Source organism: Bombina bombina, chromosome 9 (assembly GCF_027579735.1).
Source record: "Bombina bombina isolate aBomBom1 chromosome 9, aBomBom1.pri, whole genome shotgun sequence".
NCBI classification, from domain to species: Eukaryota; Metazoa; Chordata; class Amphibia; order Anura; family Bombinatoridae; genus Bombina; species Bombina bombina.
In genome coordinates this window covers 128,136,031-128,424,388 of record NC_069507.1, presented here as the reverse complement: position 1 = coordinate 128,424,388, position 288,358 = coordinate 128,136,031, and the positions used below count along the sequence as shown (strand labels likewise).

The 288,358-nt window shown below is 40.8% G+C and overlaps 1 protein-coding gene across 1 annotated transcript; it reads right to left on the bottom strand.

The window, feature by feature from the left end:
* Nucleotides 1-61,364: 61,364 nt before the first annotated feature.
* On the bottom strand, nucleotides 61,365-260,900 carry SSH3 (slingshot protein phosphatase 3). Its single transcript, XM_053692361.1, has 14 exons — nucleotides 260,761-260,900; nucleotides 250,084-250,121; nucleotides 249,809-249,968; nucleotides 246,860-246,978; nucleotides 227,448-227,519; nucleotides 227,274-227,339; nucleotides 214,808-214,978; nucleotides 208,957-209,038; nucleotides 208,753-208,881; nucleotides 174,372-174,418; nucleotides 134,791-134,937; nucleotides 133,953-134,153; nucleotides 125,431-125,992; nucleotides 61,365-62,110 (listed from the first exon to the last, which is right to left on the bottom strand). Exons 1-14 carry the CDS (start codon nucleotides 260,821-260,823, stop codon nucleotides 61,850-61,852), a joined length of 2,118 nt encoding a protein of 705 aa, XP_053548336.1. The 5' UTR covers nucleotides 260,824-260,900; the 3' UTR covers nucleotides 61,365-61,849.
* Between the last annotated feature and the right edge of the window lie 27,458 nt (nucleotides 260,901-288,358).

The window sequence follows — 288,358 nt, the reverse complement described above, 5'->3', positions numbered from 1 at the left end:
AAGTCTTTGCCTGAAATTATAGAACTCATTATAATGTCTACTAGGTAAATCTATTTATATATATATATATATATATATATATATATATATATATATATATATATATATATATATATATATATATATATATATATATATATATATATATAGACAGGCACTCTCTTAGTTTCATTGGCAGAATCAATTTGATATCAAATATGACAGGGTTGTCATATTTCCCTTAATTTAATGTCATAACAGTTTTAAACACATATATACATTATACCCATGTCCCTTTATTGACCTTATCAGTTTCTGTGACTGAGGCCCTGTTTTGCATCATGCCCGCTGCTGACAGTCTGAGCCATAAAGGCCCCCCATGTGTGAGCATTTATGAGGCTTCTGGCACTACAAAGAAAACACAAACAGACAGTTCTTCTTGAAAAACAAATCTTTTTAGCTCACAGGCTAAACAGAATTAACTCCTTAGCCGCTAAATCCTGAGGTATTCGTGACAGGCGTACAGAGGCCCATTATCAGCAACCATCTGTCCCGTGTTCCAATGGCATGTTGTGTTTGCTAAACAAAGTTAATAATTTTAAAAAAGCTAATTGATCATTAGAAAATCCTTTTGCAATTTTGTAAGCACAGCTGAAAAAAACATAAATTATGCTTACCTGATAATTTCATTTTCATCTGAAGGGAAGAGTCCACAGCTTCATTCTTTTCTTTTGGGAATTCAGAACCTGGCCACCAGGAGGAGGCAAAGACACCCCAGCCAAAGGCTTAAATACCACCCCCACTTCCCTCATCCCCCAGTCATTCTGCCAAGGGAACAAGGAACAATAGGAGAAATATCAGGGTGAAAAAAAGGTGCCAGAAGAACAAAAAATTTATAGCCGCCTCATAGAGATAAAAGCACAGGCGGGAGCTGTGGGCTCTTCCCTTCAGAAGAAAATGAAATTATCAGTTAAGCATAATTTATGTTTTTGTTCTTAAAAAGGGAAGAGTCCACAGCTGCATTCTTTACTTTTGGGAAAACAATACCCAAGCTAGAGGACACTGAATGCAATAATGGGTGGGTACAAAAGGCAGCCCCTTCGAAAGGCACCACAGCCTGAATTACTCAACACCCATCAGTTATACCACCGGCAAAGCCGAACTAGAGACCCCTCAGACCCAGAGTCCGTCAGGTCCAAACAACCTCCAAAGCATCTGCCCCACGGGACACGACACCCAAGAAGGTACCCGTTTAAAGATAAGGACCGCATCTGCCCCCCAAAAGGGCACCTGAGACCAGGAAATCCAAAGGAACTTTTCCCACTCAACACCTAAAAGCAACCCATGGTTGTCTTTACAAAGGCAATGCCCAGGGAGACAAACTATCTAGAACTCAAGGACCCAAAAAGAAGGATCTATACACAAGGAACATGTCCTCAAAAGGACTTGAGGAACCCCTCATGTCCCCCAATCCCATACCATACCCTATATCTAGAACTGGAGGCTAGATAGGCGGAGACAGCAGGAACAGGATAAATTTCCCAGCAGCTAGAACAGAGCTCTTGCAGAGAAACTCAAAATGTCTGAACAGGAACTCTCAAAGACCAGCCTCTAAAAGGAAGGCCGACCCTATCGCTAACTCAAAACCTTCTAATGGCGCGTCAAGCTAGTTAGCATCCAGACAAAAGCAAGTAGCTGTAACTGGATACACCATCACTAAGCAAATCGCTGTGGACGGTTTCCTTAAAACAAGAATGTTCTTGTAAAGCTCGGCTAATCCCCCTTAAGGGACTCAAGGCGCTTCTCATCTATCAACCTCGAAAGAAGGAAGGCTGAGTAGACCTCGCCGGGGATCGAACTTGCAACCCTCGGTTTGCTACAGTGCCGAGTAGCCACAGTGCAATAGTATGCTGAGCTAGCTGTCCAGCTCCAAAGGCCCACCGAATAGCGGCTCCAAGAAGCGCCCCCTCCCGGCACCAGACACCGGTAGAAGAAGGAGGACATCCAAAGTCCTCCCTCAAGGAAAGGGTCAACAGCAGAAACGGTCAACACTGCGTAGAGTAACCAACCCCTAATCTTCCCTCCAGGATAATGGTCCCAGCCCAAAGGCTAGTCAAAAGACCGAAGACAAGAGTCCCAGACTACAAAATCCCCTGTTAGACCGCTGCTACAAACGGCATGCTACCATGAGTCAAAGAAACATTGTGCTCAGGTACGAGACCCTCCTACACACAGTCGTGGACAAAAAAGGACACACTTCCCAAGGGAAAAAGTCCACCAAAGCCTCAGCATCCAAATATTGGACACACGTAGTAGAAGCCCCCATGGGAGCAAAACCCTTAGTCTCCTGCTGCAGGAATGGAGGAACCATACACTGCATCACAGCTCCCCTCCCAGGACCTAAAACACAGGAAGGGAAAAAACCCTTGCAAGGCAGACCAAGGACCCCCAGGACTCCACGATACTAAAATAATTCTGAACCCGGAGAACCCAAACCCTACTCTGAAAGAGAAGGGAATGAACGGAAAAGAACCCCCTACCATAGAGGTGAGACCCCTCGGCCACATCGCCAACCCAGTTGAAAAGTACCTGGAGTCTACAAGGAACATCGTGAATGCACCAGAAGACAGGTAGGGGCCCATCAGAAAGGCCTAAAGCCTGAGCTACAGTCACAAAGGCATCTCTCACAGAGCCACAGCCCCAACGAAGAGGGCTCAAGGGACCACAACTTCAATTGAGAACCGAACCGTCCACACCCATCCACAGAGACACGAGGACCAGGCCAGGTTTCTCGACAATGGAAAAATCTAATCTCGGAGAGAATCCAAACTGCCTCCTCCAAGGAGGAGCTCTAAAGTCCGTAGATCTGGCGATCTAGATAACCTCAAACTCAAGAGTCATGAAGGACTTCTGAACAGTCTGAGAATCAGCATCCAGTGAAATGGATCACAAGAAATCTCGTAGGCAAGCAGCAAAACGTGATACCCGGGCAGGGTAACATTAATACCCAAAGGAAATAATAATCCAGGGCCCTGCTCTCCATCCCAGAGAAGTAACGAAAGGCATCACCCATGAAACTCCAAATGGAGTATCTAGGAAAGAGGGACAACTGCCTGACCCAACCTCGACACTGCTACTGACAAGCCCTAAGGCTAGTGTAACATCGAGGACCAACACACCCGAACAGCAAAGACCATAGTCCGACCGAGGGTATTAGCTGAAATAGACGACAGTCAGAGAGCTTGAAAAAGCTATTATTCAAGGAAAACTACCTTGAGCAGGCAAACGTTGGAGTTGCAACTCCCACAGAAGGCAGGAAATTCCTGCACACCACCTCCCAGAGTAACCTGACTCGAAACAGAAAAAAACATGCCCCCCTACCCGACAGAGTCTGGAAGAACTTTGAGTGAAAACCAAATGTTAATCACCCAGCACATCAGACCAAACAGGTCACACACATCTCCCAACTTCCATTTAAAGGAAATAACCGTTCTAAGTCTTGGGGACCTGAAGAACCTAGAGTCGTCTGCAGAAGCAGAATTATAGCGCAGGCGAATAGCCCGAATCGACCACCCTTAGAGTGATACGCACAACCCTTCGTCCGGATAAGTTGTATATAAACCATAGGCCTCGTACATCAGTAGGATCCGAGCCCAGAGTCCATAGAATAGGCCTAGAGGAATCCTCAGCACCACGAAGGTGACATGAACCCTGGTAACACCTGAAAAAGCGCCCGACCAGTACCAGCCTGGTATAAGAGCCCTCTGGAACTGTTCAAGGTCCAAGAAAAATTGTCCCGAAGAATTGATAAATTAACTAGAAACGAAAATTCTAATATTCAACAAGTGAGCAACTCCCGAGGGAGTGCCCACACGATCTCGAGTCGCAAGTATCGGTTCCAAAAAGAAACTATAAAGCGAAATCTAACAGACCTGAGCTCAAGGAAAACCAATTAAACACATCCAAAAATAAAATGAAAGGCAGCACCCATCGGGTGAACGTCCAAGGTGAATGAAAACGACAACAGGACCAGCCGAGTAGAGGTCCCATTCACCCAAGCTCAGAAAGAGAACCGAAAAAACATATAAAAATAAAATGAAGACGATAAGGAGATTGGCTTCATCCCCTAATGTCATATCCATTTTGACATCCAACTTCTAAGGCCTCGGATCCTCTAACATTGCCAAAACATGTCTTAAAAGAACCCTAAGGCGAGCCAGCCTATAACAGAAGGCAAAATCATCCCTCACCGAATCTGCTGGAGTCCTCGGGCCAACGTTTCCCTGGAAGGCCGAACTGAATAGGGCAATCCCACGCTCGATGGGCCTAGGTTAACGGAGCACGGACAGTATTGGAGAAATACTTCACTTGGGAGATATAAATGAGACAGTGCCATAGAAATGGCCATGCGGAACTGTGCCATAACCTCCGGTGGAAACAGGCCACTCTCCGGAGAAGGATTGAAGGCCATAGGGACACCTGCATGCGTAGCCGGGAAAGGGTCTTGGGCACGCGCCTCACGGGTCATAGAAACCACGGAGGCAGATGGCTCAACACACTCTAAGCTCCCAGACTCAGGAGAAGAGAGTACTCTAGAACGGCACCCGGAACATAATTGATGGGCATTAATTACCCAGGCCATTTCATATTCATCAAAAGACACATCCTCCGTATCAGAGGCATCCGTGTCGTGCATATCAGAATCCTCCATAATTTTAGGATTACAAAAGATTAAACTAACTGGCACCCTCTGACACCCCCAATGGCTGGGGCACTCACCACCTCCTGTGAACCCGACAACCTACAACCCGACAGCTAGACTCTCTCAATCGCACACGATCATCATACGGAAGTAAAAAACAACGTAACTGTCACGAAGTGCACCGTGCCAGTCACAAAAGGGCGCATAATCTGGAAAGATTGCACCATTAAAAGAAGGCTGTTATGTTCCGTAAAGGCCGAGAACCTAAGTAAAGCTACACATTTGCAGATAGAACCATATAACAAACATGTTCAATAACCCCCCTCAGGAGATATTAACCCATGATTCCTTATTAAGATAAAAGGAGTCCCACTGGGACCCTACCTTGTTTCGTTAACATTACATTCACATATCGAAATAAAATGAATCTATGTCGGGGAACAGAAACACGTCCCTTCAAGTGTGACAGATAGTAGCTTCACTTCTAACATGGACTTGAGTGAAGAAAGGTTGGCAGTGAAACTCGTCAACGCCGATTACCAAAGGAGCTGTTAATATGAGTCGGGATGGGTTTGCAGGAAAACTCTCCCTGCATCTACAGACTCTAACTTTCATCCATGCTCTCACTGAGAGGCTGACAGGATTACTTAATACTCCAGTCCCATTGTGAAGAGTACTACCCTCCATAAGAGACTATCTCAAACTTCTGTACACTTCTCTGCCAACCTCCTGTGACGAGAGGCAAAGAATGACTGGGGGATGAGGGGGGAGGTATTTAAGCCTTTGGCTGGGGTGTCTTTGCCTCCTCCTGGTGGCCAGGTTCTGAATTCCCAAAAGTAAAACATGCAGCTGTGGACTCTTCCCTTTTAAAAAGAAAATGTTGTGCTGATTAAAGAAGCAATAAAACTGGCCTTGATTAGACTAGTTGAGTATCTGGCTCAAAAATATGAGGTCTCAGGAAAAAAAAGGTATGCAACGGGCTTTAACATAGAGATACATTCATGTACATGTCTAAATATATATATATATATATATATATATATTTATAATGAGGAAAAAGATCACGCTGAGTCCTCATAGTATATCCACTAATTTATTAGGATACTGGCTTCGGTCAGCAAAGGTAAACTCTTATCTGACGCATTTTGCGCATGGTTATATGTGTGTGCATATTTATTTCTATGTGTATATATGTATTTACAGACATACAATATCTCACAAAAGTGAGTACACCTCTCACATTTTTGTAAATACAGTAGTTTATTATATATTTTCATGTGACAACACTGAAGAAATGACACTTTGCTACAATGTAAAGTAGTGAGTGTACAGCCTGTATAACAGTGTAAAATTGCTGTCCCTTCAAAATAACTCAACACACAGCCATTAATGTCTAAACCGTTGGCAACAAAAGTGAGTACACCCCTAAGTGGGAATGTCCAAATTTAGCCCAAAGTGTCAATATTTTGTGTGGCCACCGTTATTTTCCAGCACTGCCTTAACCCTCTTGGGAATGGAGTTCACCAGAGCTTCACAGGTTGCCACTGGAGTCCTCTTCCACTCCTCCATGACAACATCACAGAGCTGGTAGATGTTAGAGACCTTGCACTCCCCCACCTTCCGTTTAAGGATGCCCCCAGATGCTCAATAGGGTTTAGGTCTAGAGACATGCTTGGCCAGTCCATCTTTACCCTCAGCTTCTTTAGCAAGGCAGTGGTCGTCTCTCATATTGGAATACTGCCCTGCGGCCCTGCTTCAGTACTGTGGGGCTTGGTTTGAGTTTCCTCACTGAAATTATATACACACACAGGTGAAGTCATAGGACAAATTAAATCTTTTTTTTATAATCTCCTGTGTTCATGAATACCAGATATGTATTGGTTTGTGCAAAGTTTTGGTTATTAGAAAGCCTCTAATTGTAGGTGTGCATCCCAGTTATGAAATACAGTTTTTATGTATTACAATAGGTCAACAGCTCATCTGGTATGGCTTAAAGGGACAGTATACACTAATTTTCATATAACTGCATGTAATAGATACTGCTATAAAGAAGAATACGCACAGGTACTGATCTAAAAATCCAGTATAAAACCTTTTTAAAACCTCAATTAGAAGCTCCTGGCTTAGCACTGTTGATGAGGTTAGGCTGTGATGCCCACTGAAAGGGGCTGGGAAAACAAGAAGACCCCCTTTCCCTGCATATGAAAAGACAGATAACATAGACAGGAGCCAGCAGGAATCTATAAACAAGTTTATACATCTGACACTGTGGGGCTTGGTTAGGAGTCTGAAAATCAGAATACCAGATAATCAAGACTTCTTAAAAACAAGACTGGATTAAAATAATCTAATTTGAATGTTCACCGGTTCTGGCTATGATAGGAATACTTCTTAAGATCAATTAATTAATTTTTGTATAAGAAATATTATGATATTCTTAATGTTTGAAAACATTTCTGTATCTTTGTTTTTTTTATATATATTAGAGACTGCCTATAAATACTTATGGACAATATTGCTTCAAGTAATGATCTAATACACTGGAACAATAAGATTGGACTGAGCCCTACTGTGATGATCAGGGTTAAACAACCCTGCACTAGTCACTTGTTTGGCACAGAAAGGTTTAACAGACCCTTTCCACCTTAACCAATTTGTCACAGTCTAGCCACTCCAAGCAAGCCTGTGACTTAGTTCATTGGGTGCAAAGGTTAACAACACTCTCTAGTCTGTTCTAGACCTAGAGAAATGCCCCAAACTCTACTTTATTGGTACCCACACTAAACTATTTTTAAGCTGCCACCACGTAAGATATATTATATGGGAAATCTTAAGTGTTTTGGATCTTATATTGGCAGACCAGATTACCATCTGGGATGCTGCTTCGGAGCCCTATCGTTAAGAAGCAGCGGTCTAGAAAATCGGGATGATTGACTGCCCCTGCTAGCGGCCAGTTGTCCGCCAGTGACCAGGGGGCGGCATTGCACAAACATTTCACTAGAAATGCTTGTGCAATGTTAAATGCTGACAGCGTATGCTGTTGGCATTTAGCGAGGTAGCGAATCATGTCCGCTCAACTATTAATAAATCTACCCCATAGTGCAAGTTCAGATGAGTATTTCAGGTTAAATACCATTTCTTAAGGGGACTTGGGGTATGTGTTGGATGTCAATTCTTCTGATCACAGGTGTGCAGGACAAGCTGCAGACAGGTGAGACTTTGTAGCTTTCCGCAGGTGATGTTGTTGCAATAGGAGTGTCAAGAGGGATGCAGAAAGTTTTAGACAACCTTTGACATCACCATTTGGTGTTTATTCTACTGTGATGTCCCCAGCATTCCTTATCTCTAGCCCACCCTTCTAGTTTGACTTTGGACTGTTTCCTGGATTAAGATTCAAACCTGACTCCTTGCTGTGTTACACTTGTGCTCTGCTGATTTCCTGGCTACTGATTTATGGAACAGTTTGACTATTCTGGATTCTCCTTATGCATTGCTTCCTGGTTCCTGATTTACTGTTTTCTGACATCAGCTTTGCTTCTGACTATTCATCTGGTTTACTGCTACTTAGCTACTGGTTCTGATTTCAGCTTGTTCCTAATTCTTGCTTACAGACCATCTTCAAAGGCAATTGGCTGTTTACCATTACACCCAGTAAACTTCAGTTAGTGTATTGCTATTTGTTAACTTTGAGCATAGCAACACTAATTTATTTTTCACTCATCTTGGAATGCCAATGTGAGTTGACAGACCCAGTATGGAAATCTAGGCATCTAGAAAATAGGACTGAATAAACCACATCTTTGAGGACAGATTAAAAGGTTAATCCATGAGATGGTGTATATGGCCTGGATTAACATGTAATCTGAATGCTAAATTAAGGAGGAAAACAAAAATTATGCTTACCTGATAAATTTCTTTCCGGACATCGCGAGTCCACAACTTCATTCCAATTACTAGTGGAATATTCACTCCTGGCCAGCAGGAGGAGGTAAAGAGCACCGCAGCAAAGCTGTTAAGTGTCACTTCCCTTACCCATAACCCCTAGTCATTCCGCAGAAGGGAAATGGAAAAAGAAGATGACCCAAAGGTGTAGGGGTGCCTGAGGTTGAGTAAAAAAATTACTGTCTAAACTAAAGGGTGGGGTCATGGACTCTCCATGTCCGGAAAGAAATGTATCAGGTAAGCATACATTTGGTTTTCTTTCCTAAGACATGGAGAGTCCACGACTTCATTCCAATTACTAGTGGGAACCAATACCCAAGCTAGAGGACACGGAATGAACAGGGAGGGAGAATAAGGCAAGCGGACCTAAACAGAAAGCACCACTGCTTGAAGAACCTTACTCCCAAAGAAAGCCTCAGCCGAGGCAAAAGTATCAAATTTGTAGAATTTGGAAAAAGTATGCAGAGAGAACCAAGTTGCAGCCTTGCAAATCTGTTCCACTTAAGCTTAATTTTTGAAAGCCCAAGAAGAAGAGACAGCCCTAGTGGAATGAGCTGTAAGTCTCTCAGGAGGCTGCTGTCCAGCAGTCTCATAAGGAAAATGAATCATACTTCTCAACCAGAGGGAAAGAGAAGTAAAAGTAGCCTTCTGACTATGCTGACCAAATTGCCACTTTAAAAAGGGACACATGAAAAATACATATGTCAAGGTTCTTATACAAATAATTTCTTTAAACAGCCCTGAAAACAGCCCTGACATATGTATTTTTCATATGTGTCTCTTTTTAAAGCAGCAATATGGTCACCCTACTTCTGACCCTTACGTTTTTTCAAAGAAACAAACTAATAGGGCAGAAGACTGACGAAAATCCTTAGTAGCCTGTAGGTTAAATTTTAGAGCATGCACCACATCCAAGTTATACAGACTTTCTTTATGAGAGGAAGGATTAGGAAAAATAGAATGAACAACAATCTCCTGAATAATATTTCTATCCGAAACCACCTTAGGGAGAAAAATAAGGTAAGGCGAATCGCACTGCAAAGTTGAGAGTTGGAAACTCTCTGAGCAGAAGAAATAGCAATAAGAAACAAAAACTTTCAAGATAACAGCTTAATATCTATGGAATGCATTGGCTTAAAAGGAGCCTGCTGCAAAACTCTAAGAACTAGGTTAAGGCTCAAAGGAGGAGCAACAGACTTAAACACAGGCCTGATTCTAACCAGTGCCTGACAAAAAGATTGAACATCTGGCACATCCGCCAGACGCTAATGCAGAAATCTGACCTTTCAGAGAACTGACTGACAACCCTTTCTCCAAACCATCCTGGAGAAAAGACAAAATTCTAGGAATCCTGACTCCACTCCAAGAGTAGCCCTTAGATTCACACCAATTAAAGGTATTTATGCCATACCTTATGGTAAATCTTATGAGTAACAGGCTTGCAAACCTGAATCATAGTATCAATGACAGACTCAGAAAACCCACGCTTAGCCAGAACTAAGGGTTCAATCTACAAGCAGTCAGCTTCAGAGAAACGAGATTTGGATGGAGGAAAGGACCCTGAGTTAGAAGGTCCATCCTCCAAGGTAACCTCCAAGAGATGACATCTTTACTAGGTCCGCAAACCAGATCCTGCAAGGCCATGCAGGAGCTATTCAAATGACAGATGCTCTCTCCTGTTTGATACGAGCAATGACTTGTGGAAGGAGAGCAAACGGAGGAAACAGGTATGCTCTACTGAAGTCCCAAGGAACCACCAGAGCATCCATCAGGGCGGCCTGAGGATCTGTTGACCTTGAACCGTTCCTTGGAAGCTTGGCGTTCTGACGAGATGCCATCAGATCCAACTTCGACACCCCCCACTTGAGGGTTAACCTGGAGAACACCTTCGGATGGAGAGCCCACTCCCCGGGATGAAAGGTCTGTCTGCTCAGGAAATCCGCCTTCCTTATAAACTGGGCTAAAGACAACTGAGGCGAGGCCAGGCCATCAGAGCATTGAAGATTGCTCTCACTCCAAGATGTTTATTGGAAGAGAAGACTCCTCCCGAGTCCATAGGCCCTGAGCCTTTAACGATTCCCAGTCTGCTCCCTAGCCTAGCATCCGTGGTCACAATCACCCAGGAGGGTCTTCGGAAGCATGTGCCCTGAGACAGATGAGTATGTATGAGATAATGCTTGTTGAAAAGATGGCACCTGAACCAATATGTCACCCTGGTAAGGTGCCACCGCAATTCCCTGAGACCTGACAACTGCCAAGAAAGCCCCCAGAACCTTTGAGATGATTCTGGGAGCTGTGGCAAGGCCAAACGGAAGAGCCACAAACTGAAAGTGCTTGTCTAGAAAAGCGAATCTCAGGAACTGATGATGATTCCTGTGGATGGGAATATGAAGATATGCCCCTTCAGGTCTATGGTCATCATGAACTGACCCTCTTGGACCAAAGGAAGAATGGAACGAATGGTTTCCATTTTGAAGGACGGTACCCTGAGAAACTTGTTGAGACACTTTAGGTCTAAAATGGGTCGAAAAGTTCCCTCTTTTTTGGAAAACAAACAGATTTGAATAAAATCCTAGACCCTGTTCTCTTACTGGAACTGGAACAATCACTCCCAGGGAGGAAAGGTCCTGAACGCACTTTAAGAATGCCTCTATTTTTACCTGATCCGCAGATAACCTTGAGAGGCGAAATCTGCCCTTGGGAGGACGAGATTTGAATTCTATTTTGTACCCCTGAGATACTATGTCCACAGCCCAAGGATCTGGGACATCTCGTATCCACAATTGAGGGAAAAAAGGAAAGTCTGCCCCCCCCCCACTTGATCCTATCCCAGACCTTTCATGCTGACTTAGTCTCATCAGAGGGCTTCTTTGATTGCTTTCCCTTATTCCAAGACTGATTGGGTTTCCAAGAAGACTTGGACTTCTCCTGCTTGGAGGAAGGAGAGGAAGACTTTTGACCTTTGAAGTTACGTGTGGTTATCTATTAATAAATGTCACCACATTACGAAAGGAACGAAAATTACTTTGATGTCCTTTAGGTCCCAATAAGACCCACACAGAGTCTTAATAAATAAAATTAGCTACAGATTTTAAGATAACTCCTTCATACCCATAAAGATTAACCCCCAATTCTCCTGTCACATACGTTTTATGTGCCTGCACACTGCCTAAATAAAATGCTCTACTAAGGATTTAGCATGTCCCAAATAAAGCAGAGAAATCCTCCTAAGTGTAAGTCTCCAAGACCTACAAGAAAAAAGTACTTACCTGCAAATCCAGCTGTCTGGCAGGAAAACAGAGACCTGTAAAAAAAGAAAGAACAGAGTAACCAACTCTTGCTTTCTATACCAAGGGCAGCAAATATGTTAGAAATCTGAGCAAGGACCACCTCACTACTTTCTAACTGCTTAAAAGCCACCACTACTCTTACTCAAGAGATTGACGTGGACACAGCTAAACCCAAATCCTTGCTTGCAGGGAAAAGTACCCAAAAAAGGAATCAATATCTTCAGACACCAAACTTCACCTCCTTCACACGGTCTGGAACAGGAAACACTTCCACAGAGGGAGGAACATCATAGTATTTGTTAAGCTTACTAGATTTCTTAGGGTTGACAGTGACAGGAGAGTCGTAGTCATCCAAAGTAGCCAGTACCTCTTTTAAGAGTAAATGGTGTTCAAGCTTAAATCTGAAGTTTACTTCTGCAGCATCAAACAAAGGAATTATACTGTCAGAATCTGAGATTTCACCCTCAGAGGCTACCTAAGTATCCTCCCTCCTCATCAGACTTATGAGGAAGGTCCACCTTCATGGCAGCAGATAGGACAGACACCTTACCATCGGACAAATGTTTAGATTTCCTCTTGCGTTTTCCCAACATAGAAAAAGCAGATAATGCCACAGATACCGCAGAGAATATCTGTGCAGCAAAATCTGATGGCAAATAAACTCTTCCAGGAGGCTGAGAGGAACTGCAGGGCACTGCACGTGACACCATTAAAGCTTGGGACGTTTGAGGAGAAAGCTGTGGCATTGCCTGAACATCATCATCCTGAGAGACATTAGGCTCAGAAACAAGAAATTTATCTTTACATGTCAATATTTTATCTAGACATGAGGAACAAAATTACATGCCATTGACAGAAGCAAAGAGAATGACTGGGGGTTATGGGTAAGGGAAGTGACACTTAAAAGCTTTGCTGTGGTGCTCTTTGCCTCCTCCTGCTGGCCAGGAGTGAATATCCCACTAGTAATTAGAATTACGTTGTGGACTCTCCATGCCTTAGGAAAGAAATCAGAATCAAATTCTTTCTATATTGAGCATACAATTTTGGTTTGCACAAAATGATAAAATCTTTGTCTAAAGCTACATATTCTGAAGGAACATCAATACAAATGCCATAGATAATGGAAGATATGAGTACCCTTCATTCAAGAAATGAGTACCCGTCATTCAAGATTGGCAATAGGCATGGTAAGTGCTTTTGGTAAATGATGATGAGATCTGAACACCAGAGACAAGAACTAAAACTTGTCATATCCTACAGAAAATCCTCAGAAGCAATGATGAGAGTCAAGACTTATCAAGTGATTAGTTCTTGAACTTGCATAGAATATATTTAAAACCATGGGTTTAGGTTCTGTAAAAACACTACTCTAATTTTCAGACTGTTTATTTGATGAGTACATTAAGATGTTAAGATATTCGCCCCCAACGCTGTCCCACACCTTTGCAGATAAATCCTTCCATCAAAGCTGAAAAAATTATGGGTTAACAGAAAACTTGTAACCTCCAACACATAACTTTGGAAGCATGCAGTGTAGTTGGTATAGTGAAGTAAAAAATACTTTAATGCTTCCAAACCAAGGCTATGTTCGATGGAGGAATAAAGAGAACTGACATCAATAGTGAGCCAGCTAAAGTTGGTTTCCCACTTAAAGGGACAGTAAACCTTAAAAATAATGTTATATAATTCTGCACATAGTGCAGAATTATATAACATTATTTAGGTGCTATAGCCATAAAAGCATTTTTTACCGTTTAATTAGTTAAAATACGGCGCTTTTACAGACCCGCTCTCTGCTCTCTGCTGAGCGGGTCTGTAATTTTTAGTCAGCGCATCTGGCCAGCTGTATAGTCACAGCCCGGCCCGACCGCGCCATAAGACTAAGTGCAGCTCGTTCCTGTGACAGGAGCGAGCTGCACTTAGTGCTATGGCGCGGTCGGGCCGGGCTGTGACTATACAGCTGGCCCGATGCGCTGACTAAAAATTACAGACCCGCTCAGCAGAGAGCAGAGAGCGGGTCTGTAAAAGCGCCGTATTTTAACTAATTAAACGGTAAAAAATGCTTTTATGGCTATAGCACCTAAATAATGTTATATAATTCTGCACTATGTGCAGAATTATATAACATTATTTTTAAGGTTTACTGTCCCTTTAACACTTTCAATCATCTCCAAAACCTGCTTAGTGTCTCTAATGTAACTGGGAAGGTTCTTTACAATTGGCTGGAGTACTTCATCCAGCCACAATGAGAGTTTCTCAGTCAGAGAACCAATCCCACTTACTATAGGCCTCCCCTGGACTTCGGTTAGTGACTTGTGGACCTTGGGCAAATGATGGAATATAGGCATTCTAGGATGCTCAACATAGAGAAACTCTATAGTTTTGCTATCCAAGATCCCCAAGTCACCACCCTTGTCCAGGAGGTGCATCAGCTCTCTTTGGTAACGCTGCATAGGGTCTCCATTCAATAGCTGGTAATTATCATAGTTATTAAGTTGTTTGTAGGTCTCAGACACATAGTCACTCTTATTGAGCACTACAACCAGCCCCCCCCCCCCCCCCTTGTCAGCGTTACGTATAACAATCTCAGTCAGGCACTTAAGTTCTTTTAGAGCCTTTTTTTCTTTATTGGTTAAGTTAGAGGAAACTGACAACCCATCCTCCTTAAGATTAGTAAGGTCCCTTTCAACCCTACCGAAAAATGACTCTAGGGTGGGCCTCCTACTATGAATTGGGTAAAATTGGGATTGCTTCTTGAAACTCCTAATTTTGTTAATACCATCTGCCATATTATCACCCCCTTCTCTTCCTTCCTGTTCCAATTGTTCCAGAGTAAGCAAATCACAGTATTCATCAAATGGCAAATCGGCACCTACTTCATGTCTGTTTAGAAAAACAGTAGTCAAATCAGAATTGTTCTGAAAATGCTTGCATAAAGTTACATTTCTGATAAATCTATTCACATCAATTAATGTGTCAAATAGATTAAACTCTGAAGTAGGTGCAAAATTTAAACCATAAGATAACACACTGAGTTGTTCACTTGTAAGAATATGTTTGGACAAATTTATTACATTGCCGGTTTGTATTTGGACGTCTGATTCCTGTTCCCCCTTAGTTGATAGCGTTCCTGTTGCATTTTTAATGTCTGCCCGTGCCCTCCCCCTCCCGTCTCTATCCCGTCCCTGGGAAAAACCTGCTGCAATATGGCGGGGTCACTCGCCCCTCTGGGGTCAAGCGCTATCTGTGGGGATTGGGGTAATTGTGTTAAATTACTAGGAACATATTTAGACTGTTGCTGTGGGGGAACTTCCGAAGTTCTGGACAAATTTGGGTTTTTGGGTCTCACTGTTTGCTCAAATGTGGCACTGGTACCAGGTGTATTAACCTTTAAAATACCTGATAATTTACCAGCGGTATCTTCTCCACTAGAGGATTGACCCCCATTAGAATAAAACCCTTCCCCATCTGAAAAGGAAACTCTTCTGTTTTTCTTATTTCTCTGTCTACGTCTACGTGCCTTCTTACTGTTAGAATTGAAATTATTACCCTGCTTCAGTTTCCTATTCCAAACGTAGACCAAATCATTGTTATAATCTGTTTTGTCTCTTAAGTATTTAGAGTGTTTAGTTTCAATTACACCCTGTCTAGACTCTGCTATAGTTTTCTGTAATAAGCTATCAAAATTTGAAAAACCCTTATCAATACTGCGTGTGTTCAAGATTAATTGTAACTCGTCTATTTCTGATCTGAGTGCTTTCAAAAGTGAGATTTTATACTGTAAAAGCAATTGCATTAAACAAAAAGAACATTCAGTGAGAACTTGGTTCCAAGAGTCTTTGAAAGTTTTATCAGTAACATCAATTGTAGGATATTTATTTATCCGGAGTCCCCTTGGTATCATTTGGAGTTCAATGTACTTCTCAAATGTCCAAATATCCCACTGTAATCGCAGTTCTTTAAGCAACAGATTTTCCATACAGTCAAATAAAGCATAAATTATCCACAATGAAAAAAAATGAAAAAAGCGTAGCGGGGCTACAGGCAAAAGTAAAACATAACATTTATTGCAAAATGTTAAAACCCAGTGTTTCATCAATAAAGCAAAGAAAGCCAGAGTAGCAGCGGTCAAATGCGTTTCAGCTACTGCCTCACTCAAAGACTGTCTATGAGTAAGGCAGTAGCTGAAACATGTAAGACCGCTGCTACTCTGGCTTTCTTTGCTCTTATTGATGTAACACTGGGTTTTAACATTTTGCCTGTAGCCCTGCCGCACTTTTTTCGTTTTGTTTCTTTGTGGATGCTTTTAGTCAGACTGTTGGGAAGTCTGTGAGCAGTTTGCAGGGCTATACTGTTTGTTTGTTTAGAGGTGGAATCGAGAAGATCATTACGTAGCATTGCTACACGCCAGAGACGAGTGAAGCTGAAAAGCTACAAGTGAGGAACGTCAAACACTGAGAGTAAGGTACAGAAGTTCTAAGTATTTAGGATAAAGTCTATTGAACTTACTTTAATGGAGCCTTTCACAGTATATGATACCACTTGTGCGGTTGTAAGGGTACTTTACTTGGTAAATTTTCATAAGCATATATTATGTTTTCCTTCCTAAGATAGGGAGAGTCCACGGCTTCATTCCTTACTGTTGGGAAAATTATACCAAAGCTCCAGATGGCACTGAATGAATAACGGGAGGGAACAAAAAAGAAGAGGCGGACCCTATTCTGAGGGCACCACAGCCTGCAAAACATTTCTCCCAAAAGCTGCTTCAATCGAAGCAAATACATCAATATTCTAAAATTTTGAAAAAGTATCTAAGGTGGACCACAAACAATGAGGAGGAACAGCACTATTGAAAGGTGAGTGCTCGTGAAGACTGGTGAACTGCCAATTCACTCCAAAACTGTCCACAATGAAGATGATGTCCACAGCACTCAAAGTACAAAAAAATCTTTATTCAGGACATTAAATAAAAGCGACGTTTCGGGGTTAATACCCCTTAATCATGCATGGGTTAACACACTATATTACAAACTTTTATACCTTATGTTTTGGCGCCATATGGCCAATTTCCTAGGTCTCATGTATCTCTACCTCCACCTAGTGGTGAAATCCCATATTACAATCTTTATTGTTAGATACTAATTCTAATTTAAAAACAATATATACATTATTTTATTGGGTATAGAATGTTTGTACACATATTTCAGACAGAATGTTATTTGGTTATACTTTCTGTTTTACATTATTCATTAGTTAATGATTATAGCAAACAATTTTTATAGCATAGATTTAAGCAATTACAGATATACAGACATGTCTAACTCTCTATTTAGGCCTTTAGGGACCATGGTCTCTAATTTATGTATCCACCAAGTCTCTTTTTGTCTGAGTAACCTTTCCCTGTCCTGACCATTCCTTTGTATTTTTATATGATCTATGACTTGCCATCTCATTTGACTAATGTTGTGGCCCTTTTCAATGAAATGGCTAGACACTGGTGCTTCAGTGTTTCCACATCGTATATTGGAACGATGTTGGCTCATTCTATCTTTTGCCTTGCGGGTGGTCTCCCCTAAATATATCAGGGAACATGGACACTTAATAAGATATGTCACATGTATAAAATCCATTAATTTCATACTGTGTACCATTATGAGGATGATACATTTTTTTACCTCTGATTATAGAACTGCAGCTCATGTAGTTTAGACAAGGATATGAGCCCAAATTGTTCTTACTAATATATGATTGTGTATTACTTTTACTAGGGCCTACATCTGATTTGACAAGGTGGTCTCTTAAATTTTTTACTCTCCTGTGGGCCATTAAAGGTGGATTTTTAAATATGGATATTTTATCATTACAGTCACTCAGTATATGCCAATGTTTGCGTATACTTTTTGATATCTCTTTACTGAGAGGACTGTATTGAGAAATAAAGACCATTCTGTTATCCTTATTATTGGAAATACTTTCTTTTTGTTATTTTTTCAGGATGTCTATCTTTTTATCTTCAATTAGTTTTTTTGGGTAACCTCTTTTTAAAAATTTGTTTGACATCTCAATTATAAGATTATGGTTTTGTTCGTTGCTAACAATTCTCTTAACTCTTAGAAGTTGACTTTTTGGTAGAGATTCTACTAATGCCCTTGGATGAAAGCTGTCAAACCCGAGTAAAGTATTTTTGTCGGTGTCCTTAGTATACAGGTCAAACTCTAGGGTGTTCCCTACTTTACTTATCTTAGTGTCTAGGAAGGTTACACTTTCCTCACTATAAGTGATAGTGAGCTCCAAGCCGTTTACAGCTGAATTTACATCCTTTACAAATTACTCCAGGGTTCCAATGTTGCCCCACCATATGCCAAAGACATCATCTTTATATCTCCACCATACGGAGCCATATTGTTTAAATTTAATATTTTCATAGATGACCCTTTCTTCAATTTCATTCAGAAATAAATTGGCATATGATATTGGACCCCATGGCAGTACCCCTCAACTGAACGTACCACTCATCTTGAAACAGGAAATAGTTCCAAAAAAGGATAAGTCTTAGCATGTCTTCAATAAACATACCCTGCTGTTCTGTATATATGTTATTTCTTAAAGGGACAGTCAACACCAGAATTTTTGTTGTTTTAAAAGATAGATAATCCCTTTATTACCCATTCCCCAGTTTTGCGTAACCAACAGTTATATTAATATACTTTTTACCTCTGTGATTACATTGTATCTAAACATCTTCTGACAGCCCCCTGATCACATGACATTTTATTTATTATCTATTGACTTTTATTTTAGCCAATTAGTGCAGTGTCTGCCACAATTCACGGGCGTGCTCACAATGTTATCTATAGGGTTTACCTGAACTAGCTCTCCCCTGCTGTGAAAAGCAAATACAAAAGCATGTGATTAGAGGCGGCCTTCAAGGGCTTAGCAATTATCATATGAGCCTAGGTCTAGCTTTCAACTAAGAATACCAAAAGAACAAAGCAAAATTGGTGATTAAAGTAAATTGGAAAGATGTTTAAAATTGCATCCCTATTTGAAACATGAAAGTTTTTTTGGACTTAACTGTCCCTTTAACAAATTTTTCATTATAATGGAAATGCCCATCTCATGTTTAATACATGTGTACAGGCTTTTCACATCCATTGTAAAAAGTATGTACCTGTTAGAAGAAAATTCAAGGACTTTCGCTTTCTCTAGAAAATGATTAGTATCTTTAAGAGGACATTTTGTTCACCTCTGGCTGTAAAATCTTATCTTGAAAAATCGAAATATTTGAATATACCGATTGAACACTACCTGGGGGCCTCTTGCTGTCTTTGTGAATTTTGGGGACTGAATAAAATAGAGGTGTACGTGGGTTTTGTACATATAGATATTCCTTCAATTTTTTATCAACACCACCACGTTTGAGTGCTTTCTCTAAAATATATGCAATTTCTTTTTGTAATGAAATTATAGGATTGTTGCTCAATTTCCTATATGTGTTTTCATCTTGTAACAGACTCTTTATTTCTCCTATGTAATAACTTTTGTCCATAAGGACTGTGGCCCCACCCTTATCTGCCCCTTTCAGTATAAGGTTAGATTGACCCTTTAAAGATTTTAGTGCTTTCTGGTCACTGAGTGTGAAGTTGGTGTTGATAGTTTTTTTATGTTTATGAGATTTTTTTTCAACTTTATAATATCATTTTCCACCAACTTTATGTATGTACTTATGCTGTGTTCATTCATGTTAGGATTGAAATAGCTATTTTTCATAGTGAGCCCTAAGCCTGTCAATGACCAATCACTACTTTGTTGTCTTTTTATGATATTACAAGTGTTGTTGTTATTTGCAAACCAGTATTATAACTTAATACTTCTGAAAAACTTATACAAATCCTTTTCAAGCTCAAAAAAACAGAATTTATGCTTACCTGATAAATTACTTTCTCCAACGGTGTGTCCGGTCCACGGCGTCATCCTTACTTGTGGGAATATCTCTTCCCCAACAGGAAATGGCAAAGAGTCCCAGCAAAGCTGGCCATAAAGTCCCTCCTAGGCTCCGCCCACCCCAGTCATTCGACCGACGGACAGGAGGAAAAATATAGGAGAAACCATATGGTACCGTGGTGACTGTAGTTAGAGAAAATAATTCATCAGACCTGATTAAAAAACCAGGGCGGGCCGTGGACCGGACACACCGTTGGAGAAAGTAATTTATCAAGTAAGCATAAATTCTGTTTTCTCCAACATTGGTGTGTCCGGTCCACGGCGTCATCCTTACTTGTGGGAACCAATACCAAAGCTTTAGGACACGGATGAAGGGAGGGAGCAAATCAGGTTACCTAAACGGAAGGCACCACGGCTTGCAAAACCTTTCTCCCAAAAATAGCCTCCGAAGAAGCAAAAGTATCAAATTTGTAAAATTTGGCAAAAGTGTGCAGTGAAGACCAAGTCGTTGCCTTACATATCTGATCAACAGAAGCCTCGTTCTTGAAGGCCCATGTGGAAGCCACAGCCCTAGTGGAGTGAGCTGTGATTCTTTCAGGAGGCTGCCGTCCGGCAGTCTCATAAGCCAATCGGATGATGCTTTTAAGCCAAAAGGAAAGAGAGGTAGAAGTCGCTTTTTGACCTCTCCTTTTACCAGAATAGACGACAAACAGAGAAGATGTTTGTCTGAAATCTTTTGTAGCATCTAAATAAAATTTTAGAGCACGGACTACGTCCAAATTGTGTAACAAACGTTCTTTCTTTGAAACTGGATTCGGACACAAAGAAGGTACAACTATCTCCTGGTTAATATTTTTGTTAGAAACAACCTTTGGAAGAAAACCAGGCTTAGTACGCAAAACCACCTTATCTGCATGGAACACCAGATAGGGCGGAGAACACTGCAGAGCAGATAACTCTGAAACTCTTCTAGCAGAAGAAATAGCAACCAAAAACAAAAAACTTTCCAAGATTACAACTTAATATCTATGGAATGTAGAGGTTCAAACGGAACCCCTTGAAGAACTGAAAGAACTAGATTTAAACTCCAGGGAGAAGTCAAAGGTCTGTAAACAGGCTTGATCCTAACCAGAGCCTGAACAAATGCTTGAACATCTGGCATAGCTGCCAGTCGTTTGTGTAGTAAGACAGATAAAGCAGAAATCTGTCCCTTTAGAGAACTCGCAGATAATCCTTTATCCAAACCTTCTTGCAGAAAGGAAAGAATCTTAGGAATTTTTACTTTATTCCAAGGGAATCCCTTGGATTCACACCAGCAGATATATCTTTTCCATATTTTATGGTAAATCTTTCTAGTTACCGGTTTTCTGGCCTGAACCAGAGTATCAATCACCGAATCTGAAAACCCACGCTTTGATAGAATCAAGCGTTCAATCTCCAAGCCGTCAGCTGGAGGGAGACCAGATTTGGATGTTCGAATGGACCCTGAACAAGAAGGTCCTGTCTCAAAGGTAGCTTCCATGGTGGAACCGATGACATATTCACCAGGTCTGCATACCAAGTCCTGCGTGGCCACGCAGGAGCTATCAAGATCACCGAGACCCTCTCCTGTTTGATCCTGGCTACCAGCCTGGGAATGAGAGGAAACGGTGGGAACACATAAGCTAGGTTGAAGGTCCAAGGCGCTACTAGTGCATCCACTAGAGTCGCCTTGGGATCCCTGGATCTGGACCCGTAGCAAGGAACCTTGAAGTTCTGACGAGACGCCATCAGATCCATGTCTGGAATGCCCCATAATTGAGTCAACTGGGCAAAAATCTCCGGGTGGAGTTCCCACTCCCCCGGATGGAATGTCTGACGACTCAGATAATCCGCTTCCCAGTTTTCCACACCTGGGATGTGGTTCGCAGATAGATGGCAGGAGTGATTCTCCGCCCATTGTATTATTTTGGTTACTTCTTTCATCGCCAGGGAACTCCTTGTTCCCCCCTGATGATTGATATACGCAACAGTCGTCATGTTGTCTGATTGGAATCTTATGAATCTGGCCTTTGCAAACTGAGGCCAAGCCCTGAGAGCACTGAATATCGCTCTTAGTTCCAGAATGTTTATCGGGAGAAGAGACTCTTCCCGAGACCATAGTCCCTGAGCTTTCAGGGATTCCCAGACCGCACCCCAGCCCACTAGACTGGCGTCGGTCGTGACAATGACCCACTCTGGTCTGCGGAAGCTCATTCCCTGGGATAGGTGGTCCAGGGATATCCACCAACGGAGTGAATCTCTGGTCTTCTGATCTACTTGAATCACTGGAGACAATTCTGTATAGTCCCCATTCCACTGTTTCAGCATGCACAGTTGTAATGGTCTTAGATGAATTCGCGCAAAAGGAACTATGTCCATTGCTGCAACCATCAACCCTACTACTTCCATGCACTGAGCTATGGAAGGACGTGGAACAGAATGAAGAACTTGACAAGCGCTTAGAAGTTTTGACTTTCTGACATCTGTCAGAAAGATCCTCATTTCTAAGGAATCTATTATTGTTCCCAGGAAGGGAACTCTTGTTGACGGAGACAGAGAACTTTTTTCTATGTTCACCTTCCATCCGTGAGATCTGAGAAAGGCCAGAACGATGTCTGTATGAGCCTTTGCTTTTGAAAGGGACGACGCTTAGAATGTCGTCCAAGTATGGTACTACTGCAATGCCCCTCGGTCTTAGAACCGCTAGAAGGGACCCGAGTACCTTTGTGAAAATTCTTGGAGCAGTGGCTAATCCGAATGGGAGGGCCACAAACTGGTAATGTTTGTCCAGAAAGGCGAACCTTAGGAACTGATGATGTTCTTTGTGGATAGGAATATGTAGGTACGCATCCTTTAGATCCACGGTAGTCATAAATTGACCTTCCTGGATAGTGGGTAGAATCGTTCGAATGGTTTCCATTTTGAACGATGGTACCCTGAGAAATTTGTTTAGGACCTTTAAATCCAGAATTGGTCTGAAGGTTCCCTCTTTTTTGGGAACTACGAACAGATTTGAGTAAAATCCCATTCCTTGTTCCGTCATTGGAACTGGGTGTATCACTCCCATCTTTAGCAGGTCTTCTACACAATGTAAGAACGCCTGTCTCTTTATTTGGTTTGAGGATAAGTGAGACATGTGGAACCTTCCCCTTGGGGGTAGTTCCTTGAATTCCAGAAGATAACCCTGAGAAACTATTTCTAGCGTCCAGGGATCCTGAACATCTCTTGCCCAAGCCTGAGCAAAGAGAGAGAGTCTGCCCCCCACTAGATCCGGTCCCGGATCGGGGGCTACTCCTTCATGCTGTTTTGTTAGCGGTAGCAGGCTTCTTGGTTTGCTTACCCTTGTTCCAGCCTTGCATCGGTTTCCAGGCTGGTTTGGACTGTGATGCATTACCCTCTTGCTTAGAGGATGCAGAATTAGAGGCCGGTCCATTCCTGAAATTACGAAAGGAACGAAACTTAGACTTATTCTTGGCCTTGAAAGGCCTATCTTGTGGGAGGGCGTGGCCCTTTCCCCCAGTGATGTCTGAGATAATCTCTTTCAATTCTGGTCCAAAGAGAGTTTTACCCTTGAAGGGGATGTTAAGCAATTTTGTCTTGGATGATACATCCGCTGACCAAGACTTTAGCCAAAGCGCTCTGCGCGCCACAATTGCAAACCCTGAATTTTTCGCCGCTAATCTAGCTAATTGCAAAGCGGCATCTAAAATAAAAAAGTTAGCCAACTTAAGTGCGTGAACTCTGTCCATAACCTCCTCATATGGAGTCTCTCTACTGAGCGACTTTTCTAGTTCCTCGAACCAGGAACAATGCACGAAATGGGTTGTAGAAGGTAACCTTGTTGTACAAAAATCTTTTTAAGCAAACCTTCCAATTTTTTATCCATAGGATCTTTGAAAGCACAACTATCTTCGATACGAATAGTAGTGCGCTTGTTTAGAGTAGAAACTGCCCCCTCGACCTTAGGGACTGTCTGCCATAAGTCCTTTCTGGGGTCGACCATAGGAAATAATTTCTTAAATATAGGAGGGGGAACAAAAAGGTATGCCGGGCTTCTCCCACTCCTTATTCACTATGTCCGCCACCCGCTTGGGTATAGGAAAAGCGTCGGGGTGCACCGGAACCTCTAGGAACTTGTCCATCTTGCATAATTTTTCTGGAATGACCAAGTTGTCACAATCATCCAGAGTAGATAACACCTCCTTAAGCAGTGCGCGGAGATGTTCTAATTTAAATTTAAATGTCACAACATCAGGTTCAGCCTGTTGAGAAATTTTTCCTGAATCTGAAATTTCCCCATCTGACAAAACCTCCCTCATAGCCCCTTCAGATTGGTGTGAGGGTATGACAGAACAATTATCATCAGCGCCCTCCTGCTCTTCAGTGTTTAAAACAGAGCAATCGCGCTTTCTCTGATATGCAGGCATTTTGGATAAAATATTTGCTATGGAGTTATCCATTACAGCCGTCAATTGTTGCATGGTAATAAGCATTGGCGCGCTAGAAGTACTAGGGGCCTCCTGCGTGGGCAAAACTGGCGTAGACACAGAAGGAGATGATGTAGAACCATGTCTACTCCCTTCATCTGAGGAATCAATTTTCAGAGCTTTAACCCTTAAAATAACGAAACCGGAGCCGGTTACAGATTTAACCCCTATACAGTCCCAGCTACAGCCTTTGCTGTGACTTTACCAAGCCCAAAGGGGAATACGATACCAAATGACGCCTTCTAGGAACTTTTCCAACTACTTTCAGGTCCTCACACATGCATCTGCATGTCTTGCACTCAAAAACAACTGCGCAGTAATGGCGAAAATGAGGCTCAGCCTACAACTGGGAAGGCCCTTCCTGACTGGAAAAGGTGTCTAACATAGTGCCTGACGTTAAAAAACGTTCCCCAAGTTTATAAGTGTGAATTATCAGCATAAACATGTATAAAATGTCCAAATAAAGCAATCGATTTAGCCCATAAAAGTGTCTACCAGTTTTATAGCCCATATTAAGCCCTTTATTCTGTTTGAGACTAAGAAAATGGCTTACCAGTCCCCATGAGGGGAAATGACAGCCTTCCAGCATTACACAGTCTTGTTAGAAATATGGCTAGTCATACCTTAAGCAGAAAAGTCTGCTAACTGTTTCCCCCAACTGAAGTTACTTCATCTCAACAGTCCTATGTGGAAACAGCAATCGATTTTAGTTACTGTCTGCTAAAATCATCTTCCTCTCACAAACAGAAATCTTCATCTTTTTCTGTTTCAGAGTAAATAGTACATACCAGCACTATTTTAAAATAACAAACTCTTGATAGTAGAATAAAAAAACTACAACTAAACACCACATACTCTTAACCATCTCCGTGGAGATGTTGCCTGTGCAACGGCAAAGAGAATGACTGGGGTGGGCGGAGCCTAGGAGGGACTATATGGCCAGCTTTGCTGGGACTCTTTGCCATTTCCTGTTGGGGAAGAGATATTCCCACAAGTAAGGATGACGCCGTGGACCGGACACACCAATGTTGGAGAAAATTTATATTTGTGAATGGACAAAAGGCGAGTCCCTTAACTAAAAGTTTCTGTTCTTGTATAGATAACTCATGAGCATAAATATTAATGACAGTAGTGTCACTCTGCAAATAACAGTTTACTTGAGGTTCTGTGATTTTTTTTCTTGTTGTGGATCTTCCTTGTTGTCATGCCACTGCTCTTGCCTCCACTTGCTGTGTTTTCTGCCCCCTCTGCGGTGCTTTCTTCTCCGCTCTGCTCCAAAGGGGAAGAGGACCAGGTAGCAGCCTTACAAATCTGATCCATTATAGCCCTCGTTCTTAAAGGCCCAAGAGGAAGCCACTGCTCTAGTGGAATGAGCCGTTATCCTCTCAGGAGGACAATGTCCTGCTGTCTCGTAAGCTAAGCGGAAGACACTCCTTAACCAAAAGTATAAGGAAGTCGAAGTAGCCTTCTGCCCCTTACGCTTCTCTGAATAGAGAACAAACAAAGAGGAAGATTGTCTGAACTCCTTAGTAGCCTGAAGATAGAACTTCAAGGCGTGAACCACATCCAAATTGTGAAGTAAGCGTTCCTTCGATGAAGAAGCATTAGGACACAAGGAAGGAACCACAATCTCTTGATTGATGTTGCGATCTGATACCTTCTTAGAAAGAAAACCTAATTTAGTACGTAAAACTGCATGAAAAATCAGATAAGGGGGCTCACATTGCAAAGCAGAAATCTCAAACTCTGCGTGCAGAGGCAATAGCCAATAAAAAGAGAACCATCCAAGATAACAATTTAATGTCAACAGAATGAAGAGACTCAAACGGAACCTGTTGCAAAACCCGAAGAACAAGATTTAGGCTCCAAGAAGGAGCCCCAGATCTAAACATAGGTCTGACCCTAATCAGAGCCGTAACAAAAGACTGCACGTCTTGAAGCTCAGCCACTCTCTTGTGTAATAAAACCGACAGGGACAAAAGGCCCTTCTCCAGCCCATCCTGAAGAAAAGATAAGATCCTGGCAACCTTAACTCTGTGCCAGGAAAAACCACACTCTTCAAACCAGAAAAAGTAGGTCCTCCACACCTTATGGTAGATACGCCGAGTAACTGGTTTACGAGCTTGAATAAGAGTATCAATGACACTCTCAGAGAAACCTTTCTTGGCTAAGACTAAGTGTTCAATTTACATGCAGTCAGCCTCAGAGAATCTAGATTTTGATGAATAAATTGACCTTGTATCAGCAGGTCTCTGCGACACAGTAACTTCCACTGAGGAGATAAGGACATCCCCATTAGATCTGCGAACCACACGTCCTTTGCCGGCCCCGATGGAGCAAACAGGATTACTAATACCCGCTCCTGCTTGATTTGGGCCACCACTCGAGGAAGAAGCGGTAATGGAGGAAAAAGATATGAGTTTGAACCTCCAGGGCACTGCTAGTGCCTCTATTAGATTATTATTATCAGGTATTTGTAGAGCGCCAACAGATTCCGCAGTGCTGTAAACATAGTCAATATACAGGATAGCTTTTGCAGGGATCAAGTGGGTAGAGGGCCCTGCCGAGAGTTTCACTGTTGTAGTCGGCTCTTATGATGGCGATCTGAAAACAGCTGGGCTCATAGGCTTACATTCTAAGGGGTTCAAGGGGAAAGCAATGGAGTTAGGAAGGGTTAGTGTTAGTTGTAAGCATCCCTGAATAGTAGAGTTTTTAGGGAGCGCTTGAAGCTGTTAAAACTAGGGGAGAGTCTTGTGGAGCGAGGCAGGGAGTTCCACAAGATGGGGGCCAGTCTGGAGAAGTCCTGTAGATGGGAATGTGAGGAAGTAACAAGAGAGGAGGAGAGGCGATCCTGAGCTGATCAAAGGGGACAGGAGGGAGAGTATCTGGAGACAATTTGTGAAATGTAGGGGGAGCAGTGCAGTTGAGAGATTTGTGTGTCAGAGTGAGGATTTTGTGTTTAATCCTAGAGGCAAGAGGAAGCCAGTGAAGGTATTGGCAGAGAGGCGCAGCAGATGAAGATCGACGAGTAAGGAAGATGAGCCTGGCAGAGGCATTCATAATGGATTGTAAAGGAGCTATGCGGCAGCTAGGTAGACAGGAGAGGAGGGAGTTGCAGTAGTCGAGGCGGGGAAGGATGAGAGAGTGGATTAAAATCTTAGTTGTATCTTGTGTAAGGAAATGTCTAATTTTAGCAATGTTTTTAAGGTGGAAGCGGAAGGCTTTAGCCAAGGACTGAATGTGAGGAGTGAAGGAAAGATCTGAGTCAAGTGTGACCCCAAGACATCGGGCATGTGGGGTAGAAGTAATGATGGAATTATCAACAGTTATAGAAATTTTGGGGGTGGAGACATTGGAAGAAGGGGGAAAAATAAGGAGTTGAGTTTTGGAGAGATTTAGCTTTAGGTAGTGAGAGGACATCCAAGATGAGATATGAGACAGTTAGTGACACAGGTAAGTAAGGAAGGAGGTAGGTCTGGTCCAGAGAGGTAAATTTGGGTGTCATCAGCATACAAATGATATTGAAACCCATGGGACTTTATTAAGGAACCTAATGATGACGTGTAGATTGAAAAGAGAAGGGGACCGAGGACAGAGCCTTGAGGTACCCCAACAGAAAGTGGTAACGGGGCAGAGGATGCTCCAGAGAAGGTTACACTAAATGTACGGTTAGTTAGATAGGAAGAGAACCATGAAAGAGCTGTGTCGCAGATGCCGAAGGATTTGAGGGTTTGGAGCAGAAGAGGGTGGTCAACAGTGTCAAAGGCTGCAGACAGGTCAAGGAGGATAAGCAGAGAGAAGTGGCCTTTGGATTTTGCTGTAAGGAGGTCGTTGCTAACCTTGACAATTGCTGTCTCTGTAGAGTGATGGGGACGAAATCCAGATTGCGGTGGGTCAAGAAGAGAGTTTAGTGTAAGGAAATGGGATAGACGTGCGTATACTAGCTTTTCTAGGAGATTTGAGGCAAGATCCGCTTAGGGATCCCTCGACCTCGACCCGTAGGGTAGCTTGGTATTGAGATGGGATGCCATGAGATCTCTCTGGCGTCCCCCACTTTCTGCATATCTCTGCAAACACCTCAGGATGGAGAGACCATTCCCCTGGATGGAAGGATTGCCTGCTGAGAAAATCCGCCACCCAGTTTGCTGACAGCGAACAGCTGTGGGCCTCTGCCCACTCCAGGATCTGAGATACTTCCTTCATCGCCAAGGAACTTCTCGTCCCCCCTAATGATTGATGTAACCACCGAGGTTATATTGTCTGATTGGAATCTGATAAACTGGGACGAACCCAGAAGTGGCCAAGCCTTCAAGGCATTGAAGATTGCCCATAGTTCCAAAATATTGATCGAGAGGGAGGACTCCTCCTGAGTCCACAAACCCTGTGCCTTCCTGGCACCCCAAACAGCTCCCCATCCGGATAGGCTTGCGTCCGTAGTCACAATCTCCCAGGATGGTCTTAAGAAGCATGTCCCTTGGGACAGATGATCTGGACAGAGCCACCAGGAGAGCGATTTTCTCGACCGGCTGTCTAATACAATCTATCAAAACAGATCTGAATGATCGCCGTTCCACTGCCTCAGCTTGCACAGTTGTAAAGGTCTGAGATGGAACCTGGCAAAAGGAATGATGTCTATGCAGGACACCATGAGACCAATCACCTCCATACACTGAGCCACAGAGGGACTCAAGGAGGTCCGGAGGACAAGACATGCCGAAGTTAGCTTGCAACGTCTCTGGTCCATTAGAAATATCCTCATGGATATGGAGTCTATTATAGTACCTATGAATTCCACCCTGGTACATGGGATAAAAGAACTCTTTTCTCTGCAAGACGAAAGGATGGTGCTTGCACCAGAATATCGTCCAAGTATGGGGCTACTGCAATACCCTGAGTTCTGGCAACGGCTAGAAGAGCCCCCAGAACCTTCGTAAAGATTCTTGGAGCAGCAGCTAGGCCAAACGGAAGGGCAATGAACTGGAAGTGCTGGTCCAGGAATGCAAACCTCAGGAACTGAAAGTGTTCCCTGTGGATTGGAACATGAAGGTAAGTATGCTGGTCATAAACTAGCCTTCCTGAATTAAAGGAAGAATGGATCTTATCGTCTCCATCTTGAAGGAAGGGACACTGAGAAATTTGTTTCAGCATTTTAGCTCCAGAATTGGGCGGAAAGTTCCCTCCTTCTTTGGGACCACGAAAAGGTTTGAATAAAACCCCTAAACTCTTTCTTTGATAGGCACTGGGACAACCAGAGGACCCGGCGGGCTAGGACTGCAAAGCCAGAGGCCTTTGCATTTAGGCGAATAATTTGCATGTTCACATCACTGATAAAAGAATTAGCAATTCTCAGAGCTTTAATTCTGTCTTGAATATCCTCAAGGGGAGACTCCACCTCAAAGACTTCCGACAAAGAGTCGCACCAGTAGGTAGCCGCTCCGGAAACAGCGGCAACTGCAGCCGCCGGTTAAAACTAAAATCCCCTATATTGAAACATGTTTCTCAGAAAGGTTTCCATTTTCTTATCCTTCCGGCACTCTGAATGAAGAACTATCCTCAAGAGGTATAGTAGTACGTTTAGCAAGCGTAGAGATAGCACCATCCACCATAGGAATGGAGCCCCACAAATCCAGTTGAGAGTCCGGGACCAACTTTTTAAAAGTAGACGAGGGGGAAAAGGAAGAACCAATTCTTTCCCATTCGTTCTTAATAATGTTCGCCATCTTAACCGGCACAGGAAAATTCAAAGGAACTTTCCTGTCTTCGTAAACTCTGTCTAATTAAGGTATCATAGGTTCTTCAGGCAGCGCTGCCTCTGGAACCTCTAACGTAGACAGAAACTCCTTTAATAAAAAACGCAAGTGCTCAGTTTTAGAAGCTAAGGACTCCGACCCAGAAAGTTCACACTCTGAAGCTACAGAGGTTAACTCATCATCGGATAACTGGAACATGATAGCTAAATCCGATATTTAGATGACTCCGTGTCAGGAGAGCTATGTTTAACCTTTCTCTTGCGTTTGTTAGAGGTAATGCACTGAGGGCCGCAGACACCGTCATTTGTAACTGCGCAGCAAAGTCAGCGGGAAGGAGGCCCCCTCCGGATGGAGGATTAGATGTGCTACGGGGAACTGCATGAGGAGTGAATAATGTAGAAAGGATAGTACTCTCACGGGATGCCGAGTCCTGGGAGGTAGATGACTCAGAGGGACTAAGAGCCTTAGCAGGCTTGTCTCCCTTCTTAGACTTTATAATGGTCTTAAGGCATGCAGAACATAATTGAGTGGGCGGGAAAACCCCGACTTCCTCACAAAATAAACAGGTATGATTTAGTATAGGAGTACCTTCTAACTTGTCAGAGTCCTCAATAGCTCAGGTTTATACCCACAGAAGGACACAAATAAAAATATTTTTTATTATAGAAAACTGCACCTTTATACTCCCAATGACTGGGGCACTCACCACCTCCTAGACCCAGACAGTTAACAGAGAAAACGCTCTCCTCAGGTTCAAGTCTCAGCTGGAATGGAGGAAATGAACATAGACCACCCCTTGTTATTACAAGTACAGCAAGTAATAGGAGCTGTGCAACACTTTCGAAAAACAAAAGTGAAACTTAAAAGTGAAACTTGTTTGTTCCAGCCGAAAACACACAGTCTATCAGCCCAGGAAAAAAAATTACATAAAGCAGCATGTAAATAATTAATACACTGATTAATTGACCCCAACTGTTCAATAAACCCCCTTCAGAGGATATTAACCCTGGATCCTATCAAGGTATAAAGGAGCCACACGGTGACCCTGTTATTGTGTTTTATGTGTAAAAATTGAAACGATCTTACCTCCAGGATCCATGCTGTGGAACAGAACACAATCTCTCAAGTGTGACAGTCTTATAGCAGCGCTCCTAACATGGACTTGAGTGAGAAAAAGCAGGCAATGAAACTCGTCAACACTGATTGCATAGGAGCTGTTAGCAGAAGTCTGGATGGTTTCACAGAAAAACTTTCCCTGCATCTCCAGACTAACTTTTATTAATATTCTCACTGAAAGGTTGACATGACTACTTAAAACTCCAGTCCTATCTCGAAGGGCAGATACCCTTTTTCAGGAATCTTCTAATCTTCTGACACCTCCTAATGTGACGAAAGGCAAAGAATGACTGAGGTAATAAGGAAGTGGGAGGGATATTTAAGTCTTTTGCTGGGGTGTCTTTGCCTCCTCCTGGTGGCAAAGTGTTGTATTTCCCAACAGTAAGGAATGAAGCCGTGGACTCTACCTATCTTAGGAAGGAAATAAATGTTTTTAGAAAAGGATCTAGCTTGCCAGTGGGATTGTTATAGAGCTTGCTATTCAGAGCTATAGTGGCTCTGATAAATGTGAGTACTTTACCACCTGTTTAATATATTGAAAGATTGTTACAAAGTCTGTTCCTGCATTTTTCTTTTGAGGAATTGTTACATTGAAGATCAGAGGAATAAAACCTTTATTCATCTAAAGGACTATTTTGGCAATTGTTCATTTTTGTTATTATTAAAAAACAGAATTATGCAGTGATTTTAATTAAGTTTACTTTCTACTAATTAATAACAAATAAAACAGTTTTACCTAACGTGTAAAGAATAACTTAGGGATTGATCAAAATCTTTTAGAAAGGTTTATCAAATTAATTTCTACAGAAAATCCCTATTAAAGTCTATGGGGAGTTTTCTACATAAATTATTTGATAAACTTTTCCAAAGGATTGAGATAAAACCCTTTGAATTAATTTTTTTACAGAAACATGCAGCTTAAATATAATTGAGGGGGGATAATACTCAGGAGAAATATTCAGGTATAACTGAACATATGCTACTTTTTCTTAACAAGTTTGAGAGGCCTGTGACATATGATTGATGCGGGAAAGCCAAGGAAACACAGGCATGTGAGTAGAGGCCACGTATCACAGACATGCTTCAAAAAGTCCAGAAATCACATGCTTGTGCAGAAAGTGTAGGAATCACAAGCTTTCCGCAGAGAGGCCAGGTATCACAGGCAAACTGTGAAGCCAAAACACGGGTAGGCAGAAAATTAGGTACACAAGCTTCTACACAGACCAGGAACATAGGTTACAAGAGACCAGGAGCAGAGGCTGCAGGAGATCAGGAACATGGGCTCAGGAACACGAATGGAACAGATACTGTTCCTTAAGTAGTACCCTGTATGATTAATTTTATGCTGCTTCATGCAAATTCTCTCAAAGTAAGTACAAAACAAACTGATTGCCAGCAGCTGGGAATCCAGTAAATCCATTTGTTGCAAAAGCCATTCACTAGCCCTCAATTAAAAGGAAAACCTTCATATGGATGGATCCTCTTGACAGGTCCCTGAGGTTGTAATTTTTATTGTCTCAACTGCAACAACAAAGAACATCTTCCAGAGCTACCAGCATCAAATCAATGTTCATCAAACAATTTTTCACTTGAGAATGATTTATACAACAGGCAAACTTTTGGAAAGGTTGGTCTGGGAACTGGCTCTAAAGAGTCTGAATCACCATGAGTTGTCCTCTGATGATTGTACTTCCAAACTTTGCTGAAGGACATTGTTCATGACTTCTGGAGTTGGGGCTTGACGAAAAGGAAAAGGCAAAAATGGCAAATAGAACTGTTTCATAATCAACCTTGGAAACATATCTGGATAGTCATGCAATGACACAGTTCCATTGGTTCATCCATTGGTTATTTCAAGCCCCACAATGGATGGATATGACTTTCTATCCTAGGAACCACAGAGACTTATCATCCAAAAAGATATTCTTCACAGAATGAGTAGAAGCCTAAAGAAAATCGCTTGGAGTAAGATGCCTTAAAGGGACAGTCAAGGCCAAAATAAACTTTCATGATTCAGATAGAGCATGTAATTTTAAACAATTTTCCAATTTACTTTTTTCACCAATTTTGCTTTGTTATCTTGGTATTCTTAGTTGAAAGCTTAACCTAGGAGGTTCATATGCTAATTTCTTAGACCTTGAAGGCCACCTCTTTTCAGAATGCATTTTAACAGTTTTTCACCAGTAGAGGGTGTTAGTTCACGTATTTTATATAGATAACACTGTGCTCGTGCCCGTAAAGTTATCTGTGAGCAGGCACTGATTGGCTAGACTGCAAGTCTGTCAAAAGAACTGAAATAAAGGGGCAGTTTGCAGAGGCTTAGATACAAGATAATCACAGAGGTTAAAAGTGTATTATTATAACTGTGTTGGTTATGCAAAATTGGGGAATGGGTAATAAAGGGATTATCTATCTTTTAAAACAATAACAATTCTGGTGTAGACTGTCCCTTTAAAGGGACACTAAACACGTCATGGACCTCCCTGTCATCATGGGAGCCGCCATTTTGGAACCTAGGTTACACTGCAGGTATCTGATGGGAGAGTTTCTGTACATGTGCAAACAGGTCAGGACTGAAATCCAGTAAAAGATAGTTAGAAAACACTTTATCCAAACTGCTTTGGATCAGAAAAGGTTTTGATTTTGGAATAGTATGAATTTTTTAATATTTGCATCTGTAAAATGGGACAGTTTGGAAGAGGGGATGGAACCTAGTGTAAACAACAATATCTTATGTCGTTTAGGCAATATTTACATGCATGCAACGTAAAGGTAGTTTTATATCATTTTAATACTTTTGTATACATAACACCATCAGAAGGATAGTACAGTAGTGTAATCAGAAAGTAACATTTGTTTTCAATAGATATAGACTATTTGCATTTTAGAACACAAAAAACAGAATTTATGTTTACCTGATAAATTACTTTCTCCAACGGTGTGTCCGGTCCACGGCGTCATCCTTACTTGTGGGATATTCTCTTCCCCAACAGGAAATGGCAAAGAGCCCAGCAAAGCTGGTCACATGATCCCTCCTAGGCTCCGCCTACCCCAGTCATTCGACCGACGTAAAGGAGGAATATTTGCATAGGAGAAACCATATGATACCGTGGTGACTGTAGTTAAAGAAAATAAATTATCAGACCTGATTAAAAAACCAGGGCGGGCCGTGGACCGGACACACCGTTGGAGAAAGTAATTTATCAGGTAAACATAAATTCTGTTTTCTCCAACATAGGTGTGTCCGGTCCACGGCGTCATCCTTACTTGTGGGAACCAATACCAAAGCTTTAGGACACGGATGAAGGGAGGGAGCAAATCAGGTCACCTAAATGGAAGGCACCACGGTTTGCAAAACCTTTCTCCCAAAAATAGCCTCAGAAGAAGCAAAAGTATCAAACTTGTAAAATTTGGTAAAAGTGTGCAGTGAAGACCAAGTCGCTGCCCTACATATCTGATCAACAGAAGCCTCGTTCTTGAAGGCCCATGTGGAAGCCACAGCCCTAGTGGAATGAGCTGTGATTCTTTCAGGAGGCTGCCGTCCGGCAGTCTCATAAGCCAATCTGATGATGCTTTTAATCCAAAAAGAGAGAGAGGTAGAAGTTGCTTTTTGACCTCTCCTTTTACCAGAATAAACAACAAACAAGGAAGATGTTTGTCTAAAATCCTTTGTAGCATCTAAATAGAATTTTAGAGCGCGAACAACATCCAAATTGTGCAACAAACGTTCCTTCTTTGAAACTGGATTCGGACACAAAGAAGGCACGACTATCTCCTGGTTAATGTTTTTGTTAGAAACAACTTTCGGAAGAAAACCAGGTTTAGTACGTAAAACCACCTTATCTGCATGGTCAGAGCCTGAACAAAGGCTTGAACATCTGGCACAGCTGCCAGCTTTTTGTGAAGTAACACAGACAAGGCAGAAATCTGTCCCTTCAAGGAACTTGCCGATAATCCTTTCTCCAATCCTTCTTGAAGAAAGGATAGAATCTTAGGAATCTTTACCTTGTTCCAAGGGAATCCTTTAGATTCACACCAACAGATATATTTTTTCCATATTTTGTGGTAAATTTTTCTAGTTACAGGCTTTCTGGCCTGAACAAGAGTATCAATAACAGAATCTGAGAACCCTCGTTTTGATAAGATCAAGCGTTCAATCTCCAAGCAGTCAGCTGGAGTGAGACCAGATTCGGATGTTCGAACGGACCTTGAACAAGAAGGTCTCGTCTCAAAGGTAGCTTCCATGGTGGAGCCGATGACATATTCACCAGATCTGCATACCAAGTCCTGCGTGGCCACGCAGGAGCTATCAAGATCACCGACGCCCTCTCCTGATTGATCCTGGCTACCAGCCTGGGGATGAGAGGAAACGGCGGGAATACATAAGCTAGTTTGAAGGTCCAAGGTGCTACTAGTGCATCTACTAGAGTCGCCTTGGGATCCCTGGATCTGGACCCGTAGCAAGGAACCTTGAAGTTCTGACGAGAGGCCATCAGATCCATGTCTGGAATGCCCCACAATTGAGTAATTTGGGCAAAGATTTCCGGATGGAGTTCCCACTCCCCCGGATGTAATGTCTGACGACTCAGAAAATCCGCTTCCCAATTTTCCACTCCTGGAATGTGGATTGCAGACAGGTGGCAGGAGTGAGTCTCCGCCCATTGAATGATTTTGGTCACTTCTTCCATCGCCAGGGAACTCCTTGTTCCCCCCTGATGGTTGATGTACGCAACAGTCGTCATGTTGTCTGATTGAAACCGTATGAACTTGGCCTTTGCTAGCTGAGGCCAAGCCTTGAGAGCATTGAATATCGCTCTCAGTTCCAGAATATTTATCGGTAGAAGAGATTCTTCCCGAGACCAAAGACCCTGAGCTTTCAGGGGTCCCCAGACCGCGCCCCAGCCCATCAGACTGGCGTCGGTTGTGACAATGACCCACTCTGGTCTGCGGAAGGTCATCCCTTGTGACAGGTTGTCCAGGGACAGCCACCAACGGAGTGAGTCTCTGGTCCTCTGATTTACTTGAATCGTCGGAGACAAGTCTGTATAGTCCCCATTCCACTGACTGAGCATGCACAGTTGTAATGGTCTTAGATGAATGCGCGCAAAAGGAACTATGTCCATTGCCGCTACCATCAAACCTATTACTTCCATGCACTGCGCTATGGAAGGAAGAGGAACGGAATGAAGTGTTTGACAAGAGTTTAGAAGTTTTGTTTTTCTGGCCTCTGTCAGAAAAATCCTCATTTCTAAGGAGTCTATTATTGTTCCCAAGAAGGGAACCCTTGTTGACGGAGATAGAGAACTCTTTTCTACGTTCACTTTCCATCCGTGAGATCTGAGAAAGGCCAGGACTATGTCCGTGTGAGCCTTTGCTTGAGGAAGGGACGACGCTTGAATCAGAATGTCGTCCAAGTAAGGTACTACTGCAATGCCCCTTGGTCTTAGTACCGCTAGAAGGGACCCTAGTACCTTTGTGAAAATCCTTGGAGCAGTGGCTAATCCGAAAGGAAGTGCCACGAACTGGTAATGCTTGTCCAGGAATGCGAACCTTAGGAACCGATGATGTTCCTTGTGGATAGGAATATGTAGATACGCATCCTTTAAATCCACCGTGGTCATGAATTGACCTTCCTGGATGGAAGGAAGAATTGTTCGAATAGTTTCCATTTTGAACGATGGAACCTTGAGAAACTTGTTTAGGATCTTGAGATCCAAGATTGGTCTGAACGTTCCCTCTTTTTTGGGAACTACGAACAGATTGGAGTAGAACCCCATCCCTTGTTCTCCTAATGGAACAGGATGAATCACTCCCATTTTTAACAGGTCTTCTACACAATGTAAGAATGCCTGCCTCTTTATGTGGTCTGAAGACAATTGAGACCTGTGGAACCTCCCCCTTGGGGGAAGCCCCTTGAATTCCAGAAGATAACCTTGGGAGACTATTTCTAGTGCCCAAGGATCCAGAACATCTCTTGCCCAAGCCTGAGCGAAGAGAGAGAGTCTGCCCCCCACCAGATCCGGTCCCGGATCGGGGGCCAACATTTCATGCTGTCTTGGTAGCAGTGGCAGGTTTCTTGGCCTGCTTTCCCTTGTTCCAGCCTTGCATTGGTCTCCAGGCTGGCTTGGCTTGAGAAGTATTACCCTCTTGCTTAGAGGACGTAGCACTTGGGGCTGGTCCGTTTCTACGAAAGGGACGAAAATTAGGTTTATTTTTGGCCTTGAAAGACCTGTCCTGAGGAAGGGCGTGGCCCTTACCCCCAGTGATATCAGAGATAATCTCTTTCAAGTCAGGGCCAAACAGCGTTTTCCCCTTGAAAGGAATGTTAAGCAATTTGTTCTTGGAAGACGCATCCGCTGACCAAGATTTCAACCAAAGCGCTCTGCGCGCCACAATAGCAAACCCAGAATTTTTTGCCGCTAACCTAGCCAATTGCAAAGTGGCGTCTAGGGTGAAAGAATTAGCCAATTTGAGAGCACGGATTCTGTCCATAATCTCCTCATAAGGAGGAGAATCACTATCGATCGCCTTTTCTAGCTCATCGAACCAGAAACACGCATGAAATTGGTTGTAGAAGGTAACCTTGCTGAACAAACATCTTTTTAAGCAAACCTTCTAATTTTTTATCCATAGGATCTTTGAAAGCACAACTATCTTCTATGGGTATAGTGGTGCGTTTGTTTAAAGTAGAAACCGCCCCCTCGACCTTGGGGACTGTCTGCCATAAGTCCTTTCTGGGGTCGACCATGGGAAACAATTTTTTAAATATGGGGGGAGGGACGAAAGGTATACCGGGCCTTTCCCATTCTTTATTTACAATGTCCGCCACCCGCTTGGGTATAGGAAAAGCTTCTGGGGGCCCCGGGACCTCTAGGAACTTGTCCATTTTACATAGTTTCTCTGGGATGATCAAATTCTCACAATCATCCAGAGTGGATAACACCTCCTTAAGCAGAGCGCGGAGATGTTCCAACTTAAATTTAAATGTAATCACATCGGGTTCAGCTTGTTGAGAAATTTTCCCTGAATCTGAAATTTCTCCCTCAGACAAAACCTCCCTGGCCCCCTCAGACTGGTGTAGGGGCATATCAGAACCATTATCATCAGCGTCCTCATGCTCTTCAGTATCTAAAACAGAGCAGTCGCGCTTACGCTGATAAGTGGCCATTTTGGCTAAAATGTTTTTGATAGAATTATCCATTACAGCCGTTAATTGTTGCATAGTAAGGAGTATTGGCGCGCTAGATGTACTAGGGGCCTCCTGAGTGGGCAAGACTGGTGTAGACGAAGGAGGGAATGATGCAGTACCATGCTTACTCCCCTCACTTGAGGAATCATCTTGGGCATCATTTTCAGTGTCACATAAATCACATCTATTTAAATGAGAAGGAACCTTGGCTTCCCCACATTCAGAACACAGTCTATCTGGTAGTTCAGACATGTTAAACAGGCATAAACTTGAAACAAAGTACAAAAAACGTTTTAAAATAAAACCGTTACTGTCACTTTAAATTTTAAACTGAACACACTTTATTACTGCAATTGCGAAAAAGTATGAAGGAATTGTTCAAAATTCACCAAAATTTCACCACAGTGTCTTAAAGCCTTAAAAGTATTGCACACCAAATTTGGAAGCTTTAACCCTTAAAATAACGGAACCGGAGCCGTTTTTATCTTTAACCCCTTTACAGTCCCTGGTATCTGCTTTGCTGAGACCCAACCAAGCCCAAAGGGGAATACGATACCAAATGACGCCTTCAGAAAGTCTTTTTTATGTATCAGAGCTCCTCACACATGCGACTGCATGTCATGCTTCTCAAAAACAAGTGCGCAATACCGGCGCGAAAATGAGGCTCTGTCTATGATTAGGGAAAGCCCCTAGAGAATAAGGTGTCTAAAACAGTGCCTGCCGATATTATTTTACAAAAATACCCAGATTAAATGATTCCTCAAGGCTAAATATGTTTATATATGAATCGATTTAGCCCAGAAAATGTCTACAGTCTTAACAAGCCCTTGTGAAGCCCTTATTTACTCTGTAATAAAAATGGCTTACCGGATCCCATAGGGAAAATGACAGCTTCCAGCATTACATCGTCTTGTTAGAATGTGTCATACCTCAAGCAGCAAAAGTCTGCTCACTGTTCCCCCAACTGAAGTTAATTCCTCTCAACAGTCCTGTGTGGAACAGCCATCGATTTTAGTAACGGTTGCTAAAATCATTTTCCTCTTACAAACAGAAATCTTCATCTCTTTTCTGTTTCAGAGTAAATAGTACATACCAGCACTATTTTAAAATAACAAACTCTTGATTGAATAATAAAAACTACAGTTAAACACTAAAAAACTCTAAGCCATCTCCGTGGAGATGTTGCCTGTACAACGGCAAAGAGAATGACTGGGGTAGGCGGAGCCTAGGAGGGATCATGTGACCAGCTTTGCTGGGCTCTTTGCCATTTCCTGTTGGGGAAGAGAATATCCCACAAGTAAGGATGACGCCGTGGACCGGACACACCTATGTTGGAGAAATTATTATTATACTTTATTTATGAAGCGCCATCATATTACGCAGCGCTGTCCATGGATACAGTTAATTTAAATAAAAACAATAATATAAAACTTCTAAGAGACAGGAATAAATTTACAAACACATATAGGAGGAATTGAGGGCCCTATTCCCGTGGGAAATCAAACTATAGACACAGGCAGAGAAAATTGTGACTTGATGGGAAAAAAGTCATTTTTGATAATTCTATTTTAAAAAAAAAAAAAAAAAATTAAAAAGCTAGGATTTCAGAACAAGTTTGTACAGGGAGTGCAGAATTATTAGGCAAGTTGTATTTTTGAGGATTAATTTTATTATTGAACAACAACCTTGTTCTTAATGAACCCAAAAAACTCATTAATATCAAAGCTGAATAGTTTTGGAAGTAGTTTTTAGTTTGTTTTTAGTTATAGCTATTTTAGGGGAATATCTGTGTGTGCAGGTGACTATTACTGTGCATAATTATTAGGCAACTTAACAAAAAACAAATATATACCCATTTCAATTATTTATTTTTACCAGTGAAACCAATATAACATCTCAACATTCACAAATATACATTTCTGACATTCAAAAACAAAACAAAAACAAATCAGTGACCAGTATAGCCACCTTTCTTTGCAAGGACACTCAAAAGCCTGCCATCCATGGATTCTGTCAGTGTTTTGATCTGTTCACCATCAACATTGTGTGCAGCAGCAACCACAGCCTCCCAGACACTGTTCAGAGAGGTGTACTGTTTTCCCTCCTTGTAAATCTCACATTTGATGATGGACCACAGGTTCTCAATGGGGTTCAGATCAGGTGAACAAGGAGGCCATGTCATTAGATTTTCTTCTTTTATACCCTTTCTTGCCAGCCACGCTGTGGAGTACTTGGACGCGTGTGATGGAGCATTGTCCTGCATGAAAATCATGTTTTTCTTGAAGGATGCAGACTTCTTCCTGTACCACTGCTTGAAGAAGGTGTCTTCCAGAAACTGGCAGTAGGACTGGGAGTTGAGCTTGACTCCATCCTCAACCCGAAAACGCCCCACAAGCTCATCTTTGATGATACCAGCCAAAACCAGTACTCCACCTCCACCTTGCTGGCGTCTGAGTCGGACTGGAGCTCTCTGCCCTTTACCAATCCAGCCACGGGCCCATCCATCTGGCCCATCAAGACTCACTCTCATTTCATCAGTCCATAAAACCTTAGAAAAATCAGTCTTGAGATATTTCTTGGCCCAGTCTTGACATTTCAGCTTGTGTGTCTTGTTCAGTGGTGGTCGTCTTTCAGCCTTTCTTACCTTGGCCATGTCTCTGAGTATTGCACACCTTGTGCTTTTGGGCACTCCAGTGATGTTGCAGCTCTGAAATATGGCCAAACTGGTGGCAAGTGGCATCTTGGCAGCTGCACGCTTGACTTTTCTCAGTTCATGGGCAGTTATTTTGCGCCTTGGTTTTTCCACACGCTTCTTGCGACCCTATTGACTATTTTGAATGAAACGCTTGATTGTTCGATGATCACGCTTCAGAAGATTTGCAATTTTAAGAGTGCTGCATCCCTCTGCAAGATATCTCACTATTTTTTTACTTTTCTGAGCCTGTCAAGTCCTTCTTTTGACCCATTTTGCCAAAGGAAAGGAAGTTGCCTAATAATTATGCACACCTGATATAGGGTGTTGATGTCATTAGACCACACCCCTTCTCATTACAGAGATGCGCATCACCTAATATGCTTAATTGGTAGTAGGCTTTCGAGCCTATACAGCTTGGAGTAAGACAACATGCATAAAGAGGATGATGTGGTCAAAATACTAATTTGCCTAATAATTCTGCACTCCCTGTATATTGAAATTCCGGATTTGTTTTTTTTACCAGTACTGTCCTTAAAGTATGTATTTAGTGTTTAATGTCCTTTTAACACATTTATCCTGTTGCCCTTTGAATATTATTGTATTGCATGTTTCTTTATTTTGCATTATCATTTTTATATAAAAATAAGTTTCAATAATGCATTCCTATATATACACAAATACATTTACATATATTTTTTATAGACCTTTACAATTATTTGTATATTTCTAACAGGATTTCTTTAATTACTTTTATCAAAATGTACTAAAGTACATTGTGCAATGTAATATGCTTTTTATTACTTTACATAATATTGTAATAATGTTGAGTTGTAAGGTAGCACACACATATACTGCTTCTGAATCTGATGCAGCAGGTTGAAGGATAGTATAAAACAATCCCAGTTGACAAAGACATTCCAACCAAAATTGTATTGATCGTAAAAAAAAAAATCCTCCTGAAACAGCACAGCCTGGATGGTTTAACCCACTATCACCTAAGCATCCTAGTCATGGGGTGATAAGTTTGAAAACAATGTCTAAATTCAGTGAAATTTGCCCTATCTATGGTGACAATTCCCATGCTATTCAAAGCAGTTATGATTCACTAAAAAAAGATTGAGAAAATAATTAGTTAGGTATACAGTATGCAAGATAAAATGAATATCCCACAAAACTAAAAGCCATAAAATGTTAAAGGGACAGTTAACCCAAAATGTTTCTTCCCTTTAAATTGTTCCCAATGATCCATTTTATCTGCTGGAGCGTATTAAATTCTTAACAAGTAGCTCCTTTACCCTTATTTCGACATTTGAAATAACAGATTAAGCCTGTGCAATCCCAGCCTTCAGTGAAAGTTTGTATACTGGAGTCTAGGCTTTTGACATCCAGTAGAAGGCAATAAACTATCAGTGGGGTGCAGGATAATTAAAGGGATACTAAACCCATGTTTTTGCTGTCATGATTCAGATAAAGCATGCACTTTAAAGCAACTTTCTAATTTACTCCTATTATCAATTTTTCTTTGTTCTTTTGCTATCTTTATTTAAAAAGCAGGAATGTAAAGATTAGGAGCCGGACGATTTTAGCTTCAACACCATGGATAGCAGGATATCGCTTGCTTATTGGTGGCTACATTTAGCCACCAATAAGCAAGAATAACCCAGGTTCTCAACCAAAAATGGGCCAGCTTCTATGCTTTACATTCCTGCTTTTTAAATAAAGATAGCAAGAGAACAAAGAGAAATTGCTAATAGGAGTAAATTAGAAAGTTGCATGCTCTATATGAATCATGAAAAAAAAACATAATTTATGCTTACCTGATAAATTCATTTCTCCTGTAGTGTAGTCAGTCCACGGGTCATCCATTACTTATGGGATTATATCTCCTCCCTAACAGGAAGTGCAAGAGGATCACCCAAGCAGAGCTGCTATATAGCTCCTCCCCTCTACGTCATACCCAGTCATTCGACCGAAACCAAACGAGAAAGGAGAAACTATAGGGTGCAGTGGTGACTGGAGTTTAATTTAAAAATTTAGACCTGCCGTAAACAACAGGGCGGGCCGTGGACTGACTACACTACAGGAGAAAGGAATTTATCAGGTAAGCATAAATTATGTTTTCTCCTGTTAAGTGTAGTCAGTCCACGGGTCATCCATTACTTATGGGATACCAATACCAAAGCTAAAAGTACACGGATGACGGGAGGGAAAGGCAGGATCTTTACACGGAAGGAACCACTGCCTGTAGAACCTTTCTCCCAAAAACAGCCTCCGAAGAAGCAAAAGTGTCAAATTTGTAAAATTTTGAAAAAGTGTGAAGTGAAGACCAAGTTGCAGCCTTGCAAATCTGTTCAACAGAGGCCTCATTCTTAAAGGCCCAAGTGGAAGCCACAGCTCTAGTAGAATGAGCTGTAATCCTTTCAGGAGGCTGCTGTCCAGCAGTCTCATATGCTAAACGTATTATGCTACGAAGCCAAAAAGAGAGAGAGGTAGCCGAAGCTTTTTGACCTCTCCTCTGTCCAGAATAAACGACAAACAGGGAAGAAGTTTGACGAAAATCCTTAGTTGCCTGCAAATAAAATTTCAGGGCACGGACGACGTCCAGATTGTGCAGAAGTTGTTCCTTCTTTGAAGAAGGGTTAGGGCACAATGATGGAACAACAATCTCTTGATTGATATTCTTGTTAGTGACTACCTTAGGTAAGAACCCAGGTTTAGTACGCAGAACTACCTTGTCTGAATGAAAAATCAGATAAGGAGAATCACAATGTAAGGCCGATAACTCAGAGACTCTTCGAGCCGAGGAAATAGCCATTAAAAACAGAACTTTCCAAGATAACAGCTTGATATCAATGGAATGAAGGGGTTCAAACGGAACACCTTGCAGAACGTTAAGAACTAAGTTTAAGCTCCACGGCGGAGCAACAGTCTTAAACACAGGCTTAATCCTAGCCAAAGCTTGACAAAAAGCCTGAACGTCTGGAACTTCTGACAGACGTTTGTGTAAAAGGATAGACAGAGCTGAGATCTGTCACTTTAACGAACTAGCAGATAAACCCTTTTCTAAACCTTCTTGTAGAAAAGACAATATCCTAGGAATCCTAACCTTACTCCATGAGTAACTCTTGGATTTGCACCAATATAAGTATTTACGCCATATTTTATGGTAAATTTTCCTGGTAACAGGTTTCCTAGCCTGTATTAAGGTATCAATCACTGACTCCGAGAATCACCGCTTTGATAGAATCAAGCGTTCAATCTCCATGCAGTCAGCCTCAGAGAAATTAGATTTGGATGTTTGAAAGGACCCTGAATCAGAAGGTCCTGTCTCAGAGGCAGAGACCATGGTGGACAGGACGGCATGTCCACTAGATCTGCATACCAGGTCCTGCGTGGCCACGCAGGCGCTATTAGAATCATCGATGCTCTCTCCTGCATAAGCCATGTTGAAAACCCAAGGTGCTGTCAGAGCATCTATCAGTACCGCTCCCGGGTCCCTGGACCTGGATCCGTAACAAGGAAGCTTGGCGTTCTGGCGAGACGCCATGAGATCCAGATCTGGTTTGCCCCAATGATGAAGCAGTTGGGCAAACACCTCCGGATGAAGTTCCCACTCCCCCGGATGAAAAGTCTGGCGACTTAGGAAATCCCCCTCCCAGTTCTCCACGCCTGGGATGTGGATCGCTGACAGGTGGCAAGAGTGAGACTCTGCCCAGCGAATTATCTTTGAGACTTCCATCATCGCTAGGGAACTCCTTGTCCCTCCCTGATGGTTGATGTAAGCCACAGTCGTGATGTTGTCCGACTGAAACCTGATGAACCTCAGAGTTGCTAACTGAGGCCAAGCCAGAAGAGCATTGAAAACTGCTCTTAATTCCAGAATGTTTATTGGAAGGAGTCTCTCCTCCTGAGTCCATGATCCCTGAGCCTTCAGGGAATTCCAGACAGCGCCCCAACCTAGCAGGCTGGCGTCTGTTGTTACAATCGTCCAATCTGGCCTGCTGAAGGGCATCCCCCTGGACAGATGTGGCCGAGAAAGCCACCATAGAAGAGAATCTCTGGTCTCTTGATCCAGATTTAGCATAGGGGACAAATCTGAGTAATCCCCATTTCACTGACTTAGCATGCACAATTGCAGCGGTCTGAGATGCAGGCGTGCAAAAGGTACTATGTCCATTGCCGCTACCATTAAGCCGATTACCTCCATGCATTGAGCCACTGACGGGTGTTGAATGGAATGAAGGACACGGCAAGCATTTAGAAGTTTTGATAACCTGTCCTCTGTCAGGTAAATTTTCATTTCTACAGAATCTATAAGAGTCCCCAAGAAGGGAACTCTTGTGAGTGGCAATAGAGAACTCTTTTCTACGTTCACCTTCCACCCATGCGACCTTAGAAATGCCAGAACTAACTCTGTATGAGACTTGGCAGTTTGGAAGCTTGACGCTTGTATCAGAATGTCGTCTAGGTACGGAGCTACCGCTATTCCTCGCGGTCTTAGTACCGCCAGAAGAGAGCCCAGAACCTTTGTAAAGATTCTTGGAGCTGTAGCTAACCCGAAGGGAAGAGCTACAAACTGGTAATGCCTGTTTAGGAAGGCAAACCTTAGATACCGGTAATGATCCTTGTGAATCGGTATGTGAAGGTAGGCATCCTTTAAATCCACTGTGGTCATGTACTGACCCTTTTGGATCATAGGTAAGATGGTCCGAATAGTTTCCATTTTGAACGATGGAACTCTTAGGAATTTGTTTAGGATCTTTAAGTCCAAGATTGGTCTGAAGGTTCCCTCTGTTTTGGGAACCACAAACAGATTTGAGTAAAACCCTTGTCCGTGTTCCGACCGCGGAACTGGGTGGATCCCTCCCATTAGTAAAAGGTCTTGTACACAGCGTAGAAACGCCTCTTTCTTTATCTGGTTTGCTGACAACCTTGAAAGATGAAATCTCCCTTTTGGAGGAGAAGCTTTGAAGTCCAGAAGATATCCCTGAGATATGATCTCTAACGCCCAGGGATCCTGGACATCTCTTGCCCAAGCCTGGGCGAAGAGAGAAAGTCTGCCCCCCACTAGATCCGTTTCCGGATCGGGGGCCCTCACTTCATGCTGTCTTAGGGGCAGCAGCAGGTTTTCTGGCCTGCTTGCCCTTGTTCCAGGACTGGTTAGGTTTCCAGCCCTGTCTGTAGCGAGCAACAGTTCCTTCCTGTCTTGGAGCGGAGGAAGTTGATGCTGCTCCTGCCTTGAAGTTACGAAAGGCACGAAAATTAGACTGTTTAGCCCTTGGTTTGGCCCTGTCTTGAGGCAGGGCATGGCCCTTACCTCCAGTAATGTCAGAGATAATTTCTTTCAAACCGGGCCCGAATAATGTCTGCCCTTTGAAAGGGATGTTAAGCAATTTAGATTTAGAAGTCACATCGGCTGACCAGGATTTAAGCCACAGCGCTCTACGCGCTTGAATGGCGAATCCGGAGTTCTTAGCCGTAAGTTTAGTTAAGTGTACTACGGCATCAGAAATAAATGAATTAGCTAGCTTAAGGACTTTAAGCTTGTCTATAATCTCATCCAATGGAGCTGTGCTAAGGGTCTCTTCCAGAGACTCAAACCAGAATGCCGCCGCAGCCGTGACAGGCGCAATGCATGCAAGGGGTTGTAATATAAAACCTTGCTGAACAAACATTTTCTTAAGGTAACCCTCTAACTTTTTATCCATTGGATCTGAAAAAGCACAGCTATCCTCCACCGGGATAGTGGTGCGCTTAGCCAGAGTAGAAACTGCTCCCTCCACCTTAGGGATCGTCTGCCATAAGTCCCGTGTGGTGGCGTCTATTGGAAACATTTTTCTAAATATAGGAGGGGGTGAAAAAGGCACACCGGGTCTATCCCACTCCTTGTTACCAATTTCTGTAAGCCTTTTAGGTATAGGAAAAACGTCAGTACACGCCGGTACCGCAAAATATTTATCCAGCCTACATATTTTCTCTGGAATTGCAACCGTGTTACAATCATTCAGAGCCGCTAATACCTCCCCTAGTAATACACGGAGGTTCTCAAGCTTAAATTTAAAATTTGAAATGTCTGAATCCAGTTTACTTGGATCAGATCCGTCACCCACAGAATGAAGCTCTCCGTCCTCATGTTCTGCAAATTGTGACGCAGTATCAGACATGGCTCTATTATTATCAGCACACTCTGTTCTTACCCCAGAGTGATCGCGTTTACCCCTAAATTCTGGCAATTTAGATAGTACTTCGGTCATAACATTAGCCATGTCTTGCAAGGTGATTTGTATGGGCCGCCCTGATGTACTTGGCGCCACAATATCACGCACCTCCTGAGCGGGAGGCGAAGGTACTGACACGTGAGGAGAGTTAGTCGGCATAACTTCCCCCTCGTTGTCTGGTGAAATTTTCTTTACATGTACAGATTGGCTTTTATTTAAACTAGCATCAATGCAATTAGTACACAAATTTCTATTGGGCTCCACATTGGCCTTTAAACATATTGAACAAAGAGATTCATCTGTGTCAGACATGTTTAAACAGACTAGCAATGAGACTAGCAAGCTTGGAAAATACTTTTCAAATAAATTTACAAGCAATATAAAAAACGCTACTGTGCCTTTAAGAAGCACAAAAAACTGTCACAGTTGAAATAACAATGAACCAAATTAGTTATAGCAACCAAATTTTCACAGTAAATGCATTAAGTTAGCAAAGGATTGCACCCACCAGCAAATGGATGATTAACCCCTTAGTACCCAAAAACGGATAACAATTTAATATTAACGTTTTTATCACAGTCAAAACACACTCTCACAGGTCTGCTGTGAGTGATTACCTCCCTCAAAACTAGTTTTGGAGACCCCTGGGCTCTGTAGAGACGTCCTGGATCATGGAGGAAGAAATAGGAAGACTGTGACTAAATTTTTCTGCGCAATAAAGCGCTAAAATAGGCCCCTCCCACTCATATTACAACAGTGGGGAAGCTCAGTAAACTGATTTTATTCAGAAACAAACGACAGCCATGTGGTAAAAATCATGCCCATAAAGTTTTATCACCAAGTACCTCAGAAAAAAACGATTAACATGCCAGTAAACGTTTTAAAAATAAAATTATGAAATGTTATTAATAAGCCTGCTGCTAGTCGCTTTCACTGCAGTGGAGGCTCAAATATTACTTAAATATATACAGTATTTTCTTAGTGAAATTCCATTCCCCAGAAATACCTCAGTGTATACATACATACATATCAGCCTGATACCAGTCGCTACTACTGCATTTAAGGCTGCACTTACATTACATCGGTATTAGCAGTATTTTCTCGGTCAATTCCATTCCTTAGAAAATAATATACTGCAACATACCTCCTTGCAGGTGAGCCCTGCCTGTTATCCCCTGTTCTGAAGTTACCTCACTCCTCAGAATGGCCGAGAACAGCAAGTGGATCTTAGTTACGACCACTAAGATCATACACAAACTCAGGTAGATTCTTCTTCTAATGCTGCCTGAGAAGAAACAACACACTCCGGTGCCGTTTAAAATAACAAACTTTTGATTGAAGAAATAAAAAAAACTAAGTTTAACAACCACAGTCCTCTCACACGTCCTATCTATTAGTTAGGTGCAAGAGAATGACTGGGTATGACGTAGAAGGGAGGAGCTATATAGCAGCTCTGCTTGGGTGATCCTCTTGCACTTCCTGTTAGGGAGGAGATATAATCCCATAAGTAATGGATGACCCGTGGACTGACTACACTTAACAGGAGAAAATAGGTTTAGTGTTCTCTCTTAGTATTTAGCTTTGGTTTACAAATAGATATAAGATAAAAAAGCGTGTGTATACAAATGATATGATATTACCTGCAATATCAACCCATTTCAGTTGGCTGTGGTTTAAAAGCACAAAACAAGCCAAGTCATATACACAAATAAACCTGAAAAACATAATTTATGTAAGAACTTACCTGATAAATTCATTTCTTTCATATTAACAAGAGTCCATGAGCTAGTGACGTATGGGATATACATTCCTACCAGGAGGGGCAAAGTTTCCCAAACCTTAAAATGCCTATAAATACACCCCTCACCACACCCACAAATCAGTTTAACGAATAGCCAAGAAGTGGGGTGATAAGAAAAAAAGTGCGAAGCATATAAAATAAGGAATTGGAATAATTGTGCTTTATACAAAAAAATCATAACCACCACAAAAAAGGGTGGGCCTCATGGACTCTTGTTAATATGAAAGAAATGAATTTATCAGGTAAGTTCTTACATAAATTATGTTTTCTTTCATGTAATTAACAAGAGTCCATGAGCTAGTGACGTATGGGATAATGACTACCCAAGATGTGGATCTTTCCACACAAGAGTCACTAGAGAGGGAGGGATAAAATAAAGACAGCCAATTCCTGCTGAAAATAATCCACACCCAAATAAAAGTTTAACAAAAAACATAAGCAGAAGATTCAAACTGAAACCGCTGCCTGAAGAACTTTTCTACCAAAAACTGCTTCAGAAGAAGAAAATACATCAAAATGGTAGAATTTAGTAAAAGTATGCAAAGAGGACCAAGTTGCTGCTTTGCAGATCTGGTCAACCGAAGCTTCATTCCTAAACGCCCAGGAAGTAGAAACTGACCTAGTAGAATGAGCTGTAATTCTTTGAGGCGGAATTTTACCCGACTCAACATAGGCAAGATGAATTAAAGATTTCAACCAAGATGCCAAAGAAATGGCAGAAGCTTTCTGGCCTTTCCTAGAACCGGAAAAGATAACAAATAGACTAGAAGTCTTACGGAAAGATTTCGTAGCTTGAACATAATATTTCAAAGCTCTAACAACATCCAAAGAATGCAATGATTTCTCCTTAGAATTCTTAGGATTAGGACATAATGAAGGAACCACAATTTCTCTACTAATGTTGTTGGAATTCACAACTTTAGGTAAAAATTCAAAAGAAGTTCGCAACACCGCCTTATCCTGATGAAAAATCAGAAAAGGAGACTCACACGAAAGAGCAGATAATTCAGAAACTCTTCTAGCAGAAGAGATGGCCAAAAGGAACAAAACTTTCCAAGAAAGTAATTTAATGTCCAATGAATGCATAGGTTCAAACGGAGGAGCTTGAAGAGCTCCCAAAACCAAATTCAAACTCCATGGAGGAGAAATTGACTTAATGACAGGTTTTATACGAACCAAAGCTTGTACAAAACAATGAATATCAGGAAGAATAGCAATCTTTCTGTGAAAAAGAACAGAAAGAGCAGAGATTTGTCCTTTCAAAGAACTTGCGGACAAACCCTTATCCAAACCATCCTGAAGAAATTGTAAAATTCTCGGTATTCTAAAAGAATGCCAAGAAAAATGATGAGAAAGACACCATGAAATATAAGTCTTCCAGACTCTATAATATATCTCTCTAGATACAGATTTACGAGCCTGTAACATAGTATTAATCACGGAGTCAGAGAAACCTCTATGACCAAGAATCAAGCGTTCAATCTCCATACCTTTAAATTTAAGGATTTCAGATCCGGATGGAAAAAAGGACCTTGTGACAGAAGGTCTGGTCTTAACGGAAGAGTCCAAGGCTGGCAAGATGCCATCCGGACAAGATCCGCATACCAAAACCTGTGAGGCCATGCCGGAGCTATTAGCAGAACAAACGAGCATTCCCTCAGAATCTTGGAGATTACTCTTGGAAGAAGAACTAGAGGCGGAAAGATATAGGCAGGATGATACTTCCAAGGAAGTGATAATGCATCCACTGCCTCCGCCTGAGGATCCCGGGATCTGGACAGATACCTGGGAAGTTTCTTGTTTAGATGAGAGGCCATCAGATCTATCTCTGGGAGCCCCCATATTTGAACAATCTGAAGAAATACCTCTGGGTGAAGAGACCATTCGCCCGGATGCAACGTTTGGCGACTGAGATAATCCGCTTCCCAATTGTCTACACCTGGGATATGAACCGCAGAGATTAGACAGGAGCTGGATTCCGCCCAAACCAAAATTCGAGATACTTCTTTCATAGCCAGAGGACTGTGAGTCCCTCCTTGATGATTGATGTATGCCACAGTTGTGACATTGTCTGTCTGAAAACAAATGAACGATTCTCTCTTCAGAAGAGGCCAAAACTGAAGAGCTCTGAAAACTGCACGGAGTTCCAAGATATTGATCGGTAATCTCACCTCCTGAGATTCCCAAACTCCTTGTGCCGTCAGAGATCCCCACACAGCTCCCCAACCTGTGAGACTTGCATCTGTTGAAATTATAGTCCAGGTCGGAAGAACAAAAGAAGCCCCCTGAATTAAACGATGGTGATCTGTCCACCACGTTAGAGAGTGCCGAACAATCGGTTTTAAAGATATTAATTGATATATCTTCGTGTAATCCCTGCACCATTGGTTCAGCATACAGAGCTGAAGAGGTCGCATGTGAAAACGAGCAAAGGGGATCGCGTCCGATGCAGCAGTCATAAGACCTAGAATTTCCATGCATAAGGCTACCGAAGGGAATGATTGAGACTGAAGGTTTCGACAGGCTGTAATCAATTTTAGACGTCTCTTGTCTGTTAAAGACAAAGTCATGGACACTGAATCTATCTGGAAACCCAGAAAAGTTACCCTTGTTTGAGGAATCAAAGAACTTTTTGGTAAATTGATCCTCCAACCATGATCTTGAAGAAACAACACAAGTCGATTCGTATGAGACTCTGCTAAATGTAAAGACGGAGCAAGTACCAAGATATCGTCCAAATAAGGAAATACCACAATACCCTGTTCTCTGATTACAGACAGAAGGGCACCGAGAATCTTTGTAAAAATTCTTGGAGCTGTAGCAAGGCCAAACGGTAGAGCCACAAATTGGTAATGCTTGTCTAGAAAAGAGAATCTCAGGAACTGATAATGATCTGGATGAATCGGAATATGCAGATATGCATCCTGTAAATCTATTGTGGACATATAATTCCCTTGCTGAACAAAAGGCAATATAGTCCTTACAGTTACCATCTTGAACGTTGGTATCCTTACATAACGATTCAATAATTTTAGATCCAGAACTGGTCTGAAGGAATTCTCCTTCTTTGGTACAATGAAGAGATTTGAATAAAACCCCATCCCCTGTTCCGGAACTGGAACTGGCATAATTACTCCAGCCAACTCTAGATCTGAAACACAATTCAGAAATGCTTGAGCTTTCACTGGATTTACTGGGACATGGGAAAGAAAAAATCTCTTTGCAGGAGGTCTCATCTTGAAACCAATTCTGTACCCTTCTGAAACAATGTTCTGAATCCAAAGATTGTGAACAGAACTGATCCAAATTTCTTTGAAAAAACGTAACCTGCCCCCTACCAGCTGAACTGGAATGAGGGCCGTACCTTCATGTGAACTTAGAAGCAGGCTTTGCCTTTCTAGCAGGCTTGGATTTATTCCAGACTGGAGATGGTTTCCAAACTGAAACTGCTCCTGAGGACGAAGGATCAGGCTTTTGTTCTTTGTTGAAACGAAAGGAACGAAAACGATTGTTAGCCCTGTTTTTACCTTTAGACTTTTTATCCTGTGGTAAAAAACATAATTTATGCTTACCTGATAAATTCCTTTCTTCTGTAGTGTGATCAGTCCACGGGTCATCATTACTTGTGGGATATTATCTGCTCCCCTACAGGAAGTGCAAGAGGATTCACCCAGCAGAGCTGCTATATAGCTCCTCCCCTCTACGTCACCTCCAGTCATTCGACCAAGGACCAACGAGAAAGGAGAAGCCAAGGGTGTAGTGGTGACTGAAGTATAATTTAAAAAATATTTACCTGCCTTAAAAAACAGGGCGGGCCGTGGACTGATCACACTACAGAAGAAAGGAATTTATCAGGTAAGCATAAATTATGTTTTCTTCTGTTAAGTGTGATCAGTCCACGGGTCATCATTACTTGTGGGATACCAATACCAAAGCAAAAGTACACGGATGACGGGAGGGATAGGCAGGCTCTTTATACAGAAGGAACCACTGCCTGAAGAGCCTTTCTCCCAAAAATAGCCTCCGAGGAAGCAAAAGTGTCAAATCTGTAAAATTTGGAAAAAGTATGAAGCGAAGACCAAGTTGCAGCCTTGCAAATCTGTTCAACAGAGGCCTCATTCTTAAAGGCCCAAGTGGAAGCCACAGCTCTAGTGGAATGAGCTGTAATTCTTTCAGGAGGCTGCTGTCCAGCAGTCTCATAAGCTAAACGAATTATGCTACGAAGCCAAAAAGAGAGAGAGGTAGCAGAAGCTTTTTGACCTCTCCTCTGACCAGAGTAAACGACAAACAGGGAAGACGTTTGTCGAAAATCTTTAGTTGCCTGTAAATAAAATTTAAGGGCACGAACTACATCCAGATTGTGCAAAAGACGTTCCTTCCTCGAAGAAGGATTTGGGCACAAGGATGGAACAACAATCTCCTGATTGATATTCCTGTTAGTGACTACCTTAGGTAAGAACCCAGGTTTAGTACGCAGAACTACCTTATCCGAGTGAAAAATCAAATAAGGAGAATCACAATGTAAGGCTGATAACTCAGAGACTCTTCGAGCCGAGGAAATAGCCATTAAAAATAGAACTTTCCAAGATAACAACTTTATAACAATGGAATGAAGGGGTTCAAACGGAACACCCTGTAAAGACGTTAAGAACAAGGTTTAAACTCCATGGTGGAGCCACAGCTTTAAACACAGGTTTAATCCTGGCCAAAGCCTGACAAAAAGCCTGAACGTCTGGAACTTCTGACAGACGCTTGTGTAACAGAATGGACAGAGCTGAGATCTGTCCCTTTAAGGAACTAGCGGATAACCCCTTTTCTAAACCTTCTTGTAGAAAAGACAATATCCTAGGAATCCTAACCTTACTCCAAGAGTAACCTTTGGATTCGCACCAATATAGGTATTTACGCCATATTTTATGGTAAATCTTTCTGGTAACAGGCTTCCTAGCCTGTATTAAGGTATCAATAACTGACTCAGAAAAACCACGCTTTGATAAGATCAAGCGTTCAATTTCCAAGCAGTCAGCTTCAGAGAAGTTAGATTTTGATGTTTGAAAGGACCCTGAATCAGAAGGTCCTGTTTCAGAGGTAACGACATGTCCACCAGATCTGTATACCAAGTCCTGCGAGGCCATGCAGGCGCTATTAGAATCACTGATGCTTTCTCCTGTTTGATTCTGGCAATCAATCGAGGAAGCATCGGGAAAGGTGGAAACACATAAGCCATCCTGAAGGTCCATGGTGCTGTCAAGGCATCTATCAGGACCGCTCCCGGATCCCTGGATCTGGACCCGTAGCGCGGAAGCTTGGCGTTCTGTCGAGACGCCATGAGATCTATCTCTGGTTTGCCCCAACGTCGAAGTATTTGGGCAAAGACCTCTGGATGAAGTTCCCACTCCCCCGGATGAAAAGTCTGACGACTTAAGAAATCCGCCTCCCAGTTCTCCACTCCCGGGATGTGGATTGCAGACAGGTGGCAAGAGTGAGACTCTGCCCAGCGAATTATCTTCGATACTTCCATCATTGCTAGGGAGCTTCTTGTCCCTCCCTGATGGTTGATATAAGCTACAGTCGTGATGTTGTCCGACCGGAACCTGATGAACCCCCGAGTTGTTAACTGGGGTCAAGCCAGAAGAGCATTGAGGACTGCTCTCAATTCCAGAATGTTTATTGGAAGAAGACTCTCCTCCTGATTCCATAGTCCCTGAGCCTTCAGAGAATTCCAGACAGCGCCCCAACCTAGTAGGCTGGCGTCTGTTGTTACAATTGACCAGTCTGGCCTGCTGAATGGCATTCCCCTGGCCAGATGTGGCCGATAAAGCCACCATAGAAGAGAATTTCTGGTCTCTTGATTCAGATTTAGAGTGGGGGACAAATCTGAGTAATCCCCATTCCACTGACTTAGCATGCACAGTTGCAGTGGTCTGAGATATAGGCGTGCAAAAGGAACTATGTCCATTGCTGCTACCATTAGTCCGATTACCTCCATGCATTGAGCTACTGATGGGTGTTGAATAGAATGAAGGACACGGCATGCACTTTGAAGTTTTGTTAACCTGTCCTCTGTTAGGTAAATCTTCATTTGTACAGAATCTATCAGAGTCCCCAGGAAGGGAACTCTTGTGAGTGGAAAGAGAGAACTTCTCTTTTCGTTCACTTTCCATCCATGCGACCTTAGAAATGCCAGTACTATCTCTGTATGAGATTTGGCAGTTTGAAGGCTTGAAGCTTGTATCAGTATGTCGTCTAAGTACGGAGCTACTGAAATTCCTCGCGGTCTTAGTACCGCCAGAAGAGTGCCCAGAACCTTTGTGAAGATTCTTGGAGCCGTAGCCAGTCCGAATGGAAGAGCTACAAACTGGTAATGCCTGTCAAAAAGGCAAACCTTAGATACCGGTAATGGCTTTTGTGAATCGGTATGTGAAGGTAAGCATCCTTTAAATCCACTGTGGTCATGTACTGACCCTCTTGGATCATGGGCAAAAATGTTCGAATAGTTTCCATCTTGAACGATGGAACTCTTAGGAATTTGTTTAGGATCTTTAAATCCAAGATTGGCCTGAAGGTTCCCTCTTTTTTGGGAACTACAAACAGATTTGAGTAAAACCCTTGTCCTAGTTCCAACCGCGGAACTGGATGGATCACTCCCATTAATAAAAGATCTTGTACGCGGCGTAGAAACGCTTCCTTCTTTGTTAGGTTTGTTGACAACCTTGACAGATGAAATCTCCCTCTTGGGGGAGAGGATTTGAAGTCCAGAAGGTATCCCTGAGATATGATCTCTAACGCCCAGGGATCCTGAACATCTCTTGCCCAAGTCTGGGCGAAGAGGGAAAGTCTACCCCCCACTAGATCCGGTCCCGGATCGGGGGCCCTCAATTCATGCTGTCTTAGGGGCAGCAGCAGGTTTTCTGGCCTGTTTGCCCCTGTTCCAGGACTGGTTAGGTTTCCAGCCTTGTCTGTAGCGAGCAACAGCTCCTTCCTGTTTTGGTGCAGAGGAAGTTGATGCTGCTCCTGCTTTGAAATTACGAAAGGAACGAAAATTGGACTGTCTAGCCTTGGCTTTGGCCTTGTCCTGAGGCAGGGCATGACCTTTACCTCCTGTAATGTCAGCAATAATCTCTTTCAAGCCGGGCCCGAATAAGGTCTGCCCTTTGAAAGGAATATTAAGCAATTTAGATTTAGACGTAACATCAGCTGACCAGGATTTCAGCCACAGAGCTCTGCGTGCCTGAATGGCGAATCCTGAATTTTTAGCCGCAAGTTTAGTTAAATGTACTACGGCATCTGAAATAAATGAATTAGCTAACTTAAGGAATTTAAGTTTGTGTGTGATGTCATCTAGTGTGGATGATTGAAGTGTCTCTTCCAGAGACTCAAACCAAAATGCTGCTGCAGCCGTGACAGGCGCAATACATGCAAGAGGTTGCAATATAAACCCTTGTTGAACAAACATTTTCTTAAGGTAACCCTCTAATTTTTTATCCATTGGATCTGAAAAAGTACAGCTATCCTCCACTGGGATAGTGGTACGCTTAGCTAAAGTAGAAACTGCTCCCTCCACCTTAGGGACCATTTGCCATAAGTCCCGTGTGGCGGCGTCTATTGGAAACATCTTTCTGAATATAGGAGGGGGTGAGAAAGGCACACCGGGTCTATCCCACTCCTTAGTAACAATGTCAGTAAGTCTCTTAGGTATAGGAAAAACGTCAGTACTCGTCGGTACCGCAAAATATTTATCCAACCTACACATTTTCTCTGGGATTGCAACAGTGTTACAATCATTCAGAGCCGCTAATACCTCCCCTAGTAACACACGGAGGTTCTCAAGCTTAAATTTAAAATTTGAAATGTCTGAGTCCAGTTTATTTGGATCAGAACCGTCACCCACAGAATGAAGCTCTCCGTCTTCACGTTCTGCAAACTGTGACGCAGTATCAGACATGGCCCTTGCATTATCAGCGCACTCTGTTCTCACCCCAGAGTGATCACGTTTACCTCTTAGTTCTGGTAGTTTAGCCAAAACTTCAGTCATAACAGTAGCCATATCTTGTAATGTGATTTGTAATGGCCGCCCAGATGTACTCGGCGCTACAATATCACGCACCTCCTGAGCGGGAGATGCAGGTACTGACACGTGAGGCGAGTTAGTCGGCATAACTCTCCCCTCGTTGTTTGGTGAAATATGTTCAATTTGTACAGATTGACTGTTTTTTAAAATAGCATCAATACATTTAGTACATAAATTTCTATTGGGCTCCAGTTTGGCATTAACACATATAGCACAGAGATATTCCTCTGAATCAGACATGTTTAACACACTAGCAAATAAACAGCAACTTGAAAATACTTTTCAAAGTAATTTACAAATAATATGAAAACGAACTGTGCCTTTAAGAAGCACAGAAAAAAATTATAACAGTTAAAATAATTAAGTTATAGCATCAATCTTTGTCAGAATATACAGTTTTAGCAAAGGATTGTTCCCCTCAGCAATTAAACAACACAACTTTAGCAAAGGTTTAATCCCATTAGCAAAGATAACAATTTCTGAAAGCAGGAAACAAATTACAGAATAAACGTTTTTATGTCAGTCAAACTATAATTCTCACAGCTCTGCTGAGAGAAAATATTTGATGCATAGTAAAAGCGCCCCTCCCCCACACACACAGCAGTGAGGGAGAACAGAAACTGACAGAAAAAACAGATTTAAGCAACTGCCAAGTGGAAAAATAGTGCCCAAACATTTATTCACTCAGTACCTCAGTAAATGAAAATGATTTTACATTCCAGCAAAAACATTAAACATAATCTCTAGTTATTAAACAACTTTATGTCTTTCTTACAGTGTAATTCTAGTGAAATACCATTCCCCAGAATACTGAAGTGTAAAGTATACATACATGACATTATATCGGTATGGCAGGATTTTCTCATCAATTCCATTGTCAGAAAATAAAAAACTGCTACATACCTCTATGCAGATTCATCTGCCCGCTGTCCCCTGATCTGAAGTTTTACCTCACTCCTCAGATGGCCGAGAAACAGCAATATGATCTTAACTACTCCGGCTAAAATCATAGCAAAACTCTGGTAGATTCTTCCTCAAACTCTGCCAGAGAGGTAATAACACACTCCGGTGTTATTTTAAAATAACAAACTTTTGATTGAAGATATAAAACTAAGTATAATCACCATAGTCCTCTCACACGACCTATCTAGTTGCTGGGTGCAAGAGAATGACTGGAGGTGACGTAGAGGGGAGGAGCTATATAGCAGCTCTGCTGGGTGAATCCTCTTGCACTTCCTGTAGGGGAGCAGATAATATCCCACAAGTAATGATGACCCGTGGACTGATCACACTTAACAGAAGAAAAGTTCCTTTCCCACCAGTAACAGTTGAAATAATAGAATCCAACTGAGAACCAAATAATTTGTTTCCCTGGAAAGAAATGGAAAGTAGAGTTGATTTAGAAGCCATATCAGCATTCCAAGTCTTAAGCCATAAAGCTCTTCTGGCTAAGATAGCCAGAGACATAAATCTAACATCAACTCTAATAATATCAAAAATGGCATCACAGATGAAATTATTAGCATGCTGGAGAAGAATAATAATATCATGAGAATCACGATTTGTTACTTGTTGCGCTAGAGTTTCCAACCAAAAAGTTGAAGCTGCAGCAACATCAGCCAATGATATAGCAGGTCTAAGAAGATTACCTGAACATAGATAAGCTTTTCTTAGAAAAGATTCAATTTTTCTATCTAAAGGATCCTTAAACGAGGTACCATCTGATGTAGGAATGGTAGTACGTTTAGCAAGGGTAGAAATAGCCCCATCAACTTTAGGGATTTTGTCCCAAAATTCTAATCTGTCAGGCGGAACAGGATATAATTGCTTAAAACGTTTAGAAGGAGTAAATGAATTACCCAATCTATCCCATTCCTTAGCAATTACTGCAGAAATAGCATTAGGAACAGGAAAGACTTCTGGAATAACCGCAGGAGCTTTAAAAACCTTATCCAAACGTATAGAATTAGTATCAAGAGGACTAGAATCCTCTATTTCTAAAGCAATTAGTACTTCTTTAAGCAAAGAGCGAATAAATTCCATCTTAAATAAATATGAAGATTTATCAGCATCAATCTCTGAGACAGAATCCTCTGAACCAGAAGAGTCCAAAGAATCAGAATGATGGTGTTCATTTAAAAATTCATCTGTGGAGAGAGAAGATTTAAAAGACTTTTTACGTTTACTAGAAGGAGAAATAACAGACAAAGCCTTCTTTATGGATTCAGAAACAAAATCTCTTATGTTATCAGGAACATTCTGCACCTTAGATGTTGAGGGAACTGCAACAGACAATGGTACATCACTAAAGGAAATATTATCTGCATTAACAAGTTTGTCATGACATTTAATACAAACAACAGCTGGAGGAATAGCTACCAAAAGTTTACAGCAGATACACTTAGCTTTGGTAGATCCAGCAGGCAGAGGTTTTCCTGTAGTATCTTCTGGCTCAGATGCAACGTGAGACATCTTGCAATATGTAAGAGAAAAAACAACATATAAAGCAAAATAGATCAAATTCCTTATAAGACAGTTTCAGGAATGGGAAAAAATGCCAAACATCAAGCTTCTAGCAACCAGAAGCAAATGAAAAATGATTCTGAAATAATGTGGAGACAAAAGCGACGCCCATATTTTTTGGCGCCAAATAAGACGCCCACATTATTTGGCGCCTAAATGCTTTTGGCGCCAAAAATGACGCCACATCCGGAACGCCGACATTTTTGGCGCAAAATAACGTCAAAAAAATGACGCAACTTCCGGCGACACGTATGACGCCGGAAACGGAAATGAATTTTTGCGCCAAAAAAATCCGCGCCAAGAATGACGCAATAAAATGAAGCATTTTCAGCCCCCGCGAGCCTAACAGCCCACAGGGAAAAAGTCAAATTTTTGATGTAAGAAAAATATGATAATTAAAGCATAATCCCAAATATGAAACTGACTGTCTGGAAATAAGGAAAGTTGAACATTCTGAGTCAAGGCAAATAAATGTTTGAATACATATATTTAGAACTTTATAAATAAAGTGCCCAACCATAGCTTAGAGTGTCACAGAAAATAAGACTTACTTACCCCAGGACACTCATCTACATGTTTGTAGAAAGCCAAACCAGTACTGAAACGAGAATCAGTAGAGGAAATGGTAAATATAAGAGTATATCGTCGATCTGAAAAGGGAGGTAAGAGATGAATCTCTACGACCGATAACAGAGAACCTTATGAAATAGACCCCGTAGAAGGAGATCACTGCATTCAATAGGCAATACTCTCCTCACATCCCTCTGACATTCACTGCACGCTGAGAGGAAAACCGGGCTCCAACTTGCTGCGGAGCGCATATCAACGTAGAATCTAGCACAAACTTACTTCACCACCTCCCTTGGAGGCAAAGTTTGTAAAACTGATTTGTGGGTGTGGTGAGGGGTGTATTTATAGGCATTTTAAGGTTTGGGAAACTTTGCCCCTCCTGGTAGGAATGTATATCCCATACGTCACTAGCTCATGGACTCTTGTTAATTACATGAAAGAAATGCAATTTCTCATACATTTTATTCTCTGCAGCTGGTATAACAAGTCATTGAAAATACATTAAGAGAAAAACTATATTACAGTATACTGTCCCTTTAAAGGAAGCCTGATTATCCAACCTACCAGTACTACTCTAGCAGTATCACTTACCTTTTCCTCAATAAATCTAGCTTTGTAAAGAGTACAAACTTACTCCTCCACATATATTGCTTAAAAGGGACAAGAACAAAACAAATTAGAAGCAAATTGGAAAGTTGTTTAAAATCACAAGCTCTACTGAATCATTAAAGAAAAAAAAACAAATTTGGGGTTCATGCCCCTATACCTACTTGTACTGTTAGTTTCATGAGCGCTAATCAGGAAGAGCAAACCTTATCTGTGTTGCAGGGCTTTCCAGAAAGAAATCTGGAGATGCGTAGAAATGCTCAGGTCAGAGTTGTTTGATCAGTAAAGCCAGGTTGGGTCACTGTAACGTTGCGGTAAAGATACCTATGTTCAATCTCAGGCCCTTCATTTTCAGCCTCACAAATACTGCAGGGTCCCACACATCCTGTACATATTTACTCTGTAGTCTATGGTCACACCATTATTAACCAGGAAATGCAAATAGTTTTTTTCAAAAATGAAAAGATAAAAACAAAATATATTTATTTCTCCAAACAATGCATTATATTTCCCTAAACATACTAAACAACGGGGGTGAACAGACAAAAATGTTGAGTTCACTGCTCGATTCTCTAAACATTCTGTGATAACAACTTATGTATTTGCTGAATTGCATAGAATGGTTGCCATGTTTATTATAATGTCTCATATTTTGTTAAACCTTTTATCATTTAATGCAAAATGATGAACACTGTGTGTCCTATATTTTATTATGTGTACAATTAAAAAAGAAAAAACTGACAGCAGCAATACATAAAAAAAACTTATAGGTGAATATTCTTTGGCATAAGTCCCTGAGTATGTGACCTGGTACTTTCTTTACCTGCACAATGTGATGCATTGTGATAACTGGAAATAAAAGCAATAACAATTATACAAAAATAAAATAAATCTCTCTTCCCATCAGTATGTCCTTCCCCTATAAAACCACCATCAGTTCCTGCCTCAAAGCTCTTCGGTTGTTTCCGCTACATTACTCTGCCTTGTAATTCGGCCTTTGCGCCCTCCCATCTCGTCTCCATGCAGTATCCTGGACACAATTGCGGCCCCCTCAAGATCAGACACAGACTGAGATTTGGTGGCACATTTTCCTTGATTTGTCTCCGCAGAATGTGGAAAAAGGTGTTTTAGTCTGCACTGTAATCCCAGATGACTCGAGGAGCTAGGACTGTAAGACTGAGGGGAATTAGGACAACTTCCAAATACCTAAAGTATAAGAAAAAATAATCAATAATAGATACATGTTGCACTGTCCACAAAGGAACAAACTGTTTATACTAAATATGTAAATACACACAGAACTCTCTAATACTGTAATGCACACTTTGCATCTTCATTTTCCTTTAAAATACATTCATAGTGCATCATATCATTTTATATTGCTCATTCACAACAAACTCTTCATATGTTATAGATATTGTCTACAAGAATAAAAAACGGATACCTAAATTGAAGCTAGATTACGAGTTTTGAGCGCTATAGTGATTTTAACGACCGCCACAAATGCGGCGTTATTTCACCTCCCTGTAGTGCTGCTATTACAAGTTTAAAAAAAGCAGGCTTGTGTAGGCAATATGGTGGCGTTGATCTTCATACCGCTCCGAAATCAAGCACTGCTTTGACTTGCTCGTACACGATTTCCCCATAGACATCAATGGGGAGAGTCAACAAAAAAAAAAAAAAAAAAAAGCCTAACACCTGCGATTGCGGAAACAAAAGCTCTGCAACGCAGCCCCATTGATGTCTATGAGGAAATAAAAATTTATGTTTAAACCTAACACCCTAACATAAACCCCAAGTCTAAACACTTCTAATCTGCCACCCCCGACATCGCCGCCACCTACATAATGTTATTAACCCCAATCTGCCGCCCCCGACATTACTGCCACCTACATACAGTTATTAACCCCTAATCTGCCGCCCGACATCGCCGCCACCTACATACAGTTATTAACCCTTAATCTGCCACCCCTGACATCGCCGCCACCTACACACAGTTATTAACCCCTAATCTGCCGCCCCCTACATACAGTTATTAACCCCTAATCTGCCGCTCCCGCCGCCACTATACTAAAGTTATTAACCCCTAAACCTCTGGCCTCCCACAGCACTACCACTAAATAAATCCATTAACCCCTAAACCTAACACTAACCCTAACACCCCCTAACTTTAGCATAATTAAAATAGAGCTAAATTAAAGTTACAATTATTAACTAAATAATACCTATTTAAAACTAAATACTTACTTACCTGTAAAATAAAACCTAAGCTAGCTATCATATAACTAATAGTTATATTGTAGCTAGCTTAGGTTTTATTTTTATTTCACAGGTAAGTTTGTATTTATTTTAACTAGGTAGACTAGTTAGAAAATAGTTATTAACTATTTAATAACTACCTAGTTAAAATAATTACAAAATGACCTGTGAAATAAAACCTAACCTGCGTTACACTAAAACCTAACATTAAAAAAATTAAATAAAACTAAAATTACTAAAAATAACTAAATTACATAAACCCCCCCACTAAATTACAAAAAATAAACAAATTATCAAAAATAAAAAAGCATTACACCTAATCTAATAGCCCTATCAAAATAAAAATGCCTTCCCAAAATAAAAAAAACCCTAGCCTACAATAAACTACCAATGGCCCTTAAAACGGCCTTTTGTGGGGCATTGCCCCAAAGATATCAACCCGTTTACCTGTAAAAAAAAATACTAACACCCCCGAACAGTAAAACCCACCACCACCACAACCAACCCCCCCAAATAAAATAACTATCTAAAAAAACCTAAGATCCCCATTGCCCTGAAAAGGGCATTTGTATGGGCACTGCCCTTAAAAGGGCATTTAGCTCTTTTACATGCCTAGACCCAAAACTAAAACTAAAACCCACCAAAATAACCCTTAAAAAAAACTAACACTAACCCCCGACGATCCACTTACAGTTCTTGAAGTCCCGCTTGAAGGATCCATCCAGCCGGTGAAGTCCTCATCCATACGGCCAGAAGTCTTCATCTGGGCGGCCTCTTCCATCTTCATCCAGCCGGCGAAGTCCTCATCCATGCGGCAAGAAGTCTTCATCCAGACGGCTTCTTCTATCTTCATCCATCCGGCGCAGAGTGGGTCCATCCTGAAGACATCCGGCGCAGAGCATCCTCTTCATACGGTCGCCGCTATAAACTGGAACTTCAATGCAAGTGACGTCATCCAAGATGGCGTCCTTTGTATTCCTATTGGCTGAAAGATTTCAATCAGCCAATAGGATGAGAGCTGCTCAAATCCTATTGGCTGATTGGAACAGCCAAAAGGATTTTAGCAGCTCTAATCCTATTGGCTGATTGAAATCTTTCAGCCAATAGGAATGCAAGGGACGCCATCTTGGATGACGTTACTTGCATTGAATTTCCAGTTTACATCGGCGACCGTATGAAGAGGATGCTCCGTGCCGGATGTCTTCAGGATGGATGAAGATAGAAGATGCTGTCTGGATGAAGACCTCTTGACGGCTGGATGGATCCTTCAATAACTGTAAGTGGATCGTCGGGGGTTAGTGTTTTTTAAGGGTTTTTTGGGTGAGTTTTATTTTTAGATTAGGGTTTGGGCATGTAAAAGAGCTAAATGCCCTTTTAAGGGCAATGCCCATACAAATGACCTTTTCAGGGCAATGGGGAGCTTAGTTTTTTTTAGATAGTTATTTTATTTGGGGGGGTTGGTTGTGGGGGTTGGTGGGTTTTACTGTTGGGGGGGGGGTGTTTGTATTTTTTTTTTAACAGGTAAAAGAGCTAAATTCTTTGGGGCAATACCCCACAAAAGGCCCTGGACTGGCAAAAATCCTTAGTCGCCTGTATATAGAATTTTAGAGTATGCACAACATCCAAATTGTGCAACAAACGTTCCTTATGAGAAGAAGGATTAGGACATAGAGAAGGAACAACAATTTCCTGATTAATATTTCTATCTGAAACCACTTTAGGAAGAAAACCCAACTTAGTACGAAGAACCGCCTTATCAGCATGAAAGATAAGGTAAGGCGAATCACACTGCAAAGCCGAGAGTTCCAAGACTCTCCGAGCAGAAGAGATAGCAATAAGAAACAAAACCTCACACTATAACAACTTTAGTATCTATGGAATGCAATGGCTCAAAAACTTAAAGAACAAGGTTAAGGTTTAAGAACAAGGTTAAGGCTCCAAGAAAGAGCAACAGACTTAAACACAGGCCTGATTCTGACCAGGGCCTGACAAAAAGATTGCATATCTGGCACATCCGCCAGATGCTTGAGAAACAAAATAGATCATGCAGAAATCTGACCCTTCAGAGTACTGACTGACAAACCCTTCTCCAGACCTTCCTGGAGAAAGGACAAAATCCTAGGAATCCTAACCCTACTCCAAGAGTAGCTCTTAGATTCTCCCAATAAAGGTATTTACACCATACCTTATGGTAAATCTTTCTAGTAACAGGCTTGCCAGCCTGAATCATGGTCTCAATGACCAACTCAGAAAAACCACGCTTAGACAGAACTAAGCGTTCAATCTCCAAGCAGCCAGCTTCAGAGAAACGATATTTGGATGAAGGAATGGAACCTGAGTTAGAAAGTCCTTCCTCAGAGGCAACCTCCACGGTGGAAGAGATGACATCTTCACTAGGTCTGCATACCAGATCCTGCGAGCCACACAGGGGTTATTGGAATTACCGATGCTCTCTCCTGAGAGATATGAGCAAAGACTTGTGGAAGGAGAGCAAACGGATGAAACATATGCCAGACTGAAATCTAAAGGAACCACCAGAGCATCTATCAGGGCGGTTTGCGGTGCTCTCGACCTTGAACCGTACCTTGGAAGCTTGGCGTTCTGCTGAGATGCCATCAGATCCCCCATTTGAGGGTTAACCTGGAGAACACCTCCGGATGGAGTGCCCACTCCCCGGGATGAAATGTCTTTCTGCTCAGGAAGTTCGCTTCCCAGTAGTCCACCCTGGAATGGTGATGGCAGATAGACAGCAATTGTAAGGTTCTGCCTACTGAACAATCCGAGCCATAATGACTAGGAAACTCAGAGTTCCTCCCTGGTGGTTGATGTAAGCCACTGAGGAGATATTGTCCGACTGGAACCTGATAAACAGGCTAAGGACAACTGAGGTTGAGGAGACCTGAAGGGGCAGAGTCACGCGTGGGCGCGTGTGTTGCGACTCAGTTTGGGATAGAATACACCGACAAGAGTATCCTTATAGCCATATATTGTTGCGGCTGCCGGATTCCAGAGCTAAAGGAGTGAGCAGCTTGTGTGCAGTGCTCCGTATTCATCATAGGAGCGGCTACAGTTCCGGTTTCCACAGAGGAGATTGAAGGCCTTCATCTCCCGGGCCGATCTGGCCAATATTGGCACGGACGCTGAAACGCTACCGGAACCACCCGATACCCCTGAGTAGTGAGAGGAAGTCAGACCAGTCGGTGGATCACTCTGTCGGTTAAGAGACATTCTACGAAGGTGGAGGATTGATCGGAATCAGCGCTAGCAACTTTGTTTTGATTCTCATCAGCTAGCAGAGCAGAGAAGCCCTCTCACAGATTGCTAGTACAGAGTGACCGGCGGTACATCGATTAGAGGCTCCCTAGCCCTGGGACCTGAAAGGAAACGCTGGAGGGCTCTACAGATACCGGGAGACCTGGCGGAATAGCAAGTGCTGTATAACGCAGTTCACAGTAGCTGGGGTATCCCCGATTATCACAGTATATCTTCTGTTGTACAAACATGCAAAAGCGGAGAGTAACGGATACCCACACCTCTCAAAAAGAGTCTGAAGGAAAAGATACCTGAAAGGGGGATCTGGAGTTTTCACTAAGGCCTCCAGTCGGAGTTGCTCCGGACTTTAAAGGTTTTCTCTTTTTACTGGCTACTCTTAGTGTACTGGACCAAGTACAGGAGTGTTAATCCGACACTCACTGGGCTGGAGAAGGAAGCAACAGAGAGCTTATAACACACGGGGTGTCAAGCTGTGAAATATTTGTAGGCCCTCGCTGGTCGTGGACCCACAGGTTACATTAAACCCTCGCTGGTCGCGGACCCACAGGTTACATTAAAATTCTCAAGTGGAAACATTTGGCTGAGGAAAGGCCCAAAACCTAATCTTCCAATGTGTCACTATGAGCTGATTTCTTGCAGCTGAATATCTGGGAAACACTCAATAGGGAAATATACAAAGTTGCAGGACTGAAAGCTGCCCTTAGAATTACAGCTTGGGACATTTTGGGAGTGGAGTCATAGGTACAGCCACTACTTATTCACCAAACGGGACTAAGGTACTGTTAAAAATACACACAGTTTGCAAGATCTAAAATACAGCTAAATATCCCAAAATTTCTGGAACTGGGGAGATTATATATTGAGAATACTACTCCCAAAACATATACCAGTCCTAAAGCTAAATTTAAAAAGGTGTTGTTAGATGCTGATTTTTGAGTTTTTTTCAAATATGTACATTTGGTTTTGTTCTTCCTTGACCGATATTACATATGTTAAATTAACCTAGAAGTCTAAAAGAAATGAGATTTTAGGCTACAACAGGCTTAAAGGTTTATTGGTGTAACAAATGGAATTATATTAAGTCATCCATAGTGAACTCTAACATAGTAAGCACAAACTCATACAGATAGGTATTAAACGTCAATTGTTGTCAATCTGATGTAGCTATGAGTTGGCTTGATTAATTAAACACACTTTTGCACACACGTATCAAAAAAAAAAAAAAAAAAGTGTTCTCCACGGGGCTTATTTCTATATAAGCCTAATCTTTATTCACGTATTTTTAAAAAAATATAATTTATGCTTACCTGATAAATTCATTTCTCCTGTAGTGTAGTCAGTCCACGGGTCATCCATTACTTATGGGATTATATCTCCTCCCTAACAGGAAGTGCAAGAGGATCACCCAAGCAGAGCTGCTATATAGCTCCTCCCCTCTACGTCATATCCAGTCATTCGACCGAAACCAAACGAGAAAGGAGAAACTATAGGGTGCAGTGGTGACTGGAGTTTAATTAAAATTTAGACCTGCCGTAAAAAACAGGGCGGGCCGTGGACTGACTACACTACAGGAGAAATGAATTTATCAGGTAAGCATAAATTATATTTTCTCCTGTTAAGTGTAGTCAGTCCACGGGTCATCCATTACTTATGGGATACCAATACCAAAGCTAAATGTACACGGATGACAGGAGGGACAGGCAGGATCTTTACACGGAAGGAACCACTGCCTGTAGAACCTTTCTCCTAAAAACAGCCTCCGAAGAAGCAAAAGTGTCAAATTTGTAAAATTTTGAAAAAGTGTGAAGTGAAGACCAAGTTGCAGCCTTGCAAATCTGTTCAACAGAGGCCTCATTCTTAAAGGCCCAAGTAGAAGCCACAGCTCTAGTAGAATGAGCCGTAATCCTTTCAGGAGGCTGCTGTCCAGCAGTCTCATAAGCTAAACTTATTATGCTACGAAGCCAAAAAGAGAGAGAGGTAGCCGAAGCTTTTTGACCTCTCCTCTGTCCAGAATAAACGACAAACAGGGAAGAAGTTTGACGAAAATCTTTAGTTGCCTGCAAATAAAATTTCAGGGCACGGACGACGTCCAGATTGTGCAGAAGTCGTTTCTTCTTTGAAGAAGGGTTAGGGCACAATGATGGAACAACAATCTCTTGATTGATATTCTTGTTAGTGACTACCTTAGGTAAGAACCCAGGTTTAGTACGCAGAACTACCTTGTCTGAATGAAAAATCAGATAAGGAGAATCACAATGTAAGGCCGATAACTCAGAGACTCTTCGAGCCGAGGAAATAGCCATTAAAAACAGAACTTTCCAAGGTAACAGTTTGATATCAATGGAATGAAGGGGTTCAAACGGAACACCTTGCAGAACGTTAAGAACTAAGTTTAAGCTCCAAGGCGGAGCAACAGTCTTAAACACAGGCTTAATCCTAGCCAAAGCCTGACAAAAAGCCTGAACGTCTGGAACTTCTGCCAGACGTTTGTGCAAAAGGATAGACAGAGCTGAAATCTGTCCCTTTAACGAACTAGCAGATAAACCCTTTTCTAAACCTTCTTGTAGAAAAGACAATATCCTAGGAATCCTAACCTTACTCCATGAGTAACTCTTGGATTCGCACCAATATAAGTATTTACGCCATATTTTATGGTAAATTTTCCTGGTAACAGGTTTCCTAGCCTGTATTAATGTATCAATCACTGACTCCGAGAATCCCCGCTTTGATAGAATCAAGCGTTCAATCTCCATGCAGTCAGCCTCAGAGAAATTAGATTTGGATGTTTGAAAGGACCCTGAATCAGAAGGTCCTGTCTCAGAGGCAGAGGCAGAGACCATGGTGGACAGGACGACATGTCCACTAGATCTGCATACCAGGTCCTGCGTGGCCACGCAGGCGCTATTAGAATCATCGATGCTCTCTCCTGTTTGATCCTGGCAATCAATCGAGGAAGCATCGGGAAGGGTGGAAACACATAAGCCATGTTGAAGACCCAAGGTGCTGTCAGAGCATCTATCAGTACCGCTCCCGGGTCCCTGGACCTGGATCCGTAACAAGGAAGCTTGGCGTTCTGGCGAGACGCCATGAGATCCAGATCTGGTTTGCCCCAATGATGAAGCAGTTGGGCAAACACCTCCGGATGAAGTTCCCACTCCCCCGGATGAAAGGTCTGGCGACTTAGAAAATCCGCCTCCCAGTTCTCCACGCCTGGGATGTGGATCGCTGACAGGTGGCAAGAGTGAGACTCTGCCCAGCGAATTATCTTTGAGACTTCCATCATCGCTAGGGAACTCCTTGTTCCTCCTTGATGGTTGATGTAAGCCACAGTCGTGATGTTGTCCGACTGAAACCTGATGAACCTCAGAGTTGCTAACTGAGGCCAAGCCAGAAGAGCATTGAAAATTGCTCTTAATTCCAGAATGTTTATTGGAAGGAGTCTCTCCTCCTGAGTCCATGATCCCTGAGCCTTCAAGGAATTCCAGACTGCGCCCCAACCTAGAAGGCTGGCGTCTGTTGTTACAATCGTCCAATCTGGCCTGCGGAAGGGCATCCCCTTGGACAGATGTGGCCGAGAAAGCCACCATAGAAGAGAATCTCTGGTCTCTTGATCCAGATTTAGCAGAGGGGACAAATCTGAGTAATCCCCATTCCACTGACTTAGCATGCACAATTGCAGCGGTTTGAGATGCAGGCGCGCAAAAGGTACTATGTCCATTGCCGCTACCATTAAGCTGATTACCTCCATGCACTGAGCCAATGAAGGGTTTTGAATGGAATGAAGGACACGGCAAGCATTTAGAAGTTTTGATAACCTGTCCTCCGTCAGGTAAATTTTCATTTCTACAGAATCTATAAGAGTCCCTAGAAAGGGAACTCTTGTGAGTGGCAATAGAGAACTCTTTTCTACGTTCACCTTCCACCCATGCGACCTTAGAAATGCCAGAACTAACTCTGTATGAGACTTGGCAGTTTGGAAACTTGACGCTTGTATCAGAATGTCGTCTAGGTACGGAGCTACCGCTATGCCTCGCGGTCTTAGTACCGCCAGAAGAGAGCCCAGAACCTTTGTAAAGATTCTTGGAGCCGTAGCTAACCCGAAGGGAAGAGCTACAAACTGGTAATGCCTGTTTAGGAAGGCAAATCTTAGATACCGGTAATGATCCTTGTGAATCGGTATGTGAAGGTAGGCATCCTTTAGATCCACTGTGGTCATGTACTGACCCTCTTGGATCGTGGGTAAGATGGTTCGAATAGTTTCCATTTTGAACGATGGAACTCTTAGGAATTTGTTTAGGATCTTTAAGTCCAAGATTGGTCTGAAGGTTCCCTCTTTTTTGGGAACCACAAACAGATTTGAATAGAATCCTTGTCCGTGTTCCGACCGCGGAACTGGGTGGATCACTCCCATTAGTAAGAGGTCTTGTACACAGCGTAGAAAACGCCTGTTTCTTTATCTGGTTTGCTGATAACCTGAAAGATGAAATCTCCCTTTTGGAGGAGAAGCTTTGAAGTCCAGAAGATATCCCTGAGATATGATCTCCAACGCCCAGGGATCCTGGACATCTCTTGCCCAAGCCTGGGCGAAGAGAGAAAGTCTGCCCCCCACTAGATCCGTTTCCGGATCGGGGGCCCACACTTCATGCTGTCTTAGGGGCAGCAGCAGGTTTTCTGGCCTGCTTGCCCTTGTTCCAGGACTGGTTAGGTTTCCAGCCCTGTCTGTAGCGAGCAACAGTTCCTTCCTGTCTTGGAGCAGAGGAAGTTGATGCTGCTCCTGCCTTGAAGTTACGAAAGGCACGAAAATTAGACTGTTTAGCCCTTGGTTTGGCCCTGTCTTGAGGCAGGGCATGGCCCTTACCTCCAGTAATGTCAGCGATAATTTCTTTCAAACCGGGCCCGAATAATGTCTGCCCTTTGAAAGGAATATTAAGCAATTTAGATTTAGAAGTCACATCAGCTGACCAGGATTTAAGCCACAGCGCTCTACGCGCTTGAATGGCGAATCCGGAGTTCTTAGCCGTAAGTTTGGTTAAGTGTACTACGGCATCAGAAATAAATGAATTAGCTAGCTTAAGGGCTTTAAGCTTGTTTATAATCTCATCCAATGGAGCTGTGTCAAGGGTCTCTTCCAGAGACTCAAACCAGAATGCCGCCGCAGCAGTGACAGGCGCAATGCATGCAAGAGGTTGTAATATAAAACCTTGTTGAACAAACATTTTCTTAAGGTAACCCTCTAACTTTTTATCCATTGGATCTGAAAAAGCACAGCTATCCTCCACCGGGATAGTGGTGCGCTTAGCCAGAGTAGAAACTGCTCCCTCCACCTTAGGGACCGTCTGCCATAAGTCCCGTGTGGTGGCGTCTATTGGAAACATTTTTCTAAATATAGGAGGGGGTAAAAAAGGCACACCGGGTCTATCCCACTCCTTGTTAACAATTTCTGTAAGCCTCTTAGGTATAGGAAAAACGTCAGTACACGCCGGTACCGCAAAGTATTTATCCAGCCTACATACTTTCTCTGGAATTGCAACCGTGTTACAATCATTCAGAGCCGCTAAAACCTCCCCTAGTAATACACGGAGGTTCTCAAGCTTAAATTTAAAATTTGAAATGTCTGAATCCAGTTTACTTGGATCAGATCCGTCACCCACAGAATGAAGCTCTCCGTCCTCATGTTCTGCAAATTGTGACGCAGTATCAGACATGGCTCTATTATTATCAGCGCACTCTGTTCTTATTCCAGAGTGATCTCGTTTACCTCTAAATTCTGGCAGTTTAGATAGTACTTCAGTCATAACATTAGCCATGTCTTGCAGAGTGATTTGTATGGGCCGCCCTGATGTACTTGGCGCCACAATATCACGCACCTCCTGAGCGGGAGGCGAAGGTACTGACACGTGAGGAGAGTTAGTCGGCATAACTTCCCCCTCGTTGTCTGGTGATATATTTTTCACATATAAAGTTTGACTTTTATTCAAAGTAACATCTATACATTGAGTGCACAAATTTCTATTGGGCTCCACATTGGCCTTTAAACATATTGAACAAACAGCTTCATCTGTGTCAGACATGTTTAAACAGACTAGCAATAACACTAGCAAGCTTGGAAAAAAACTTTTAAATAAATTTACAAGCTATATAAACAACGCTACTGCGCCTTTAAGAAACATAAAAATGTGACACAGTTGAATTAACGATGAACCAAATATGTTAAAACAACCAAATTTTAACAAAAAATGTATAAAGTTAGCAGAGAATTGCACCCACAAGCAAAAGGATGATTAACCCCTTAATACCCAAAACGGATAACAGTTGAAATAATAAACGTTTTTTATCACAGTCAAACACACTGTCACAGATCTGCTGTGACTGATTACCTCCCTCAAAACTAGTTTTGGAGACCCCTGGGCTCTGTAGAGACGTCCTGGATCATGGAGGAAAAAAACAGGAAGACTGTGACTAAATTTTTACTGCACAATAAAGCGCTAAAATAGGCCCCTCCCACTCATATTACAACAGTGGGGAAGCTCAGTAAACTGTTTTTATTCAGAAACAAACGACAGCCATGTGGTAAAAATCATGCCCATAAAGTTTTATCACCAAGTACCTCAGAAAAAACGATTAACATGCCAGTAAACGTTTTTAAAATGAAAATTATGAAGTGTTATTAATAAGCCTGCTGCTAGTCGCTTTCACTACAGTGCAGGCTCAAATATTACTTTAATATAGACAGTATTTTCTTAGTGAATTCCATTCCCCAGAAATACCTCAGAGTATACATACATACATGTCAGCCTGATACCAGTCGCTACTACTGCATTTAAGGCTGCACTTACATTACATCGGTATTAGCAGTATTTTCTCAGTCAATTCCATTCCTTAGAAAATAATATACTGCACATACCTCCTTGCAGGTGGGCCCTGCATGCTATCCCCTGTTCTGAAGTTACCTCACTCCTCAGAATGGCCGAGAACAGCAAGTGGATCTTAGTTACGACCGCTAAGATCATAGACAAAACTCAGGTAGATTCTTCTTCTAATGCTGCCTGAGAAAAAACAACACACTCCGGTGCCGTTTAAAATAACAAACTTTTGATTGAAGAAATAAAAAAACATAATTTATGCTTACCTGATAAATTTATTTCTCTTGTAGTGTATCCAGTCCACGGATCATCCATTACTTATGGAATATATTCTCCTTCCCAACAGGAAGCTGCAAGAGTCCACCCACAGCAAAGCTGCTATATAGCTCCTCCCCTAACTGCCATATTCAGTCATTCGACCGAAAACATGCAGAGAAAGGAAAAACCATAGGGTGCAGTGGTGACTGTAGTTCAAATGAAAAAAACAGAATTTATGTTTACCTGATAAATTTCTTTCTCCAACGGTGTGTCCGGTCCACGGCGTCATCCTTACTTGTGGGATATTCTCTTCCCCAACAGGAAATGGCAAAGAGCCCAGCAAAGCTGGTCACATGATCCCTCCTAGGCTCCGCCTACCCCAGTCATTCGACCGACGTTAAGGAGGAATATTAGCATAGGAGAAACCATATGGTACCGTGGTGACTGTAGTTAAAGAAAATAAATTATCAGACCTGATTAAAAAAACCAGGGCGGGCCGTGGACCGGACACACCGTTGGAGAAAGAAATTTATCAGGTAAACATAAATTCTGTTTTCTCCAACATAGGTGTGTCCGGTCCACGGCGTCATCCTTACTTGTGGGAACCAATACCAAAGCTTTAGGACACGGATGAAGGGAGGGAGCAAATCAGGTCACCTAAATGGAAGGCACCACGGCTTGCAAAACCTTTCTCCCAAAAATAGCCTCAGAAGAAGCAAAAGTATCAAACTTGTAAAATTTGGTAAAAGTGTGCAGTGAAGACCAAGTCGCTGCCCTACATATCTGATCAACAGAAGCCTCGTTCTTGAAGGCCCATGTGGAAGCCACAGCCCTAGTGGAATGAGCTGTGATTCTTTCAGGAGGCTGCCGTCCGGCAGTCTCGTAAGCCAATCTGATGATGCTTTTAATCCAAAAAGAGAGAGAGGTAGAAGTTGCTTTTTGACCTCTCCTTTTACCTGAATAAACAACAAACAAGGAAGATGTTTGTCTAAAATCCTTTGTAGCATCTAAATAGAATTTTAGAGCGCGAACAACATCCAAATTGTGCAACAAACGTTCCTTCTTTGAAACTGGTTTCGGACACAGAGAAGGCACGATAATCTCCTGGTTAATGTTTTTGTTAGAAACAACTTTCGGAAGAAAACCAGGTTTAGTACGTAACACCACCTTATCTGCATGGAACACCAGATAAGGAGGGGAACACTGCAGAGCAGATAATTCTGAAACTCTTCTAGCAGAAGAAATTGCAACTAAAAACAAAACTTTCCAAGATAATAACTTAATATCAACGGAATGTAAGGGTTCAAACGGAACCCCCTGAAGAACTGAAAGAACTAAATTGAGACTCCAAGGAGGAGTCAAAGGTTTGTAAACAGGCTTAATTCTAACCAAAGCCTGAACAAAGGCATGAACATCTGGCACAGCTGCCAGCTTTTTGTGAAGTAACACCGACAAGGCAGAAATCTGGCCCTTTCAGGGAACTTGCCGATAATCCTTTTTCCAATCCTTCTTGAAGGAAGGATAGAATCCTAGGAATCTTAACCTTGTCCCAAGGGAATCCTTTAGATTCACACCAACAGATATATTTTTTCCAAATTTTGTGGTAAATCTTTCTAGTTACAGGCTTTCTGGCCTGAACAAGAGTATCGATAACAGAATCTGAGAAACCTCGCTTCGATAAAATCAAGCGTTCAATCTCCAGGCAGTCAGCTGGAGTGAAACCAGATTCGGATGTTCGAACGGACCCTGAACAAGAAGGTCTCGTCTCAAAGGTAGCTTCCAAGGTGGAGCCGATGACATATTCACCAGATCTGCATACCAAGTCCTGCGTGGCCACGCAGGAGCTATCAAGATCACCGACGCCCTCTCCTGATTGATCCTGGCTACCAGCCTGGGAATGAGAGGAAACGGCGGAAACACATAAGCTAGTTTGAAGGTCCAAGGTGCTACTAGTGCATCCACTAGAGCCGCCTTGGGATCCCTGGATCTGGACCCGTAACAGGGAACTTTGAAGTTCTGACGAGAGGCCATTAGATCCATGTCTGGAATGCCCCACAGTTGAGTGACTAGGGCAAAGATTTCCGGATGGAGTTCCCACTCCCCCGGATGCAATGTCTGACGACTCAGAAAATCCGCTTCCCAATTTTCCACTCCCGGGATGTGGATAGCAGACAGGTGGCAGGAGTGAGACTCCGCCCATAGAATAATCTTGGTCACTTCCTCCATCGCTAGGGAACTCCTTGTTCCCCCCTGATGGTTGACGTACGCAACAGTCGTCATGTTGTCTGATTGAAACCGTATGAACTTGGTCCTTGCTAGCTGAGGCCAAGCCTTGAGAGCATTGAATATCGCTCTCAGTTCCAGAATATTTATCGGTAGAAGAGATTCTTCCCGAGACCAAAGACCCTGAGCTTTCAGGGATCCCCAGACCGCGCCCCAGCCCGTCAGACTGGCGTCGGTCGTGACAATGACCCACTCTGGTCTGCGGAATGTCATCCCTTGTGACAGGTTGTCCAGGGACAGCCACCAACGGAGTGAGTCTCTGGTCCTCTGATTTACTTGTATCTTTGGAGACAAGTCTGTATAGTCCCCATTCCACTGACTGAGCATGCACAGTTGTAATGGTCTTAGATGGATGCGCGCAAAAGGAACTATGTCCATTGCCGCTACCATCAACCCGATCACTTCCATGCACTGAGCTACGGAAGGAAGAGGAACGGAATGAAGAATCCGACAAGAGTCCAGAAGCTTTGTTATTCTGGCCTCTGTTAGAAAAATCCTCATTTCTGAGGAATCTATAATTGTTCCCAAGAAGGGAACCCTTGTTGACGGGGATAGAGAACTCTTTTCCACGTTCACTTTCCAGCCGTGAGATCTGAGAAAGGCCAGGACGATGTCCGTGTGAGCCTTTGCTCGAGGGAGGGACGACGCTTGAATCAGAATGTCGTCCAGGTAGGGTACTACTGCAATGCCCCTTGGTCTTAGCACCGCTAGAAGGGACCCTAGTACCTTTGTGAAAATCCTTGGAGCAGTGGCTAATCCGAAAGGAAGCGCCACGAACTGGTAATGTTTGTCCAGGAATGCAAACCTTAGGAACCGATGATGTTCCTTGTGGATAGGAATATGTAGATACGCATCCTTTAAATCCACCGTGGTCATGAATTGACCTTCCTGGATGGAAGGAAGGATAGTTCGAATGGTTTCCATCTTGAACGATGGGACCTTGAGAAATTTGTTTAAGATCTTGAGATCTAGGATTGGTCTGAACGTTCCCTCTTTTTTGGGAACTATGAACAGATTGGAGTAGAACCCCATCCCTTGTTCTCTCAATGGAACAGGATGAATCACTCCCATTTTTAACAGGTCTTCTACACAATGTAAGAACGCCTGTCTTTTTATGTGGTCTGAAGACAACTGAGACCTGTGGAACCTCCCCCTTGGGGGAAGTCCCTTGAATTCCAGAAGATAACCCTGGGAGACTATTTCTAGCGCCCAAGGATCCAGAACATCTCTTGCCCAAGCCTGAGCGAAGAGAGAGAGTCTGCCCCCCACCAGATCCGGTCCCGGATCGGGGGCCAATATTTCATGCTGTCTTGGTAGCAGTGGCAGGTTTCTTGGCCTGCTTTCCCTTGTTCCAGCCTTGCATTGGTCTCCAAGCTGGCTTGGCCTGAGAAGTATTACCCTCTTGCTTAGAGGACGTAGCACCTTGGGCTGGTCCGTTTTTACGAAAGGGACGAAAACTAGGTCTATTTTTTGCCTTGAAAGGCCGATCCTGAGGAAGGGCATGGCCCTTACCCCCAGTGATATCAGAGATAATCTCTTTCAAGTCTGGACCAAACAGCGTTTTCCCCTTGAAAGGAATGTTTAGAAGCTTGTTCTTGGAAGACGCATCAGCCGACCAAGATTTCAACCAAAGCGCTCTGCGCGCCACAATAGCAAACCCAGAATTCTTAGCCGCTAACTTAGCCAATTGCAAAGAGGCGTCTAGAGTGAAAGAATTAGCCAATTTGAGAGCATTGACTCTGTCCATAATCTCCTCATAAGGAGGGGAGTCACTATCGAGCACCTTAATCAGTTCATCAAACCAGAAATATGCGGCTGTAGTGACAGGGACAATGCATGAAATGGGTTGTAGAAGGTACCCCTGCTGAACAAACATCTTTTTAAGCAAACCTTCTAATTTTTTATCCATAGGATCTTTGAAAGCACAACTATCTTCTATGGGAATAGTGGTGCGTTTGTTTAAAGTAGAAACCGCTCCCTCGACCTTGGGGACTGACTGCCATAAGTCCTTTCTGGGGTCGACCATAGGAAACAATTTTTTAAATATGGGGGGAGGGACGAAAGGAATACCGGGCCTTTCCCATTCTTTATTAACAATGTCCGCCACCCGCTTGGGTATAGGAAAAGCTTCTGGGAGCCCCGGCACCTCTAGGAACTTGTCCATTTTACATAGTTTCTCTGGGATGACCAAATTTTCACAATCATCCAGAGTGGATAATACCTCCTTAAGCAAAATGCGGAGATGTTCCAATTTAAATTTAAATGTAATCACATCAGATTCAGCCTGCTGAGAAATGTTCCCTAAATCAGTAATTTCTCCCTCAGACAAAACCTCCCTGGCCCCCTCAGATTGGGTTAGGGGCCCTTCAGAGATATTAATATCAGCGTCGTCATGCTCTTCAGTAACTAAAACAGAGCATCCACGCTTACGCTGACAAGGGTTCATTTTGGCTAAAATGTTTTTGACAGAATTATCCATTACAGCCGTTAATTGTTGCATAGTAAGGAGTATTGGCGCGCTAGATGTACTAGGGGCCTCCTGAGTGGGCAAGACTCGTGTAGACGAAGGAGGGAATGATGCAGTACCATGCTTACTCCCCTCACTTGAGGAATCATCTTGGGCATCATTGTCATTATCACATAAATCACATTTATTTAAATGAATAGGAATTCTGGCTTCCCCACATTCAGAACACAGTCTATCTGGTAGTTCAGACATGTTAAACAGGCATAAACTTGATAACAAAGTACAAAAAACGTTTTGAAATAAAACCGTTACTGTCACTTTAAATTTTAAACTGAACACACTTTATTACTGCAATTGCGAAAAAACATGAAGGAATTGTTCAAAATTCACCAAACTTTCACCACAGTGTCTTAAAGCCTTGAAAATATTGCACACCAATTTTGGAAGCTTTAACCCTTAAAATAACGGAACCGGAGCCGTTTTAAGCTTTAACCCCTTTACAGTCCCTGGTATCTGCTTTGCTGAGACCCAACCAAACCCAAAGGGGAATACGATACCAAATGACGCCTTCAGAAGTCTTTTATAAGTATCAGAGCTCCTCTCACATGCGACTGCATGCCATGCCTCTCAAAAACAAGTGCGCAACACCGGCGCGAAAATGAGACTCTGCCTATGCTTTGGGAAAGCCCCTAAAGAATAAGGTGTCTAAAACAGTGCCTGCCGATATTATTATATCAAAATACCCAGAATAAATGATTCCTCAAGGCTAAATAAGTGTTAATATCAATCGATTTAGCCCAAAAAAGGTCTACGGTCTAAATAAGCCCTTGTGAAGCCCTTATTTACAATCGTAATAAACATGGCTTACCGGATCCCATAGGGAAAATGACAGCTTCCAGCATTACATCGTCTTGTTAGAATGTGTCATACCTCAAGCAGCAAAGGACTGCAAACTGTTCCCCCAACTGAAGTTAATTGCTCTCAACAGTCCTGTGTGGAACAGCCATGGATTTTAGTTACGGTTGCTAAAATCATTTTCCTCATACAAACAGAATTCTTCATCTCTTTTCTGTTTCTGAGTAAATAGTACGTACCAGCACTATTTGAAAATAACAAACTCTTGATTGAATAATGAAAAACTACAGTTAAACACTAAAAAACTCTAAGCCATCTCCGTGGAGATGTTGCCTGTACAACGGCAAAGAGAATGACTGGGGTAGGCGGAGCCTAGGAGGGATCATGTGACCAGCTTTGCTGGGCTCTTTGCCATTTCCTGTTGGGGAAGAGAATATCCCACAAGTAAGGATGACGCCGTGGACCGGACACACCTATGTTGGAGAAATTACCTGCCTTAAAGTGACAGGGCGGGCCGTGGACTGGATACACTACAAGAGAAATAAATTTATCAGGTAAGCATAAATTATGTTTTCTCTTGTTAAGTGTATCCAGTCCACGGATCATCCATTACTTATGGAATACCAATACCAAAGCTAAAGTACACGGATGATGGGAGGGACAAGGCAGGTACTTAAACGGAAGTTACCACTGCCTGTAAAAAACCCTTTCTCCCAAAAATAGCCTCCGAAGAAGCAAGGTATCAAATTTGTTAAATATGAAAAGTATGAAGCGCAGACCAAGACTCCGTCTTGTAAATCTGTTCAACAGAAGCCACATTTAAAAAAGGCCCAAGTGAAAACCACAGCTCTAGTAGAATGAGCTGTAATCCCTTCAGGAGGCTGCTGTCCAGCAGTCTCATAAGCTAAATGAATTATGCTTTTTAACCAAAAAGACAGAGAGGCTGCTGAAGTCTTTTGACCTCTCCTCTGTCCAGAATAGACAACAAACAAGGTGAACGTTTGATGAAAACTGTAGTAGCTTGTAAGTAAAACTTTAAAGCACAAACCACGTCCAATATTGTGTAATAGACGTTCCTTCTTTGAGGAAGGATTAGGATACAAGCATGGAACAACTATCTCTTGAGTGATGTACTTGTTAGATACCACCTTAGGAAAAAACCCAGGTTGGTACGCAGGACTACCTTATCCGTACCAAGGACCAGATAAGGAGAATCACATTGTAACACAGATAACTTGGAGACTCTACGAGTCGAGGAATTAGCTACCCAAAAGGAACTTTCCAAGATAAAGATTGATATCTATGGAACAAAAAAGGTTCAAACGGAACTTCTTGAAGAACCTTAAGAATCAGGTTTAAGCTCCATGGCGGAGCAACAGTTTTAAACACAGGCTTGGATCTAACCAAAGCCTGACCAAATGCCTGAACGTCTAGAATACCTGCCAGATGCTTGTGCAAAAAAATAGACAGAGTAAAAATCTGTCCCCTTTTAAGGAATTAGCTGACAACCCTTTTCTCAAAAACATCTTGGAGAAAAGATAATATCCTGGGAATCCAGACTTTACTCCATGAGTAACCCTTGGATTCATAACAATCAGATATTTACACCATATCTATGTTCAATTTTCCTAGAGACAGGCTTTCATGTCTGTATTAAGGCATCAATGACTGACTCGGAGAAGCAATGCTTTGATAACATCAAGCGTTCAGTCTCCAGGCAGTCCATCTCAGATTGATTCTATTTAGATGGTTGAAAGGACCCTGAGGTTGAGGGACCTGTCTCAGAAGCAGAGACTGTGATGGAAAGGATGACATGTCCACCAGATCTGCATACCAGGTCCTGCGTGGCTACGCAGGCGCTGTCAAAAACACCAAAGCCCTCTCCTGCTTGGTCTTGACCTCCGGAGGAAATCCCACTCCCCCGGAAGAAAAGTCTGACGACTTAGAAAATCCACCTCCCAGTTCTCAACACCTGGGATATGGATAGCTGATAGACAAGAGTGAGTCTCTGTCCAGTGAATTATTGTAAGACTTCTAACATCGCTAGGGAACTTCTGTTCCCCCTTGATGGCTGATGTAAGCCACAGTCGTGTATATTGTCCGACTGAGTATGATGTACCTCAGAGTTGCTAACTGAGGCCAAGTCTGAAGAGCATGGAATATCACTCCCAGTTCCAGAATATTTATTAGAAGGAGGGTCTCCTCCTAAGTCCACTATCCCTGAGCCTTCAGGGAGTTCCAGACTGCATCCCAACCTAAAAGGCTGGCATCTATTGTAACAATTGTCCCATCTGACCTGCGGAAGGTCATACCCTTGGACAGATGGACCCGGCATAGTCACCAGAGAAGAGAATCTCTGGTCTCTTGGTCCAGGTTTAACAGGGGGACAAATCTGTGTAATCCCCGTTCCTCTGACTGAGCATGCATAGTTGCAGCGGTCTGAAATGTAGATGTGCAAACGGTACTATGTCCCTTGCCGCTACCATTAAGCCGATTTCATTCATGTACTGAGCCACCGAAGGGCGCGGATGGGATGAAAAAAAAAAAAAAAAACACGGCAGAAATTTAGAAACTTTGACAACCTGGACTCCGTCAGGTAAATTTTCATTTCTACAGAATCTATCAGAGTCCCTAGGAGGGAAACCCTTGAGATTGGGGATAGAGAACTCTTTCCTTGTTCACTTTCCACCCATGTGATCTCAGAAATGCCAGTACTACGTCCGTATGAGACTGGGCAATTTGGATGTTTGACGCCTGTATCAGGATGTCGTCTAAATAAGGGGCCACTTCTATGCCCCGACCGCCAAAGCGACCCCAGAACCTCCATAAAGATTCTTGGGGCTGTAGATATCCCAAAGGAAAGAGCTACAAACTGGTAATGCCTGTCTAGAAAGGCAAACCTGAAAAACGATGGTGATCTTTATGCATCACAATGTGAGGATAAGCATCCTTCAAATCCATTGTAGTCCTCTATTGACTCTCCTGGATCATAGTTAAGATGGTACGAATAGTTTCCATCTTAAATGACGGAATTCTGAGGAATTTGTTTAAGATCTTTAGATCCAAAATAGGTCTGAAGGTTCCCTCTCCTTGGGAACCACAAACAGATTTGAGTAAAAACTCTGTCCCTGTTCCTCTCTTGGAACTGGATGGATCTCGTACACAATGTAAGAATGCCTCCTTCTTTATCTGGTTTGCAGATAATTGTGAAAGGCGAAATCTCCCCTTTTTTTGGGGGGGAATCTTTGAAATCCAGAAGATATCTCTGGGATATAAATTCCAATGCCTAGGGATCCTGGGCATCTCTTGCCCACGCCTGGGCGAAGAATGAAAGTCTGCCCCCTATAGGATCCGTTACCGGATAGGGGTCCGTTCCTTCATGCTGCCTTAGAGGCAGCAGCAGGCTCCTTGGCCTGCTTATCTATGTTCCAGGTCCGATTGTCTCCAGACCGCCTTGGACTGAGCAAAAATTCCCTCTTTTTTTGCCTTAGAGGAAGAGGATGCCACACCTGCCCTGAAGTTTTTAAAAGGCACGAAAATTAGACTTTTTTTTTTTTTTTTTTGCCCTTGATTTGGACCTATCCTGAGGAAGGGCATGACCTTTTCCTCCAGTGATATAAGCAATAATCTCCTTCAAACCAGGCCCGAATAGGGTCTGCCCCTTGAAGGGAAGTTAAGTAGCTTATTTATTAAAGTCACGACAGCTGACCATGATATAAGCCATAGCGCTCTGCGCGCCAGTATAGTAAAAAACAGAATTCTTACCCGTTAGTCTAGTCAAATGAACAAGGCATCAGAAAACAAAGGAATTGGCTAGCATAAGCTTGTCAAATATATTCATCCAATGGAGCCTGTAAAGCCTCATCAAGAGACTCAACCCAGAACGCCGCAGCAGCAGTGACAGAAGCAATGTATGCAAGGGGCTGCAGGATAAAACCCTGTTGAATAAACATTTTTTATCCATTGGATCTAAAAAGCACAACTGTCCTCGTCAGAGGTAGTGGTACGCTTAGCTAGAGTAGAAACTCTTCTCTCCACCTTAGGAACTGTCTGCCAGAAGTCCCGTGTGGTGGTAACTATTAGAAAACATTCTTCTAAAAAATAGGAGGGGAAGAGAACGGCACACCTGGTCTATCCCATTCCTTATTAAAAAATTTTTAGTAAACCTCTTTAGGTATTGGAAAAACATCAGTACACACCGGCACTGCATATTATTTATGCAGTCTACACAATTTCTCTGGCCCTGCGATTGTACACATTCATTCAGAGCAGCCAAAGCCTCCCTGAGCAACAAGTGGAGGTTCTCAAGCATAAATTTTAAATGTAGAAATATCAGAATCAGGTTAAATCATCTTCCCTGAGTCAAAAAAAAAATAAAAAATCACCCACAGACTAAGCATATTGTGAGGTAGTATCATACATGGTTCTTAAAGCGTCTGTATGCTCTGTATCTACCCCCAGAGCTAACTGCTTTCCTTTAATTTCAGGTAGTCTGACTAATACTGCTGCCAGAATATTATTCACCACCTTTGCCATGTCTTGTAAAATAAACGCTATGGGCGCCCTTGATGTACTTGGCGCCATTTGAGCGTGAGTCCCTGAAGCGGGAGTCGAAGGGTCTGACACGTGGGGAGAGTTAGTCGGCATAACTTTCCCCTCGACAGAATCCCCTGGTAAAGAAACGCTATGGGTGCCCTTGATGTACTTGGCGCCATTTGAGCGTGAGTCCCTAAAGCGGGAGTCAAAAGGTCTGACACGTGGGGAGAGTTAGTCGGCATAACTACCCCCACGACAGAATCCTCTGGTGATAATGTTTTTAAAGACAAAAAATGATCTTTATTGTTTAACATGAAATCAGTACATCTGGTACACATTCTAAGATGGGGTTCCACCATGGCTTTAAAACATAATGAACACAGAGCTTCCTCTATGTCAGACATGTTAGAACAGACTAATAATGAGACTAGTAAGCTTGGAAAACACTTTAAATCAAGTTAACAAGCAAATATATAAAACATTACTGTGCCTTTAAGAGAAACAAATTTTGTCAAAATTTGAAAAACAGTGAAAAAAAGGCAGTAAAACAAACGAAATTTTTACAGTACATGTAATAAGGTAACAGAGCATTGCACCCACTTGCAAATGGATGATTAACCCCTTAATGCAAAAAACAGATAAAAAAAATGACAGACGTTTTTAAAAACAGACACAACAAACTGCCACAGCCAACAGTGGGAAGCTTCAGTTAACTGTTTCTATGCAAAATTTAAGCCAGCCATGTGGAAAAAACTTAGGCCCCAATAAGTTTTATCACCAAACATATGTTAAAAAACTATTAAACATGCCAGCAAACGTTTTAAAACACATTTTTACAAGAGTATGTATCTCTATTAATAAGCCTGATACCAGTCGCTATCGCTGCATTTAAGGCTTTACTTACATTACTTCGGTATCAGCAGTATTTTCTTAGTCAATTCCATTCCTAGAAAAATATTTTACTGCACATACCTTATCTGCAGGAAAACCTGCACGCCATTCCCCCTCTGAAGTACCTCACTCCTCAGAATGTGTGAGAACAGCAAATGGATCTTAGTTACGTCTGCTAAGATCATAGAAAAACGCAGGCAGATTCTTCTTCCAAATACTGCCTGAGATAAACAGCACACTCCGGTGCCATTTAAAAATAACAAACTTTTGATTGAAGAATAAACTAAGTAGAAAGCACCACAGACTCTCACGACCTCCTATCTATGTTGAGGCTTGCAAGAGAATGACTGAATATGGCAGTTAGGGGAGGAGCTATATAGCAGCTTTGCTGTGGGTGGACTCTTGCAGCTTCCTGTTGGGAAGGAGAATATATTCCATAAGTAATGGATGATCCGTGGACTGGATACACTTAACAAGAGAAACTAAGTTTAACACACCACAGTCCTCTCACACGTCCTATCTATTAGTTAGGTGCAAGAGAATGACTGGGTATGACGTAGAGGGGAGGAGCTATATAGCAGCTCTGCTTGGGTGATCCTCTTGCACTTCCTGTTAGGGAGGAGATATAATCCCATAAGTAATGGATGACCCGTGGACTGACTACACTTAACAGGAGAAAATATTTTTTTATTATTTTCCGCTCTTCCAGTGGAAATCCTAACACAAAATCACAAACTGTTTCTTGGACTCTTCTATATAGTCTTTTTACGCTGTCCTCACTACATGGACAGATTTATCACAAATTACAAAACACAGTCACCTAACATGCCAGCTAAGGTAAGAGACAAGAAAAACAGAAGCAGTATTGATAATGATGCAAATATGCCTACAATTGCAAATACTGCAGAGATGCATATACCGGACTTACAAGATACAGTTAAACAAATATCTGAACTCATGTTACCTCAGTTTGAACAACTGACAAAGGTAATTTAACAACTGAAATTAAACAATTTACTCACAGACTGAATAAAGCAGAACAAAGTATTTTAGATCTAGAGGACGCAAAGGTGATTCAGGACCAAATAGTTAGAGAACAAACTACACAAATAGTCAACTTGCAATACAAATTAAACGAGATAGAAGACAGAGCCCAACGTAATAACATCAGAATTATTGGCATCCGTGAATCTAATGAGCCCCAGGACTTATTAAAACTCCTTGCCTTTACATTGTCACATAGTCTAGGAATACCACCTAGTATACTACCCTTTGCAATAGAAAGGGCACATCGTCTAGGGCCTCTGAAGTCACTGCCAGACGGCACAACTAAGACCAGACCTATCATCACTAAATTCCTTAACTTCCAGGAAAAGATTAATGTAATGCATCACTAAAGACAAAAAAAACAATTTTTATTTGAAGAAAAACAAATATTATTGTTTCAGGACTTCTCAGTTGAGACTTCGCAAAAAAGAAGAAAAATTACCCCTTTATATACTAAGTTAATTAATTCTGGCATAAAAGCCACACGGCTAGATTACGAGTTGTGCGTTAGGGTAAAAAAGCAGCGTTAAGAGGTCCTAACGCTGTTTTTTTTTATGCCCACTGGTATTACGAGTCTTGCAGGTTTAGGGGGACCGCACACTTCTTTGGCCTTACCGCAAAACGACTTACGTAAACTCCATAAAGTCTTTTTCCTATGGGACTTCTATAGCGCTGATATTACGAGTCTGTCCTGGGAGGCCAAAAAGTGAGCGGTGCACCCTACCCTGTCAAGAGTCCTAATGCATTTAAAAGTCAGTAGTTAAGAGTTTTACACTACAACGCAGTAACATAAAACTCATAACTAAAGTGCTAAAAAGTACACTAACACCCATAAACTACCTATTAACCCCTAAACCGAGGCCCTCCCGCATTGCAAACACTATAATAAAAATTTTAACCCCTAATCTGCCGCTCCGGACACCGCCGCCACTTTATTATATTTATGAACCCCTAATCGGCTGCCCCCAACATCGCCGCCACCTACATTATATTTATTAACCCCTAATCTGCCGCCCCCAATCTCGCCGCCACCTACCTACACTTATTAACCCCTAATCTGCTGCTCCAACGTCGCCGCCACTATAATAAACATATTAACCCCTAAACCGCTGCATTCCCACCTCGCAAACATTAGTTAAATATTATCAACCCCTAATCTGCCGGCCCTAACATCGCCGCCACCTACCTACATTTATTAGCCCCTAATCTACCGCCCCCAACGTCGCCGCCACTATATTAAAGTTATTAACCCCTAAACCTAAGTCTAACTCTAAACCTAAACAACCACTAACTTAAATATAAATTAAATAAATCTAAATAAATATTCCTATCATTAACTAAATTATTCCTATTTAAAATTAAATACTTACCTATAAAATAAACCCTAAACTAGCTACAATATAAATAATAGTTACATTGTAGCTATCAAAGGGTTTATTTTTATTTTACAGGCAAGTTTGTATTTATTTTAACAAGGTAGAATAGTTACTAAATAGTATTAACTAAATTAACTATTTAATAACTACCTAGCTAAAATAAAGACAAATTGACCTGTAAAATAAAACCTAACCTAAGTTACACTAACACCTAACACTACACTATAATTAAATAAATTAACTAAATTAAATACAAATACCTAAATTAAATTAACCCCTTAATGACCGGACCATTTTTCAATTTTCTTACCCTTAATGACAATGGCTATTTTTACATTTCTGCAGTGTTTGCGTTTAGCTGTAATTTCCCTCTTACTCATTTACTGTACCCACACATATTATATACCGTTTTTCTCGCCATTAAATGGACTTTCTAAAGATACCATTATTTTCATCATGTCTTATAATTTACTAAAAAAATAAAATAATAAAATATGAGGAAAAAATGGAAAAAACACACTTTTTCTAACTTTGACCCCCAAAATATGTTACACATCTACAATCACCAAAAAACACCCATGCTAAATAGTTTCTAAATTTTGTCCTGAGTTTACAAATACCCAATGTTTACATGTTCTTTGCTTTTTTTGCAATTTATGGGGCAATAAATACAAGTAGCACTTCGCTATTTCCAAACCACTTTTTTTCAAAATGAGCGCTATTTACATTGGAACCCTGATATCTGTCAGGAATACCTGAATATCCCTTGACATGTATATATTTTTTTTTAGAAGACAACCCAAAGTATTGATCTAGGCCCATTTTGGTATATTTCATGCCACCATTTCACCGCCAAATGCGATAAAAAAAAAAAAAAAGTTCACTTTTTCACAAAATTTGTCACAAACTTTAGGTTTCCCACTGAAATTATTTACAAACAGCTTCTGCAATTATGGCACAAATGGTTGTAAATGCTTCTCTGGGATCCCCTTTTTTCAGAAATAGCAGACTTATATGGCTTTGGGGTTGCTTTTTGGTAATTAGAAGGCTGCTAAATGCCGCTGCGCACCACGCGTGTTTTATGCCCAGGAGTGAAGGGGTTAATTAGGGAGCTTGTAGGGAGCTTGTAGGGTTAATTTTAGCTTTAGTGTAGTGTAGTAGACAACCCCAAGTATTGATCTAGGCCCATTTTGGTATATTTTATGCCATCATTTCACCGCCAAATGCGAGCAAATAAAAAAAAAACTTTACATTTTTCACAATTTTAGGTTTCTCACTGAAATTATTTACAAACAGCTTGTGCTATTATGGCAGAAATTGTTGTAAAAGCTTCTCTGGGATCCCCTTTGTTCAGAAATAGCAGACTTATATGGCTTTGGCGTTGCTTTTTGGTAATTAGAAGGCCTCTAAATGCTGCTGCACACCATACGTTAATTATGCCCAGCAGTGAAGGGGTTAAATTAGGAAGCTTGTAGGGAGCTTGCAGGGTTAATTTTAGAGATCAGCCTCCCACCTGACACATCCCACCCCCTGATCCCTCCCAAACAGCTCTCTTCCCTCCCCCACCCCACAATTGTTCCCGCCATCTTAAGTACTGGCAGAAAGTCTGCCAGTACTAAATAAGAGGTTTTTTTTTTTTTTTTAAATACCGGGAGACCTGGCGGAATAGCAAGTGCTGTATAACGCAGTTCACAGTAGCTGGGGTATCCCCGATTATCACAGTATATCTTCTGTTGTACAAACATGCAAAAGCGGAGAGTAACGGATACCCACACCTCTCAAAAAGAGTCTGAAGGAAAAGATACCTGAAAGGGGGATCTGGAGTTTTCACTAAGGCCTCCAGTCGGAGTTGCTCCGGACTTTAAAGGTTTTCTCTTTTTACTGGCTACTCTTAGTGTACTGGACCAAGTACAGGAGTGTTAATCCGACACTCACTGGGCTGGAGAAGGAAGCAACAGAGAGCTTATAACACACAGAGTGTCAAGCTGTGAAATATTTGCAGGCCCTCGCTGGTCGTGGACCCACAGGTTACATTAAACCCTCGCTGGTCGCGGACCCACAGGTTACATTAAAATTCTCAAGTGTAAACATTTGGCTGAGGAAAGGCCCAAAACCTAATCTTCCAATGTGTCACTATGAGCTGATTTCTTGCAGCTGAATATCTGGGAAACACTCAATAGGGAAATATACAAAGTTGCAGGACTGAAAGCTGCCCTTAGAATTACAGCTTGGGACATTTTGGGAGTGGAGTCATAGGTACAGCCACTACTTATTCACCAAACGGGACTAAGGTACTGTTAAAAATACACACAGTTTGCAAGATCTAAAATACAGCTAAATATCCCAAAATTTCTGGAACTGGGGAGATTATATATTGAGAATACTACTCCCAAAACATATACCAGTCCTAAAGCTAAATTTAAAAAGGTGTTAGATGCTGATTTTTGAGTTTTTTTCAAATATGTACATTTGGTTTTGTTCTTCCTTGACCGATATTACATATGTTAAATTAACCTAGAAGTCTAAAAGAAATGAGATTTTAGGCTACAACAGGCTTAAAGGTTTATTGGTGTAACAAATGGAATTATATTAAGTCATCCATAGTGAACTCTAACATAGTAAGCACAAACTCATACAGATAGGTATTAAACGTCAATTGTTGTCAATCTGATGTAGCTATGAGTTGGCTAGATTAATTAAACACACTTTTTCTCCACGGGGCTTATTTCTATATAAGCCTAATCTTTATTCACGTATTTTTTTAAAAATATTTTTTTATTATTTTCCGCTCTTCCAGTGGAAATCCTAACACAAAATCACAAACTGTTTCTTGGACTCTTCTATATAGTCTTTTTACGCTGTCCTCACTACATGGACAGATTTATCACAAATTACAAAACACAGTCACCTAACATGCCAGCTAAGGTAAGAGACAAGAAAAACAGAAGCAGTATTGATAATGATGCAAATATGCCTACAATTGCAAATACTGCAGAGATGCATATACCGGACTTACAAGATACAGTTAAACAAATATCTGAACTCATGTTACCTCAGTTTGAACAACTGACAAAGGTAATTTAACAACTGAAATTAAACAATTTACTCACAGACTGAATAAAGCAGAACAAAGTATTTCAGATCTAGAGGACGCAAAGGTGATTCAGGACCAAATAGTTAGAGAACAAACTACACAAATAGTCAACTTGCAATACAAATTAAACGAGATAGAAGACAGAGCCCAACGTAATAACATCAGAATTATTGGCATCCGTGAATCTAATGAGCCCCAGGACTTATTAAAACTCCTTGCCTTTACATTGTCACATAGTCTAGGAATACCACCTAGTATACTACCCTTTGCAATAGAAAGGGCACATCGTCTAGGGCCTCTGAAGTCACTGCCAGACGGCACAACTAAGACCAGACCTATCATCACTAAATTCCTTAACTTCCAGGAAAAGATTAATGTAATGCATCACTAAAGACAAAAAAAACAATTTTTATTTGAAGAAAAACAAATATTATTGTTTCAGGACTTCTCAGTTGAGACTTCGCAAAAAAGAAGAAAAATTACCCCTTTATATACTAAGTTAATTAATTCTGGCATAAAAGCCACACGGCTAGATTACGAGTTGTGCGTTAGGGTAAAAAAGCAGCGTTAAGAGGTCCTAACGCTGTTTTTTTTTTATGCCCACTGGTATTACGAGTCTTGCAGGTTTAGGGGGACCGCACACTTCTTTGGCCTTACCGCAAAACGACTTACGTAAACTCCATAAAGTCTTTTTCCTATGGGACTTCTATAGCGCTGATATTACGAGTCTGTCCTGGGAGGCCAAAAAGTGAGCGGTGCACCCTACCCTGTCAAGAGTCCTAATGCATTTAAAAGTCAGTAGTTAAGAGTTTTACACTACAACGCAGTAACATAAAACTCATAACTAAAGTGCTAAAAAGTACACTAACACCCATAAACTACCTATTAACCCCTAAACCGAGGCCCTCCCGCATCACAAACACTATAATAAAAATTTAAACCCCTAATCTGCTGCTCCGGACACCGCCGCCACTTTATTATATTTATGAACCCCTAATCGGCTGCCCCCAACATCGCCGCCACCTACATTATATTTATTAACCCCTAATCTGCCGCCCCCAATCTCGCCGCCACCTACCTACACTTATTAACCCCTAATCTGCCGCTCCAACGTCGCCGCCACTATAATAAACATATTAACCCCTAAACCGCTGCATTCCCACCTCGCAAACATTAAATATTATCAACCCCTAATCTGCCGGCCCTAACATCGCCGCCACCTACCTACATTTATTAGCCCCTAATCTACCGCCCCCAACGTCGCCGCCACTATATTAAAGTTATTAACCCCTAAACCTAAGTCTAAACCTAAACAACCACTAACTTAAATATAAATTAAATAGATCTAAATAAATATTCCTATCATTAACTAAATTATTCCTATTTAAAATTAAATACTTACCTATAAAATAAACCCTAAACTAGCTACAATATAAATAATAGTTACATTGTAGCTATCAAAGGGTTTATTTTTATTTTACAGGCAAGTTTGTATTTATTTTAACTAGGTAGAATAGTTACTAAATAGTATTAACTAAATTAACTATTTAATAACTACCTAGCTAAAATAAAGACGAATTGACCTGTAAAATAAAACCTAACCTAAGTTACACTAACACCTAACACTACACTATAATTAAATAAATTAACTAAATTAAATACAATTACCTAAATTAAATTAACCCCTTAATGACCGGACCATTTTTCAATTTTCTTACCCTTAATGACAATGGCTATTTTTACATTTCTGCAGTGTTTGTGTTTAGCTGTAATTTCCCTCTTACTCATTTACTGTACCCACACATATTATATACCGTTTTTCTCGCCATTAAATGGACTTTCTAAAGATACCATTATTTTCATCATGTCTTATAATTTACTAAAAAAAATAAATAATAAAATATGAGGAAAAAAATGGAAAAAACACACTTTTTCTAACTTTGACCCCCAAAATATGTTACACATCTACAATCACCAAAAAACACCCATGCTAAATAGTTTCTAAATTTTGTCCTGAGTTTACAAATACCCAATGTTTACATGTTCTTTGCTTTTTTTGCAATTTATGGGGCAATAAATACAAGTAGCACTTCGCTATTTCCAAACCACTTTTTTTCAAAATTAGCGCTAGTTACATTGGAACCCTGATATCTGTCAGGAATACCTGAATATCCCTTGACATGTATATATATTTTTTTAGAAGACAACCCAAAGTATTGATCTAGGCCCATTTTGGTATATTTCATGCCACCATTTCACCGCCAAATGCGATAAAAAAAAAAAATGTTCACTTTTTCACAAAATTTGTCACAAACTTTAGGTTTCCCACTGAAATTATTTACAAACAGCTTCTGCAATTATGGCACAAATGGTTGTAAATGCTTCTCTGGGATCCCCTTTTTTCAGAAATAGCAGACTTATATGGCTTTGGGGTTGCTTTTTGTTAATTAGAAGGCTGCTAAATGCCGCTGCGCACCACACGTGTTTTATGCCCAGGAGTGAAGGGGTTAATTAGGGAGCTTGTAGGGTTAATTTTAGCTTTAGTGTAGTGTAGTAGACAACCCCAAGTATTGATCTAGGCCCATTTTGGTATATTTTATGCCACCATTTCAGCGCCAAATGCGAGCAAATAAAAAAAAAAAACTTTACATTTTTCACAATTTTAGGTTTCTCACTGAAATTATTTACAAACAGCTTGTGCTATTATGGCAGAAATTGTTGTAAAAGCTTCTCTGGGATCCCCTTTGTTCAGAAATAGCAGACTTATATGGCTTTGGCGTTGCTTTTTGGTAATTAGAAGGCCTCTAAATGCTGCTGCGCACCATACGTTAATTATGCCCAGCAGTGAAGGGGTTAAATTAGGAAGCTTGTAGGAAGCTTGCAGGGTTAATTTTAGAGATCAGCCTCCCACCTGACACATCCCACCCCCTGATCCCTCCCAAACAGCTCTCTTCCCTCCCCCACAATTGTTCCCGCCATCTTAAGTACTGGCAGAAAGTCTGCCAGTACTAAATAAGAGTTTTTTTTTTTTTTTTTAAATAAAAATAATAAAATATTTTAGCTGTGATGGACCCCTGCCTTAGCCCCAACCTCCCTGATCCCCCCTCCAGCTCTCTAACCCTCTCCCCAACCTAATTACCGCCATCTTGGGTACTGGCAGCTGTCTGCCAGTACCCAGTTTGGCCCCATAACCCCCCAAAAAGTATTTTTATTTTATTTTTTACTTAAAAACTATTTCTGTAGTGTAGCAGCCCCCCACAATACCCCCACCCCCTCCCAGATCCTTTTATATTTTTTTTTTAAAAAAATCCCTTTTTTTCCCCCTTTCTGGCCTCATTCATTGGTGTCAGTGTGGCTAATGGGTGCACGTGCACACGCACGTGTGCCCGTGCACTCGCACATGCACGCTCACATGCACACTCACTCCTCGTGCACGCGCGCGCACCCTCACACCCGGCGGACACTGGCACCATCGCTACCGGTGCAGAGAGGGCCACAGAGTGGCTCTCTCTGCATCGGAGTCTTGTAAAGTGGTATTGCAGGATGCCTCCATATCGAGGCATCACTGCAATACCCTCAGAGCTGCTGGAAGCATTTGTGATTGCTTCCAGCACTCTGTTAGACAACTGACGTACCAGGTACGTCCATTGTCATTAACTGTTAGTTTTTGCATGACGTACCTGGTACGTCAGTTGTCATTAAGGGGTTAAATTAGTTAAAGTAAAAAAAACCCACTAAATTACAGAAAATAAACAAATTACAGAAATTTAAACTAATTACACCTAATCTAATAGCCCTATTAAAATAAAAAAGCCCCCCCCAAAATAAAAAAACCCTATCTTAAACTAAACTACCAATAGCCCTTAAAAGGGCCTTTTGCGGAGCATTGCCCCAAAGTAATCAGCTCTTTTACCTGTAAAACAAAATACAAACAACCCCCCCAACAGTAAAACCCACCACCCACACAACCAACCCCCCAAATAAAATACTAACTAAAAAAAACCTAAGCTCCCCATTGCCCTGAAAAGGGCATTTGGATGGGTATTGCCCTTAAAAGGGCAGTTAGCTCCTTTGCCGCCCAAACCCTAATCTAAAAATTAAAAACCACCCAATACACACTTAAAAAACCTAACACTAATCCCCTGAAGATCGACTTACCGGGAGACGTCTTCATCCAAGCCGGGCAGAAGTGGTCCTCCAGACAGGCAGAAGTCTTCATCCAGACGGCATCTTCTATCTTCATCCATCCGGCGCGGAGCGGGTCCATCTTCAAGACATCCGACGCGGAGCATCCTCTTCAACGACTAAAACAGAATGAAGGTACCTTTAAGTGACGTCATCCAAGATGGCGTCCCTTAGATTCCGATTGGCTGATAGAATTCTATCAGTCAATCGGAATTAAAGTAGAAAAAATCCTATTGGCTGATGCAATCAGCCAATAGGATTGAGCTTGCATTCTATTGGCTGATTGGAACAGCCAATAGAATGCCAGCTCAATCCTATTGGCTGATTGCATCAGCCAATAGGATTTTTTCTACCTTAATTCCGATTGGCTGATGAAGACTTCTGCCCGTCTGGAGGAACACTTCTGCCCGGCTTGGATGAAGACTTCTGCCCGTCTGGAGGACCATTTCTGCCCGTCTGGAGGACCACTTCGCCCGGCTTGGATGAAGACGTCTCCCGGTAAGCCGATCTTCAGGGGGTTAGTGTTAGGTTTTTTTAAGGGTGTATTAGGTGGGTTTTATTTTTTAGATTAGAGTTTGGGGCGGCAAAAGAGCTAACTGCCCTTTTAGATTAGGTATAATTAGTTTAAATTTCTGTAATTTGTTTATTATTTTCTATAATTTAGTGGGATTTTTTTTTTGTACTTTAGCTAATTTAATTTAGGTAACTGTATTTAATTTTGTTAATTTATTTAATTGTATTTCATTTAGTTAATTTATTTAATTGTATTTAATTTTGTTAATTTATATAATTGTAGTGTAGTGTTAGGTGTTAGTGTAACTTAAGTTAGGTTTTATTTTACAGGTAAATTTGTCTTTTATTTTAGCTAGGTAGTTATTAAATAGTTGATAATTATTTAGTAACTATTCTACCTAGTTAAAATAAATACAAACTTGCCTGTAAAATAAAAATAAACCCTAAGCTAGATACAATGTAACTATTAGTTATATTGTAGATAGTTTAGGGTTTATTTTATAGGTAAGTATTTAGTTTTAAATAGGAATAATTTAGTTAATGATAGTAATTTTTATTTAGATTTATTTAAATTATATTTAAAGTTAGGAGGTGTTAGGTTTAGGTTTATACTTAGGTTTAGGGGTTAATAACTTTAATATAGTGGTGGTGACGTTGGGGACGGCAGATTAGGGGTTAATAAATATAATGTAGGTGGAGGCGATGTTGGGGGCAGCACATTAGGGGTTCATAAGTATAATGTAGGTGGCGGCGGTGTCCGGAGCGGCAGATTAGGGGTTAATAAGTATAATGTAGGTGTCGGCGATGTCGGGGGCGGCAGATTAGGGGTTAATAAGTGTAAGATTAGGGGTGTTTAGACTCGGGGTTCATGTTAGGGTATTAGGTGTAAACATAACATGTGTTTCCTCATAGGAATCAATGGGGTTGCGTTAAGGCGTTTTACGCTGCTTTTTTGCAGGTGTTAGACTTTTTTTTCAGCCGGCTCTCCCCATTGATTCCTATAGGGAAATCGTGCACGAGCACGTACGAACAGCTCACCGCTGACTTAAGCAGCGCTGGTATTTTGCTCAACGCTCACTTCAAGTCTTTTAACGACGGGTTTGTAATACCAGTGCTGTAGGTAAGTGAGCGGTGAGGGAAAACTGCTCGTTAGCACCGCACAGCCTCTAATGCAAAACTCGTAATGTAGGTGACATTTATCCAGCCAAAATTAAGATCCTAACAGAGGGTGATCGCATGGCACTGAACAGCCCTGAAGTTAGGGAATTTGCTAAAATGAAAGGTATCATACTGTGAATTGCACTGTACAAATTTAAAACAGTCCACTTTCCCCTCAAAGTATATGTGTTTAAAATATACATAATTTATTGCTACATAAGAGATACAAGTTAGTTTTCTTGTCTATTGACTAAGGAAGATTATTTTGTTCGGATGAGATTTTATATTTTCCCCTTTTTTCCCCCCTCCTTATATATTTTAATATATTCTATAAATATACTTAAGATACTTAAATGAAAGGGTTACTTAACTTGGCTTCTTAGAACGTAGGGGAGATTTCTACACCGCAAAAGCGGAAAAAGATCTTAGCACAGTTAAAACGACATAAAATAGATATAGCATTTCTGCAAGAAACGCATTTAAAAGAAAGTGAATTAATTAAACTCAAAACTGGGTGGGTTGGGGAAGTGGTGGGCACTCCTTGTATAAGTAGGAAAAAGGAGTAGCCTCTCTTTTTAGTAAAAAACATAATTTATGTAAGAACTTACCTGATAAATTAATTTCTTTCATATTGGCAAGAGTCCATGAGCTAGTGACGTATGGGATATACAATCCTACCAGGAGGGGCAAAGTTTCCCAAACCTCAAAATGGCTATAAATACACCCTTCAAAACACCCACAATTCAGTTTAATGAATAGCCAAATAGTGGGATGATAAAAAAAAGGAGTAAAAAAGCATACAAAAAAAGAAAAAAAAAAAAAAGAAGAGGAACTGGAAATATAATTGTGCTTTTATACAAAAAAAATCATAACCACCAGGAAAAGGGTGGGTCTCATTGACTCTTGCCAATATGAAAGAAATGAATTTATCAGGTAAATTCTTACATAATATATGTTTTCTTTCATGTAATTGGCAAGAGTCCATGAGCTAGTGACGTACGAGATAGAAATACCCAAGATGTGGAAGTCCACAGAAGAGTCACTAGAGAGGGAGGGATAAAATAAAAACAGCCATTTTCCACTGAAAAAAAAAATCGACAAAAAAACAGAATTTATGTTTACCTGATAAATTACTTTCTCCAACGGTGTGTCCGGTCCACGGCGTCATCCTTACTTGTGGGATATTCTCTTCCCCAACAGGAAATGGCAAAGAGCCCAGCAAAGCTGGTCACATGATCCCTCCTAGGCTCCGCCTTCCCCAGTCATTCGACCGACGTAAAGGAGGAATATTTGCATAGGAGAAATCATATGATACCGTGGTGACTGTAGTTAGAGAAAATAAATCATCAGACCTGATTAAAAAACCAGGGCGGGCCGTGGACCGGACACACCGTTGGAGAAAGTAATTTATCAGGTAAACATAAATTCTGTTTTCTCCAACATAGGTGTGTCCGGTCCACGGCGTCATCCTTACTTGTGGGAACCAATACCAAAGCTTTAGGACACGGATGATGGGAGGGAGCAAATCAGGTCACCTAGATGGAAGGCACCACGGCTTGCAAAACCTTTCTCCCAAAAATAGCCTCAGAAGAAGCAAAAGTATCAAATTTGTAAAATTTGGTAAAAGTGTGCAGTGAAGACCAAGTTGCTGCCTTACATATCTGATCAACAGAAGCCTCGTTCTTGAAGGCCCATGTGGAAGCCACGGCCCTAGTGGAATGAGCTGTGATTCTTTCAGGAGGCTGCCGTCCGGCAGTCTCATAAGCCAATCTGATAATGCTTTTAAGCCAAAAAGAGAGAGAGGTAGAAGTTGCCTTTTGACCTCTCCTTTTACCAGAATAAACAACAAACAAGGAAGATGTTTGTCTGAAATCCTTTGTAGCCTCTAAATAGAATTTTAGAGCACGAACTACATCCAAATTGTGTAACAAACGTTCCTTCTTTGAAACTGGATTCGGACACAAAGAAGGCACGACTATCTCCTGGTTAATATTTTTGTTAGAAACAACTTTCGGAAGAAAACCAGGTTTAGTACGCAAAACCACCTTATCTGCATGGAACACCAGATAAGGAGGAGAATACTGCAGAGCAGATAACTCTGAAACTCTTCTAGCAGAAGAAATTGCAACCAAAAACAAAACTTTCCAAGATAATAACTTGATATCAACGGAATGTAGGGGTTCAAACGGAACCCCCTGAAGAACTGAAAGAACTAAATTGAGACTCCAAGGAGGAGTCAAAGGTTTGTAAACAGGCTTGATTCTAACCAGAGCCTGAACAAAAGCTTGAACATCTGGCACAGCCGCCAGCTTTTTGTGAAGTAAAACAGATAAAGCAGAAATCTGTCCCTTCAAAGAACTTGCAGATAATCCTTTCTCCAAACCTTCTTGAAGAAAGGATAGAATCTTAGGAATTTTTATCTTGTTCCATGGGAATCCTTTAGATTCACACCAACAGATATATTTTTTCCATATTTTATGGTAGATTTTTCTAGTTACAGGCTTTCTAGCCTGAACAAGAGTATCAATGACAGAATCTGAGAACCCTCGCTTTGATAAAATCAAGCGTTCAATCTCCAAGCAGTCAGTTGGAGTGAGGCCAGATTCGGATGTTCGAACGGACCTTGAACAAGAAGGTCCTGTCTCAAAGGTAGCTTCCATGGTGGAGCCGATGACATATTCACCAGATCTGCATACCAAGTCCTGCGTGGCCACGCAGGAGCTATCAAGATCACCGATACCCTCTCCTGTTTGATCCTGGCTACCAGCCTGGGAATGAGAGGAAACGGTGGGAACACATAAGCTAGGTTGAAGCTCCAAGGTGCTACTAGTGCATCCACTAGAGTCGCCTTGGGATCCCTGGATCTGGACCTGTAGCAAGGAACCTTGAAGTTCTGACGAGACGCCATCAGATCCATGTCTGGAACGCCCCACAATTGAATTATTTGGGCAAAGATTTCCAGATGGAGTTCCCACTCCCCCGGATGAAATGTCTGACGACTCAGAAAATCCGCTTCCCAATTTTCCACTCCTGGGATGTGGATTGCAGACAAGTGGCAGGAGTGAGTCTCCGCCCATTGAATTATTCTGGTCACTTCTTCCATCGCCAGGGAACTCCTTGTTCCCCCCTGATGGTTGATATACGCAACAGTCGTCATGTTGTCTGATTGAAACCATATGAATTTGGCCTTTGCTAGCTGAGGCCAAGCCTTGAGAGCATTGAATATCGCTCTCAGTTCCAGAATATTTATCGGGAGAAGAGATTCTTCCCGAGACCAAAGACCCTGAGCTTTCAGGGGTTCCCAGACCGCGCCCCAGCCCACCAGACTGGCGTCGGTCGTGACAATGACCCACTCTGGTCTGCGGAAGCTCATCCCTTGTGACAGGTTGTCCAGGGACAGCCACCAACGGAGTGAATCTCTGGTCCTCTGATCTACTTGTATTGTCGGAGACAAGTCTGTATAATCCCCATTCCACTGACTGAGCATGCACAGTTGTAATGGTCTTAGATGAATTCGCGCAAAAGGAACTATGTCCATTGCCGCGACCATCAAACCTATTACTTCCATGCACTGCGCTATGGAAGGAAGAAGAACAGAATGAAGTACTTGACAAGAGCTTAGAAGCTTTGATTTTCTGGCCTCTGTCAGAAAAATCCTCATTTCTAAGGAGTCTATTATTGTTCCCAAGAAGGGAACTCTTGTTGACGGAGATAGAGAACTTTTTTCTACGTTCACTTTCCACCCGTGAGATCTGAGAAAGGCCAGGACAATGTCCGTATGAGCCTTTGCTTGTGGTAGAGACGACGCTTGAATCAGTATGTCGTCCAAGTAAGGTACTACTGCAATGCCCCTTGGTCTTAGCACCGCTAGAAGGGACCCTAGTACCTTTGTGAAAATTCTTGGAGCAGTGGCTAATCCGAATGGAAGTGCCACAAACTGGTAATGCTTGTCCAGAAAGTCGAACCTTAGGAACCGATGATGTTCCTTGTGGATAGGAATATGTAGATACGCATCCTTTAAATCCACCGTGGTCATGAATTGACCTTCCTGGATGGTAGGAAGAATTGTCCGAATGGTTTCCATTTTGAACGATGGAACCTTGAGAAATTTGTTTAGGATCTTGAGATCTAAGATTGGTCTGAATGTTCCCTCTTTTTTGGGAACTATGAACAGATTGGAGTAGAATCCCATCCCTTGTTCTCCTAATGGAACAGGATGAATCACTCCCATTTTTAACAGGTCTTCTACACAATGTAAGAATGCCTGTCTTTTTATGTGGTCTGAAGACAATTGAGACCTGTGGAACCTTCCCCTTGGGGGTAGCTCCTTGAATTCCAGAAGATAACCTTGGGAGACTATTTCTAGCGCCCAAGGATCCAGAACATCTCTTGCCCAAGCCTGAGCGAAGAGAGAAAGTCTGCCCCCCACCAGATCCGGTCCCGGATCGGGGGCCAACATCTCATGCTGTCTTGGTAGCAGTGGCAGGTTTCTTGGCCTGCTTACCTTTGTTCCAGCCTTGCATTGGCCTCCAGGCTGGCTTGGTTTGAGAAGTATTACCCTCTTGCTTAGAGGATGTAGAACTTGGGGCTGGTCCGTTTCTGCGAAAGGGACGAAAATTTGGTTTATTTTTAGCATTAAAAGACCTATCCTGAGGAAGGGCGTGGCCCTTTCCCCCAGTGATATCTGAAATAATCTCTTTCAAGTCAGGGCCAAACAGCGTTTTCCCCTTGAAAGGTATGTTAAGCAATTTGTTCTTGGAGGACGCATCCGCTGACCAAGACTTTAGCCAAAGCGCTCTGCGCGCCACAATAGCAAACCCTGAATTTTTCGCCGCTAATCTAGCTAATTGCAAAGTGGCGTCTAAGGTAAAAGAGTTAGCCAACTTAAGTGCTTGAACTCTGCCCATAACCTCCTCATAAGAGGATGCTTGATTGAGCGACTTTTCTAGTTCCTCGAACCAGAAACACGCTGCTGTAGTGACAGGAACAATGCATGAAATTGGTTGTAGAAGGTAACCTTGCTGAACAAACATCTTTTTAAGCAAACCCTCTAATTTTTTGTCCATAGGATCTTTAAAAGCACAACTATCTTCTATAGGGATAGTGGTGCGTTTGTTTAGAGTAGAAACCGCCCCCTCGACCTTGGGGACTGTCTGCCATAAGTCCTTCCTGGGGTCGACCATAGGAAATAATTTCTTAAATATAGGGGGAGGGACAAAAGGTATGCCGGGCCTTTCCCATTCTTTATTTACAATGTCCGCCACCCGCCTGGGTATAGGAAAAGCTTCGGGGGGCACCGGGACCTCTAGGAACCTGTCCATTTTACATAATTTCTCTGGAATGACCAAATTGTCACAATCATCCAGAGTAGATAACACCTCCTTAAGCAGAGCGCGGAGATGTTCCAATTTAAATTTAAATGTAATAACATCAGGTTCAGCTTGTTGAGAAATTTTTCCTGAATCTGAAATTTCTCCCTCAGACAAAACCTCCCTAGCCCCTTCAGACTGGTGTAAGGGCATGTCAGAACCATTATCATCAGCGTCCTCATGCTCTTCAGTATCTAAAACAGAGCTGTCGCGCTTTCGCTGATAAGTGGGCATTTTGGCTAAAATGTTTTTAATAGAATTATCCATTACAGCCGTTAATTGTTGCATAGTAAGGAGGATTGGGGCACTAGATGTACTAGGGGCCTCCTGAGTGGGCAAGACTGGTGTAGACATAGAAGGGGATGATGCAGTACCATGCTTACTCCCCTCACTTAAGGAATCGTTTTGGGCAACATTATTATCAGTGGTATCATTGTCCCTACTTTGTTTGTCACATTTATCACATATATTTAAATGGATAGGAACCTTGGCTTCCGAACATACAGAACATCGTCTATCTGATAGTTCAGACATGTTAATAGACATACACTTGGTAACAAAGCACAAAAAACGTTTTAAAATAAAACCGTTACCGTCTCTTTAAATTTTAAACTGAACACACTTTTTTACTGAATATACGCAAAAGTATGAAGGAAATGTTCAAAATTCACCAAAATTTCACCACAGTGTCATAAAGCCTTAAAAGTATTGCACACCAAATTTGAAAGCTTTAACTCTAAAAATAACGGAACCGGAGCCGTTTTTACATTTAACCCCTATACAGTCCCTGGTATCTGCTTTGCTGAGACCCAACCAAGCCCAGAGGGGAATACGATACCAAATGACGCCTTCAATAAGCTTTTTCAGTGGATCTGAGCTCCTCACACATGCATCTGCATGCCTTGCTTCTCAAAAACAACTGCGCATTACTGGCGCGAAAATGAGGCTCTGCCTATGACTAGAAAAGGCCCCCATGAAAAAGGTGTCCAATACAGTGCCTGTCCGTTTTTTTTAACAATTTTCCAAGATTAAAATAACTCTCCTAAGTTATAAACCATTAAACATGCTTATATAGTAATCGTTTTGGCCCAGAAAAATGTCTACCAGTCTTTAAAGCCCTTGTGAAGCCCTTTTATTCTTATATTGAAAATTAAGAAAATGGCTTACCGCATCCCATAGGGAAAATGACAGCTTCCAGCATTACCAAGTCTTGTTAGAAATGTGTCATACCTCAAGCAGCCAAAGTCTGCTCACTGTTTCCCCCAACTGAAGTTAATTCCTCTCAACAGTCCTGTGTGGAAACAGCCATCGATTTTAGTAACGGTTGCTAAAATCATTTTCCTCTTACAAACAGAAATCTTCATCTCTTTTCTGTTTCAGAGTAAATAGTACATACCAGCACTATTTTAAAATAACAAACTCTTGATAGAAGAATAAAAACTACATTTAAACACCAAAAAACTCTCAGCCATCTCCGTGGAGATGTTGCCTGTGCAACGGCAAAGAGAATGACTGGGGAAGGCGGAGCCTAGGAGGGATCATGTGACCAGCTTTGCTGGGCTCTTTGCCATTTCCTGTTGGGGAAGAGAATATCCCACAAGTAAGGATGACGCCGTGGACCGGACACACCTATGTTGGAGAAAATGAGTTTTTCTCATAATTTGAAAGAAAAAAAAAACTTAAAACATTAGCAGAAGAATCAAACTGAAACAGCTGAGTGAAGAAATTTTCTACCAAAGACTGCTTCAGAAGAAGCAAATGCATAAAAATTGTAAAATTTAGTAAATGTATGCAAAGAAGACCAAGTTGCTGCTTTGCAAATCTGATCAACTGAAGCTTCATTCTTAAAAGCCCAAGAAGTGGAGACTGATCTAGTAGAATGACCTGTGATCCTCTGGGGTGGGGACTGTCCCTCCTCCAAATAAGCCTTATGAATCAAAAGCTTTAACCAAGATGCCAAAGAAATGGCAGAAGCTTTCTGACCTTTCCTAGAACCAGAGAAGACAACAAATAGATTAGAAATCTTCCTGAAATCTTTAGTAGCGTCAACATAGTATTTCAAAGCTCTTACAACATCCAAAGATCTTTCAAGAGTATTCTTGGGATTAGGATTAGTGATGTCGTGAACAGTTCGCCGGAGAACAGTTCCCGGCGATCTTAGCTTGTTCGCGTTCGCCGCGGCAGGGGCGAACATATGCAATGTTCGATCCACCCCCTATTCGTCATCATTGAGTAAACTTTGACCCTGTATCTCACAGTCTGCAGACACATTTCAGCCAATCAGCAGCAGACACTCCCTCCCAGACCCTCCCAGCTCCTGGGCAGCAGCCATTTTAGATTCATTATGATCCTGCATTCTTAGTGAGAGGAGTGCTAGTGCTGCTGCTGGTGATTTTATAGGGAAATTGATAGCTAGGCTAGTGTATTCAGTGTCCACTACAGTCCTGAAGGACTCATCCGATCTCTGCTGTAAGGAGAGCACCCCAAAAAGCCCTTTTTAGGGCTAGAACTTCGGTCGTTTTTTTTTTTTTGTAATCTAACTGCATTTGCCTGCCTGTCAGCCTGTGTGTGAGGCTCACAGCATATAGTGTGCCTACTTGCTCACTGCCACCACTCATATCTGATGTAACATTAGTGTAAATTTAAAAAAAACACACATTTACATCAGTTTGCTAGTGTAATCTAATTTCAGTTGCCAGCAGGCCTGTGTGTCAGGCTCACAGCATATACTGTGATTAATTACTCTGTTCTTACCACTCATATCTGGTGTAACAGTCTAAATTTTTAAAAAAAAAAACTTTTACATCAGTCTGCTAGTGTTATTTAATTTTAGTTGCCAGGCCAGCCTGCCACTAGTGCCAGCCTGTATGTCAGGCTTACACCATATACTGTGCCTACTTCCATCCTCAGTGCCACCACTCATATCTGTTGTAACATTAGTGTAAATTTTTTAAATTTTTTTTTTTTTACATCAGTCTGCTAGTGTTATTTAATTTTAGTTGCCAGGCCAGCCTGCCACTAGTGCCAGCCTGTGTGTCAGGCTCACAGCATATACTGTGCCTACTTCCATCCTCAGTGCCACCACTCATATCTTTTCTAACATTAGTGTAAATGTATAAAAAAAAAAAACTTTTACATCAGTCTGCTAGTGTTATTTAATTTTAGTTGCCAGGCCAGCCTGCCACTAGTGCCACCAGCCTGTGTGTCAGCCTCACAGCATATAATGTGCCTACTTCCATCCTCAGTGCCACCACTCATATCTGTTGTAACATTAGTGTAATTTTTTTTTAAAAAAACTTTTACATCAGTCTGCTAGTGTTATTTAATTGCATTTGTCTGCCTGCCAGTGTGTGTGATAGGCCCACTTGCCAACTAGTGCCACCAATCATATTTGTTATAACAGTAGTGTAAATATTTAAAAAAAAAACTTTTTTGACTGTGAAACATCAGTCTGCTAGTGTAATCTAATTTAACTTGCCTGCCTGCCAGCGTGTGTGCCAGGCCCACTTGCCAAGTTAGTGGCACCACTCATATTTGTTGTAACAGTATTGTAAATATTTAAAAAAAAAAACTTTTTGGACTGTGAAACATCAGTCAGCTAGTGTAATCTAATTGCAGTTGCCTGCCTGCCAGCGTGTGTGCCAGGCCCACTTGCTAAGTGCCACCAATCATATTTGTTGTAACAGTATTGTAAATATTTAAAAAAACAACTTTTTTGACTGTGAAACATCAGTCTGCTAGTGTAATCTAATTGAAGTTGCCTGCCTGCCTGCCAGCGTGTGTGCCAGGCCCACTTGCCAAGTTAGTGGCACCACTCATATTTGTTGTAACAGTAGTGTAAATATTTAAAAAAAAAAACTTTTTTGACTGTGAAACATCAGTCTGCTAGTGCAATCTAATTGCAGTTGCCTGCCTGCCAGCGTGTGTGCCAGGCCCACTTGCCAACTACTGCCACCAATCATATTTGTTATAACAGTAGTGTAAATATTTTAAAAAAAACTTTGACTGTGAAACATCAGTCTGCTAGTGTAATCTAATTGCAGTTGCCTGCCTGCCAGCGTGTGTGCCAGGCATCATATTTGTTATAACAGTAGTGTAAATATTTATAAAAAAATTTTTTTTGACTGTGAAACATCAGTCTGCTAGTGTAATCTAATTGAAGTTGCCTGCCAGCGTGTGTTTACCTGGCCCACTTGCCAAGTTAGTGGCACCACTCATATTTGTTGTAACAGTAGTTTAAATATTTAAAAAATAAACATTTTTGACTGTGAAACATCAGTCTGCTTTTTTGTGTCAGGCTCACAGCGTATACTGTGCCCACTTGCCCAGTGCCACCACTCATATCTTGTTTAATAGTAGTGTAAGTGTACATTTAAAAAAAAAATGACAGGCAGAGGCAGGCCACCCCATAGGTGCCGTCGTGGTCGTGGTGCTGTGATTCCCTTTGACCCTACAATAATGCACAGTGTTCAGAGGCCACGTGCCATGAACGCGAAAAGTTCTGAGGAGGTCCTAGTTGACTGGCTAACACAGGACACCCAATCTTCTACGGCTTCCGCTCGTAACCTTGACGCACCATCCACCTCCAGCTTAGCTTCGGGCACCTCTCAAGTGACCAGTGCCACTCGCCCACCTGCCGCCACCACCAACACTAGCACCACAGCCGCTTCACTTGATCTGTCAGAGGAGTTATTGACACATCAGTTGGAAGAAATGAGTGATGCGCAACCATCATTGACAGAGGATGTAGATAACAGTGATATGTCTCAGTCAGGCAGCATTACAGACATGGACGTACGGTGTGATGATGATGGTGATGTTGTACCCGCTGCTGCTTCCTTTCTTGATTTGTCAGATACAAGTGAAGCGGTTGATGATGATGCGTCCATGGATGTTACGTGGGTGCCCGCTAGAAGAGAAGAAGAAAAGGGGGAAAGTTCAGATGGGGAGACAGAGAGGAGGAGGAGGAGACGAGTTGGAAGCAGGGGGAGGTTGTCGCAAGGAGATAGTGGCACAGTCAGACAGCATGCATCGGCACCCGGGGTCAGCCAGACAGCACGCCAATCAACGCATGCTGTTGCCACCACCAGAATGCCGTCATCGCAGAGCTCAGCAGTATGGCATTTTTTGTGTGTGTCTGCTTCTGACAACAGCGATGCCATTTGCAACCTGTGCCAAAAGAAACTGAGTCGTGGGAAGTCCAACACCCACCTAGGTACAACTGCTTTGCGAAGGCACATGGTCTCACATCACAAACGCCGATGGGATCAACACATGAGTAGAAGCAGCACACAAACTCAAAGCCGCCATCCTCCTCCTGGTCCAGCATCTTCAGCCACGTCAGACACTGCTGTACTCCTTGCCCCCTCTCAACCATCCGCCACTCAGTCTCTCTTCCGTAGGAGTTCCTGCTCATCTGCCCACAGTCAGGTGTCTGTCAAGGACATGTTTGAGTGTAAGAAGCCAATTTCCCAAAGTCACCCCCTTGCCCGGCGTCTGACAGCTGGCTTGTCTGAACTCTTAGCCTGCCAGCTTTTACCATACAAGCTGGTGGAGTCTGAGGCGTTCAAAAAATTTGTATCTATTTGGACACCGCAGTAGAAGGTACCTGGCCAAAATTTCTTTTCACAAAAGGCAATCCCCAACCTGTACTCGATTGTGCGAAAGGAAGTAATGGCATGTCTGGCACACAGTGTTGGGGCAAGGGTCCATCTGACCACTGATAGCTGGTCTGCAAAGCATGGTCAGGGCAGGTATATCACCTACACTGCGCATTGGGTAAACGTGCTGACAGCTGACAAGCATGGAATGCGTGGCTCTGCAGAGGAGTTGGTGACACCGCCATGACTTGCAGGCAGGCCTGCTGCTACCTCCTCTACTCCTCCTACTCCATCCTCTTCCATAACCTCTTCCTCGGCTGAGTCCTCTTTTGCTGCTGCGTCTTGCTCCACATCAACGGCACCCCCCAGCTCCCCAGGTACTATTCAACATCCCGGATACGGCAGTGTCACGCCGTCTTGGGGTTGACTTGCCTGAAAGCAGAGAGTCACACCGCAGCAGCACTCCTGTCCGCCCTGAACGCATAGGTGGATCAGTGGCTGACTCCGCACCAACTGGAGATCGGCAAAGTGGTTTCTGACAACGGAAGTAATTTGGTGGCGGCATTGAAATTGGGCAAGTTGACACATGTGCCGTGCATGGCACATGTGTTTAATCTGATTGTACAACGCTTTGTGCATAAGTACCCAGGCTTACAGGACGTCCTGAAGCAGGCCAGGAAGGTGTGTGGCCATTTCAGGCGTTCCTACACGGCCATGGCGCACTTGTCAGATATCCAGCGGCAAAACAACCTGCCAGTGAGGCGCTTGATTTGCGACAGCCCGACACATTGAAATTCAACACTCCTAATGTTCGACCGCTTGCTACAACAAGAAAAAGCCGTTAACAACTATTTGTATGACCGGGGTGCTAGGACAGCCTCTGGGGAGCTGGGGATTTTTTTCCCAAGTTACTGGACGCTCATGCGCAATGCCTGTAGGCTCATGCGTCCTTTTGAGGAGGTGACAAACCTAGTCAGTCGCACCGAAGGCACCATCAGCGACATCATACCATTTGTTTTCTTCCTGGAGCGTGCCCTGCGAAGAGTGCTGGATCAGGCCGTAGATGAGCGTGAAGAGGAAGAGTTGTGGTCTCCATCACCACCAGAAACAGCCTTAACAGCATCGCTTGCTGGACCAGCGGCTACGCAGGAAGAGGAATGTGAGGAAGAGGAGTCAGAGGAGGAATGTGGCTTTGAGGAGGAGGAAGACCAAGCACAACAGGCATCCCAGGGTGCTCGTTGTTGTTACCCATCTGGTACCCGTGGTGTTGTACGTGGCTGGGGGGAAGATACCTTCAGTGAGATCAGTGAGGACGAGGAACGGGACATGAGTAGCTCGGCATCCAACCTTGTGCAAATGGGGTCTTTCATGCTGTCGTGCCTGTTGAGGGACACTCGTATAAAAAAGCTGAAGGAGAACAAACTGTACTGGGTGTCCACGCTACTAGACCCCCGGTATAAGCATAAAGTGACTGAAATGTTACCGAATTCCCGCAAGTCGGAAAGGATGGAGCAGTTCAAAAATAAATTAAAAAGTATGCTTTACACAGCGTATAAGGGTGATGTCACAGCACAACGGGAATCGAACAGGGGAAAAGATGAAAGTAATCCTCCTCCTCCCACGACCACGCCGGCAAGGACAGGACGCTTTCCAGACGTGTTGTTGATGGAAGACATGCGGACCTTTTTAACTCCTATGCATCGCCACAGCCCTTGGGGATCCAGCCTCAGAGAACGACTCAACCGACAGGTAGCAGACTACCTCGCATTAACTGTGGATCTCGACACTCTGAGGAGCGATGGACCCCTTGACTACTGGGTGTGCAGGCTTGACCTGTGGCCTGAGCTATCCCAATTTGCAATCGAACTTCAAGTGTCCTGTCAGAAAGGACCTTCAGTGCAGCAGGAGGTATTGTCACTGAGAAGAGAAGTCGCCTAGGTCAAAAAAGTCTTTATTATCTCACCTTTATTAAAATTAATGAGGGATGGATCCCGAAGGGACTGACATTGGGTGATACATTCGAGTAAAAAAGGCCTGATGAGATGAGCTGCCTTGGGCTAAAAATGGTACACACACTGCTGTATTTTATCTTCGAATGCCGGATGACTTGCGTGACTTATCCGCCAACAACTAGGGTTCAAGCCGCAATGTTTTAGGGCAATTTCTAACTATCAAACAAACATAAATTTTTCTGGCCGCTGCTACAGCAGCGTCTGCAACAATACCTAATTTTTCAGGCATGTGTACATGCCTAATTTTTCTGGCCTCTGGTGCTGCACTGTGGCTTCAAAACAAAAACCAAAAAAAGGCACATAACAGGGATTAAACTGCTAAGAATAGTACTACTTAACACACCACTCATATCTGGTGGCACAGTAGATTGCACGCGCAGTGCCCCAAATTTGAAGTAGGAGGACCCACCAAGCATCTTTTTCCATCTCCCGGTTCCTAAAAATTATCTCCGGGTTCCTAAAAACGATGCCATACCTGTACTCGATTGTGCAAAAGGAAGTCATGGCATGTTTCATGCTGTCGTGCCTGTTGAGGGTCCGTTCTTTCATGCTGTCGTGCCTGTTGAGGGTCGGGGACCCTCGTCTAAAAAGGCTGAAGGAGAACGACCTGTACTGGTTGTCCAAGCATCTTTTTCCATCTCCCGGTTCCTAAAAATTATCTCCGGGTTCCTAAAATCAATGCCATACCTGTACTCGATTGTGCAAAAGGAAGTCATGGCATGTGTTCTTTCATGCTGTCGTGCCAGTTGAGGGTCGGGAACCCTCGTCTAAAAAGGCTGAAGGAGAACAACCTGTACTGGTTGTCCAAGCATCTTTTTCCATCTCCCGGTTCCTAAAAATTATCTCCGGGTTCCTAAAATCGATGCCATACCTGTACTCGATTGTGCAAAAGGATGGCATATGTGGTCTTTCATGCTGTTGTGCCTGTTGAGGGTCGGGGACCCTCGTATAAAAAGGCAGAAGGAGAACGACCTGTACTGGGTGTCCAAGCATCTTTTTCCATCTCCCGGTTCCTAAAAATTATCTCCGGGTTCCTAAAATCGATGCCATACCTGTACTCGATTGTGAAAAAGGAAGTCATGGCATATGTGGTCTTTCATGCTGTCGTGCCTGTTGAGGGTCGGGGACCCTCGTATAAAAAGGCTGAAGGAGAACGAGGGTGTCCAAGCATCTTTTTCCATCTCCCGGTTCCTAAAAATTATCTCCGGGTTCCTAAAATCGATGCCATACCTGTACTCGATTGTGCAAAAGGAAGTCATATGGGGTCTTTCATGCTGTCGTGCCTGTTGAGGGTCGGGGACCCTCGTCTAAAAAGGCTAAAGGAGAACGACCTGTACTGGGTGTCCAAGCATCTTTTCCCATCTCCCGGTTCCTAAAAATTATCTCTGCGTTCCTAAAATCGATGCCATACCTGTACTCGATTGTGCAAAAGGAAGTCATGACTCATGGCATATGTGGTCTTTCATGCTGTCGTGCCTGTTGAGGGTCGGGGACCCTCGTCTAAAAAGGCTGAAGGTGAACGACCTGTACTGGGTGTCCAAGCATCTTTTTCCATCTCCCGGTTCCGAAAATCCATGCCATATACACGTCCCCTGATAGGGGACACCGCAGTGGAAGGTACCCGGCCACAATTTCTTTACACAAAAGGCAATCCCCGACCCCAACCTGTACTCGATTGTGCAAAAGGAAGTAACCTTACCATGGGTCCCAGACCAGACCGCACGTCTTTGTAATTCTCTGTCTGTGAAATTATATATCTATCAAATCAATCTATTTATCTATCTAATCTATCTAACTATCCATCGTATCTATCAAATGTATATTGCATCTATTGATCTATGTAATTTGTATCTATCCAATGTATATTGCATCTATTGATCTATGTAATCTATGTATCTATCAAATCTATCTCGTTGCCGGACTGTTTTGTGACACTGACAGCCACTTGTGTTTTGGCCAAATTTGAAGTAGGAGGAACGACCAAGCATCTTTTTCCATCTCCCGGTTCCTAAAATCCATGCCATATACACCTCCCCCGATAGGGGGAGTAAAATGTATTAAACTGATAAGAATAGTAATATTGACACACCACTCATATCTAGTGGAACAATAGATTGCACGGGCAGTGCCCCAAATTTGAAGCAGGAGGACCGACCGAGCATCTTTTTCCATCTCCCGGTTCCGAAAATCCATGCCATATACACGTCCCCTGGCGCCGCAACTGCCTCTGGGAACCTTACCATGGGTCCCAGACCACAAGTCTTGTAATTCTCTGTCTGGGAAATTATATATCTATCAAATCTATCTATTTATCTATTTATCTATCAAATCTATCTAACTATCAATCATATCTATCAAATGTATATTGCATCTATTGATCTATGTAATTCGTATCTATCAAATGTATATTGCATCTATTGATTGATGTAATTCGTATCTATCCAATGTATATTGCATCTATTGATCTATGTAATCTATGTATCTATCAAATCTATCTATCCCGTGGCCGGACTGTTTTGTGACAGCCACTTGTGTTTCGGCCAAATTTGAAGTAGGAGGACCGACCAAGCATCTTTTTCCATCTCCCGGTTCCTAAAATCCATGCCATATACACCTCCCCCGATAGGGGGAGTAACAGGTATTAAACTGCTAAGAATAGTACTACTGACACACCACTCATATCTGGTGGCACAATAGATTGCACGGGCAGTGCCCCAAATTTGAAGCAGGAGGACCGACCGAGCATCTTTTTCCGTCTCCCGGTTCCGAAAATCCATGCCATATACACGTCCCCTGGCGCTGCAACTGCCTCTGGGAACCTTATCATGGGTCCCAGCCGCACGTCTTGTAATTCTCTGTCTGGTGAAATTATATATCTATCAAATCTATCTATTTATCTATCAAATCTATCTAACTATCAATCATATCTATCAAATGTATATTGCATCTATTGATCTATGTAATTCGTATCTATCAAATGTATATTGCATCTAATGATCTATGTAATTCGTATCTATCAAACGTATATTGCATCTATTGATCTATGTATCTATCTATCAAATCTATCTGGTGGTTGTGCAAATGGGCTGTTTGCGGTTGTTTGCGGTGCGTTACACGGGGAGTTTGGTCTGTCACTGTGAAGTGGGCGTAATCCTTACACTACCTGATCGATACAACATCATACCTGATGTTTTAAAGCACGTTATTCCAAACAATTTAGGAATGTTAGGTGATTTATGCCCTTTATGGATTAAAACCAGACTCTGCATCAACTATGTAATTTTCCGTGGGAGTTTTGCCATGGATCCCCCTCTGGCATGCCACAGTCCAGGTGTTAGAACCCTTGAAACAACTTTTCCATCACTATTGTGGCCAGAAAGAGTCCCTGTTGGTTTTAAAGTTCGCCTGCCTATTGAAGTCTATGGCGGTTCACCAACAGTTGCGGAAGTTCGAGTCCGCCGTTCGCGAACTGAAATTTTTAGGTTTGCGACATCACTAATTAGGATACAAGGAAGGAACAACAATTTCCCTACTTATGTTGTTAGAATTCACAACCTTAGGAAGAAATTTAAACGAAGTCCGCAAAACAGCCTTATCCTGATGGAAAATCAGAAAAGAAGACTCATAAGAGAGCAGACATTTCGGAAACTCTTCTAGCTGAAGAGATAGCCAAAAGAAACAACACTTTCCAAGAAAGTAGTTTAATATCCAAAGAATGCATAGGCTCAAAATGAGGAATCTGCATAGTCTTCAAAACCAAATTAAGACTCCAAGGAGGAGAGATTAATTTAATAACAGGCTTGATACGAACCAAAGCCTGAACAAAACAGTGAATATCAGGAAACTTAGCAATCTTTCTATGAAATAAAACGGAAAGAGCAGAGATTTGTCCCTTCAAAGTACTTGCAGACAAACCTTTATCCAAACTATCCTGAAGAAACTAACATTCTAGGAATTCTAAAAGAATGCCAGGAGTATTTATGAGAAGAACACCATGAAATATAGGTCTTCCAAACTCGATAATAAATCTTCCTTGAAACAGACTTACGAGCCTGTAGCATAGTATTAATCACTAAGTCAGAGAAACCTCTATGACTAAGCACTAAGCATTCAATTTCCATACCTTCAAATTTAATGATTTGAGATCCTGATGGAAAACAGCCCTTGAGACAGAAGGTCTGGTCTTAGAGGAAGTGGCCAAGGCTGGTGCCATCAGTAACACATACGATTGTTCCATAATGATCTTGGAGATCACTGTTGGAAGAAGAACTAGAGTCGGAAAGATAAGCAGGTTGGTAAAACCAAGGAACTGCTAAAGCATCCACCATCTCCGCCTGAGGATCCCTGGACCTGGATAGGTACCTGGGAAGTTTCTTGTATAGATGAGAAGCCATCAGATCTATTTCTGGAAGAACCCACATCTGTACAATCTGACAAAATCATCTGGATGGCGAGACCACTCTCCCGGATGCAAGGTCTGATGGCTGAGATAATCCACTTCCCAATGGTCTACACCTGGGATATGCACCACAGAAATTAGATAAGAGCTGGATTCTGCCCAAGAAAGTATCCAAGATACTTCTTTCATAGCTAGGGGACTGCAAGTCCCACCCTGATGATTGACATATGCCACAGTTGTGATATTGTCCATCTGAAAACAAATGAATGGTTCTCTCTTTAACAGAGGCCAAACCTGAAGAGCCCTGAAAATAGCACGGAGTTCTAAAATATTGATTGGTAACCTCGCCTCTTGAGGTTTCCAAACCCCTTGTGCTGTCAGAGATCCGCAGACAGCTCCCCAACCTGAAAGACTTGCATCTGTTGTGATCACAGTCCAGGTAGGACGAACAAAAGAGGCCCCCTAAATTATACGATGATGGTCTAACCACCAAGTCAGAGAGAGTTGAATGTTGGGATTTAAAGTGAATGTCAAGTCACGTTCACCACTCTTCCTCATCTTGTTAATTACCTAAAATAAACGTTAGTTTAATTCATAATTTTTTTATAATTTAAGACTAAAACCATAATCTAAGGATTTTTAAACCTACTTCGCTTACTTTCTTCCTCCGCCCGCCATCTTGTCCCTCGTATCTAATTTGATTGACATTGCCCTTAACGAATTCTAGCTCATACCCCGTGGCGTCCAGCCCCTTTTTGCACACTTAACGCGATCAAACTGCGCATGCGTTCCCTAACAAACCGTCATTGACAATCCATGCTCGTTCACATGTAGCGCATGCGCAAACAATTCCGAACACCTAACGCATGCGCAATGTCTATCTACCTGTCAACCGCGGTCCGCGATCCCCAATAAAGTGTTTAACCCCTAAACCGCCGCTACCTAATAAAGTTATTAACCCCTAAACCGCCGCCATCTAACTTAGCTACCCCGCCGCCATCTACCACGCTGCCATCTACCCCGCCGCCATCTACCCCGCCGCCATCTACCGCGCCGCCATCTACCCCATCTACCCCGCCGCCATCTACCCCGCCGACATCTACCCCATCTACCCCCCCGACATCTACCCCATCTACTGCGCCGCCATCTACCCCGCCGACATCTAACCCATCTACCCCGCCGACATCTAACCCATCTACCCCGCCGACATCTAACCCATCTACCCCGCCGACATCTACCCAGCCGCCATCTACTTTAAAAATATTAACCCCTAATTTAATCCCCCTACACCGCCGCCAGCTATACTAACTATATTAACCCTAATTATATTAGGGTTAATATAGTTATTTTATATATATATATATATATATATATATATATATATATATATATATATATATATATATATATATATATATATATATATATAAAGTATAATAACCCTATCTAACTCTAACATCCCTAACTAAACTCTTATTAAAATAAATATAATATTAATATTATTAATGAAAATATTCCTATTTAAATCTAAATACTTACCTATAAAATAAACCCTAAGATAGCTACAATGTAATTAATAAATTACATTGTATCGATTTTAGGGTTTATATTTATTTTACAGGCAACTTTGTATTTATTTTAACTAGGTACAATAGCTATTAAATAGTTAATAACTATTTAATCGCTACCTAGTTAAAATAATTACCAATGTACCTGTAAAATAAATCCTAACCTAAGTTACAAATACACCTACACTATCAATAAATTAAATAAACTACAAATATCTAAACTAAAATACAATAAATTAAACTAAACTAAATTACAAAAATTAAAAAAAAATTACAAGATTTTTAAGCTAATTACACCTATTCTAAGCCCCCTAATAAAATAATAAAGCCCCCCAAAATAATTTTTTTATAATTTAAGACTAAAACCATAATCTAAGGATTTTTAAACCTACTTCGCTTACTTTCTTCCTCCGCCCGCCATCTTGTCCCTCGTATCTAATTTGATTGACATTGCCCTTAACGAATTCTAGCTCATACCCCGTGGCGTCCAGCCCCTTTTTGCACACGTAACGCGATCAAACTGCGCATGCGTTCCCTAACAAACCGTCATTGACAATCCATGCTCGTTCACATGTAGCGCATGCGCAAACAATTCCGAACACCTAACGCATGCGCAATGTCTATCTACCTGTCAACAGCGGTCCGCGATCCCCAATAAAGTGTTTAACCCCTAAACCGCCGCTACCTAATAAAGTTATTAACCCCTAAACCGCTGCCATCTAACTTAGCTACCCCGCCGCCATCTACCACGCTGCCATCTACCCCGCCAACATCTACCGCGCCGCCATCTACCCCATCTACCCCGCCGCCATCTACCCCGCTGCCATCTACCCCATCTACCCCATCTACAGCGCCGCCATCTACCCCGCCGACATCTAACCCATCTACCCCGCCGACATCTAACCCATCTACCCCGCCGACATCTACCCCGCCGACATCTAACCCATCTACCCCGCCGACATCTACTTTAAAAATATTAACCCCTAATTTAATCCCCCTACACCGCCGCCAGCTATACTAACTATATTAACCCTAATTATATTAGGGTTAATATAGTTATTTTATATATATATATATATATATATATTAAGTATAATAACCCTATGTAACTCTAACATCCCTAACTAAACTCTTATTAAAATAAATATAATATTAATATTATTAATGAAAATATTCCTATTTAAATCTAAATACTTACCTATAAAATAAACCCTAAGATAGCTACAATGTAATTAATAAATTACATTGTATTGATTTTAGGGTTTATATTTATTTTACAGGCAACTTTGTATTTATTTTAACTAGGTACAATAGCTATTAAATAGTTAATAACTATTTAATCCCTACCAAGTTAAAATAATTACCAATGTACCTGTAAAATAAATCCTAACCTAAGTTACAAATACACCTACACTATCAATAAATTAAATAAACTACAAATATCTAAACTAAAATACAATAAATTAAACTAAATTACAAAAATTAAAAAAAATATTACAAGATTTTTAAGCTAATTACACCTATTCTAAGCCCCCTAATAAATAAAGCCCCCCAAAATAAAAAAATTTCCCTGCCCTATTCTAAATTAAAAAAGTTCAAAGCTCTTTTACCTTACCAGCCCTTAAAAGGGCTTTTTGCGGGGCATGCCCCAAAGAATTCAGCTCTTTTGCCTGTAAAGATAAACACAATACCACCCCTCAAAATTACAACCCACCACCCACATACCCCTATTCTAAACCCACCCAAACCCCCCTTAAATAAACCTAACACTACCCCCCTGAAGATCTCCCTACCTTGTATTCACCCAGCCGGGCAGAACTCTTCATCCGATCCGGGCGATGTCTTCAATCAAGCTGCAGAGAGTCTTCTTCCATCCGGTGATGTCTTCAAGCAAAGCGGCATCTTCAATCTTCTTTCTTCGCTCATCCTCCGCGGAGCATCCATCCGGCACAAAGACTGAACGAGGAATGAGGTACCTTTAAATGACGTCATCCAAGATGGCGTCCGTCGAATTCCGATTGGCTGATAGGATTCTATCAGCCAATCGGAATTAAGGTAGAAAAATCTGATTGGCTGATTGAATCAGTAATTATTTTAACTAGGTAGATATTATATAGTTATTAACTATTTAATAGCTATTGTACCTAGTTAAAATAAATACCAAGTTAACTGAAAAATAAATATAAACCCTAAAATAGCTACAATGTAATTATTAATTACATTGTAGCTATCTTAGGGTTTATTTTATAGGTAAGTATTTAGATTTAAATAGGAATATTTTCATTAATAATATTTATTTTAATAAGAGTTTAGTTAGGGATGTTAGAGTTAGATAGGGTTATTATACTTAATACTTAGATAATATAATAACTATATTAACCCTAATATAATTAGGGTTAATATAGTTAATCTATATAATATAATAACTATATTAACCCTAATATAATTAGGGTTAATATAGTTAATATAGCTGGCGGCAGTGTAGGGGGATTAAATTAGGGGTTAATACATTTATTATAGCTAGGGCCGGTGTAGGGGGATAAGATTAGGGGGTAATACATTTATTATAGGTAGGGCCGGTGTAGGGGGATTTGGATTAGATGCAAAAGAGCAGTTTACTTTGTGACAAAGCCCCACCAAAAGCCCTTTTAAGGGCTGGTAAAAGAGCTGAATTCTTTGGGGCATGCCCCGCAAAAAGCCCTTTTAAGGGCTGGCAATAGAGCAGTTTACTTTGGGGTAATGCCACGCATTTGTAGGGTTAGACTTGGGTTTAGTGGTAGGGATAGTTTAGTATTTTAGGGGTTAAATAATTTAATATAGGTGGCGGCGTGGTAGGGGGATTAGTTTAGGGGTTAATTAATTTAATATAGGTGGCGGCGGGGTAGGGGGATTAAATTAGGGGTTAATAATTTTAAAATAGATGGCGGCAGGGTAGGAGCTCACATTAGGGGGTAGGTAAGGTAGATGGCGGCGGTGTAAGGGGCTCACTTTAGTGGGTAGGTAAGGTAGATGTCGGCGGTGTAAGGGGCTCACTTTAGTGGGTAGGTAAGGTAGATGTCGGCGGTGTAAGGGGCTCAATTTAGGGGGTAGTTTAATATTGTTGGCGACAGTGTAGGGGGATCACATTAGGGGGTAGTTCATGTAGATGGCAGAAGGGTCCGGGAGCGGCGGTTTAGGGGTTAAATACTTTATTAGGGATTGCGGCGGGGGATCGCGGTTGACAGGTAGATAGACATTGCGCATGCGTTAGGTGTTAGGTTTATTTTGTAGCTAGTTTAGGGAGTTACGAGGCTCCAATAGACAGCGTAAGGCTTACTACGGCTGCTTTTTGTGGCAAGGTGAAAATGGAGTAAGATTTCTCCATTTTCGCCACGTAAGTCCTTACGCTGTATATTGGATACCAAACTGCGCTGGTTTGGTATACCTGCCTATGGCTCAAAAAACTACGGGCGACGGCAGAAATATACGAGCGTAACTTCTAGGTTACGCTCGTATATAGGATACCAAACCAGCGCAAATTTCAGCGTCGCCGGCATTGAATACTATCATTGATAGCTAGTCATTGAATGCAACGATTGACGCCTGTGCTTTAGGCATACATTTTTTTGTGTCACGCAGGCGCAAATCGATTGTATGGGGAATGGTGCGCATGCGCAATTGGTCCGGCAATCGGGAAAGCGCATTTGAAGTAATAAAGGCATTATCCGGAAATACATGGAAGGCGGAGCTAGGAACGGCCGGGAATGTAAATATAAAGTGTATTTATAACTATAATATATATAAAAAAAAAATAAAAAAAGTTGCGATCATACTCTATATATTAGATTAGGAATAGAATACAGGCTGCAAAAAACAAAAACTTTACATTCACTTTAAGTATATCAATTGTGATATCCGAGTATAATCCCTGCACCATTGAATCAGCATACAAAGCTGCAGAGGTCTCATATGAAAACGAGCAAAGGGGATCACGTCCGATGCTGCAGTCATGAGACCTAAAACTTCCATGCACATAGGCACTGAAGGGAATGATTGAGACTGAAGGTTTTGACAAGCTGAAACAAATTTCATTTGTTTCTTGTCTGTTAAGGACAGAGTCATGGACACTGAATCTATCCGAAAACCTAAAAAGGTGACCCTTGTCTGAGGAATCAAACTCTTTGGTAAATTGATCCTCCAACCATGTCTTTGAAGAAACAACACTAATTGATTTGTGTGAGATTCGGCTAAATGTAAAGACTGAGCTAGTACCAAGACATCGTCCAAATAGGGAAACACTGCAATACCCTGTTCTCTGATTACAGATAAAAGGGCACCGAGAACCTTCAAAAAGATCATTGGAGCTGCTGCTAGGCCAAATGGAAGAGCAACAAATTGGTAATGCTTGTCTAGAAAAGAGAATCTCAGAAACCGATAGTGGTCTGGATAAATCAGAATGTGAAGATATGCATCCTGTAAGTCTATTGTGGACATATAATGACCTTGCTGAACAAAAGGCAAAACGATTAAAAAAAACTTCAGATCCAGAACTGGCCTGAATTTTTTCTTTCTTTGGGACAATGAATAGATTTTAATAAAACCCCAGACCCTGTTCCTGAAATGGATCTGCTATGATTACCCCTGAAAGCTTTACATCTGAAACACACTTCAGAAAAGCCTGAGCCTTCACCAGATTTGCTGGAACGTGAGAGAAAAAAATCTCACAGGCCGTCTTACTCTGAATCCTATTCGATACTCTTGAGAGACAATACTAAGACTCCACTGAATTTGAACCGAATCTGCCCAAATGTCTAGGAATAATTTCAATCTGCCCCCCCCCCCACACCAGCTGAACTGGATCGAGGGCCGCACCTTCATGCAGACTTGGGGGCTGGCTTTTGTTTCTTAAAAGGCTTGGATTTATTCCAACTTGAAGAAGGTTTCCAATTAGAACCAGAGTCTTTAGGGGAAGGATTGGTTTTCTGTTCCTTATTCTGTCGAAAAGAACGAAAACGATTAGAAGCTTTAGATTTACCCTTAGATCTTTAATCTTGAGGCAAAAAACTGCCTTCCCCCCAGTGATAGTTGAAATAATTGAATCCAACTGACAACCAAATAAATTGTTACCTTTGAAAGAAAGATATAGTAATCTAGACTTAGATACCATGTCAGCATTCCAAGATTTGAGCCATAAATCTCTTCTAGCTAAAATACCTAGACATAGATTTAACATCAATTTTGATGATATCAAATGGCATCAAAGATAAAATGATTAGAATGTTGAAGCAAACGAACAATGCTAGACAAACCAGGATCTGTTTCCTGTTGCGCTAGGCTATCCAATCAAAAGGTTGATGCAGCCGCAACATCAGCCATAGAAATGGCAGTCCTGAGAATATAGCCAGAATATAAATAAGCTTTCCTTAGATAAGATTCAAGTTTCCTATCTAAAGGATCTTTAAAAGAAGTACTGTCTTCCATAGGAATAGTAGTACGTTTGGCAAGAGTAGAAATTGCTCCATCAACTTTGGGGATTTTTTTTTTTCCAAAACTCTAATCTAGTCGCTGGCAACGGGTACAACCTTTTTAAACCTAGAAGAAGGAATGAAAGAAGTAAAAGGCTTAATCCATTCCTTAGCAATCACGTCAGAAATAGCATCAGGAACTGGAAAAACCTCAGGAGTAACCACAGGAGGTTTATAAACAGAATTTAAACGTTTACTAGTTTTGATATCAAGAGGACTAGACTCCTCAATATCCAAAGTAACCAACACTTCTTTTAACAAGGAACGAATATACTCCATCTTGAAAAGATAAGTAGATTTGTCAGTGTCAATGTCTGAGGTAGGATCTTCTGAATCAGAGAGATCCTCATCAGAGGAGGATATTTCAGTATGTTGTCAGTCATTAGAAATTCCATCAATTTTATGAGAAGTTTTAAAAGACCTTTTACGTTTATTAGAAGGCGGAATAGCAGACAAAGCCTTCTGTATCGCATCAGCAATATAATTTTTCAACAGGGATATTATGTACATTAGATGTTGAAGGAACAACAGAAACTGTACTAGTACTGAAGGAAACATTTTCTGCATGCAAAAGCTTATCATGACAACTGTTACATACCACAGCTGGAGATATAATCTCAGCTAATTTACAACAGATACACTTAGCTTTGATAGAACTGTGATCAGGCAGCAGGGTTTCAACAGTTGCTTCTGAGACAGGATCAGATTGAGACATCTTGCAAAATGTAAAAGAAAAAAACAACAACATTAAAGCAAAATCTACAATTTCCTTATATGGCAGTTTCAGGGATGAGAAAAAAACAGCATAGCCTTCTGAGCATATAGAAGGCAAGAGGCATATAGGAAGTGGGGTGAAAAATAAACTACATTTTTTGGCGCCAAGTATGACGCACGATGCAAAAGGAAGGTGAAACTTTTTTTGGCGCCAACATCCGGAAATTACGCAACCTTGTGCAAGAAAACCTGGCGTCAACTAAGACACCAGAAATGACGAACTTGCGTCAACAAAGACGTACTTTCGCGCCAAAAAAAATTATCGCGCCAAGAATGACGCAATAAATAACAGTACTTTGAGACCTCGCGATCCTAATTTTGCCCGCAAAATTTAAAGAAAAAACAGTCAATTTGAAAAAAAGGACTATACCTCAGGTAAGAAAAATAACTTCCTAAAACATGCTTCCCAAACTGAAACTGACAGTCTGCAAAGGGAAATATACATAGACCTGACACATGGCAAATATAAGTAAAATACATATATTTAAAACTTTATATTAATACATAAAGCATAAAACCATAGCTGAGAGTGTCTTAAACAATGAAAATATACTTACCAAAAGACACCCATCCACATATAGCAGATAGCCAAACCAGTACTGAAAAAGTATCAGCAGAGGTAATGGTATATAAGTGTATATTGTCGATCTGAAAAGGGAGGTAGGAGATGAATCGCTACGAACGATAACAGAGAACCTTTGTAAAGATTTCCCGCAAGGAAAACCATAAAACCAATAGGCGATACTCTCTTCACATCCCTCTGACAAACACTGTACTCAACTGGGCTTCAGAATGCTTAGAAGCGCTTATCATAGAACAAAAAAAAAATCAAGCACAAACTTACTTCACCACCTCCATAGGAGGCAAAGCTTGTAAAACTGAATTGTGGGTGTGGTGAGGGGTGTATTTATATGCATTTTAAGGTTTGGGGAACATTGCCCCTCCGGGTAGGATTGTATATCCCATACGTCACTAGCTCATGGACTCTTGCCAATATGAAAGAAATGAATTTATCAGGTAAGTTCTTACATAAATTATGTTTGTTTTTTTTAACCATGATTGAGCAGGTAGCGTTCGTATCAGTTTGGTGAAGTTGCTTACTAATGTCATCCAATATGGCGTTGGGTAATTTCAGTATGTTTTGGCCATGCACAAAACCAATGTTCCACTCTAAAACAGGGATGGTAAATGTTAAAGGGACAGTCTACACTAAAATTGTTATTGTTTAAAAAGATAACACTTATTACTCATTCCCCAGCTTTGCACAACCAACATTGATATATTAATAGAGCTGCAACAACAAATCAATATAATCAATTATTAGAATAGTTGTCAACAATTAGTTGTTCTGTCTACAGACGTTTGCTTTTCACTTTTTCAGGATAATATAAGTTTACAACTATTCCTGGCTTATGTGCAACCCAGAAAAAAATAGGAGTCATAATTTGGGTTGCTTATATTAAATCACGTGATTTGGGACTATGCTTTGCATTATATAGTGCCATGCTTGTTATTAACACCTAGCTCTAGATTGATGGGACTTGTTATTTGAATTGATGTGCACTATTATTTGTTTTCAAAATTATTAGCAAATCACTTGCTATTGTTGATTATATGCACTGTATAGATAAATGTGTAAGGCTTTGCCCTGTTATTGATATATAGTCCTTGGCGCTTTAAACTTTTGTTTTTATATTTTTAATTAATTGTAAAATGTACCAGATTCAATAAGTATATATCTTATTTTGTTTTGCTTAATTCGAAAAATTTGTTCTGCTGCTTAAAAATTGGACAAACAGTTGTGTTAATGTAAAGTTAGTCTGAAGTTTATATTTGTAACACTCAGTATGTGGATTTTATTTTAAATATAGGAAAAATTATTGATTTTTTATTAGTCGATTAATCGAAAAAAAAAAAAAAAATCGGCCAATTAATCGATTATGAAAATAATAGTTGCAGCTCTATATATTAAAGGGACATTATACACCCATATTTTCTTTGTAGCATTGTATGGGGCATGTACCGATCATAAAGTGTAGCTGTATCTATCTATGAAAAATAAAGGCTAGTATAGTTTATATTAATCCGATCTTTACTGTTTTTGGGTTACTTTCCAAGCCCTTGCTTTTTAGAAGAATACGTTCGGCCGCACTTCCATATGCGCGCGACCAAGACCCGTTAATGAAGAGCGCATGAGTTTAAATGGTGGTGACGTCAGCTCACCTGAAGTACTGTGCACGGCGTCCATATGAGCGCTGCCGTGTATAATTCCTCATTTTTGCGCTGCACGGATTGTGGGACCTGACCTGTACAGCAGTTTTGTAGGTACTCTGTCAGTGAACACAAGCCAAGCACCAAATGCTGTTTCCCAACCATAAAAATATGCATCCATTTTAAAAAAGCAGCTTTTTTAATCTCATTGAATCCCAGATTGACTGATGCGCTGTGACAGAAGCTGTTTAGCGTAATGGATGTGAATGAAGTGCAGCTTTTTCATATGTAAAGTAGGTGCACATATAAAAAAGCTGCACTTCATTCACATGCATTACGCTAAACAGCTTCTGTCACAGCGCGTCAGTCAATCTGGGATTCAATTGGTATCAGCTTCAAAAAATGAGAGCTGCAAAGACATTATACACCCATCATTGTATGGGACATGTATCGTATGTCAATCTGGGATTCAATGCGTATGCAGAAAACAATGCCGTGCACGGGCGAGCGGTGCATGTAAGGGCTGGCGCATGTGCATATTGCAAGGGGAAACTTTGTCCGACAATTGGCATATGAGACATTATTGGTCAATAGACGACATGCAGGCGTTCGTATACTGTTCGTTAGCTCTGCCCTTCTATGAAGGAGGAGCATTACGGCGACAGACAAAGAGTGATTGTGTAAGTCTAAATTTTAAATTTACCGCTAGCCACTAGAGACCGCCTCTTATCACATGCTTTTTTATTTGCTTTTCACAACAGGAGACTGCTAGTTCATGTGGGCCATATAGATAACATTGTGTTAACGCCCGAGGAGTTATTTAAGATTTAGCACAACACAGTACTAAATGCCAGTCAATAGATAATAAATAAAAAGTCATGTGATCAGGGGACTGTCAGAAGATGCCTAGATACAAGGTAATCACAGCGGTAAAAAGTATATTAATATAACTGTGTTGGTTATGCAAAACTGGGGAATGCGTAATAAAGAGATTATCTACCTTTTAAAACAACAATTATATTGTAGACTGTCCCTTTAAAGGAGCATGAAACTCAAAGTTTTTCCTTTAAGATTTAGGGAGAGTATTTTTAAACAACTTTCCAATTTACTTCTATTATCTAATTTGCTTAAAGGAATATTCTAGTCAAAATTAAACTTTCATGATTCAGATAGAGCATGCAATTATAAGCAACTTTCAAATTTACTCCCATTATAATTTTTTTTGTTCTAATAGGAGTAAATTAAAAAAAAATTGCTTAAAATTGCATGCTCTATCTGAATCATGAGAGTTTAATTTTGACTAGACTATTCCTTTAATTTTCTTGGTATCCCCTTTGTTGAAGAAGCAGTAATGCATTACTGGGAGCCAATAATACGAGGCATATTTGTGCAGCTTCCAATCAACATCTCCTGAGCCTACCTAAGTATACTTTTCAACAAAATATATCAAAAGAACAAGACAAATCACATGCTCTATCTGAATCAAAAAACAATGGCTTTCATGCCCCTTTAAAGGGTTAGTATACATAAACAGGAGACAAGCATGTTTACATCTGACACTAAAAGGGCTTGATTAGGAGTCTGAAAATCAGCACAATGATATTAAAAAAATAAGCAAAACTATACATTTTTACAAAAACACTCCGAGATGGGCTATGTAAATGGTTCATCTACAAAACATTTATGCAAAGAAAAATCTAGTGTACAATATCCCTTTAAGTATAGGGCCCTTTCTCACCAAACCAATAATAAAAAAAGGGCTGCTGATAAACAATGAAAATGACGGATTGTGATCATGCCGACTTAGAAAAGGGCTCATCGGCAACCGCTAACATGCCAATAAATTATCAAACCATAGATTGTATTCAAACCCTTTGTTTTCAGCATTAGAGTAGGGTGATCTATAGGTTTCTGGGCTGAATATACTGAATATTACTTATGAACAATTTAATGAGTATAACTATCAATTCATACAAATACAGCAGCAGTATCCTATGCACAGAGCACTTACAGAAACCTATCTGAGCTCACCTCATCTACAGAAGAGCTTTTCTGTACATCAGCACACTCTTTGGTGTCCTCCATTATGCTTTTTGTGTCAGCCTCCACTGACTCTTCCGTTTGCATAGCTTCTTTAATTGCTGTGGAACTTATTCTACTATCCTCCGAGATACTCTCATTCTTCCCTTCTTCTGACTTTTCGTTGCTTTGCCCTTCCATATCCACATGCCTATCCGTGATGCTTTCCGTATTCTCTAAAATGCTCTCAGAGACATTTCCTACAATCTCTGGAAGGCTATCCATACTCTCTGAAATACTTTCCATACTCTCAGAGATGCTTTCTGAAAAGCTCTCCATGCTTTCTGAGATGCTTTCAATATTCTCATTGTCAGAGGAGCTTTCTTCCTGCTCTTTGAGATACTCAGTGGTCTCCATCACACTAATAGAGCGCATGAGAGTACGCAGGTTCATCTTATTCTTGTTTTTGGTGAAAGTGGACACAATGGGTTTGTGGAATGTCTCAAGAGGACTGAGAATCTTAGGGGCCGGTGGGGTGGAGCTAGGATCCCAAAGGTAACTGTGGCGTTGTTTACTGTGGTTTTCGCAGATTCCATTATAAGAAGAAACATACAGACAGAAAGAAAAAAAAAAGGAAGTGAGTTATAATTACATTTTCAGTAGGCTGATTGACAACCATCTTTTTCTAAATTGAAAGGAGGAGGCTGTAATGATGATAGCAATTAGAAACACTCATGTACAGGAGACAAACAAAAACTAATCTTCCACTATGCATATAAAACAGCAGTTAATTATGTTAAAATATTTTGAATATGGAAATTAATAAACCCCTTAAAGGGTCACTGTAAGTAAATATTTTCTATGCCTGTTACTAACTACCCCAAATACGCTTTTTATCAATAGCATTTCATTAACATATCTCTACCGTATATCAGAAATCTTGTCTGCAAATTTAATTGTTTTCCAAACCCACTCCGTGGGTATCCTTTGCTCTGTACCAATCCGCTTACAATACCTAGGTTTCAAAATGGCGCTTTAAACACAAAGTTATTGGTTTAAGTATTTTCAACATGCAGTGCTGAAAATAGTGGGCAGGATAACGTGACATCATCAGTGAATAAAAGATATAACTTTCTCTTGTTAAGTGTATCCAGTCCACGGATCATCCATTACTTATGGGATATATTCTCCTTCCCAACAGGAAGTTGCAAGAGTCCACCCACAGCAAAGCTGCTATATAGCTCCTCCCCTAACTGCCATTACCAGTCATTCTCTTGCAAGTCTCAACATAGATAGGAGGTCGTGAGAGTCTGTGGTTTTTTATACTTAGTTTATTTCTTCAATCAAAAGTTTGTTATTTTTAAATGGCACCGGAGTGTGCTGTTTATCTCAGGCAGTATTTGGAAGAAGAATCTGCCTGCGTTTTTTCTATGATCTTAGCAGACGTAACTAAGATCCAGTTGCTGTTCTCACACATTCTGAGGAGTAAGGTACTTCAGAGGGGGAATGGCGTGCAGGTTTTCCTGCAAATAAGGTATGTGCAGTAAAATATTTTTCTAAGGAATGGAATTGACTAAGAAAATACTGCTGATACCGAAGTAATGTAAGTACAGCCTTTAAATGCAGTGAAAGCGACTGGTACCAGGCTGATTGATAGAGATATATGCTAAGGTATGTGCAGTAATATATTTTTCTAAGGAATGGAATTGACTAAGAAAATACTGCTGATACAGAAGTAATGTAAGTAAAGCCTTAAATGCAGTGATAGCGACTGGATCAGGCTTATTAATAGACATACATACTCTTATAAGAATGTGTTTTAAAACGTTTGCTGGCATGTTTAATCGTTTTTTAACATATGTTTGGTGATAAAACTTATTGGGGCCTAATTTTTCCACATGGCTGGCTTAAATTTTGCATAGAAACAGTTATAGGGAAGGTAATCCACAGCTCAGCTGTGGCAGTTTTGTTGTGTCTGTTTAAAAAAATGTTGTGTTTTTTTTTTTTATCTGTTTTTTGCATTAAGGGGTTAATCATCCATTTGCAAGTGGGTGCAATGCTCTGTTAACTTATTACATGTACTGTAAAAATTTCGTTTGATTTACTGCCTTTTTTCACTGTTTTTCAAATTTTGACAAAATTTGTTTCTCTTAAAGGCACAGTAACGTTTGTTATATTTGCTTGTTAACTTGATTTAAAGTGTTTTCCAAGCTTACTAGTCTCTTTATTAGTTCTAACATGTCTAACATAGAGGAGGCTCTGTGTTTATTATGTTTAAAGCCATGGTGGAACCCCATTTTAGAATGTGTACCAGATGTACTGATTTCATGTTAAACAATAAAGATCATTTTTTGTATTTAAAAACATTATCACCAGAGGATTCTGTCGAGGGGGAAGTTATGCCGACTAACTCTCCCCACGTGTCAGACCCTTTGACTCCTGCTTTAGGGACTCACGCTCAAATGGCGCCAAGTACATCAAGGGCACCCATAGCGTTTATTTTACCAGAGGATTCTGTCGAGGGGGAAGTTATGCCGACTAACTCTCCCCACGTGTCAGACCCTTTGACTCCCGCTCCAGGGACTCACGCTCAAATGGCGCCAAGTATATCAATGGCGCCCATAGCGTTTATTTTACAAGACATGGCAAAGGTTGTGTATAATACACTGGCAGCAGTATTAGTCAGACTACCTGAAATTAAAGGAAAGCAAAACAGCTCTGGGGGTAGATACAGAGCATACAGACGCTTTAAGAACCATGTCTGATACTACCTCACAATATGCTTAGTCTGTGGGTGATATTTGTGACTCAGGGAAGATGATTTAACCTGATTCTGATATTTCTACATTTAAAATTTATGCTTGAGAACCTCCACTTGTTGCTCAGGGAGGCTTTAGCTGCTCTGAATGAATGTGTACAATCGCAGTGCCAGAGAAATTGTGTAGACTGGATAAATAATATGCAGTGCCGGTGTGTACTTATGTTTTTCCAATACCTAAAGACGTTTACTAAAATTTTTCATAAGGAATGGGATAGACCAGGTGTGCCGTTCTCTTCCCCTCCTATTTTTTAGAAGAATGTTTTCTAATAGTTGCCACCACACGGGACTTATGGCACACAGTTCCTAAGGTGGAGAGAAGAGTTTCTACTCTAGCTAAGCGTACCACTACCTCTGGCGAGGACTGTTGTGCTTTTTTAGATCCAATGGATAAAAAATGTTTATTCAACAAGGTTTTATCCTGCAGCCCCTTGCACGCATTTCTCCTGTCACTGCTGCTGCGGCGTTCTGGTTTGAGTCTCTTGATGAGGCTTTACAGGCTCCATTGGATGAATATATTTGACAAGCTTAGAGCACTTAAGCTAGCCAATTCCTTTGTTTTCTGATACCTTTGTTCCTTTGACTAGACTAACGGCTAAGAATTCTGTTTTTTACTATATTGGCGCGCAGAGCGCTATGGCTTATATCATGGTCAGCTGTCGTGACTTTAATAAATAAGCTACTTAACTTCCCTTCAAGGGGCAGACCCTATTCAGGCCTAGTTTGAAGGAGATTATTACTTATATCACTGGAGGAAAAGATCATGCCCTTCCTCAGGACAGGTCCAAATCAAGGGACAAAAAAGGCCTAATTTTCGTGCCTTTCGAAAATTCAAGGCAGGTGTGGCATCAACTTCCTCTAAGGCAAAATAAGAGGGAACCTTTGCTCAGTCCAAGGCGGTCTGGAGACAACCGGACCTGGAACAAAGATAAGCAGGTCAAGGGGCCTGCTGCTGCCTCTAAAATAGCATGAGGAACGGACCCCTATCTGGTAACGGATCCTATAGGGGGCATTGGGGGCAAGAGATGCCCAGGATCCCTGGGCATTGGAAATTATACCCCAGAGATATCTTCTGGATTTCAAAGCTTTCCCCCCCAAAAAAGGGGAGTTTTTGCCTTTCACATTTATCTGCAAACCAGATAAAGAAAGAGACATTCTTGCATTGTGTACGTGACCCATTCAGTTCCAATAGAGGAACAGGGACACAGTTTTCCTCAAATCGGTTTGTGGTTCCCAAGGAAAGGAAACCTTCAGACCTATTTTGGATCTAAAAGATCTTAAACAAATTCTTTAGAATTCTATCATTTAAGATGGAAACTATTCGTACCATCTTAACTATGATCCAGGAGAGTCAATAGAGGACTACAATGGATTTGAAGGATGCTTATCCTCACATTACGATGCATAAAGATCACCATCGGTTTTTCAGGTTTGCCTTTCTAGACAGGCATTACCAGTTTGTAGCTCTTTCCTTTGGGTTAACTACAGCCCCTAGAATCTTTATGGAGGTTCTGGGGTCACTTTGGCGGTCCTTAGGCCGCGGGGCATAGAAGTGGCCCCTTATTTAGACGACATCCTGATACAGGCGTCAAACATCCAAGTTGCCATGTCTCATACGGACGTAGTACTGGCATTTCTGAGATCGCATGGGTGGAAAGTGAACAAGGAAAGAGTTCTCTATCCCCAATATCAAGGGTTTCCCTCCTAGGGATTCTGATAGATTTTGTAGAAATTAAAATTTACCTGACGGAGTCCAGGTTGTCAAAGTTTCTAAATTTCTGCCGTGTTCTTCATTCCATCCGCGCCCTTTGGTGGCTCAGTACATGAATGTAATCGGCTTAATGGTAGCGGCAAGGGACATAGTACCGTTTGCACGCCTACATTTCAGACCACTGCAACTATGCATGCTCAGCCAGAGGAACGGGGATTACACAGATTTGTTCTCCTGTTAAATCCGGACCAAGAAACCAGAGATTCTCTTCTCTGGTGACTATCTCGGGTCCATCTGTCCAAGGGTATGACCTTCCGCAGGTCAGATGGGACAATTGTTACAACAGATGCCAGCCTTTTAGGTTGGGATACAGTCTGGAACTCCCTGAAGGCTCAGGGATAGTGGACTCAGGAGGAGACCCTCCTTCTAATGAATATTCTGGAACTGGGAGCGATATTCCATGCTCTTCAGACTTGGCCTCAGTTAGCAACTCTGAGGTACATCATATTTCAGTCGGACAATATCACGACTGTGGCTTACATCAACCATCAAGGGGGAACAGAAGTTCCCTAGCAATGTTAGAAGTCTTAAAATAATTCACTGGACAGAGACTCACTCTTGTCTAAAAGCTATCCCTATCCCAGGTGTTGAGAACTGGGAGGCAGATTTTCTAAGTCGTCAGACTTTTCATCCGGGGGAGTGGGAATTCCCTCCGGAGGGGTTTGCACAAGATCAAGCAGGAGAGTGCTTTGGTGCTTTTGACAGCGCCTGCGTGGCCACGCAGGACCTGGTATGCAGATCTGGTGGACATGTCATCCTTTCCACCACGGTCTCTGCTTCTGAGACAGGACCCTCTACCTCAGGGTCTTTTCAACCATCTAAATATAACTAATCTGAGATGGACTGCCTGGAGACAGAACGCTTGATGTTATCAAAGCATGGCTTCTCCGAGTCAGTAATTGATACCTTAATACAGGCATAAAAGCCTGTCTCTAGGAAAATTTAACATAAGATATGGTGTAAATATCTTATTGTTATGAATCCAAGGGTTACTCATGGAGTAAAGTCTGGATTCCCAGGATATTATCTTTTCTCCAAGATGATTTTGAGAAAAGGGTTGTCAGCTAGTTCTTTAAAAGGACAGATTTCTACTCTGTCGATTCTTTTGCACAAGCGTCTGGCAGGTATTCTAGACGTTCAGGCATTTGGTCAGGCTTTGGTTAGAACCAAGCCTGTGGTTAAAAATGTTGCTCCGCCATGGAGCTTAAAGCTGGTTCTTAAGGTTCTTCAAGGAGTTCCATTTGAACCTTTTCATTCCATAGATATCAAACTTCTATCTTGGAAAGTTCCTTTTTGGTAGCTATTTCCTCGGCTCATAGAGTCTCCGAGTTATCTGCGTTGCAATGTGATTCTCCTTATCTGGTTCTCCGTACGGATAAGGTAGTCCTGTGTACCAACCTGGGTTTTTACCTAAGGTGGTATCTAACAAGAATATCACTCAAGAGATTGTTGTTCCATTCTTGTATCCTAATCCTTCTTCAAAGAAGGAACGTCTATTACACAATTTGGACGTGGTTCGTGTTTTAAAGTTTTACTTACAAGCTACTACAGATTTTCATCAAACATTCAACTTGTTTGTTGTCTATTCTGGACAGAGGAGAGGTCAAAGGACTTCAGCAACCTCTCTGTCTTTTTGGTTAAAAAGCATAATTCATTTAGCTTATGAGACTGCTGGACAGCAGCCTCCTGAAGGGATTACAGCTCATTCTACTAGAGCTGTGGTTTTCACTTGGGCCTTTTTTAAATGTGGCTTCTGTTGAACAGATTACAAGACGGAGTCTTGGTCTGCGTTTCATACTTTTTCAAATTTAACAAATTTGATACCTTGCTTCTTCGGAGGCTATTTTTGGGAGAAAGGGTTTTTTACAGGCAGTGGTAACTTCAGTTTAAGTACCTGCCTTGTCCCTCCCATCATCCGTGTACTTTAGCTTTGGTATTGGTATCCCATAAGTAATGGATGATCCGTGGACTGGATACACTTAACAAGAGAAAACATAATTTATGCTTACCTGATAAATTTATTTCTCTTGTAGTGTATCCAGTCCACGGCCCGCCCTGTCACTTTAAGGCAGGTAATTTTTCCATTAAACTACAGTCACCACTGCACCCTATGGTTTTCCTTTCTCTGCATGTTTTCGGTCGAATGACTGGTAATGGCAGTTAGGGGAGGAGCTATATAGCAGCTTTGCTGTGGGTGGACTCTTGCAACTTCCTGTTGGGAAGGAGAATATTTCCCATAAGTAATGGATGATCCGTGGACTGAATACACTACAAGAGAAATAAATTTATCAGGTAAGCATAAATTATGTTTTTAGAACGTTATGAAACTTCGTTTTGGAGAAAATATAGGTCAGTAGGTTTTAATTAATGTTTATTAACTTTAATATGTTAGTTGTTTAGCTTAAAAATTATAACAGAAAGTAATCCTTTAAGGACACAACTTCAGTTTGCTCAATTGTTCGATGACGGAATAATTCTGTCATTGGTCATTAAAGGGTTAAGTCTGAATAAAACAAATTAAAACCAGGAAATAGCTATTTGTGCACAAACAATATTCAAGCATCAGTTACTTACTAGCTTATAAGAATTCCCACAGCTCTGCTGGACAAGCCTCCACAAGCATAGTAATAAAAAAGTGTTTACAAAGCACAGGAACTACCATTTAAATAAAAAAAAAACATTTAAAAGGCTCATTAAAGTGGAAAAATGACGTGCCCTAATTTGTAAGAACATGCCATTTTAATACTAGCGACCCTACAATGCCTAAGTGTTTAACCCCCCACAAAGTGTTAAACACATAGTTAAAGGTACAGTAAAGTCAAAACTTAAATGGACTGGATAAAGCATTTTAAACAACTTTCCAATTTACTTGTATTATCAATTTTGCTTAGATCTCTAGGTATCCTTTGTTTAAGAATAATCCTAAGTAAGCTCACGTATCTTTAGCCATCTGGCAGCAGTGTTTGCCACAATGTTTATAGAGATGTTGTAAATAGTTGCAAAAACTGCTGCAATAGACTGCTAAAAGACACATGCTTGCTCCTAAGCTGTTATCAGCCTACCAAACTTTACCCTTCAATAAAGGATATCAAAAGAACAAGCCAAATTTGATAATATAAGTAAATAGGAAAGTTCTTTATAATTGCATGTGATCGTTTAACTGATTGAGTGAGCACCAGTTTCCTTGGGACTTTGTGCCTCCCAAGTGATACTTTAACTATGTGTTTAAACTTTTTGCAGGGGTTAAACACATTGTATTGCAGGGTTGCTAGCGTTAAAATTTTATGCGTTAATGAATTACAGCACGCCATTTTTCTACTATAAATAAAAACCTCAATGCAATGCAAAAACAAATACATTAGATTTCTTACAGCATAATTTGATCACGACAATTTGTGCCATGATGGTTAGCAAATAGGTTTTTCATACATAAAAAAAATAAAAAAATAAATGTCTATGAAAAAGATGTGAATGTGCTAATGAACTCCATTTCAAGCTAGACCAGAAAAGTCCTCTAGTTCTGTGTTGAATGCATCATCTCCCCCTAGACTAGCTGAAGTGAGCACAATGTTATCTGTACGGCACACATGAAATAGCGCACTCTAGCTGCGAAAAAAATATCAAGAGATAAGAGGTGGCCTTTAAGGGCTTAGAAATAAACATATGAGCCTACCTAGGTATAGCTTTTAACTAAGAATACAAAGAGAACAAAGTTAATTTTAAGATAAAAGAAAAGTGGAAAGTTGTTTCAAATTCCATGGCCTATCTGAATCATGAACTTTAATTTTGATTAGACTTTCCCTTTAATGGATTTTATTAATAAGAAAATCAGTATTATTTTACTAAATAAAATATTGCTTATGTTAAAAAACAATTGACTGATAGAAAAAGCTCAATTTTCCCCAACATTCTCTGAATTAGCTTATTCTTTTCTTCAATGCTCACCTTGCTCCAAGGATACCCTGGTAAATATTGAGTTGCCTCATGAATCCAGGATTGGGTTGGACAATAGCTCTTCTTTCCTTTACATACTTTAGAGTTTCTTCCAAAGTCCATTCATATTCCTTCATGGCGTAAGCAATCACAGTGGATGCCGAACGCGAAACTCCCATTTTACAGTGAACTAGAACACGGGTGCCCTGACGTCTATATAAAATATAATAAGAATAGTTTATAAAATTGAGGAGGTTACTTTGGATTATTGCTATGCTTCTGAGTAAAGGGAAGGTTTAAAGGGACACTAAACCCACATTTTTTCTTTCATGATTCAGACAGAGCAGGCAATTTTAAACAACTTTGTAATTTACTCCTATTATTTTTTTCTTCATTCTCTTGGTATCTTTATTTGAAAAAGTAGGAATGTAAGCTTAGGAACTGACCCATTTTTGGTTCATTATCCTGTCCAGCGATCGCTGATTGGTGGCTACATTTAGCCACCAATCAGCAAGCACAACCCAGGTCCTGAACCAAAAATGGGCCGCCTCCTAAGCTTATACATTCCAGCTTTTCAAATAAAGATACCAAGAAAATGAAGAAACATTGATATTAGGAGTAAATTACAAAGTTGCTTACAATTTCATGCTCTATCTGAACCATGAAAGTTTAATTTTGACTTTAGTGTTCCTTTAATATTGTAATATAAATACTTTTATTATTTTTTGTCCCCTTTTACTGGAATGTAAAGTCTGAAAAACAAAAAGAGCACATGTCAGGTTTCACAAGCCTAACCTTGCTACATATATCTTCCTCATTTTTAGTTTGTTATACCACAATAAAACGTTACCTAGCAGAGCAGATAAAGCGATGTGTCTCCTTCCAGTGCTGCAGGAGGTTTGTACTCTCCTCATCCGGTACTCGAATATTTAAATATGTGAAAATCGCAGGGAAAAAGTTATCAATCTCACGAGTAACATTCAAAATATGGCTAACCCTAAGAAAGAAAAAACAAGAGATAAGGATTTAATATGACAAAGTGAGAAAAAGAATGAGAATTTATACAGTTCGACAACCAGTATCTAAAGGAACAAGGTCATACGAAAATGTTCTTAAAGTTTAACTGTTTAATATCTCTTTAACACACTTTCCGTTTCATTGTAATAATAATAAAAAAAAACCACTAAGTAGAGATCTATACTTAAAGGGACAGTCTACAATATAATTGTTATTGTTTTAAAGTGAATGTAAATTTTGATGGTAAAGTGCCCGATTTTTAAAAATTCGATTAAAACAGGGGCACTTTAATTCATCAAAAATTACATTTCACTCGTGTTGTGAAAAAAAAACTTACCTTTTAATCTTGACAGCAGCTCCAGCTTCCTCCAGTCGTTGCAAGCCTCTTCTTGGGTCTAAAATAAGGAATCTGGCTTCCTCCAATCACAGCGTTTCCCGGGGGGGAGCCGTGATTGGAGGATGACCTATCCATAATTTCTGACATCAGAAATGGCTTGCGACAACCGGAGGAAGCTGGAGCTGCTGTCAAGTTTAAAAGGTAAGTTTTTTTCCCACAACAGGAATGAAATGTAAATTTTGATGAATTAAAGTGCCCCTGTTTTTAATTGAATTTTTAAAAACCGGGCACTTTAGCATCAAAATTTACATTCACTTTAAAAGATAGATAAAAGAGGGTTGCACTAACAATGGAACAGGCGTTACTACACTTCACGATTTTGGGACTCAATAAACACAATAATAAACTAGTTATGTGGATCTGCACTATAGTTAGATTAGGCATAGCCCAATTTTGGAAAGGAATTCCTCCTAGTTTTGAACTAATAAAGCAAAAAATGACATATCACTTTGACAAAGCAAGTGCTGTAGCCGAATCTCTAAATAATAGGGATGCATTTCTATCACAATGGGAGCTGTATATCCATTACCACGAAGCTTCCAGGAGGGGGGGGGGGGAGAGCAGGAAAGGCGGACTGAGCCAAGAGATAGGTGTATGGCAGGGAAACTAAGATTAACCCAACTAGGGGTTAGAGGAAACCCTAAAGTGCTAATACTGTGTGCAAACTTGAATTTCGTGTAACTACTTCAAGCTAGAGAGTAATTTATATGTAATGTTGGATGCTTTGGATTATTGATCATTGTATATGTAAAATCTTCAATAAAAAAAAAATTCAAAATAAAAAAAAACGTGATAAGAGGCTGAAAAAACATAATTTATGCTTACCTGATAAATTCCTTTCTCCTGTAGTGTAGTCAGTCCACGGGTCATCCATTACTTATGGGATTATATCTCCTCCCTAACAGGAAGTGCAAGAGGATCACCCAAGCAGAGCTGCTATATAGCTCCTCCCCTCTACGTCATACCCAGTCATTCGACCGAAACCAAACGAGAAAGGAGAAACTATAGGGTGCAGTGGTGACTGGAGTTTAATTTAAAAATTTAGACCTGCCGTAAACAACAGGGCGGGCCGTGGACTGACTACACTACAGGAGAAAGGAATTTATCAGGTAAGCATAAATTATGTTTTCTCCTGTTAAGTGTAGTCAGTCCACGGGTCATCCATTACTTATGGGATACCAATACCAAAGCTAAAAGTACACGGATGACGGGAGGGAAAGGCAGGATCTTTACACGGAAGGAACCACTGCCTGTAGAACCTTTCTCCCAAAAACAGCCTCCGAAGAAGCAAAAGTGTCAAATTTGTAAAATTTTGAAAAAGTGTGAAGTGAAGACCAAGTTGCAGCCTTGCAAATCTGTTCAACAGAGGCCTCATTCTTAAAGGCCCAAGTGGAAGCCACAGCTCTAGTAGAATGAGCTGTAATCCTTTCAGGAGGCTGCTGTCCAGCAGTCTCATATGCTAAACGTATTATGCTACGAAGCCAAAAAGAGAGAGAGGTAGCCGAAGCTTTTTGACCTCTCCTCTGTCCAGAATAAACAACAAAAAGGGAAGAAGTTTGACGAAAATCCTTAGTTGCCTGCAAATAAAATTTCAGGGCACGGACGACGTCCAGATTGTGCAGAAGTCGTTCCTTCTTTGAAGAAGGGTTAGGGCACAATGATGGAACAACAATCTCTTGATTGATATTCTTGTTAGTGACTACCTTAGGTAAGAACCCAGGTTTAGTACGCAGAACTACCTTGTCTGAATGAAAAATCAGATAAGGAGAATCACAATGTAAGGCCGATAACTCAGAGACTCTTCGAGCTGAGGAAATAGCCATTAAAAACAGAACTTTCCAAGATAACAGCTTGATATTAATGGAATGAAGGGGTTCAAACGGAACACCTTGCAGAACGTTAAGAACTAAGTTTAAGCTCCATGGCGGAGCAACAGTCTTAAACACAGGCTTAATCCTAGCCAAAGCCTGACAAAAAGCCTGAACGTCTGGAACTTCTGACAGACGTTTGTGTAAAAGGATAGACAGAGCTGAGATCTGTCCCTTTAAGGAACTAGCAGATAAACCCTTTTCTAAACCCTCTTGTAGAAAAGACAATATCCTAGGAATCCTAACCTTACTCCATGAGTAACTCTTGGATTCGCACCAATATAAGTATTTACGCCATATTTTATGGTAAATTTTCCTGGTAACAGGTTTCCTAGCCTGTATTAAGGTATCAATCACTGACTCCGAGAATCCCCGCTTTGATAGAATCAAGCGTTCAATCTCCATGCAGTCAGCCTCAGAGAAATTAGATTTGGATGTTTGAAAGGACCCTGAATCAGAAGGTCCTGTCTCAGGGGCAGAGACCATGGTGGACAGGACGACATGTCCACTAGATCTGCATACCAGGTCCTGCGTGGCCACGCAGGCGCTATTAGAATCATCGATGCTCTCTCCTGTTTGATCCTGGCAATCAATCGAGGAAGCATCGGGAAGGGTGGAAACACATAAGCCATGTTGAAAACCCAAGGTGCTGTCAGAGCATCTATCAGTACCGCTCCCGGGTCCCTGGACCTGGATCCGTAACAAGGAAGCTTGGCGTTCTGGCGAGACGCCATGAGATCCAGATCTGGTTTGCCCCAATGATGAAGCAGTTGGGCAAACACCTCCGGATGAAATTCCCACTCCCCCGGATGAAAAGTCTGGCGACTTAGGAAATCCGCCTCCCCGTTCTCCACGCCTGGGATGTGGATCGCTGACAGGTGGCAAGAGTGAGACTCTGCCCAGCGAATTATCTTTGAGACTTCCATCATCGCTAGGGAACTCCTTGTCCCTCCCTGATGGTTGATGTAAGCCACAGTCGTGATGTTGTCCGACTGAAACCTGATGAACCTCAGAGTTGCTAACTGAGGCCAAGCCAGAAGAGCATTTAAAACTGCTCTTAATTCCAGAATGTTTATTGGAAGGAGTCTCTCCTCCTGAGTCCATGATCCCTGAGCCTTCAGGGAATTCCAGACAGCGCCCCAACCTAGTAGGCTGGCGTCTGTTGTTACAATCGTCCAATCTGGCCTGCTGAAGGGCATCCCCCTGGACAGATGTGGCCGAGAAAGCCACCATAGAAGAGAATCTCTGGTCTCTTGATCCAGATTTAGCATAGGGGACAAATCTGAGTAATCCCCATTCCACTGACTTAGCATGCACAATTGCAGAGGTCTGAGATGCAGGCGTGCAAAAGGTACTATGTCCATTGCCGCCACCATTAAGCCGATTACCTCCATGCATTGAGCCACTGACGGGTGTTGAATGGAATGAAGGACACGGCAAGCATTTAGAAGTTTTGATAACCTGTCCTCTGTCAGGTAAATTTTCATTTCTACAGAATCTATAAGAGTCCCTAAGAAGGGAACTCTTGTGAGTGGCAATAGAGAACTCTTTTCTACGTTCACCTTCCACCCATGCGACCTTAGAAATGCCAGAACTAACTCTGTATGAGACTTGGCAGTTTGGAAACTTGACGCTTGTATCATAATGTCGTCTAGGTACGGAGCTACCGCTATTCCTCGCGGTCTTAGTACCGCCAGAAGAGAGCCCAGAACCTTTGTAAAGATTCTTGGAGCTGTAGCTAACCCGAAGGGAAGAGCTACAAACTGGTAATGCCTGTTTAGGAAGGCAAACCTTAGATACCGGTAATGATCCTTGTGAATCGGTATGTGAAGGTAGGCATCCTTTAAATCCACTGTGGTCATGTACTGACCCTTTTGGATCATAGGTAAGATGGTCCGAATAGTTTCCATTTTGAACGATGGAACTCTTAGGAATTTGTTTAGGATCTTTAAGTCCAAGATTGGTCTGAAAGTTCCCTCTTTTTTGGGAACCACAAACAGATTTGAGTAAAACCCTTGTCCGTGTTCCGACCGCGGAACTGGGTGGATCACTCCCATTAGTAAAAGGTCTTGTACACAGCGTAGAAACGCCTCTTTCTTTATCTGGTTTGCTGACAACCTTGAAAGATGAAATCTCCCTTTTGGAGGAGAAGCTTTGAAGTCCAGAAGATATCCCTGAGATATGATCTCTAACGCCCAGGGATCCTGGACATCTCTTGCCCAAGCCTGGGCGAAGAGAGAAAGTCTGCCCCCCACTAGATCCGTTTCCGGATCGGGGGCCCTCACTTCATGCTGTCTTAGGGGCAGCAGCAGGTTTTCTGGCCTGCTTGCCCTTGTTCCAGGACTGGTTAGGTTTCCAGCCCTGTCTGTAGCGAGCAACAGTTCCTTCCTGTCTTGGAGCGGAGGAAGTTGATGCTGCTCCTGCCTTGAAGTTACGAAAGGCACGAAAATTAGACTGTTTAGCCCTTGGTTTGGCCCTGTCTTGAGGCAGGGCATGGCCCTTACCTCCAGTAATGTCAGCGATAATTTCTTTCAAACCGGGCCCGAATAATGTCTGCCCTTTGAAAGGGATGTTAAGCAATTTAGATTTAGAAGTCACATCGGCTGACCAGGATTTAAGCCACAGCGCTCTACGCTCTTGAATGGCGAATCCGGAGTTCTTAGCCGTAAGTTTAGTTAAGTGTACTACGGCATCAGAAATAAATGAATTAGCTAGCTTAAGGACTTTAAGCTTGTCTATAAATCTCATCCAATGGAGCTGTGCTAAGGGTCTCTTCCAGAGACTCAAACCAGAATGCCGCCGCAGCCGTGACAGGCGCAATGCATGCAAGGGGTTGTAATATAAAACCTTGCTGAACAAACATTTTCTTAAGGTAACCCTCTAACTTTTTATCCATTGGATCTGAAAAAGCACAGCTATCCTCCACCGGGATAGTGGTGCGCTTAGCCAGAGTAGAAACTGCTCCCTCCACCTTAGGGATCGTCTGCCATAAGTCCCGTGTGGTGGCGTCTATTGGAAACATTTTTCTAAATATAGGAGGGGGTGAAAAAGGCACACCGGGTCTATCCCACTCCTTGTTAACAATTTCTGTAAGCCTTTTAGGTATAGGAAAAACGTCAGTACACGCCGGTACCGCAAAATATTTATCCAGCCTACATATTTTCTCTGGAATTGCAACCGTGTTACAATCATTCAGAGCCGCTAATACCTCCCCTAGTAATACACGGAGGTTCTCAAGCTTAAATTTAAAATTTGAAATGTCTGAGTCCAGTTTACTTGGATCAGATCCGTCACCCACAGAATGAAGCTCTCCGTCCTCATGTTCTGCAAATTGTGACGCAGTATCAGACATGGCTCTATTATTATCAGCACACTCTGTTCTTACCCCAGAGTGATCGCGTTTACCCCTAAATTCTGGCAATTTAGATAGTACTTCAGTCATAACATTAGCCATGTCTTGCAAAGTGATTTGTATGGGCCGCCCTGATGTACTTGGCGCCACAATATCACGCACCTCCTGAGCGGGAGGCGAAGGTACTGACACGTGAGGAGAGTTAGTCGGCATAACTTCCCCCTCGTTGTCTGGTGAAATTTTCTTTACATGTACAGATTGGCTTTTATTTAAAGTAGCATCAATGCAATTAGTACACAAATTTCTATTGGGCTCCACATTGGCCTTTAAACATATTGAACAAAGAGATTCATCTGTGTCAGACATGTTTAAACAGACTAGCAATGAGACTAGCAAGCTTGGAAAATACTTTTCAAATAAATTTACAAGCAATATAAAAAACGCTACTGTGCCTTTAAGAAGCACAAAAAACTGTCACAGTTGAAATAACAATGAACCAAATTAGTTATAGCAACCAAATTTTCACAGTAAATGCATTAAGTTAGCAAAGGATTGCACCCACCAGCAAATGGATGATTAACCCCTTAGTACCCAAAAACGGATAACAATTTAATATTAACGTTTTTATCACAGTCAAAACACACTCTCTCACAGGTCTGCTGTGAGTGATTACCTCCCTCAAAACTAGTTTTGGAGACCCCTGGGCTCTGTAGAGACGTCCTGGATCATGGAGGAAGAAATAGGAAGACTGTGACTAAATTTTTACTGCGCAATAAAGCGCTAAAATAGGCCCCTCCCACTCATATTACAACAGTGGGGAAGCTCAGTAAACTGATTTTATTCAGAAGCAAACGACAGCCATGTGGTAAAAATCATGCCCATAAAGTTTTATCACCAAGTACCTCAGAAAAAACGATTAACATGCCAGTAAACGTTTTAAAAATAAAATGATGAAATGTTATTAATAAGCCTGCTGCTAGTCGCTTTCACTGCAGTGGAGGCTCAAATATTACTTAAATATATACAGTATTTTCTTAGTGAAATTCCATTCCCCAGAAATACCTCAGTGTATACATACATACATATCAGCCTGATACCAGTCACTACTACTGCATTTAAGGCTGCACTTACATTACATCGGTATTAGCAGTATTTTCTCAGTCAATTCCATTCCTTAGAAAATAATATACTGCAACATACCTCCTTGCAGGTGAGCCCTGCCTGCTATCCCCTGTTCTGAAGTTACCTCACTCCTCAGAATGGCCGAGAACAGCAAGTGGATCTTAGTTACGACCGCTAAGATCATACACAAACTCAGGTAGTTTCTTCTTCTAATGCTGCCTGAGAAGAAACAACACACTCCGGTGCCGTTTAAAATAACAAACTTTTGATTGAAGAAATAAAAACTAAGTTTAACAACCACAGTCCTCTCACACGTCCTATCTATTAGTTAGGTGCAAGAGAATGACTGGGTATGACGTAGAGGGGAGGAGCTATATAGCAGCTCTGCTTGGGTGATCCTCTTGCACTTCCTGTTAGGGAGGAGCTATAATCCCATAAGTAATGGATGACCCGTGGACTGACTACACTTAACAGGAGAAAGCAAATTTCTAAAATAAGAAATAGGCAGAGGGCGCAATTTATAATATAGTGATGTGGTGACAAAAATGTGATAAGGGTAAGAAGGTGGATATAGAAGTTATAGAATAAATACCAAACAGTGGTGGTATGTGCAAAATTGGATACTAAAACCTGTGAAATATATATAATATCATAAATTAAGTGAATAAGCAGTGATAAAACTAAAAATTAAAAATGCAAAAAAAGAAATAATTGAAAATAGAAATCAAATAAAAAATATTAAATAAAAAATATTATCATCAAGATAAAAGTCCTCAAGTCAGCTCCTCTTTTTGCGGATTGGGCTTGCAAAGATGATCTAAAGAGAGGATAAAGAAGAGCCTCATGGTGCAGTTATCTCAGTAATAAATGAAATAAATGTGAATATATGTTCAGAGAGAATGCACTGAAAAACAGAATTTATGCTTACCTGATAAATTACTTTCTCTTACGGTGTATTCAGTCCACGGATTCATCCTTACTTGTGGGATATTCTCAATCCCTACAGGAAGTGGCAAAGAGAGCACACAGCAAAGCTGTCCATATAGCTCCCCTCAGGCTCCGCCCCCCCCAGTCATTCGACCGACGGTTAGGAGAAAAAGGAGAACCATAGGGTGCAGTGGTGACTGTAGTTATTATAAATTAAATTTGAACCTGACTTAAATGTCAGGGCGGGCCGTGGACTGAATACACAGTAAGAGAAAGTAATTTATCAGGTAAGCATAAATTCTGTTTTCTCTTACTTGGTGTATTCAGTCCACGGATTCATCCTTACTTATGGGATACCAATACCAAAGCAATAGGACACGGATGAAGGGAGGGAACAAGTCAGGTAACCTAAACGGAAGGCACCACTGCTTGCAAAACCTTTCTCCCAAAAATAGCCTCCGAAGAAGCAAAAGTATAGAATTTGTAAAATTTGGCAAATGTATGCAGTGAGACCAAGTCGCTGCCTTACAAATCTGTTCAACAGAAGCCTCATTCTTGAAAGCCCATGTGGAAGCCACAGCTCTAGTGGAATGAGCTGTAATTCATTCAGGAGACTGCTGTCCGGCAGTCTCATAAGCCAAACGGATGATGCTTTTCAGCCAAAATTTAGACTCCATAGAGGAGCCACAGGCTTGTAAACAGGCTTGATTCTGACTAGGCCCTGTGCAAACACCTGAACGTCTGGTACAGCAGCCAGACGCTTATGTAACAGAATAGACACAGCAGATATCTGTCCCTTTAAGGAACTAGTTGACAGACCCTTCTCCAATCCTTCTTGGAGAAAAGACCATATCCTTGGAATCCTAATCTTACTCCACGAGTAACCCTTGGATTCACACCAACAAAGATATTTCCGCCATATCTTATGGTAAATTTTCCTGGTGACAGGCTTTCTGGCCTGTATCAGAGTGTCTATAACTGATTCAGAGAAACTAGATTTGGATGCTTGAAAGGACCTTGAATTAGAAGATCCTGCCTCAATGGCAGTTTCCATGGTGGGACCGATGACATGTCCACTAGGTCTGCATACCAAGTCCTGCGTGGCCACGCAGGCGCTATCAGAATTACCGAAGCCTTCTCCTGTTTGATTCTGGCTACTAGCCGAAGGAGAAGAGGAAACGGTGGAAAGACATAAGCTAGACTGAACGACCAAGGCGCTATTAATGCATCCATCAATGCCGCCTTGGGATCCCCGGATCTGGATCCGTAAAGGGGAAGTTTGGTGTTCTGACGGGACGCCATCAGATCCAATTCTGGAATGCCCCATAGCTGAGCAAAAACCTCCGGGTGGAGTTCCCACTCCCCCAGATGGAAAGTCTGACGATTTAGAAAATCCGCCTCCCAGTTGTCTACCCCTGGGATGTGAATTGCAGAAAGATGGCAGGAGTGATCCTCCGCCCATTTGATGATCTTGGATACTTCCTTCATCGCTAGGGAACTTTTTGTTCCTCCCTGATGATTGATGTACGCTACAGTCGTGATGTTGTCCGACTGAAATCTGATGAATTTGGCCTCCGCTAGTTGAGGCCACACCTGGAGCGTATTGAATATCGCTCTCAACTCCAAAATGTTTATCGGAAGAAGAGATTCTTCCCGAGACCATAGTCCCTGAGCCTTCAGGGAGTTCCAGACCGCACCCCAGCCTAACAGACTGGCCTCGGTCGTGACAATGATCCACTCCGGTCTGCGGAAACTCATTCCCTGAGACAGGTGATCTTGAGACAACCACCAGAGAAGAGAGTCTCTGGTTTTCTGGTCCATTTGTACTTGAGGAGACAAATCTGCGTAATCTCCATTCCACTGTTTGAGCATGCACAGCTGCAGTGGTCTGAGATGAATTCGGGCAAAAGGGACTACGTCCATTGCCGCAACCATTAAACCAATTACTTCCAGGAGCAAAAATTAGCCTTGTTTTTGGCCTTAAACGGCCTATCTTGTGGCAGGGCATGGCCCTTGCCCCCAGTGATATCTGAAATAATTTCTTTCGGCTCTGTGCCAAATAGGGCTTTCCCCTTGAAGGGAATATTTAACAGTTTCGTTTTGGACGACACATCAACCGACGACGATTTGAACCAAAGCGCTCTTCGCGCCATGATGGCAAAACCTGAGTTTGTCGCCACTAGCTTAGCTAATTGGAGAGCGGCATCAGTGATAAAAGAATTAGCCAGCTTTAGAGCATGAATTCTATCCATGACCTCATCATATGAAGTCTCCCTCTGGAGCGACTCCTCCAGGGCCTCGAACCAAAAAGCTGCTGCAGTAGTTAACGGAATAATGCAGGCAATTGGTTGAAGAAGAAAACCTTGCTGAACAAAATTTTTCTTCAGCAAACCTTCTAATTTTTTATCCATAGGATCTTTGAAAGCACAACTGTCCTCTATTGGTATAGTTGTACGCTTAGCAAGTGTTGAAACAGCCCCTCTACCTTGGGGACCGTCTGCCACGCGTCCCGCCTGGGGTCATTTATGGGGAACAGTTTCTTAAAGATAGGTGGGGGAACAAAGGGTACACCTGGTCTCTCCCACTCCTTAGCCACCCTCTTTGGGATCGGAAATGCCTCAGTGTATACAGGGACCTCTAAAAACCTGTCCATTTTACACAATTTTTCAGGGACCACCATGGGGTCACAATCATCCAGCGTAGCTAAAACCTCCTTGAGCAGGACGCGGAGGTGTTCCAGCTTAAATTTAAACGCTAAGGAATCTGCCTGCTGAGAAACTTTTCCTGTGTCAGAAATTCCTCCCTCAGACAGACCGTCCCTCACTGCTACTTCTGAGTTTTGTGAGGGTACTACAGATAAATTATCCAAAGCTTCAGATTGCTCATCCTCTGTATTTAAAACTGAGCTATCGCGCTTTTTTGGAAAAATAGGCAGTTTGGATAAAAATGCTGCAAGGGAATTATCCATTACTGCTGCTAATTGTTGTAAAGTAATAAGGGCCAATGCGCTAGAGGTACTAGGCAACGCTTGCACGAGCGTAACTGGTGTCAACACATGGGGAGAGGAAGGAGGACAATCCTCATTACCTTGCATCAAAGAATCATCTTGGGCTACATTTTTAAGTGTCAATGCATGGTCATTAAAATGTTTAGATACCTTAGCACACTTTAAACACAAATGCAATGGGGGTACCGCCATGGCTTTTAAACACATAGAACAAGGTCTATCAGTAGGCTCAGACATGTTAGACAGACTTAGATAGCACTCAAATACAGAAAAAACAGAATTTATGCTTACCTGATAAATTACTTTCTCCAACGGTGTGTCCGGTCCACGGCGTCATCCATTACTTGTGGGAAATATTCTCCCCCACAGGGAAAGGCAAGGAGAGCACACAGCAAGAGCTGTCCATATAGCTCCCCCTCTGGCTCCGCCCCCCAGTCATTCGACCGACGGTTAGGAGAAAAAGGAGAAACTATAGATTGCCGTGGTGACCGTAGTGCATAAAGAAAATTTTTTCAACCTGATTAAAAAACCAGGGCGGGCCGTGGACCGGACACACCGTTGGAGAAAGTAATTTATCAGGTAAGCATAAATTCTGTTTTCTCCAACATTGGTGTGTCCGGTCCACGGCGTCATCCATTACTTGTGGGAACCAATACCAAAGCTTTAGGACACGGATGAAGGGAGGGAGCAAATCAGGTTACCTAAACGGAAGGCACCACGGCTTGCAAAACCTTTCTCCCAAAAATAGCCTCCGAAGAAGCAAAAGTATCAAATTTGTAGAATTTGGCAAAACTGTGCAGAGAAGACCAAGTCGCTGCCTTACATATCTGGTCAACAGAAGCCTCGTTCTTGTAGGCCCATGTGGAAGCCACAGCCCTAGTAGAGTGAGCTGTGATACGGTCAGGAGGCTGCCGTCCGGCAGTCTCATAAGCCAAGCGGATAATGCTTTTCAGCCAGAAAGAGAGAGAGGTAGCAGTAGCTTTTTGACCTCTCCTCTTACCAGAGTAAACGACAAACAAACAAAGATGAGGTTTGTCTAAAATCTTTTGTTGCTTCTAAATAGAACTTTAAAGCACGAACATCTAAATTGTGTAATAAACGTTCCTTCTTTGAAACTGGATTCGGACACAAAGAAGGAACAACTATTTCCTGGTTGATGTTCTTGTTGGAAACAACTTTTGGAAGAAAACCAGGCTTAGTACGCAAAACAACCTTATCTGAATGAAAAAACAGATATGGTGGATTACACTGCAAAGCAGATAATTAAGAAACTCTTCTAGCAGAAGAAATAGCAACCAAAAACAGAACTTTCCAAGATAATAACTTAATATCTATGGAATGTAAAGGTTCAAACGGAACCCCTTGAAGAACTGAAAGAACTAAATTTAGACTCCAAGGAGGAGTCATGGGTCTGTAAACAGGCTTGATTCTAACCAAAGCCTGAACAAAAAGCTTGTACATCTGGCAAAGCTGCCAGTCGTTTGTGCAACAAGAAGGATAATGCAGAAATCTGTCCTTTTAGAGAACTAGCTGACAACCCTTTATCCAAACCTTCTTGGAGAAAGGAGAGAATCTTTGGAATTTTAATCTTACTCCATATTTCCCACAAGTAATGGATGACGCCGTGGACCGGACACACCAATGTTGGAGAAATACACTTTTTGAAAAAAACGTTACTGTGCCTTAAAATAATAAAAAGCATACACTTTTTTACCAAATCTCCAAAAAACATCCGATCTTTATGAAATTTACACCATATGATCCTAATGCTTTGAAAAGATTGCACACCAAGTTTCAAGCCAATTAACCCCTTATTGCCCACACCGGAGCAAATTGAAGCTGGCCACCAGTTTAACACACTACCTTCCTTGGGGATTAGTTGTGGAACAAAAATAAGCCTCCCTGTAGTCCTCCTGCAGTCTCTGGACTTTACATGTGAAGCTGCATGAAGCTATCTTGTAAAAGAACTGCGCAACTGAGGCGCGAAAAACATAATTTATGTAAGAACTTACCTGATAAATTCATTTCTTTCATATTAGCAAGAGTCCATGAGCTAGTGACGTATGGGATATACATTCCTACCAGGAGGGGCAAAGTTTCCCAAACCTCAAAATGCCTATAAATACACCCCTCACCACACCCACAAATCAGTTTAACGAATAGCCAAGAAGTGGGGTGATAAGAAAAAAGTGCAAAGCATAAATATAAGGAATTGGAATAATTGTGCTTTATACAAAAAAATCATAACCACCACAAAAAAGGGTGGGCCTCATGGACTCTTGCTAATATGAAAGAAACGAATTTATCAGGTAAGTTCTTACATAAATTATGTTTTCTTTCATGTAATTAGCAAGAGTCCATGAGCTAGTGACGTATGGGATAATGACTACCCAAGATGTGGATCTTCCACGCAAGAGTCACTAGAGAGGGAGGGATAAAAACAGAATTTATGTTTACCTGATAAATTTCTTTCTCCAACGGTGTGTCCGGTCCACGGCGTCATCCTTACTTGTGGGGATATTCTCTTCCCCAACAGGAAATGGCAAAGAGCCCAGCAAAGCTGGTCACATGATCCCTCCTAGGCTCCGCCTACCCCAGTCATTCGACCGACGTTAAGGAGGAATATTTGCATAGGAGAAACCATATGGTACCGTGGTGACTGTAGTTAAAGAAAATAAAATATCAGACCTGATTAAAAAAACCAGGGCGGGCCGTGGACCGGACACACCGTTGGAGAAAGAAATTTATCAGGTAAACATAAATTCTGTTTTCTCCAACATAGGTGTGTCCGGTCCACGGCGTCATCCTTACTTGTGGGAACCAATACCAAAGCTTTAGGACACGGATGAAGGGAGGGAGCAAATCAGGTCACCTAAATGGAAGGCACCACGGCTTGCAAAACCTTTCTCCCAAAAATAGCCTCAGAAGAAGCAAAAGTATCAAACTTGTAAAATTTGGTAAAAGTGTGCAGTGAAGACCAAGTCGCTGCCCTACATATCTGATCAACAGAAGCCTCGTTCTTGAAGGCCCATGTGGAAGCCACAGCCCTAGTGGAATGAGCTGTGATTCTTTCGGGAGGCTGCCGTCCGGCAGTCTCGTAAGCCAATCTGATGATGCTTTTAATCCAAAAAGAGAGAGAGGTAGAAGTTGCTTTTTGACCTCTCCTTTTACCTGAATAAACAACAAACAAGGAAGATGTTTGTCTAAAATCCTTTGTAGCATCTAAATAGAATTTTAGAGCGCGAACAACATCCAAATTGTGCAACAAACGTTCCTTCTTTGAAACTGGTTTTGGACACAGAGAAGGTACGATAATCTCCTGGTTAATGTTTTTGTTAGAAACAACTTTTGGAAGAAAACCAGGTTTAGTACGTAAAACCACCTTATCTGCATGGAACACCAGATAAGGAGGAGAACACTGCAGAGCAGATAATTCTGAGACTCTTCTAGCAGAAGAAATCGCAACTAAAAACAAAACTTTCCAAGATAATAACTTAATATCAACGGAATGTAAGGGTTCAAATGGAACCCCCTGAAGAACTGAAAGAACTAAATTGAGACTCCAAGGAGGAGTCAAAGGTTTGTAAACAGGCTTGATTCTAACCAGAGCCTGAACAAAGGCTTGAACATCTGGCACAGCTGCCAGCTTTTTGTGAAGTAATACCGACAAGGCAGAAATCTGTCCCTTCAGGGAACTTGCAGATAATCCTTTTTTCAATCCTTCTTGAAGGAAGGATAGAATCCTAGGAATCTTAACCTTGTCCCAAGGGAATCCTTTAGATTCACACCAACAGATATATTTTTTCCAAATTTTGTGGTAAATCTTTCTAGTCACAGGCTTTCTGGCCTGAACAAGAGTATCGATAACAGAATCTGAGAATCCTCGCTTCGATAAAATCAAGCGTTCAATCTCCAAGCAGTCAGCTGGAGTGAAACCAGATTCGGATGTTCGAACGGACCCTGAACAAGAAGGTCTCGTCTCAAAGGTAGCTTCCAAGGTGGAGCCGATGACATATTCACCAGATCTGCATACCAAGTCCTGCGTGGCCACGCAGGAGCTATCAAGATCACCGACGCCCTCTCCTGCTTGATCCTGGCTATCAGCCTGGGGATGAGAGGAAATGGCGGGAACACATAAGCTAGTTTGAAGGTCCAAGGTGCTACTAGTGCATCCACTAGAGCCGCCTTGGGATCCCTGGATCTGGCCCCGTAGCAAGGAACTTTGAAGTTCTGACGAGAGGCCATCAGATCCATGTCTGGAATGCCCCACAGGTGAGTGACTTGGGCAAAGATTTCCGGATGGAGTTCCCACTCCCCCGGATGCAATGTCTGCCGACTCAGAAAATCCGCTTCCCAATTTTCCACTCCTGGGATGTGGATAGCAGACAGGTGGCAGGAGTGAGACTCCGCCCAAAGAATAATTTTGGTTACTTCTTCCATCGCTAGGGAACTCCTTGTTCCCCCCTGATGGTTGATGTACGCAACAGTCGTCATGTTGTCTGATTGAAACCGTATGAACCTGGTCCTCGCAAGCTGGGGCCAGGCCTGGAGAGCATTGAATATCGCTCTCAGTTCCAGAATATTTATCGGTAGAAGAGATTCTTCCCGAGACCAAAGACCCTGAGCTTTCAGGGATCCCCAGACCGCGCCCCAGCCTATCAGACTGGCGTCGGTCGTGACAATGACCCACTCTGGTCTGTGGAACATCATCCCTTGAGACAGATTGTCCAGGGACAGCCACCAACGGAGTGAGTCTCTGGTCCTCTGATTTACTTGTATCTTCGGAGACAAGTCTGTATAGTCCCCATTCCACTGACTGAGCATGCACAGTTGTAATGGTCTTAGATGAATGCGCGCAAAAGGAACTATGTCCATCGCCGCCACCATCAACCCGATCACTTCCATGCACTGAGCTATGGAAGGAAGAGGAACGGAATGAAGTATCCGACAAGAGTCCAGAAGCTTTGTTTTTCTGGCCTCTGTTAGAAAGATCCTCATTTCTAAGGAGTCTATAATTGTTCCCAAGAAGGGAACCCTTGTTGACGGGGATAGAGAACTCTTTTCCACGTTCACTTTCCAGCCGTGAGATCTGAGAAAGGCCAGGACAATGTCCGTGTGAGCCTTTGCTTGAGGAAGGGACGACGCTTGAATCAGAATGTCGTCCAGGTAAGGTACTACTGCAATGCCCCTTGGTCTTAGCACCGCTAGAAGGGACCCTAGTACCTTTGTGAAAATCCTTGGAGCAGTGGCTAATCCGAAAGGAAGCGCCACGAACTGGTAATGTTTGTCCAGGAATGCAAACCTTAGGAACCGATGATGTTCCTTGTGGATAGGAATATGTAGATACGCATCCTTTAAATCCACCGTGGTCATGAATTGACCTTCCTGGATGGAAGGAAGGATAGTTCGAATGGTTTCCATCTTGAACGATGGGACCTTGAGAAATTTGTTTAAGATCTTGAGATCTAGGATTGGTCTGAACGTTCCCTCTTTTTTGGGAACTATGAACAGATTGGAGTAGAACCCCATCCCTTGTTCTCTTAATGGAACAGGATGAATCACTCCCATTTTTAACAGGTCTTCTACACAATGTAAGAACGCCTGTCTTTTTATGTGGTCTGAAGACAACTGCGACCTGTGGAACCTCCCCCTTGGGGGAAGTCCCTTGAATTCCAGAAGATAACCCTGGGAGACTATTTCTAGCGCCCAAGGATCCAGAACATCTCTTGCCCAAGCCTGAGCGAAGAGAGAGAGTCTGCCCCCCACCAGATCCGGTCCCGGATCGGGGGCCAATATTTCATGCTGTCTTGGTAGCAGTGGCAGGTTTCTTGGCCTGCTTTCCCTTGTTCCAGCCTTGCATTGGTCTCCAAGCTGGCTTGGCCTGAGAAGTATTACCCTCTTGCTTAGAGGACGTAGCACCTTGGGCTGGTCCGTTTTTACGAAAGGGACGAAAATTAGGTCTATTTTTTGCCTTGAAAGGCCGATCCTGAGGAAGGGCGTGGCCCTTACCCCCAGTGATATCAGAGATAATCTCTTTCAAGTCAGGACCAAACAACGTTTTCCCCTTGAAAGGAATGTTTAGTAGCTTGTTCTTGGAAGACGCATCAGCCGACCAAGATTTCAACCAAAGCGCTCTGCGCGCCACAATAGCAAACCCAGAGTTCTTAGCCGCTAACTTAGCCAATTGCAAAGAGGCGTCTAGAGTGAAAGAATTAGCCAATTTGAGAGCATTGATTCTGTCCATAATCTCCTCATAAGGAGGAGAGTCACTATCGAGCACCTTAAGCAGTTCATCAAACCAGAAATATGCGGCAGTAGTGACAGGGACAATGCATGAAATGGGTTGTAGAAGGTAACCCTGCTGAACAAACATCTTTTTAAGCAAACCTTCTAATTTTTTATCCATAGGATCTTTGAAAGCACAACTATCCTCTATGGGAATAGTGGTGCGTTTGTTTAAAGTAGAAACCGCTCCCTCGACCTTGGGGACTGACTGCCATAAGTCCTTTCTGGGGTCGACCATAGGAAACAATTTTTTAAATATGGGGGGAGGGACGAAAGGAATACCGGGCCTTTCCCATTCTTTATTAACAATGTCCGCCACCCGCTTGGGTATAGGAAAAGCTTCTGGGAGCCCCGGCACCTCTAGGAACTTGTCCATTTTACATAGTTTCTCTGGGATGACTAAATTTTCACAATCATCCAGAGTGGATAATACCTCCTTAAGCAAAATGCGGAGATGTTCCAATTTAAATTTAAATGTAATCACATCAGATTCAGCCTGCTGAGAAACGTTCCCTAAATCAGTAATTTCTCCCTCAGACAAAACCTCCCTGGCCCCCTCAGATTGGGTTAGGGGCCCTTCAGAGATATTAATATCAGCGTCGTCATGCTCTTCAGTAACTAAAACAGAGCAGCCACGCTTACGCTGACAAGGGTTCATTTTGGCTAAAATGTTTTTGACAGAATTATCCATTACAGCCGTTAATTGTTGCATAGTAAGGAGTATTGGCGCGCTAGATGTACTAGGGGCCTCCTGAGTGGGCAAGACTCGTGTAGACGAAGGAGGGAATGATGCAGTACCATGCTTACTCCCCTCACTTGAGGAATCATCTTGGGCATCATTGTCATTATCACATAAATCACATTTATTTAAATGAATAGGAATTCTGGCTTCCCCACATTCAGAACACAGTCTATCTGGTAGTTCAGACATGTTAAACAGGCATAAACTTGATCAGAAAGTACAAAAAACGTTTTAAAATAAAACCGTTACTGTCACTTTAAATTTTAAACTGAACACACTTTATTACTGCAATTGCGAAAAAACATGAAGGAATTGTTCAAAATTCACCAAATTTTCACCACAGCATCTTAAAGCTTTGAAAATATTGCACACCAATTTTGGAAGCTTTAACCCTTAAAATAACGGAACCGGAGCCGTTTTAAGCTTTAAACCCCTTTACAGTCCCTGGTATCTGCTTTGCTGAGACCCAACCAAACCCAAAGGGGAATACGATACCAAATGACGCCTTCAGAAGTCTTTTATAAGTATCAGAGCTCCTCTCACATGCGACTGCATGCCATGCCTCTCAAAAACAAGTGCGCAACACCGGCGCGAAAATGAGACTCTGCCTATGCTTTGGGAAAGCCCCTAAAGAATAAGGTGTCTAAAACAGTGCCTGCCGATATTATTATATCAAAATACCCAGATAAAATGATTCCTCAAGGCTAAATATGTGTTAATAATCAATCGATTTAGCCCAGAAAAAGTCTACAGTTTAAATAAGCCCTTGTGAAGCCCTTATTTACAATCGTAATAAACATGGCTTACCGGATCCCATAGGGAAAATGACAGCTTCCAGCATTACATCGTCTTGTTAGAATGTGTCATACCTCAAGCAGTAAGAGACTGCACACTGTTCCCCCAACTGAAGTTAATTGCTCTCAACAGTCCTGTGTGGAACAGCCATGGATTTTAGTTACGGTTGCTAAAATCATTTTCCTCATACAAACAGAATTCTTCATCTCTTTTCTGTTTCTGAGTAAATAGTACGTACCAGCACTATTTGAAAATAACAAACTCTTGATTGAATAATGAAAAACTACAGTTAAACACTAAAAAACTCTAAGCCATCTCCGTGGAGATGTTGCCTGTACAACGGCAAAGAGAATGACTGGGGTAGGCGGAGCCTAGGAGGGATCATGTGACCAGCTTTGCTGGGCTCTTTGCCATTTCCTGTTGGGGAAGAGAATATCCCCACAAGTAAGGATGACGCCGTGGACCGGACACACCTATGTTGGAGAAATAAAGACAGCCAATTCCGCTGAAAAAAATCCTCACCCAAAAATAAAGTTTAAATCTTATAAAGAAAAAAACTGAAAATATAAGCAGAAGATTCAAACTGAAACAGCTGCCTGAAGTACTTTTCTACCAAAGACAGCTTCAGAAGAAGAAAACACATCAAAATGGTAGAATTTAGTAAAAGTATGCAAAGACGACCAAGTTGCTGCTTTGCAAATCTGATCAACCAAAGCTTCATTCCTAAACGCCCAGGAAGTAGAAACTGACCTAGTAGAATGAGCTGTAATCCTTTGAGGCGGAGTTTTACCCGACTCGACATAAGCATGAAGAATTAAAGATTTCAACCAAGATGCCAAAGAAATGGCAGAGGCCTTCTGACCTTTCCTAGAACCGGAAAAGATAACAAATAGACTAGAAATCTTTCGGAAATTCTTAGTAGCTTCAACATAATATTTCAAAGCTCTAACTACATCCAAAGAATGCAATGATTTCTCCTTAGAATTCTTAGGATTAGGACATAATGAAGGAACCACAATTTCTCTACTAATGTTGTTGGAATTCACAACCTTAGGTAAAAATTTAAAAGAAGTTCGCAACACCGCCTTATCCTGGTGAAAAATCAGAAAAAGAGACTCACAAGAAAGAGCAGATAATTCAGAAACTCTTCTGGCAGAAGAGATGGCCAAAAGGAACAAAACTTTCCAAGAAAGTAATTTAATGTCCAATGAATGCATAGGTTCAAAACGGAGGAGCTTGAAGAGCCCTCAGAACCAAATTCAAACTCCAAGGAGGAGAAATTGACTTAATGACAGGTTTTATACGAACCAAAGCTTATACAAAACAATGAATATCAGGAAGATTAGCAATCTTTCTGTGAAAAAGAACAGAAAGAGCAGAGATTTGTCCTTTCAAGGAACTTGCAGACAAACCTTTATCCAAACCATCCTGAAGAAACTGTAAAATTCTAAAAGAATGCCAAGAAAAATGATGAGAAAGACACCAAGAAATATAAGTCTTCCAGACTCTATAATATATCTCCCTAGATACAGATTTACGAGCCTGTAACATAGTATTAATCACAGAGTCAGAGAAACCTCTTTGACTAAGAATCAAGCGTTCAATCTCCATACCTTTAAATTTAAGGATTTGAGATCCTGATGGAAAAAAGGACCTTGTGACAGAAGGTCTGGCCTTAACGGAAGAGTCCACGGTTGGCAAGAGGCCATCCGGACAAGATCCGCATACCAAAACCTGTGAGGCCATGCTGGAGCTACCAGCAGAACAAACGAGCATTCCTTCAGAATCTTGGAGATTACTCTTGGAAGAAGAACTAGAGGCGGAAAGATATAGGCAGGATGATACTTCCAAGGAAGTGACAATGCATCCACTGCTACCGCTTGAGGATCCCTGGATCTGGACAGATACCTGGGAAGTTTCTTGTTTAGATGAGAGGCCATCAAATCTATTTCTGGAAGTCCCCACATTTGAACAATCTGAAGAAATACCTCTGGGTGAAGAGACCATTCGCCCGGATGTAACGTTTGGCGACTGAGATAATCCGCTTCCCAATTGTCTATACCTGGGATATGAACCGCAGAAACTAGACAGGAGCTGGATTCCGCCCATACCAGAATTCGAGATACTTCTTTCATAGCCAGAGGACTGTGAGTCCCTCCTTGATGATTGATGTATGCCACAGTTGTGACATTGTCTGTCTGAAAACAAATGAACGATTCTCTCTTTAGAAGAGGCCAAGACTGAAGAGCTCTGAAAATTGCACGGAGTTCCAAAATATTGATCGGTAATCTCACCTCCTGATATTCCCAAACCCCTTGTGCTCTCAGAGACCCCCACACAGCTCCCCAACCTGTAAGACTTGCATCTGTTGAAATTACAGTCCAGGTCGGAAGAACAAAAGAAGCCCCCTGAACTAAACAATGGTGATCTGTCCACCACGTCAGAGAGTGTCGTACAATCGGTTTTAAAGATATTAATTGAGATATCTTTGTGTAATCCCTGCACCACTGGTTCAGCATACAGAGCTGAAGAGGCCGCATGTGAAAACGAGCAAAGGGGATCGCGTCCGATGCAGCATTCATAAGACCTAGAATTTCCATGCATAAGGCTACCGAAGGGAATGATTGTGACTGAAGGTTTCGACAAGCTGATATCAATTTTAGACATCTCTTGTCTGTCAAAGATAGAGTCATGGACACTGAATCTATCTGGAAACCTAAAAAGGTTACCTGTGTCTGAGGAATCAATCAAGTCGATTCGTATGAGATTCTGCTAAATGTGAAGACTGAGCAAGTACCAAGATATTGTCCAAATAAGGAAATACCACAATACCCTGTTCTCTGATTACAGACAGAAGGGCACCGAGAACCTTCGTAAAAATTCTTGGAGCTGTAGCTAGGCCAAACGGCAGAGCCACAAACTGGTAATGCTTGTCTAGGAAAGAGAATCTCAGAAACTGATAGTGATCTGGATGAATCGGAATATGCAGACATGCATCCTGTAAATCTATTGTAGACATATAATGCCCTTGCTGAACAAAAGGCAGGATAGTCCTTACAGTTACCATTTTGAATGTTGGTATCCTTACATAACGATTCAATATTTTTAGATCCAGAACTGGTCTGAAGGAATTCTCCTTCTTTGGTACAATGTAGAGATTTGAATAAAACCCCAGTCCCTGTTCCAGAACTGGAACTGGCAGAATTACTCCAGCCAACTCTAGAACTGAAACACATTTCAGAAATGCTTGAGCCTTCGCTGGGTTTACTGGGACACGGGAAAGAAAAAATCTCTTTGCAGGAGGCCTTATCTGGAAGCCAATTCTGTACCCTTCTGAAACAATGTTCTGAATCCAAAGATTGTGAACGGAATTGATCCAAATTTCTTTGAAAAAACGTAATCTGCCCCCTACCAGCTGAGCTGGAATGAGGGCCGCACCTTCATGTGGACTTAGGAGCTGGCTTTGATTTTCTAAAAGGCTTGGATTTATTCCAGACTGGAGATGGTTTCCAAACTGATACCGCTCCTGAGGATGAAGGATCAGGTTTTTGTTCCTTGTTGTGACGAAAGGAACGAAAACAATTATTAGACCTAAATTTACCTTTAGATTTTTTATCCTGTGGTAAAAAAGTTCCTTTCCCTCCAGTAACAGTTGAAATAATAGAATCCAACTGAGAACCAAACAATTTATTACCCTGGAAAGAAAGGGAAAGCAGAGTAGACTTAGAAGACATATCAGCATTCCAAGTTTTAAGCCATAAAGCTCTTCTAGCTAAAATAGCTAGAGACATATACCTGACATCAACTCTAATGATACCAAAGATGGCATCACAAATAAAATTATTAGCATGTTGAAGAAGAATAATAATGCTATGAGAATTATGATCTGTTACTTGTTGCGCTAAAGCTTCTAACCAAAAAGTTGAAGCTGCAGCAACATCCGCTAAAGATATAGCAGGTCTACGAAGATTACCTGAACACAAGTAAGCTTTTCTTAGAAAGGATTCAATTTTCCTATCTAAAGGATCCTTAAAGGAAGTACCATCTGCCGTAGGAATAGTAGTATGCTTAGCAAGAGTAGAGACAGCCCCATCAACCTTAGGGATTTTGTCCCAAAACTCTAATCTGTCAGATGGCACAGGATATAATTGCTTAAAACGTTTAGAAGGAGTAAATGAATTACCCAAATTATTCCATTCCGTGGAAATTACTTCAGAAATAGCACCAGGGACAGGAAAATCTTCTGGAATAACTACAGGAGATTTAAAAACCTTATTTAAACGTTTAGATTTAGTATCAAGAGGACCAGAATCCTCAATTTCTAATGCAATTAGGACTTCTTTAAGTAAAGAACGAATAAATTCCATTTTAAATAAATATGAAGATTTATCAGCATCAACCTCTGAGACAGAATCCTCTGAACCAGAAGAACCATTATCAGAATCAGAATGATGATGTTCATTTAAAAATTCATCTGAAAAATGAGAAGTTTTAAAAGACTTTTTACGTTTACTAGAAGGAGGAATAACAGACATAGCCTTCTTAATGGATTTAGAAACAAAATCTCTTATGTTATCAGGAACACTCTGAGTATTAGATGTTGACGGAACAGCAACAGGTAATGTAACAGTACTAAAGGAAATATTATCTGCATTAACAAGTTTGTCATGACAAACAGTACAAACAACAGCTGGAGGAACAGATACCATAAGTTTACAGCAGATACACTTAGCTTTGGTAGCTCCAGCACCAGGCAGCGATTTTCCAGAAGTATCTTCTGACTCAGTTTCAACGTGGGACATCTTGCAATATGTAATAGAAAAAACAACATATAAAGCAAAATTGATCAAATTCCTTAAATGACAGTTTCAGGAATGGGAAAAATGCCAGTGAACAAGCTTCTAGCAACCAGAAGCAATAAATAATGATACTTAAATAATGTGGAGACAATAGTGACGCCCATATTTTTTTAGCGCCAAAAATGACGCCCACATTATTTGGCGCCTAAATGCTTTTGGCGCCAAAAATGACGCCACATCCGGAACACTTTTGGCGCAAAAGAACGTAAAAAATGACGCAACTTCCGGCGACACGTATGACGCCGGAAACAGAAATAAAAATTTGCGCCAAAAAAGTCAGCGCCAAGAATGACGCAATAAAATGAAGCATTTTCAGCCCCCCCGAGCCTAACAGCTCACAGGGAAAAAGTCAAATTTTAAGGTAAGAAAAAAAAAATTGATTTATTCATATGCATTATCCCAAATATGAAACTGACTGTCTGAAATAAGGAATGTTGAACATCCTGAGTCAAGGCAAATAAATGTTTGAATACATATATTTAGAACTTTATAAAAAAAGTGCCCAACCATAGCTTAGAGTGTCACAGAAAAACATAATTTATGTAAGAACTTACCTGATAAATTCATTTCTTTCATATTAACAAGAGTCCATGAGCTAGTGACGTATGGGATATACATTCCTACCAGGAGGGGCAAAGTTTCCCAAACCTTAAAATGCCTATAAATACACCCCTCACCACACCCACAAATCAGTTTAACGAATAGCCAAGAAGTGGGGTGATAAGAAAAAAAGGTGCGAAGCATATAAAATAAGGAATTGGAATAATTGTGCTTTATACAAAAAAATCATAACCACCACAAAAAAGGGTGGGCCTCATGGACTCTTGTTAATATGAAAGAAATGAATTTATCAGGTAAGTTCTTACATAAATTATGTTTTCTTTCATGTAATTAACAAGAGTCCATGAGCTAGTGACGTATGGGATAATGACTACCCAAGATGTGGATCTTTCCACACAAGAGTCACTAGAGAGGGAGGGATAAAATAAAGACAGCCAATTCCTGCTGAAAATAATCCACACCCAAATAAAGTTTAACAAAAAACATAAGCAGAAGATTCAAACTAAAACCGCTGCCTGAAGAACTTTTCTACCAAAAACTGCTTCAGAAGAAGAAAATACATCAAAATGGTAGAATTTAGTAAAAGTATGCAAAGAGGACCAAGTTGCTGCTTTGCAGATCTGGTCAACCGAAGCTTCATTCCTAAACGCCCAGGAAGTAGATACTGACCTAGTAGAATGAGCTGTAATTCTCTGAGGCGGAATTTTACCCGACTCAACATAGGCAAGATGAATTAAAGATTTCAACCAAGATGCCAAAGAAATGGCAGAAGCTTTCTGGCCTTTCCTAGAACCGGAAAAGATAACAAATAGACTAGAAGTCTTACAGAAAGATTTCGTAGCTTCAACATAATATTTCAAAGCTCTAACAACATTCAAAGAATGCAACGATTTCTCCTTAGAATTCTTAGGATTAGGACATAATGAAGGAACCACAATTTCTCTACTAATGTTGTTGGAATTCATAACTTTAGGTAAAAATTCAAAAGAAGTTCGCAACACCGCCTTATCCTGATGAAGAATCAGAAAAGGAGACTCACAAGAAAGAGCAGATAATTCAGAAACTCTTCTGGCAGAAGAGATGGCCAAAAGGAACAAAACTTTCCAAGAAAGTAATTTAATATCCAATGAATGCATAGGTTCAAATGGAGGAGCTTGAAGAGCCCCCAGAACCAAATTCAAACTCCAAGGAGGAGAAATTGACTTAATGACAGGCTTTATACGAACCAAAGCTTGTACAAAACAATGAATATCAGGAAGAATAGCAATCTTTCTGTGAAAAAGAACAGAAAGAGCAGAGATTTGACCTTTCAAGGAACTTGCGGACAAACCCTTATCTAAACCATCCTGAAGAAATTGTAATATTCTCGGTATTCTAAAAGAATGCCAAGAAAAATGATGAGAAAGACACCAAGAAATATAAGTCTTCCAGACTCTATAATATATCTCTCTGGATACAGATTTACGAGCCTGTAACATAGTATTAATCACAGAGTCAGAGAAACCTCTTTGACCAAGAATCAAGCGTTCAATCTCCATACCTTTAAATTTAAGGATTTCAGATCCTGATGGAAAAAAGGACCTTGAGACAAAAGGTCTGGTCTTAACGGAAGAGTCCACGGTTGGCAAGAGGCCATCCGGACAAGATCCGCATACCAAAACCTGTGAGGCCATGCCGGAGCTACCAGCAGAACAAACGAGCATTCCTTCAGAATCTTGGAGATTACTCTTGGAAGAAGAACTAGAGGCGGAAAGATATAGGCAGGATGATACTTCCAAGGAAGTGAAAATGCATCCACTGCCTCCGCCTGAGGATCCCGGGATCTGGACAGATACCTGGGAAGTTTCTTGTTTAGATGAGAAGCCATCAGATCTATTTCTGGAAGTTCCCACATTTGAACAATCTGAAGAAATACCTCTGGGTGAAGAGACCATTCGCCCGGATGCAACGTTTGGCGACTGAGATAATCCGCTTTCCAATTGTCCATACCTGGGATAGAAACCGCAGAGATTAGACAGGAGCTGGATTCCGCCCAAACCAAAATTCGAGATACTTCTTTCATAGCCAGAGGACTGTGAGTCCCTCCTTGATGATTGATGTATGCCACAGTTGTGACATTGTCTTATCTGAAAACAATGAACAACTCTCTCTTCAGAAGAGGCCAAGACTGAAGAGTTCTGAAAATTGCACGGAGTTCCAAAATATTAATCGGAAATCTCACCTCCTGAGATTCCCAAACCCCTTGTGCCGTCAGATACCCCCACACAGCTCCCCAACCTGTAAGACTTGTATCTGTTGAGATTATAGTCCAGGTCGGAAGAACAAAGAAGCCCCCTGAACTAAACGATGGTGATCTGTCCACCATGTCAGAGAGTGTCGTAAAATCGGTTTAAAGATATTAATTGAGATATCTTTGAGTAATCCCTGCACCATTGGTTCAGCATACAGAGCTGAAGAGGTCGCATGTGAAAACGAGCAAAGGAGATCGCATCTGATGCGGCAGTCCTAAGACCCAACATTTCCATGCATAAGGCTACCAAAGGGAATGATTGTGACTGAAGGTTTTGACAAGCTGATATCAATGTTAAACTTCTCTTGTCTGACAAGGACAGAGTCATATACACTGAATTTATCTAGAAACCTAAAAAGGTTACCCTTGTCTGAGGAATCAATGAACTGATTGGTAAATTGATCCTCCAACCATGAACTTGAAGAAACAACACAAGTCGATTCGTATGAGATTCTTCGAAAATGAGAAGACTGAGCAAGTACCAAGATATCGTCCAAATAAGGAAATACCAAAACCCTATTCTCTGATTACAGAAAGAAGGGCACCGAGAACCTTTGAAAAAAATTCTTGGAACTGAGGCTAGGCCAAACAGTAGAGCCACAAAACTGGTAATGCTTGTCTAAAAAGAGAATCTCAGACACTAAAAATGATCTGGATGAATCGGAATATGCAGATACACATCCTGTAAATCTATTGTAGACATATAATGCCCTTGCTAAACAAAAGGCAGGATAGTCCTACAGTAACCATCTTGAATGTTGGTATCCTAACATAACGATTCAATAATGATAGATCCAGAACTGGTCTGAAGGAATTGACCTTCTTTGGTACAATGAAGAGATAAAATAAAACCCCAACCCCTGTTCCAGAACTGGAACTGGCATAAATACTCCAGCCAACTCTAGATCTGAAACACATTTCAGAAATGCTGAGCCTTGCTGTGTCAACTGGGACACGGGAAAGAAAAGAATCTCTTAGCAGGAGGCCTTAACTTGAAGCCAATTCTGTACCTTTCTGAAACAATGTTTCTGAAACCAGAGATTAAGAACGGAATTGATCCAAATTTCTTTGAAGAAAACGTAATCTGCCCCATACCAGCTGAGCTGGAATAAGGGCCGCACCTTCATAGGTACTTAGGAGCTGACTATAGGTTTCTATAAGGCTTGGATATATTCCAAACTGGAAATAGTTTCCAAACTGATACCGCTCCTGAGGATGAAGGATCAGGCTTTTGTTCCTTGTTGTGAGGAAAGGAACGAAATGATTATTTACCCTGGAAAGAAAGGGAAAGCAAAGTTGACTTAGAAGACATGTCAGCATTCCAAGTTTTTAATCCATAAAGCTTTTCTAGCTAAAATAGCTAGAGACATATACCTGACATCAACTCTAATGATATCAAAAGATGGTATCACCAATAAAATAATTAGCATGTTATAGAATAATAATAATGCTATAAAATTATGATCTGTTACTTGTTGCGCTAAAGCTTCTAACCAAAAAGTTGAAGCTGCAGCAACATCCGCTAAAAATATAGCAGGTCTAAGAAGATTACCTGAACATAAGTAAGCTTTTCTTAGAAAAGATTCAATTTTCCTATCTAAAGGATCCTTAAATGAAGTACTATCTGCCATAGGAATAATAGTACATTAGCAGGAGTAGAGACAGCCCCATAACCTTAGGGATTTTTGTCCCAAAAAACTCTAATCTGTCAGATGGCATAGGATATAATTTGCTTAAACGTCTAGAAGGAGTAAATAAATTACCCAAATTATTCCATTCCCTGGAAATTACTTCAGAAATAGCATCAGGGAGATAAAACACTTCTGGAATAACTACAGGAGATTTAAAAACCTTATTTAAACGTTTACATTTAGTATCAAGAGGACCAGAATCCTCTATTTCTAATGCAAATAACACTTCTTTAAGTAAAGAACGAATAAATTCCATCTTGAACAAATACAAAGATTTATCAGCATCAACCTCTGAGACAGAAACCTCTGAACCAGAAGAACCATTATCAGTATCAGAATGATGATGTTCATTTAAAAATTCATCTGAAAAAAAGAGAAGTTTTAAAAGACTTTTATGTATACTAGAAGGAGAAATAACAGACATAGCCTTCTTAATGGATTTAAAAAATAAAATCTCTTATGTTATCAGGAACACTCTGAAAATTAGATGTTGACGGACAGCAACAGGTAATGTAATAGTACTAAAGGAAATTTTATCTGCATTAATAAGTTTGACATGACATGCAATACAAATAACAGCTGGAGAAACAGATACCAAAAGTTTATAGCAGACTTAGCTTGGTAGCTCCAGCACTGTGCAGTGATTTTCCTGTAGTATCTTCTGACTCAGTTGCAACGTGGAACATCTTGCAATATGTAAAAGAAAAAAACAACATATAAAGCAAAATTGATCAAATTCCTTAAATGACAGTTTCAGGAATGGGAAAAAAATGCCAGTGAACAAGCTTCTAGCAACCAGAAGCAATAAATAATGAGACTTAAATAATGTGGAGACAAAAATGACGCCCATATTTTTTAGCGCCAAAAAAGACGCCCACATTATTTGGCGCCTAAATGCTTTTGGCGCCAAAAATGACGCCACATCCGGAACGCCGACATCTTTGACGCAAAATAACGTCAAAAAATGACGCAACTTCCGGCGACACGTATGACGCCGGAAACGGAAAAGAATTTTTGCGCCAAAAAAGTCCGCGCCAAGAATGACGCAATAAAATGAAGCATTTTCAGCCCCCGCGAGCCTAACAGCCCACAGGGAAAAAAGTCAAATTTTTGAGGTAAGAAAAAATATGATAATTCAATGCATAATCCCAAATATGAAACTGACTGTCTGGAAATAAGGAAAGTTGAACATTCTGAGTCAAGGCAAATAAATGTTTGAATACATATATTTAGAACTTTATAAATAAAGTGCCCAACCATAGCTTAGAGTGTCACAGAAAATAAGACTTACTTACCCCAGGACACTCATCTACATGTTTGTAGAAAGCCAAACCAGTACTGAAACGAGAATCAGTAGAGGAAATGGTAAATATAAGAGTATATCGTCGATCTGAAAAGGGAGGTAAGAGATGAATCTCTACGACCGATAACAGAGAACCTTATGAAATAGACCCCGTAGAAGGAGATCACTGCATTCAATAGGCAATACTCTCTTCACATCCCTCTGACATTCACTGCACGCTGAGAGGAAAACCTGGCTCCAACTTGCTGCGGAGCGCATATCAACGTAGAATCTAGCACAAACTTACTTCACCACCTCCCTTGGAGGCAAAGTTTGTAAAACTGATTTGTGGGTGTGGTGAGGGGTGTATTTATAGGCATTTTAAGGTTTGGGAAACTTTGCCCCTCCTGGTAGGAATGTATATCCCATACGTCACTAGCTCATGGACTCTTGTTAATTACATGAAAGAAATAAGACTTACTTACCCCAGGACACTCATCTACATGTTGTAGAAAGCCAAACCAGTACTGAAACGAAAATCAGCAGAGGTAATGGTATATAAATAAGAGTATATCGTCGATCTGAAAAGGGAGGTAAGAGATGAATCTCTACGACCGATAACAGAGAACCTATGAAATAGACCCCGTAGAAGGAGATCATTGAATTCAAATAGGCAATACTCTCGTCACATCCCTCTGACATTCACTGCACGCTGAGAGGAAAACCGGGCTCCAACCTGCTGCGGAGCGCATATCAACGTAGAATCTAGCACAAACTTACTTCACCGCCTCCATAGGAGGCAAAGTTTGTAAAACTGATTTGTGGGTGTGGTGAGGGGTGTATTTATAGGCATTTTGAGGTTTGGGAAACTTTGCCCCTCCTGGTAGGAATGTATATCCCATACGTCACTAGCTCATGGACTCTTGCTAATTACATGAAAGAAATTAGGCACTCTCCCTCTTCACTCCGGAGTTGTGAGGCCTTCCTAAGCCAAAATAGGTGTCTAAAATTATGCCAGGCGTGTAAAACCCCTAAAAAGTGTTCCAAATATGATAAACACTTGTGCAAACATCAGATTATATTAAAAAATAATCGATTTTACCCATAACAGTGTCCACCAGTGATTTAAGCCCTGTAAACTAAGCCATCCTTCTATACCGAGTCTCAGAAAATGGCTTACCTTTCCACATGGGGATTTCTATCAGTCTTCTAGCATTACCAGGTCTTGTTAGAAAAAAATGACTGAGCATACCTTAAGCAGTTAAGCCTGCAAACTGTTCCCCCCAACTGAAGTTCTCTGGTATTCAACAGTCCTGTGTGGGAACAGCAATGGATTTTAGTTACTGGTGCTAAAATCATATTCCTCTCAGCAGAAATCTTCATCACTGTTCTGCCTCAGAGTAAATAGTACAAACCGGCACTATTTTAAAATAACAAACTCTTGATTGAAGAAATAAAACTACAAATCTAACACCACATACTCTTTACCACCCCCGTGGAGATGCTACTTGTTAGAGCGGCAAAGAGAATGACTGGGGGGGCGGAGCCTGAGTGGAGCTATATGGACAGCTTTGCTGTGTGCTCTCTTTGCCACTTCCTGTAGGGATTGAGAATATCCCACAAGTAAGGATGAATCCGTGGACTGAATACACAATGTAAGAGAAATGAGTGCAATACACGCAGGATGGGCTTTGCAGTCTCCAGCTGACTGATATAGGTACTCGCTCCTTTCGATGGGGACTTGAGTGTGATGACCTTTCAACAAATAAAAAAAAACACAGGGCTTCCCATAGTGCAGATAAAACTTATGTCAGAAAAGGCTCACGCAGTCTGAAGATATGAAATGGGTACTCACATTTGTGTCAGCATGAGGAGTTTGTGCTAGCAGGGCAGGCTGGATTTTGTAGACTGGAATTTTATTTTCAGTGCATTCTTGTGCACATTTATTTTATTTATCACTGAGATAACTGCACCATGAGGTGCTCTTCTTTATCCTCTCTTGTAATAACAGGCTGTCTATATTGGCTTAGAAACAGGCAGAAATCTAGAGGTTTCAATGTTATAAAGTATGTTAATATATCAAAGTTGGCTGTGCAAAGCTGGGGAATGGGTAGTAAAGGCATTAACTCTCCTTTTTAAACAAAAACAATTTTAGTGTAGACTGTCCCTTTAAATAGATGAATAATACATATTGCAATGATTTCTATTAAATGGATTTTATTTCTTAAACTTCATTTGAACAGAGTCCATTACTTCCTGTTACAGCCCTACAAGGAGGCTGTGCTCTCTACAGGAAGCTTATCTAGCAGTTGGTTTAGGATTAATAGACTACATAAACAGGAAGTCAGATTTGCTCATGTTCAGTTCGACTCTTATCAAATTGTGGGCGGAAGCTACAGTAAGAAATTCTAAGTGCTAATTTTGCAAGAAAACAAAGTTGTTTACTGTTTTATTTACACAATCTGTTTCTTTTTAGGTTTACTTTGATTTAACATATTTGTTTTTCTACCAAAGGAGTAATGTTTTAAAAGGGACATGAATTCATGATTCAGATAGAGCATGCAATTTTAAACCACTTTCAATGTACTGCTATAATCTCATTTGCTTTGTTCACTTAGTATCCTTTGCTGAAAAGCATAGCTAGGTAGGCTCAGGAGCTGCTAACTGGTGGCTGCACATATATGCCTCATGTTATTGGCTCACCCATGTGTATAGCTATATCTTCAACAAAGGAGATAAAGAGAATGAAGCAAAATAGATAAAAGAAGAACAATTGTATTCTCTATCTGAATCATGAAAAAAGGGTTTCATGTCCCTTTAAATGAAAAAATTTCATTATAAAAAAACACAACATACACAAAAACATATGTCAAAAGCATTAACATGTCCACACTTCTGAGATCTGCATCTATCTGCACTTTACCAAGTTAAAATAAAAACAGAATTTATGCTTACCTGATAAATTATTGTGATGTATCAAGTCCACGGATTCATCCTTTACTTGTGGGATATTCTCCTTCCCAACAGGAAGTGGCAAAGAGAGCACACAGCAGAGCTGTCCATATAGCTCCCCCTCTAGCTCCACCCCCCAGTCATTCGACCGAAGGTTAGGAAGAAAAAGGAGAAACCATAGGGTGCAGTGGTCACTGTAGTTTAAACAAAAAAACTACCTGACTTAATAGCCAGGGCGGGCCGTGGACTTGAAACATCACAAGAAAAAGTAATTTATCAGGTAAGCATAAATTCTGTTTTCTCTTGTAAGATGTATCGAGTCCACAAATTCATCCTTTACTTGTGGGATACCAATACCAAAGCTTTAGGACACGGATGAAGGGAGGGAACAAGACAGGTACCTTAAACGGAAGGCACCACTGCTTGTAAAACCTTTCTTCCAAAAATAGCCTCCGAAGAAGCAAAAGTATCGAATTTGTAAAATTTGGAAAAAGTATGCAGCAAAGACCAAGTCGCTGCCTTACAAATCTGTTCAACAGAAGCCTCATTTTTAAAAGCCCATGTGGAAGCCACTGCTCTGGTAGAATGAGCAGTAATTGTTTCAGGAGGCTGCTGGCCAGCAGTCTCATAGGCCAAACGGATGATGCTTTTCAGCCAAAAGGAAAGAGAGGTAGCGGTCGCCTTCTGACCTCTCCTCTTACCAGAATAGATAACAAAGAAGTTGTTTGTCTGAAATCCTTAGTTGCTTGTAAATAGAACTTTAAAGCACGAACCACATCAAGATTGTGTAACAGACGTTCCTTCTTCGAAGAAGGATTAGGACACAGAGAAGGAACAACAATTTCCTGGTTAATATTCTTATTAGACACAACCTTAGGAAGAAAACCGGGTTTGGTACGCAAAACTACCTTATCTGCATGGAACACCAGGTAAGGTGAATCACACTGTAAAGCAGATAACTCAGAAACTCTTTGAGCAGAAGAGATAGCTACCAAAAACAAAACTTTCCAAGATAAAAGCTTAATATCTATGGAATGTAAAGGTTAAAACGGAACCCTTTGCAGAACTGAAAGAACTAAATTCAGACTCCATGGCGGAGCCACAGGTCTATAAACAGGCTTGATTCTGACTAAAGCCTGACTAAACGCTTGAACGTCTGGTACCTCTGCCAGACGTTTGTGTAAAAGAATAGACAAAGCAGATATCTGTCCCTTTAAGGAACTAGCTGATAATCCTTTCTCCAATCCTTCTTGGAGAAAGGACAAAATCCTGGGAATCCTAACCTTACTCCATGAGTAACCCTTGGATTCAAACCAAAAAAGATATTTTCGCCAAATCTTATGGTAGATTTTCCTGGTGACAGGCTTTCTAGCCTGAATCAGGGTATCAATAACTGACTCAGAGAAACCACGGTTTGATAGAATTAGGCGTTTAATCTCCAAGCAGTCAGACGCAGAGAAATTAGATTTGGATGTTTGAAAGGACCCTGTATTAGAAGGTCCTGCCTCATTGGCAGTGTCCATGGTGGCACAGATGACATGTCCACTAGGTCTGCATACCAAGTCCTGCGTGTCCACGCAGGCGCTATTAGAATTACCGAAGCCCTCTCCTACTCGATTCTGGCAACTAGACGAGGGAGGAGAGGAAACAGTGGAAAAACATAGGCCAGATCGAAGGACCAAGGCGCTGCTAGAGCATCTATCAGCACCGCCTGGGGATCCCGGGACCTGGACCCGTAAAGAGGAAGCTTGGTGTTCTGACGGGACGCCATCAGATCCAATTCTGGAGTGCCCCATAGCCGAGTCAGCTGGGCAAATACCTCTGGGTGGAGTTCCCACTCCCCCGGGTGAAAAGTCTGACAACTTAGAAAATCCGCCTCCCAGTTGTCTACTCCTGGGATGTGAATTGCTGAGAGATGGCAAGAGTGATCCTCCGCCCACCTGATTATTTTGGTTACTTCCATCATTGCTAAGGAACTCCTTGTTCCCCCTTGATGATTGACATAAGCTACAGTCGTGATGTTGTCTGACTGAAATCGGATGAATTTGGCCGCAGCTAGCTGAGGCCATGCCTGAAGCGCGTTGAATATCGCCCTCAGTTCCAGAATGTTTATCGGGAGAAGAGCTTCTTCCCGAGACCATAAGCCCTGAGCTTTCAGGGAGTCCCAGACTGCACCCCAGCCCAACAGACTGGCGTCGGTCGTTACGATGATCCACTCTGGTCTGCGGAAACACATTCCCTGAGACAGGTGATCCAGAGACAACCACCAGAGAAGAGAATCTCTGGTCCCCTGGTCCAACTGTATTTGAGGAGACAAATCTGCATAATCCCCATTCCACTGTTTGAGCATGCATAGTTGCAGTGGTCTGAGGTGTATCCGTGCAAAAGGGACTATGTCCATTGCCGCTACCATTAGTCCGATTGTCTCCATGCACTGAGCTACAGATGGCCGAGGAATGGAATGAAGAGCTCGGCAAGTAGTTAAGAGTTTTAACTTACTGACCTCCGTCAGAAATATTTTCATTTCTACCGAGTCTATTAGTGTTCCTAGGAAGGGAACTCTTGTGAGGGGGAGAGAGAGAACTCTTTTTGATGTTCACCTTCCACCCATGAGACTTCAGAAAGGCCACTACAATTTCCATGTGAGACTTGGCTCTTTGGAAAGTCGACCCCTGAATTAAGATGTCGTCTAGATAAGGCGCCACTGATATGCCCCGCGGTCTTAGAACCGCCAGGAAGGACCCTAGCACCTTTGTGAAAATTCTGGGAGCAGTGGCCAACCCGAAAGGAAGAGCCACAAACTGATAATGCTTGTCCAGAAAGGCAAACCTGAGAAACTGGTGATGATCTTTGTGGATAGGAATGTGCAGATACGCATCCTTTAGATCCATGGTAGTCATATATTGACCCTCCTGGATCATTGGTAAGATAGTCCGAATGGTCTCCATTTTGAATGATGGGACTCTGAGGAATTTGTTTAGAATTTTGAGATCCAGGATTGGTCTGAAAGTTCCTTCTTTCTTGGGAACCACAAACAGGTTTGAGTAAAAACCCAGCCCTTGTTCCGCAATTGGAACTGGGTGAATCACTCCCATTGTATGAAGGTCTTCTACACAGCGTAAGAACGCCTCTTTCTTTGTCTGGTCTGTAGACAAACGAGAAATGTGGAACCTTCCCCTTGGAGGGGAGTCCTTGAAATCTAGAAGATATCCCTGGGATACAATCTCTAAGGCCCAGGGATCGTGTACGTCTCTTGCCCAGGCATGAGCGAAGAGAGAGAGTCTGCCACCTACTAGATCCGGTCCCGGATCTGGGGCTACCCCATCATGCTGTCTTGGAGGCTGCAGCAGGCTTCTTGGCCTGTTTACCCTTGTTCCAGCCCTGGTAAGGTTTCCAGGCTGGCCTGGGTTGTGAAGCATTACCCTCTTGCTTTGTAGCAGGGGAGGATGAAGCGAGGCCGCGCTCCTGAAATTCCTGAAAGGAACGAAAATTATTTTGTTTGTTCTTTATCTTAAAGGACTTGTCCTGAGGGACAGCATGGCCTTTTCCCCCAGTGATTTCTGAAATAATCTCTTTCAATTCAGGCCCGAAGAGGGTCTTTCCTTTGAAAGGGATGTTCAAGAGTTTGGATTTTGACGACACATCGGCCGACCAGGACTTTAGCCATAGCGCCCTGCGCGCTAAAATGGCAAAACCTGAATTCTTTGCCGCTAACTTAGCTAGTTGGAAAGCGGCATCTGTGATAAAAGAATTAGCCAGCTTAAGAGCCTTAATTCTGTCCATAATGTCCTCATATGAGGTCTCCGTCTGGAGCGCATCTTCCAGCGCCTCGAACCAGAAAGCAGCTGCAGTAGTTACAGGAACAATGCACGCAATAGGCTGGAGAAGAAAACCTTGTTGAACAAAAATTTTCTTAAGTAAACCCTCTAATTTTTTATCCATAGGGTATTTAAAAGCACAACTGTCTTCAATTGGTATGGTTGTGCGTTTAGCAAGTGAAGAAACAGCCCCCTTCACCTTAGGGACCGTCTGCCACGAGTCCCGCATGGGGTCAGATATGGGGAACATTTTCTTAAAAACAGGCGGGGGAACAAACGGAATACCTGGTCTATCCCACTCCCTAGTAACGATATCCGCAATCCTCTTAGGGACCGGGAACACATCAGTGTAAACAGGAACTTCTAGGTACTTGTCCATTTTACACAATTTCTCTGGAACCACCAAAGGGTTGCAGTCATCCAGAGTAACTAATACCTCCCTGAGCAATAATCGGAGGTGTTCTAGTTTAAATTTAAAAGCCAACGTATCTGAATCTGTCTGAGGAGCAACCTTTCCCGAATCGGAAATTTCTCCCTCAGACAGCCCATCCCTCGCCCCTACTTCAGAGCGTTGTGAGTGTATATCGTATACGGCTACTAAAGCGTCAGAATGCTCAGAATCTGTTCTTAAAAACAGAGCTATCACGCTTTGCAGGTAACACGGGCAGTTTAGATAAAAACACTGAGAGGGTATTATTCATAACTGCCGCCAAGTCTTGCAAGGTAAAAGAGTTAGACGCACTAGAGGTGCTAGGCGTCGCTTGAGCGGGCATAACTGGTTGTGACACTTGGGGAGAGGTTAACGGGCTAACCTCATTACCTTCTGTCTGAGAATCATCTTGGGCCACATTTTTAAGTGCAACAATATGTTCTTTAAAGTGTATAGACATATCAGTACAAGTGGGACACATTCTGAGAGGGAGTTCCACCATGGCTTCTAAACACATTGAACAAGGATTTTCCTTGGTGTCAGACATGTTTAACAGACTAGTAGTAAGACAAAACAGGCTTGGAAATCACTTTAATCAAGTATAAACACACTTTAAAAAAAAAACGTTACTGTACCTTTAAGAGATAAAAAAGGCACACAATTTTACCAAACAGTGAAAAATGCAGCAAACTTTTCAAAATTTTTACAGTTTGTACCTAAAGCATTAGTAAGATTGCACCACTAGCAATAAAAACGATTAACCCCTTAATGCCCAAACCGGATTGACAGTAAGCCAGCAACCGGTTAAAAAAGCTTCAGCACCTAGCCACAGCTCTGCTGTGGCCCTACCTGCCCTTAGGAACCAGATTTGTGGGGAAAAAGCTTCTTATAGGCCCTCAAACTGCAGCAGGACCCTCCATGTGAAACAGCCTGAACTTCTAGTCAAATAAACTGCGCATCTGAGGCGCGAAATTAGGCCCCTCCCACCTTACTCCGGTGCTGTGAGGCCTAAAGAAACACTCCTAAGTGTTTTAATAATAGCCATGTGGGTAACAACCCCTGAAAGAAACCCAAAGGAACCTTCAAAGTGTCTCAAAAAACGATATTTTTCAATAAAAACCGTTTGCCATTAAGTAGTATCAACCAGCATAAACTAGCCCTGTTATGTAAGCTTGCAATTCTGAATACAGCTTACCCTTCCCTCATGGGGATATTAACGGTCTTTTCTAGTATTATCACAGTCTTGTCTAGAAATAAATGACTGAACATACCTTATTGCAGGCTAACCTGCAAACCGTTCCCCCCAACTGAAGTTCTCTTGTACTCCTCAGTCCTGTGTGGGAACAGCAGTGGATTTTAGTTACAACATGCTAAAATCATCTTCCTCCCTGCAGAAATCTTCATCTCCTATCTGCTAGAGAGTAAATAGTACACACCGGTACCATTTAAAATAACAAACTTTTGCTTGTAGAAAATAAAAACTACAATTCTAACACCACATTCACTTTACCCTTCCGATTGCTTAGAGCCGGCAAAGAGAATGACTGGGGGGTGGAGCTAGAGGGGGAGCTATATGGACAGCTCTGCTGTGTGCTCTCTTTGCCACTTCCTGTTGGGAAGGAGAATATCCCACAAGTAAAGGATGAATCCGTGGACTCGATACATCTTACAAGAGAAACTAGGACTAAAACATTTCACTCTGAAAACAACTTTGAAAGAGGTCCAGCAACCTAAAACCATGATGCATGCGCACCTTACTAGCTGCACAGCCATGTCTGCTTTCTGGCCAAATAACACTCTTCATGGTGTGATACAAAAATAAAAAGGGCTCAGTTATCTAGCAAGAGTCTTTCTGTTAATATACCAGTAATCTCTTAAACCGACTATTGGGTTCTAATATTTTGCTTTACCTTTAATCAAGAATGTTATTGAATCATTTAGGGTCATTCTAGTGAAGAAATAAAAAAATGAGCCATTTTGTTAAAGCATTTTAAACATTTTTTTCTTTTACTGTCACAAGTTTAATAAATGTTGTGCTCCCATGCCCCTTCTGATGAGGATAAAGATTAGCAAATGAGAATTAGACATACATGTGTATGCTCCAATCACTGATCTTTTTCTTATCTGAAGCATAATGATGGCATTCTAGAGGTACAACTTTGACTATGTGTTTAACCATTTTGAAAGAGTCAAACACATTTGTTAAAAATGTGGGGCCAGATTACGAGTGTTTGCATGCAAGAGATATCTGGCTTTCGTGTTAGTTTGCACGCAGATTAAATTGCGCCCGTATAACAATTTTAAAGTAAATGCAATCGCTTGAGCGCAATTCAAGTTAATGCTTGTCGGGTTACAGCGTACTCAGAGCTGTGGTTAACAGTTTTGCAAAAAAAAAAAAAAAAAAAAAGTGTCACAAAACGCATCAAAAATACATTACCAAAGTACAGTTACACTCATAATAACATCTATTAAAAATTATTGTGAAAAAAAATTGAACACAAAAAGTTATAAGTGCTCAAAGATGTGAGATCTCAGATGTTTTAAAAAAAAAAAAAAAAAAAAAAAAAAAAAGGCAGGCAAAGGGCTTTAACATTGAGATCTCTTCATGTCGGGGTTAGCGCGTGAATAGGGCGTTATTGCGTTTGCGATATTCTGATTGTGCTAGACCTAAACTGTTTGCGCTCGTTGGGTTAGCACGAGCGTGCTAACTTTTTACTTTCAACTTGTAATACAAGCGCAACCAGACGCGCGCAAAAAGTTTACTTCTAGCGCAATTAGCGCTCTAGCTTCCCTCATAATCTGGTCCAAAATGTATATGTATGTATGTATGTATGTATGTATGTGTATATATATATATTTTATAATTTTTTTATTTTTTTTTAAAACATGTTCCTCATTTTACTATGTTTGTCAAAATAGAGAATAATCTTTTCCCCATACACGCGAATGCCCCTATAGGTTTGTGACCATTTTTAAAATATGGCCTATGTTATACTGCTGGTGAAAAAAAATTAACAGGCTGTCAAGGGTTCATACTTGTTCTTCTGAAGTTCTTCCAGATTAGATGCATTCCATTCAGACCCCTGAAAAAATAAAATAAAGAGTGTGAGGGAGAGTTTTAAAATTAAACTAATCAGTTTCAATAAATATCTACATTCAGTGACAGCTCCATGAACCTTCCTCATGCTCCAGTTCCATATATTATTATATTCTTAAATATACAAGTAGGTACACTCAAGTGATTATAACTAAGCTTTAAAACAAATCAAGTGTTTCACACAACAATGTTCTACCACCAGTATTTGTGGCAGGACTTGAAATAGAGCATGACAAAAATGATGTTGTGGAAGGGGAAAGTTAAGTCAACTAGCTTGTCAAATGGGCAGAAAAAATAAAATCCTTTAGTAATGATATAAAACATAGAAACCAACGCCTAGATTACGAGTCTTGCGTTAGCCTTAAAAAGCAGCGTTGAGAGGTCCCAGAAGAAGAGGATGCTCCGCGTCGGCTGGCTTGAAGATGGACCCGCTCCACCCCGGATGGATGAAAATAGAAGATGCTGCCTGGATGAAGACTTCTGCCCGTCTGGAGGTCCTCTTCTGCCCGGATCGGATGAAGACTTCTGTCCCTCTGGAGGACCACTTATGCCCGGCTGGGTGAAGACGTCTCAAGGTAGGGTGATCTTCCAGGGGTTAGTGTTTATTAAGGGGGCATTGGGTGGCTTTTAGAGTAGAGTTGGGTGTGTGGGTGGTGGGTTTTAATGTTGGGGGGTATTGTATTTTTTTTTTTTTACAGGTAAAAGAGCTGATTACTTTGGGGCAATGCCTCGCAAAAAGCCCTTTTAAGGGCTATTTGTAATTTAGTATAGGGTAGGGATTTTTATTATTTTGGGGGCTTTTTTATTTTATTAGGGGGATTAGATTAGGTGTAATTAGTTTAAAATTCTTGTAATTATTTTATTATTTTCTGTAATTTAGTGTTTTTTTCTTTCGTACTTTAGTTTATTTAATTTAATTGTAGTTAATTTAAGAAATTATTTTAAATTATAGTGTAGTGTTAGGTGTAATTGTAATTAAGGTTAGGTTCCATTTTACAGGTAAATTTGTCTTTATTTTAACTAGGAAGTTTATTAAATAGTTAATAACTATTTAATAACTATTGTACCTAGTTAAAATAAATACAAAGTTGCCTGTAAAATAAAAATAAACCCTGAAATAGCTACAATGTAACTATTAGTTATATTGTAGCTAGCTTAGGGTTTATTTTATAGGTAAGTATTTAGTTTTAAACAGGAATAATTTATTTAATTGTAGTTATTTTATTTAGATTTATTTAAATTATATTTAAGTTAGGGGGGGTTAGGGTTAGACTTAGGGGTTAATAACTTTATTATAGTGGCGGCGGCAGATTAGGGGTTAATACATTTAATATAGTTTAGGGCTGCAACAACTAATCGGTAAGTTTTGATCATAAAAATAGTTGTCAACAAATCTCATTATCAATTAGGTGGTCAGCGATTAGTTTGTCAGTTGCACAGCACCAGCTGCTTTAATCTGACGATCTACTGCAACTAAGATTGTGCAAAAAAAATTTAATTTATTTATTTTTTTAATCTTTTTTCTATCCGATTAATCGGACAATAATTATCCGATTAATCGGATAGAAAAAATAATAATAAATAAAAATGTTTGCACAATACCATGTGCAGGAGTTCATCGGATTGAAGCAGCTGGTGCTGTGCAATAACCAACTAATCGCTGACCACCTAATTGATAATGACATTCTTTGACAACTATTTTTATGATCAATCTTACCGATTAGTTGTTGCAGCCCTAATATAGTTGCGACGACGTTTGGGGGCAGATTAGGGGTTAATAACTATAACGTAGGTGGCAGCAATGTTGGGGGCAGCAGATTAGGGGTTCTTAAGTATAATGTAGGTGGCGGCGGTGTCCGGAGCAGCAGATTAGGGGTTAATAATATTATGCAGGTGTCGGCCATGTCGGGGACGGCAGATTATTGGTTAATAAGTGTAAGATTAGGGGTGTTTAGACTCGGGGTTCATGTTAGGGTGTTAGGTGTAGACATAAATTTTCTTTCCCCATAGGAATCAACCGATTATGCCTCATTGTTTCCTATGGGGAAATTGTGCAGTAGCACGTTTAGCCAGCTCACCGCTACCGTAAGCAGCGCTGGTATTGAGGTGAGATGTGGAGCTAAATTTTGCTCTTCGCTCACTTTTTAGAGGCTAACGCCGGGTTGAAAAAAACCTGTAATACCAGCGTCGTTTGTAGGTGAGCGGTGAGCTGAAACTGAGCGTTAGCACCGCATGGCCTTACCGGCAAAACACGTAATCTAGGTGCAAGATTCTTAGCTAGATCAGAAGAGTGCAAAAATCTAAGCTCAATTGCGCACTGACGTTGCACTTATATTACAACGTTATTGTTTAATCGCTTGAACAAAAGTCTAGGGTATTGTTTCTCAGCCGCGGTCCTCAAGTACCCCCAACAGGCCAGGTTTTCATTATAGCAAAACCAGTGCACAGGTGAAATAATCAGCTTATGGGTGAGAGCAGGTTAGTAACCATGGTGTTACTGATCAGCTGACTACTTCACCTGTGCACTGGTTCAGCTATAATGAAAACCTGGCCTGGGCCTGGTCTAGGGTACGCTAACATCCGCATGTTGGATAGCTCTGGTACACGGAATTCCTCACATAATAGGCTCCTAGGGATACACAGTAAAATTTATATCAGATGCTGTTTAAGAACTATGATGATTGAACGCAAAAAAAACAGAATTTATGCTTACCTGATAAATTACTTTCTCCAACGGTGTGTCCGGTCCACGGTGTCATCCATTACTTGTGGGATATTCTCCTCCCCCACAGGGAAAGGCAAGGAGAGCACACAGCAAGAGCTGTCCATATAGTCCCTCCCAGGCTCCGCCCCCCCAGTCATTCGACCGACGGTTAGGAGAAAAAAAGGAGAAACTATAGGGTGCCGTGGTGACTGTAGTGTATAGAGAAAGAAATTCTTCAAACCCGATTAAAAAACCAGGGCGGGCCGTGGACCGGACACACCGTTGGAGAAAGTAATTTATCAGGTAAGCATAAATTCTGTTTTCTCCAACATTGGTGTGTCCGGTCCACGGTGTCATCCATTACTTGTGGGAACCAATACCAAAGCTTTAGGACACGGATGAAGGGAGGGAGCAAATCAGGTTACCTAAACAGAAGGCACCACGGCTTGCAAAACCTTTCTCCCAAAAATAGCCTCCGAAGAAGCAAAAGTATCAAATTTGTAGAATTTGGACAAAGTGTGCAGAGAAGACCAGGTCGCTGCTTTACATATCTGATCAACAGAAGCCTCGTTCTTGAAGGCCCATGTGGAAGCCACAGCCCTAGTAGAGTGAGCTGTGATTCGTTCAGGAGGCTGCCGTCCGGCAGTCTCGTAAGCCAATCGTATGATGCTTTTCAGCCAAAAGGAAAGAGAGGTAGCAGTAGCTTTCTTGACCTCTCCTCTTGCCAGAATAAACGACAAACAGAGAAGACGTTTGTCTGAATTCCTTTGTTGCTTCTAAATAGAACTTTAAAGCATGGACTACATCTAAATTGTGTAACAAGCGTTCCTTCTTTGAAACTGGATTTGGACACAAAGAAGGCACAACTATTTCCTGGTTAATATTCTTGTTGGAAACAACCTTTGGAAGGAAACCAGGTTTAGTACGCAAAGCAACCTTATCTGAATGGAACACCAGATAGGGCGGATTACACTGCAGAGCAGATAATTCAGAAACTCTTCTAGCAGAAGAAATAGCAACCAAAAACAGAACTTTCCAAGATAACAACTTGAGATCTATGGAATGTAAGGGTTCAAACGGAACCCCTTGAAGAACTGAAAGAACCAAATTTAGACTCCAGGGAGGAGTCAAGGGTCTGTAAACAGGCTTGATCCTGACCAAAGCCTGAACAAAAGCTTGAACATCTGGCACAGCTGCCAGTCGTTTGTGTAACAAGACAGATAAAGCAGAAATCTGTCCTTTTAGAGAACTCGCTGATAATCCCTTATCCAAACCTTCTTGGAGAAAGGAAAGGATCCTAGGAATTTTAATCTTACTCCATGGGAATCCCTTGGATTCACACCAACAGATATATCTTTTCCATATTTTATGGTAATCTTTCTAGTCACAGGTTTTCTGGCTTGTACCAGAGTATCTATCACAGAATCCGAAAACCCACGCTTAGACAAAATCAAGCATTCAATTTCCAAGCAGTCAGCTGGAGAGAAAATAGATTTGGATGTTCGAATGGACCTTGTACTAGAAGATCCTGTCTCAAAGGTAGCTTCCATGGTGGAGCCAATGACATATTCACCAGGTCTGCATACCAAGTCCTGCGTGGCCATGCAGGAGCTATCAAAATCACCGAGGCCTTCTCCTGTTTGATCCTGGCTACCAGCCTGGGAATGAGAGGGAACGGTGGAAACGCATAAGCTAGGTTGAAAGTCCAAGGCGCCACTAATGCATCCACTAGAGTCGACTTGGGATCCCTGGATCTGGACCCGTAGCAAGGAACCTTGAAGTTCTGACGAGACGCCATCAGATCCATGTCTGCAATGCCCCATAATTGGGCAAACACCTCCGGGTGGAGTTCCCACTCCCCTGGATGAAAGGTCTGACGACTCAGATAATCCGCCTCCCAGTTTTCCACTCCTGGGATGTGGATCGCAGACAGGTGGCAGGAGTGATCCTCCGCCCATTTGATGATCTTGGTCACCTCTCTCATCGCCAGGGAACTCCTTGTTCCCCCCTGATGGTTGAAGTAAGCAACAGTCGTCATGTTGTCTGATTGGAATCTTATGAATCTGGCCTTTGCTAGTTGAGGCCAAGCCCGGAGAGCATTGAATATCGCTCTCAGTTCCAGAATGTTTATCGGTAGAAGAGACTCTTCCCGAGACCATAGACCCTGAGCTTTCAGGGAATCCCAGACCGCGCCCCAGCCTAATAGACTGGCGTCGGTCGTGACAATGACCCACTCTGGTCTGCGGAAGCTCATTCCCTGGGACAGGTGATCCTGGGTCAGCCACCAACGGAGTGAGTCTCTGGTCTTCTGATCTACTTGAATCACTGGAGACAAGTCTGTACAGTCCCCATTCCACTGTTTGAGCATGCACAGTTGTAATGGTCTTAGATGAATTCGCGCAAAAGGAACTATGTCCATTGCTGCAACCAAAAAACCCTACTAATTCCATGCACTGAGCTATGGAAGGCCGTAGAACAGAGTGAAGAACTTGAAAAGCGTTTAGAAGCTTTGACTCTCTGACATTTGTCAGGAAAATCTTCGGCCTAGATTTGGAGTTCGGCGGTAGCCGTCAAAACCAGCGTTAGAGGCTCCTAACGCTGGTTTTAGGCTACCGCCGGTATTTGGAGTCAGTGATTAAAGGGTCTAACGCTCACTTTTCAGCCGCGACTTTTCCATACCGCAGATCCCCCTACGCCATTTGCGTATCCTATCTTTTCAATGGGATCTTTCTAACGCCGGTATTTAGAGTCGTTTCTGAAGTGAGCGTTAGAGCTCTAACGACAAAATTCCAGCCGCCTGAAAATAGCAGGAGTTAAGAGCTTTCTGGCTAACGCCGGTTCATAAAGCTCTTAACTACTGTACCCTAAAGTACACTAACACCCATAAACTACCTATGTACCCCTAAACCGAGCTCCCCCCACATCGCCGCCACTCAATTTAAATTTTTAACCCGTAATCTGCCGACCGCCACCTACGTTATACTTATGTACCCCTAATCTGCTGCCCCTAACCCCGCCGACCCCTGTATTACATTTATTAACCCCTAACCTGCCCCCCACAACGTCGCCGCCAGCTACTTAAAATAATTAACCCCTAATCTTCCGACCGCAAAGCGCCGCCACCTACGTTATCCCTATGTACCCCTAATCTGCTACCCCTAACACCGCCGACCCCTATATTATATTTATTAACCCCTAATCTGCCCCCCTCAACGTCGCCGACACCTGCCTACACTTATTAACCCCTAATCTGCCGAGCGGACCTGAGCGCTACTATAATAAAGTTATTAACCCCTAACCCGCCTCACTAACCCTATCATAAATAGTATTAACCCCTAATCTGCCCTCCCTAACATCGCCGACACCTAACTTCAATTATTAACCCCTAATCTGACGACCGGAGCTCACCGCTATTCTAATAAATGGATTAACCCCTAAAGCTAAGTCTAACCCTAACACTAACACCCCCCTAACTTAAATATAATTTTAATCTAACGAAATAAATTAACTCTTATTAAATAAATGATTCCTATTTAAAGCTAAATACTTACCTGTAAAATAAACCCTAATATAGCTACAATATAAATTATAATTATATTATAGCTATTTTAGGATTAATATTTATTTTACAGGCAACTTGGTATTTATTTTAACCAGGTACAGTAGCTATTAAATAGTTAATAACTATTTAATAGCTACCTAGTTAAAATAATAACAAATTTACCTGTAAAATAAATCCTAACCTAAGTTATAATTAAACCTAACACTACCCTATCAATAAATTAATTAAATAAACTACCTACAATTACCTACAATTAACCTAACACTACACTATCAATAAATTAATTAAACACAATTCCTACAAATAAATACAATTAAATAAACTAGCTAAAGTACAAAAAATAAAAAAGAACTAAGTTACAAAAAATAATAAAATATTTACAAACATAAGAAAAATATTACAACAATTTTAAACTAATTACACCTACTCTAAGCCCCCTAATAAAATAACAAAGCCCCCCAAAATAAAAAATTCCCTACCCTATTCTAAATTAAAAAAGTTACAAGCTCTTTTACCTTACCAGCCCTGAACAGGGCCCTTTGCGGGGCATGCCCCAAGGATTTCAGCTCTTTTGCCTGTAAAAAGAAACATACCATACCCCCCCCCAACATTACAACCCACCACCCACATACCCCTAATCTAACCCAAACCCCCCTTAAAGAAACCTAACACTAAGCCCCTGAAGATCTTATCGCCGCCACTCAATTTAAATTTTTAACCCGTAATCTGCCGACCGCCACCTACGTTATACTTATGTACCCCTAATCTGCTGCCCCTAACCCCGCCGACCCCTGTATTACATTTATTAACCCCTAACCTGCCCCCCACAACGTCGCCGCCAGCTACTTAAAATAATTAACCCCTAATCTTCCGACCGCAAAGCGCCGCCACCTACGTTATCCCTATGTACCCCTAATCTGCTACCCCTAACACCGCCGACCCCTATATTATATTTATTAACCCCTAATCTGCCCCCCTCAACGTCGCCGACACCTGCCTACACTTATTAACCCCTAATCTGCCGAGCGGACCTGAGCGCTACTATAATAAAGTTATTAACCCCTAACCCGCCTCACTAACCCTATCATAAATAGTATTAACCCCTAATCTGCCCTCCCTAACATCGCCGACACCTAACTTCAATTATTAACCCCTAATCTGACGACCGGAGCTCACCGCTATTCTAATAAATGGATTAACCCCTAAAGCTAAGTCTAACCCTAACACTAACACCCCCCTAACTTAAATATAATTTTAATCTAACGAAATAAATTAACTCTTATTAAATAAATGATTCCTATTTAAAGCTAAATACTTACCTGTAAAATAAACCCTAATATAGCTACAATATAAATTATAATTATATTATAGCTATTTTAGGATTAATATTTATTTTACAGGCAACTTGGTATTTATTTTAACCAGGTACAGTAGCTATTAAATAGTTCTTAACTATTTAATAGCTATTGTACCTGGTTAAAATAATAACAAATTTACCTGTAAAATAAATCCTAACCTAAGTTATAATTAAACCTAACACTACCCTATCAATAAATTAATTAAATAAACTACCTACAATTACCTACAATTAACCTAACACTACACTATCAATAAATTAATTAAACACAATTCCTACAAATAAATACAATTAAATAAACTAGCTAAAGTACAAAAAATAAAAAAGAACTAAGTTACAAAAAATAATAAAATATTTACAAACATAAGAAAAATATTACAACAATTTTAAACTAATTACACCTACTCTAAGCCCCCTAATAAAATAACAAAGCCCCCCAAAATAAAAAATTCCCTACCCTATTCTAAATTAAAAAAGTTACAAGCTCTTTTACCTTACCAGCCCTGAACAGGGCCCTTTGCGGGGCATGCCCCAAGGATTTCAGCTCTTTTGCCTGTAAAAAGAAACATACCATACCCCCCCCCAACATTACAACCCACCACCCACATACCCCTAATCTAACCCAAACCCCCCTTAAAGAAACCTAACACTAAGCCCCTGAAGATCTTCCTACCTTGTCTTCACCATACCAGGTTCACCGATCCGTCCTGGCTCCAACATCTTCATCCAACCCAAGCGGGGGTTGGCGATCCATCATCCGGTGCTGAAGAGGTCCAGAAGAGGCTCCAAAGTCTTCCTCCTATCCGGCAAGAAGAGGACATCCGGACCGGCAAACATCTTCTCCAAGCGGCATCTTCAATCTTCTTCCATCCGGTGCGGAGCGGGTCCATCTTGAAGCAGGCGACGCGGATCCATCCTCTTATTCCGTTGTCTCCCGACGAATGACGGTTCCTTTAAGGGACGTCATCCAAGATGGCGTCCCTCGAATTCCGATTGGCTGATAGGATTCTATCAGCCAATCGGAATTAAGGTAGGAATTTTCTGATTGGCTGATGGAATCAGCCAATCAGAATCAAGTTCAATCCGATTGGCTGATCCAATCAGCCAATCAGATTGAGCTCGCATTCTATTGGCTGATCGGAACAGCCAATAGAATGCGAGCTCAATCTGATTGGCTGATTGGATCAGCCAATCGGATTGAACTTGATTCTGATTGGCTGATTCCATCAGCCAATCAGAAAATTCCTACCTTAATTCCGATTGGCTGATAGAATCCTATCAGCCAATCGGAATTCGAGGGACGCCATCTTGGATGACGTCCCTTAAAGGAACCGTCATTCGTCGGGAGACAACGGAAGAAGAGGATGGATCCGCGTCGCCTGCTTCAAGATGGACCCGCTCCGCACCGGATGGAAGAAGATTGAAGATGCCGCTTGGAGAAGATGTTTGCCGGTCCGGATGTCCTCTTCTTGCCGGATAGGAGGAAGACTTTGGAGCCTCTTCTGGACCTCTTCAGCACCGGATGATGGATCGCCAACCCCCGCTTGGGTTGGATGAAGATGTTGGAGCCAGGACGGATCGGTGAACCTGGTATGGTGAAGACAAGGTAGGAAGATCTTCAGGGGCTTAGTGTTAGGTTTCTTTAAGGGGGGTTTGGGTTAGATTAGGGGTATGTGGGTGGTGGGTTGTAATGTTGGGGGGGGTATGGTATGTTTCTTTTTACAGGCAAAAGAGCTGAAATCCTTGGGGCATGCCCCGCAAAGGGCCCTGTTCAGGGCTGGTAAGGTAAAAGAGCTTGTAACTTTTTTAATTTAGAATAGGGTAGGGGATTTTTTATTTTGGGGGGCTTTGTTATTTTATTAGGGGGCTTAGAGTAGGTGTAATTAGTTTAAAATTGTTGTAATATTTTTCTTATGTTTGTAAATATTTTATTATTTTTTGTAACTTAGTTCTTTTTTATTTTTTGTACTTTAGCTAGTTTATTTAATTGTATTTATTTGTAGCAATTGTGTTTAATTAATTTATTGATAGTGTAGTGTTAGGTTACTTGTAGGTAATTGTAGGTAGTTTATTTAATTAATTTATTGATAGGGTAGTGTTAGGTTTAATTATATCTTAGGTTAGGATTTATTTTACAGGTAAATTTGTTATTATTTTAACTAGGTAACTATTAAATAGTTCTTAACTATTTAATAGCTATTGTACCTGGTTAAAATAATTACAAAGTTGCCTGTAAAATAAATATTAATCCTAAAATAGCTATAATATAATTATAATTTATATTGTAGCTATATTAGGATTTATTTTACAGGTAAGTATTTAGCTTTAAATAGGAATAAGTTATTTAATAAGAGTTAATTTATTTCGTTAGATTAAAATTATATTTAATTTAGGGGGGGTGTTAGTGTTAGGGTAGACTTAGCTTTAGGGGTTAATACATTTATTATAGTAGCGGTGAGGTCCGCTCGGCAGATTAGGGGTTAATAATTGAAGTTAGGTGTCGGCGATGTTAGGGAGGGCAGATTAGGGGTTAATACTATTTATTATAGGGTTAGTGAGGCGGATTAGGGGTTAATAACTTTATTATAGTAGTGCTCAGGTCCGCTCGGCAGATTAGGAGTTAATAAGTGTAGGCAGGTGTCGGCGACGTTGTGGGGGGCAGATTAGGGGTTAATAAATATAACATAGGGGTCGGCGGTGTTAGGGGCAGCAGATTAGGGGTACATAGGGATAACGTATGTTGCGGCGGTTTACGGAGCGGCAGATTAGGGGTTAAAAAAAATATGCAGGTGTCAGCGATAGCGGGGGCGGCAGATTAGGGGTTAATAAGTGTAAGGTTAGGGGTGTTTAGACTCGGGGTACATGTTAGAGTGTTAGGTGCAGACGTAGGAAGTGTTTCCCCATAGGAAACAATGGGGCTGCGTTAGGAGCTGAACGCTGCTTTTTTGCAGGTGTTAGGTTTTTTTTCAGCTCAAACAGCCCCATTGTTTCCTATGGGAGAATCGTGCACGAGCACGTTTTTGAGGCCGGCCGCGTCCGTAAGCAACTCTGGTATCGAGAGTTGCATTTGCGGTAAAAATGCTCTACGCTCCTTTTTTGGAGCCTAACGCAGCATTTGTTTAAACTCTCGATACCAGAGTTAAATTTATGGTGCGGCCAGAAAAAAGCCCGCGGAGCGTTAACAGCCCTTTTACCGCCGAACTCCAAATCTAGGCCTTCATTTCTAAAGAATCTATTATTGTTCCCAAGAAAGGGACTCTTGTTGACGGAGACGGGGAACTTTTTTCTATGTTCACCTACCACCCGTGAGATCTGAGAAAGGCTAGAACAATGTCTGTGTGAGCCTTTATCTTTGAAAGAGACGACGCTTGAATTAGGATGTCGTCCAAGTAAGGTGCCACTGCAATGCCCCTGGGTCTTAGAACCGCTAGAAGGGACCCGAGCACCTTTGTGAAAATCCTTGGAGCAGTGGCTAGTCCGAATGGGAGAGCCACATCCAGAAAGGCGAACCTTAGGAACTGATGATGATCTTTGTGGATAGGAATATGCAGATACGCATCCTTTAGATCCACGGTAGTCATAAATTGACCCTCCTGGATTGTAGGTAAAATCATTTGAATAGTTTCCATTTTGAACGATGGCACTCTGAGAAATTTGTTTAGAATTTTTAAATCCAGAATTGGTCTGAAAGTTCCCTCTTTTTTTGGGAACTACAAACAGATTTGAGTAAAACCCCTGACCTTGTTCCACAGTTGGAACTGAGTGTATCACTCCCATCTTTAACAGGTCTTCTACACAATGTAAGAATGCCTGTCTCTTTACTTGGTTTGAAGATAAGTGACACATGTGGAACCTTCCCCTTGGGGGTAGTTCCTTGAATTCTAGAAGATAACCCTGAGAGACTATTTCTAGTTCCCAGGGATCCTGAACATCTCTTGCCCAAGCCTGAGCAAAGAGAGAGAGTCTGCCCCCTACTAGATCCGGTTCCGGATCGGGGGCTACCGCTTCATGCTGTCTTGGTAGCAGCAGCAGGCTTCTTGGCCTGTTTACCCTTGTTCCAGCCTTGCATTGATTTCCAAGCTGGTTTAGTCTGGGAAGCGTTACCTTCTTGTCTAGAGGCTGCCGAGTTGGAAGCCGGTCCGTTCCTGAAATTGCGAAAGGAACGAAAATTGGACTTATTCTTAGCCAGAGCGCTCTGCGCGCCACAATTGTAAACCCTGAATTTTTTGCCGCTAACCTCGCTAACTGCAAAGCGGCGTCTAAAATAAAGGAATTAGCTAACTTAAGTGCGTAAATTCTATCCATGACTTCCTCATACGGAGTCTCCCTACTGAGCGACTTTTCCAGTTCCTCGAACCAGAACCATGCCGCTGTAGTGACAGGAATAATGCACAAAATAGGTTGAAGGAGGTAACCTTGCTGTACAAAAATCTTTTTAAGCAAACCCTCCAATTTTTTATCCATAGGATCTTTGAAAGCACAATTGTCCTCAATAGGAATGGTCGTGCGCTTGGCTAGAGTAGAAAACTCCCCCTCGACCTTAGGGACTGTTTGCCATGTGTCCTTCCTGGGGTCGACCATAGGGAACAATTTCTTAAATATAGGAGGAGGGACAAAAGGTATGCCTGGCTTCTCCCACTCCTTATTCACTATGTCCGCCACCCGTTTAGGTATCGGAAAAGCGTCAGGGTGCACCGGGACCTCAAGGAACTGTCCATCTTGCACAATTTTTCTGGGTTGACCAGATTGTCACAATCATCCAGAGTAGATAGCACCTCCTTAAGTAATGCGCGGAGATGCTCTAATTTAAATTTAAATGTCACAACATCAGGTTCTGCCTGCTGAGAAATTCTTCCTGTATCAGAAATTTCCTCATCTGACAAACCCTCCCTCACTGCCACTTCAGATTGGTGTGAGGGTATGACAGAAAAATTATCATCAGTGCCCTCCTGCTCTACAGTGTTTAAAACAGAGCAATCGCGCTTTCTCTGAAATGCTGGCATTTTGGATAAAATATTAGCTATGGAGTTATCCATTACTGCCGTCAATTACTGTATAGTAACAAGCATTGGCGCGCTAGAAGTACTAGGGGTTGCCTGCGCGGGCATAACTGGTATAGACACAGAAGGAGATGATGTAGAACTAGGTCTACTTCCTTCATCTGAGGAATCATCCTGGGCAACTTTACAATTTGTGACAGTACTGTCCTTACTTTGTTTGGACGCTATGGCACAATTATCACACTATATTTGAAGGGGGAACCACATTGGCTACCATACATACAGAACATGATCTATCTGAAGGTACAGACATGTTAAACAGGCTTAAACTGGTTAATAAAGCACAAAAACCGTTTTAAAACAAAACCGTTACTGTCTCTTTAAATGTTAAACAGGGCACACTTTATTACTGAATATGTGAAAAACTAGGAAGGAATTATCCAATCTTTACCAAATTTTCACCACAGTGTCTTAATACATTCAAAGTATTGCACCCCAATTTTCAAGCTGTTAACCCTTAAAATGTGGAAACCGGAGCCGTTTTTAATTTTAACCCCCTTACAGTCCCAGCCACAGCCTTTGCTGCAACTTCACCAATCCCAGGGGGGTATATGATACCAAATGAAGCCTTCTAGGAACGTTTTTAGTGGATTCCAGACCCTCACACATGCAGCTGCATGTACTGAACTCAAAATTAACTGCACAGTAATGGCGCAAAAATGAGGCTCTGCCTACTACAGAGAAAGGCCCTTCCTGACTGGGAAGGTGTCTTAACAAGTGCCTGGTGCTAAAAACGTTCCCCAATGTTATAAAAGTGTGAAATACAACTTCAAACTGCATATAATACTTAAATAAAGCAATCGATTTAACCCCTAAAAGTGTCTACCAGTTTATAGCCCATAATAAGCCCTTTATTCTGTTTGAGACTAAGAAAATGGCTTACCGATCCCCATGAGGGGAAAATGACAGCCTTCCAGCATTACACAGTCTTGTTAGAAATATGGCTAGTCATACCTTGAGCAGAAGAGCCTGCTAACTGTTTCCCCCAACTGAAGTTATCTCATCTCAACAGTCCTATGTGGAAACAGCAAACTATTTTAGTAACTGCTGCTAAAATCATATTCCTCTCACAAACAGAACTCTTCATCTCTTTCTGTTTCAGAGTAAATAGTACATACCAGCACTATTTTAAAATAAACTCTTGATAGAAGAATAAAAAACTACAACTAAACACCACAAACTCCTCACCATCCCCGAGGAGATGCTACTTGTTCAGAGCGGCAAGGAGAATGACTGGGGGGGCGGAGCCTGGGAGGGACTATATGGACAGCTCTTGCTGTGTGCTCTCCTTGCCTTTCCCTGTGGGGGAGGAGAATATCCCACAAGTAATAGATGACACCGTGGACCGGACACACCAATGTTGGAGAAATGTTCTTTATTTAATTCTGTGCTATACTATTTTAATTAAACTTAAAAGGGACAGTATACAGTAAAATTGTTTTTCCATTAATGTATTTTCAGTGGCTTGTTATACCACCTGCAGAGTATAAAATGTATGACAAATTGCATATTCAGGTTTATTTGTGTATATGAATTAGCTGGTTTTGTGCTTTTTAAACCACAACCTATTAAAATGGGTTGAGCTTGCAGGTAAAATCAGATCTCATTATGTTATTACTTTGTGTTCACACACTTGCTTCTTTATCCCAAAGACCAGTACTTCGAGAGAACAATGGGAAATTAACATTGTATTACTTAAAGGGGACAGTCAACACCAAATTTGTTATTGTGTAAAAAGATAGACAACACCTTTACTACCCATTCCCCTGTATACCATTATTACATTAATATATTTTATAACATTTAAACCTCTAAATGTCTGCCTGTTTCTAATTACATGCTTTTTTATTTGCTTTTTTACAACAGGAGATTGTTATCTATATGGTCCATATGAATTAAAATTGTGCTCACACCTGTGGAGTTATTTAAGAGTCAGCACAACAGCACTTATTGGCTAAAATGAAAATCAATAGATAATAAATAGTCATGTGATCAGGGGGCTGTCAGAAGATGCTTAGATACAAGGTAATCACAGAGGTAAAAACATAATTTATGCTTACCTGATAAAACAGAATTTATGTTTACCTGATAAATTACTTTCTCCAACGGTGTGTCCGGTCCACGGCGTCATCCTTACTTGTGGGATATTCTCTTCCCCAACAGGAAATGGCAAAGAGCCCAGCAAAGCTGGTCACATGATCCCTCCTAGGCTCCGCCTTCCCCAGTCATTCGACCGACGTAAAGGAGGAATATTTGCATAGGAGAAATCATATGATACCGTGGTGACTGTAGTTAAAGAAAATAAATTATCAGACCTGATTAAAAAACCAGGGCGGGCCGTGGACCGGACACACCGTTGGATAAAGTAATTTATCAGGTAAACATAAATTCTGTTTTCTCCAACATAGGTGTGTCCGGTCCACGGCGTCATCCTTACTTGTGGGAACCAATACCAAAGCTTTAGGACACGGATGAAGGGAGGGAGCAAATCAGGTCACCTAAATGGAAGGCACCACGGCTTGCAAAACCTTTCTCCCAAAAATAGCCTCAGAAGAAGCAAAAGTATCAAACTTGTCAAATTTGGTAAAAGTGTGCAGTGAAGACCAAGTCGCTGCCTTACATATCTGATCAACAGAAGCCTCGTTCTTGAAGGCCCATGTGGAAGCCACAGCCCTAGTGGAATGAGCTGTGATTCTTTCAGGAGGCTGCCGTCCGGCAGTCTCATAAGCCAATCTGATGATGCTTTTAATCCAAAAAGAGAGAGAGGTAGAAGTTGCTTTTTGACCTCTCCTTTTACCAGAATAAACAACAAACAAGGAAGATGTTTGTCTAAAATCCTTTGTAGCATCTAAATAGAATTTTAGAGCGCGAACAACATCCAAATTGTGCAACAAACGTTCCTTCTTTGAAACTAGATTCGGACACAAAGAAGGCACGACTATCTCCTGGTTAATGTTTTTTCGGAAGAAAACCAGGTTTAGTACGTAAAACCACCTTATCTGCATGGAACACCAGATAAGGAGGAGAACACTGCAGAGCAGATAATTCTGAAACTCTTCTAGCAGAAGAAATTGCAACCAAAAACAAAACTTTCCAAGATAATAACTTAATATCAACGGAATGTAAGGGTTCAAACGGAACCCCCTGAAGAACTGAAAGAACTAAATTGAGACTCCAAGGAGGAGTCAAAGGTTTGTAAACAGGCTTGATTCTAACCAGAGCCTGAACAAAGGCTTGAACATCTGGCACAGCTGCCAGCTTTTTGTGAAGTAACACAGACAAGGCAGAAATCTGTCCCTTCAAGGAACTTGCAGATAATCCTTTCTCCAATCCTTCTTGAAGAAAGGATAGAATCTTAGGAATTTTTACCTTGTCCCAAGGGAATCCTTTAGATTCACACCAACAGATATATTTTTTCCATATTTTGTGGTAAATTTTTCTAGTTACAGGCTTTCTGGCCTGAACAAGAGTATCAATAACAGAATCTGAGAACCCTCGCTTTGATAAGATCAAGCGTTCAATCTCCAAGCAGTCAGTTGGAGTGAGACCAGATTCGGATGTTCGAACGGACCTTGAACAAGAAGGTCTCGTCTCAAAGGTAGCTTCCATGGTGGAGCCGATGACATATTCACCAGGTCTGCATACCAAGTCCTGCGTGGCCACGCAGGAGCTATCAAGATCACCGATGCCCTCTCCTGATTGATCCTGGCTACCAGCCTGGGGATGAGAGGAAACGGCGGGAATACATAAGCTAGTTTGAAGGTCCAAGGTGCTACTAGTGCATCTACTAGAGTCGCCTTGGGATCCCTGGATCTGGACCCGTAGCAAGGAACCTTGAAGTTCTGACGAGAGGCCATCAGATCCATGTCTGGAATGCCCCACAGTTGAGTAATGTGGGCAAAGATTTCCGGATGGAGTTCCCACTCCCCCGGATGTAATGTCTGACGACTCAGAAAATCCGCTTCCCAATTTTCCACTCCTGGGATGTGGATTGCAGACAAGTGGCAGGAGTGAGTCTCCGCCCATTGAATGATTTTGGTCACTTCTTCCATCGCCAGGGAACTCCTTGTTCCCCCATGATGGTTGATGTACGCAACAGTCGTCATGTTGTCTGATTGAAACCGTATGAACTTGGCCTTTGCTAGCTGAGGCCAAGCCTTGAGAGCATTGAGTATCGCTCTCAGTTCCAGAATATTTATCGGTAGAAAAGATTCTTCCCGAGACCAAAGACCCTGAGCTTTCAGGGGTCCCCAGACCGCGCCCCAGCCCATCAGACTGGCGTCGGTCGTGACAATGACCCACTCTGGTCTGCGGAAGCTCATCCCCTGTGACAGGTTGTCCAGGGACAGCCACCAACGGAGTGAATCTCTGGTCCTCTGATTTACTTGTATCGTCGGAGACAAGTCTGTATAGTCCCCATTCCACTGACTGAGCATGCACAGTTGTAATGGTCTTAGATGAATGCGCGCAAAAGGAACTATGTCCATTGCCGCTACCATCAAACCTATTACTTCCATGCACTGCGCTATGGAAGGAAGAGGAACGGAATGAAGTATTTGACAAGAGTTTAGAAGTTTTGTTTTTCTGGCCTCTGTCAGAAAAATCCTCATTTCTAAGGAGTCTATTATTGTTCCCAAGAAGGGAACCCTCGTTGACGGAGATAGAGAACTCTTTTCTACGTTCACTTTCCATCCGTGAGATCTGAGAAAGGCCAGGACAATGTCCGTGTGAGCCTTTGCTAGAGGAAGGGACGACGCTTGAATCAGAATGTCGTCCAAGTAAGGTACTACTGCAATGCCCCTTGGTCTTAGCACCGCTAGAAGGGACCCTAGTACCTTTGTGAAAATCCTTGGAGCAGTGGCTAATCCGAACGGAAGTGCCACGAACTGGTAATGCTTGTCCAGGAATGCGAACCTTAGGAACCGATGATGTTCCTTGTGGATAGGAATATGTAGATACGCATCCTTTAAATCCACCGTGGTCATGAATTGACCTTCCTGGATGGAAGGAAGAATTGTTCGAATGGTTTCCATTTTGAACGATGGAACCTTGAGAAACTTGTTTAGGATCTTGAGATCTAAGATTGGTCTGAACGTTCCCTCTTTTTTGGGAACTACGAACAGATTGGAGTAGAACCCCATCCCTTGTTCTCCTAATGGAACAGGATGAATCACTCCCATTTTTAACAGGTCTTCTACACAATGTAAGAATGCCTGTTTTTTCATGTGGTCTGAAGACAATTGAGACCTGTGGAACCTCCCCCTTGGGGGAAGCCCTTTGAATTCCAGAAGATAACCTTGGGAGACTATTTCTAGCGCCCAAGGATCCAGAACATCTCTTGCCCAAGCCTGAGCGAAGAGAGAGAGTCTGCCCCCCACCAGATCCGGTCCCGGATCGGGGGCCAACATCTCATGCTGTCTTGGTAGCAGTGGCAGGTTTCTTGGCCTGCTTTCCCTTGTTCCAGCCTTGCATTAGTCTCCAGGCTGGCTTGGCTTGAGAAGTATTACCCTCTTGCTTAGAGGACGTAGCACTTGGGGCTGGTCCATTTCTACGAAAGGGACGAAAATTAGGTTTATTTTTGGCCTTGAAAGACCTATCCTGAGGAAGGGCGTGGCCCTTACCCCCAGTGATATCAAAGATAATCTCTTTCAAGTCAGGGCCAAACAGCGTTTTCCCCTTGAAAGGAATGTTAAGCAATTTGTTCTTGGAAGACGCATCCGCTGACCAAGATTTTAACCAAAGCGCTCTGCGCGCCACAATAGCAAACCCAGAATTTTTCGCCGCTAACCTAGCCAATTGCAAAGTGGCGTCTAGGGTGAAAGAATTAGCCAATTTGAGAGCACGGATTCTGTCCATAATCTCCTCATAAGAAGGAGAATTACTAGTGATCGCCTTTTCTAGCTCATCGAACCAGAAACACGCGGCTGTAGTGACAGGGACAATGCATGAAATTGGTTGTAGAAGGTAACCTTGCTGAACAAACATCTTTTTAAGCAAACCTTCTAATTTTTTATCCATAGGATCTTTGAAAAGCACAACTATCTTCTATGGGTATAGTGGTGCGTTTGTTTAGAGTAGAAACCGCCCCCTCGACCTTGGGGACTGTCTGCCATAAGTCCTTTCTGGGGTCGACCATAGGAAACAATTTTTTAAATATGGGGGGAGGGACGAAAGGTATACCGGGCCTTTCCCATTCTTTATTTACAATGTCCGCCACCCGCTTGGGTATAGGAAAAGCTTCGGGGGGCCCCGGGACCTCTAGGAACTTGTCCATTTTACATAGTTTCTCTGGGATGACCAAATTCTCACAATCATCCAGAGTGGATAACACCTCCTTAAGCAGAGCGCGGAGATGTTCCAACTTAAATTTAAATGTAATCACATCAGGTTCAGCTTGTTGAGAAATTTTCCCTGAATCTGAAATTTCTCCCTCAGACAAAACCTCCCTGGCCCCCTCAGACTGGTGTAGGGGCCCTTCAGAAACAATATCATCAGCGTCCTCATGCTCTTCAGTATTTTCTAAAACAGAGCAGTCGCGCTTTCGCTGATAAGTGGGCATTTTGGCTAAAATGTTTTTGATAGAATCATCCATTACAGCCGTTAATTGTTGCATAGTAAGGAGTATTGGCGCGCTAGATGTACTAGGGGCCTCTTGTGTGGGCAAGACTGGTGTAGACGAAGGAGGGGATGATGCAGTACCATGCTTACTCCCCTCACTTGAGGAATCATCTTGGGCATCATTTTCTCTAAATTTTGTGTCACATAAATCACATCTATTTAAATGAGAAGGGACCTTGGCTTCCCCACATTCAGAACACAGTCTATCTCGCAGTTCAGACATGTTAAACAGGCATAAACTTGATAACAAAGTACAAAAAACGTTTTAAAATAAAACCGTTACTGTCACTTTAAATTTTAAACTGAACACACTTTATTACTGCAATTGCGAAAAAGTATGAAGGAATTGTTCAAAATTCACCAAAATTTCACCACAGTGTCTTAAAGCCTTAAAAGTATTGCACACCAAATTTGGAAGCTTTAACCCTTAAAATAACGGAACTGGAGCCGTTTTTATATTTAACCCCTTTACAGTCCCTGGTATCTGCTTTGCTGAGACCCAACCAAGCCCAAAGGGGAATACGATACCAAATGACGCCTTCAGAAAGTCTTTTCTATGTATCAGAGCTCCTCACACATGCATCTGCATGTCATGCTTCTCAAAAACAAGTGCGCAATACAGGCGCGAAAATGAGACTCTGCCTATGATTAGGGAAAGCCCCTAGAGAATAAGGTGTCCAATACAGTGCCTGCCGGTTATTTTACAAAATTCCCAAGATTAAAATAATTCCTCAAGGCTATGGAGTATAAAATATGTTTATATATAAATCGATTTAGCCCAGAAAATGTCTACAGTCTTAAAAAGCCCTTGTGAAGCCCTTATTTACTGTCTGTAATAAAATGGCTTACCGGATCCCATAGGGAAAATGACAGCTTCCAGCATTACATCGTCTTGTTAGAATGTGTCATACCTCAAGCAGCAAAAGTCTGCTCACTGTTCCCCCAACTGAAGTTAATTCCTCTCAACAGTCCTGTGTGGAACAGCCATCGATTTTAGTAACGGTTGCTAAAATCATTTTCCTCTTACAAACAGAAATCTTCATCTCTTTTCTGTTTCAGAGTAAATAGTACATACCAGCACTATTTTAAAATAACAAACTCTTGATTGAATAATAAAAACTACAGTTAAACACTAAAAAACTCTAAGCCATCTCCGTGGAGATGTTGCCTGTACAACGGCAAAGAGAATGACTGGGGAAGGCGGAGCCTAGGAGGGATCATGTGACCAGCTTTGCTGTGCTCTTTGCCATTTCCTGTTGGGGAAGAGAATATCCCACAAGTAAGGATGACGCCGTGGACCGGACACACCTATGTTGGAGAAATTTATTTCTCTTGTGGTGTATCCAGTCCACGGATCATCCATTACTTGTGGGATATTCTCCTTCCCAACAGGAAGTTGCAAGAGGATCACCCACAGCAGAGCTGCTATATAGCTCCTCCCCTAACTGCCATATCCAGTCATTCGACCGAAACTAGCCGTGAAAGGAGAAACCATAGGGTGCAGTGGTGACTGTAGTTTAAAATTTAGACCTGCCTTAAAATGACAGGGCGGGCCGTGGACTGGATACACCACAAGAGAAATAAATTTATCAGGTAAGCATAAATTATGTTTTCTCTTGTTAGGTGTATCCAGTCCACGGATCATCCATTACTTGTGGGATACCAATACCAAAGCTAAAGTACACGGATGAAGGGAGGGACAAGGCAGGTACTTAAACGGAAGGAACCACTGCCTGTAGAACCTCTCTCCCAAAAATAGCCTCCGAAGAAGCAAAAGTATCAAATTTGTAAAATTTTGAAAAGGTATGAAGCGAAGACCAAGTCGCCGCTTTGCAAATCTGTTCAACAGAAGCCTCATTTTTAAAGGCCCAGGTGGAAGCCACAGCTCTAGTAAAATGAGCTGTAATCCTTTCAGGGGGCTGCTGTCCAGCAGTCTCATAGGCTAAGCGTATTACGCTCCGAAGCCAAAAAGAAAGAGAGGTTGCCGAAGCCTTTTGACCTTTCCTCTGTCCAGAGTAAACAGCAAACAGGGAAGATGTTTGACGAAAATCTTTAGTCGCTTGTAAGTAAAACTTTAAAGCACGGACTACGTCCAAATTATGTAAAAGACGTTCCTTCTTTGAAGAAGGATTAGGACACAATGATGGAACAACAATCTCTTGAATGATATTCTTGTTGGAAACTACCTTAGGTAAAAACACAGGTTTTGTACGCAGAACTACTTTATCTGTATGGAAAATCAGATAAGGAGAATCACATTGTAAAGCTGATAACTCAGAGACTCTACGAGCCGAGGAAATAGCCATCAAAAATAGAACTTTCCAAGATAAAAGTTTGATATCAATGGAATGAAGGGGTTCAAACGGAACTCCTTGAAGAACCTTAAGAAACAAGTTTAAGCTCCATGGAGGAGCAACAGGTTTAAACACAGGCTTAATTCTAACCAAAGCCTGACAAAATGCCTGGACGTCTGGAACCTCTGCCAGACGCTTGTGCAAAAGGATAGACAGAGCAGAAATCTGTCCCTTTAAAGAACTAGCTGATAATCCTTTATCCAAACCCTCTTGGAGAAAGGACAATATCCTAGGAATCCTAACCTTACTCCATGAGTAATTCTTGGATTCACACTAATGAAGATATTTGCGCCATATGGTAGATTTTCCTGGTTACAGGCTTTCGTGCCTGTATTAAGGTACCAATGACTGACTCGGAGAAGCCACGCCTTGATAAAATCAAGCGTTCAATCTCCAGGCAGTAAGTCTCAGAGAAATTAGATTTGGATGATTGAAAGGACCTTGTAGTAGAAGGTCTTGTCTCAGAGGCAGAGGCCAAGGTGGAAAGGATGACATGTCCACCAGGTCTGCATACCAGGTCCTGCGTGGCCACGCAGGCGCGATCAAGATCACTGATGCTCTCTCCTGTTTGATTTTGGCAATCAGTCGAGGGAGCAGAGGAAACGGTGGAAACACATAAGCCAGGTTGAAGAACCACGGTGCTGCTAGAGCATCTATCAACGTCGCTTCTGGGTCCCTGGACCTGGATCCGTAACAAGGAAGCTTGGCGTTCTGGCGAGACGCCATGAGATCTAATTCTGGTGTGCCCCAACGATGAACCAATTGAGCAAACACCTCCGGATGGAGTTCCCAATCCCCCGGATGAAAAGTCTGACGACGAAAATCCGCCTCCCAGTTCTCTACACCTGGGATATGGATCGCTGATAGATGGCAAGAGTGAGTCTCTGCCCAGCGAATTATCTTTGAGACTTCTAACATCGCTAGGGAACTCCTGGTTCCCCCTTGATGGTTGATGTAAGCCACAGTCGTGATGTTGTCCGATTGAAATCTGATGAACCTCAGGGTTGCTAACTGAGGCTAAGCTAGAAGAGCATTGAATATTGCTCTTAACTCCAGAATATTTATTGGGAGGAGTTTCTCCTCCTGAGTCCACGATCCCTGAGCCTTCAGGGAGTTCCAGACTGCGCCCCCAACCTAGAAGGCTGGCGTCTGTTGTTACAATCGTCCAATCTGGCCTGCGAAAGGTTATACCCTTGGACAGATGGACCCGAGATAGCCACCAGAGAAGAGAATCTCTGGTCTCTTGATCCAGATTTAGTAGAGGGGACAAATCTGAGTAATCCCCATTCCACTGACTTAGCATGCATAATTGCAGCGGTCTAAGATGCAGGCGCGCAAATGGCACTATGTCCATTGCCGCTACCATTAAGCCGATTACTTCCATGCACTGAGCCACTGACGGACGTGGAATGGAATGAAGGACACAGCAAGCATTTAGAAGTTTTGATAACCTGGACTCCGTCAGGTAAATTTTCATCTCTACAGAATCTATGAGTCCCTAGGAAGGTGACTCTTGTGAGTGGGGATAGAGAACTCTTTTCCACGTTCACTTTCCACTCATGCGACCTCAGAAATGCCAGAACTATCTCTGTATGAGAATTGGCAATTTGAAAGCTTGACGCCTGTATCAGGATGTCGTCTAGATAAGGAGCCACCGCTATGCCTTGCGGTCTTAGAACCGCCAGAAGTGAGCCCAGAACCTTTGTAAAGATTCTCGGGGCTGTAGCCAACCCGAAGGGAAGAGCTACAAATTGGCAATGCCTGTCTAGAAAGGCAAACCTTAGGAACCGATGATGATCTTTGTGAATCGGTATGTGAAGGTAGGCATCCTTTAAGTCCACTGTGGTCATGTACTGACCCTCTTGGATCATGGGTAGGATGGTCCGAATAGTTTCCATTTTGAATGATGGAACTCTTAGGAATTTGTTTAAGATCTTTAGATCCAAGATTGGTCTGAAGATTCCCTCTTTCTTGGGAACCACAAACAGATTTGAATAAAACCCCTGTCCCTGTTCCGTCCGCGGAACTGGATGGATCACTCCCATTACTAGGAGGTCTTGCACAAAGCTTAGGAATGCCTCTTTCTTTATCTGGTTTGCTGATAACCTTGAAAGATGAAATCTCCCTTGTGGAGGAGAAGCTTTGAAGTCCAGAAGATATCCCTGAGATATGATCTCCAACGCGGCAGCAGTGACAGGCGCAATGCATGCAAGGGGCTGAAAAATAAAACCTTGTTGAATAAACATTTTCTTAAGGTAACCCTCTAATTTTTTATCCATTGGATCTGAAAAAGCACAACTGTCCTCAACCGGGATAGTGGTACGCTTTGCTAAAGTAGAAACTGCTCCCTCCACCTTAGGGACCGTCTGCCATAAGTCCCGTGTAGTGGTGTCTATTGGAAACATTTTTCTAAATATAGGAGGTGGGGAAAAGGGCACACCGGGTCTATCCCACTCCTTGCTAATAATTTCTGTAAGCCTTTTAGGTATAGGAAAAACGTCAGTACACACCGGCACCGCATAGTATCTATCCAACCTACACAATTTCTCTGGAATTGCAACTGTGTTACAGTCATTCAGAGCAGCTAATACCTCCCCAAGCAATACACGGAGGTTCTCAAGCTTAAATTTAAAATTAGAAATCTCTGAATCAGGTTTCCCCGAGTCAGAGATGTCACCCACAGAATGAAGCTCTCCGTCCTCATGTTCTGCATACTGTGACGCAGTATCAGACATGGCTCTTACAGCATTTGCACGCTCTGTATCTCTCCTAACTCCAGAGCTATCGCACTTGCCTCTAATTCAGGCAATCTAGATAATACCTCTGACAGGGTATTATTCATGATTGCAGCCATGTCCTGCAAGGTAATCGCTATGGGTGTCCCTGATGTAATTGGCGCCATATTAGCGTGCGTCCCCTGAGCGAGAGGCGAAGGGTCTGACACATGGGGAGAGTTAGTCAGCATAACTTCCCCCTCGACAGAACCCTCTGGTGATAATTCTTTTATAGATAAAGACTGATCTTTACTGTTTAAGGTGAAATCAATACATTTAGTACACATTCTCCTATGGGGCTCCACCATGGCTTTCAAACATAATGAACAAGTAGGTTCCTCTGTATCAGACATGTTTAAACAGACTAGCAATGAGACTAGCAAGCTTGGAAAACACTTAAAACAAGTTTACAAGCAATATAAAAAACGTTACTGCGCCTTTAAGAAACACAAATTTTGTCAAAATTTGAAATAACAGTGAAAAAACAGAATTTATGCTTACTTGATAAATTACTTTCTCCAACGGTGTGTCCGGTCCACGGTTTCATCCTTACTTGTGGGATATTCTCCTCCCCTACAGGGAATGGCAAGGAGAGCACACAGCAAGAGCTGTCCATATAGCTCCCCCTCTGGCTCCGCCCCCCAGTCATTCGACCGATGGTTAGGAGAAAAAGGAGAAACTATAGGGTGCCGTGGTGACTGTAGTGTATAAAGAAAAAGAGAAATTTTTCAAACCTGATTAAAAAACCAGGGCGGGCCGTGGACCGGACACACCGTTGGAGAAAGTAATTTATCAGGTAAGCATAAATTCTGTTTTCTCCAACATTGGTGTGTCCGGTCCACGGTTTCATCCTTACTTGTGGGAACCAATACCAAAGCTTTAGGACACGGATGAAGGGAGGGAGCAAATCAGGTTACCTAAACGGAAGGCACCACGGCTTGCAAAACCTTTCTCCCAAAAACAGCCTCCGAAGAAGCAAAAGTATCGAATTTGTAAAATTTGGTAAAAGTGTGCAGAGATGGCCAAGTCGCTGCCTTACATATCTGATCAACAGAAGCCTCGATCTTGAAAGCCCATGTGGAAGCCACAGCTCTAGTGGAGTGAGCTGTGACTCATTCAGGAGGCTGCCGTCCGGCAGTCTCATAAGCCAATCGTATAATGCTTTTCAGCCAGAAAGAAAGAGAGGTAGCCGTAGCTTTTTGTCCTCTCCTCTTACCAGAGTAAACGACAAACAAAGATAAGGTTTGTCTAAAATCCTTAGTTGCTTCTAAATAGAACTTTAAAGCACGAACTACATCTAAATTGTGTAACAAACGTTCCTTCTTTGAAACTGGATTCGGACACAGAGAAGGAACAACTATTTCCTGGTTAATATTCCTGTTGGAAACAAGCTTCGGAAGAAAACCAGGCTTAGTACGCAAAACGACCTTATCTGAATGGAACACCAGATAGGGTGTATGACACTGCAAAGCAGATAATTCCGAAACTCTGCTTGCAGAAGAAATAGCAACCAAAAACAGAACTTTCCAAGATAGTAACTTGATATCTATGGAATGTAAGGGTTCAAACGGAACCCCTTGAAGAACTGAAAGAACTCCAAGGAGGAGTCAAGGGTCTGTAAACAGGCTTGATTCTGACCAAAGCCTGTACAAAAGCTTGTACATCTGGCACAGCTGCCAGTCGTTTGTGTAACAAGACAGATAAAGCAGAAATCTGTCCTTTTAGAGAACTCGCTGACAATCCCTTATCCAAACCTTCTTGGAGAAAGGAGAGGATCTTAGGAATTTTAATCTTACTCCAGGAGAATCCCTTGGATTCACACCAACAGATATATCTTTTCCATATTTTATGGTAAATCTTTCTAGTCACAGGTTTTCTGGCTTGGACCAGAGTATCTATCACTGAATCTGAAAACCCACGCTTGGATAAAATCAAATGTTCAATTTCCAAGCAGTCAGCTGCAGAGAAACTAGATTTGGATGTTCGAATGGACCTTGTACTAGAAGATCCTGTCTCAAAGGTAGCTTCCATGGTGGAGCCGATGACATTCACCAGGTCTGCATATCAAGTCCTGCGCGGCCACGCAGGAGCTATCAGAATCACAGAGGCCTTCTCCTGTTTGATCCTGGCTACAAGCCTGGGAAGGAGAGGGAACGGTGGAAATGCATAAGCTAGGTTGAACGACCAAGGCGCCACTAATGCATCCACTAGAGTCGCCTTGGGATCCCTGGATCTGGACCCGTAGCAAGGAACCTTGAAGTTCTGACGGGACGCCATCAGATCCATGTCTGGAATGCCCCATAATTGAGTCAACTGGGCAAACACCTCCGGGTGGAGTTCCCATTCCCCCGGATGGAAAGTCTGACGATTCAGATAATCCGCCTCCCAGTTGTCTACTCCTGGGATGTGGATTGCAGATAGGTGGCAGGAGTGATCCTCCGCCCATTTGATGATTTTGGATACCTCTCTCATCGCCAAGGAACTCCTTGTTCCCCCCGATGGTTGATGTAAGCTACGGTCGTCATGTTGTCTGACTGGAATCTTATGAATCTGGCCTTCGCTAGTTGAGGCCAAGCCCGGAGAGCATTGAATATCGCTCTCAGTTCCAGGATGTTGATCGGGAGAAGAGACTCTTCCCGAGACCATAAACCCTGAGCTTTCAGGGAATCCCAGACCGCGCCCCAGCCTAATAGACTGTCGTCGGTCGTGACAATCACCCACTCTGGTCTGTTAGAATCTTTGGAGACAAGTCTGTATAGTCCCCATTCCACTGCTTGAGCATGCACAGTTGTAATGGTCTTAGATGAATTCGAGCAAAAGGAACTATGTCCATTGCTGCAACCATCAACCCTACTACTTCCATGCACTGAGCTATGGAAGGCTGCAGAATAGAGAGAAGAACTTGACAAGCGTTTAGAAGCTTTGACTTTCTGACCTCTGTCAAGAAGATCTTCATTTCTAAAGAATCTATTATTGTTCCCAAAAAGGGAACTCTTGTCGACGGAGACAGGGAACTCTTTTCTACGTTCACCTTCCACCCGTGAGATCTGAGAAAGGCTAGAACAATGTCTGTATGAGCCTTTGCCTTGGAAAGAGACGACGCTTGAATTAGAATGTCATCCAGATAAGGTGCCACTGCAATGCCCCTTGGTCTTAGAACCGCTAGAAGGGACCCGAGCACCTTTGTGAAAATTCTGGGAGCAGTGGCTAGTCCGAATGGGAGAGCCACGAACTGATAATGTTTGTCCAGAAAGGCGAACCTTAGGAACTGATGATGATCTTTGTGGATAGGAATATGTAGATACGCATCCTTTAAATCCACGGTAGTCATATATTGACCCTCCTGGATTGTAGGTAAAATTGTTTCCATTTTGAACGAAGGAACTCTGAGAAATTTGTTTAGAATTTTTAAATCCAGAATTGGTCTGAAAGTTCCCTCTTTTTTGGGAACTACAAACTGATTTGAGTAAAACCCCTGACCTTGTTCCACAGTTGGAACTGGGTGTATCACTCCCATCTTTAACAGGTCTTCTACACAATGTAAGAATGCCTGTCTCTTTATTTGGTTTGAAGATAAGTGAGACATGTGGAACCTTCCCCTTGGGGGGTAGTTCCTTGAATTCTAGAAGATAACCCTGAGAGACCATTTCTAGTGCCCAGGGATCCTGAACATCTCTTGCTCAAGTCTGAGCAAAGAGAGAGAGTCTGCCCCCTACTAGATCCGGTCCCGGATCGGGGGCTACCCCTTCATGCTGTTTTGGTAGCAGCAGCAGGCTTCTTGGCCTGTTTACCCTTGTTCCAGCCTTGCATTGGTTTCCAAGCTGGTTTAGTCTGGGAAGCGTTACCCTCTTGTCTAGAGGCTGCAGAGTTGGAAGCCGGTCCGTTCCTGAAATTGCGAAAGGAACGAAAATTGGACTTATTCTTAGCCTTGAAAGGCCTATCTTGTGGGAGGGCATGGCCCTTTCCCCCAGTGATGTCTGAAATAATTTCTTTCAATTCTGGCCCAAAAAGGGTCTTACCTTTGAAAGGGATATTAAGCAATTTTGTCTTGGAAGATACATCCGCCGACCAAGACTTTAGCCAGAGCGCTCTGCGCGCCACAATTGCAAACCCTGAATTTTTCGTCACTAATCTCGCTAACTGCAAAGCGGCGTCTAAAATAAAGGAATTAGCTAACTTAAGTGTGTGAATTCTGTCCATGACCTCCTCATACGGAGTCTCCCTACTGAGCGACTTTTCCAGTTCCTCGAACCAGAACCACGCTGCTGTAGTGACAGGAATAATGCACGAAATAGGTTGAAGGAGGTAACCTTGCTGTACAAAAATCTTTTTAAGCAAACCCTCCAATTTTTTATCCATAGGATCTTTGAAAGCACAATTGTCCTCAATAGGAATGGTCGTGCGTTTGACTAGTGTAGAAACCGCCCCCTCGACCTTAGGGACTGTTTGCCATGTGTCCTTCCTGGGGTCGACCATAGGGAACAATTTCTTAAATATAGGAGGAGGGACAAAAGGTATGCCTGGCTTCTCCCACTCCTTATTCACTATGTCCGCCACCCTTTTAGGTATCGGAAAGGCATCAGGGTGCACCGGGACCTCTAGGAACTTGTCCATCTTGCACAATTTTTCTGGGATGACCAGATTGTCACAATCATCCAGAGTAGATAGCACCTCCTTAAGTAATGCGCGGAGATGCTCTAATTTAAATTTAAATGTCACAACATCAGGTTCTGCCTGCTGAGAAATTCTTCCTGTATCAGAAATTTCTCCATCTGACAAACCCTCCCTCACTGCCACTTCAGACTGGTGTGAGGGTATGACAGAAAAATTATCATCATCAGTGCCCTCCTGCTCTACAGTGTTTAAAACTGAGCAATCGCGCTTTCTCTGAAATGCTGGCATTTTGGATAAAATATTAGCTATGGAGTTATCCATTACTGCCGTCAATTGTTGCATAGTAACAAGCATTGGCGCGCTAGAAGTACTAGGGGTCGCCTGCGCGGGCATAACTGGTATAGACACAGAAGGAGAGGATGTAGAACTATCCCTACTTCCTTCATCTGAGGAATCATCCTGGGCAACCTTACTATTTGTGACAGTACTGTCCTTACTGTGTTTGGATGCCATGGCACAATTATCACATATATTTGAAGGGGGAACCACATTGGCTTCCATACATACAGAACATGATCTATCTGAAGGTACAGACATGTTAAACAGGCTTAAACTGGTTAATAAAGCACAAAAACCATTTTAAAACAAAACCGTTACTGTCTCTTTAAATGTTAAACAGGGCACACTTTATTACTGAATATGTGAAAAACTATGAATAGAATTATCCTTCTTTGCAATTTTAACCCCACTACAGTCCCAGCCACAGCCTTTGTTGCGACTTCACCTATCCCAGGGGGGTATACGATACCAATTCAAGCCTTCTAGGAAAGTTTTCAGTGGATACCAGACCCTCACACATGCAGCTGCATGCACTGCACTCAAAAGAAACTGCGCAATAATGGCGCGAAAATGAGGCTCTGTCTACTACAGTGAAAGGCCCTTCTTGACTGGGAAGGTGTCTTAACTAATGCCTGGCGATAAAAACGTTCCCCAAACAATAAAAGTGTGAAAACTACTTCAAACTTTAAAAAACAACTTAAATAAACAATCGATTTAGCCCTTAAGAGTGTCCACCAGTTAATAGCCCATAATAAGCCCCTTATTCTTTCTGAGTCTAAGAAAATGGCTTACCGATCCCCATGAGGGAAAATGACAGCCTTCCAGCATTACACAGTCTTGTTAGAAAAATGGCTAGTCATACCTTGAGCAGAAAAGTCTGCAAACTGTTCGCCCCAACTGAAGTTCTCTCAGCTCAACAGTCCTGCGTGGGAACAGCAATTGATTTTAGTTACTGCTGCTAAAATCATACTCCTCTTTTAAACAGAACTCTTCATCTCTTTCTGTTTCAGAGTAAATAGTACATACCAGTACTATTTCAAAATAACAAACTCTTGATAGAAGAAATAAAAAACTACAACTAACACCACAAACTCCTCACCATCCCCGTGGAGATGCTACTTGTTCAGAGCGGCAAGGAGAATGACTGGGGGGCGGAGCCAGAGGGGGAGCTATATGGACAGCTCTTGCTGTGTGCTCTCCTTGCCATTCCTTGTAGGGGAGGAGAATATCCCACAAGTAAGGATGAAACCGTGGACCGGACACACCAATGTTGGAGAAAAGGCAGTTACACTAACAAAATTTTTACAGTGTATGTAACAAGTTAGCAGAGCATTGCACCCACTTGCAAATGGATGATTAACCCCTTAATACCAAAAACGGAATAACAAATGACAAAAACGTTTTTTAAACAGTCACAACAACTGCCACAGCTCTACTGTGGCTTTTTACCTCCCTCAATACGACTTTTGAAGCCTTTTGAGCCCTTCAGAGAAGTCCTGGATCATGCAGGAAGAAGCTGGATGTCCGTGTCTGTAATTTTTTCTGTGCAAAAAAATGCTAAAATAGGCCCCTCCCACTCATATTACAACAGTGGAAAGCCTCCAGGAACTGTTTCTAGGCAAAATACAAGCCAGCCATGTGGAAAAAACTAGGCCCCAATAAGTTTTATCACCAAACATATATAAAAAACGATTAAACATGCCAGCAAACGTTTTAAAATACACTTTTATAAGAGTATGTATCTCTATTAATAAGCCTGATACCAGTCGCTATCACTGCATTTAAGGCTTTACTTACATTACTTCGGTATCAGCAGCATTTTCTAGCAAATTCCATCCCTAGAAAAATAATTTAACTGCACATACCTTATTGCAGGAAAACCTGCACGCTATTCCCCCTCTGAAGTTACCTCACTCCTCAGAATATGTGAGAACAGCAAAGGATCTTAGTTACTTCTGCTAAGATCATAGAAAACGCTGGCAGATTCTTCTTCCAAATACTGCCTGAGATAAACAGTACACTCCGGTACCATTTAAAAATAACAAACTTTTGATTGAAGAAATAAACTAAGTATAAAACACCACAGTCCTCTTACGACCTCCATCTTAGTTGAAAGTTGCAAGAGAATGACTGGATATGGCAGTGAGGGGAGGAGCTATATAGCAGCTCTGCTGTGGGTGATCCGTGGACTGGATACACTTAACAAGAGAAAAGGCAGTTAAACTAACGAAATTTTTACAGTGTATGTAACAAGTTAGCAGAGCATTGCACCCACTTGCAAATGGAGGATTAACCCCTTAATACAAAAAACAGATTAACAAAACGAAAAATATGTTTTTTAAACAGTCATAACAACGGCCACAGCTCCTACTTTTGAAGCCTTTTGAGCCCTTCAGAGATGTCCTATAGCATGCAGGGGACTGCTGAGGGAAGCTGAATGTCACAGTTTGTAATTTTAACTGCACCAACTGTAACTTTTATACTATAACAGTGGAAAGCCTCAGGAAACTGTTTCTAGGCAAAAATAAAGCCAGCCATGTGGAAAAAAATAGGCCCCAATAAGTTTTATCACCAAAGCATATATAAAAACAATTAAACATACCAGCAAACGTTTTATATTGCACATTAATCAGAGTATATACCTCTGATAGCAAGCCTGATACTAGTCGCTATTAAATCACTGTATTTAGGCTTTAACTTACATTAATCCGGTATCAGCAGCATTTTCTAGCAAATTCCATCCCTAGAAAAACTTAACTGCACATACCTTATTGCAGGATACCCTGCACGCCATTCTCCCTCTGAAGTTACCTCACTCCTCAGACATATGTGAGAATGGCAGTGGATCTTAGTTACTTCTGCTAAGATCATAGAAAAACGCAGGCAGATTCTTCTTCTAAATGCTGCCTGAGATAAAATAGTACACTCCGGTACCATTTAAAAACAATAAACTTTTGATTGAAGAAAAAACTAACTATATTTTACCACTTTCCTCTAACTACCTCCAGCTATGTTGAGAGCTTGCAAGAGAATGACTGGGTATGGCAGTTAGGGGAGGAGCTATATAGCAGCTCTGCTGTGGGTGATCCTCTTGCAACTTCCTGTTGGGAAAGAGAATATCCCACAAGTAATGGATGATCCGTGGACTGGATACACCTAACAAGAGAAAAGTGTAACAACGTTGGTTATGTAAAGCTAAGGAATGGGTAATAAAGGGATTATCTATCGTTTAAAACAATAAAAATTCTGCTGTAGACTGTCCCTTTAACTATCCTGCGCTGCACTGAGAGTGTAATTTCTTCTGCTGGCTGTGTTTACTTAGGCTTGTCAATAGGATTGACTCCAGTATAGAAACTCAGTATAGGTTGGGATTCCACAGTCCATTATTTCAATTATTATCCATTATTTCAAATGCCAAAATAAGGGTAAAGGAGCTTCTTGGAAAAAATGTAATACACTCCTGCAGGTAAAATGGATCATTTGAAACAAAGGGGAGAACATTATTGGCTAAACCGTCCATTTAAACTTTCATTATTCAGATAGGACATGCAATTTTAAACAACTTTCCAATTAACTTTTATCATCAAATTTGCTTTGTTCTCTTTTTAATTCTTTGTTGAATGCTAAACCTAGGTAGGCTCATATGCTTACTTCTAAGCTCTTGAAGGCCGCATTTGGACAGTTTTTCACTGCTAGTTCATCTATGCCATATAGATAACAATGTGCTCACTTGCGTGGCGTTACTTATGAGTCAGCACTAATTGACTAAAATACAAGTCTGACAAAAGAACTGAAATAAGGGGGTCAGTCTGCAGATACAAGCTAATCACAGAGGTAAAAAGTGTAGATAATAGAAAATCTGGAGCAGACTGTCCCTAGCCAGGTTGTGCACCCAGTGAAAAGGACCTAGGGAAAACACTGGAAGCAATCACTGAGACAGTCTGCTATTTGCTTATCTCCTTTCTACTACTCTACCGTTAACCGTTTTGAGTCTTACTATTCCTCCGTTAGTTTCTCTACTTTTGCTGGATATCTGAAGAAGCGTTTGTCCCCATTTTTCACTAATTACTTTTCTGCTGCATGAGCTTTAGCCTTCCTAAGTAACTGCTTAATCTTTTTTGTCAGACTTTCCATTTCATCATTTGCTGTGTTAGAAGCTATCTTTTTGTCTTTACTTCATGTGCTAATTCATTTTATCTTTCTTCTAATTTTACAGGCATGTCTAATACAGTGTACAACTGCATCTAATCTGTCTATCTCCTGTTTGTTGTTCCATGTATGAATATGTCCAATAATAAAAATCATTTTACCATGATTCTAATATAGCTACTAAATCCAAGAGGTTTATAGTCATTTACATATGCTATCATCTCAGCATATAAAACGAATTAAAGATTACCAAGCTTTAATATGGGGTTTTCTTCTTATGTTAAAGGGACAGTCTATTCCAGAATTGTTATTGTTTAAAAAGATTGATAATCTGTTTATTACCTATTCCCCAGTTTTGCACAGCCAACACAGTTATATTAATATACTTTTTACCTCTGTGATTACCTAGTATCTAAGCTTCTGCAGACTGCCCCCTTATTTCAGTTTTTTTTTTTTACAGACTTGCATTTTAGCCAATCAGTGCTGACTCATAAGTAACTCCACGGGAGTGAGCACAATGTGATACATATGAACTAATGCCCTTTAGCTGTGAACAACTGTCAAATGCATTCGGATAAGAGGCAGCCTCCAAGGGCTTAGAAATTAGCATATGAGCCTAGGTAGGTTTAGCTTTCAACTAAGGATAACAAAAGAACAAAGCAAATTTGATGATAAAAGGTCAATTGGAAAGTTGTTTAAAATTACATGCCCTATCTGAATCATAAAAGTTTATATTTTGACTAGACAGTTTCTTTAACAGACATAAAGCAAGTTTTAGATAGTTCATACCAAGTAGAGATACGGAAAAATCTCTGACGGTCTGTCCATTTGCGCAAGGATCATAATCATCTCATTGTCTATGAATTCTGTGTAATCCTGTAGTTCGCAGTGTGTGTGCTGCTCTAGAGTGCTTCGGACCTGGTGATCAAGAAGGGATTTTGTAAGGGCATAGATTGACAGACATTTTCTCACATTGCTTTGCTCTGCACTCACCTGCTTTGATGTAATGCTTTCCAGGTCACTCTCCCTTAAGATGTCCCTCAGTTTTTTCCTTATGATTCTCTCTGTCTCTTCTCTGTATGACAATGAATGGGTCAATAGACTTATAAATGCTAGATTAGCCCCTTTTCACTTTTTTCTATAACCCTGTTATGTGCTGGCGCTGGGGAAGCACAAACTAGTTCTCACTATATCATTGGAAAAAGGAAAATCACACAAAAATACAGTATAATAATAACAGTGTTTATTATAAACTTATTGCAATAACAGTAGTCAGCTTATAAATGTATTAAGACACAATGGTTACACTAAACAGTGATTTAACTACAAATGCACTACTTATCTTCAAGTTTTGGACAAGGCAGTAATAGCGTACAATGGCAAACAGCAGTTGCTGTATAAAACTTATTTCCAATATGTTACCCAAAGACTATCCTGCCCCCCTTTATGCAATTCTAATAATTAAAGTGATGGTAAATCCGAGCGTTTAACAAATGCTAGGATTTACCATCACTAAAAATAAACTGCAGTTTAATTCATCCTGCCCCCCTTTATGCAATTCTAATAATTAAAGTGATGGTAAATCCGAGCATTTAACAAATGCTAGGATTTACCATCACTAAAAATAAACTGTAGTTTAATTCATGACTTACTAAAAAAAGGGTGCTAAACTCAGCCTCTCTGTGTCGCAGTAGATTGCTACAGCAGCAACTCCGGTCGCTCATGGCCAGTGACGTGCAGTGAGGTCAGTGGTTGGTGAGGCACTGGCTAATATGAGGGCCATACTATGCACAGTATACAAACTATGCCATATGCATACAGCAATATCAAACAAATTATACCTCACGGCACAACGCTCTTTACCAATGAGATGACTTTTTCACCTCTAAACCAATAGCCATGCTAGGATGTCAGCTGACAAGCACGGCTATTAGTTTAGCGGTGGAAACGTCACCTCTTGAAGAAGAGCGCAGTGCCGTGGGTGGCAGGAGCCGCTGACATTAGCGATCTACTGCTGCACAGGAAGGGTGAGTTTAGCACCCTTTTTTTTTTTTTAGTAAGTTATGAATTAAACTACAGTTTATTTTTAGTGATGGTAAATCTTAGCGTTTGTTAAGTTCAGAAGGCGTCTACCGTTACGTCAATCATATTATTTCATTTAGAAAGCATTTTAGCAAATATTCTCATAAATAACATCAGGTAAGTGCCTAGCACTATCATTCACTGGAATTTCACATCCTTCTCTTTCTAGATAAGAACATTTGCTTCAGCAGAGAAGAGGAAAGCAGAGTGAAAACAAATGTAATTTATTTTCTAACAGGCAAACAAGTCTTAAAGGGACACTGAACCCCAAATGTTTCTTTTGTGATTCAGATAGAGCATGAAATTTTAAGAAACTTTCTAATTTACTCCTATTATCAAATTTTCTTCATATCTTTATTTGAAATGCAAGAATGTAAGTTTAGATGCCGGCCCATTTTTGGTGAACAACCTGGGTTGTTCTTGCTGATTGGTAGATAAATTCATCCACCAATAAAAATGTGCTGTCCAGCTTAGATGCCTTTTTTTTCAAATAAAGATAGCAAGAGAATAAAGAAAAATTGATAATAGGAGTAAATTAGAAAATTGCATGCTCTATCTGAATCACAAAAGAAAACATTTGGGTTCAGTGTCCCTTTAACTCTTAAAGGCATACAGTCATGGCCAAAAATATTGGCACCCAGAAAATAGTTGCAATAATAAATGCTTAGGCATTCTCATGTTTATTTCTTTTGTTTGTATTGGTATGACACAAAAAAGTGGAGAAAAAAGGAAATTTATTCTTACCTGATAAATTGGTTTCTTTTACGATACGATGAGTAAACGGATTTCATCCTTACTTGTGGGATATCACCTTCTGGTCAGCAGGAGGAGGCAAAGAGCACCACAGCAGAGCTGTATATATATAGCTCCTCCCTAACCTCCCACTCCAGTCATTCGACCGAAGTTAGGAAGAGAAAGGAAAAGCCAAGGTGCAGAGGTGTCTGAAGTTTAACAAAAAGAAAATAGCCTGTCTCATAATAACAGGGCGGGCCGTGGACTCATTGTATCGTAAAAGAAACAAATTTATCAGGCAAGAATAAATTTCCTTTTCTTTTACAAGATACGATGAGTCAACGGATTTCATCCTTACTTGTGGGATACAATACCAAAGCTATAGTACACAGATGAAACGGGAGGGACAAGACAGGGAACCTAAACGGAAGGCACCACTGCTTGAAGAACTTTCCTCTCAAAAACAGCCCCAGACGAGGCAAAAGTATTGAATTTGGAAAATTTGGAAAAAGTGTGAAGAGACGACCAAGTTGCAGCTTTGCAAATCTGTTCAACAGAAGCATCTGTTTGAATGCCCATAAGGAAGCCACAGCCCTAGTGGAATGAGATGTAATTCGTTCAGGAGGCTGCTGTCCAGCAGTCTCATATGCAAAACGGATGATACTCTTCAGCCAAAAAGAAAGAGAGGTAGCCGTAGCTTTCTGACCTCTACGTTTCCCTGAAAAAACGACAAACAAGGAAGACGATTGACGAAAATCCTTAGTCGCCTGTAAGTAGAACGTCAAGGCACGGATCACGTCCAAATTATGTAACAGACGCTCCTTCTTACAATTTCCTGATTAATATTTTTATTCGAAACAACCTTAGGAAGAAAACCAGGTTTAGTATGTAAAACCACCTTATCCGCATGAAAAATGAGATAAGGTGAATTACATTGTAATGCCGAAAGCTCAGATACTCTGCGAGCAGAAGAAATAGCAACCAAAAATAAAACTTTCCAAGATAATAACTTAAAATCTATGGAATGCATGGGTTCAAACGGAACCCCTTGAAGAACTTTAAGAACTAAATTCAAGCTCCAAGGAAGAGAAACTGGTCTAAACACAGGCCTGATTCTAGTCAGAGTCTGACAAAAAGATTGGACATCTGGAACATCTGCCAGACGCTTGTGTAACAAAATAGACAAAGCAGAAATCTGTCCCTTTAAGGAACTTGCTGACAACCCTTTCTCCAATCTGTCTTGGAGAAAAGACAAAATCCTAGGAATCCTAACCCTACTCCATGAGTAGCCCTTGGATTCACACCAATAAAGATATTTACGCCATATCTTATGGTAAATCTTTCTAGTAACAGGCTTACGTGCCTGAATCAAGGTATCTATGACCGAATCAGAAAACCCTCGCTTAGACAAAATCAAGCGTTCAATCTCCAAGCAGTTAGCTGCAGAGAAACTAGATTCGGATGATGGAAGGGACCCTAAATGAGAAGGTCCTCCCGCAATGGAAGCCTCCAAGGTGGCTGAGATGACATGTCCACCAGATCGGCATACCAAGTCCTGAAAGGCCACGCAGGAGCGATGAGGTTCACCGATGCCCTCTCCTGTTTGACGCGAGCAATCACCCGGGGAAGGAGAGTAAATGGAGGGAACACATAAGCTAGGCTGAAAAACCAAGGCACTGCCAAGGCATCTATCAGCTCGGCCTGGGGATCCCTGGACCTGGACCCGTACCTCGGAAGCTTGGCATTCTGACGAGATGCCATGAGATCCAACTCCGGCCTGCCCCATCTGAGAATCAAGCTGGAAAATACCTCCGGATGGAGTTCCCATTCTCCCGGATGAAATGTCTGTCTGCTCAGAAAATCCGCCTCCCAGTTGTCCACCCCTGGGATATGGATCGCCGACAGATGGCAACAGTGAGACTCCGCCCACTGTATTATCCTTGCTACTTCTGTCATCGCTAAGGAACTTTTTGTTCCTCCCTGATGATTGATGTAAGCCACCGTCGTTATGTTGTCCGACTGGAATCTGATGAATTGGGCCGAAGCCAACTGAGGCCAAACCCGAAGCGCATTGAATATTGCTCTCAACTCTAGGATATTTATGGGAAGGAAGAGACTCCGCCTGAGTCCATACACCCTGAGCCCTTAGGGAGTTCCAGACTGCTCCCCATCCTAACAGGCTGGCATCCGTTGTCACTATCACCCATGAGGGCCTGCGGAAGCATGTCCCCTGGGATAGATGATCCAGCGACAACCACCATAGAAGAGAGTCTCTTGTCTCCTGATCTAGAGTTATTTGGGGAGACAAATTTGTATAATCTCCATCCCACTGACTGAGCATGTTCAGTTGCAGAGGCCTGAGATGAAAACGAGCAAACGGAATGATGTCCATTGCCGCTACCATCAACCCAATTACCTCCATGCACTGAGCCACTGACGGCCGAGGACTGGTCCGAAGGGCTCGGCATGTGTGCAGAATCTTTAATTTTCTGACTTCCGTCAAATAGATTTTCATGGATAGAGAGTCGATTAGAGCTCCCAAGAAAGGAACCCTTGTCTGTGGAACTAGTGAACTCTTTTCCAGATTTACCTTCCACCCATGAGTCCTTAAGAAGGATAGAACAATGTCGGTATGAGACTTTGCTAACTGATAAGAAGATGCCTGAATCAGAATATTGTCCAGATAAGGCGCCACTGCAATGCCCCGCGGTCTCTCCTATCACTAACACAGGCAAAGAGAATGACTAGGGTGGGAGAGAGGGGAGGAGCTATATATACAGCTCTGCTGTGGTGCTCTTTGCCTCCTCCTGCTGACCGGGAGGCGATATCCCACAAGGATGAAATCCGTGGACTCATCGTATATTGTAAAAGAAAAAAGCCAAATCATTCCATGCAAAACTCCAAAAATGGACTGGACAAAAATTATTGGCACCCTCAATTTAATATTTGATAACACACCCCTTGGAAAAAATAACAAATCAATCGCTTCCTGTAACCATCAATGAGTTTTACACCTCTCTACTGGAATTTTGGACCACTCTTCTTTTGCAAACTGCTTCAGGTTTTTCAGATTGGAAAGGTTCCTTTTCCAAACTGCAGTTTTGAGATCTCTCCACAGGTGCTCTATGGGATTGAGATCTGGACTCATTGCTGGCCAGTTCAGTACTCTCCAGCACTTTGTCTTAAACCATTTCTGGGTGCTTTTTGACGTGTGCTTTGGGTCATTGTCCTGCTGTAAAACCCATGACCGCTGACGGAGACCCAACTTTCTGACACTTGGCCCTACATTGCACCACAGAATTCTTTGGTAGTCTTCAGATTTCAAAATGCCATGCACACAGTCAAGACATCCAGTGCCTGAAGCAGCAAAGCAACCCCAAAATATCAGTGAACCTCAACCATGTTTGACTGTATTCTTTTCTTTAAAAGCCTCATTTCTTTTTCTAAGAACAGTAGAATGATGGGCTTTACCAAAAAGCTGTAATTTTGTTTGGTCTGTCAACATCACATTCTCCCAAAAGGATTTTTGCTTCCTTAGGCAAGTTTTGGCAAACTCCAATCTGGCTTTTTATGTTTCTGTGTCAGCAGTGGGGTCTCCTACCATAGTGTCCCTTTTCATTAAGATGGCGAAGTATAGTACGAGCTGACACATTTGTACCCTGTGCCTGAAGGTCAGCCTGAATTTGTCTAGAAGTTGATTGAGGTTCTTTAGCCACCATTCGAACAATCCTTTTTTGCAGTCTTTGATCAAATTTTCTCTTTCTTCCACGTCCATTTTTAGAAGGTGCCAATAATTTTGTCCAGTCCATTTTTGGAGTTTTGCGTGGAATGTGTCAGATTTGGCTTTTTTTCTCCACTTTTTTTGTGTCATAACAATACAAACAAAAGTTTTCTGAGAAAAGTGGTGGATTATCTGAAATGCAGGGGTGCCAATATTTTTGGCCATGTGTGTGAGGAATTACTAAATGGTCAATCCCCTACAAATCCCTTTTCCATACACTTAACATTGTCTCATACTTTTTGCACAAACCTTTCTGGTACAACAGGATCCCTTTGGGTAGAGATGATGTCAGAAGTTGTCAGCCATGCATGAATACAAGCCTGGGGTGATTCACGGTGATCTTGATAGTAAGCTAACCCAGAGTATTGACTGCTAGATGTGGCTCCTTCACAAGCTTTATGGAGCATCTGCAACAAGGACCTAAAGAAACAGGCATAAAAGGGATAATTTAAATACAAGAATCTATATAAAAATGAACCATTGCAGGACTAATCCCATATAAATCAACATTAAATAAGAACTTATAATAAAAACTATAATGCCACATGCAAATGGATTGTGAAATCTGCCCCCCCAACACTTTTGATACATCTATTAGGTTTCCTGAACTTACCAACGTATTTTACTTAATGCCATATAGATTAAATTTAGATAGGAAGTATACAGTTTTTTACAGCTTGGTACTAATCTGCTATTTAGAGCTGTGTTAAAGTAACATGAAAGGCAAACAAATATAATCATGGGGCAGCAGCTGCACCTTGTAAATAACACAATTTATGCCTACCTGATAGATGTGTTTCTTAAAGGATCAGTCAACACCAGAATTTTTGTTGTTTAAAAAGATAGATAATCCCTTTATTACCCATTCCCCAGTTTTGCAAAACCAACACTGTTATATTAATACACTTTTTACTTTTGTGACTAACTTGTATCTAAGCATCTTCTGACCGCCCCTAATCACATGACTATTAGTTATCTATTGACTTGCATTTTAGCCAATTAGTGCAGTGTCTACCACTAGCCACGGTCGTGATCACAATGCTATCTATATGGCCTACATGAGCTTGCTCTCCCCTGCTGTGAAAAGTAAATAAAATAGAGGCAGTCTTCAAGGGCTTAGAAATTATCATATGTGCCTCCCTAGGTTTGCTTTCAACTAGAATACCAAGAGAACAAAGCAAAATTGTTGATAAAGGTAAATTGGAAAGTTGTTTAAAATTACATGCCATATTTGAAAAATTAAAGTTTTTTTTTTTACTTGACTGTCCCTTTAAATATTTTCTTTGAGATCGAGTAGAGAAAAATTGAGAACAATGTCCCTTTAATGCATTTTTTATTTCATCAGATGGTGAGAATCCACAAGTCATCACGTGTGGGAATTCTCCTCCTGCCAACAAGGAGGAGACAAAAGATACCCAAACATACCCGAGCTTTAAATCCCACCAACTTCCCCTAAATCACTAGTCATACATAAAGCTACGTAAATTCAGGGGCCAGTGCCACAGCAGAGGCAGACTAGGCGACTGCCCCTTTGGGGGGAGGGGAGCAAATTTAGAACCTAACAATTTTTTAAATTTAAAAATATGTATTTTTTTTTTAGCTGCCTAATTAGGGCTATATATTAGGGGCCATATGCTGTTGCATAATGGCTAGAATGGGAGGGGACTCCCTTGAAACACAGGGAGACAGAGTGTGCAGGTCTGCCAGAACAAGCTGGAAGCCTCTGGTTGAAACATCTCAATGCCTTTATAAAAGTTGGTGGAGCCGTTGACAGCAGCGGGACTCATCTTCACCTACAGCCTAATGGGTATTACTAGGGATGATGGGCACTTTTTTATTTCATCAGATGGTGAGAATCCACAAGTCATCACGTGTGGGAATTCTCCTCCTGCCAACAAGGAGGAGACAAAAGATACCCAAACATACCCGAGCTTTAAATCCCACCAACTTCCCCTAAATCACTAGTCATACATAAAGCTACGTAAATTCAGGGGCCAGTGCCACAGCAGAGGCAGACTAGGCGACTGCCCCTTTGGGGGGAGGGGAGCAAATTTAGAACCTAACAATTTTTTAAATTTAAAAATATGTATTTTTTTTTAGCTGCCTAATTAGGGCTATATATTAGGGGCCATATGCTGTTGCATAATGGCTAGAATGGGAGGGGACTCCCTTGAAACACAGGGAGACAGAGTGTGCAGGTCTGCCAGAACAAGCTGGAAGCCTCTGGTTGAAACATCTCAATGCCTTTATAAAAGTTGGTGGAGCCGTTGACAGCAGCGGGACTCATCTTCACCTACAGCCTAATGGGTATTACTAGGGATGATGGGCACTTGTGAGACCAATGTCAATCCTTCAACTTTTGATATACAAGATAAGTCCTATGCCATTGTATAGATTATTGGAATAATAATTATACAGTGCAGTGTGTTCATTTTCAGTGTATAAATGTTCAGCATCATTATGCAGCACAGAGTGCCCACTCACCAGTGCAGCAGGTTTTTTAGGGTATAGATGCCTTGCATTATCATAAAATACAATGTTGTGTTTATTAGTGTATTAATTATTAATATTCATTATCATCACTATAGAGTAACACTTCTCAAAATGTGTGTTGTACGGATGCCCCGACCAAAAAAAAAAACTTGTCAGTACTCTACTGCAAGCTAATATGATCGATTGTAGGGCTTGAAAATGTTATCAAGATGCATTCACAGCTTTTGGAGTCCAGGCTTGCATGAGTGAGTCTGTAACCACAAATTTAAGAAGCAGTCTCTGCTTCTTTAGTTGGCAGAGATAATTCACCCCAAACTGACTTGTTTGGGGTGATTGACAGGCCAGATTAAGCAGTCTTACATTTTCCAAAGTGGCGATTAAAGGTGGGCAGGTTTTCTGCTTGAGTACTTCTCCACCTGCAGCTTGGTAAATGTTCCTGTTAGACACACTAGTATCAGTCTAGGTATAATGGTGAAAAAGTAAAGAGGTCATCCTGTCTCCAGGTTTATGCGTTTTATATATTGTCACTACTGTTTGATTAATTAGGCAGAGCCACCACATTGATACGTTAGGTCATGCAAATTTTCAAATTTTAACCATTATATCTGTTATAGTTATAAAAAAGTCATATTAAAGGAACATTATACACCCAAAAAATATGGGCTATTTAAATAAAGCATTCAAAGATAAAGTTTACCATTGAAATGTATTATCAATTTTGATGCTAAAGCTACTAAAAATTATGATAAAAGTTTACATTGCTCTGGCTATATTTGAATACGTCCGTAATACCCACTAGCTACAGACCAAGGCTTTTTCCCTGGCTGTCTGAGTAATGTTTAATCCCCTCACCTCGCACTTTACAAAAACAGTTTTACAGAAATCCCAACAAGATTCAACTCTGATCCTACACCATGGGTCTGATCAGTCCGATGAAGACTTTAATTGCATAAAAGCGCTCTACTGTATATAGTCAGAATACTTTAGCATATACTGCGGTTGCTTTTTACACTCACATTAATTCACAGTAACTGTTTGCCCTCTGAGCATTTCATTCCATTCTCATTCAGATTATGTAAATATAATGTACTGCATATGCCAGTACTAAGCAGTTTATAGTATATATAAATTTCCTTTATGCTGCTGTCCATCCCTCAAACAATGCAGTAAGACGTTGGCATCAAGTACTCTGATTAGGGAAAAAAATTAAGAAAAGATTCAATAGCGAGCAGCGGTCTGCCTTCAATGCCGCTGACCCACTGTCAATCACAATCAGATCCGGAGTGAGAGGACAGCCACTGAAACAACAGTCTATAAATGTGATAGACCACGTAGCAGCATATAGGAGCAAGCGGCGTCTGTCTTCAATGCTGATTATGCAGCTGAGCCTGTCAATCCAAATCAGATTTGGATCCAGAGCCAGAGAGCGGCAGTCTGGCTATAAATGTGATATAGTCACTGACTGAAGTGCAGTCCTCCCTGCTCCCTGCCTGGCTGTTAAATCCTTGTTTACCTCTTTGTCCAACAAGGCACTTTGAGGAGGAAATGGACCTTAGATCAGTTAGAGAACTCCTCCAAACGATGAGTAGATCAGCACTTCAATCTTTCATCTCACTCCATCAAGGAGGCAAAATAAATGACTGAGGATTCAGGGGAAGTGGGAGGCATTTTAAGCTCTGGTATGTTGGTGTATATTTAGCCTCCTCCTAGTGATCAGGAGGGGAATTCCCACATGTGATGACCAGTGGACTTATCTTATGAAAGAAAAAAAATGCTTTAAAAAAAAGGGACATTGTTCTCTGCTCCATCTCAAAGAAAATATTTAAAAATCTATTACAGTGCTTTTAGTTTTTGAAAGGTTCCTTTGCCGAATAAACCAACTCTCTCTTTGGTAGTTGTTGTCCCTATAATCCAGTGAGCAATGGCATATTCTAGTTTATAGTGTTTTGTTAATAGAAATGTCTCCAATATGGGGTCCATCAGTCAGGTATCAACTTGGTGTTTAGTTTGCAATAGACACAGAATTTCGTTGTTGGACCCAGGCCCTGCTTAAAGTGACAGTCTGCACCTTGGTCATCTTAAAGTCTTACCTTAGATTAAGCTACTAATAGCATAGCCTCCTGCATCTTTTTTTATATCATGCAGCAGGAATGGTAAAAAAAAAGTTATCTTAACATTAATATTGTTTCTGGCCACTTTGAAATGGTTGCTAAGCTGAGCCCACTGATGACATCATGATCTGGGTTGCATATGGCATCCAATCACAAAAGGCTTACTAGTTGGATTCAACAAACTGTCAATGCTATTCAGCAGTGCCAAGATGCAGCTCAGATTGTAATGTCATCAGTGGGCAGAGATTGGAAAGCATTTCAAAGTGGCCAGAAACAATAGCCATTTTAAAAATTTTTTTTTTACTGATATAGAAAGAATGCAGGACGACATTTGCAGCTTAATCTAAGGTAAGACTTTAAGATGACTGAGATGTAGACTGTCCCTTTAAATGACACAGGGGATTTGGCATTTTTGCTCTGTATTGGTTTAACCATAATTTTCCGCTCTCTTGTTATGTGCGCCAACACATATTATACTCAGTTTTTAACAGACAAACAAAGCTTTCGTGTGAAACCTTGTATGAGTTAAATGGTAAAAAAGGAAATTTATGCTTACCTGATAAATTTATTTCGTATACAATATGACGAGTCCACGGACTTAATCCTTACTTATGGGATTACGCCTCCTGTTCAGCAGGAAGTGGCAAAGAGCACCACAGCAGAGCTGTATATATAGCTCCTCCCTTCCCTCCCACTCCAGTCATTCGACAGAAGTTAGGAAGAGAAAGGAAAAGCCAAAGGTGCAGAGGTGACTGAAGTGTAACAAAAAAACAAGTAAATACCTGTCTTAGAAATGACAGGGTGGGTCGTGGACTCGTCATATCGTAAAATAAATAAATTTATCAGGTAAGCATAAATTTCCTTTTCTTTTACAAGATATGACGAGTCCACGGATTTCATCCTTACTTATGGGATACAATACCAAAGCTATAGGACACGGATGAAAGGGAGGGACAAGACAGGAACCTAAACGGAGGGCACCACTGCTTGAAGAACCTTTCTCTCAAAAACAGCCTTTGATGAGGCAAAAGTATCAAATTTGGAAAAAGTGTGAAGAGACGACCAAGTTGCAGCCTTGCAAATCTGTTCAACAGAAGCATCATTTTTAAATGCCCATGAGGAGGCCACAGCCCTAGTAGAATGAGCCGTAATTCTTTCAGGAGGCTCATATGCAAAGCGGATGATACTCTTCAGCCAAAAAGAAAGAAAGAGGTAGCCGTAGCTTTCTGTCCCCTACATTTTCCAGAAAAAACAACAAATAATGAAGATGATTGACGAAATTCCTTAGTCGCCTGCAAGTAAAACTTCAGGGCACGGACCACGTCCAAGTTATGCAACAGACGCGCCTTCTTAGAAGAAGGATTAGGACACAATGAAGGAACAATTTACTGATTAATATTCTTGTTTGAAACAACCTTAGGAAAGAGACCAGGTTTGGTACGTAAAACCACCTTATCAGAATGGAAAATAAGATAAGGCGAGTCACATTGTAACGCTGAAAGCTCAGAAACTCTACGAGCAGAAGAAATAGCAACCAAAAATAAAACCTTCCAAGATAACAACTTAATATCTATGGAATGCATGGGTTCAAATGGAACCCCTTGAAGAACATTAAGAACTAAATTCAAACTCCAAGGTGGAGAAATTGGTCTAAACACAGGCTTGATTCTGGTCAGAGCCTGACAAAAAGACTGAACGTCTGGAACATCTGCCAAACGTTTGTGTAGTAAAATCGACAAAGCAGAGATTTGTCCCTTTAAGGAACTTGCTGATAACCCTTTCTCCAATCCTTCTTGGAGAAAAGATAAAATCCTGGGAATCCTAACTCTACTCCATGAGTAGCCATTGGATTCGCACCAATAAAGATATTTACGCCATATATTATGGTAGATCTTTCTAGTGACCGGCTTACGAGCCTGAATCAAAGTATCAATGACCAAATCAGAGAACCCTCACTTAGATCACATTTATCAGTTATATCATTTTTTTTAACAATTCAGGCCCCTGCACCTCGCCACAGCTCTGCTGCGGCGCCTACCTGCCCCCAGAGTACACCGATTCTGCTTAGGTATCGATCCTTCGTTACAAAATTAACTTAGGCCCCACCGGAGCCTAGGACTTTGCTGCCTATCCGGATGAAATGCTGAGTGCGCAAAATTAGGCTCCGCCCACCATGGACGTCACTCGAGCCGTCTTAAAAACTGCATGGGAAGTAAAATAACATGTCGGTCCCAAATAAAGTGTTAAGCCATGTGCCCCTCTAACATATTGATTAATATTCTCTCAATAAAAAGCGTAACTTATGATAAGCTGCACCCTCTCAGGCCGGTTATATGATATAACAAGACAGCCCTTAGACAGCAACCGCATCTCCCAGCGTCTAGCCCATACTGAACACACATAAGTGAAAAACAGCAATCAATAAAAAAGGGAATTCCAGGTCCACCATTTTACATATAGTGCCTACTGATTACCCCTCCCCAGATAGGGAATAATGTCAGCCTGTTCTGATGTATAAAGTCTCCCCAGAAACAAATGACTGAACATATCTCAATGATGCTTGAAGCATGACACGGTTCTCCACACTGAAGATATTTCTTTACACTACCTTCAACTGTTCTGTGGAAACCAGCAGGATCTTAGATAATGTTTGCTAAGATCATCAACATCATAGCAGAAAAATAAGATGTCTCCACTCTTCTTAGGAATTAAGTGACTGACGATTTCTCCCTGAGAAATATAGTACTCACTGGCACCATTTTAAAATAAAAAACTTCTTGATTGAAGAATCTAAACTAACACCTCACTTTACCTCTTCCTATCACTGACACAGGCAAAGAGAATGACTGTAGTGGGAGGGAAGGGAGGAGCTATATATACAGCTCTGCTGTGGTGCTCTTTGCCACTTCCTGCTGAAAAGGAGGCGTAATCCCATAAGGATGAAATCCGTGGACTCGTCATATCTTGTAAAAGAAAGGTATTTTGTCACTTTTCTTTATAATAATTTCAACACAAATAATGTAGCTAATTAAAAAAATACCACATAAACAGATTATGTTGTCCTGATTTTAGGAATATTTCTAGGTTTCCACGTTATTTATAGAAAATAAAGACTAAATACTGCAAGGATGAAAATGAAATTATTGGTCTGATGGTAAAAGTTTACAAAATTTGCTATGCTTGGACTGTAGGTTTTATAGCCGTCACTAAATCTAAACCCGATTCACCTAAGTTTATATTTATAGAAACTAGACTTCCCTGGGCATTTTGACACTTTGTTGTTTAACCATTTTATCACCAATCTCTCACATATACATTTTGGGTTTTTTTGGGGGGTTTTTTCCACACACAATTTAATTTTTGCCAAAGATTATACAGACATGATGTGTCCTATTGCTACAAACCCCCCATATTTATATTTTACAACTTCCCCTGAGCACAGTGATACCCCTTATATACACATTGACCTGGTTCTTGGACACTTAAAAGGGTGAAATTACACTGCTGCCCATTTCAAATTCCAGACCTCCAATTTGCCAGATTAATTTACTGGGCCCATGACTCATTTGGAGCTCTTTAGAAGCCCCCATACTCAAATTAGTCCTATCATGGGACTAATCATTTCAAAAGTAGACATCCAAGATATATGGGGCATATTGAGTCTATTCATGATGCCATTTCAGCACCAACAGATGATGAAGTTAGTGGAAGCAGGGTTTTTTTTTTTCTTTGTTTTTAAACACAAATCACATTTTAATTGTGAAGTTTATAAACAAGATTTGTTTTATTACTATAAAAAACATATTTGCATTTTACTACTCCCCCGAGCGCAGCGGTACCTGCAATGTACACCTTGACCTGGTTCTTAAAGGGACACTCAAGTCGAAATAGACTTTTATGATTCAGATAGAGCAAGCAGTTTTAAGACACTTACAAATTTACTTCCATTCTCAAATTTTGCACAGTCTTTTTATATTCATATATTCATGTGCACAAGCTCACAGGGTATACGTATACTAGTCTGTGATTGGCTGATGAAAGTTGCTTAAAATTGCATGCTCTGTCTGAATCATGAAAGAAAAAAAAAGGAAATTTATTCTTACCTGATAAATTTGTTTCTTTTACGATACGAGTCCACGGATTTCATCCTTACTTGTGGGATATCGCCTCCTGGTCAGCAGGAGGAGGCAAAGAGCACCACAGCAGAGCTGTATATATATAGCTCCTCCCTTACCTCCCACTCTAGTCATTCGACCGAAGTTAGGAAGAGAAAGGAAAAGCCAAGGTGCAGAGGTGACTGAAGTTTAACAAAAATAAAGACCTGTCTTAGAAAAACAGGGTGGGCTGTGGACTCATCTTATTGATAAATTTGTTTCTTTTACAATATGATGAGTCCACAGCCAACAGCCTGGACAAAGAGAGAAAATCTGCCCCCTAACAGATCCGGTCCCGGAACGGGGGCCGCCCCTTCAAGCCGACTTGGGAGTGGCAGTCTGCTTCTTGAACTGCTTACCCTTGTTCCAAGTCTGGTTGGGTCTCCAAGTGGACTTGGCTTGTGAATAATCCCCTTCCTGTTTAGCGGAAGTGGAGGAGGGAACCCCTTTGAAATTTCGAAAGGAGCGAAAATTACTCTGACTTCCTTTCTGTTTGGACTTTTTATCCTGAGGGAGGAGATGACCTTTGCCTCCCGTAATGTCTGAAATAATTTCCTTCAAGTCGGGCCCGAACAGGGTCTTCCCCTTGTAAGGAATAGTCAAGAGCTTAGACTTGGATGACACATCTGCAGACCAAGACTTTAACCATAAAGCCCGACGTGCTAAGATGGCAAAGCCCGAACTCTTAGCCGCCAATTTAGTAATCTGCAGAGAAGCATCCATAATAAACAAATTAGCTAACTTTAATCCGATCCTGTATCTCTTCCAAGGGAGTCTCTGTCTTAAGAGACTCTTCTAGAGCATCAAACCAGAAAGCAGCCGCACTGGTCACAGTAACAATGCAGGCCGCCGGTTGCAAAATAAATCCCTGATGAACGTAAACCTTCTAAAGAAGACTCTCTAACTTCTTATCCATAGGGTCTTTAAAGGCACAACTATCCTCGATAGGAATAGTAGTTCGCTTAGCCAGGGTAGATATAGCTCCCTCCACTTTAGGAACTGTCTGCCAAGAATCCTTTATAGCATCAGCAATAGGATACATCTTCTTAAATACAGGCGAAGGAGAAAAAGGAATACCAGGTCTTCCACATTCCTTTGCAATAATCTCTGAAGTCCTTTTAGGAACTGGAAATACATCTGAGTAAGAAGGAACTTCCAAATATCTGTCTAACTTACTCAATTTTTTGGCGGTACTATGATAGAATCACAGTCATCCAGTGTAACTAACACCTCTCTCAGTAATAAACGGAGGTGTTCAAGCTTAAACCTGAAGGAAATCACATCAGGATCAGTTAAGGGTAAAGCACTCCCTACCTCAGAGAGTTCACCCTCAGAGAGTACCTCCGTACTCTCCAATTCAGAGCACCTGGAGGGTGCATCCGCAATCGCCACCATGGAATCAGTGGCATACGTGCCCCCATAGGTGTCCCTTCTTGTACGCTTGCCGTGCGAAATAGGAAGGTTAGATAACGCATCAGAAAGCGTAGAGGACATCACTGCAGCAATGTCTTTTAATGTAAATGCTGCAGACACTGGGGAAATACATGACCCTGCTTGTGCGGGCGTTAAGGGCTGTGACGCTTGGGGAGAAAGTTGCGGCATACCTTGCATCTCATCTATAGACTCCTGAGAAGCATCTGTCTTAGGCAAAGGTTTATCACAAAAAATTTGGTCCCTATGATGTAAGGCTCTCTCACAACATGAAGGGCAAAAAGGAACTGGAGGTTCCCCTGGGGCATTCAAACACATAGAACAAGTTACAACTTGGATCTCATCTGAATCCATACTAACAGCAGTAATGTACAACGATAATAATGTCGTTAGAATTTTGTCAGAGGTTAAAGAGAACGCTATTTTTACAATTACACTGACTCTTTAAAAAATAAACTGACAACAATTTTCTTTGCAAGCAAAACGATTATATAACAATGTAGAAAAAATTGTATTGTCACCAAGCACCTCGCCTCAACAGCCCTGCTGAGGCACCTACCTGCCCCCGCGGTCCCCTGACCACTCCTAGGAACACTCCGGAGCAAAGCCTATAACCACTTGCTTTAGACACAAACCATGCGGTCTAGGCGATACTTGCGATGCAACACTATCAGCCGGGGACTGATAGTAACGGCACAGCAAGTACTGAAGAGCGCGCCAACACAAAACTCTGCCCATCGTGGGCATCGTCAAATGCATTAACCCCGGGAAATATCTTAGGCCAAAGAAAAAGTAAATACCATCCGCAAAAACCAGAGTCCAATACAGACTCCAGCAACACATCCCAGCGTCAGCCCAAATGAAAGCATTTAACAGACGCTCCTGTTATTTAATAAAGAGAATAAGGCTAAATGCCAACAGTGTCCAAAGTGTACTTCAGATAACACACACACTCTCTCACACCTATAGCCGTGCAGGTTAACATCCCCCACACACACTAAGTATAGGGAAGTCCTTTACTAAGAGCCCTGTTTCCACAAATATGCAAGGAGTACAGCCAGTTCTGAGATATGCTCCATAAGCCCCAGAAATAAAAGACTGCACTTACCTCAATGCTGAGTACCAGCATGACGATTCTCACAGTGTAAAGAGGTCCCTATGCTCCCTCCTTCAGCTCTGTGAACACAGAAGGGCCCTAGCTAGTACTCTCTAAGACCATCAACCTAAGGGCAGCACAAATATGGGAGGCGCAGTGAAGCTAAAACCCCACCAGTTCCCATTGCTTTAAAGCCACCTGTAGCTCTACTCTAGAGGCTGACAAGGAATACGGCTACACCCTATAGAAAAATAGCACACATTGGTACCATTTAAAAAATAATAAACTCTTGATTGAAGAATCTAAACTAACACCTCACTTTACCTTTTCCGATCACTAACACAGGCAAAGAGAATGACTGGAGTGGGAGGGAAGGGAGGAGCTATATATACAGCTCTGCAGTGGTGCTCTTTGCCTCCTCCTACTTACCAGGAGGCGATATCCCACAAGGATGAAATCCGTGGACTCATCGTATCTTGTAAAAGAAATTGGGTTTAGTATCCCTTTAATTATGCAATTCTACTGCATTGAGTGGTACTTTAAGCACTTATAAAGTGAAATTTCAATGCTGCCCATTTTAGATTCCAGACCTTTAGTTTTGCCAGATTCTTTTACCAGGTCCATTTCTCATTTGAAGCTTCAGAAGCCCCCATACTTAAATTATTATCAGCCCTGCCTTCTAGATGTATAGCGCTAAACACTTATCAGCAAAAGATACAGCTACAAATCAAACCTATTTCCTGAGCAAACGCAATATTTAATTTAACTTATGGTGAGAAAAAAGTGAACCACAGAATTCTGGGTACGATATGCTAATTAGCCAAAGCAAGAATTCCCTGGTTTACTTTTTCCTCAACATAAGTTAAATGAATTTTGCATTTGCTCTGGAAATAAGCTTCACTTATGTGCACATTAAACATAACAAACAGCTGAGTTGTTCTACAGTCCTCTTGACCAGGAAACTTCCATGTAGTCTCAGAGGAACTTGAGAAAAGTATCACTTTTATGATACAGGCAGTCCCCAGGTTACTAACAAGATAGGTTCTGTAGGTTTGTTCTTAAGTTGAATTTGTATGTAAGTTGGAACAGGCGCTTTTTTTTTTAGGTGAATCTCTAGCCAAACATTTTTTTTATAGTTTTGGATAGCATAGGGAAAAGTTTGTTTTGCTATCTGTGCCCCTATTCAGAAAATTTCAAATCACTTTCTGTCCTTGTGACAATTGGATTTTGAGTATTTTAGGTTATCCTAGAAAGAAGGATTGGCGACAAAGCTCTATTTTCTCCGTTTGCAAGTACGAGTTGAAACCCGGGAACTGCCTGTACATGCTAGACATATGTTTATACAGTATCTTTATAGAATCTTTATATTCTTATTCCATCTGAGTTTTATCAAGAAGTAATGAGCTTTTTTTTGCATCAAGATGACTTACCACATAGTTTGTACAGATATAGGTTTGAATGCCCTGACCTCCATTCCTGATGTGACGCTAAATCCTCTGAGGAGAGAGAAAGCAAACAAAAAATTATACCATGGACAATCCAACTACTGCTTAACACCTTCCCCACCCATGCACACACACAAAAAAAAAAAAAATGTATCTCACCCATCTCCATCCAGGAAGACCTGAGTGTTGCTCCACACTGGTAGAACTGTGCCAATTGTACAATTTGTGGATCTAAGGGGGAAGTACAGTAATTATAACACACTACCCCTTCTTTTGTGTTTTATCCTTACCCTCACACATATAAGATTCATTCAAAGGCAAAAGTCTTACCTTAAAGGCTATAGGGGATGAAACCCAAAAGGTTTCTTTCTTTCTTTCATGTAATTAGCAAGAGTCCATGAGCTAGTGACGTATGGGACACACATTCCCACCAGGAGGGGCAAAGTTTCCCAAACCCCAAAATGCCCACAAATACACCCCTCACCACACCCACAAATCAGTTTTACAAACTTTGCCTCCTATGGAGGTGGTGAAGTAAGTTTGTGCTAGATTATACGTTGATATGCGCTCCGCAGCAGGTTGGAGCCCGGTTTTCCTCTCAGCGTGCAGTGAATGTCAGAGGGATGTGAGGAGAGTATTGCCTATTTGAATGCAGTGATCTCCTTCTACGGGGTCTATTTCATAGGTTCTCTGTTATCGGTCGTAGAGATTCATCTCTTACCTCCCTTTTCAGATCGACGATATACTCTTATATATACCATTTCCTCTACTGATTCTCGTTTCAGTACTGGTTTGGCTTTCTACTACATGTAGATGAGTGTCCTGGGGTAAGTAAGTCTTATTTTCTGTGACACTCTAAGCTATGGTTGGGCACTTTTATATAAAGTTCTAAATATATGTATTCAAACATTTATTTGCCTTGACTCAGGATGTTCAACGTTCCTTATTTCAGACAGTCAGTTTCATATTTGGGATAATGCATATGAATAAATCATTTTTTCTTACCTTAAAAATTTGACTTTTTCCCTGTGGGCTGTTAGGCTCGCGGGGGCAGAAAATGCTTCATTTTATTGCGTCATTCTTGGCGCGGACTTTTTTTGGCGCAAATTTTTTTTTCTGTTTCCGGCGTCATACGTGTCGCCGGAAGTTGCGTCATTTTTGACGTTTTTTTGCGCCAAAGGTGTCGGCGCTCCGGATGTGGCGTCATTTTGGCGCCAAAAGCATTTAGGCGCCAAATAATGTGGGCGTCTTTTTTGGCGCTAAAAAAATATGGGCGTCACTATTGTCTCCACATTATTTAAGTCTCATTATTTTGTGCTTCTGGTTGCTAGAAGCTTGTTCTATGGCATTTTTTTCCCATTCCTGAAACTGTCATTTAAGGAATATGATCAATTTTGCTTTATATGTTGTTTTTTCTATTACATATTGCAAGATGTCCCACGTTGAAGCTGAGTCAGAAGATACTTCTGGAAAATCCCTGGCTGGTGCTGGAGCTACCAAAGCTAAGTGTATCTGCTGTAAACTTTTGGTATCTGTTCCTCCAGCTGTTGTTTGTACTGTTTGTCATGACAAACTTGCTAATGCAGATAATATTTCCTTTAGTACTGTTACATTACCTGTTGCTGTTCCGTCAACATCTAATGTTCAGAATGTTCCTGATAACATAAGAGATTTTGTTTCTAAATCCATTAAGAAGGCTATGTCTGTTATTCCTCCTTCTAGTAAACGTAAAAGGTCTTTTAAAACTTCTCATTTTTCAGATGAATTTTTAAATGAACATCATCATTCTGATACTGATATTGGTTCTTCTGATTCAGAGGATTCTGTCTCAGAGGTTGATGCTGATAAATCTTCATATTTATTTAAAATGGAATTTATTCGTTCTTTACTTAAAGAAGTCCTAATTGCTTTAGAAATTGAGGATTCTAGTCCTCTTGATACTAAATCTAAACGTTTAGATAAGGTTTTTAAATCTCCTGTAGTTATTCCAGAAGTTTTTCCTGTCCCTGGTGCTATTTCTGAAGTAATTTCCAGGGAATGGAATAATTTGAGTAATTCTTTTACTCCTTCTAAACGTTTTAAGCAATTATATCCTGTGCCATCTGACAGATTAGAATTTTGGGACAAAATCCCTAAGGTTGATGGGGCTGTCTCTACTCTTGCTAAGCGTACTACTATTCCTACGGCAGATGGTACTTCCTTTAAGGATCCTTTAGATAGGAAAATTGAATCCTTTCTAAGAAAAGCTTACTTGTGTTCAGGTAATCTTCTTAGACCTGCTATATCTTTAGCGGATGTTGCTGCAGCTTCAACCTTTTGGTTAGAAGCTTTAGCGCAACAAGTAACAGATCATAATTCTCATAGCATTATTATTCTTCTACAACATGCTAATAATTTTATTTGTGATGCCATCTTTGATATCATTAGAGTTGATGTCAGGTATATGTCTCTAGCTATTTTAGCTAGAAGAGATTTATGGCTTAAAACTTGGAATGCTGATATGTCTTCTAAGTCTACTCTGCTTTCCCTTTCTTTCCAGGGTAATAAATTATTTGGTTCTCAGTTGGATTCTATTATCTCAACTGTTACTGGAGGGAAAGGAACTTTTTTACCACAGAATAAAAAATCTTAAGGTAAATTTAGGTCTAATAATCGTTTTCGTTCCTTTCGTCACAACAAGGAACAAAAGCCTGATCCTTCATCCTCAGAAGCGGTATCAGTTTGGAAACCATCTCCAGTCTGGAATAAATTCAAGCCTTTCAGAAAACCAAAGCCAGCTCCCAAGTCCACATGAAGGTGTGGCCCTCATTCCAGCTCAGCTGGTAGGGGGCAGATTAAGTTTTTTCAAAGAAATTTGGTTCAATTCCGTTCACAATCTCTGGATTCAGAACATAATTCAAAAAAGGGTACAGAATTGGCTTCAAGATAAAACCTCCTGCAAAGAGATTTTTTCTTTCCCGTGTCCCAGTAAACCCAGCGAAGGCTCAAGCATTTCTGAAATGTGTTTCAGATCTAGAGTTGGCTGGAGTAATTATACCAGTTCCAGAACAGGGGCTGGGGTTTTATTCAAATCTCTTCATTGTACCAAAGAAGGAGAATTCCTTCAGACCAGTTCTGGATCTAAAAATATTGAATCATTATGTAAGGATACCAACATTCAAAATGGTAACTGTAAGGACTATCCTGCCTTTTGTTCAGCAAGAGCATTATATGTCCACAATAGATTTACAGGATGCATATCTGCATATTCCGATTCATCCAGATCACTATCAGTTTCTGAGATTCTCTTTCCTAGACAGGCATTACCAGTTTGTGGCTCTACCGTTTGGCCTAGCTACAGCCCCAAGAATTTTTACAAAGGTTCTCGTGCCCTTCTGTCTGTAATCAGAGAACAGGGTATTGTGGTATTTCCTTATTTGGACGATATCTTGGTACTTGCTCAGTCTTCACATTTAGCAGAATCTCATACGAATCGACTTGTGTTGTTTCTTCAAGATCATGGTTGGAGGATCAATTTACCAAAAAGTTCATTGATTCCTCAGACAAGGGTAACCTTTTTAGGTTTTCAGATAGATTCAGTGTCCATGACTCTGTCTTTGACAGACAAGAGACGTCTAAAATTGATATCAGTTTGTCGAAACCTTCAGTCACAATCATTCCCTTCGGTAGCTTTATGCATGGAAATTCTAGGTCTTATGACTGCAGCATCGGATGCGATCCCCTTTGCTCGTTTTCACATGCGACCTCTTCAGCTCTGTATGCTGAACCAGTGGTGCAGGGATTACACAAAGATATCTCAATTAATATCTTTAACACCGATTGTACGACACTCTCTGATGTGGTGGACAGATCACCATCGTTTAGTTCAGGGGGCTTCTTTTGTTCTTCCTACCTGGACTGTAATTTCAACAGATGCAAGTCTTACAGGTTGGGGAGCTGTTTGGGGGTCTCTGACAGCACAAGGGGTTTGGGAATCTCAGGAGGTGAGATTACCGATCAATATTTTGGAACTCTGTGCAATTTTCAGAGCTCTTCAGTCTTGGCCTCTTCTAAAGAGAGAATCGTTCATTTGTTTTCAGACAGACAATGTCACAACTGTGGCATATATCAATCATCAAGGAGCGACTCACAGTCCTCTGGCTAAGAAGGAAGTATCTTGAATTCTGGTATGGGCGGAATCCAGCTCCTGTCTAGTTTCTGCGGTTCATATCCCAGGTATAAGACAATTGGGAAGCGGATTATCTCAGCCGCCAAACGTTACATCCGGGCGAATGGTCTCTTCACCCAGAGGTATTTCTTCAGATTGTTCAAATGTGGGGACTTCCAGAAATAGATCTAATGGCCTCTCATCTAAACAAGAAACTTCCCAGGTATCTGTCCAGATCCAGGGATCCTCAAGCGGAAGCAGTGGATGCATTGTCACTTCCTTGGAAGTATCATCCTGCCTATATCTTTCCGCCTCTAGTTCTTCTTCCAAGAGTAATCTCCAAGATTCTGAAGGAATGCTCGTTTGTTCTGCTGGTAGCTCCAGCATGGCCTCACAAGTTTTGGTATGCGGATCCTGTCCGGATGGCCTCTTGCCAACCGTGGACTCTTCCGTTAAGACCAGACCTTTTGTCGCAAGGTCCTTTTTTTCCATCAGGATCTCAAATCCTTAAATTTAAAGGTATGGAGATTGAACGCTTGATTCTTAGTCAAAGAGGTTTCTCTGACTCTGTGATTAATACTATGTTACAGGCTCGTAAATCTGTATCTAGGGAGATATATTATAGAGTCTGGAAGACTTATATTTCTTGGTGTCTTTCTCATCATTTTTCCTGGCATTCTTTTAGAATTCCGAGAATTTTTCAATTTCTTCAGGATGGTTTGGATAAAGGTTTGTCTGTAAGTTCCTTGAAAGGACAAATCTCTGCTCTTTCTGTTCTTTTTCACAGAAAGATTGCTAATCTTCCTGATATTCATTGTTTTGTACAAGCTTTGGTTCGTATAAAACCTGTCATTAAGTCAATTTCTCCTCCTTGGAGTTTGAATTTGGTTCTGGGGGCTCTTCAAGCTCCTCCGTTTGAACCTATGCATTCGTTGGACATCAAATTACTTTCTTGGAAAGTTTTTTTCCTTTTGGCTATCTCTTCTGCCAGACGAGTTTCTGAATTATCTGCTCTTTCTTGTGAGTCTCCTTTTCTGATTTTTCATCAGGATAAGGTGGTGTTGCAAACTTCTTTTAAATTTTTACCTAAGGTTGTGAATTCTAACAACATTAGTAGAGAAATTGTGGTTCCTTCATTGTGTCCTAATCCTAAGAATTCTAAGGAGAAATCATGGCATTCTTTGGATGTAGTTAGAGCTTTGAAATATTATGTTGAAGCTACTAAGAATTTCCGAAAGACTTCTAGTCTATTTGTTATCTTTTCCGGTTCTAGGAAAGGTCAGAAGGCCTCTGCCATTTCTTTGGCATCTTGGTTGAAATCTTTAATTCATCATGCTTATGTCGAGTCGGGTAAAACTCCGCCTCAAAGGATTACAGCTCATTCTACTAGGTCAGTTTCTACTTCCTGGGCGTTTAGGAATGAAGCTTCGGTTGATCAGATTTGCAAAGCAGCAACTTGGTCTTCTTTGCATACTTTTACTAAATTCTACCATTTTGATGTGTTTTCTTCTTCTGAAGCTGTTTTTGGTAGAAAAGTACTTCAGGTAGCTGTTTCAGTTTGAATCTTCTGCTTATAATTTAAACTTTATTTTGGGTGTGGATTATTTTTCAGCGGAATTGGCTGTCTTTATTTTATCCCTCCCTCTCTAGTGACTCTTGCGTGGAAAGATCCACATCTTGGGTAGTCATTATCCCATACTTCACTAGCTCATGGACTCTTGCTAATTACATGAAAGAAAACATAATTTATGTAAGAACTTACCTGATAAATTCATTTCTTTCATATTAGCAAGAGTCCATGAGGCCCACCCATTTTTGTGGTGGTTATGATTTTTTTGTATAAAGCACAATTATTCCAATTCCTTATTTTTTATGCTTTCGCACTTTTTTCTTATCACCCCACTTCTTGGCTATTCGTTGAACTGATTTGTGGGTGTGGTGAGGGGTGTATTTGTGGGCATTTTGGGGTTTGGGAAACTTTGCCCCTCCTGGTGGGAATGTGTGTCCCATACGTCACTAGCTCATGGACTCTTGCTAATATGAAAGAAATGAATTTATCAGGTAAGTTCTTACATAAATTATGTTTTTATGATTCAGACAGAGCATACAATTTTAAACAACTTTCCAAATTACTTATATTATCAAATTTGCATCATTCTCTTGGCATCCTTTGATGAAGGAGCAGCAATGCACTACCACAAGTCAAGAGGCAAACTTATGTAAACCAATGTAGTGCACTGCCACACTCGAGCCTACCTTTAACAAAGGATTCCAAGAGAATAAACCAAACTAGATAATAGAAGTAAATTGGAAAGGTATTTAAAATGACATGCTCTGTCTGAATCATGAAAGTATAATTATTACTTTACAGTCCCTTGAATGCCAGAGTTTAACTTCGCAATCAAACATTAAGAGTATGGAAATTCCAAAAGAAATTTCTAAAAAACAAATTTTTAATTTCTAAAAAATGCATGTGTATGTGATGTGCATTTGTAGTATGTACACTGAAAGCAGTATTCTGCATGGGTGCATCATGTCTGTGTGGGTAAATGCTTGTGGTATGTATAGCGTTTGTGTAGTAAAAACATCCATGCAAAAGTTCATAAAATTGTTGCAGCTGGGTTTGCTGTAAGTTTGGCTCAAATCTGTTGAGAGAGAAAAAAAAAAAAGTACGCTTTTCAACACTTAAAGGACAAATAAACTTGACATTTCAACAACGTACATTCATTTTTTATTTTGCTGCCTTTTGCTGTAATATACATTAAAAATTGTGCTTGTTTCACTTTCTCCCAGGGAGGTTTGGGTTAATACTTTTAGGCAATTTATGTAAACTTTTGTTTACTTCACCCTCCCTCCTAAAATTCTCAGCAGTCGCGTTTGTAAAAGGTGGATTATCAGTTTTGCATTAACAATATTGATAGGAGAAGCATTCTTTCCAATAGTAACTTAAGTTGAATCAGTGAGATAAGGGCAGGCTTCCCCTGTCTCTCCCAACGGCACATGTGCTATATCTGAATATTAGTTTGTGATTGGTTAACAGGGATTATTTTGTTGTGGGGGACAGGGAAATCAGTAAAATGAATAAAAATAAAACAATATACTCATTTGACAAAAGTTGCCGTTTTTATTGCAAAATTATTCTCAGATATGAAGATTGAAAATCATGTAGTTTACAATTTATGTTTAGTGGTCCAAAAATAGTTAACCACTTTTAAAGTACTACATTTTTACAAGCCCACACATGAAGCACAGCTATCACCTCTGGACATCTATTGCACAATGAATACATTTCTTTCAATTTAATTCTGTAACCCTATAAACACACACCATATTTAACCCATTAACAACCAGCGCCGTACAGGCTGTGTCCAGGGCTATTAGTGTGCCTGTCGCGCCCTTAGTGCAACCATAGTATTTCTGCATGACTCAGGAGTGAGGCATTGCAGAAATAACGTAATGGAGAACACCTTAGGCTAGCGATCACAGGGACAGGGATGTCCCCAAGATCCCATGCATGTCAGTGGGGTGCCTGCATATGAGGCTAGTCAAAAACAGTACTGTGTATAAAATCACTGTGACAGCAGGTATTGAAGGATTGTATACTGAAAGTGGAGGCAATCACTGAATGCCTCAGGAGTGAGGCTGTCCAGTGATCACCAAAAACGTGGCCCATGGTCATGTGATCACATGTCAAAAATGACAAGCAATTGCTTGTCTTGGCCCATCTTTGTCAGTAAACATACTGTGAGGAAAAAAAATGTGTAAAAATGTATTTTAATAAAGTGTTTTATGTATTTTTTTAGACTCGTTTTATTTAAAGGGACAGTCTACACCTTAGTCATCTTAAAGTCTTACCTTAGATTAAGCTGCAAATATCCTCCTGCACACTTTCTATATCATGTAGCAGGAACCGTAAAAAAGTTATTTTAAAATTAATTTTGTTTCTAGCCAAGCTCCACCCACTGATGACATCACGATCTAGGCTACATCTAGGCACTCTGCTGAATAGCTCTAACAGTCTGTTAGACTAGTGAGCCTTTTGTGATTGGATACCACATGCAGCCCGGATTGTGATGCCATCTGTGGGTGGAATTTGGCAGCCATTTCATAGTGGCCAGAAACAATATTAATTTTTAAATTAACTTATTGATCCTTCCTGCTGCATAATATAGAAATGGTACAAGAGACTATTTGCAGCTTAATCTAAAAGATTTTAAAATGGCTAAGGTATAGACTGTCCCTTAATTAAAATAAAAATTATAAAATAAAGTACACTTTATGAAAGTGATTTTTTGTGTTTTTACACCTAAAAGGATTATTTTCTGCCCTTGACTATAAAAGGGCTAAACAATGTTTCAAAATACCTCTAGATAAATACCATGGGGTGTCTAAGTTCTATAAATAAATACTTTTGTGTAGCACTTTTTAATTGGGTGACCGCTATTGATACAAGCATAGCAATTTTTAGAATTAAAAGGACAGTCTACACCTTAGTCAGCTGCAAATATCTTCCTTCCTCTTTCTATAAGATCACTAAGGTGTAGACTGTCCCTTTAAACCAATAATTCCTTCTTTGTAGAATTTGACTTATATTTCTGAAATATTACTTTAAAACCTAGACATAAGGGGTATTGGTAAAATCAGGATAACATAATGAATCTATTTGGAGGTATTTTTCTTTAACTACACTAGTTTTGTATAAATGGTTATAATGAAAACTGCAAAAAATGCTTTTTTTCACAAACTTTTATTTAGGAAACATAAATTCACTTCTATTTTCAAATGTAGTTTGCTTTCTTGGTAGACCTTGTTATGCACATTTCCTACCATAGTGGGAGCTAGTTGCCGATTGGTGCCTGCACACATTTGTCTCTTGTGATTGGCTAACTAGACGTGTTCAGCTAGCTGCCAGTATTGCAATGCTGTTCCTTATGCAAAGAATAACAAGAGAATAAAGCAAATTTGATCATAGAAGTAAATGGAAAAGACTGCTGAAATCCGCGTCACCCGTAATTTTACCTCGCACATCGGGGTATCACATAAACTGTGCCGGCAGTTCATATACTGCCGTAAGTCGGATAAACTGGCCATGTCCAGAAATGTGCGTAAATAGACATTTCTGGAGTCGCCAGTGACTTACGGCAAGTTTAAAAACTGCCGGCGCATAATAAAAAACAAAAAAATCCTACATCGCCCGTTAAAGTCTAACCTGCCTCCCAAAAATAAACCGACACGTAAAAACCCCTTTATCCGCCATTACCCCACATTGCAAATACAAATAAAATGTATTAACCTCTAAACCGCCACTCCCCACAACGCAATATACCTTAATAAACTATTAACCTCTATTCCGCCATCCCCTGTGGCTGAGCTCTGTAGCAACCCAAGGGTTGCATGTTCGATCCCCGGCGAGGTCCACTCAGCCTTTCATCCTTCCGAGGTTGATAAAATGAGCAGCGCCTTGAGACCCTTACGGTGATTAGCCGCGCTTTACAAGTACCTAATACATACGTACATACATACAATACAAATAACAAACAATAGTCACTCACTATACAGAGTTAATTTATTATAAGCCGCTGAGAGCTAGAGGGACACCTGAAGCTTGTAACTAGACACAACTTAGCACCGCAACATTAACTATACTCCAAGAACTAGCATATTTGAATAGGTCTGAATTAAGAGCTGGGGACAGAGTTCCTAAAACAGCTGATATAAATAAGCAGAGCTGCTACACAAATAATAATAATGTCGGCCAGAAAACAGAACAAAATTAACCCATTAGGGAAATCATCTGCAGCAAGCTTGTTTTTTAAGGCTTTCAAAAGGGGAGAAAACCAGCGAAACACAAAAGACACTGGAAAAGGAAGATAACGACTCGGATTCTAACTCCATCGCACTAGATGAGGACCTTACCCCTGTCACTAAAGCTGACATAAAGGCATTGGTTTCGAAAAAAGGACATCAACAAATTTCAATAAATTGTGGCAAAAGATTGATGCAATGCACACCACAGTGACCAACAGTTTAGACCATATCAAACAAGACATCCAAGATCTTGGCAATAGAGTATCTACACTAGAAGATAACAAAAGCTCGGTACAAGAAGAAGTCACTTCTATATCTACACAGGTCTCCTCACAAAACTCTCTAAAAAATCTATAGAACTTATCCCAAAAAAATTGGAGGACCTTAAGAACCGCAGCCGAAGATGCAACATTAGATTAAAAGGTATCCCTGAATCGGTCAATCCAAATGACCTAGAGAAATATTTGAGATAACTCTTCCAGGCGTTCACTGGTCTAAACGAGGATAATATCTTCCGGATGGAGAGAGCTCATAGGGCCTTGAGGGCTCGTCCTAAAGGCAATAATCAACCAAGAGACGTTATTGTGACAATGTTCAGATTACAAGAAAAAGAAATGATCCTGATGGCAGCTAGAAAAAAAAACAAAAAAAAAAACACAACTTTCAAGAGTCTATCATACAGTTCTATCATGATCTATGCGTGAGGACTCTACAGAGGAGGAGCAATCTTTGCCCACTGACCCTTCTTCAATAAAAACAAATCAACTACAGATGGGGATTTCCGTTTGCTCTACATATGCTTCATGAAGGTACTACACTCACTATTAGAACAACCCAAGAGATTCCTGACACCTGCAACCAGCTGAGGCTCGAGGTCCCTGACCTACCATCTTCTCCTACAGAAGGAGCAGACAACAGCAGCACTCAACCTAGAACTCTGAAAAGACAGAAATGGTCAAAAAATACCTAAAAGAAACAAAAGACCTGACTTTCATCAAGACCTACCAACTCAATCTTCTTCAATCCAACAGGATGACCAGCTCAAAGATGAGTATGTTTCTTACCTCACCCCCCAACAAAGACTATACTTTCTTAACTAACGAAGCACCTAGTTAACTGTTCTATTTCATGATTCTATTTGCACAACTTAATGTTTTTTCTTCTATGTGTATGCACTTTCACAAGCAGGTAACCTTCCCCGCAGGCCCAGAGGCAGAACTTTTCTCCACTTTCTGCGATAAGATTTTTTTAGTGAAAAATTTTCTGCAGATAACTTTGAAATAAAATTACATTTTAAATTAGGCAGTTACGCTAAAGCACCAGTTCAATATTGCAATGTGTTGATTAACTGGAGAATAAAACTATTTTTAAAGTTTTATAATATAGTGCAGCAGTTGAAAATTGCATTGCAAATTAGCTGCAAGGAAAGAAAAGAAAGTTTTTAAAATGTCTTGTTACAAAATCACTGAGATAACAATAAATGTACTGCTGCATTGTACGGCTGCTCTATATTTGACCGTTCTCTTCAATCAGCACTTTGTTCTGGATGCACTGTGTTAAGAAAAAAATTACACAATGCAGCCAGAGCACAGTACTGTTGGAAGAGAAAATCCTGATGCAGAGCAGCGCTGCAAAGCAAAAGAGCCAACAGTTCCTGAATGTGTCCCATTCTTTCTGCAGACTTGCTGAATTTTCTGCAATGACATCTCAGATCACTGCATGTTCTGCCTTGGGGCCCGCAGATATTATTTTTTGTTATATTAAGGTTATGTTATTGTTATTTGAGTTTTATTTCATTTATTTGCTGGAGGTCCAAGGGACTATATAAGAAATTATAAGGCCTATATACATAGGGAAATAGAAGATAAAATAGAGAAAGGGGGTTATTCCATAAACATTCAACAAAACCAGACAGAAGGACAGCTAAGGGAAGATATCATCACTGATGGTACAAACTATTAACTTGATCTCAAATAACGTGAGAGGACTAAACAGACACAAAGTGTAGAACAGCCTTGAATCAATACTCCAGAACCCATGCTAAACATTTTTTTTTTTTTTCTTTACAGGAAACCCATTTCACTAAAAGGTCACATACCAAAATATTGGACGAAAGCTTATCCCCTTCACTTTCACTCTGTATTAGACAAAAAAAAAAAGGAGGAGTCTCCATTCTTATACATCATTCACAATTCACAACAGAGGAAGTTATTACAGACCCAATGGGCAATTATTTAAATAGTAAGGGGTAATATACAAAACACTCAGATCACCCTTTGTAATATATACGCCACAAACGAAAAAAAGGAGGTGTTTTTTCGACAGAACTCACACAAACTAACGCAATGGTTTTAATCTAGAATAATTTTGGCAGGAGACTTTAATATTTCTATCTCCCCATATACAGTTAAAGAAAAATTAACCAACAAACAGACATAATATTGTAGCTAAAGCAATAAAAGAATCCTTGGCCGAACACAACATCTTAGACTCCTGGGAAGCCTTGTATGGAGTCACAAATGACTATACATACTATTCACAAGCCCATAAATCCTACTCTAGGCTGGATATTTTCCTAAGACAGACGATGATGCCCAATATAATATCTTCTTCCATTTACCCTTGTGTTTGGTCTGACCATTCACTTGTCCAGATTGACTTGACAGGTATACCAAATGTACATAGACAAACTCTTGAAACAAAAAGAAATGTGGTGGATTCACAAACTTGACACATTAACCCCAAAAGGTCTTAACAAGGATTATGATTTAGCCTGTTTTTTCTATTTTTTTTCTAATTATTCTGTATCTTATAGTTTCGCTACGGTTTCCAACTCTTACTATTGAGAAAGTGGTTAAATATAAAAAAAAAAAAAAAATTACGTTTACACATTTAAATTTTTTGGTCCATATTCTATAGTTCATATGTGTAGGTATCATGTTACAAATCATCTCCTGATTGAATACAAAGAGTGTTGAAGTAATGGAATGATTGCACATAAAGATATTTTATATCCCTGCATATTGTCAAATATATGCCTAAAAATGTTACAAAATGTTTTTTTATGTATATACAGAAACCAATGTAAATAAATGCCCACTAGAGGGAGCCGTTGAATGGCGTGAAAAATGATGGTTTAAAAGCGGTGTGTACATGTATTGCGACTTATAGCATGACTAAGGGGATCACTCCCGAAACTTCATTTTTTTTAACTATCTTAATAAAGATTATATAAAAAGGTATTTGGTACTGTGGACATCTTTTGGATATTACAATATTCCCAGGGACCTGGCAGTGTCCCAAGTCTTCACGAACACTATTCAGTAGTGCTGTTCCATACCTGTTTGTTTAAATGTATATAGACAGTGCACATGGACATTTGACCCTGGGTTGCTTAAGGATCAGTTCACTCATGATAAAATATTGAAGGCCCTTAAAGAATACTGGCTCATAAATGCGGGCTCCACTTCTAAAACACTTAACATATGGGCGGCTCAAACCATATATAAAAGGGGCTTACTAATTAAAGAAAAATCTGTTAAAACTAATAAATTTAAGTCCTGTATAGAAAATCTCCAGAAAGAGATAGGGGACTTGGAGAAACAAAACTTAATCGGGAGAGACATTTCGCTTACTACAAGTAAAAAGAAATATCTTACTTAAAATGTTAAATGAATCTTCAGTCAGAGCTACTCAAAAATTGAAAGCCAACTATTTCCTCTATTCTAACAAACCTGATAAATATCTTGCTCATAAACTAAAAGGAAAAGATTAAAACCTTCTCTATCCCCACAATAGTAAAAACTGACGGAACATCCACTTCACACCCTTAGGAGATCGCAGATACTTTTGCAGACTATTATAACACTTTATATCATGGCCAAAAAGTTAATCAGTCTACCCATACAAGAACATTGCTAAAACAGTTCTTAACTAAAGCTAACTTAAAAGTTATCAATCAATTAGAGAAATATGAATTAAATGCCGAGGTAACGATATCAGAAATATTTACAGCAATAAAGGATCTTAAACCAGGCAAAAGCGGCGGGTCCAGAAGGCCTTTCGGGGGAATACTATAAAATATATAAATTGGAATTAGCTCCATATCTACAAAAATTCTGGAACGATATGATGCAAGGCTATACGGTACCACCAGATATCCTTAGGACAAAAATAGTAGTAATTCCTAAATCCGGCAAAAAACCCTGCGTTATGCAAAAGTTATAAACCAATATCCCTGATTAATCAGGATAGCAAGAGCTTTACCAAGATTCTGGCAAATTCTCCCCCAACTGATCCACCCGGACCAGGTAGGCTTTATTACCAATCATGAAGCCCCTGATAATGTAAGACGCATGTTTACCCTAGTGGATTACCTTACGACATTGAAAACGCCTTCTCTGCTCCTGTCGTTGGACGCGGAGGTGTTTGACAGAGTGGATTGGTCCTATATAACCACTATCCTGACTGAAATGGGTTTCAACTGTGCTTCCATGCAAGCCATTAGAGGGATATATTCGGGTCCAACAGAAATCATTAGAAAGGCTGGATATCAATCCAGAACAATAGATGTACTAAATGGCACCCGCCAAGGTTGTCCATTATCACCTTTACTATTTGCATTGAACCGCTGGCTGCATGTATTAGAAACTCTAAAGAGATCTCAGGAGTGCAGATTAAAAGCTCAGAATATAAGCTTTCGGTGTTTGCAGATGACCTTCTTACTTTAACCACTAATATCACTTCCTAACCTATACCAAACTCTACATGACTTCCCCTTAATCTCGGGTTACAAGGTAAATCTGGACAAGTGTGAGGCTTTGCCCATCTCCTTACCAGTACACACAAAAAAGTTGATTGAGGCCAACTTTGAACTTACATGGGCCAAAACTTTGATTACCTACCTAGGGATGAAAATTCCCAGCACGCATGAGACACTCTATAAGCTTAATTATATCCCAATCTATAAAACAATCTCTAGAGACCTGGGGAAATGGAAGGGCAGTTTTTCCTGGTATGGTCGCCTGTCGGCCATTAAAAAAAGCATCCTACCAAGGATTTTATATCTCTTCAGAGCTCTCCCTATAAAAGGTTCCACTTCAAGATCTCCTTAAAATTACAGAAAGATCTGATTATATTTCTAAGAGGGGAAAAAAGGCAAGCATAGCTGCCCACATCTTGACACAACATAGATTAAAGGGGGGGGGGGGTAGGGCTACCTAACCTGACTGACTACTACCAGGCTGCAAGACTAGCTCAGGCCTCCCTTCTAGGTAAAAACTCACTGGACTTACTCTGGACCAAGATTGAGGCAGAATTGGGGGGATATGAAAGACCTGCTGAGATTTTGTAGGAGATTACACATAAACCTGACATAGTAGATTACAAATCCCCTATCACTTTGGATACAATACAATTCCTGAAGTCTCTAAACTCAGCCTTAATATTAATACCTCCAAACTCAAAAACTATACCAATTAAACTACTTCTCTTTGCAGATACTCACAGACACATGGGGAAATGAACAAACAAAGGTCTATATAGGGTGGCTGATTTTTTAGAAAAGGGTTCCTTACTAACATATGCACATTTACAAGATAGAATCCATCTGTTGAAACTACGCTGGTTTCTTTATCTCCAAGTATCCTCTGCTATAGCTAAATACTGCTCTCTGGGTAACTCCCTACCATATACTGCAATAGAACGTCTAAGTAGCGCGCCCCAAAGACCCAAACAAAAGATATCCCCATTATATCTCAGCTTGCAAGAAGCTAAAAATACCACCAAAACAACACTAATTAATAAATGGGAAAAAGATACAGGACTAAAACAAACAGAAAGAATATGGGATACATTTTTCTATGACTCGTACAAGGGTCTAGTGAGTGCTGATCTCAGGGAGAATTTTATAAAAAAAAAAAAAAAAAAACAGTCATCCGATGGTATCTCACCCCTGAAACAAACTTCACACTTCTCCCAAACTAACACAATTATGTGCTATAGGGGATGCATGGTTAGGGGAACCTACTTAAACATGTCGTGAGACTGCCCTAGGGTTCAACCCATTTGGGAACAACTACAAAAGTTACTAAGTGAAACACTCCAAGAACCGATCTCCTTGACAATAGCCCATGCCCTATTAAATCAACATTTTACTCCCTTTAACTCAGCAATCAACACGTTGATTAGGACACTTTGTACAGCAATAATTACTATTGCTAGTTACTGGAAAGCGGGGTACCATCGTGGCAAGAAGTACTCAATAAAATAAAAAAACAACATATTCAATGTCAGAGATTGCGTCCACGATAAAAGGAAATAGAGAATAATTTCAGAAAATATTGTTCTATTGGATCCTACAGGAGGGTACGAGGAAAAAGCACTAGGCTAGCTAGACGAATTGAGTTACTATGAAAATATTTAGCCCACGTAAAGCTGCTCCTATAAGATTTATAGACTATAATATCTCTATCTTACTACTTTGGTTAGACAGACTTAAATATAGTGATGCAACTATTAGACTTTAAATACATAGCAAGGACCACAAGTTTGTTTTATAATGTTTTATTGTTTGTTTATGTTTATAAAAAAAAAGGGGGGTATTTATACCTACGTTAGACGGTTATGCACCATGTTGGAGCTTTTTGATCCAGGAAAATGACTTTTGAAGGAAAGCATATCAAGGACATTTACAAGAACTTTCTGAATGGACATTACCTTACTTCGGGAAAGAAATGTTAATCCTTTACTATTTACACAAATGTTATGAAGGTCTTTTATGAACATGTTTGTAAAGTGATTATCTGCTCTGCCATTGTCATGACTACTCGAGTTTAATAAAAATCATTTCAATTAACACTATATCATGAACTTTTATGACTACCTTACCCCTTGGCTCTTTAGGACTGTCTACCCCTACTATGTTTTCCTTTAAGACTACCTCACCACATGCCCTTCAAGACAAACCTGACAACTTTACCTCCTCTAACCTCTGTTCCTTTAAGACTAACATCACCCTACCTGTTTAAGACTAACGTATCCCCTTTCCCTTTTAAGACTTTCTGACCCACTAACCCCCTACCCCTTGAAGGCTACCTGCCCCTTTAACCCGCAGCCCCTTTAAGACTACTTGGCTCCCTTGCTCTCTGCCCTATTAAGACTATCTTGAGCATTATACATTGTCATTCTTATGAGATGTAGCTTTTTTGTTACAGTAATACTGTCATTTTTTTTAAATGTATGTCCTATTTGTCATTTTCGTTATGTCACTAATTTGTTATGTCTCTCCTGCTAAAAATTACATAATCAAACAAATTAGAGCATGTAATGTTTCTCACTAAAATTGCCCTTTAACATCAAGTACTAACAAGCTAATGCAGAGCGATACGGTAAACATAAGACTGGAGAGGGGCACCCCTGCAGATTTAGCAAAAGAAAAATAAATGTTGTTAACAAAAGCCTCAATTCATTGTTCTCAAGAACATGCCTATTCAAATGGGCTGAGCCTACAGAAATAGCAGACCTCCTAATCTTTCCTATTTCTTCTTATGTTATTTATTTGTACACAAGGGCCATTACTTAGAGAAAGCAACTGAAAAGGAACATTTTATTATCTATTTCTTCCATACCCTCCCCCCACTGGGAACTTGATTGCTGCTTCTTGTTTACATAGCTTTTCTACAGTGAATACTAAAGTATTAATATTTTCAGTAGGGCTGCACGATTAATTGCATGATGCTAGAACAACGTATCACTGGTCATGTTTTATACCTGCTAGGCGAACATGATGTGTGCCTACAAATCAGCTTGCATTTGGATATTATTGTAGGGGAGGGGTCAGAAGAGGAAGTGAGGGTGTGTGGACTCAGGTCTGCAGCCTGCCCTCTTCCTTATGACTATTTTAGTCACATGCCTATGTTAACTTCCGGACACGGGTAAACTTTCCCGGGAACAGAGCTAGGTAGAAGAGACAAGTGTCCTGTATTGGGAGATAGGAAACGCTCTGCTACTTACACTAAACTTGTGCGCAGGAGGTTACTTTAATTTGTGCTGGTGTCCTGTAGCAGGTGACTTACTCTAAACGTGATCTATTCTGCACTAATAAGGCTGTTATCAGCCCAACTCTTACCGCCGCTGGATAATCTAGAAATGGCTATGCAACAAAAAATGATGCAGCTTTACGTCCGTACCCCCTCAGCAAGGATCCGACACGGAGTTCAGACGTAGACGTTCCCAGCGTTCTGTTGGTTTGGCGAGGCAGGCGTTAGACTGTTGCATCACGTAGGACTATGCTATTGCTTAGTATAAGAACTGGTTAAAGGGATAAGAAAGTCAAAATTAAACTTGCATGATTCAGATAGAGCATGTAATTTTAAGACACTTTTAAATTCACTTCTATTTTCAAATGTGCTTCGTTCTCTTAGTATCCCTTGTAAAAAAATTAATGCGCACATATACACTAGTGGGAGCTGCTGCTAATTGGTGCCTGCACACATTTGTCTCTTGTGATTGGCTAAATAGATATTTTCAGCTTCCTGTCAGTAGTGCAATGCTTGCCTTCAGCAATGGATAACAAGAGAATGAAGAAAATTTGATAATAGAATTAAATTGGAAAGTTGTTTAAAATAGAATGTTCTATCTGAATCATAAAAAGGAAATGTTGGGGTTTACTATCCCTTTAAAGAGAAGTGGGACAATAGTTAACTTTGAGAATAGATTTTCCCTAATTTTTGTTCTATATAGTCCTCCAGCCTTAAAACTAGTAGAACTTTAAGAACTAACTGCTGGGTTTACCCAAATTATACCCTCTCAAATTCAAGTCCATCCTTTACTCATATTATGTACGTATAAAGCACCTGCTACTATACTGTATTAACTAGAATGCATATACATGTCCTATTGATTACTGCGATAATGCTATACTATTTGGAAGGTTATATTTAAGTTATTTAGAGATGCCTCTGTATTTACAGAAAGCAATTCCTAAGTTTTACTATGGTAATACTCTTGTCACTGTATGGGATAATGATTTCCTTTAAGTTCAATTAACTGCATATCTAGTTTTATTTTTCAGCAATAAAAAGTTTGCTTTTCCTTTGTTATATTATAAAATAGGAGAAAATTAATGATAAGCCAGATAGGTAATTCTGCAGACCACTCTTTCATTATGACTGTAGCTTTCTAGTCAGTGATCTTCACATTACTTTGTTATATGTGTTACTCTACTGGCTATGTAGTAGATCCTTATGTTTCTGCATTTCTCTTAATAAAAAGAAGAAGAAAAAAAAAGGTCAGTGTATTTTACGATTCTGTACAGTTTAATGCATTTTTTATTGACAAATGTATGTTTAACAATTATTTTTTTAAATCGCAATCACGATATTTTATTGCCAAAATCGCAATATTTCTTTTTTCCCATATCGCCCAGCCCTAATTTTTAGTATAGGAGGTGGAACACTTTAAAGCAGAAACCAATTTACAGCACAATGCCCCTTTAAGGGCTGCATGTTAGAATAGCCATTTATATTTATACAGTCATCTCCTACATGATAGTTACAACTCATAAACATAACTTAGGACAGCATCAAGCTATATAATGAAGAATAAAAGCTTTTACCCATCATGGGGGAAGTCCACGCCTAAAAGAATGATTTCTTCCTCGTTTGATCCTTCCATGGAGGAAACCACCAGAAGATAACGCGTAAGACATAAACGGATGGGCTCCAGCCGTACAGCCTAATTCAAAAAGATAACACTCAGAACGAGAGTTGACAGGAATTTATTTTTTTACCAACTGTGCCTGGTTTTCCTTGCTAGCTCACAGCTAAACCTATTTAATTCCTAACCTCTGCCCCAACCTGCATTATTCTCTGCAAAATCCCCTGATCTCTGCTGTAAGACACATCCACGTGTGTGATGGGAGAGAGACAATTTCTCCTACAAATTACTTTTTGCCACCTGCTGAAAAAAGCAATTCTGAAATAAATTTGACAGTTTAAAAACTTTCATGATTCAGATATAGCATGCGAGTTTAAACAATTTTACAATTTACATCTAATATCCTTTAAGAGTAAAGCTAGGTAAGCTCATAGGTACTCAGGAGTGTGCACGTGTATTTAGCAGTCTAACGCAGCAGTGTTTGGATATATAACATTGCTATAAAAAAAAGGTTGCAAACACTGCTGCCAGGTGGCTAGAGATACGTGCACACTCCTGAGCTCACCTAGGATTACTCTTTAACCCCTTAACGACCAATGACGTGCAGGGTAGTCCTCTAAAAGTCAGTTAACGACCAAGGACGTACCCTGCACGTCCTCGGTCTGGAAAGCAGCTGGAAGCGATCCTGCTCGCTTCCAGCTGCTTTCCGGTTATTGCAGTGATGCCTCGATATCGAGGCATCCTGCAATAACCTTTTTTAGCCATCCGATGCAGAGAGAGCCACTCTGTGGCCCTCTCTGCACCGGATATCGAAGGCTATCTTCGTTGGTAGGTGGGAGCCGGTGTAGGAGGCGGGTGGCGGCCATCGATGGCCCTGGTGATGTGAAGGGGGGCGGGGATCTGCTACACTACAGAAAATGTAATATTAAAAGTGGGTAAAAGGGGGGTATATATGTTAAAAAAAAAAAAAAAAAAAAAAACACACGTCAGGAGGTGGGGAAGCTACACTACAGAAAAACGTTAAAAAAAAAAACACAACAACATATTTTGCCCCCAATAAGGCAGAGGGGGAGGGGATCCTACACAGCAGCATATGTAAATTAAACTAAAGCTAAAATTAACCCTGCAAGCTCCCTACAAACTACCTAATTAACCCCTTCAATGCTAGCCATAATACACGTGTGATGAGCATTTAGCGGCCATCTAATAAACAAAAAGCAACGCCAAAGTCATATATGTCTGCTATTTCTGAACAAAGGGGATCCCAGAGAAGCATTTACAGCCATTTGTGCCATAATTGCACAAGCTGTAAATAATTTCAGTGAGAAACCTAAAATTGTGAAAAGTTTTACGTTTTTTTTAATTTGATCGCATTTGGCGGTGAAATGGTGGCATGAAATATACCAAAATGGGCCTAGATCAATACTTGGGGTTCTCTACTACACTACAGCTAAAATTAACCCTAGAACCTCCCTACATGCTCCCTAATTAACCCCTTCACTGCTGGGCATAATACACGTGTTATGCGCAATTACCAAAAAGCAAAGCCAAAGCCATATATGTCTGCTATTTATGAACAAAGGGGATCCCAGAGAAGCATTTACAACCATTTATGCCATAATTGCACAAGCTGTTTGTAAATAATTTCAGTGAGAAACCTAAAGTTTGTGAAAAAATTTGTGAAAAAGTGAACAATTTTATTTATTTGATCGCATTTGGCGGTGAAATGGTGGCATGAAATATACCAAAATGGGCCTAGATCAATACTTTGGGATGTCTTCTAAAAAATATATATATATATATATATATATATATATATATACACATGGCAATGGATATTCAGGGATTCCAGAAATATATCAGTGTTCCAATGTAACTAGCGCTAATTTTGAAAAAAGTGGTTTGGAAATAGCAAAGTGCTACTTGTATTTATTTCCCTATAACTTGCAAAAAAAGCAAAGAACATGTAAACATTGGGTATTTCTAAACTCAGGACAAAATGTAGACTATTTAGTATGTTTGCTTTTTGGTGGTTGTAGATGTGTTACAGATTTTGGGGCTAAAAGTTAGAAAAATTAGTTTTTTTTCCCATTTTATCATATTTTATATTTTTTATAGTAAATTATAAGATATGATGAAAATAATGGTATCTTTAGAAATTCCATTTAATGGCGAGAAAAACTGTATATAATATGTGTGGGTACAGTAAATGAGCAAGAGGAAAATTATAGCTAAACACAAACACCGCAGAAATGTAAAAATAGCCCTGGTCCCAAACGGACAGAAAAAGGAAAAGTGCTGTGGTCAATTAAGGGGTTAATAAAAGAAACCAAGAGAACTAAGCAAAATTATTAATATAATAATAGAAGTAAAATGGAAAGTGGTTTAAAAGTTCATGTTCTATCCAGTCCATTGGCTTTACTGTCCCTTTAAAAGGGGCAGTATACACCAATTTCCATTTAACTGCATGTAACATATACTAAAGAATAATATGCATAGATATGGATATAAAAATCCAGTATAAAACCTTTTAAAACTTACTTAGAAGCTTCCAGTTTAACACTGTTGATAAGATTAGCCTGGGACACCCACTGAGAACAGACCCCCCCCACACACACACACAGGAAAAGACCCCTTATACAAACAGAAGCAGTCTGAAGTCTGTAGACATCAGTATACATCTAAAATGTTGGGCTTGGTTAGGAGTCAGCACAATGTTATTTAATTATAAGCAAAACTATAAAGTTTTACAAAAACCACACCCAGATGGGCTACATAAATGGATCATCTACAAACATTTATGCAAAGAAAAATCTAGTGTACTAAGTCCCTTTAACAAAGATTTGTACCCTTTTGTCTATAATCAATTACGGACTTGTCACGGTTTTACAGAGGACCCTACACTCACCAATTTTAATATGTCCTCCTCTCGCAGTAACTGCAGCATGGCTTGCAGGTGTAGTTGCTGCTCGCTGGGGCCAGAGGTAGGAGAGGGCTCGGTTTTCTCCTCAGTCTCCCCATCATCCTGTAGCAGTAGGGCTGCCCCCTTCACCATAACAAAACTCTGCCTGCATGAGCACAAAACGTGTGTGAGACGGACTGAGGTGGAGTGGAGAAATAATTAGGGACAGAAAATAAGACTGAAATAAAGACTGTGACGAAAAGTGTTTAAATCTTGTTTACCGCCTTTGCATTCGTCGTCGTCTGTTCCTTTCTGCATCCTGAAAAAAGCCAATTAAATGTTGTGAGATTTAGTTGTGTAATAAACAACTTTGCAATAACATTTTATTATTCATTCTATTCATGTAATCTAGCTCTGAAAATAGTTTTCTTATTCACACAACTGTAAATGCACTCTGCTCCCTGTTACATTTTTTGGCGTCCTTTCTTGTTAAAAATACAACTGGGGGACTTGCCTAGCAATGCAGGCAGTCCCCCATAAAATAATAAGCGTTGTTGGGATCAGTGACGATCATGTGACATCATATCGGCACTGATTGTTTATGTCCCGAACTTGGACAGTTGCCTCTGTCCTGAAGGAGTTAACGGACTTTAACTGATAGCAGAAGAAGAAAATAGTATACAGCGCCAAAGAGAAATAGCACATAGGTGATCATCTATCTCAAGTGAGCCTAACACAATCGTAAAGGAAATTGATAGAAGAGTGTAAGGAGCACCTAAAAGGCTTAAGTGTGTAAACTGTAGAGATTTATTAGACCGACATATTAAAATGATAAAAATACATAGGATTACAAATCACAGATAATGAACAAATACCGTAGGTACAATAGTAATATATTTACTAAAACGTAATGGTACAAATACTGAGATATAATATATACACACACATATATATATATATATATATTAGTAAACAATTTCCAGTTCAGCCCACCAATGGCCAACTCGCCTGGGTGCAATGATATATCGTGAAATAGAAAACAAGAGAATGCACTCTCAGGACTTTTTTTTAAAAAAACCCAATTTAATGGAACGTTTTCGGGGTTCACAACCCCTTCATCAGCATACAAAACAAACAAAATTCAACTCATTTATAGTGTTACATATCAATTACATCACATCACCCTGAGTGTCTCTCAAAAGGAAAAGTGCGCCAATTTTTTGAGTTTGGAACGCATCTTGCGTTCCACAGTGCTATCCGAAACCGGAAGTTGTGTTACCTCACTTCCGGTTTACGGATTCAATAAACAAACGTAAAATTAATGATGAAGTTATGCACTCTACAATTTTAAACGTATTTGGGTGACATACTAATGTAGAGGACTTCTTATAGCAAAAATGTGCCACATTATCATAAGTGCCTGAAAATTTGTGATAAATATACGTTGTCAAATGTTACTGCATCCAGACGGCATGGAGACAGTAACCATGGTGATCATATACAATCCGGATTACCCAAAAGTGCCATAACTTATGTGAAATTTATAATGATGTGCCAGCTGAGTGGGACCACAATTTTCTCAGTGTCAGAAATAGCGTACAATCAAGCTGTATACGATCATATCGCATATTTGAAAATAATCATTAAAAAAAATAATAAAAATAGAAGTTGGACCATATAACAGTACATGTGATTGGAATGGCAAGTTGTAAATGAGAAGCAAATATAATGTTGCAGATATGGGTGCTGTGACTTACAATGTATCGCCAGTGTATTAAAACAGAATGACGTTTAGCATGTGTGCTGCTACAATGTATGTGCAAACAAATAGATATATCGAATGGGAGCAGTATACAGGGAGAGGAATATATGTAGTATTGTAGGGCTGTGCTGTTAGGCTGCTATAACGCTGGGGCACCATTTTCATATGAATTCAATTTGGCCATTAAAGGGTTATAGCTTGCATTGGCCAAATGTGGATGTAAATGACTATGCACAAAGTCATATAAGGAAGGAAACCTTATTTTAAAATTCTATCCTCAAATATAATTGCAAAACAAACGGGGATCTGCAAAAAGAGGTAGTTATGGTAATGGTCAAAAGGACATGTAGCTCATGTGGATACTATCCACCTCTGGGATTTATCCGTAAACCGGAAGTGAGGTAACACAACTTCCGGTTTCGGATAGCACTGTGGAACGCAAGATGCGTTCCAAACTCAAAAAATTGGCGCACTTTTCCTTTTGAGAGACACTCAGGGTGATGTGATGTAATTGATATGTAACACTATAAATGAGTTGAATTTTGTTTGTTTTGTATGCTGATGAAGGGGTTGTGAACCCCGAAAACGTTCCATTAAATTGGGTTTTTTTTTAAAAAGTCCTGAGAGTGCATTCTCTTGTTATATATATATATCAGTGATGTGCAGTCACTAGAGGCAGGTGAGGCAGTGCTTCACCTCTCATATGGGCAAAAATATATATTTTTTTATTGGCTTTAAAAAATAAAAAAAATAAAAACTGCATTTTTTTTTCCCCAGCATTTTTTTTCACAGCTAGATGTTGTGCAATGGAGAGGCACAAGCAGGTCTGCCCACCATTACACAACATGCTGCGCCACCTACTGGATGAAAGTGGTTAAGATCATTGCATGGCCCATAAGTGCTTTATTTGAGGCAGTCCTATTTGGGCTGACCCAATCCAGTGAGAGGCATTAGTAAGTGGAACTTAGGGTTGGGGCTGGATGTTAAATCATATAAAACAGAACAAAAACGGAAAAAAAAACAACTTTCATTTATTTTGTTGCTGTCCTCTGAAGCTGCCAGCTTTTGCTAAAGTGAAAAAGAGAGTTCTGTATTTCCCCTCTAAGTGCAGTGGAATGTTCCACTGTCACTTCCTTAATACAGACAGAGGCAGAGCAGGAAGAGAGATGCAGTCAATGAGCAGTGTTTTAGCCACATCTTAGTAAGTTCTGCAACCTTAGATTTCACTGAAAGGGATTCTGTTAGTGAAAATTATAATTTAATGAATGTGGTTTAGTGTTTTTTTTTTTTTTTTACTGTTTTACAACAGTTAAAGAATCGTTTTTGTATTTTGTTCTCCCCCATGGTCTCTTTCTCTCTCTGTCTCTCTTCCTCCCCCTCTGACTCTCTCATCCCTTATGTGTCTCTCTAACACTCTGTGTTTGATTGTCTGTCTCTCTCTCTAACTCTCTGTGTGCGATTGTGTCTCTCTCTCTCTCACACCATCTGTGTGTGATTGTGTCTCTCTCTCTCTTTCTCTCACACCCTCTGTGTGTGATTGTGTCTCTCTCTCTTTCTCTCACACCCTCTGTGTGTCTCTCCCCCCATCTCTCTCCCTCTCCCCCCGAGTGCTTTTCTGTGTTTCTGTCTTCCTTTTATTTATTTAATTAATGAATTGGTAGTGCCATCTGATAGTGTGGCTTTATTTAAAGGGGTGGGGTCAAGCGCCCCACCATCTTTAAATTTCACCAGCCGCCACTGGATCAAGACATTTTTATATTTACTGAATAATGAAAGAATCTATAAGCATAATTTGCAGCATTAAAGTAAAAAGTATGTTTTAAACATATTTTAACCCTTTGAGTGCTAATGACGGCTCTGAGCCGTCACAGAGTTTCTCACTCTGGTGCTAATGACGCCTCAGAGCCGTCATGAGCACTCTCCCACCTTGAGGGAGATCTGGGGGCTCCTTACTGATCCTACCCCAACGATCGTGCCTGTAGAGTGACAGGCATCGACGGGGCTTCCCGTGATGCGCAGTGACGTCACACGCAATTACGTGATGACGTCACCGCGCAACTTTATTTATACTTAGCAATGTTAAGTATAGGAGGAGGGGGCATGCTGCTTAGAAGCCTGTATCTCAGGCATCTAAGCAGCTACAGACCCCCAAGACCCATTCTTGGAAAGGTAATCGCCTAACCTTTCCAACAGTGTAAGTCTTGGGGGTCTGTAAAAATAAATAAAAAAGTTTAAAAAATTTTTTTCAAAAATAAAAATAAATAAATTAAATATTAGCACCCAGTTGGGAAATGGCTTAGCAGCCAAAGGGTTAATGGGCATGGATTTCTATATCTCATAATCAGAGCTAGCATTTTGTTATCTGGCAAGTGTTTCTGTTACAATCCTTTAGACTAAAATCAGATGTTTACTAAGTTGACCAGTTTTCCAAGAAACCATTTAAAGGGACATGAAACCCATATGTTTTCTTTCATGATTTAGAAAGAGCATGCAATTTTAAATAACTTTCCAATTTAAATCTAATTTTCTTCATTCTTTTCATATCCTTTGTTGAAAATCATATCTAAATATGCTCAGTAGCTGCTGATTGGTGGCTGCACATAGATACCTCATGTGATTGGCTCACCCATGTGCATTGCTATTTCTTCAACAAAGGATATCTAAAGAATGAAGGTGTATCCTAGCCACTGCCTCACCAGCCTCTGACGTCACTGATATATATACACACACATATTTTATATATATATATATATATATATATATATATATATATATATATATATATATATATATATATATATATATATACACACACACATACATATATACATACACACACACACACACACATACACACACACAGTGGATATAAAAAGTCTACACACCCCTGTTAAAATGTCAGGTTTCTGTGATGTAATAAAATGAGACAAAGATAAATCATTTCAGAACTTTTTCCACCTTTAACGTGACCTATAAACTGTACAACTCAATTGAAAAACAAACTGAAATATTTTAGGAGGAGGGAAGAAAACAATAAAAAACTAAAATAATGTGGGGATGTAGCTGTGTTCAGAATTAAGCAATCACATTCAAAATCATGTTAAATAGGAGTCAGCATACACCTGGCCATCATTTAAAATGTCTCTGATTAACCCCAAATAAAGTTCAGCAGCTCTAGTTGGTCTTTCCTGAAATTTTCTTAGTCGCATCCTACAGCAAAAGCCATGGTCCACAGAGAGCTTCCAAAGCATCAGAGGGATCTCATTGATAAAAGGTATCAGTCAGGAGAAGGGTACAAAAGAATTTCCAAGGCATTAGATATACCATGGAACACAGTGAAGACAGTCATCATCAAGTGGAGAAAATATGGCACAACAGTGACATTACCAAGAACTGGACGTCCCTCCAAAATTGATGAAAAGACAAGAAGAAAACTGGTCTGGGAGGCTACCAAGAGTCCTACAGCAACATTAAAGGAGCTGCAGGAATATCTGGCAAGTACTGGCTGTGGGGTACATGTGACAACAATCTCCCGTATTCTTCATATGTCTGGGCTATGGGGTAGAGTGGCAAGACGAAAGCCTTTTCTTACGAAGAAAAACATCCAAGCCAGGCTACATTTTGCAAAAACACATCTGAAGTCTCCCAAAAGCATGTGGGAAAAGGTGTTATGGTCTGATGAAACCAAAGTTGAACTTTTTGTCCATAATTCCAAAAGATATGTTTGGCTCAAAAACAACACTGCACATCACCAAAAGAACACCATACCCACAGTGAAGCATGGTGGTGGCAGCATCATGCTTTGGGCTGTTTTTCTTCAGCTGGAACTGGGGCCTTAATTAAGCTAGAGGGCATTATGAACAGTTCCAAATTCCAGTCAATATTGGCACAAAACCTTTAGGCTTCTGCTAGAAATCTGAACATGAAGAGGAACTTCATCTTTCAGCATGACAACAACCCAAAGCATACATCCAAATCAACAAAGGAATGGCTTCACCAGAAGAAGATTAAAGTTTTGGAATGGCCCAGCCAGAGCCCAGACCTGAATACGATTGAAAATCTGTGGGGTGATCTGAAGAGGGCTGTGCACAGGAGATGCCCTCGCAATCTGACAGATTTGGAGTGTTTATGCAAAGAAGAGTGGGCAAATCTTGCCAAGTCAAAATGTGCCATGCTGATAGACTCATACCCCAAAAGACTGAGTGCTGTAATAAAATCAAAAGTTGCTTCAACAAAGTATTAGTTTAAAGGGCCAGTAAACCTAGGAAATAATGTTATATAATTCTGCACATAGTGCAGAATTATATAACATTAGCTTAGCTCCAGGATTCTAAAGTCAATAGTTAAATAGACATAACGCAAAGAAAACAGAACGCCGCACCTGGCTCTACTGAGCAGGTCTGTTTTCTTCTGCTAAGTGCATCACGGGCACGCTGTCTATTCACAGCGCACCCGATCGCGCTATTAAAATCAATGTAGCTTGCTCCCGCTACCAGAGCGGGAGCGAGCTACATTGATTTTAATAGCACGATCGGGCCAGCTGTGATTAGACAGCGTGCCCAGATGCGATTAGGAGAAGAAAACAGACCCGCTCAGTAGAGCCAAGAGCGGTGTTCTCTTTTCTTTGCGTTATGTCTATTTAACTATTGACTTTAGAATCCTTGATTGATATAGCCTGATGAAACAGTGTGTTACACTGAGAAACGCGTTTCTGTTGTTTTTACTATTTTAATAAACTTTTAAGTTTTTTCTACATCTCCATCTGCTGCCGACCTTTTTAATTACCTCATTGGACGACCTTTTTGGAGCTGTTTTAGTCATCATTCTAGCTGCTGGATCTGTGGGACTGATCATTGCTGGACTGACCCCTGCCTGAGGTATCTCTGGACTCTCCCTGGTGAGACAAGGATCCGCCCTTTGTGACATCATCCACTGGTCTACCGGACGACGAGTGGTTCCGGACTGCTGGTACTGCACATTTGTGCTTTACATCTCGTGAGTAGGATTTTTATGTCATCTTTGCATGATTTCCAAGTTACCTTATGATCTGCACTATGTGGCGCCCTCTATTCTGATTTGTTTAGATTCCTGGAACTAAGCTAATGTTATATAATTCTGCACATAGTTTAACATTATTTCCTAGGTTTACTGGCCCTTTAAGGGTGTGCACACTTATGCAACCATATTATTTTATTTTTATATTTTTTCTTCCCTCTACCTAAAACATTTCAGTTTGTTTTTCAATTGAGTTGTACAGTTTATAGGTCACATTAAAGGGACATAATACTCATATGCTAAATTACTTGAAACTAATGCAGTATAACTGTAAAAAGCTGACAGGAAAATATCACCTGAGCATCTCTATGTAAAAAAGGAAGATATTTTACCTCACAATCTCCTCAGCTCAGCAGAGTAAGTTCTGTGTAAAAAGTTATACTCGGCTGCTCCCAGATGCAGGTAAAAAGTTTTAAAACAATGAAGAAATTAACTGCAGCCAATCAGCATCAGCAGTGCTGAGGTCATGAACTCTTTTACTGTGATCTCATGAGATTTGACTTAACTCTCATGAGATTTCATAGTAAGCTTCCTTTACCTGATTGGTGAAATAATATGAGAGTGCACAAGGCTCATCCCCTAAGCTGTCCCAGGACAGACACACTAAAATGCTGCTTAGAAATCCTTTACAATGGGATGTGGCTACTGAGGAACTTTTGAGGTAAAATATCTTTCTTTTTTACATAGAGATGTTCAGGTGATATTTTCTAGTCAGTTTTTTACAGCTATGCTGCATCACTTTCAAGTGTTTAAACATTTGGGTATTATGGCCCTTTAAAGTTAAAGTTCTGAAATGATTTATCTTTGTCTCATTTTTTTTTTCTTTCAACTGTTTTTATTGAGTTTCCAAACAGGTGTACAGGGAATGCAATTATGCAAATAATTGGTCACAAGACAGTCGCAATAACATAGATATGTAAACAGGTGATCGTTAGAGAAAATGACATCAAGTCCATAAACATAAATCAATTTTACTTAATGCAGTGGTTATACTTAATATAGATAAGCAGTCTCTAGATCTGCTGTCTCATTTTTTTACATCACAGAAACCTGACATTTTAACAGGGGTGCGTAGACTTTTTATATCCACTGTGTGTGTGTGTATATATATATATATATATATATATTTTTTTTTTTTTTTATTTTTTTTTATTATAAAAATTATGGTGGAGATAAAGGTTTGAGATTAAAATCATCCATGTCTCAAAAGTAAATCAATAAAAAAAAAAAATTGCATAGGAAATTAGCTCATCTAGGCAAGTATCCCTGTTTGCTTTTCCCAAGTAAAACACCATATACATTGTTACCACTGCACAAGAGGATTCTGGGTAAGGTATGCAAAAACAGTATTTGAAGTAAAAAGTCTGAGATTTTGCATAAATTTACCCAGAATCCTTTTGTGGATTGGTAACAATATATATGGTGTTTTACTGTGGGATACTTGCCTAGATGAGCTAATGTCCTATGTAAATTTAAAAAAAAAAAAAAAAAAAGGCTAAGCATTCTATAGAATACCTTAGTATAGTATGAAATGTCTAGGAAAAATATATAAGGTCAGAATGAGATAAGTTAATTTCATACTTTGCTAAAATGTGCTAGGTATTCTATAGAATTAAAGTGAATGTCAATTTTGATGCTAAAGTGCCCGGTTTTTAAAAATTCGATTAAAAACAGGGACACTTTAATTCATAAAAATTTACATTTCACTCCTGTTGTGAAAAAAAAAATTACCTTTTAATCTTCACAGCAGCTCCAGCTTCCTCCGGTCGTTGCAAGCCATTTCTAACGTCAGAAATGATGGATAGGTCATCCTCCAATCACTGCTTCCCCCCCGGGGGAACCAGTGTCTGATTCAACGCCGTGATGGGAGGAAGCCGGATTCCTCATTTTAGACCCAGGAAGAGGCTTTGCGACGGGTGGAGGAAGCTGTAGCAGCTGTCAAGTTTAAAAGGTAAGTTTTTTTCACAACAGCGGTGAAATGTAAATTTTGATGAATTAAAGTGCCCCTGTATTTAATCGAATTTTTAAAAACCGGGCACTTTAGCATCAAAATTGACATTCACTGCCTAAGGCATTCTATAAAATGCCTGCATTTCGCACTTGGCTGAAACATAAATATATAAAAGTAACAAAATAAATTATATTAAAAAAGGGACAGTCTACTTGAAAATGTTTGTTTAAAAAAGATAGATAATCCCTCTATTACCCATTCCCAAATTTTTCATAACCCACACTGTTATATTAAAAGGGACAATTACAGCACGCAGGTAGGTAAGCACGTCACCTCAGAGTCCCTGCCATGGACCCCAGTCAATATAAAAGAGAGCAAGTTAGTGACAGCAAAGTAACTTTTATTCAATTGTTACTAAGACAAAACAAACAGGCACCATTTCGGGATGCCATCCCTTAGTCATTCCATCAATAAAGGGGCAGTCTACTCCAGACTTTTTATTGTTTAAAAAGATAGATAATCCCTTTTATTGCCCATTCCCCAGTTTTGCATTACCAAACACGGTTATATTAATATTATTTTACCTCTGTGAATACCTTGTATCTAAGCCTCTGCCCCTTTAACTCACTTATTTTGACAAACCTGCATTTTAGCCAGTCTCATGAATAACTCCACAGAAGTGAGCATAATGTTGTATTTATGACACACATGAACTAGCGCTGTCTAGCGGTGAAAAACTGTCAAAATGCACTGACATAAGAGGCGGCCTTCAAGGGCATGGAAATTAGCATATGCACTTACCTAGGTTAAGCTTTCAACAAAGAATGCCAAAAGAACAAAGTAAATTTGATGATAAAAGTAAAACTAGAAAGTTGTTTAAATGCATGCCCTATCTGAATCATGAAAGTTTTATTTTGACTAGACTGTCCTTTTAAATTTTAGTGCGTGTATATTTTTTTATTAAATGTGATATTGTTCCATGCTCCCTCTTCTACTACTACAGATGTTAAAGGGGCATAAAACTCACTTTTTTATTATTCAGATAGAGCATACATTTGTAAACAACTTTTGAATTTACTTCATTCTCTTTTTTCTTTCTTGAAGAAGCGGCAGTGTACTCCTGGGAGCTAGCTGAAGACATCAGCAGCCACCAATCAGCAGGTAGCTAGCTCCCATCTCCTGAGCCTACCTAGGTATGCTTTTCAACAAAGCATATTCAACACATTTGCCAAGTCTGAGTAACATTTGGTAAAGCCTCACAGAAGCCAAACAAGCAACAAGAGATTAAAAGGATAGGGAAAGTCAAATATAAACTTTAATTTCCCTTCTATTTTCAAATGTGCTTTTGTTCTCTGGTATCCCTTGTTGAAAAAGAATACACACATATCCTACACTAGTGGGAGCTAGCTGCAGATTGGTGCCTGCACACGTGTCTCTTGTGATTGGCTAACTAGACGTGTTCATCTTGCTGCCAGTAGTGCAATCATATTCCTTCAGCAAAGGATAACAAGAGAATGAAGCAAATTTGATAAAAGTAAATTGGAAAGTTGTTTAAAATATGTTATCCAAATCATGAAAGAAAAAGTTGTGGTTTCCTGTCCCTTTAAACTGTGAGTGTTAATATTTTGAATAGTACATGGCACATCCTCCCTCTCACTACCAACATGTCACAGTACTCAGTTATGTCACCACAAACTTGTCTGCCATTCTGCCACCAGTGTCACAGACAGAGACACAGTTTACAACTTACAGCTTGTTACACCCACTAATAACTTCTTCTTTCTAAGACAAAGACATTCTGAGTTGTTTTTGAGACTGTTGCAAAGGAAATTCTCCAGGGGCCTAGAATATGTAAATATGAAGAGATACGTTTGTACTCTTCCTACAGTAACAGGTTAGTGACGTAAACATACTTCTAACAGAGTATAGCTGCTAATAATTACTGCAAAGGTTTCAATGATATAAACGTGTGCACATGCACGACTGTTCCTAGGTCATTATTATTTACACAATGACATACTTGTAATAGCAGTGGTGCATGTTCTCACAACTGTGCAGACTGCAGAGATAATGTTACAGAACAATTATTAAACCTAGAAACACGGTGTGTAATTCTATACTGCTCAGCAGTTGCGTAAACACGAGAGGGCTTGTGAGCTTCCTGACACCGACCCTCTTTTTGCCACTCACCTGGACAGAGTTGGGGATCTCATTTTCCTCAAGAGAGGTGACCTGCACGGTAACGAGAGCCATGACACAAGCACTCTCCTGAGGTGTCTTTCGTTGAAACTTTCTTGAGCAGTCTCTTTGCCTACAAAATCAGGAAGCGAATAAAGAGACAGCCCCTTTGAGGAGTGGCTACAAATCAAGAGGTATGCAGGAGGGGGCCAGAGAGCCCGAGGAAAGGAGACTTTCCCCTAGAAGGAGGGAAGATTTTGGGGTGGAATCGTAGGGCGGGGAGAGGGTTAGTACATAGTCTGGAAGTGAGGAATTATCTCCTGGACGATACGTATTGTTCATTTGCAGACACAGAAGTTATCAGGAAATATGCCTCGGGGCACCCGATTTCTAAAAGTTATCACTTATGGGGCTGGTGTGTTTGTCAGTTTGTTTACTAGAGATGAGGACGTCTTTGGTTACAAACATTAATTTGGGCACAATTGTGTAATTGTTTAAGGTGTTCAAAAAGAAATAAACTAGATTGACTCCTAAAATATGGAAAATAATTTCAGACACGTGATCACATAGGTCGTATAGAAGAATAGTCAAAGTCTTTGCAACTATGAAACCACCTTGATCAAAATGGACCATATATGTGAAGCATGTGATAAATGTCTGTTGAATTATAAACGCTTTGAATTAAAGGGACAGTATACACTCATTTTCATATAACTGCATGTAATAGACACTACTATAAAGAATAAGATGCACAGATACTGATATAAAAATCCAGTATAAAACTGTTTAAAAATTAACTTAGAAGCTCTCAGTTTAGCTCTGTTGAAAAGGTAGCTGGAAAGCCCACTGCAAGTGGAAAATAAGACACTCCCCCTTCTTTTGCATATGAAAAGACCCTTTACACAAACAGGAGCAAGCTGGAATAGGTAGCTGACGGTATTCTCATAAAACTTTGGGGCTTGGTTAGGAGTCTGAAAATCCGAGCAATGTTATTTAAAAATAAGCAAAACTATACGATTTTTTAAAAAAACAAAAAACTTTATGGGCTATATAAATAGATCATCTACAAAACATTTATGCAAAGAAAAAAATGTGTGTATAATGTCCCTTTAAGCAGCAAAGAAAAAAATAGCATTTATATGGAAGATAGAAGCAAAATCTAGAAAGGTTGTCAATGAAAGGACTGTAGTCCATATGAAGATCAGAGTGATGATAACGACTTGCAAACCATCATAAAGAAGAAGAAAAAATTATTGTGGCTGAATATATCCAGAAGTGGTGAATGCATCATGTCCTATGGTGGCAGAAGTAAACACCTCACTACCTGTCCCCTTGACCCTATCCCCTCACAGCTACTCCCCTCCCTCTCTGCTACCCTTACCCCTATACTAACACACATTTTCAACCTCTCCCTCAGCACCGGTATATTTCCCTCATCGCTGAAACATGCACTGGTCACACCTATCCTCAAAAAACCTTCCCTTGATCCTACCTCCCCATCCAATTTTCGCCCTATTTCCCTCCTCCCTCTTGCCTCAAAGCTTCTCAAAAAACTAGTATATGCACGAATATCCCATTTCCTTACGTTAAACTCCCTTCTTGACCCACTGCAATCTGGATTTCGTCCCCATCACTCCACAGACAGCTATTGTTAAGGTTACCAATGACCTACTTACAGCAAAATCAAAAGGCCACTTCTCTCTGCTTATCCTCCTTGATCTGCAGCTTTTGACACTGTTGACCACCCTCTTTTGCTCCAAACCCTCCAATCCTTCGGCATCTGTGACACAGCCCTCTCGTGGCTCTCTTCCTACCTGTCAAACCGTACCTTTAATGTAGCCTTCTCTGGGGCCTCCTCTGCCCTGTCACCACTTTCTGTCAGAGTACCGCAAGGCTCTGTCCTCGGTCCACTTCTCTTCTCAATCTACACGTCATCACTAGGTTCCCTAATAAAGTCCCACAGTTTCCAATATCATTTGTATGCTGATGACACCCAAATCTACTTCTCTGCACCAGACCTATCTCCTTCCTTGCTAACCCGTGTCACTAACTGTCTCACATCTCTTCCTGGATGTCCTCTCCCTACCTCAAGCTAAATCTCTCCAAAACTGAGCTCCTCTTTTTCCCCCCTTCAAAAATCTCCACCCCAATCTCTCTATAACTGTCGACAACTCCATCATTACCCCTATATTTGACTCAGATCTTTCTTTCACGCCTCACATTCAGTCCTTGGCTAAAGCCTGCCGCTTCCACCTTAAAAATATCTTTAAAATTAGACACTTCCTTACACAAGACACAACTAAGATTTTAATTCACTCTCTCATTCTTTCCCGCCTCAATTACTGCAACTCTGTCCTCTCTGGTCTCCCCACCTGCCGCCTAGCTCCTTTACAATCTATAATGAATGCCTCTGCCAGACTCATCTTCCTTACACGTCACTCTTCATCTGCTGCTCCTCTCTGCCAATCCCTTCACTGGCTTCCTCTTGCCTCTAGGATCAAATACAAAATTCTCACTCTGACATACAAAGCCCTCAACTGCACTGCTCCCCCCTATATCTCAGACCTTGTCTCCAGATACTCTCCCTCCCGTCCCCTTTGTTCTGCTCATGACCTCCTACTCTCCTCCTCTCTGGTTACCTCATTGCACTACTACCATTTACAGGACTTCTCCAGACTGGCTCCCATCTTTGTGGAACTCTCTGCCTTGCCCCACAAGACTCTAACCCTAGTTTTGAAAGCTTCAAGTGCTCCCTAAAGACTCTACTGTTCAGGGATGCATACAACCTATGCTAACCTTACTTTATACCAGTTCCACTCCTCCATTGCTATCACCTGAACCCCCTTAGCATGTAAGCCTAAGAGTCCAGCTGTTTGTAGATCACCTTCTTAAGAGTTGACTGCAACAGTGCAACTCTTGGCAGGGCCCTCTACCCATTTAATCCCTATAATTGTTTTGTTGTACTCCGTATTTGTTTATAGCGCTGCGGAATCTGTTGGCGCTCTACAAATAACCAATAATAATAATAATATTTGCAGGTGCTGAAAAGCTTCAGATAAAAAATACCCAACAGTACTTAAAGGACCAATAAATGCTTCATAAATGTTTTCATTTTATTTAGTATAAGGCATTTTTAAAGGGACATGAAAGTCAAAGGTAAATTTTCATGGTTCAGATGGAGCATCCCAAAGAAAAGGGAATCTGCTGAAAAGCAGACTTGAAGTAAAAAGGTGTTATCAATGTGAACCTAATTTGCATATCTTACCCAGAATCCTTTGCTGCATTGGAAACAATGTAATTCAGAGGTTTTCTGTGGGAAAAACAAGCCTTCTGGCCTGTCTAGATTTGTTAATGAACTACACAATGAGTTATTTTCTCTATATTGTGTGTGTGTGTATGTGTACACACACACACCTACACACACCTTCAACAAGGTGTTGGAAACATTCCACAGAGATTTTGGTCCATATTGACATGATAGCATCAAGCAGTTGCTGCAGATTTGTCGGCTGCACATCCATGATGCTAATCTCCCGTTCCACCACATCCCAAAGGTGCTCTATTGGATTGAGATCTGGTGACTGGAGGCCATTGGAGTACAGTGAACTCATTGTCATGTTCAAGAAACCATTTTGAGATGATTTGAGCTTTGTGACATGGTGCATTATCCTGCTGGAAGTAACCATCAGAAGATGGGTACACTGTAGTCATAAAGGGATGGACATGGTCAGCGACAATACTCATGTAGGCCGTGGCATTTAAACAATGCTCAATTGGTAGTAAGGGGCCCAAAGTATGCCAAGAAAATATCCACCACACCATTAAACCACCACCACCAACCTGAACCATTGATACAAGGCAGGATGGATCCATGCTTTCATGTTGTTTACGCCAAATTCTGACCCTACCATCTGAATGTTGCAGCTGAAATCGAGACTCAGCAGACCAGGCAATGTTTTTTCCAATCTTCTATTGTCCAAATTTGGTGATCCTGTGAAAATTGTAGCCTCAGTTACCTGTTCTTAAAGGGACAGTATACTGAAAAATAGTTTTTCCCTTAATGTGTTTACAATTGCTTTTTTGTCACCAACTGCAGAGTAAAAAATGTATGAAAACTTTTTATGTTTTTTTTGTGTATATTAAAGCTCTGATTTTGTGTTTTGAAGCCACAACCTAATAAAATGGGTTGAGCTTGTAGATGCAATCAGATCTCATTACTGTATCACATTGTGTACATATACCTGCTTCTTTATCTTATATCTGTCCATAAAACAATCACCAGTACTTGGAGAGAACAATGGAAAATCAACATTGTATTACCTTATCTCTGCTATATCCCACTGGGAGTGTAATTTCTTCTGCTGGCTGTGTTTACAAAGCTTATCTATAGCTTGGACCTGCGGCCACAAACTTTCAGAATAGGTGGGGATACCACATGCTAAATCAACTATTTCAAATTCCAATATAAGGGTAAAGGAGCTACTTGTAAATAATTTAATACACTCCAGCAGGTAAAGTGGATAATTGGGAAAAAATTAAATGGGAGAACATTTTTGAGTAAACTGTCCCTTTAACTGACAGGAGTGGCACCCGGTGTGGTCTTCTGCTGCTGTAGCCCATCTGCTTCAAGGTTCAATGTGTTGTGCGTTCAGAGATGGTATTTGGCATACCTTGGTTGTAATGAGTCGTTATTTGAGTTACTGTTGCCTTTCTACCATCTCAAACCAGTCTGCCCATTCTCCTCTGGCCTCTGACATTAACGAGGCATTTTCGTCCACACAACTGCCGCTCAATGAATATTTTCTCTTTTTCGGACCATTCTCTGTAAACCCTAGAGATGGTTGTACGTGAAAATCCCAGTAGATCAGCAGTTTTTTGAATACTCAGACCAGCCCATCTGGGACCAAAAACCATACCATGTTCAAAGTCACTTAAATCCCCTTTCTTCCCCATTCTGATGCTCGGTTTGAACTTCAGCAAGTCGTCTTCACCACATCTAGATGCCTAAATGCATTGAGTTGCTGCCATGTGATTGACTGATTAGCAATTTGCGTTACCAAGCAATTGAACAGGTGTACCTAATAAAGTGGCCGGTGAGTGTGTGTGTGTGTGTATATGTGTATATATATATATATATACACACACACACATACATATATAAACATATTTAGACATTTATATGTATGTATCTCTATCTTAAAACCCTTTGCAACCCTTTTTTGTTCTAACACCTGAGACCTCATATCTTTTTTTATGCAATATTTTTTTTAATAATTTTTATTAGACAGTGTTATTATGAGTGTAACTGCACTTTTAAGTGTAATTTTGATGTGCTTTATCCATTTTTTTTGACTCGCATAACAATTAACCAGAGCTCAGAAGTTGCACAATCCTTATGTGCGTTAAATTCAATTGCGCTCATTTACTTTCAACTTATAATATATGTGATACTTTCAAAACGCCCAAAGACCAGCGATATATACCCCTTATGGCTCGCCTGCAATAGTTAGTGCGCCACTTGTAATCTAGCCCACAATAGGGAAAAGCAGATTGGAATAGATTACAAAAGCATGGTCAGTTGAGGATACGTTAAAAGGGACAGTCTAGTGAAAATAAAACCTTCATGATTCAGATAGTGCACGTCATTAACATTGTTTTTCAATAGCCCAACTGACTACCCACCATTTGTCTTATTTGGTAGAGCCAATCTGGGCTTTAGTCCATAGACAACAACACTAGCCACTGTCATAAATTTAGTAAAAAGTAAATCATTTTGCAGTTGTTATCTGATAAAGCCATCGAGGGATAGGTATGTAGCAGAGTTAGCCTTGAGAAGTCAGCAGGTGCATTTAAAGTTCTGAGAATTAGAAATCGCTCAATGTTTGGAGCTAAATTACAGGAAGAGGGAGCAAAATAAATCATGAAAAAACATTGCACATCTGTTTCATTACACATAACATTTTATACACAAATCTCAAGGTGTTTACTTTCCCTTTAATAGAAGCCAGTAGAGGTTCAGGCATAGGGGAGAAGGAGTAAGGGAAGTGTAAGCCTCGTAGGAGCCTTCAAGACGGACTGAAGTGGACATAACCTGTTGAGATCTAAGCCAATTAGACAGTTGTTGCAGTAGTGAATATGTTATATAATGAGTGAGTGGAATAGACATTGAGGCCCATTTATCAAGCTCAGAATGGAGCTTGCGGGCCTGTGTTTCTGTCGAGCCTTCAGGTTTGCCAGAAACAGCAGTTATGAAGCAGCGGTCTAAAGACCACTGCTCCATAACCCTGTCCGCCTTCTCTGAGCAGGCGGACAGAGATCGCCACAATTCAACCCGATCGAGTACGATCGGGTTGATTGACACCTCCCTGCTGGTGGCCGATTGGCCGCGAATCTGCAGGGGCGGCGTTGCACCAGCAGCTCATAATTGCGTATTGCTCTCCGCATTCAGCGAGGTCTGTCGGACCTGATCCTCACTGTCGGATCAGGTCCAACAGACCTTTAATAAATAGGCCTCATTGTGTTGTCTTGAGTGAGGAATGGAGAGATTTTGGTGATGATCCACTGATGTAGACAGCAGGATTTTTTGAGATTGGTTATGTGGTTGAAGGATAGTGTAGGGTCAAGTAATACTACAAACAAGTGACATAGGGTGGAAGTTTTATAGTTACATTTCCAAAAGTGATAGCGATTTCAATTGACGGAGAGATGAAAGAAGGTGCAAATAAAGAAGGAATCCGGAGTCAGTCTCAGCAGTGTGGATAAAAGCAAGACTTTATTCTTATTCAGATTAAAAAGTTCATTACAGGATGATAAGACCGGCTGGAAAGAAGGTGGAACCAGTAAGAATCCAGTCTTGTGATATGTTGATTTGTATTGGGGCAGTGGGTAGTCATCCAGGAAGTCATAGTGAGGCCGTGAGTTATATTTAGAAATAAGGAGGATACGGTGGGGGAATAAGATAGGCACACAGTAGTGTGCCTACAGTTTAAGTTCATAAGTACTTTCCATTATAAATTAGATTTTTCAGATACTCATATCTTTAGACTGGAATTACATATCTGGCTGATTGTGTCCGGGCTGGGAATCACTACAAAACTGGAAAAGTGTAAGTGATTTGATTAAGTAGTTTTTGAGATTTAAAAAAAAACAGGGGCATGTATTGAAAATTCCATAGACTTAACATTGGAGCTCTAGTATACTTAATTGGCAAAAAGGTTGCACCAATTTGTTTGAAACGTGGTATTTTAAAAGTTTGTGAGGAGAGATTGTGCTGTTATTTTGGGAGATTAGTAGTTTTTGAGATATTTGTAAAAAAAACAAAAAAAAGATGGTGAAGGATGAAAAATAAGGAAATTGGTGTGAATGTTCAGTTGCTTCCTTTTGTAAATAACACAGGGCTAGATTACAAGTGGAGCGCTATATATAGTTTTCATGAAAGCGATATTAGCACTCCTCTTTGTAATACCAGCGCACGCTAATATGCGCTGGTATTGCAAGTTAGCTGCAATGTGATAGGAAGCATTGCGCTCATGAGAGCAAGCTTTTATAGGCAGCAATCAAATATATATGTATATAAGATGTTGCCATCTTTATTTTGTAATAAACTACACTAGACAGTATTTTGGGGGCATTTGGGGCAGATTTATAAAATTAACAAAAGATCTGATCTCTGGTTAATTTTATTAATAAAAGTGCTAATTGTTACCGCTGGTTAATTATCTCGCTCTCGCAAACGGGCAAATTTGGACCTATATATAGTTTTCATGAAAGCGATATTAGCACTCCTCTTTGTAATACCAGCGCACGCTAATATGCGCTGGTATTGCAAGTTAGCTGCAATGTGATAGGAAGCATTGCGCTCATGAGAGCAAGCTTTTATAGGCAGCAATCAAATATATATGTATATAAGATGTTGCCATCTTTATTTTGTAATAAACTACACTAGACAGTATTTTGGGGGCATTTGGGGCAGATTTATAAAATTAACAAAAGATCTGATCTCTGGTTAATTTTATTAATAAAAGTGCTAATTGTTACCGCTGGTTAATTATCTCGCTCTCGCAAACGGGCAAATTTGGACCAGGTCCGCATACCAAATCCTGTGGGGCCAAACTAGGGCTATTAGGATTACAAATGACTCTTCCATTTTTATTTTGGAAATCACTCTGGAGAGTAGGATCAGAGTGGGAAATAAATACGCATGCTGGAAAGACCAGGGAACTGCTAGATCATTGACTACCTCTGCCTGAGCATCCCTGGACCACGCAAGGTACCGGGGAAGTTTGTTTTTCAAACGAGAGTCCATAAGATCTATTTTTGGTGGTCCCAGTGTTTTATAATCAGATAGAACACATCTTGGTGGAGAGACCACTCTCCTGGATGTAGGGACGGACAACTGAGGTATTCTGCCTCCCAGTTGTGTACACCTGGGATGCGAATCGCAGTGATGAGGCGGGAATAGGTTTCTGCCCAAGAGAGGATTCAAAATACTTCTATCTTGGCCAGTGAACTGCGAGTTCCCCCTTGTTGCTTATGCTACTGTTGTAACATTGTCTGTCTGAAAACGAGATACGGCTCCCTTTTCAATAGAGGCCAAGCCTGAAGAGCCTTAAAGAGTGCACGGAGATCCAAAATATTGATTGGTAACCTTGTCTCCTGAGGATTCCATACTCCTTGTGCTGTCAGAGACCCCAAGACAGCTCCCCAACCTGAAAGACTTGCATTAGTGGTGATCACGGACGAGGTAGTACGAGCAAAAGAAGCTCCCTGAATAATAGACTGGTCATTCCACCACCAAGTCAGAGATAGGTGCGTGCTGTTATCTAAGAATTCTTATCTAAGAATATCTCTAGAGATAATCTGAGTATTATCCTTGCACCATTGGCACATCATACAAAGCTGAAGAGGTCTTTTAGATAAATATGATAAAAGGGGCAGATTTTGACAAGCCTGTAATAATTTGGATCACTTTTTGGGGGGCACACACTGTTAGTAAAATATGAAAACCTGAGAAACATCTGGTGTTTGATCCAAGACATGACTGGGAAAAGGGAGGTAGTCAGAATGGGTTTTTTGCTCCAATACATTTTTATGGCAGTTTTCTTTATATAATGCCCATAACATGCAACAGTGCCCAAAATCTTTTCATCTCTGCCATGTCAGTGCTGTGCCATAGCTTACATTTGGCATAGATGGATTCTGGCTAAGCTTCTAAGAATTGTTTGCTCTGACTGAAACAGTAGCAGGTAATGCCAGGTTTTACTATAAAAGGGGGCACATCAGGAACTTCTTAATTTGGAAACACCCACACTAATTCCTCTGATGCAAGCTCTTGGGAGACTACAGAGGCATCAGAGAGGCTGGATAAGTCATCCACATCAATGTCAGAGGCAGTCCGTGTCTCATCAGACGCAGCGGCAATTTCCCTGTCTGACTCTGCAAGTATTCTGTAAGCCTCATCAGCATTATATAAATGTGCCATTCTTACTCTCTCTTCCTAAATGTAAATATCTACAACTTTTTTTTGTTTGTTAAAAGATTTTCTCCCTTTCAATAAACCAGGTTCAAACCTTAAAGTGAATGTAAATTTTTATGATAAAGTGCCCTGTTTTTAAAAATTCGATTTAAAACAGGGGCACTTTAATTCATCAAAATTTACATTTCACTCGTGTTGTGAAAATATTTACCTTTTAATCTTGACAGCCGCTCCAGCTTCCCCCGGTCATCGCAAGCTTTTTCCTACGTCAGAAATGACAGATCGGTCATCCTCCAATCACGGCTTCCCCACCGGGGGGAATCAGTGTTTGAGTCAATGCCGTGATTGGAGGAAGCCGGATTCCTCATTTTAGACCCAGTAAGAGGCTTTACGATGGGCGGAGGAAGCAATGCAGTGGCTGTCAAGATTAAAAGGTAAGTATTTTCACAACACAAGTAAAATGTAATTTTTGATGAATTAAAGTGCCTCTGTTTTTAATCGAATTTTTAAAAACCGGGCACTTTATCATCAAAATTTTCATTCACTTTAACTCTAATCCAAACCCCCTAAACCCCAAACCCTTACAGCAACCCTAAAGACTTTAGGGCTGTTAGAATCAAATAAATAGAAAAAACCTCAGCGCCTAATGGTAACCTCTAAGCCTAGGGAGGGGGACTCCTAGCAAGTGCCCAATGTATAAGACAGATAAGGAAAAGAAAAATCCCAGGCGCCTACCCTAAGGAGGCTAGGTTAGAGTATAATTGGATGGAGAGCCAAATGGTTCTAAAATGTGTTTTTAATACATAAATTGGATGATAAAAAACAAGAATAAATGCGACGATTAAAACAAATTTAAACACATTCAATATAAACACATTCAATATAAAAATATTTCAATATAAAAAAATTTAAACACATTCAATATAAATTTAAACACATTCAATATAAAAACATTCAATATAAAACCTTCATGGATCCATGGTACATTCCATATATCATATATAAAACTTAGGTATCATATACAAAACTATATAGAATAAGTTAATAAAACAAGTAAAGAATCAGGTCCAACTAATGGATAAAATATAGGTAAATCTTAGATATTTATGCGATTTGGGCAGCAAGATGTTTCACATCTAAAATAAAATAATTACAGACAATCCTATTAAGACATTCAAGGTGAAACAGTGTAAAAATTCACGGTGGAACAGTGTAAAAATCAATGTGAAAATCAGAGTAAAACAATAAAGCTTGTAGTGCAAATCGATTAGGAATCCAAAACAATTTCAAATGTGAGGATAAAAAAGTCTCTAGTCCTATGGGGTGTAAGGAATATATTCCAGTGATTGCGGTTCTCTGAGGGTTGGTGATAGAAATGTCAGAACAAGTGCAGATGCAGCAGAATTAAGTGTGGGAATATCACAGAAAAACGATGGTGTTGTAGACAATGTGAAAAAATAAAAAGTGTAGATTTTTGAAAAAAACGTTGGAAAAAATGTATATATAGGTAAGAAAAAAAGTCTTTTGATGGTAGTACTCCCAATGGTCTTCAAACGTATGTGACTTCAATAATAGGTCTTCAAATAAGATGTAAAAATAAAAAATAAAAACTAAAATATAGAATATATATTTTTAGTTTTTATTTTTTATTTTTACATCTTATTTGAAGACCTATTATTGAATTCACATTTCTATCACCAACCCTCAGAGAACCGCAATCACTGGAATATATTCCTCACACCCCATAGGACTAGAGACTTTTTTATCCTCACATTTGAAATTGTTTTGGATTCCTAATCGATTTGCACTACAAGCTTTATTGTTTTACTCTGATTTTCACATTGATTTTTACACTGTTCCACCGGGAATTTTTACACTGTTTCACCTTGAATGTCTTAATAGGATTGTCTGTAATTATTTTATTTTAGATGTGAAACATCTTGCTGCCCAAATCGCATAAATATCTAAGATTTACCTATATTTTATCCATTAGTTGGACCTGATTCTTTACTTGTTTTATTAACTTATTCTATATAGTTTTGTATATGATACCTAAGTTTTATATATGATATATGGAATGTACCATGGATCCATGAAGGTTTTATATTGAATGTTTTTATATTGAATGTGTTTAAATTTATATTGAATGTGTTTACATTTTTTTATATTGAAATTTTTTTATATTGAATGTGTTTATATTGAATGTGTTTAAATTTGTTTTAATCATCGCATTTATTCTTGTTTTTTATCATCCAATTTATGTATTAAAAACACATTTTAGAACCATTTGGCTCTCCATCCAATTATACTCTAACCTAGCCTCCTTAGGGTAGGCGCCTGGGATTTTTCTTTTCCTTATCAGACTTTAGGGCTGTGACAGGCTTCAATCATGCTCAACACTAATTCAAACCCTCAAATTACCCCAAATTAATTATTAAATTAAAAAAGGCCAAAAAATAATTTTAAGAAGTCAGGCCTAATCACAAATGATCACAGTGAAGGTTTGTGATCAATGGGTTAATGTTACTCTAAAACCTCGAACCTTTACCCTAACACTATATAAAGTGTGATTAACTATTTAAAGAAAAAAGATCAGCCCTGATAACCATAGATCACAATGCTGGCTGTGATGATCACAGTGACGTGTCTGTGATCAAAGGGTTAACGTTACCCTAAAACCCCAAAGCTTACCCTTACACTAAATAAAGATCAATTAACTATTTAATTTATAAAGAGCTGACTACAACAGTGCGACTCTTGGCTGGGCCCTCTACCCATTTGATCCCTATAAATGTTTCCTTGTATACCACCTATGTTTATAGCAATGCGGAATCTGTTGGCACTCTACAAAAAAACAATAATAATAATATAAAAATGATTAACTTTATAAAAAAAATCAGTCCTGATCACCACAGATCACTGTAATGATCACAGTGGAAGGGCTATTTTTTGTATTTGTTTTGTGTGTGTGTATGAGACATTTTATCCAAACAATATAGCTCTGCCTCTCTCAACTCTGAAACACTAAGAGATCAAGAGAGGCAAAGCTGCACTTCTAATGTTACTATTTTGGATACAGTAACATTGAGATCGCTGTTATTTGCTATCACATCGATCACATGACTGCTTGGGCTGCGTCTGACCACGGGCACACTGCCCCAGTTGCGAGGTATGTTCTAGTGCTGAGAACCCGGCAATCCCTTCAAATGCGGCACAAAAGGGAAAACGTAGTATTACGTCAATAGGGTCCTGAAGTATTTTCGTGATGTAAGGGTACATCGGAAAATCGCAAGTGGTTAAATAAAAAAAAAAAATCTGATTTAAAATGAAAAGAAATTGATTTAAATTAAAATAATCCAATTTTTTATTTTCTAAAAAAAAAAACATAGATTTTTTTACTACCCAGTTATACAGTGTGTACTGCCTCTTTAGCTCAGTCACTGCTTCTTGCTTTCTCCTTCCTAGTTTGTGTGTTAGTGGTCAATGATAATAAACAAAACCCTGTCTAGTTAAGAGCCAGTTAAAAGTACTCATTGATTGATGAAAGCCCTAGCCTCACAGAGGTTAACTAGCAGAAATAAGGACCCAATAATAATGCAAGTAGTATTTAACAACTCCGCACAACATATTCAGAATGGGTTAATCCCTCAGACTTGGATTGGGCAGTGGGTGGAGTTCCATGCCTGGCCAGAACACAGCAGGACTGCCTATAATGGGGACCCTGGTGCTGTGCTCACACTGGGACAGAGTGGGGCCCCAGACACTATAAGTGAAACTTTCAGTATCCCAGAGGCACTATGACCCATGGGGAAAAAAGGGGAAGGCTGCTGGCGTTGCTCACATTACTTTGCTGCCTGGTGGCCTGCCAGTCCCTCTGGGATATGGAAAAAAACACAATTTGTAAAGGTAAATTACAGTAATTTGATCAGGAGTGGGTGTTACCCCAGAAGGGGTATTCATAGATCATTAAAATCCACTCAGAACAAACTACTGGATATTGTGGGACCCCTAACCCAGAAACTGGAATTCCTCATTGCCACTATGCCACTAGAACCTGTAAATATGTGAATGGGCAAAAAGGGCCATCTGTCTTCTAGGTAATACAAATGTGGCCCTACCTACTGAACAACGTTGAGCAGCTTTATGCAGGCTGGACCCTAAGCTGGCAGAAAGGTCTCTACGCCAAAGGTCTCTGTTTTGGGGAATCCTTTATTATGGAACTAAATAGATATGTTTAAACTTTTGACTCCCTGGACAGAGCACAATCCAATGTGCGTAGAGTACTTTATTCCAGTCATTTTTTTTACCAGGTCTGGAAGGTTCAGGCGCCCCCTCTCCAGCCGTGCCACATACCGAGACTCCTTTTGGCAAACCTTTGCTGATGCCTACAGAAGGTCCGTCCCACAATTCAGACCATTGTTTCTGCTCAGATCTCGGGCATACAGAGCAAGAGGAGTCCAATGACAACCACCCCCCAGGTTTCCAGAACTGAACAAATTGAGTCTTCCTTCATTACAATTTACTTACTCTCAAAGGTTAGCAGGCAGACTTGTCCATTATTTCAGAAATTGGGAAACAAATACAGGGGACACATGGGTCCTTCGAACAGTTACGGGTTTCCAAATGGATTTTGTCCAGTACCCCCTATTCAACCCTCTCCTCCTGTCCCAATTCCCTTTCCCATGACTATGCAAGACCTACTAGATTCAGAGCTGACTCAGCTTTACAGCAAGGGAACCATAGAAAAGGCCCCTCTAGCAGGTTTTATCAGCAACATGTTTTTGTTCACTTCCAGTTATCAACCTTAGGGACCCCAATCTTTTCCTAGTATACAGACATTTCCAAATGGAGCGGATTCATCTCCTCAGCGGCACCCTCCAATTAGTTGACTGGCTAGTTTGCCTGGATTTAAAGGATGCCTACCTTACAGTACCCATGCATCCTTTTCACAGACATTATCTCCAGTTCTGTCAGTTTACATGCCTTCCTTTTTCTGTGATATAAAGGGCATTTTGTTTGTGGTTGATGTTTTTGGGAAACAGGGTATCGCGTGGAGGCGCTATGCCTCTTAAAGGGACAGTCTACACCAGAATTATTATTGTTTAAAAAGATAGATAATCCCTTTATTACCCATTCCCCAGTTTTGCATAACCAACACAGTTATATTAATACACTTCTCACCTCTGCTATTACCTTTATCTAAACCTCTGCAGACTGCCCCCTTATTTCAGTTCTTATGACAGACTTGCATTTTAGCCAATCAGTGCTGTGTATACACACATGTGTGTGTATACATGTGTGTGTGTATAAGTGTGTGCGTGTATATGTGTGTGTGTATAAGTGTGTGTATGTATAAGTGTATGCATGTATATGTATGTATACGTGTGTATATATAAGTGTGTGTATATGTATGTGTGTATGTATAGGTGTGTACGTGTATATGTATGTGTGTATGTATAAGTGTATGCGTGTATATGCATGTATACATGTGTGTATATATGTATACATGTGTATATGTATAAGTATGTGTATATGTATGTGTGTATGTATAAGTGTATGCGTGTATATGCATGTATACATGTGTGTGTATATATAAGTGTGTGTATATGTATGTATAAGTGTGTGTGTACGTGTATATGTATGTGTGTACAAGTATATGTATGTGTGTACATGTATATGTGTATGCATAAGTATATGCATGTATATGTGTGTATATATAAGTGTGTGTATATGTATGTATACATGTGTATATGTATAAGTGTGTGTGTATGTATAAGTGTGTACGTGTATATGTATGTGTGTATGTATAAGTGTATGCGTGTATATGCATGTATACATGTGTGTATATATGTATACATGTGTATATGTATAAGTATGTGTGTATGTATAAGTGTATGCGTGTATATGCATGTATACATGTGTGTGTATATATAAGTGTGTGTATATGTATGTATAAGTGTGTGTGTACGTGTATATGTATGTGTGTACAAGTATATGTATGTGTGTACATGTATATGTGTATGCATAAGTATATGCATGTATATGTGTGTATGTATAAGTGTGTGTATATGTATGTATAAGTGTGTGTATATGTATGTGTGTATGTATAAGTGTGTATACGTGTATGTATACGTGTATGTATACGTGTATGTATGTATAAGTGTGTATACGTGTATGTGTGTATAAGTGTGTATACGTGTGTGTATGTATAAGTGTGTAAGTATGTGTATATACGTATATGTTTAAGTGTGTGTATATGTATGTATGTGTGTGTATATGTATGTGTGTATGTGTAAGTTTGTATACGTGTGTAAGTGTGTGTATGTATAAGTGTGTATACGTGTATGTATAAGTGTGTGTATATGTATGTGTGTATGTATGTGTGTATACGTGTATGTATAAGTGTGTATGCGTGTATGTGTGTTGGTTTTGTTGCAACAAGGTAATCTGCCTCATTGCTCTTTGGGTTCTGGATCTGCCCTTGGGAGGAACAATACATTAAAATGTGTATTTACTTTAGCCCCATTTCCCAGTTTTGCATAACTAGCACGGTTATATTAATACACTTTTTACCTCTGTAATTTCCTTGTATCTAAGCCTCTCCAGACTGCCCACTTATTTCAGTTCTTTTGACAGACTTGCATTTTAGCCAATCAGTGCTGACTCCTAGGTTACGCCATGGACGTGATCACAATGTTATCTATATGGCACACATGAACTAATGCCCTCTAGTTGTGAAAAAAAAATCAAAATATATTCAGATAAGAGGCGGCCTTCAAGGGCTAAGAAATTAGCATATGAGCCCTATCTGAATCATGAAGTTTTTTCTTTGACTAGACTGTCCCTTTAAAGTAACCACATAAGGATGGTTATTGCCATTTTTATGACACAGGAATGCACTCCTCAATTTGCATACAATTTTACAAAGACAGTAGTAGGTGCTCAGAAAGAAGCACACAGTATTTTCCTCTGTTCAAAGGACTGAAATCAGTAAATCCACTCCAGAAAACAAAAAATAGCAACTTAAAGTCTTTTAGAAATTGCAAACCTAACAAATAAGGATCTCTCCCAAAACTTCTAATTAAAATCACTAGAAACTCAGAAAGAGGCATACTAAAATACCTTTCACAACTAACACACACTAAGAATACAAAATTGTAAGACTTTCGATAATCTAAAATAAAGCCAAGTTTATTCTTTAACCTGTTTCAATAATCGTTAAGGTGAAGGTGGATATTACCAATTTGTATGTATGTGAAGTGTCCTACTGTAGAAATAATCAGTGAAAAGGATCTTGCTTAGATGTCACCATTTAAAATATGGATTGCAGATCTGCGTGTGTGCATAAGTATGAGTGTGCACATGTCTGTGTGTATATATGTGTATGTTTGTATGAGTATGTATGAGTGTATGTGTACACGTATGAATGTATGTATGTGTTTAAATATATATTTGTGTGTGTATATAATTGGATGCATGTTTGTATATATATATATGTGTTTATGCGGGTGTGTATTTATAACGTGTGTGTGTATATGTATGTATGTATACATATGTGTATGTATAAGTGTGTGTATATATATATATATATACATGTGTGTGTATACATGTGTGTGTGTATAAGTGTGTGTGTATAAGTGTGTGTATGTATAAGTGTATGCATGTATATGTATGTATACGTGTGTATATATAAGTGTGTGTGTATATGTATGTATACATGTGTATATGTATAAGTGTGTGTATATGTATGTGTGTATGTATAAGTGTGTACGTGTATATGTATGTGTGTATGTATAAGTGTATGCGTGTATATGCATGTATACATGTGTGTATATATGTATACATGTGTATATGTATAAGTATGTGTATATGTATGTGTGTATGTATAAGTGTATGCGTGTATATGCATGTATACATGTGTGTGTATATATAAGTGTGTGTATATGTATGTATAAGTGTGTGTGTACGTGTATATGTATGTGTGTACAAGTATATGTATGTGTGTACATGTATATGTGTATGCATAAGTATATGCATGTATATGTGTGTATATATAAGTGTGTGTATATGTATGTATACATGTGTATATGTATAAGTGTGTGTATATGTATGTGTGTATGTATAAGTGTGTACGTGTATATGTATGTGTGTATGTATAAGTGTATGCGTGTATATGCATGTATACATGTGTGTATATATGTATACATGTGTATATGTATAAGTATGTGTATATGTATGTGTGTATGTATAAGTGTATGCGTGTATATGCATGTATACATGTGTGTGTATATGTATGTATAAGTGTGTGTGTACGTGTATATGTATGTGTGTACAAGTATATGTATGTGTGTACATGTATATGTGTATGCATAAGTATATGCATGTATATGTGTGTATGTATAAGTGTGTGTATATGTATGTATAAGTGTATGTATAAGTGTGTGTATATGTATGTGTGTATGTATAAGTGTGTATACGTGTATGTGTGTATAAGTGTGTATACGTGTGTGTATGTATAAGTGTGTAAGTATGTGTATATACGTATATGTTTAAGTGTGTGTATATGTATGTATGTGTGTGTATATGTATGTGTAAGTTTGTATACGTGTATGTATAAGTGTGTGTATATGTATGTGTGTATGTATGTGTGTATACGTGTATGTATAAGTGTGTATGCGTGTATGTGTGTTGGTTTTGTTGCAACAAGGTAATCTGCCTCATTGCTCTTTGGGTTCTGGATCTGCCCTTGGGAGGAACAATACATTAAAATGTGTATTTACTTTAGCCCCATTTCCCAGTTTTGCATAACTAGCACGGTTATATTAATACACTTTTTACCTCTGTAATTTCCTTGTATCTAAGCCTCTCCAGACTGCCCACTTATTTCAGTTCTTTTGACAGACTTGCATTTTAGCCAATCAGTGCTGACTCCTAGGTTACGCCATGGACGTGATCACAATGTTATCTATATGGCACACATGAACTAATGCCCTCTAGTTGTGAAAACAAATTCAAAATACATTCAGATAAGAGGCGGCCTTCAAGGGCTAAGAAATTAGCATATGAGCCCTATCTGAATCATGAAGTTTTTTCTTTGACTAGACTGTCCCTTTAAAGTAACCACATAAGGATGGTTATTGCCATTTTTATGACACAGGAATGCACTCCTCAATTTGCATACAATATTACAAAGACAGTAGTAGGTGCTCAGAAAGAAGCACACAGTATTTTCCTCTGTTCAAAGGACTGAAATCAGTAAATCCACTCCAGAAAACAAAAAATAGCAACTTAAAGTCTTTTAGAAATTGCAAACCTAACAAATAAGGATCTCTCCCAAAACTTCTAATTAAATCACTAGAAACTCAGAAAGAGGCATACTAAAATACCTTTCACAACTAACACACACTAAGAATACAAAATTGTAAGACTTTCGATAATCTAAAATAAAGCCAAGTTTATTATTTAACCTGTTTCAATAATCGTTAAGGTGAAGGTGGATATTACCAATTTGTATGTATGTGAAGTGTCCTACTGTAGAAATAATCAGTGAAAAGGATCTTGTTTAGATGTCACCATTTAAAATATGGATTGCAGATCTGCGTGTGTGCGTAAGTATGAGTGTGCACATGTCTGTGTGTATATACAGTGGGGAAAAAAAGTATTTAGTCAGCCACCAATTGTGCAAGTTCTCCCACTTAAGAAGATGAGAGAGGCCTGTAATTTTCATCATAGGTATACCTCAACTATGAGAGACAAAATGTGGAAACAAATCCAGACAATCACATTGTCTGAATTGGAAAGAATTTATTTGCAAATTATGGTGGAAAATAAGTATTTGGTCACCTACAAACAAGCAAGATTTCTGGCTCTCACATACCTGTATCTTCTTCTTTAAGAGGCTCCTCTGTCCTCCACTCATTACCTGTATTAATGGCACCTATTTGAACTTGTTATCAGTATGTATGTATGTATACATGTGTGTGTGTATAAGTGTATGCATGTATATGTATGTATGTATACGTGTGTATATATAAGTGTGTGTATATATATGTATACATGTGTATATGTATAAGTATGTGTATATGTATGTGTGTATGTATAAGTGTGTACGTGTATGTGTGTATGTATAAGTGTATGCGTGTATATGCATGTATACATGTGTGTATATATAAGTGTGTGTATATGTATGTATGTGTGTGTGTGTGTACCTGTATATGTATGTGTGTACAAGTATATGTATGTGTGTACATGTATATGTGTATGCATAAGTATATGCATGTATATGTGTGTATGTATAAGTGTGTGTATATGTATGTATAAGTGTATGTATAAGTGTGTGTATATGTATGTGTGTATGTATAAGTGTGTATACGTGTATGTATACTTGTATGTATGTATAAGTGTGTATACGTGTATGTGTGTATACGTGTGTGTATGTATAAGTGTGTAAGTATGTGTATATACGTGTATGTTTAAGTGTGTGTATATGTATGTGTGTGTATATGTATGTGTGTATGTGTAAGTTTGTATACGTGTGTAAGTGTGTGTATGTATGTGTGTATACGTGTATGTATAAGTGTGTGTATATGTATGTGTGTATACGTGTATGTATAAGTGTGTATGCGTGTATGTGTGTTGGTTTTGTTGCAACAAGGTAATCTGCCTCATTGCTCTTTGGGTTCTGGATCTGCCCCTGGGAGGAACACTACATTAAAATGTGTATTTACTTTAGCCCCACAAAAATGTTGGTGTATAGTGTACCTTTTAGAATAGCAGTTTAAATTCTGTATTATTACACACTAAAGTGCTGTCCCCTGTTAAGTGCTGCCTGGATTCTTTGGACCCACTTGTTCCCTTGTTTACCAGGCCCTGGCTGTACTCTGTGGGTACCGCTGCCCCCTGAGAGATCAGGAGGGGAGATGGGCAGCTGTCAGCCAGAAATGTTGCCCCCACCAGAAGAGACCAAGGGGGACCTCTGTCTGTTTGTGTTGTCCATGCCAGAGATTAAAGAGCCCATCTACTTCAGAATGTTTGTTTAAAAAGATAATCCCTTATATTAACTATTTCCCAGTTTTGCATAACTAGCACGGTTATATTAATACACTTTTTACCTCTGTAATTACCTTGTATCTAAGCCTCTCCAGACTGCCCACTTATTTCAGTTCTTTTGACAGACTTGCATTGTAGCCAATCAGTGCCCTCTCATAAGTAACTATACGGGCGTGAGCACAATGTTATCTATATATCACACATAAACCATGTGCTAGAGGGCGTTCTCTAGCTGTGAAAAAATGTCAAATGAATTCAGATAAGAGGCGGCCTTCAAGGGCTTCGAAAATTAGCATAGGAGCCTACCTAGGATTAGCTTTCAAATAAGAACACCAAGAGAACAAATCAAATTTGATAAAAGTAAATTGGAAAGTTGTTTAAAATGACATGTCCTATCATAATCATAAAAGTTTAATTTTGACTAGACTATCTCTTTAAGCAAGCTCACTGAAGCAAATGTTCTTAAACCTTTTGCTAGAAAGAAACCTGTAAGGTTTTTGACAGCCAGCTCTTGTTATAGAGCAGTATACATCATTACAAAAAGAAAAAGTAATCAAATTTCACTGTTTTCAGGGAGTCCTGGATTATACAATTTCGTGGTAATATTTTTTTTTTTTTTGCAGAGAATGTTACTGTAAATTATATCAGACTCAGTTCTTCACAAATACTTACATAAGGTTATGCAGCAGTGACCCCTACAGGTAACATCCACGCTGAGCGTCTTGCAGTAGCATTTGTTTTTTTTGTGTCTCTAGGAGAGATCATTTGTAACAGACCAGAGATCGCAGTCAAGTTTTTTTTTTAAGAATATGAAATGCTAAAAGTTAGTTCATTTAATCTAATAATAACATTTGCACTAACAGGTTAATTTCCTTATGTTCACTAATTCACTAACACCTAGATTACGAGGTTTGCGTTCATGTTTTAATGCTGAAAATATGGCCATTTCAGCATTAAACCAGCAACGCAGCCATTACGAGTCATGTCGGTATAGCTATACCACAAGCATTTTAGCCTGTAACGCAACGTCAGTCCTGCACTCAAAAAAATGACGTTTTTGCATGGGATTCCCATAGCGCTGACATTACAAGTTTTGCGGTGAGGCTAAAAAGCTTGCGTTAGACCCTATATCGACACGATCCGTTCGGTAATCTGAGACCAGTAGTTATGGGTTTTACGCAAAAAAATGTTACACAAAACTCATAACTAAACTGTTACAAAGTACACTAACACCCATAAACTACCTATTAACCCCTAAACCGAGGCCCTACCGCATCACAAACACTATAATAAACGTATTAATCCCTAATCTCCTGCTCCCGACATCGCTACCATTAATAAAATGTATTAATCCCTATTCTGCCGCTCCCCGACATCGTCACCACTATAATAAAGTTATTAACCCCTATTCCCCCGCATCCCAACATCGCCCACACTATAATAAAGATATTAACCCCTATTTCACCGCTCTCGACATCGCCGCCACTAAATAAAGTTATTAACCCCTAAACCTCTGGCCTCCCACATCACTACTACTAAATAAACCTATTAACCCCTAAACCGACAGCCCCCATTTTGCAAAAAAACAAAATTAAACTTTTAACCCCTAAACCTCACAACCCCCTAACTTTAAATTAAAATTATAAGATCCCTATCTTAAAATAAATAAAAACTTACCTGTAAAATTAAAAAAACCTAAGTTTAAACTATAAATTAAACTAATATTACTAGTATACTAAAATTAAAATAACTATCAATTAAATAAATTAAATTACTCATTAAAAAACCCTAACACTACTAAAAAAAAAAAAATCTACAGTTACAAAAAATTAAAAATACTAAATTACAAATAATAAATAATACTAAATTACTAAAAATAAAAAAAATACTAAATTACGAAAAATAACAAACAAAATTATCCAAATTAAAAACAATTACACCTTATCTAATAGCCCCATCAAAATAAAAAAGCCCCCCCAAAATAAAAAAAAAACCCTAGCCTACAATAAACTATCAATAGCCCTTAAAAGAGTCTTTTGTAGGGCATTGACCTAAAGAAATCAGCTCTTTTCCCTGAAAAAATACAAAGACCCCCCAACAGTAAAACCCACCACCCAACCAACCTCCCAAAATAAAAACCTAACTCTAAAAAAAACTTAAGCTACCTATTGCCCTGAAAAGGGCATTTGTATGGGCATTGCCCTTAAAAGGGCATTCAGCTCTTTTTCTTGCCCTTAAAAGGGCATTCAGCTCTTTTAAGAAAAGCCCAAACCCTAATCTAAAAAAAAAAAAAACACCCAAAAAAGTTTAAAAAAAAACTAACACTAACCCCCGACGATCCACTTACAGTTTTGAAGTCCGGACATCCATCCTCATCCAGGCGGCGAGAAGTCTTCTTCCATCCATGCTGTGTCTTTTATCTTCATCCAGGTGGCATCTTCTATCTTCATCCCAGGGGCGCGGAGTGGCTCCCATCCTGAAGACATCTGGCGAGGAGCATCCTCTTCATATGGTCGCTGCCGTATACTGAATCTTCAATGCAAGGGAGCCTTTTCAAAATGGCATCCCTTACATTCCTATTGGCCGATTTGATTTTGGAAATTAAAATCAGCCAATAGGAACTACTGAAATTCTATTGGCTGTTCAAATCAGCCAATAGGATGAGAGCTACTGAAATTCTATTGGCTGATTTGAATAGCTAATAGAATTTCAGTAGCTCTCATCCTATGGGCTGATTTGAACAGCAAATAGGATTTCAGTAGCTCTCATCCTATTGGCTGATTTGAATTTGGAAGATTGGATTGGAAAAGGATTGGAAGATTGGAATATAAAACTACTTTGATTTTTATTAGTTTTCAAGCCACAAGAGAGCGCCTCCTAGTGACTGTGTATACATACATACATACACAGTCACTAGGAGGCGCTCTCTTGTGGCTTGAACACTAATACAAATCAAAGTAATTTTATATTCCAATCTTCCATATATGTGTGTGGCTGCATAAGAAAACATACACATAAGTAGTTTAACCCACACCTGTCCTGTAACAATTGTAAATAGCCCCTTTCTTATCTCCTGCCAGCAGAATGATCAGACTAAGGTCCATTGACTGCAGAGCTTGCACCTGATCCTCTCCATGGACCTCAACCCCTTATTGCAAAAGCTTCAAACCCTGCCCCGAGGAGCCGGCTACATTGTCCCAGTAGGAGGCGAAAAATAAATTATAATCTCCTTCAAATGCAGAGAGATCAATGAAGGAAGTTAACAACAGGCAACACTTCTAGAAACTGCAACCCCTTAATGCAGCCCCTTATATCCATAAAGGCCAAATCTACTGTGTACAGGTTGGCTATGTGATGGCAAATGGTATGCTGCATGACTTTCTTGGAATCCACTGCAGCAACAAGATCTGCCATATCAAGTGATGGGGCATTACTCTTAGCAGCCACCCATCAACAAGACACTATTAGGTTGTCTAACCTGCTGCATATTTTTCCCTCAAAATCATCCATAAGAAAGAGCATAAGCAAGAGCAAGATAGAGCTCCTCCATATTAACAGATGCTAGCAAGAAAAATATCAATAGAGAGCCGTAAATAAAGCTGTTGTTATAATCGAGTCTCACTGCTCGGTAACCCAGTCTCCTGGGGATGGGATATGTGGCAGCCCAAGCTCTGGAAACCGTTGATTAAATCTATTATGCAACAGTAGATTGGATAATAGAGGCCTCTCTCACGTTCACACAGTTACACTGAAGATCATAAGTTAGGTGTGCAGACTTGTTGGTAAATAACTTCACCAGAGTATGCTAAGATGATAAGTGTCCAAGCTTTTTTTTTTCTTTTGTTCAAAAAGATGTAGTAAATAACCCCCCAAACAAAGTCATATGGAATTGGTGCTCCTTCAAGCTGCTTCCTTCTATTGTTATGTAAAAAATGCACTGATATTGGGGGGCGTAGCGTAGCCGTGCAGGACCATGGCTGCACCGTGAAAGATCTCCGTGGCTTGTCCTTTGTTCTCAGCCCTAATCAGGTGCATTGTTGGGGGGTTACTGTTACCGTCTGAATGGTAAACTCCTTTACATGACAGGTGGAAACTTTTGAGCCGCATTTTACATCTCAGCCGCAACTATATCAGCCGTTACGGACCGAGCATTGAGCCTAACTGCTCTACACTATTTCAGTGTTTGAGCCGCACTTGATCGGATAAGGGCCATCCACAAAAGCTCACTTCAGCACAGCATCTTGCAATCAGAAGAAATTGCGTCCACGCTTGCCTGTCGATCCAGAGGCCCATAGCGTTCAGCTGCATTGTTGACCCACGTGGCACGGCAGCGAGTGAGGTAACGGCAAGTCTGCCAGAAAGACTGTGGAGCCACCGTGAGTAACAACTCTCAGACTAGAGCCATAAAAATAACAGCTCCCAACGCCATTACTCCTTTACTATAACTTAGAAGGTGTTGTAACACTTGTCAGACATCCCAACCTGCAAAAACTAATTTCAGGGAGGTGGCTTCATTCGCTACTGCGCTGCCCCCCCCCCCTCCCAGTTATATATTGGACACCTTGAAACCCTAAATAAGATAGAGACTTATCATTAAAGTTATATTATCATTAAAGGCACATTAAAAAAAGTAGCTTTATTACACAACCACGTTACAACAAACCTATTTTCCAGTGACCATATACTTGTTGAATGCTTAAATGTTTTAGAATACAAAGTTTAATTACGTGCAGTAAATAAGGTAGTATTTGTGTTTTTATTTTATTAGAATAAGTGGGGGCTTTTTGGTTACTGATGCATGCTTTGAGGATTCTATATCGTCCCAGCAACTAAAGGCATTCCTTAAAGGGACACTGAACCCAATTTTTTTTCTATCATGATTCAGATAGAGCATGCAATTTTATGCAACTTTCTAATTTACTCCTATTATCAAATTCTTTTAATTCTCTTGGTATCTTTATTTGAAATGCAAGAATGTAAGTTTAGATGCCGGCCCATTTTTGGTGAACACACTGTGTTGTTCTTGCTGATTGGTGGGTAAATTCACCTACCAATAACCATGGTTCTGAACCAAAAAATAGCTTAGATGCCTTCTTTTTCAAATAAAGAAAGCAAGAGAACAAAGAAAAATTGATAATAGGAATAAATTAGAAAGTTGTTTAAAATTGCATGCTCTATCTGAATCACTAAATATTTTTTTTTGGGTTCAGTGTCCCTTTAAAGAAACACTTTTCCGGATTTGGGCCACATTGGATCATGATACTTGGAGTTTCAGGGAGATTGCATTCCATTTGCTGGCATCAGGGAGCCGCTATTACAATCAGGGAGACTCCCTAAACTTCAGGGAGAGTTGGGATGTCTGACTTGTAGAACACTGCCGCAAAAGTGAGAGAAAACCCATAACCCTCATATACAGCAGACCAACGCCATTTAATAGGGTATATCGGTGCTTTTCAACTCAGCCACATTTTAAAAATTAATAACTAAGGATACCCTCCTGGCTAGAAACTTGAAGTTAACTGAAGGTGTATCCTTGTGTTAGCTAATATATAGCTTTCACGCAAATATACCTTGATAGTCTGCACCAATATATCATTATACCCCCAGCCACTCTGTGTGCCTTACCACTGAGGCATAAAGGATATAACAAATGGCATCTAAACAATGCAATAAACCTGATAAAAGGACACAACATGCAACAACTGCTACTGTTAATTCCTATTTTCAAAAGCAAGATTTGGACTTGACAGGCCCCCCTCTGGAGTCAATATCCACGGATAAAATGGCTACACAAGTACATACCTCACCTTCTACTTCACATCCAGATCAATTATCTCAGATCCAAGCAACTCCCTCAAATTTACCGTCAAAATCAGACATAACTGATCTAAAATCCTTCTTCAAGTCAGAAATGCCATCTTTGAGAAGGGACCTTAATGAGATGGGATCCAGAATGGAGTACTTGGAAGAGGGACAGGATAAATTAAATAACATGACGACTTGCACAACACAACAAATAACACACCATAAAGCTGTTATACAATCTCTCCAACTTAAAGTATAAGACTTAGACAATAGAAGTAGGAGAAGCAATTTACGCATTAGGGGAGTTCCTGAGGAAGTAACTCAGGATTCCCTGTCTTCCTACCTACTACAACTGTTCGAACATATAGCTCCTTCATTGAGCCTTACAGTATCCTCCATGGAAAGGGCACATAGGGCCTTAAGACCTCTGCCGAAACCGTCAAGCCCTCCAAGAGATATTATAATAAAATTGGCTCATTATCTGGAGAAAGAAGAAATATGGCAACAAGTAAGACTCCAGAGGGAAATCCATTTCCAATCACATACTATACAAATATTTCAAGACTTAAGCCCAACAACCATTGAAAAAAGACGAGCAATCACTTTATCACACAGATGCTACAAGAACAGAGAATAAAATATTGCTGGGGCTTTCCCTTTAGCCTTATAGTCTAAAAAGAAGGCAAGACCCATATATATAGAGAGCCCGAAGATGAAGAAGAAGCTACTATATTTTTAAGATATACTTTGGATTTAGTAATTTGTGAAGCAGGGAATGAAGAAATGTGAGTGGAGCAGTCTAAGTCTGGGTTTAAGACCATATTTAAATCTCCACACATAATAAGAACCCCTTTTTGATGTTCTAAAAGATAATCAGAGATTTTTTTGAAGAAAAGATGTTGCTTAGTGTTTGGAGAGTATATTGATACTAGGGTTACAGGTCTGCTGTATAACAGCCCTATCAAAATAATAAATCTGCCTTCTTTATCTCTGACAACTTGTATTTCTTTAAAGGGAATGTTCTTTTTTATTAAAATACCAACCCCATGTTTTCTATTTTTATTGTGTGACGCATAATAACAGGGTCCAAATGCTTGATAATGCTAAAGGGAAAGCTAAATGCTAAAGGGAAAGCCAGGCTACAAGAACAGAGAATAAAATATCACTGGGGCTTTCCCTTTACCCTTATAGTCCAAAAGAAGGCAAGACCCATATATATATATATATATATAGAGAGAGAGAGAGAGTCCAAAGATTTAGAATTCTTTTCCAAAGGCCTCA

What these genes read in the sequence shown, in the direction of transcription:
- SSH3 (XM_053692361.1), bottom strand. Translation starts at nt 260,823, where the DNA reads ATGGCTCTCGTTACCGTGCAGGTCACCTCTCTTGAGGAAAATGAGATC. An exon ending in AGGAGGACATATTAAAATTG is followed by an intron (nt 246,979 to 249,808) that starts GTGAGTGTAGGG and finishes TTTTTGAATTAG; the next exon opens with GCTGTACGGCTGGAGCCCAT. An exon ending in CGCTTTATCTGCTCTGCTAG is followed by an intron (nt 134,154 to 134,790) that starts GTAACGTTTTAT and finishes TATTTTATATAG; the next exon opens with ACGTCAGGGCACCCGTGTTC.